General features: G+C 45.3%; 7 protein-coding genes across 13 annotated transcripts; 4 read left to right on the forward strand and 3 right to left on the reverse strand.

Moving 5' to 3' along the window:
• Positions 1 to 5,005: 5,005 nt before the first annotated feature.
• LOC119456931 (carboxylesterase 3) lies at positions 5,006 to 18,663 on the reverse strand. The gene is made up of 4 exons (XM_037718749.2): positions 18,524 to 18,663; positions 15,923 to 16,256; positions 10,205 to 11,265; positions 5,006 to 5,304 (listed from the first exon to the last, which is right to left on the reverse strand). Exons 1-4 carry the CDS (start codon positions 18,661 to 18,663, stop codon positions 5,172 to 5,174), a joined length of 1,668 nt encoding a protein of 555 aa, XP_037574677.2. The 3' UTR covers positions 5,006 to 5,171.
• Positions 18,664 to 24,701: 6,038 nt separating this feature from the next.
• LOC119456114 (uncharacterized) lies at positions 24,702 to 124,497 on the reverse strand. 3 transcript variants are annotated; one of them, XM_049669551.1, is made up of 5 exons: positions 123,644 to 124,497; positions 31,406 to 31,473; positions 28,507 to 28,611; positions 27,714 to 27,737; positions 24,702 to 24,852 (listed from the first exon to the last, which is right to left on the reverse strand). In XM_049669551.1, exons 2-5 carry the CDS (start codon positions 31,469 to 31,471, stop codon positions 24,778 to 24,780), a joined length of 270 nt encoding a protein of 89 aa, XP_049525508.1. In that variant the 5' UTR covers positions 31,472 to 31,473; positions 123,644 to 124,497; the 3' UTR covers positions 24,702 to 24,777. The 3 variants fall into 3 exon arrangements, with proteins under 3 accessions (XP_049525508.1, XP_037573646.1, XP_037573645.1); XM_037717718.1 differs by lacking the exon at positions 123,644 to 124,497 and adding an exon at positions 61,673 to 61,760; XM_037717717.2 differs by lacking the exon at positions 123,644 to 124,497 and adding an exon at positions 39,082 to 39,207.
• Positions 58,732 to 82,924, forward strand: LOC119456112 (ATP-binding cassette sub-family G member 1-like). Of its 3 annotated transcripts, XM_037717715.2 has the most exons (13): positions 58,732 to 59,079; positions 61,654 to 61,809; positions 62,558 to 62,675; positions 65,921 to 66,107; positions 66,999 to 67,144; positions 69,250 to 69,373; positions 69,909 to 70,023; positions 71,467 to 71,612; positions 73,201 to 73,302; positions 73,937 to 74,105; positions 74,224 to 74,324; positions 76,789 to 76,944; positions 82,545 to 82,924. In XM_037717715.2, the coding sequence occupies exons 2-13, from the start codon at positions 61,662 to 61,664 to the stop codon at positions 82,890 to 82,892; spliced, it is 1,860 nt and encodes a 619-aa protein (XP_037573643.1). In that variant the 5' UTR covers positions 58,732 to 59,079; positions 61,654 to 61,661; the 3' UTR covers positions 82,893 to 82,924. The 3 variants fall into 3 exon arrangements, with proteins under 3 accessions (XP_037573643.1, XP_049525507.1, XP_049525506.1); XM_049669550.1 differs by lacking the exons at positions 58,732 to 59,079; positions 62,558 to 62,675 and having other exon boundaries at positions 61,694 to 61,809; XM_049669549.1 differs by lacking the exons at positions 58,732 to 59,079; positions 61,654 to 61,809; positions 62,558 to 62,675 and adding an exon at positions 63,966 to 64,291.
• On the forward strand, positions 88,434 to 129,660 carry LOC119456111 (ATP-binding cassette sub-family G member 1). 2 transcript variants are annotated; one of them, XM_037717714.2, is made up of 14 exons: positions 88,434 to 88,528; positions 94,718 to 94,786; positions 100,448 to 100,672; positions 101,428 to 101,545; positions 103,911 to 104,097; positions 112,886 to 113,031; positions 115,004 to 115,127; positions 115,243 to 115,357; positions 116,345 to 116,496; positions 117,386 to 117,487; positions 118,812 to 118,980; positions 119,760 to 119,860; positions 126,317 to 126,472; positions 129,089 to 129,660. In XM_037717714.2, exons 2-14 carry the CDS (start codon positions 94,759 to 94,761, stop codon positions 129,434 to 129,436), a joined length of 1,971 nt encoding a protein of 656 aa, XP_037573642.1. In that variant the 5' UTR covers positions 88,434 to 88,528; positions 94,718 to 94,758; the 3' UTR covers positions 129,437 to 129,660. The 2 variants fall into 2 exon arrangements, with proteins under 2 accessions (XP_037573642.1, XP_037573641.1); XM_037717713.2 differs by lacking the exons at positions 88,434 to 88,528; positions 94,718 to 94,786 and adding an exon at positions 98,883 to 98,935.
• Positions 129,661 to 132,258: 2,598 nt separating this feature from the next.
• On the reverse strand, positions 132,259 to 159,131 carry LOC119456115 (ATP-binding cassette sub-family G member 4). Of its 2 annotated transcripts, XM_037717719.2 has the most exons (13): positions 159,009 to 159,131; positions 158,339 to 158,493; positions 155,516 to 155,633; positions 151,586 to 151,772; positions 149,288 to 149,433; positions 146,428 to 146,551; positions 145,075 to 145,189; positions 140,296 to 140,441; positions 139,751 to 139,852; positions 138,348 to 138,516; positions 136,880 to 136,980; positions 134,188 to 134,343; positions 132,260 to 133,429 (listed from the first exon to the last, which is right to left on the reverse strand). In XM_037717719.2, exons 1-13 carry the CDS (start codon positions 159,044 to 159,046, stop codon positions 133,073 to 133,075), a joined length of 1,914 nt encoding a protein of 637 aa, XP_037573647.1. In that variant the 5' UTR covers positions 159,047 to 159,131; the 3' UTR covers positions 132,260 to 133,072. The 2 variants fall into 2 exon arrangements, with proteins under 2 accessions (XP_049525509.1, XP_037573647.1); XM_049669552.1 differs by lacking the exon at positions 155,516 to 155,633 and having other exon boundaries at positions 132,259 to 133,429.
• Positions 159,132 to 179,830: 20,699 nt separating this feature from the next.
• Positions 179,831 to 257,422, forward strand: LOC119456117 (ATP-binding cassette sub-family G member 1-like). The gene is made up of 15 exons (XM_037717722.2): positions 179,831 to 179,940; positions 183,600 to 183,640; positions 193,260 to 193,460; positions 219,600 to 219,860; positions 221,242 to 221,359; positions 223,648 to 223,834; positions 227,484 to 227,629; positions 227,769 to 227,892; positions 229,820 to 229,934; positions 235,220 to 235,365; positions 236,940 to 237,041; positions 237,859 to 238,027; positions 240,350 to 240,450; positions 245,628 to 245,783; positions 246,171 to 257,422. The coding sequence occupies exons 1-15, from the start codon at positions 179,846 to 179,848 to the stop codon at positions 246,516 to 246,518; spliced, it is 2,310 nt and encodes a 769-aa protein (XP_037573650.2). The 5' UTR covers positions 179,831 to 179,845; the 3' UTR covers positions 246,519 to 257,422.
• Positions 257,423 to 269,003: 11,581 nt separating this feature from the next.
• LOC119456932 (endothelin-converting enzyme 1) lies at positions 269,004 to 276,340 on the forward strand. The gene is made up of 3 exons (XM_049669146.1): positions 269,004 to 269,201; positions 272,481 to 274,169; positions 275,882 to 276,340. Exons 1-3 carry the CDS (start codon positions 269,004 to 269,006, stop codon positions 276,338 to 276,340), a joined length of 2,346 nt encoding a protein of 781 aa, XP_049525103.1.
• Positions 276,341 to 288,358: the final 12,018 nt, after the last annotated feature.

A 288,358-nucleotide genomic window follows, 5' to 3' on the forward strand; every position in this document is an offset into this window, starting at 1 on the left:
ACAACTTTAAGACTGATGAGTTTGATGAGGCTGGACGGGAAAGACAAAGTGAAACAGAATCCGTGATAACAAAATCAGTCGAGAAAGTCCAAGAGAGCTTACGCACCGCGCGAGTGATTCCCAAACGCTCCGCTTCAGAAATGGAAATGAAATTGGGAAGCCTTTAAAAAAGAAAAAAAAAAGAGAGAGAATAAAAGCAAGGAAGAAAGAAAGAAAGAGAGAAGGAAGGAAGAAACGAAGGAAAGAAAGAAAGAAACAAAAAAGAAAAGAACAAGAAAGAGAGAGCGACAGGCAAAGTGAAATGGAGAAGATACCTACCCGGCCTTATACTTACAAGCAAACAGGGTTATAGGTCTTCGTGCTTTATCGCGTATGTAATACGTACTGAATGACTGAAGTGTAGATTTTCGGTAGGAAATGTCATCATGCTCACTTTTAAGACTTTTATCGAGTTATTTTGCCGGCATTACACATCGGACAAGCTCATTTAAACGTTCTAGTCGCTTCTGCAGAAAAAACACCGCATATCCACAAAGTGAATGATGATGAGTGGGATCGGGGAATCATTCGGTTAACCGTGAGTCCCCCGACGCTGGCAAGCGGACCCAGAGGCCGCGAGAGCGCGGGAAGCGGTGGCAAAACTCCGGAAGCGTTCTCTACCTGACATTGGTGGCGCCGATGACCAGTTCAAGCGCGACGCCGGCAAGCGGACCCAGAGTAAGGAGCCTACATGCGAGCGCTGTTTAAAACAGCGCTTGCATGTAGGCTCCCTAACCCAGAGGCGTCGAGAGCGCGGGAAGCGGCGGCAAAACGCCGGAAGCGTTCTCTACCTGAGGTTGGTGGCGCCGATGCTCGGTTCAAGCGCGAGCTTCGCGAGCCCTCAGGTCTAGGGAGACTACATGCAACGCCGTTAGCGGCGTTGCATGTAGGCACCCTACTCAGGTCCGGGTCCGCATGCCGGCGTTGCCGTGCTGCTGCAGCTTCGCGAGCCCTCAGCTCCGGGTCCGCTTGCCGGCGTTGCCGTTTTGCTGCATCTTCCCGCGCCCTAGACTCCGGGTCCACTTGTTGTCTGCGTCGCCGTGCTGCAGCAGCTTTGCGAGCCCTCGACTCCGCTTGCAGTTGAGCCGCCACTCTCGCCTTTTCATCCATAGCGGGCGCGCCGTTATCAGAAGCGATCGTTATCATCCATGGCTGAAGCAGGAAAGAGAGAGCGCGTCGGGAACGAACGCCCTTATGCGCCGACCGTTATCATCCATGGCTGAAGAGAGAAAGAGAGCGCGCGTCGGGAACGAACGCCCTTGTGCACCGCAGCGCCCATAGCGGACTCCATGCAAACCAGAGCTACGGACGACAGGCGACGAGGGAGGGACAAGGCTCGTCCCTAAGGTGCTTCGCTCCTAAAACAATCTGTGGGCGGCAGAGCCAGCTGCAGTTGCTGCTCTCCTGTAGAAGTCGCGCAAAGCTACTGCGGCCGTATGACATCATGATAATCTTCACCTATGCGAGCTACAGACTACAGTGGTAATACCAAATTCCTCGTCATACCGTCGTTGTCGTGCCAGCGTCGTGACACACTCGTCGTCTTCCCATTGGTCGTCATGGCGTCGTCCTCATACCACATTTGTCGTTACACCGACGTCATTCCATCGCTGTCACTGCATTGCGGTCTTACAGTCGTCGCCATGGCGCCACGCTCATGGGCGACTTTGGCGAGCGAGCGCCATAGCAAAGTGGGACAAAACGGGAGTATGTCACACATACCGAAGCAACGGAAGTCTTAGAATTACCGCTAAGAATGTTAAACGTGAGTTCGTAAATACGGTTTGTCCCTATATTGCTCGAATGCTAATCGCATTACTATCGATTGCCATCGCCAGATGAGTTCTATAGTTATTTTTTTAGTAATCAATAGAATGGTTACGGCAGTTAGTATGAAAAGTCCGGAGTCTATTCACTGGGCGGCTTTGCACAACAAAGCTACAAACGGCCATTACCAATGGCCATAAATATGGTTACTGTTTATTCACTTATATAATCTTGGCTGCTTTCCTGAGTATTAGTTTAGTGTCTGCTCATATGTAGAAACAATGTAGATTTATACAGGTGCGAAGTATCAGGGGCTGTATTACCAAAAGCTTCTCTTACGCAAGAGATGTTTTATGACAACGCGGTCATATGTCTATTGACCATGTAATGGCTACAGACGTCTAATTCTAATGCTGTGCGCTTTTTTTTCTGCCAGCAACTGACTTGTCCAACAGGGAAATAATTATCAGGTACCGCACTTTATACTGTGGCATATCCGGTTGCTACAAGACGTGAGAGACACTCTCCATATTTCTGATATATTTCTCGGGCAATCGTATATTTCCTTCTTTCTTAATCTCTCTAATTCACTCTTGCTCTCTACCTTTCCTCATGGCTTTATATTTCAGCATTCAAATGGTGTAACGTACAGCAAGCACCATTGCCGACAAGCACTCCAGTCAATGAGGGTCGTTTAAAAGGTAACGACGTTCCAGTGGCCGTTTGTTTAGCAGGACGTCAATTCGCCTAGGTGGATATAATGCAAACTCGTTTTCTATTTGTTTTTTCCAAACAATGGCTCTTACCGAAGGATGCATAATGGGACATTCCTTCCCCCTCAGGGTGCAGAGAGAGAGAGAAAGGGAGGAAATGCAGGGAGGTTGACTAAACTTAGCCCAGTTTGCTACCCTGCAAGTGGGTAGTGGGGCGGAGGAATGAAAGAAAAAGAAGGCAGCAGTTTAGACCAATCGCACGCACTATAGACAAGACACAGTCTATCAAGTCGGGCATCCAAGCCGGTCTCCTTCAGATATTGTAGTAGAGGTCGTGTGGCTTTCTGTGCTGATTCTCATTGAAGAAAATTTTACCAACTGCCAGACACTTCGCATGTTTTTTTGTTTTTTTTTCTCTGAAGAATTAATTTTTTTACAATGTTGAGGGCTTACCCACCTAGTTGTTTCGAAGGATTGCTTTGGTAAACAAGCACTTAGTTAAAAATTCAAACAATGCCAGTAGTCAGAAACGAAAAAGAGATTAGATAAGAGGGCGAAGAAAAGTTCGCGTGTCTTCACTTCACCACATGGAGCGTCACTTCTGCAAATGACTACTCGGAAGAGAGTCGATGGGTTAGTTAGCATACCTCTATGTGTGGCTCATACCCACTATGTGGGAATGACCAAGATTACTTTTTTTTTAATTCTGGTAATTTTCCATGAGCCATACGTCGCAATGTAAACATGAAATGCAAGCATACTTCCACGAGCTATGCACACTGCTGCAATGTGTTGAACCATCTGTTGTCTGTTATCGACCGTGTTATTTCTTGGAACAAGTTACATGTGTAAAGGACAAGGATACGGTAGAAGTAGATGGGTCGTCAATAAATAAACCTTTCTCCTTATCGAAAATAGCTTGTAGAGCACATCCGCGAACGTTTAATTACTTCAAGGGAATGTTTACTAAAAGCAAATGCTGCAAGAGCCACTGCGAATATTGCGCCACCTATCAGCTCAGTAGTACGGGTTATTAGCTTTCTTTGTGCATCGCACTACGACGGACGGCTTCAGCTCAGATGGCGCCCGTCAGTGTTTGCCAATAGAGTTGCCGCCCAGGCTGCTGCTAAAAGGGCATATACAGTAACTTTATTTGCCATATGTGCAGAAAGCTTTAAAGGGGAAAATTTTTGTAGTGCACCCCCTTCTATCCTCCCCCCCCCCCTCCCCTTCTTGAGTACAGTGGAGAGGGGAGTTAAAACGAGCACTTATAAAAATTCTCCGCGAAGTACTGTTTTCTCTCTACAAGACGTGCACAATCAAGCATATTTCGTTTTTCACGACTTCGAAAAACTACATAACCAGTGTTTGTGCATCTCAATGTCCAGCACGTTCTCTAGCGTCGTGATCCATAGTGTCGTCAGCATTCAAGGTTTCTGTTCGTAAGTACAATAATTCATCGCACACACCTGTTGCACGCATGGACGTTCAAAATGGCGGAACTTCGCCCTGCAGAAAGACATTCGTTCTGTGCGCATTCGTCATCCGCAGTTACGCGCAGCCAACATTAAAGCTACCAGTTAAAACTGTATAACAAATCTGTGGTATTGTAGTATATATTGTAGTATACCTCCACGTAATGCACACGCAATGATTTTAACATCCTCGATATAAAGTGAGCATGAAAATAGCAATAAGAACAGACGCCCACGGCGGCATCACGTTCGCATTGTTAACAAATGATATCATAGAATGATGATGTATGGTGTTTAATGGCGCAAGGGCCAGATATGGCCAAAGAGCGCCAGGCCAGTGTTCATGAGTTGACAATGGAGCAATGAATTGCGAAAGGTAGATGTGTCGTGGCTGTAAAAGGGCCTAAAATCAATCGCTGTAAAATGCGTAAAATGTATATGTAATAAAATTATGGCAATGGCTAATGAGGTGCACTATGATCACGAAAGAACAAATTGCAAGATAATGACGATACGCGAAAATATATCACAGACAAATCTTTTTAAAAGCACTACTGCCTTGACAGACCCTTTGAAAACGCAAGGGCCTGGAGACGCGTGCTATGCAAAACTACTGTCGCGGCGACATCTCTCTGAAGAGAGGACGCGCTACGAAACTATTGGACAAATAACATGCAGTACAACATCGCTCAGAAAACCCAGAACAGCTTTAGTGCTAAACAGAGGTTCATCGCCAAGGAACATAACAGGGTGGAGAGGGAGACGGTACTGGTACGCTAAAGGGAAGTGTCTTTTTCTCTCTCTTTCGGCTTCCCTGCACTCCACGAGCACGTGTAGCACGGTAAGCCTCTCTCCACATCTACCACAGGTTGGCGGGTCATTTCCAGTTAATAGAAAATTGTGGGTGCCATATGTATGTCCTATTCTCAAACGAGAGTATATAGAAGGTGCTGCAATAACTTCTCACCAAGCATGAATGTCCACAATTATTTCACAGAGGTGTGTTGTTGATCAGCATATATTATTCTAGCAAACGATAAATGCGTAGGATGCAAATTAAAACGAAAGTTGCGTTCGAGAAACATAAAAACACTGAGTAAGGACTGTTCTGCGTAGCTTTCTTCGAGCTGGAGTCACTGCGCAGCGTAGTTCACATTTGGCAACGCCCGCAACGTCATCAACTAAAAATCGTGCGCGAAAGGTTGTTTGCCAGCGCGCACATTTCTTCGCCCCATTCCATGACGATGTTTGACGAGCTCGTCACCACCAAAACCCTAGAGTGGTCGGAAAAAGGCTGCCAGCTGACATTCCTGCAAGAATGAGTTGGTTAAATTTAGATAAGATGTTTTGTGAACAAGCAATGAAGTAGTCTCCAGACCACGATGTTCAGAATAGAATATTATCCAGACAAGCATCAGCGCTTATTGAGCGAGTTTTTGAGAGCCCTCACCTACCGCAGCTTTACCAGTGTATGTTTAATATTGTCGTGTTGTCGTGATGGTGGTGAAAGCGTGGTTTAAACATTTTAACACACGCGCCGTTGTAGCTCAATGGCTATGGCGTTGCCCCGACAGCGACGCCCGCATTCTGAGGGGGCGGAATGTAAAGACGCTCCCGTACTGAGCACTGGGTTCTCGTTAAAGAACCCCAAGTAGTCAAAATATTCCGGAGTCGTCCACTAAAGCACACCTCATTATCATATCCTGGTTTTGGTGCGTAAAACACCAGAATTCTTTATTTGTCGAACTTGTGCCCTAATAAACAGGTAACACTCAGATCCCAACGACTGCTACGCGCACAGTCGTCGGTTTTAGAATTTGAATATTGTCGCAAAGAACTCTGCTCATGCAAGCTACGAACATTCTAGTGAGGTACCATTCCAAGCGCCTCATCGCATCGCCATTAGAAGAGCGCCAGCAACGCCTCGCGCGTGGTGAGACAGCATGTCTCTTGTGCAAGCGTACGTGACAGCACCTGATTCGCTGGTCCAATGAGAAGTCATGGTGTGGCTCCTGATCATATGGGCGCGAGATAAGTGTATTCGGTCAAGAGACATGGTTGTCTGTTGAAAAGGATCTAGTTAACTCTCTTTGCTAATTGTGTAAAAGTGTTTACGCGACAGCGTTAAGGGCCCCGTGTCGCAGAAAATCTGGTGTCGGCGTCATCGGCGGCGTCTCCGGCCAAGAAAATCATCTCGAACCACGCATCCCGATCCACGCAGGCCCTCCGCGTGGCGCAGAGGCGTTACTGAAATAATTGAATTTCTCAAAGTAAAATGCGTCAGAAAATTCGTAAAGTACGACTTACACACAACCTATAGACATGATAGCGTTGGATTGTACTTTGAATATACGAGAAAACATAATTCTGTTACGCAGAAACTCAAACACAAACCCCTTTTTAACGCGACAACGCTTTCCAGCTGCAGTTTGATATGTGTCTTAGTAGGAGCGTTGCGGCCCACTCGGTTCCTTGCAACACCATCAAAAAAAAAAAAGAACCAGGAAGCTCTTCTTCCTGCATAGCGTTCGCTTTCAGCGTTTGCAGGAAAACATTACGGTTAGATAAGCTGCAGTTGCCAGGAAGCGTGAGAAGTAGTCAGGGATCTTAAAATGCAATCGCGTTTTACTCTTAAAGCTGAAGCTTAAGCGTCCTCCAAATTTGTATCCTTCATTTTCCGGGCACAGGTTCGCCCACAATAAACCAGTTTGTTTGCTATGCTGCGTTGTAGAGTGCTACAATATCAAGCCAGCCCTCTATTTATGCATGTATCGCACTACAAGAGAGAGTAAGCAATGGCGGTTGCGCACACACGAGAAGTATTGACCCTTTTTGCGGAACAGTTTGTTCTAGAGAAAATTGGAGGACGCTTAAGCTTCGCCTTTAGGAGTGGAACGCGATAGCGTTATCGGGCCCCCTTGTAAGCTGGCTTTTCCACTGCAACTCAGCACGTGGGAAAGCCAGCTTACAAAGACCAAGCCATCTTACACCGATCCCTTTAAAGTCGGCTTCACTTTTAAACAGAAATGTATTGCTGGGAAGACGTTTTTCTAACGGCAATATAAGTCTTCATGTTATATTAAAATGTGAAGGCCCTAGCACCTTTTTTTTATTATTTTATTAATTGTCTGCTATTGCCCCGACGCTTGCGCGTGTCCAAATCACGTTAGGCAGGCGAAGTCCCAATTTGACCTGCGGAGGGTGCGAGCGCCATCTGGATATTATTTTCGCAAGTAAACTACCCGAGCGCGCAGCTGTAGGTCTGGTAGAAATGCTGGAAAAGGGGTTTGTGTTTCAGTTTCCTCGTAACAGAATTATGTTTTTTCGTACATGCAAATTACAATCCGCCACCACTATGTCTGTCGGTTCTAGCTAAGTCGTACTTTACTGTTTTAAATGCGAAGCATTTCTTGGCGAACATTTGCCACTTTGACAGTATCTATCCATCAATCTAGCGGCCTATCTCTTGGTGCTCTCATGGTGGTTTCGTTAACTTGGTATTTACCAAAATTGGCATAGTATGACGAGAGTGTATGACGAACATAAATGGTAGGTCATGACACCAATGTCATGACATGCGTGTTATGTTGGACATAACAGCCGCCTAAAATGACAATGACCTAGCGAAAAAAAAAGATTAACACTCAAGAACCCCTGAAATGGGTTTTGACGTGGGTACTAAGTGAATCAAACACTAAAGGATGGTGGTAGAAGTCATATTCATGAGCATGACTCAGGGAAAATGACAATGGCTCAGCGAAAAAAGATTAACACTGAAAAACCACTGGAATGGGTTCGGACGTGGGCACTAAGTGAAGGAAACACTAAAAGGTGATGGTATAAATCATTGTCATGAGCATGACCCAGCAAAAATGACAATGACTCAGCGAAAAATATTTAGACAAATACCAATAGGGTGGGTTCGGATGTGGTACTAAGTGAAGGAAAAGGCTAAAGATTGATGGTCGAAGTCAGTCATGAGCATGACTAAGGCTTTCGCCTTAAGGTCTCTTAGGCATAGCTAAAGGGACTCCTGAGGACTCGTGGCATGACATGCATGTCATCTAGGTCATGAAACAGCCGCCTGCGTCTTAGTGCTCTCATATGGTCGTTTCGTTAACTTGGTAAGCTCCCCGCACACGCTTCGCATAACATCGATTCCCAAAGGGCGTGGGATCTGCCGCTATTCGGTGCGAAGCACCTTATGCGCCCGTGCTGTCGGCGTCTCCTGTCGTAATCGCCGTCGTCGTAGTAACGGTAAGCAAGCGGTTCGTGCTCGCACTCGGCACGCACTCGTGCCACTGCTCCCCCGTTCTTCGTCATCATTGCACAGCTGGCTGAGTTGCCGCTCGTCATTCCAGCGTAGAATTTTTCTCTTCTGTCGTCGTAATGGGGAGGCCGCGTTGACGGGGTTATGAGCCATTGCTTAAGGTAGTACGAGCCCATTAGTGGTGCATCACTGCATGCTTCGCACCTGCCCAGGTTTCACGTCAGTGGAGCTGCATTTCGCTCAATGGGTCATTTGACACTTACGCATAAAATTTAATTCACCGCTCAAACCAAGCCTATGACTTAACTCGTGCTAAAGGTAATAACTAATAAATGCCCACACCGCTATGGGGCCGTACTCGTGCCAGCCAGCGGCGATGTTTTTTATACCAGGTGTTTCAGCGAACCCTTTCTAAAATGTTTAATATTGCCTGTGGCAGATAGTAAAATTCTAGTTCATGAGCTGGTCTATTCGAAGAGGCGGGCATTACTTGCAAAAAAAATTAATTCTTAATCTACTAATTAATACAAATGCACTAATTGAATTTCTAATTAATTACTTTATGACCCATATTGCAATTTGCAAATTCTAGTTGTGGAATTCGAAGGCAGATCCACTTCGAATGTAAAGAACTTTCAGGATGACACCAGTTTCGAGATATGAATTCCCGAACTTGGCGGAGACTTGCATTGGCATTCCAGTTACTTTTTTTCTAGTTGGTGCCATCGCAAGGGAAGCAGTAGGCTACGTGTAAGCACTGCTGATGCTGATTAAGCTGCATTCCGTAGGCGACGAGGCGTCACAGGTTAATCGGACGGGAAAGACAAACCGTGTGCGGAAACGGCTTCGCCACCTCAGCAGAACACCTACACCGCGTTGGATACCGATACGCCGAGACTACCGAAGCACTCACTGTCAGCGTTCGTTAGTGTCATGATGCAGTACTTCGCTTCACCGCTCCTTGACGGCTGCGCCATCCCTGTCAAGACTATGTCAAGACACAGCATATTTTACGAGTTCGCGCCGATCACATACGGGACAGGAAGTTGATGGTGGACCCCGGCATAAAACACGTTCGTGTTAAAAATACTTAAATTCTGAGGTTTTACGCGCCAAAACCAAGATATGATGACGAGATACGTAGCAGTGTGGGACTCCGGATTAATTTTGACCACCTTGGTTTCTTTAATGCACTGTACACAGGCGATCTTGCGTTTCGTGCCCATCAAAATACGGCCGCCGTGGCCGGTATTCGATTCCGCGCCCCCGTAAATAGCAGCGCAAAGCCAATGCCATGACTGGCTGCTGTTGTGCAAAAGTAAAAACGCCCTGGCCGCTTCTGGTGTCTCAACGCTGTTGTAGGGTGCCTAGATGCCCTCCTCACCCGGAGCGGCGGGCGAGGAGGTCTTCGAGGAATCCAAAGTTGGTGTCACGGCCGCGATGCTGTAAAGCTGGTGATGTAAGCAATGCCGCCAGCGGCGTTCCAAGCGTCACACGGTGGTGCATGAGTTCAGAGCCGTATGAAAGGATAAGATAGCTTTAGCCTGACGTTTACTGTATGCTCCGCTCAAAGGTGGTATGCACGTAGCTGCTCAGTAGGAACACTAATGTGTGCGCTCGCAATGCCCATGCCAGCAGCAGAGGCGGAACGCCACCTTGGCTTCCCAGCAGAATATATTGAAAGGAGCAAAACTGTGCGTCTATTTGGCTTCGTCGAGCCAGCTCAATCCAGCGTCGATACCATCACAACATGACGCCAGTGATGGTGCCGGTGGCACCCCGCCTCATGTAATGTTCATGTAATAGATACCCAACAAGAAAGCGTAAAATAAAAAGAAAATTAAGAAAGCCGAGTTGGCATAGGGTTTACGTTCTCCCTTAAGTTACGAAATACTGATACTTAGCACTTAGGCTTACATATTCAGCAATACGTATCTCACCCGGTTTTGGCAAAACTGATGATGTCCGACTTCGGGAGTGCTGGCTCGAAAACAATGTTTGGCCCTTCCGATGCGTACAGGTACACCAGAGAGCCTCTGAGTACTGCTGCACGGGCAAGTCCCAGAAGAGGGCATCGAAGAACCATATCGACCACCAGGTCCCTGAATCCCTGCAGGGCAGATTGGTTGAGTGCCTTCTGTGTATCGCGTGACAGGCTACCGAACGTGTGCCTCGGTTCCTGTCGGGTGAAAAATTTCTGCAGCAGGGCAAACACTGTCGAGGGGTCTTTCGAAGTGGGCATCTCTTGCAGCACAAAGTGGTCTAGGAGCTTGTGCCCTTGCTCCTGGTCATAACCGCAGAGAATTTCCTTGTGGAGAAAGACAGGCGGAAATTCCGAGAAGGCGTGCTGGCAGTCCCCAACAGGAGGCTTGCCGCAACTTGGCATGAACGTTAGGGGCGCCTCCTTGGCCGTCTCCGCGTACATCTTCGCCAGCGGAACACCCCTAAGGCACGTGACGCTCGCGTCGATATCCTTGTCCTTGAGGCATTGCAGCCCCTGCGCAAGCGGACCGAGTGAAGCAGGTCCACCTCGAGGCAGCAGGGACGCCGGTAAGAGGCCCAGAAGAATGAGGCGTTTAAAGAAGCGTCTCCTGCGCAATGTCGAGGCGTACAAGTCCAGAGACGCAATGTAAGAGCCGGAACCATGGCCGAGGCCAACGAGAGAGGAGGGGTCTCCGTTGAACGCGTCGATGTTCTCGCTGATCCAGTCAAGGGCTAGAAATGCATCCTCGATGCCTTGGTTTCCAGGGCTGTCCTTTGTTCCTGCGTCCAAGAACCCAAGCACTCCTAGTCGGTGATGGATGAAGACAACGATCAAGCGGCCGGAGACCGCCAGAGCCTCCCACGTTGTTTCGTACTCTCTGACGTGACCTGTCTGAAACCAATCAGAGGACAGCACCACCAGGACAACAAACCCAGAGCCAAACTTGTTGCACTCTATTGGGGCCCAGATTGAGAGGGTGAGGCAGTCCTCGCTAGAATTCTGCAATGAGGCCATGTCCTGCGAGTAAAAGATGCGTTTTCTTTTCTTGTTAGAGAAAGGAAGCGTAAACTCATCTTAGATTAGTGTTTGGTGCTGTTTTAGTCTATGAGCAGGGACAATAAGAAGCCACACCATTGTTCATCATGCAGGACTTGTGTTTCTTACATTCTCAAAACATGAAAAGGCTAATTGAAGTGCTGACAAGGTCATTCCTGACGGACAAATGTTTGGTCATAGGTAGTGTTTACAACATTCGTGTGCTGATTTAGGAGCACCACAAGAACATTCTAGTGGACAAAATATTGCGGAACCATAAGCTATGGCGTTTACTCTCAGACAGACACTAGTACCATTGGTTGTTTTCCAACGAACTGCCGTGCTCCTTAAGTACTTAGCAACATCAAAGTATTTCATGTTTTGAAATTTACCGCGTCCTTGCCTATTACATACGCGTAGTATACCTAGTATAGAGTGCAAAGTATGCTGTTTCTTGCCCTTCCAACGAGGACAGACTTGACCATGCTTTTTCTCCATCATCTAAATTGATGACTCACTATGAACACTATTGTTCGATTCCTATACCTAGTGTTCCTCTAGATTACTATGCGACAAGTAAAACTGTTCATTTAGCTTGATCGCAGCTAACAAAGTGCTTAGTACTTTAACTTGACTTAGCATTGGCATACAAAGTTATCGTATGCTTATTAAGCTTGCAAAGCGTATTACGGAGAGGACACATGCAAAGGCAAGTACAGCAAACGCTGCGCAACATCCATGTGGCATTTATTAAGATACTAGCAGAATACACACCGATAAAATCTATGGAAATAATCAGGCAACATATGATTTATTCGTGTGGTTAGTGCACCAGAGGAAGTAGTGCCATGTTTGTTGCACTTATTTGCTTGTGTGATGTGTGTAGCCCGCTCTTGCTAATTTGATATGAATTACCAACTTGTACAAGCTCGCACCTTGTTATGCGTTAGCTACAGAGCTTCATAAAAACAAGGCAGGCCAATTGTTCTTGCCAAGGAGGAACCATCAAATGACAAAACAAGTGCACAAAAACATTTAGTTGTGAGTGGCACCAGATATTTACATTTGAGTGCTCTGCAGCAGTAGATGTGACGATTAATATTTCAAATTCCTTATCACCAACGAAACCTTTTCTCCGGCCCTATCTCTCGCTGCCCTTTAAAGCTTTGTGTAGAATACTCAAGGAGTGCGGCATATGAGGGAGTAGTCTATGCAATTGTTTGGAGGTACCACCTCAAGTCATTATCATAGACGTGGGATAAACGTCTCACAGTTACAGATTTTTATTATAAGGCCGCTGCAGATCCCAGAGAAATCAAACCAAGGTGGTGAGATTATGCTTTGTGCATTTTATGTGGGTCGATCCTCATTTGCAGAGTAAAAAAATATTTATATATATATTACAGTGAGTGATGTAACATTTTTTGTTTCATTAAAACATTTGTAAGAGGTGCTTACAAAACAAACGCCCAAGCGCAGCTCTGAAGCATTTATGTAAAGAGCACAGGGGGCAGACTTTTTCATTTTTTAAAGTCACAATTAGCTTGCATGCGCGGCTCTAAGCATGACTGAAACCGAGAAATAAAAGTTCAGTTATTTTTACGTTTATCAAAATTTCTGAGGATCGGGTCATGTCGCGGAAACCAGAACAATACTCCACTCAAACCGAAATAAATCGGTGCCAGGAGAACTCTGAACCGGTAACCAGAACCATCATAACCCGATCTTCAATAAGGCGAATCAAGATAAATCAATTGTCTAGTGTTACGCACTAACCGTAAGTGAAAACAAGTCGTTCTGCCAGGTTGAGTCCCTGGTTAAAATTACTACCGCGTTTTGCAATGATAAATCTACGCGCAAAGCGAAACATTAAAAAGCAGTCTATACATCCTTGCATTTAGACGGCTTGTTCAGGTCTCTTGATGTGCGCACAGCATACCTCTCGTTGACGGCAGCCAAGGACCTCTCAAAAAGCTTAAGCTCATCGTCTGACTTCAGGTAGCCATGGGAGTAGCCGTATTCATGATGTAACCCTTGCAGGTACTTTTCGATCATCTTTTGTCGCTCAGAAGGCTCGCTCATCGTTGCATTCCGCGCCTTCACAAGCGAAACAAAACGCACGCCGCGAATATGATACGCGCGCCAACTTCTCGCTCACGTGGAATGAGCTGATCCGAACTGAGGCGGCGCACACCGACCGCGCCACGAAACAGAGAGGGAGAAAAAAGAAAATGGTGATACATCACAGAGGCGAGGCCCCGCCCCTAGGCGGATTTGTTGTGAAAACAGTCGCACCCGCCGATAGCAAGAGTACCAGGCACATTCCATTTGTCAATGCAGGGGTGGCCGGTAGAAACCGACCCATCTTAAATACCGCATTTCGAAGGCTATCATATGCCTAACTTTTCGGCCAAGCTGAGCGCCAACGAGGCAGCGCACGTAACCCTCCTATTTAGATGCGAAGCAGCTCATGGCGGGGGCTTTGTCCATCCCTTCTTCCGTCCCGCGGCGTCCCACACCCCCACAGCGCATGCGTGTCCCCTCCCCCTCTCTCTCCTCTCCTACGCTCCCCCCCCCCCATTTCTCTGCTTTAGGAATCCTCTACTCTACGGAGCGGCGCGCACGACAGGTGGTGCGACAGCTGTATACTCCGATGGGGGCGCCACGGTAGTTCCGCGGTATGAAAATGACGGAGCGCGCACGCATCATTCTCTCTCCTGTGCAGCGCCGCGATGAGCGCTTGGGCAGCTGCCGCGAAACGGGAGCGGCGACGAACGATTGGCTGGTTCAGCACACGCTAGACGTGTACTCGTTGCGATGCATTTCCTACGACCACGAACAACCGACCACCATTAGCGGAACGTGCTTAGACCTGATCTTCGCAAACTTCAGAATGAAAACTCTGGAACAGCAACCCTGGACGCTACACTTCACCGACCACAAGGCCGTCGTCTTCAAAGCGCCGCGTGCACCGACGCTAGGAATCGCATACGGTCTCTAAATAAATAAACAGGCACTGGTTGTAGAAAAAGGATAGCCGTTGTCGAATGTGAAATTCTATACACAAATAAAATTGCAAATAACAATCGCAGGCAACCACCACGTTCTGTCTCTTCTCTTGCACATTCTCATTCGTCCTCTCAATAAAATTACACCATCTCCCGCTCAAGCTAACCATCTCCCCGCTGCTTCGCGTACACACATGGTTCCCTTTAGCGGGAGATGAAGTAATTTTTTTGTATTGATAAACTATTGCTGCCCTCTGACGTAGGCACTGCCGCACATGGCCTTTGTCAGTGCATAGCCTAGCAAATTGTTGGTTTTAGAGAAAAAGTCTCAGTTTCGACCAAAAAGAGAAGCATCGATTGATAGCAAATTAATAGACGCCTCTACGAAGTACGGATATTATTTTTATCGGGCCGTGTAAGCTTGCAAACATTCGCTTACTAACTAAACTAACAAGCACGGTGTCACGGACGCACAGGTAAACATGGACACATCTCGCTCGATGACCGCGGAAACTCACTGTCAAAACGCTAGAGTTAGGAAGCGCCGCAGCAGCAGCGAGAGAATTGACCTTCGTGCTGTCACTCGCGTTAACGCGTACTAAACGTCACAAGCACAGTACATACGAAGCTACCAGCACTAAGCGTGGGGTCCTTTGTCCACATCGCAGATCGCTTTGACGATGAGGCTCACGCGGGCGCGCACTTTGTACACGTCGCAGAGCGCTTTCAAGATAAGGCGCCCGCGCGGCCGCGCCGTAAGCAGCAGCCGCTGGTATCGAACGCTCCCCCCCCCCTCCTCCCCCCCCCCCCCCCACCAAAGAAGACGGCGCGCTTCCGTCCTGCCTTCCTCCCTTCGCGCGCTCGAGATTGAGCCGTGATCGTCGGCTGACCCTCGCGCGCGGCGACGATGTTATCATGTTTGGACTTTATACTGAACATTACTCTGCGACGCCAGAAATGCACTTGGAGTGCCCATATAATTGCTATCGGACTAAAACCAAGGCTAAAACTGCGATAAAAAGCGCCGCTGGTCGCAACGAAAGCGCCAAAAGAAAACACAAAAAAAACAGGGTCATGTGGGCAGCCACGGTAGCGCATGATTCTGCCCTAAAGTAAAGCATAATATATCATTTAACTGGCGGGCATTGAAATGGGTCGCTTTCTGCCAACCACCTCTGCTTTGTCAAATGGAATCTGCCTGGCACTCTCGCTATCGGCCAACTCGGGAACAGCGCCGCGTGTCGCAATTCTGCCGCTCCGGCCACCAGTCACTTGTGCTAATCTTTTTCCGCTGTGACGGTACATCCTAAGCACGTGACCGAGATTTTTGAGCCCGCCGCGGGTAGCCGCGTGCGGCGCCCAATGTAGGAAGTCACGACGAGGAGTCGAGCGTCCTGGGACATGCGTCACATTCGGCGAGTCGTAATGACATCGCTTGTTGCTTTCTTTCCTTTACCTTCCCGTATCAAAAACATTTTCGAGCTATTCGAGGTATTGGTCCACGCGTATACCAATGCGCAAAATCTACGACGACTACTGTTCTACATCTTCGCTATCTGAAACTAGGCTTTCTAAGCGGTTGAAACATTATTTTGCAGTTGGACGTTTAATGAGCAAAACAAACTGCTTACTTGCGGGCACCGTGGTCCATGCTGGTAAGCGTGGAAGACCGTCTGGGAATCACCGATATTTGTCTTGTTATTGGGCAGCCGGAAGCGGTTGTCGCCGCTTGTGTCGCCGCCGTACGGGATGCCGAAGAACGTGTGGACCGCTCCCGTGTAAGTGGAACGCCCGCGCACCGCCCCGCCAAGCGACTTCAATTCGACGGTAAGGTATTCTTCGGCGCACGCGTATTGCGGGGTAAGCGTCGAGCCGGCCGCCGCCGCCGCAGCGTAGTATCTCATCAGGAGGAACAGCATCAGGGAAGCCACGGCCAGTATGAGGGCAGTCACAAACACAAGAAGGCTGGAGAACAACAATGCGATATTTTATCATTTACTTAGTTAAATCTGGCTCTGCTCTGGCAGCGGCAGATTTAACAAGTGTGGCCGCTGGATCTAGTCAGTGGTAGATTAACAAATCTGCCACTTACATATAGGCAGAGCATCCGATACGCACATCCTCGACATTTGTCCTGCGGTGTGCTACTAGTCACATACGCACTATTAAAACATCTCATACACTGTTTGTACTCGCGCGCCGCATATATTTCGACTCCTGCATAGCCAACCTCGCCCCCGCCCCCCCCCCCCCCCCCCCCCGTAATTTTAACCATTCGACCTGCCCTTACATCAATTCGCTCTGAAACCTTCGGACAAGAACATACAGGGTGTTTCGGCGAACACTTTCAAAAATTTTTCAAGGTTGCCTGTGACAGCACAATTCTAGTTCCTGAGCTTGTTTAGGCCCCATTCACACTTGCGACTAGGCGAGGTTGCGCGACCAAGTTAGTCGCAAAGCGCCCAGTCTCAAGTAGTCCCAAATGGTCGCTTTTCTCGAAATGCGACCATTTCGAGTCAGTCGCTCACTGCTCGATTTTTCAGTCGCGCGACCGTAGTTGCAGAACAGCTGAACCAATCAGATGCGAAGGAACGGGACGTCCGTATACGCTGACGCTTATTCTACGCGGCGATGACATTTCAAGCAGACGTGAACGGCATATCGTGAGACATTTCGGTTTAGCGACTCGTCGGTCGCATTTGTAAGCCTGAACATCATTCGTCTTGAGTAGTTTTTTGGTCGCCAGTCGCAATCGGTCGCGTGACCTCGCCTAGTCGCAAGCGTGAATGGGCCCTTACTCGAAGAGGCGGACATTACTTGCAAGAAAATTGAAATGCATCATCGACTAATTAACAAAATTTCGCAAATTAGGTTTTTAACTAATTGCCTTATGACTCATATCGCAATTTACAAATTCTAGCCGTGGAGTTCACAAGGCGCATCCACTTGGAACGAATTCTCAGAATGACACCAGTTTCGACATGTGCGAACTTTGCGGAGAAATGCACTGGCGTTGCAGTTACTTTCTTAACAAAACATTGTTTCGATGTAAAATATGTGAAGTAATATACACGATGCCTAAGAAAGACGAATGGTACACGTGGCCCCTTACGATTGAAGGGGACGCACATGACTTTGACAAGACGCGTGAATATACAGTGAGTAAAAAGACGAGAGAGGCAAGCGTGATTTTCTTACAAACTATGTGACGTTCTATAGCTACAGAGGAACGAAGGCGCATCCAAAAAAAATACAAATACAGATGCCCACATACAAACACGACAGTACCATTAAAGAAATTTGCAAAATATGATACATGCCTTCTCCAGACGTGTGCGTGTACTGATCAAATAAAGAAACCGCCAGAGCGCGAATTTATATATGTAGTTTATCTGTACAGACGTGCCCACATTGTGTATTCCATGACATGGCGTACCTTTCTACCACTAAATGAAGGCGACAATTTCACCGCGCTAATATTTGGTTGGTTTAGTAATGTACAATGTATACTGCTAAGTGCCATTCGGTTTGTATCGCTGGGTATGTGTCCGAATAGACAACTTGGGTCACTGGATATAATTACAACTGATGGGTACGTGCCACTGAGTTTGCGCCGATTCTTGGCCAATAACCCCGAATGGTTATGTGCCACTGTTGCACAAGGGATACGGAACCCTCAACTGCATTTACATGTATGTCGTACTTCTATGTGCATACAGCTGTCATCAATGCTCTTCCCTCAACAAGCATCGTATACACCGCATTTGTCCTCGTGGCACAGTGAACATGCAACAGGCGAAGAGAGAATGCACTGGTCTTGTGCTGCCATACCTCGCAGCTGTATACGTCCTTTAGAATCCAGCATTGCGTAGGATCTGCGGATGGCTTTATTTAATGGCGCAGCTATCAATAAAATTATTTTAGCAGGACATTTTCGGCAGCATCATGCTGTCTTCTTCCGTGCGTACAGGTTCATGGGCAGCATAAAGAGACCTTTGATTTATTCTAGAAAAAAATAAAACATAGTAACTGGTTAAGTGGCCAGACAGGCAACTCTTCGCAAGCGATCAGACAGCTACATCTAACGAACGCTCTGTCACGCACAGAACCAGCAGACCACTAGCCATCGTGTGACTCAGTACTATACGCAAAGCCTTGCTGCCGCACCACACAAAGAACGCTCCTACAGGGGGCGCCAGCTATTTGTTATCAATCATCATAGGAACACTCACGGGAGATGCCTCCGATACCACGGCTTCTCTCGTCCCCTGTAGAAGGAAGTGCTGGAGTAGAGACCGCGAACGTCACCCGTCTTCGGCAAACCGCCGAAGCCAGACACGTTCTGGAGGGACAGGGCGCTCGGGCTCAACATGGAGTCGGGGCTAATCACGCCGTCTACGTTGGCTGCTGCAGAGGGCTTGCGAACTGTCGAGGGGGCGGGCAGTGCTGTGGAAGACCTGTGGCGTATCGAATCGGAACGAGCAATCGAGGGCTTCCGATTTGCCGCTTGAGTGGCGGACAAGGACTTGCGATGCGTGGGATTGAATAGCTTCGCAGGCTTGTGTTGAATCTCGCCGGTATGATGAGAAGGCAGGTGGGGCAATGATCCCCTGGAACGCCTTGAGGCCTTGCTGGCGGGATGGTCGATCATGCTGTGGTGGAGACAAGCTTGCAGGTAGGTTGCGGAAGCAGTGAATGCGCGGTAGAAAGGACGCGACCTAGGCCTTCGGTGATTGCGTTCTACGCGTGACAGCTCGAGCCTCACGGGATGGCGGTGGGTGATGACGAGGCTGAGCTTTAAACATGCCACGTATCCACTACAGCTAGGGGATGGATCTTGAATCGGTTGTATATAGTATATGCAATTGATTGACTAGGTTCCTTTTAATACATGTAATTGTGGCAATGCGGCCACATTTTAACAAAGGGACGAAGGAAAATAAAATACACGCGCGCACACATGCATGCATGCACACATACATTCCGCATCCTGCGGTAAACTCCAACCGTACGTCAAAATCCCTCACAACGAGATAAGCGTCCTTCTTGCGTCCGTGGGTGTAGTCTTGTAAAGTCTTGTAAAGCACTTGATGCTTGGGTTCAAGTGCTGGACAGACGAGTTCAGTCTTGCAGGCCAAATGCAATATAACTAATAATAGTAAGAATAATATTAGTAGTATAGTTAATGAATAAACTAAATTAAGCTATAGAAACGAACAACCGATAAGAAAATAAGTTAATCATCTGACTTTGTGAATCATCTGATTTTATGATTTCGTTATTATATGTGTATGTTGTTCTTATTTTTACATGCCTCAAGGGATATTGATTGGGTTTTTTTTTCTGCTTTCTTTATTACAATGTATATGAGCTGCAATTTATTTTTTTTTTACGTTGTACTCAGATGTACTGTACGCCCTGCCTAAATCAGATGTGTTGACATTGCTTGTTTTATTTATGTTTTCTCCACTCCTGTAATGGCCCTAAAAAAAGGGCTGACAGTATCAATAAACAAACAAACAAACAAGTGTGATTAAGTAAAGAATCAGACCGAATTCATGGATAGTTCAGCTAGTAAAAAAAGCAGATTCATCAAACAATGCAGACACAAAACAAATTGTAAGAAACATGTTATTGCCTCCCCCCCCCCCCCCCCCAATAATAAACACTATAGAACTTCATGTGACCTTGCAGAATCACAATGCAGTATTTTTGAAAGCCGTTGCTTTAGAGCACACGTATGCAGACAGACAGATTAGCTAGGTAACTAGGCTTCCATTTGCACATTGTTGGCAATTTTTGAAATGTGCGAACAACGATTCATACTGAATAGTAAAAACCAGTCAAAAGACGAAGGACAGAGAAATAGACGTGGCACACGCGTGGCACACGTGTGTGCCACGTCTATTTCTCTGGGCATCTACTCAGAGGGCAGAGTGCTACTCTACTGCAACGATTCATAGCATGAAAATGCATTCGTTTTAAGTCGAAGACGGCACGTACCTTGCAATAGCAGGCCAATCCAGGTAGTAAAAAAAAGGGTTGAGGAAAGCGGAAGCAAAAGAAACATGGGTGTTGCCGCCCGCAGGCTTTTCCCCATCCGACTGCTCCTTTCGAGATATTTATTCCGAGCTATGGCTGCTCGCTTCTCGTCGCACTCCGCAAACAGTCTCCTTTATCGAATATCCTAACAATGCCACTCGCTGGGATCCCAACATGCCTCTAGTGGGCCTCCTTATCCCTGTCGTTCCTCCGCCGCTTGTTATTTCCCTGCCCTGCGGTGCAGGACGCCAATATGGGCTCTGACGACAACCGGAAGCACTCCAGATGCGCAGCCAATATAACGTAATTGGCACGGTGTATATCTCCTCGATTCACTTGGCGTGTGCGGAACTGCTGGGCACAAGCGCGGTGGGATCACGCGTCCCATGGATTTGGTAAGGCATCATACAAACTGTCCTCGTTCATCGACCTCGTAAACCTGCATACGGAAGCATTGAAATTTGGCCTGCCAACAGATAGATGCTAAAACTCCTCGGCATGCTGGTCAGAGGGCGTTGTTGCACCTTCTACCCAACGCGGTCGTTTAGCAGCCACGGCCTTCTATACGGTTAATTCAATTTTTAGTGAAGACGGCAACAAACCTATAGGGGCGGAGTTGACGAATTGCGTGTACTTAGATTTTAGCAGTCGATGAAAATCAACGTGTACTTCATTACAACGACCTCCACCACAGGCCAGGCACAGAAAGCTTTTGAACAGCCCCATCAGTTGTTACCTGAAATTAGTTCAAGACGTTTTCGTGTTTACAGTTTCATTGTCAGAATTCTGAAACTTGGCACCGGAACAGAGGCAAGTTAATTGAGTCTGCGAACAAGGTCGTGTAGCTAGCTCAACTATGGCAACAATACAGCCCTTGAGAGCACTCAATTTTACATCCATATGTACATCAGATATCAAACGTTTGAGAACTTAAACCTCAGGAAATCACTATTGCAGTCAGACAAACATTTCGTTTGCCCTCTATCAATGAATCGTAATTATTTCCGTCACTTGAGACTGCATGCGACGCAAGCTACATATTTTTGATTCGTAATTACGACGCAGTTTAGGGCGACTTACGAAGTTCTCTTTATCATAGTAGTGCTGCCGGCATTTCATACTGGCTGCTCTATTGAGTTACTCCTCGCATGCTTGGAAATGGCCCTCGATCTGCAAATCCTAGCTGTCCACATCAAATGCAGCGTAGCTTTTCTAGGCGCTTATCTGCAGCGCTTTTCCGCTCGTCAGTTGTAATTCCTGTAATCGAGACGCTCCCCCCAGCCCCCCCCCCCCCCCCCCCAAAAAAAAAAAAAAACACCGCATATCCACGGGGTGAATGATGATGAGTGGGCGAAGCTCCGGAGGGAATCATCGGTAAAACGTGAATCTTCCGTGTAATTCGCCCAGTCTCGCCACACTAAATCGAACGATTGACTTCCACCAATGACACGCGCCATATGTGACGTCATTCCTATTTTATAACAGCGCCCTTCATTATAATTGCACCATCTCCCGCTTAACGGGACGCTAACACAAACGCGTTAGAAACGTGCAGTACTCTCTAGTAAGGGGGAGAGGCCACAGCGTCTTACGCAGCCGTTTACACATGCCGGAACGTGCACCGCGTTTGCCGACGCCATCACATGACTGCTGAGAGAGTATAACCCCCGTATTCATAACGCTCCTCGACTTGAACTTGACTTGCCACCGCCTTCAACACGTTTCGAACGCGCTGCCCAAGGCGGTGGCAAGTCAAGTTCAAGTCGAGGAGCGTTTATGAATACGGGGGTAAGGCGGAGAGGCCACAGCGTCTTACACCAGCTTCTTACACGGGCCGTAACGCGCTAGCACAAACGCGTTAGAAACGCGCAGTCTTTCGTTAATGTTGGGTATTTATTGTCATCGTGGTGCGTGTGTCCATGTGCGCTTCGTGGCGTAGTGGTTAGCGCCGCGCGTTCGGAAGCGAGGGGTCCCTGGTTCGATTCCGCGCTACGCACACAACTTTTGTAATTTTTTTTCTCATAAAAGTAGACGTGGCTACCTACTACGACGACGACTACTACTACTACAGAGGAGGGACAGACCCACACCCTAAGGAGCTTCGCCCCTAAAAACATTTACCGACGATTACGATACTCCCTAATGCGAAATTTAAGCGTAGCTCTACACGTGTTTTCATTTCACGATATACTGGCTGGCGCAGAGAATCTGTCCGGTGCCGCACATTGCACACAAAGCGAAGTGTGGCGCGACTGCCTCGCTAATTGGGAGAGCGCGAGAGGCAGTGCGTGAACGACGAGTGGGCGCGATTCATAGCAGCCGCCGCAGACAGACCTCCACTCATATAGTGCTTTGTTTCCATATGTGATATCGCTGGCGTCATAGGTGAACAGACGACGCGCGCTGCTCTGGTGTCATTTCGTAGCCACCGTCGCCGCAGAGACCATCTTGCGTGGCACTACCCTTTTCTTCTCACACTTTCGCCATACCCTCCTCCGCTTTCCGCCTCACGGTTCCTCTGCACCCTCCTCCTCCTCTTTCCTGCTCGCGCTCTCTTCGCTATCGCCATCTTTGATCTACCGCTGCATTCCGCGTTCGCTATTTCATCCTTCGCTGTGCTCGTCCGCTCGGTTACGCCGAGGACGCCGACGCTCGCCGCTCGAACGGGCGCCTAAGAGCTGCGCTCTAAAAAAAAACGGAAAGGATGGAGCAAGGAAGGATAGGCCGAGAGGTGCTGCCGTATGTAGTACACACAATGATACAGAACCCTAAAAAAAGCCAGTAGTAACATGGTGTGCCTCTCCTGTTTTTCAACCCCTAACAAGCTGTCAAATCTGTGTCCTCACATACGCTGTAACAGAAGACGATGTTTGTGTTGAATGCACGAGAATCCCTTAAAATTAATTAAATTCTGGGGTTTCACGTGCCAAAACCACGATAAGATTATGAAGCACGTCGGGTTAATTTTGACCACCTGGGTTTCTTTAACGTGCAGCCAGTGCACGGTGCACGGGTGTTATTGCATTTCGCCCCCGTCGAAGTACAGCCGACGCGACCGGGGTTCGATCCAACTCCACTGCCCCAAAGCCACTACGCCGCCATGGCCGGCTGGTCACGAGAATCCCTTCAAATTATGTTTCGGGTAGTGTATACTATCATGAAAAAATTAATCTCGAAAAAGTTAAAGCTAACTGAAACTAGTTATTTCGCTATAGCTTTCAAAATTTCACATGATGTTGGCCCATTTTGGGCTTGTATGCATAGTTTGAGGCCTGTACCATCATTTGCGACAGGCTTTAGCAGCGGCACGAAATTCCACTCTTCTGTTGTTATTACTCGTGCAATTAAGATATCCTACATGATAATTACCTTATCGCGTTTCGTTTCTCCACGATAGTACATAGGTCAGTAGTACAAAAACAGAAATTCGTGCACCCGTATCGTGAGGCGTTCGTGAGGCGTATGTTCTTCCGCACGTGGTCAAATTCTTCAACCGAATTGATTTGAACTCTTAGTTTTTACGTACGTGCCAAAACAACCATTTCATTATGAGGCACGCCGTAATGGGGGACTCCGGATTTACTTTGACCACCAGAGGATTTTTAACGTGCCCCCATTATGCATGGGACACGGGTGTTCTTTTGCATTTCGCCCACATCGAAATGCGGCCGCCGCGGCCCGGATTTCATCCCGCGACCTTGTGCTTGACAAAACAGCACCATAGCCGCTAAGCCACCACTGTGGGAGCCGAATTCTTGAACACCGACATATATGAAGTGCACGCGTGAATTTAAGTTTTGTTTGTACATATTTTTGTGCTCATTATTTCCACTGACTATCGCTGCTAATAAACAGCTCAGAGCTAGTGTTCTGCTCTATGTGTCCGTCTTTCTTGCGTTCATTCGCATCAACATTTAATTAAATTTTGTTTTTAAATTACAATAGAAACTTCAATTAACACTATATACTCGCTCGCCAAATCCAGCCAAGCGTTTAACTTACTTATTCATTTCATATTTTCTGCCTTGGAGCAAAGAGGCGTTCATAAACCCATCACATTTTTACTACCGTAAATTGCGCACTATGCAAATAAAGAGATTCTAGCATGAGAACTTACGCTGTATGCGTAAATGCATGCGTGAACTATTTCGGTTTGTAGCACTATGCTGTGTTTGCTCTGATGAAGCAATGAAACAGGGAAGGAAGCACGGGAGAAAGGGAAGAAGGGATGGCTCAAGAACTAGACAAGCATAACTGAACGAACTTACACATTCTGACGCTCAGAAGCCTTTAAAAAAATGTCTTATGAATGTCGTACGCACTCGACATTCGTAGAGCTTAAGGAACGTAAGAAAATACATATATTCCATACCCCAATCTTTATTGGTGAAATTGTTCGTTTTGTTAATAGAACGAGAAAAACAGGGACTCGGCGCTGATGTGTTCAAGTAATCTTCTGTCCAGTGGCTTTCTCGTAACACTGCGCTACAATCACGTCTATAGTCTTTTTGTATTCCGGCTGAAACATAAAAGAAAGATTGGCGTCAGTGTCGCACACGTATCGTTCGTGCTTTGGGTCGTTGCATATCAGTCTGTAAATTTATAAGCAGCAATTTTTCTTCTTTTCTTTTTCATATCTGGCTTGAGAGCGAGCGCTATCTGCGATATGCAAGCAAAAGTTTTGAAGTGCGTTTTGTTTCGCCAGTGTCCTCTCGTGTGCCTTTGGAATCCTCTTTCATCCGTAGGGGCCAACACTCTATAATATATTACCGTATATTCTGGAAATTCATTCCACGTGAATACGCCTGACAAGCTCACGGGCTACAATTCGTAAATTGCAATATGTGTCGTAAAGTAATTAACTAAGAAATTAATTGGTGAATTTTTGTTAATTAGTTGAATATGTGTTTTGATTTCTCATGCTACAAATGCCCGCTTCACCGAATAACCAAGCTCAATGATAAGAATTGTGCTACCTGCCACAGGCGATTTCAAAAAATTCCGTAAAACTTAAAAATGAACACCTTGTATATCACTTTAGCTTGGGACCGAATCATACTGCGCTGCATCTTGTGGTATCTTTATCGTATTCCTGAAGACATTTGTCGACGGAGACTGTGCCGTTCTGCTGCTTAACTCTGGGTCTCTTCTTCTATAGTGGTGATGCGTGCGGCGTGCAGAAATGCTAACGACGTAAGATTTCGCTTACTGTTACACAACCATTAGACAGCAAAATTATTCTTCAACCATGCACGATTCCCTTTCTTCTTGCGAAAGTGCTTCTGTACAAAGAAAATCATCAAGCAAGAAGTAAAAATATGGGAAATCTCATATGTTACACAGAGTGAGGTGCATGCGAAACCATTGTAGCACTCGGCTACACGCCCGACGCACTCCCACGACATGAGAACCTTCCTGTGAGGAAAACTTGAAGTTATTAGGCCGTGTCGCTGCCAATACTTCTGCAGCGTCTGTCTCAGATGGAGCGGGAGGAGACATTGTATTTATATAAACCTTCTTGTCGAGCGACGCAGCACTAATGACGCTGATTGGAATCAGCGTCATTAGCGCCACTCCAATGCTCTGTCCACCGTCCCCATTCCTCCAACGATGCTCCAACCAACTGGAGTCGCAACAACACCCTCTTCACTCCAGGAGCGAAGATGATGAAAATGATTTCTACTGGTCGTCCTTTCGAGACGGGGCGGCAAGAAATAGTCAACTACCCAGCGTGAGCTAATCAGATTTTAGCTACATCCATTGCAATCTAACACTTTGCTTATCTGTACTTGAGGTTTGCTCTCTTCTTTAAAACCTGTACCTCTATATGTTACAGTCACTTATACCTGTAACGACCCCGGCCCTATCGATCACTTCCCATGATTTTAATGCGAAGCATTTTTTGGCGCATTCCAGGCACTTTGTGGTACGTAGGCTCTTGTTTCGCATGTTGCAAACCATTTCAATAATGAAAGCTATGTGTCCGGCGGTGGGATTCAACTACAATCTCCCAGAACATCATCTCGAAGGCATAACCATTAAGCAACGATCGGACTTTTTTTTTGTTTTTGTTGTTTGGGCAAAAATCGCAGGCCTACCTGCGTCACCTCAAAGAGCACGAGAGATCGCACGTGCGCGCATGCCAGTTCTGAATCAATCACAGACCTACAACTATTTTCCTATGCGTCACGATCGGGAGTGGGCCACTTTTTCTCTATCTTGCGTCGTGGCAGCCCGCGCTTTGACGATCTGTGTTAGACTGCAAAGCCTTCAGAATTAGTGCACATACACAAGTCCTTTCCTGGTGCATAACGCGACAAGTACACTGCGCGACATTATACCGCCTTTGGGATCAGTCCAGTCGTAATGGAACCGGTCATGATGTTTTCTCGCCGGAGTAAAAACAAAACCAAAAAAAAAGCTGTCGCAACGCCGTCGTCGTCGTCATACTACCGTCGCCATCGTCTTGTTGCTGTCTTTACACACACGCTCGCGTCACAAGCCGAATTTCTTGGTTTACACAAACACATTGGTTAATCTGGTAACATCTGATATCCAGCATGTATTAGTAATTCTGGATAGCAAGCTACCCGCAAAATTATTCGCATTGTATCGATTCCCACAGTGCGTGAGGTCTACATATTTTTTTCACCTTTGTTGCACAGCAGCGCCTGTAGGTTACTGTCAGCCATAGGTCCGGTGACCTGGACTACTTTCTCTACACTCTCCTCTCTTTATGTCTGCCTGCCCTTACCCAAGGCTCTAAGCTGTGCGCACTAAAGGCTGCAGAAAATAACGCATCTTCCTCTCCATAATCAGACATCTATTCTCTTTCTCTCTCTCTCTATCTCTCTCTCTCTCATTCTTTCTATCTGCCCTCAAAAAGCGCGCGCTCACCGTCCTCACCCTAGCGCCCGGGTAGGAGAGAGTTTCTTCCAACGTACCCAAATCGCGAAGCACCACTACTCCTTCTGCAGAATATTTCCGCATTAGCACGTAACGCTTGTTAACCCCACGACAGAATTTTACAATAGATTGCTTATTGCGTCCTTGTTGAATTGAATACTTCATTTAAGAGGTACGTAGCATCTTCACGAGCATCGTCACACTTATGAGGGACGACAAAAGGCAGCAACGCCTGACTGGGCCCTCCCAATATCTCGTAATAGTAACGTCCCTAAGCAAACTGTAGATAATGTTTGCAAATCGTCCGGCCCTGTACTTACCATATGAGGGCCTCACAGTTATTCTACGATCTTTCTGGTTTCTCGTTGTCAGCATCGCCCTACAATTGCACTGAATGTGCCCGTGGGCCCATCGTCCCTGCTAGAGCTTCTTTTTCTAACATTCAGAATAAGAGGAGAAAAGATGATGACTTACGTGAGTGTTACTAAATTCTTCGTACTGAAAGAAAGGCGACAACACAATGCTTTCGTCAGTCATCGTTTCCAGAATTTGTCGATATGATATTTGTGCAGAAATAATCACACTTATTAATCCTCAATACAGATGTCGCTGCTACGATATTAAGCCTGATGGTAGGCAGCAAACAATATAGTCGTCTGGTGGACATTGTCACCTTTCTTACATTTCTCCTTTTTGGTTTTTCTCTGTTTGAAAAAGCAGGAAGGGCAATTTGGACTTATATGTAAACACAACCAGTTCCATAACACGACAATAAGATTGATGGCCCTTTAGCTCAACTCGACTTTCTCGTCAATGTAGCGGGTGGAGCATCGTTGTTATAGCGGCTATATGCTCTCACCTCAATGAGGTGACCTCACTATTCCTGTGACCAGCACCTGCAAGCCTGCGCTGACAAAGCTGTATGTAGTATATTATTGAGAACCTTTTGTCTTCCCCATACCGAGTATTGTCGCTCTGCACATTGTTACATTAGTTATGTCATGCACCTGTTGACGTGTCGCTGACTCCTCCTCTGTGGGTACGAGGAGGACAAGGTCCATTTATATAAAATGTGATTATGAGGGCCACAACAACGCGCCTTGAGACCACCATGACAGCGGTGAGCTCATTTCTATACATTTATGCCGGCCACATGAGCGCGGATTAAAAGGAGTGATAAAGAACCTTCACAACGAGTGAATTATGGAAACAGGGAAATAGATCGTGCCCAGTGAGACTTCATGCTCAAAACATACTCAGTGCTCACCAGTGCCTCTCCTGCGTCGAGCGACGTCTTGCAGATAAGCAAAACCACTTCGGCATCGCTCATTCCCGTGAACATGGCTATCTGATCGTTCCAGTGATTTAGAACCTGCAACAGATGCGTGGCGGCTTAGAAGAGCGCACGCTACATGTACACTAGAAGCAAGCCACAAGACTATTACGTTTTCAGTTCTTGTGCTTGTCAGTGTTATAATTACAAATAAGTTTAGCGTTATGAGCAAACATTAAGCTTATCAGCAAACGCAACCAACGCCTACTGGATCGATGACTCGCGTTTCAATACATTTTCCATGCGGACTTTGCGGAGCGCGAAGTCACACCTCTCTCAAACACTCTCTTTGCACCAGAGGCCTGTTCCTCAATCTTTTCTGGATGCTTTATTTTGTAATATAGCAGATTCCCATACGCGGCTGCTATTGGCCAATAGCTGAGATCAGTCAAGAAGGGTGGTTGGATCAGTGGACTTCTGCCTACTGCTACTGTGTATATTTATTCACGCAGTTTAATAAACAGGCTGAAGTAAGCGAAAATCTGCTTAATTTCGATAATAACTATGTACTTCCGGAAGAAGCCAATGATGTTGATGATGATGATGATTATGTGGATGATGATGATGATGATTTATTGGCATTCCCTTTGAAACGGGGTGGTGACAAATAGTCACCTAGCCTGCTAGGGTTAATCAGGTATGCTATACATGCTAGTCATTCTAGCATTTCTGTATACATTGATCTTATTTCTCTTCCTCAAAACTTCTCTAACTTCCTCCTGGTCTTTTTCCGCAACACTTCTGTGCTCCCCTTTGCAAAATTATGTAAAACTAACTAGCCCAACAACTTACTATTCTCTATCTATCCTGTACCGCTAGCTATGCCTGTAACGGATCCACAGGTGTCAATCTCTTCCCTGCTTTTTTCCACCAATACTATAAACGTCTCTCGCTTATCTCGAGTGCTGATCGGTTAATGCTTCAGTCAACTTTAAATCCAAGGGCTTCTAGAGGGTGTAAGTGTAAATTTCCATGGTCTTTTTTGTTTCCATTCTTTGCATCCAATTCACTGTCTCTTTTTCTCTCGCTTTTACATCGAAGCTGTTATAGGCTAGGTTCCAGGAGATCGCGTCCGCCAACGGAAGTAGGTAGATAGACCGGAAATATGTCAATAATTTTCAGCTCCATGTGCGTGGCGGCTTGGCTCCATGTGCGTGGCTGTTTCCCGCCAGCTGTGCCTTAGTATAGGTGTCAAAACGGATGATAGATGGCCCATTGTTCTACCCCTCGCCACCGCCGATGCCTCTTTTACAAGTGTCGCGATACTCGGCGGTGGCATGTCCCACAAATCATTGTGCCCCTTTGTCTCGGGACGTAGAGATCGCGCTAGCGCTTTTATCAGCAGCTGCCCTTTGGACGCTCGTTTAACCACATCTTCCAGAATCCTGACGTCAGGATCTTGACGATTCCCTGCAGTGTGCCGCGGCTATATGAACGCTGTGACTCATACGCTAGTCTATGACAATGGGGCGGACTTGGCGCAGCAAATGCGCTACTTGGCCATCGCGCCGGGTAAAAACAAGACGCCGGTGTCCTTGCTCTTTGACGAACGTGCCGAAGACGGTCAATATAGTCAATAATGACAATATATAAATTCACTGTAGCAATATTAACTATACCAGACCCACAATATAGTCCCAGCTTCGCTGGCTTATTCCCTGTTCACAGAAGTGGAAGGGCTCTGAATTTCATTTTGATGACTCCTGGTTGTCTATTCACACTTTCAATTATCCTGTACTTGACTGCCAACTTCCTCGACTTCTTCCTCCATTCGGTTTACACGCGTTTCAGGTACAGATACTTGTGCACTTTAGGCACACAATTTTTTTTTTCATCCGTGTTCCTGAGTCTTTCTTCAAAACTAATTTTGCTCTGGGATTCTCTGAGTTCAAACAAGGACCAACATATGTCACCCTGCACTGTCTCGCTTGTGGATGTGCCATGGACTCACAAAGCCAACTGGCCTACCGATCATTGGTTAACTTCCAAACTCGGCAAGGTAACCGATTTTAAGCACAGGAGGGTAATTGCGAACGTTAGCGCTGGCACCATTACTGCCTTCCAGATTTCACGCACCCCATCATATTTATTGCGGCCCCGAAGTGCTCTATATGTGTAAGAATCCACCTAGTGGACTGTCCACTCCAGCTGCCGCCATTGGCTCCAGCTTCACGAGCGCGAAGGTGCCAGCCAGCCTCCTTCGCACTCGTGAAACTGGATCCATTGGAAACGGCCGGAGTGGACAGTCCACTAGGTTGATTCTTACAGAATACCCCCCCCCCCCCCCCCCCCGCCCCGGTAAACAATTAACAGTGCACAAAGCCACATGGACAAAAAACTAAAACGGCGGAACCAGTGTCGCCAGACAACAATGTTTGTTAGAAAGGCAAGACAATGCACTGAGAAGCTGAGCACACCTCTCCCCTCTCCCCCCAACCACAACCACCTCCCCATTTTTTTTTTTTTTTTTTGATCGGCATTACTGACAAAATACAATTCCTGCGGCATGCTTGAACCTGGTTCAAGGTGTCTAGGAGGCGGAGAAGGAGGAAAAGTAGGAAGGAAAGGTAGGGAGGCATGTCCGATTTGCTACCCTGCGTGGGGGAAAGTCTTTAAAGGCGCATGGTTCTTTTTCAACTCATGAACGTAGCTGAATTTCTTGAAAGACCGTCAAATCGCAGCTACCGGCATTCTCGCAGACATACTGCTTTAAGTATCCATCATATACCTATAGCTGCATTGAGCACGAATCAGTGGGTGAAAAACCGTACATCAGTCTTGCGGGCTCGATGGTTCAAACTCCTAGGTGGCCGCCTTATGAGACAGTGCTTACCTTTTCGGGCATGTCGGCGTCAGCCTTAGCGCATGTCACGAGTGCCTCGACCTCATGCGAGTGCATCACTGAAATAAACAAAGCCAACCTAAGTGCCCCTGATCTTTATGAAGGTTTCAATTTAATGTGCTTTTGTATTTAGCACTGAAACAAAAGGCAAACCGATATTCTAGAAAGGCGGCCAGTCAGCTGGTCGCTCGATTCACGCACCTGCCTGTTCATTTCACACACTGCCGCCTTTTAAATGGTGTTGCCGTTAGAAAGAAAAGATCATATTAAAATTCCTCGCAGCATTTAAGAGAGACAGAGAAAGGATGTGAATGTTACCAGAGGTAGTTCTGGTTGGCTACCCTGCATGCAGAGAAGTGTGAATGGGGATAGAAAGAGAGGCATGGTTACACTTCCGATGAGACATAATAACCGACACTACGCCTTCAGATAATCCACGTTAACATATTTGTTACCACGACTGCACTGTCCTGTGCCTTTGCCTACGAACTCATTCCTAGCATTTAAAAAGAGTGAAATAAAAAACTAAGTATTCAAATTAGATATAATGAAAATCGGTTCCCTTTCTTCTCGTTCAGATATAGATAGATAGATAGTAGATAGATAGATAGATAGATAGATAGATAGATAGATAGATAGATAGATAGATAGATAGATAGATAGATAGATAGATAGATAGATAGATAGATAGATAAGATAGATAGATAGATAGATAGATAGATAGATAGATAGATAGATAGATAGATAGATAGATAGATAGATAGATAGATAGATAGATAGATAGATAGATAGATAGATAGATAGATAGATAGATAGATAGATAGATAGATAGATAGATAGATAGATAGATAGATAGATAGATAGATAGATAGATAGATAGATAGATAGATAGATAGATAGATAGATAGATAGATAGATAGATAGATAGATAGATAGATAGATAGATAGATAGATAGATAGATAGATAGATAGATAGATAGATAGATAGATAGATAGATAGATAGATAGATAGATAGATAGATAGATAGATAGATAGATAGATAGATAGATAGATAGATAGATAGATAGATAGATAGATAGATAGATAGATAGATAGATAGATAGATAGATAGATAGATAGATAGATAGATAGATAGATAGATAGATAGATAGATAGATAGATAGATAGATAGATAGATAGATAGATAGATAGATAGATAGATAGATAGATAGATAGATAGATAGATAGATAGATAGATAGATAGATAGATAGATAGATAGATAGATAGATAGATAGATAGATAGATAGATAGATAGATAGATAGATAGATAGATAGATAGATAGATAGATAGATAGATAGATAGGATAGATAGATAGATAGATAGATAGATAGATAGATAGATAGATAGATAGATAGATAGATAGATAGATAGATAGATAGATAGATAGATAGATAGATAGATAGATAGATAGATAGATAGATAGATAGATAGATAGATAGATAGATAGATAGATAGATAGATAGATAGATAGATAGATAGATAGATAGATAGATAGATAGATAGATAGATAGATAGATAGATAGATAGATAGATAGATAGGTCTAGATAGATAGATCGATAGAAAAACTGCCACGTGGTGGCATTCGTATACGCAGTTTCCACAGCTTCTCCGAAGTATGAAAGTATGAAACAGATGGAGCAAGCGGAAATTACATAGGCACCCGTAAATTAAAGCGCTTATATTAGTATTACATTACAATTAGCGCTCCATATACGGAAATTACGCACAACCTATGTTCGTCACATTAAGGTCTAAAAACGCTAAACAAACCAAATCTTTACAAAATTTCCTCATCATACTTATTTCGCATGGCCAAAGCAAATACTTTTCACTTAAGTGTACACTGAAGAGAACATATTTCTGTGAATTAATAGACCAACCTCACGCTTCCTAAAGGACCCATATGTCCGCATGCTTCTTCATATCATAAAAGTTGCAGCGAAGATCAATGCCGTGCTGAATATTTATCGAGATGGATTTTGCCAAGGAGGGGGTTGGCGACACGCAGAAAAAGGTGGAGAAAGCAATTTTAATTAATCCGATAATGCGGTGCCACGTGGCATAACTAGGAAGCCTGCATACAAGCCCGACACTTGCACGAAGGCACGCTACCGATTTTCGCCACCTCGTCTATTTATTACACACGAGAAAAGGGCAAGTCTGGACATAGTGCGCCATCTGACAGCTACCGACGCAATCAACTTGCACGACAAAGCCTCCGAGACTATCGTCAATGGCTGGGCAAAACAGAGTTCGCCAAACGTCGCCACCCGGTCAGGTGTAGAGTTTTCTACGAAAATGACTGGAGAGAACTGTGGCGCTGCGATCGCTCAGATACTACGGAAATGATGGTTGTAATGACGAAGTTAGCACAAGCGTCACTGTGGTCGCATGGCTCTTGAAGTGAGGAAGAGAAAGACAAAAGGATCGGTGTCGCTGGTTTTGCCTCGCGCTGGCGTTAGGCTGGAACTGCTCGGGTGCTCTTTGCGCTGGACCTAACGAGATTAAACACCAATAAACCCCCATATCAAATTTATTTGTCTCATTTGTCTGCTTGCGGCTTCAGTCGTTCTTGTGGCTTTATGTACTGCGCTTTACCTGCCTTTATGAGCCTAAATTTCGAAGCAATCCTACCTTTTTTCTAAAAGCTGCAGACAATAAGACTACGCGCACATGCAAATTTATTGCGAACTGCTTCAAATATAGCGCAACAATTTGTCCAAAAAATGATCAACTTACAACAGCCGTTTGAAGCCAGAATAATAAAATCCTGGCGAATCCATTTTAACCAACACGCTTGCAACACCCATACACACTATATCGCCGGAGTTCCCTCCGGTAATCTTTGTACAAAACTTTATACGGTCGGCATAGGCAGTGTCGCAACACCAACCTCGTGTTTTGCTACGGCCGCCAAGTGGGACGATGCCTATACCGCAAGCATTTCTTATTGGTGTAGCGGCGTGGTACGGCGCTTTAAAACTTAAAATATTATGGGGTTTTACGTGCCAAAACCAGTTCTGATTATGTGGCACGCCGTAGTGGGGGACTCCGGAAATTTGGACCACCTGGGGTTCTTTAACGTGCACCTAAATCTAAGTACACGGGTGTTTTCGCATTTCGCCCCCATCGAAATGCGGCCGCCGTGGCCGGGATTCGATCCCGCGACCTCGTGCTCAGCAGCCCAACACCATAGCCACTGAGCAACCACGGCGGGTGATTTCAAACTTGTCTCACATTTCTCGACATTTCATATAGGCTCTCGCTAATTGCTACGACGCTCCTGGAAATTGTCTTCAGTTTTCGTCGCAATAGAAACAAGCCGTGTGTCCCCTAAACATCAATATTAACACAGCCTTAAATGCAAGTGCAACGAACTGCTTGTAACTGATGACTGTGCAGCTCGCTTTTGAGTAAATGTTTATTATAGATAACTTGCACTGTGCCATTATTAAATATGACCAGTCAAGATTCTTTTTTTATTATTATGGGTGTTAGAGCACAATGACTTTGACGCTGGAGTAGGCGAAAGACCCAAGATTTTCCTCGCTTGGAAACACGTGCAAAACGTGCGCAAGGCTTATTTGGCCAACTGCTTTATACCGGCACTATTGTAGTATACTATAACGGCACGCTCACAGTCTCGGGGGCCACGCTAATATCGATCCGCATTGTGTACAAGGCAGGGCCCTCTGGTGGCAATTACGACAACTTTGCAATGTCCTCGAAGATTACCAGCGTCGCAAGGTTTCAGAGGCCACATGTGTAGCTCAGAAAAAGCATTTTTAGAATGACCATAACAGCCGCTATCTTGCTACCTACAAAAAGAAACGATAACCAGGACGACCGCAGGTGTGGGCTATTAAGCGCCGTTTTAGACACTCTCACCGTGATTTCTGGCTTGTGATATGAAATTCAATACTGCGGCCCTATATGCTGCATAGAAATTCGTTTTGGAAAATAAGGCTGCGCACTTTGGTGAGCATCAGGTGGTCCACTCTGGTACCAAATTACCAAATTTTGGGAGTTATTTGCTAAGTGAAGGGTTTCGGTGAGCGCAGTTTTGTTCCCTGAAGAAAACTGCATGATCGTTCGTGTTTCCGAACAGGCAATCATCCAGGGCAATTCTTTTAAATATGGCGAAGTTATACGCTATCATAGCAAGTGGGCTATGAAGGAGCACGTGTTACTGCTTTTCAGCTCTTGGGCTTGGACGCGATTGCTAACGGAGCAATACGACAACTATGGGGTCTATGACCACTTTCACGTATACATATCGTTTATAAATTTAGGATGGGAAATTACATGCTCACGTACAGATATCAGTAATAATGTTAATAAGCCTTGATGATTCTGAGCAGCATACCAGATATACCAATTTGAACCTTTGGCTTAGTGTTACCTGTTTCGGATTATTGATTATCTAGATGGGCGTATAAGTGTTTTTGCAGTCCATAACCATCGAAATGTGAGACCACTGCCCTGTAGACTTGTGAAAATTTACGCATCTTTACTACGGCAGAGCATCATAAGACTAATTCTAATGACGCAAGAACCGTTTATATTTCAGCGAATAGTTCGATTTATATGCAATATATCGCCTACTTCATTATGTTCCCGGATGCGACAGTCTTCACCATAGCACTCGTCATGCCATTCCTTATTTGATATATTTCTCAGATCCGGAGACAGGGACGTAGTAGATTTTCAAGTCCGTTCTAATAGGTGGTGTCTAAAACATGGCAGCTATGACGTGTTTGTGGTTCTGCAATCACTTCCTGTGCATCCCACAAAAGCATAGGCTTGGAGATCTGTTTCTGTTACTTATAGCCACAGGTCACTGGGGTGTGGGTTCAGACACCACCTTATTACTGACTTGCTTGAAACAAACGTAAGAGCCTTTTCTTAAATCACTCGGTTAGTTGCTGAAAGGATCATCTGCGTATAGGGGAAGAAAGTAACCGTCTCATGAATTCTGTGATTGTAAAAACAACCTTATTTCTTTATGCGAAAACAAAGTGATAAAGTTTTAACATTGTTTAGATTTTTGTACGTTTGTTCTGCATCCTAAATTTGATGTCATACCGCGGTATTTGAAACGCACGTCAAGAGTGTTTTTCTTCATCTGCACCGACAGAATTATCTAGATCAAGTCAGTGTCAATTTTCTCTAAATCTGATGGCGAGAGCGAGAATAAATCGCTTCCGTACAGTTCTTCATATTCGCGATGAATATTTTGCGTAATCATTTCCGAGTTAATCTTTAAAATGATTAAAAGCATTGTGCGATACATTGTACAAGGGTTCTCAAGAGGATATCTTGTGAAGCGGAGATGATTTCTCTAACTGCAAACTCTTTTGCAAAGGTCGAGGTAGGAGGGGAAACAGTTTCCCCACCATATTAACTTCTTGTCAGCACCTCTTCCTTCGTTTGTGTGATCTTATGTAAGCGCTTGACAAAGATATTGTTAAGGCAGCGTTCTTCAGGAGACACATTCAACCAGTTTAATGCTATTAGCTGTCATTGACTCTCAAATAGGATATGAGAAAACCAAGCCACAAACATCTCCTCCGTGAAGCAGCACAGCGTGGAATGCGGCATTCATTGCATTACTTGCTTGGCGAATTCCAGAGGTACCTAACCTTACTTTCATTACTTCAATAAGTTCATAAAACGACCTGTAACCAGGCACTTACATTAAAATCATCCTGGGATGCATGCAACACGCTAAATCAAGATTCTAAAGCAATTTAAAAAAACGTCCTTGACATGTTTCTTTTTCTTTTTCCTTTTCTTTTATTGCGATAGCAATTATATGGACACTTCAAGCGGATTTCTGCCGTCGGCGTCGCCGTCGCCGTGAGGTTCCGTATAGATAAAATCTTCGCCGCGCGCCGTATGCCCGAGCGGAAGCGTGCGGGGACGAGCGCTATCACGGAGAGCAAACGCACTCAATCTCCCACGCGCAAGCAAGGAAGCGGGAAGCCAGCGCCGGAGGGAGCGGGGGGGGGGGGGGGGGGAGGGGGGGCACTTCTACTCTGCCAACAACCGCGCTCGTCGCTCGCCCGCACGGTCTCTTATCTCTCCCACGCGCAAGGAAGGAAGCGGGAAGCCATGCGCCGGAGGGAGCGGGGGGGGGGGGGGGCGCACTTCTACTCTGCCAACAACCGCGCTCGTCGCTCGCCCGCACCGTCTCTTATCTCCACACGGCTCTGACCTTTATGCACTGTGCATTCGCCGCTCAGTTTCTGTTGAAGCGATAGACCGCACGTTCCTTCGCCCGCTGCAGCGTATGGGCTTGCTGCCAGCGTTTTGACAGTCGTTGTCTGCAGTCATTCAGTGGGATCTATTCACGTTTGTTTGTGCGCGCTCACACCACGCTTGTTCATTCAGTTAGTAATAGTCGGGCCACATTTTCCAACGCACGCTACACATGTAATGCTGCCCGGATCGACAGTGCAGCGCTACAGGTGTGTCCCTTCGCACGCGCTGCCCACGGGAAGCGGTTCTCATCAACACCACCGTTTCACACGCGCCTTCTCGTGGTCATCGAGTCTCTCTTCATGTCGGTCTACTTACGCCGCAGCACACCTGCTTACTTAATCAGCTCATGTTTACTACAATTCATACTGCTACCAAAGCCGCTCACCTTACTTCGTATATGACATTGCTGTGTTGCTATCGCATTCATTGCTTCGCCCTTAGGGCGAAACTGTGACATTTTTTTAGAAGAACAGCTGTTAAGAATTCTATAATTTATGAGTGCCCATGAGTAATATATTTTATTGCTGTAACTTCTTGGTCTGGCGAAACAAACATATAGCTTCTGCCGTCGCGTTTCCGAAAGGCATTCCAAGAAAACTTGTTAAACCTTCACGTGAAACCAGAATGGCACCCTATGATTAGACAGCTTATTGTTTTGCGCACTGATAACCCTGTCTCGACAGTGTCATATCTTATAGGCTCTCACATACGCCTATTATCGCCAAACCAATATGAAATCCCCTCGCTACCAAGAAGAAGAAGAACAGTATATTCTGTATTGTTTTCATCAACCTAAGTAAAACAACTTAACGCCATGTGCATTTGACTATTTTTGCTTTATGACGTTTAGATAAAACACCACCACATCCGTGCATCCTATAATATTCTCGGCAAATGGGAAGCAAACAGAAACTTTAGATCAATCTTGACCTGAACGACGATGTGGGTTGCTTCATTATTCTCCTTGGAAGAGACCTGTTCCTAAAGAAAATTATATTCAACCCCCTGCTGCTCTTCTCGTTGAAGAGAACTCAATTTATTCAAACTTTCCCTACTCAATAACCTAGCCTATAACTTTTTTGTATGACAGCTATAACCATCGAGTTATAATTCCAACAATTGTACCACTTGGGTATAGCACAGCTCCGATATAATCTGCAGTGGTTAAGACAAATAAATCGATATTTTTACAGACAGATCATGTTATTAGCATTTATTCTTCGCCGAGCCGCTTGAAGTTCAGTCAGGGCAGCATTTTCAGCAGATTTTAGCCTCGCTAAATATGTGTTCAGAAATGCGCAGCCATCAGCGTTACAAAATTGTATCGTGTGATCCGTGTCATATTTACTCGTGTACTCACGACAAACATTGAACGGTGCTTCATCGCCGAAGACGAGCGATACGATGTGCATAATCGTGAGCAGGAGCCTTGTCTCTGTCATTGCCGCTATAACGTTCTTGAAGGAAGTGCTCCTAGGTCACCAGAAATGAGCGGACTCCACATGCAGTGGCCACTGCCAGGCTGCTACTAGCTGACTTCGAGATTGCCAGCGCCAAATTTCACTGCGGGGTCCCCTCGAGTGAGAATACTTGCTGCCGGAGCTAAATGTGCCTAATTAGGCAAATGAAATCAACATAATTAGGCCGGGAATAAAGACGTCGCAGTGCGGTGTTTTACTTGGTAATTATGCGACAACTGGAAACTCCACAAGCTCTCCTGAATAAATAATTGGTGCGGTAGCAGCTCTTCGGGTGGCATTTTAATATACAAATGAACCAGTTACTCGTTAGATTGGCGCACGAGGTTACTTTTTGGCAGAGAAGGAATGTCGCTCGATGTGCGTGCGTGCGTGCGTGCGTGCGTGCGTGCGATTTTGCTAGTGTGTGTGTGCTGAGGCCGATGTTGTAAGTTGTTGCCTAAACATACCTAAGAAAAGTGAATATCAAACTACCTTAACAAAACAGGTATTGTAAGGACTAGAAAGGTGCTTAGCAACCTTTTCAGTGGCTTTGTTTCCCGCTGAGATCATTCTGCACTGCAGGTGCTGTATTGCGGTCTTCATTGCGAAGTGGCTGGCCCCCGGCAGTGCTAAACATTTTAAGCATGTCTTCTCTCACAGCTCGTCCACCAGAGAAGGTTCACTTTTGCTTGGAGTTGTAGTGTGAACTCCCTTGTCAGGTACGATTCGTCATGAATGCGTTTCGCCAAGACACGTCTCTGCTGGCCGCAAATTAGAATTAATTATACTGCTGAAGAAATATCGACACGACAATATTTTTGCCCTGTTACGTAGCTTCCTTGCCTGATTACCTGCATGGGTTACAATAAGTGCATTGATGGGTTTGTCTGGATGGCTGAGATGGCTGGAATTTTTAAGCGTAGTTCCGATTGTTCGTGTATTTCGAAGGTCACCGCAGGCAATACTGCAGTGGCCGAAATGAACGCTGTTTGCAGCGCTAAAAAAAAGTTACCTTGAGAAGATGGCGGTATCTGGTGCGAGAGCCTGCCACGGTCGCAGTAAATTAGTTTTGAGCCAGACGAATTGCTTCTTTCAGTCTTATGGTTTTCTTTGAGTCTTTATTTATGCTGTCGCAGAATGGCACTTAGTGCGGACATATCAAGACAGAAATGCGATAATTTCTGACATTGATAACGGGATTACAAAAGAGCTGTGGCCGTACGCCAAATACATTTTCTGCTAAAAATATTTTTTTATCGGAGGCAGGGGCGATTTCGTAATACTAACACAACTGACGTATCGAACTTTGTGAGTTCTCCGGTAGCTACGAATAGCCATATCATAGCGCTACCTTCACTTGCTGCAATGGCCTGTAGTGTCCTTCCACGTGGGCACATTGGTACAAACGCGCACGACCTAACATCGTAATATAACTTACTAATGAATATCTGACTTCTGGGTGGCTGTAAAGCTAAGCACTAACCCATAAAGGTTCTTTATTTTTTAGAGCTCAGCTCTTTGGTGCGCGTTCCAGCAGCCAGCGTAACCGAGCGAACGAGCACAGCGAAGGATGAAAGACGGTGATAGCGAAGAGACTGCGAAGCGGAAAGCGGAGGACGAGGGTATGGCGAAAGCGTGAGAAGAAATGCGTAGTGCTGCGCAAGACGAGCTCTACAGCGACGACGGCTACAAGATGGCGCCAGAGAAGCGCGAGTCGTACGTTCACCGCTGACGCCACCGATACCATATATGGAAGCAAAGCGTTGCATGAACGGAGGTCTGTAAGTGACGGCTGCTACATGTGAATCGCGTCCACGCGTCATCCGCACGCTGCCTCTCGCGATCTCCCGATTAGCCAGGCAGTCGCCCCGCAATTCGCTCCGTTTGCGACGTGCCGCTCGAGACAGATTGTCCTCGCCAGCCAATATATCGCGAAAAGAAAACACGTATAGAGCTGCGCTCAAATTTCGCATTAGGGAATATGGCAATCGTCGGTGAATTTTTCGTGGACTGGAATAGTGTCTTTTTCTACGGCGCCTTAAACAGCAACCACAAGAGGCTCATCATAGAGCCCCGCTTTGTCTTCCGCGAAAATCATTTTGGGACCAACGATGATCATAACAAAAGCCCGGCGGTTCATTTAGTTAACTTCGGTTATCTCCTTTGTAACAATACGGGCACACACTCACGAAATATATATTGAAAATAACTTATTTTGTTCAGTGAGTGCCCGTTCTGATTGTTTAGCTGTATTTTGCGCTCGCTTATTCAGGTGCACAAGCCTTCTTGCGAGATGCCTCTTTTGCAAGTGTAATGCTACCTCAACGCGTGCGCCTGAAACTACTAGTCATTTGAATAAAAGACGATTGCCACGATATTAGGATGCATTTGCATGTGTCTCCATTTTGATGAGCTCTGTAACTCCCATTCAAGCCATCATCATCTCCCCCTTTCCATTTGAACCATGCTTCGCTCAGTTTTCGTATTTCTCTCTCTCTCTCTCTCTCTCTCTTTCTTTCTATCTATATTTTTCACCCGCTTTTGTTAAGGTTTTTTGTCGACTTACTGGCATATACGAGAAGTGTAAATGTAATTTTTTTCTATATTCGATTACCGATTGCATCTTACTTCGTTCTTATTTCTAACTCAAGTGCTCTCTTCCTGAAATGATGAAACGAACGCTGAGCAAATATTTCTTGCTTATCAGCGTCGTTAGCTTGTCTTCGTAAAACTTGTGAAACGCTATTCTATATGGAAATTATTCAGGCACAAAATGGGCGTAAGCTAAATTATGTTTTCTGCAGGGACAGGCACTCGAGTGTAACTGGGACTCGGTGGTGCACCTGTTGTTACCCTAACATCGACAACTTCCAATCAGAAAGAGGTTACGAGAAGCTAAAGCAAACAGCACACCTTGCGCCCAATATACGCGGCATTTGATGAACGAACGTCTCACATGCCACGTTTTTCACTGACCACTTATCGAAAGTAACTTAAGGGAACGACACAGCTCCCTCCGAAGACTTGAGCTGGACATGACAAAAATCTGGATTGCAACGTGGTTTCTCTTCTTTACGGGTTTCAGCAGAGCACAGGAAGATAGGTTTTTCAATATATGCCGTAAGTACAATTTCCACGTTGCAGATGTCTGGCAGCATCATAGGTCATAAAGATTAGTTTCACGGCAGTGTATCTGTGAAGCGAATGTAGAAATGACCAGCAAGGCCGGCTAATATTTAGCAGCCTACACGACTAAAGTCCTCTGTTGGATTTCTGCGCGTCCGTGTTGGCAAGTGAAAGGTTGCAAGCACGTGATCTGGCATTTCAAGCAAGCTTAGAAAGGCTTGAAATACGCTTGTGCGTTCTCTTCTCTTCTCCGTTTCTCTCCGTCTATCTGCACAATTCTTTCTACGTATCCAAATCATTTTAATCCCTTGCTAGGACTCTTAACAAAGTACAGCGCAAATTTGCCTACAAGATAGTTTGTAAAGAGGCAAACTCTAGGCGATGGTCAAAAATTCGCCGCGATACTTAACAAAATTAAAATGCCCCATTACCTTTATTGCGGTTTAATTTCATCACTTCTTGTTCCAGCAACGTTGAACACAAAATTTCTTTCTTTTCGCATTCATCCTCAACAGATACGTGGTATATTTTATTTAAATGGCACAGGTGACAGTTATCACGTGCAGTACTTGGCATCGAGCTCCTGCCAAAAGTACTGTATTAGGACTCATATTATACTTTTGGAGCAGCATATCCACTCTAACACTAGTTCCTTGTGGTGTCTACGGTGCGCTGCTACGTCCGCATGTCGGACATGCCTCATTGCACCACTGTCTTAAAGGACGTCCTGTCAATAATAATGCAGCGCTCAGAGGCTTTATCGATGAGACGACTTCGGCCATCCGAAGCTATTAGCCATGAATAAGGTGATCTAGTGTTCTTGAAACTCTAAGTTAAGTTACACACCTTCAGCGGCCAGCATGCTTGGGTCGCTGAAGATTTTTTGTTTATGTAGTCGCAAATCAACTTCGGTGCTGGCCTTCAGCCTCAGTCTGCTCAAGATTTCTATCTGCCTCAGCTGCTAGGCTAGATGCAATTTTGTTGAAGTTTGGCTGTTATCTTACTGAAAGCCTGTCGTGAAGATGCGCTCAATGTTGATGACAACTATAGAGAACCCTCGAACCCAACTTGCTGATGAATAAAAGAAATTAAGATCATTACTGACATGAAGCATGTCACGAATAATGACACCGACTCTAAGGGAGCATAAACCAATTTTCATCTACGGGGAAATTTATGTAGGTTGTTCATTAAACCATTAAACACTGAAAATCACATCATTCGCATAGCGGCCCAGTGACTCCCCAATGGGAGAAGCTCTAAAGCTGATGCGACTAAGACAACAGTGCAATTTATCTTCGACGTATTTCGGGCGCCAGTAAATGAACCGCATCTTTGGGAAATCGGTGTTTCATCCATTGCTGGAAAGTGATTAGACAAGTATTTCATCCATAAGATGCAAAAAGGAAATAGTTAACTCATAATTTATTGTGAAAAGTCCAGAGAAATTCGGAGTGCATTCTCGCAGTGTGAATTCTTAACACATATTTTCTATTAGCCTTTATGATTGGTGCGGAATCGCTGCACTTCAGATGTTGACAAGTATTTATACTCAACAGCTGAGCGTGAACCTCTCCGCTTACACAAAATGACCATGTCTTCTTCATTCAAATATAAAAACCACAGTATTACGTAACTGTTTCGGAAAGTACACGTTTTATGATGTTGCAACGACCGTAAATGTAGGCTGATTTCTTTTTTCAGTGTACACTGAGGAACAGCTCCAGTACTTCATGAACTGCATTCATGACCGCGCAACGGAAAAAGTGAGCCGCATTTTACCAATGTTTAAATTGTTTCTTTCTCTTTCTTTCTTTCTTTCCTTCCTTCCTTTTTTGTTACTATTTCCAACTTTTTTTTTTACAATCGTGTAGTTTAATACGCGTACGCTGCAATCACGATGACATCTTAAGCTGCACTGGAAGCACGCGATTATTTAGGAGATATCGTGTGTTGAATAGTGCAATAATTTAGAAGAGCAAACATATGCCGAGTAACGCTTAGTTGTGGTTGTTTATTGTTTTTAGTTCGTGCGGACTGTATTTGACGCGCAGAGCTCGTTTCTTACATACCTTCCGAAGTTAAAAGTTTGGTTAATTGGTAGCTGAGAAGGCAGTAATAAAGCCGTCCCTGGCCGTGCCCAGTATCTGTCTTTCGATGTCCCCCACTCTTTTCACCATCTTCTAGTGATTACCCGAATCCGTCCCTGCCACTAGGTTATCGAGGTGTGGGCCAGCCACAAAGCCAACTTTGGTGGACTGGAGGAGTGGGAGCTCATATCTATGCTCTGCAAGGCAGCAGTCGACGCAGGTGACGCCTTGGTAAGGAAATGCACGGGTTACGTAGTTCTCATCTGTCATATATTTTCCTGCGAATCCCATGCGATTAGATTTCATATTACTATTTTCTTCTACTACTCTGTTTTACACTTTAGAGAGAAAGAGAGACTTATTAAAAGAAAGGCACACTATGTAAATATTTAACTAATGCTAGATAGATAGAACGAGGTAAAATACAGGAGAAAGGCGGGGAGGTTAACTGGAACGAAAATCTGGTTTGCTACCCTACAATGAAGTACGAGAGGACGGAGGTAAAAACATGAGAAAGCATATACACATTGTCAGAACACTGGATCACTTGCGGAAAAATGAACACCAATTCAGGCTAAAGCCGTATGTGCACGTCTGTTGCCCTTTAGAACTGTAGCAGTGCCTTCGACACCGTCTGCTGCGATGGCTTGGGAGGTCGGCATTCCAAAATTATCTCATTTGATTGTTGTCTGTGATTAAAGTGAGCTAGCGCAGTGGCCAGTGATTGTTTGTGTTCGCGGTCTATGTAAAAAAATGACCCATGCTAGAATGAGGCACCGTTTTGCTATCGAAATAACTCTTCAATAATTTTGTAGCTTTTGTGAATTATCTGTAACGGCGTGCTTAAGCAACCGTCTGTGAATGTTCTGTAAATGTTGTTGTGTGTGCGTGCGTATCAACTCTTGTCGCTTCCCTTTTCTTTCTTTCTTTCGCGGTCTCCCCCCCCCCCCCCCCCAATGTTGGACAGCAAACCAGCTGCGACCTGGCTTTGGCTAACCGGCCCGCATTTCCTTCTGCTTCTCCTTTTCTGCAAATCAAACGAAGACAACTAACAGTTCTACTAAACCTTAAACACGGGTTTCACCCTTGCACCCTTTGCAGAGCTCTTAACCTGTAAAATTAGAGAGATAAGATAATTGTGCGAGCACATTGCACGCCCACGTAATGAAAACGTTATTAAAGGAATTGAATTGCAACAGGGCGCTTCCCAAGTTGCGCCAAGTTTTCCTAGTAATAAACTACAAGCTTTGGCTATACTTTTTACCCTTTGTAAAAAGTGTCGTTCTGTGGACTTCGTTTCAAATTTGAATAGCAGACTGCAATTTGAAAATATAACAGGTGTTCTATTTTTGTGGGGCACATTGATCTCTACGAATGTCGTCGTTAACGCGATTAGCATTAAAGCAATATAGCGACACAGCCTGTTGCCAGCGCCGAAACGCGTGATGTACGAGGCGTGTACGGTGTACTGCAGCCGGGTTCCTCTGACGCGCTTTTCGCTGGACACGCTGCGCCACCTAGCAGCGCTGCCTAGTCCGAACGTGGCCTCCGTGATGCGTGGCGCGCCGGTGAGTGCGAACGCAGAGAATGCTTTTCACTCACTGCCCGGAGTATTCCTGGCACTACGCTAAAGTGTCAAGCTGCTGTGCTTGAAGAACCCGCATGACGCGGCTTTGATTCCGCCCAGCACCGGGAAAATATTAAAGGACTTTTTTTTTATTGAAGAGCAGAGGGAAATGGGTTAAATTCATCCGTACCCCATACATGCATGCATACAAACAAACAAACAAACAAACATATACATACATGCCGCAATGTGGGTGAAGTTCTCCAAGAATGCTAATCGCATTATTATGCTAGAAGTCCTTACTCTTGCAACGGCGCTTTCCAGCGCACACTGTTCTTAAAGCCTAAACTGAACCACTGCTGTTTTTCTTTCTTGCAGTACGAAGAATTTGCCGAGTTCCTACCGGTAAGTGCGCGTGACCATCTTTTGTTTAAAAAGTTTCATTCCAACCAAAACTGCGACAGAAGCTGTTTTCATGAGTCGCATGTGTTCAGACTTGCAGAGTTGTGAGGCAGGAGTCACAAAATGCGAACTTTAGAGTTATGTAGCATTCATTTCCCCTTCTAAATCACTTAAGATCCAAACAATCATGTTTGCAGCTTGAGAAGTTCATGAATTCGGTGCCTCATAGGCCGCACCGCTGGGACCAGGGATATTGTTGCCGTTCATGTCGAGTGTAATCATCTCTGCTTTGGGAAAAGAGCGCTATGCTAGAAAACTAGCAGAACAAACTAGTCTTAGGATGCAAGTTGTATTGCTTTCGACTATCTTGACTCCAATAGAAATTAGGACAGAACTTTTATATGACTCACAGGTGAGAAACTGTCTTTTGTTAAAGAAGCTATAGTAATAGCATTTTTTGTACATTCGTATTTGGTTAAATATAAAATTTGTTTGCATCACGCCATCTTAGGATATTTAGCTGTGTCAGATCACACTCTCTTATGCAGTAGGTAACGTCGTCCAAATTGCATGCAGATGCAGTAATGCAAGTCAGCATCCGGATTTCTGCTGGCGATAGTATTACGCAGTTTCAAGCCTCAGTTTCGAAACACACAAAGACCGACAGTCTGTTTCTCTGCTTTCTCGGGATTAATATTGTTGACACCCCTTCGTAAAAGGCGCCATTGCCATATGATTTCCTGTAAATTTAGGATGACGAGAGGCCTGCCCTCGAGCAGACAAAGACCCAGTGCTCACTGGAAACAAGACGCAAGTATTATGGTGAGCACTGTCTTTAAAGTTCATAGCGCTGCCTGTAAGAGAGGTTGGCTTTGTCTCAGAACGTGTTTAAATGATAGGTACGAAAATCTTCGCAATATCTGGAGTCGCCGCCGTCCTAAACCACAGGAGAGTAATCCCAGTAAGGGATGTTCTGTGTGTTCATGATATTCAAACACCTCAAGGCACCACTTCACGAGCAGAGACAAAGGCGTGCTCGTGTTTTTAACTAAGATAACCCGAGCCGTTAGGCAAATAAAAATCTGAAGGAACGTGAAGAAGCTCACTAGTCTTTGTTGCATGTGATATACAAAACGTATGTAGGCAACTCAATGATCAGGGTTCCCGCCACCTATTCTGTTGCTTATGTGTCTATTCATTCGTCGAATGTAGCTTTGAGAATGACTTTACAGTTTCAAGTACTCAAAGCAACTATGCAAGTACTATGCAACTGCAGCCGGTAGCATGTTCATCTTTGAAAGAAAAGGAAGGTAGCATCTTTCAAGGAAAGGAAAGTTTAGGGCATTAAAAGACTCCACCGTGCACGACAGAATTTGGTATATTTTTATCACTGCACAAAAGATAATTTCCTTAGGCGCCGATATACGTTATCATTCAAAGTAATCTTCATTAGCTAGCTAGGATTTTTTTGTGTGTGTAGCAGTCAAATTGACTGTAGTGTGCCACGGCACAGAGTTATTTGTCTTCACTACATGTTGTTGCGCACAAGTTACATAAAAACATTTATTTCCCTCTCAGGATACTGACTTGACACCTGGCCGTATACGTTGTCAGTTCCAGTTGTTGAACAAACACCTGTAAGGGCCCCATGGGGTTTTAGTAAATTGTCAATAAATGTTTTGCGCTCAAGGGATGAGCAATGTGTCTGGCTTTCTTTTAATACTATTCAACACAAGTTAGAATTTTCACGACCATATTGTCAATAGCAGCACTTTTACCATATATAGTCCTTTGTTATCCTGAGCAACCTTAAGCATCTTATGTAAGCGCCTAATGAACGCACTTCCTATCGCACGTACTACAAAGCAAGTGCGCTTAATGTGGTCAAATTAAACTAAACTATATTCTGGGGTCTGACATGCCAGAAACACGACCTAATTATGAGCATGTCGTATCGGAGAGCTCGAGGATTAATTTTGACCACCTCGTGCTATCTTTAACATGCACCCAATTCACGGTACAAGGGCATTTTTTCATTTCGCCCTCATCGAAATACTGCCGCCTTGGCCGGGATCCGATTTCGCGACCTCGGGCTGAGCAGCGCCACGTCACAGCCGCTAACCCACCACGACAGGTCCCTCAACACAGAATCGACATGGAATGACTTCCGACGTGCACTCGACATCCAGATTTAATGCACCATAGGGTCATACGTATAAGCACTTTTATTTTGCTGTTTCTACAATGCATGAATTCATTTAAGAGCATTAATTAAGCTTCATGGCAATTCTATATGAACGATGCGTCACTCAAGTTTACTGTGGATGAAGGTTTCGTATATAAGTTTGTGGATTGAGTGAGGGGACAAAAACCAAAGTTATTCTAATGTAGCCGAGAGATTTTGAGACATCGGCGGAAAACTTCAGGATATGTTCAGCTTATGTTAATTGGCTAGGGATTAGTATTCAAAGGAGGTATATTCACCTGACAACATGTCTGATGAGTTTAGCGAGTACTGAAATGTGACGTGAGACCAGTTGCCCAATACAACCATTAATTTGCACTTCGAAGCATTCATTTTGTCAACTAACGTAAGAACCAGTTGTAGATATGTTTGTCGTAAGGTTGTAGCATTACTGATCTTTCCATTGGAACCTCGACATTATATACAGAATGCAATCAGCTGTAAACAGATGAATAGATGATGATATTCCTAATAGTAGGAGTTTTTGAAAACGTCTTTATCATGTATTTTAAGGAGCACCGCTGCTCTGGACAATTCGTCCTCCACCGGAAAACGATGATAGGTCATTTAAAGATAACAAAAGAAGTGGACCGAGAAACGCTGCCTTGAGGTACTCCGGACGTTGCTTTAGTAGTGACAGAAATTTGGCTGGCGACAATGGCGAATTAAGAGCGTTCTGTTTAAAAGCACTTAATCGTAAGACAGGAGGGTCACAGCAAAAGCATGCAAGTATTTCTTTATTCTTTATTCAAACAAAACTCGCAGCGCCATTGGCATTATTGCGAGGGGCATAATACAGAATAAAACAAATCAACAGAGTTTTGGCTCACAACCTCAGCCGGCTAACAAATTCCACTCCGATATGATCCTTGGAAAGAAAGAAAACTTAAAAAGGTTAGTCCTGGGGGCATAATCCCGAACTTTGAACACATGGTCTCTTCGGGTGGATAAGTAATATGGAGGACGCAGATATGACGAGGCCTTGTTTCCAGTTTGATTATTATATATAGTGTAAAAAAGCTTGAGACGAAGATTCTTGCGGCGTTCGCTTAGAGGAGCCCATCCTAGATTTCTTTTTAATTCCGTTGCACTATCAAACCGATTGTACCGCCCCAGGATATACCTTGCAGCAATAGACTGTATGCGTTCCAACGCTTTAATTCGTACTTTATTCGCTTTAATTCGTACATCTATGTTTTTGTTCAATAGTACTTATTATTACAAATTATACTCCCCTCTTGACTATTGTCACCAAGGGTTGACGAGGCTGGAGCAGTCGACCTTAGAGTTGGCCCGCGAGGCCTTCTCATCAAGGTAAATAAGGAGTGCATCTAGTGGCCACTTGCGCTGATTGTGGTCTCCAACGGGTCGTGTCGACTCGGAATGGGGACGGTATGGAGGCGGACGGCAGCTTTCGTGTCTGCACGGATCGCGCTGTTGCGCGAGCCGGACGGAGCCGCACTAGATGCTCAGTGTCGGCTGGCATAGGGCTTTGACATCTTGAACATCGCCCGGTAGGCTGCATTGAGCCATTCGACAGGTAAGTTGCGCTGTCGACGGGGTAGACGTTAATAGATGTGTCCGCACGCTGGCGTGCACAAGCGTGACAGCGGTGTCGGTGTGCACTCTCCTTAGGCATGAAGTGGCGAAACGCCCGTAACGGCGAAGGACCGGGTCTTTGTCCACCGGGTAGTGAGCGCGCGAAAGTGAATTGGAAAGCAAATATCTATGGTTGAAATGATTCTGGTAATGTCTAAATTTGTTTCTATATCAGGGCAGGCATTAGTGACGCAACGTCAGGGAGAAAATTTTGTTGCCAAATCTGTTAAAAGCTTGGGCCGAATTCATGAAGCTTTCTATCGGATTAATTCTTTGTCATTTGCCGGCTTCATCACTAATGAGATGAACACCATTGCAATTGGTCTCAGCCTCTCTTTATGAATGACTTGCGTTTGTCAGTTGTAGCCCTGACGATTTTGTAGCCCTGACGATTTTGTAGCCCTGACGATTTTGTAGCCCTGACGATTTTGTAGCCCTGACGATTTTGTAGCCCTGACGAGTTTGTAGCCCTGACGAGTTTGTAGCCCTGACGAGTTTGTAGCCCTGACGAGTTTGTAGCCCTGACGAGTTTGTAGCCCTGTAGTCCCGTTGTGGAAACAGCCACAGACTGAGCTCCCAGAATGTACGTATGGGGGGGGGCTAGTTGGTGATGTCTTCTGCAAACAGTGTTACAGACCATAGAATGTGTAGGAAAAACTAGAAGGGACAGGGCAAAGTGATGTCCTTTCAGAGCTAGTCGTTCTACGCTTTGTATCTGCTCCAACGCTGCTTGATAAAGCCTGAGAGACTTCTTGTTCTACCACTGTTTATCACTTTAATCCACCTTCGTCTGCCATTTTTTTCGATTTCAGCATGAAAGTGCTTCAAGATTACATTACGAAAACACTTTTGCAGAAGTCGCTTACAGGTAAATGCAACAGATACATTTCATAAAGCGTCGCATTCTTTGATTAATCCATAGAAACTTGTAGCAATTAAATATTTCGAGAAAGCAATTGCTACGTGCAAAACACACAAACAACCCTAATGGGTGGCTAAAGAGAAATAAGTTTCTGAATACAAGCTCTCAAATTAATATTCCCGGCCCCATCTCGCTGGATACCTAAAAAAAGCAAGAACTTCAGTGCCATTCTAGTCTGTAAAGGTGGATGTCCAGCGGAGCTGTATATATATGGTGATAAACTATATTGATTTAAATAAAGATACATACCGCATGAACTGTCATTTTCTACCGTGTTGATTACTTTGTCACTAAGGTGACTTTAGCTTTGTGGTCGCTATGGTAGACGGCCCTGGGTTCTGTAACGACGCCGGAAAGGTTCTTCGCGAACGTAAAGTCTACGCAGGACCGATGACGTGTGGTAGGCCCAGCGATGTTCGTATAGCACTGAATGCCTTCGCGCCCATTCCCGCTTCTGCTCACGCACTCGTTTTTCGTAGGCATGCTGTTCTTCCTCGGTCCGCACAAAACGCGACCTACCCATCTGCTGGAACGCAGCTGAGATAACGTGCCTATGCAGTGCGTGACTTCACCAGTCAAAGAGATACACCCATTGGCTATTTTCAGTTTTTTGCACAACGGAGACAACTGTGGAAGAAGACGACGAACGCGCGAGCAGTGGCACGAGAGCGTTAGCACTGTTGCGCCGAAGTACAGCGCCTAGAATATACTTTGTAAGTATATTCTAGGCACAGTAGCCGAGGGGCGCCAACCAGCCAGTAGTTAAAAAAGACGACGACGCTCGAGCCACTGATGATGATGATGATGATGATTGTTTTTGGTCTACGCGCTCTGTCTAAGCACGCAGCGATCCGCTGGAAACTATACTCGCGGACAACTTTCTGTGGCAATGAAGGGAAAGCTACGGAGGCAAAGCGCGCACAAGTGAGAGCACTTCTGAAAAAAGTCCCGCGTTTTAATCCACTTTGGTTTAGGCTGGGGAAGAGGAAGCATAAACCGCTTATTAGCAACAGGTAAATAAGAAAGAACACACCACTGAGTGTAAAAGTTTGCTTATTTTGCGGTTTTTCCCTTCCGCGTCTGGGCAAACGGGAAACAGTCGCTTGTGAAAGCTGCGTCCATTCAGCGTCTGTTCCGAGCAACCAAGAGCGCAGTCAAACACTGCCGGACTACTTGGCGCAGTAACACATGTGCAGCATCCACGCGCCCGTAGCTTTCCCTGCATCGCCACAGAAAGTTCTCCGCGAGTATAGCGTCTAACAGCTCCACTGTAAAAAGAAAGCTCAAGTACCCTTCTGTGTGGGCGCGGTAGAGCCACTAAAGTATAAAAGGCGAAGCATCACTTGCTATAGCAAATTAGTAGAGAGCTATACGGAGTAAGGATAGCAGTTTTATCAGCTGTATAAAGTTGGACATGCAGCAGCACCAGCAACGCGCAGAACTGTTGTCGACACCATCGGCGTTTCGTCCGCGTTCGCGCCGAACGCGCGCGACGTTGGTGACTGTTGCCGGTGCCGCTGGCGGCGGCTTAGAAGTTTTCGACGACGTCAAAACGGGACACTCGTCGAGCAGCATCGGAAGTCTTTACCACCTTCTCGCCTCGCAACGTGTTTATATTTATACACATTTGGTGCCGCAGTTAAACGTCGCCTCCGCTCCCTCCCTCCCTCCCTCCCTCCCTAGAACCCATGCCAATTTTCGTCATCAGTAGCGAAATTGAGTGGGCGAGGGTTGTCATGGCACATTATGGCACTCTGCACAGTGCCTGCCATGCTGGCTTCGAGACTGCGGAGCTTCAGGGTCTGTCTTCAGCGGCTGCGACCGCATTCCTATTAAATTGAGACGAACAGGCGCTCGTGAGCGCAGATTTTGCGGTCGCATCAGCAAACCAAAATCGAAAGGAAACTATGCAAGTTTCAACGGAGCTCTTACCCATATTCGTATATCATCTGATGCGCCGTCCTTCATTGCCCGATGCTGCTAAATGGCTTCTGGTGATTATTATTATTATTATTAAGTAGTAGTTGTAGTATGTTGCAGACTACTACTACTTCTACTACTAATACTACTATTCCCGCTATTGGAAAGGGCCGAACTTCAGGCATGCCTCGACTACATTCACTGGACCCTAATACCATCAGACTGCCCCGCAGAGATTTGACCCTTCTATGGAGGCTATTGTTGCGCGTAGCATTCACCAATGTCCACGCCTTCCTCATAGGAATGGCCGACACCACCTGCAGCCGTGATCATTGCGGTGAAGAGGAAACCATGAGCCATGCTCTGTGCCAGTGTCCGTAGTCTTACGCACAGAGATGCTCGCTTGCCGCTAGGCTCAACAAGTTAGACGACCAAACTCTGTCGAAAAATATTATACTCCAACAAAGACGTGACTGTATATCATATACAAAGACTGCATTGTTATGCTTATTGAGGATCACTGGACTCATTAAACACATATAGTACTTCCTGTCCTTTTTTTTCTCTTCTGTCTCCTTCCTTCCTTTTAGCCTCGTTTTCCAACCCATGGGCAGGGTAGCAAACGGATACTTGCTTCTGGTTAACCTCTCTGCTTTTCCTCTCTCTCTCTCTGTCTTTCTAATAACCACGCTTTTTACACATGCATCCGGCAGATGAACTGTATTAAAAGCACCCTGATATTCCACTAGAACTATCACAAACGATTCTTTCTGGTTGCGCATCTTCAAGGCCAGGCAAGAACCCCAATTTATATTTTCCCGAACGTAAAGGGGACTACCAAGACGCTCACAGTATTAGTCACGTGTTAGTACAGTGTATGTTATATTGATGCTTTTCGCTCGCCATATCTAGCACATTTTCCATTTCCCTTGGCCGTACACAATCTTGCGGTGGCAACAACGTTTACATTCCACCGCACTGGCGCGTAAGCAAAAACCACGTGGTGTAAACAAAGCCACGCTTCGTTTATACTACTTGTAAATGCGACGCATCACTGCCCACTATAGCGCTCACACGCTTCAGTACGTCGTTGCTGCTGCTAATGAAGAGCCAGGGCCTGCAGAAAAACCTGCTCATGCTTATCGACGACACCATACCTTCTGATGTCTGCAGATGGCTCTTTTTGTGGTAGATAGACTTTGCTTTAGTGTAAATTACTTGCCGAGCTTTCAAAGGCTTTATTCTTATTTTACTTAATTGTCACGATTAACTGTTCATCGCGCGTTTCAGCTTTGCGAATGGAGCATGATGCCAGGCGATCAGTAATGAACAGTACTTGTGCTTTCCTGGTAAATATAAGTAATACTGAGCATCTTAGTCTTTCCGAACGTGGCATATTCCGAGAAGCAGAGAGCAGCTCATCGGAGCTGTACACTAAGAGAGGTAAGGGAAAGTAAGGATAGAGCTTAGAAGAGAGCCAGCAGTAGGCCTAACCAGAGACAGTTCTGTTTGGATACCATTTAATTACTCGAAAGCGAAAGGGACAGAGACAGAAAGGGAAAGGGACAGATCTATCATCATCATCATCATCATCATCATCAGCCTATATTTAAGTCCACTGCAGGACGAAGGCCCGGTCCCCCGCTTATCTAATGGTCCACCGGTTACTCTAATGGTCCACCGGTTATCCATCCTACGCATTACATGGCTTGCCAGGCTTCATTTTTCCCTCTTGATGTCAACTAGAATATCGGCTATCCCCGTTTGCTCTCTGATCCACACCGCTCTCTTCCTGTCTCTTAACGTTAGGTCTTAACATGTTTCGTTCCATCGCTCTTTGTGCGGTCTTAACTTGTTCTAGAGCTTCTTAGTTAACCTCCAAGTTTTTGCCCCATATGTTAGCACCGGTAGAATGCAGTGATTGTACACTTTCCTTTTCAACGACAGTGGTAAGCTCCCAGTCAGGATTTGGTAATGCCTGCCGTATGCACTCCAACCCAATTTTATTCTTCTGTAAATTTCTTTCTCGTGATCAGGGTCCCCTGTGAGTAATTGACCTAGATAAACGTACTCCTTTACACACTCTAGAGGCTGACTGGCGATCCTGAATTCTTGTTCCCTTGCCAGGCTATTGAACATTATCTTTGTCTTCTGCATATTCATCTTCAAGCCAATTCTTACACTTTCTCGATTAAGGTCCTCAATCATTTGCTGTAATTCGTCTCCATTGTTACTGAATAGGACAATGTCATCTGCAAACCGAAGGTTGCTTAGGTATTCGCCGTTGATCCTCACTCCTAAGCCTTCCCAGTCTAAGAGCTTGAATACTTCTTCTAAGCATGCAGTGAATAGCATTAGAGAGATTGTGTCTCCTTGCCTGACCCCTTTCTTGATAGGTAACTTTCTACTTTTCTTGTGGAGAACCAAGGTAGCTGTGGAATCTGATCTGTGGGTATTTAAGCCGGTGGTTCTTCCATAATAAAAATCAGTTGTTAGAAAGCGTTCGTCCTTGTGTCTCCTTCTTCTTCGTCCCTGTTTGTTTGCGCACAAAAATTAAGAAAATGCTTTCAATGGTTTATTTTTTTTCTGTAAAAGAAAAGAGCAGCCACAAAAAGCTACTGCACCGAGTAGCTTGGCGATGGTGCAGTAGTACCAATTGACAGCGACGGACAGTTAGCAGAACAAAAGTAGAACGCGCAGTACGGATGCTACATGGATGATTTGAAACTTTGAGAACACAGAACTGGGAAGGAAACCTTTATGCCTAACAAGAAATTATAGCAAAATGAAACAGCTTATACACCAATGTATAAAGCGGCTATGTAATACGTTCACCAATCAAACAGAGGCGGGGCCCTCTAAGCGTGTGTGTGTTTTTGTTTTTTTTACATATGAGACAGAGATGGACACTCCCTAATCGCAAGCACGACCACTGAGTATCATCGCACGTTATGAGCCGTAGTTTACAAAGCAGCCGCCGACAAGAGCCTAAGAAGCTGACTTATTACTGGAGAGGTTAGGCTACATACTGCTGTAAGGGCTTGCCGCAAGACTTGGAATGTGTATGATAAGAAATAGAAGAAAAGTATCGGAAAAGTTCACGCGTACGCACACACACAAACCCGTGTACACATGAACTGCAGGAAACTTGCGCAGCTTTTTTAGTGGCCAATGCCGCAGTCACGATCGAATCGCCTGTGTGAGCTCGGTTTCTCTGAGGTTTCGAGCTCACACAGGCGTGGCTCAAGAACTTCTCCCTGTTGTAAACATGTCTTCTGACCTACGTTTATGGCGTATTTAGCACATTTAAGTTTCAGGTTGTTTGCAACGCAAATAACATGGTCCAAGTCCTCGTCAACAGACGAACGCGATGTATAAGCACGACGTGAGAAAGTGAAGAAGCTAATTAGTGGCTTTCACGGCATACCTACATTGTGACCAGTGAACTAGCACTTTTTTCCGGTGATGTTCAATGATCGCATATGTCAGCCACGGCGTGCAGCAGTTACATCTCTGGGCCACAGGTACAAATGAGCTGACTGAAAGTCACATCCCATCCACAGGTATCGCAGCCAGTGCCCTCAACATTGCTGTAGGAAATTGACACGAGTCGTAGAATGCAACGTAGAAACACAGTCGGCACTGTGGGATGTGTTCATGTGGTGGTGACCTTTAGATATAGTAGAAACAAAACTGCGAACAAGAGAACAGAGGTCATGAGAGAAAAATTGTCACATGTTGTTTCGTCTACCCGCAGGCCACAGTATAGTCACTTCGTGTATTTCCAGTTTTATGAGCAAAACAATATTGTACGGATGTATTAACTTTACTTATAAGCAAAAAAATCATGAGCCATTCCACTCTGTGAAGGTGGATGACAATCGACGCTGTTTAGCACACGACACAGAGGTGACAGAAAATTTTTAACAAAGGTGCGAACACATTTACTGCCTTGGTCGGTGGTCATCGTGACGATAGGTACGCACACACATTCTCGTATTACCTCTGTTATTATTACGTTATTTTCCATCATATTCGCGTACAGTCTGGCCACCCAAGGAGCAACGCGCCTACGAAGAGCGACGGCAGGAACCGAGACGTGAATGCAATCGTCGCCGGCGGGCGGCAAACACCACCGAGGAAGGTCGTGCACAATACGCCAATCGCATGCAGGACGTCACTCTTCGTAGGCGCACTGGTCCTCTGGAGTCCGGACTACATGCGGCATGCCCATTACAACGACAAAAGAGAAGTGAAATTCAAAATGGAGAACGGCAACTTGTCTTTGTGGTTTTTCATATACATTCGCGTAGACGACGGGACCGCCACCCCGAGGAGCCGGAGGAAACAAGACAAGCGTGACGTTTCGACAGCACCGCTACCGCGCGAGAGTGGAAGGTAAGTAACATTGATACGCAAGCGCTTGGAACACCGACAACGAGAGGCCGGTGCGAACGTAGACATGGCCGAAGCGGGTCGCACGCCAGGAAGTCTTTGAGAAACCTTTATTATCTACCTGGGAGTCTACTAATCTTTTGCTACTATATTAAAATAGAAGGGTTGGAAACGGGGACAGCTAATAATAACGTATAATTGAACCACCTTTGCTGCATACGCTTATTGACAAGGCTCAGTCCAGGCTCTGTACAAGGGGTAACAATTCCTTTCAGGCACAAATACTTCAAGGTAACAATTTTCGTGCCCTATTTGGGATAAGCCGGACTATTTAGGACCGCAGCCGCGGTCTAGCGGTTAGGGCGTCCACCTCGGTGGCATAAAGTGGTTCGTTCGAAACCCGCCTCCAGAGATTCAGCCGCTAAAAACGGATACAGGAGTGACGCTGGCCTGGTGCGCCCGGCTTTCCTTCTGGGATGTCCGTTTGGAAGATGCCTCGTAAACCCCGCTTTGGACTTGTTATATAGCAGTTTCGAACAGTTAAAGCCCGAGAACTGGCTACTCGAGACGTGATACTGCTGTCAAGTGGTTCATAGGTTCTCACAGGTACCTCCGCAGTCCATGGCTTTGGGTGGTCGTTCGTACCCTGGCTTCGTCTAGCGCCGCGCGCCAAAGGATTTCTTTAACCATGAAGTTATCAACGCTCTCACATCAGAATCCAATGCAGGAATATCTGCTGGTGTTGTCTGACAAGAAAAAAAGAAGAAAAGGAAGGATTCCTGCCGGTCCCATGCCGGCAATCTCCCATCAGGTGGGTGTCCTTCCTAAACGTTGAGTTCCTCCCGTATTGGCCGAACACCTGGTCGGTAGCACGCTAGTACCTATTTCACCAGCAGCTATTGTCGGCCTCCTACTACCGCGGTGGCTGCTTTACCAAAATTTTGCCTGTGATTGGACAAGGGGCGCCCAGAGACCTTTTAAATCTCCGTAGAGCCCCTTTCGAGATGACAACGTCCATTTATTATAATTGTCGCCCTCGTGATCTCCACAAATGACAAATGAAGCTCTTGAGCGGTAGCGCTGCCTGAAGTTCCACCGCTTTCGGACTTCCCGCGCTACACTGACGGCGCAGCTGCGAGCAGACGGGGCTCTAATTGTGTTGTTACAGCTGCCGACAAGGGACCCCGCCACCGACGTCGAGACCTCGGAGGCTCTCTGCGTCATCCGGGACGCCCGCACACCGCTAGTGTTTCTTTCGTTGTTCGCCTCCGGACCAGCAGCTGTGCGAAGTCGCTTCTATCATCTCTGTTGCTTCAGCGCCCCCTCCCTCTCCGGGTACGGTAACTCGCTCGCCTTCTTCCGTTGTGCTCCGGCCTTCGCAGTCAGTTGAGCCCGTCGGAAAGCAAACAATTGCTCTTGCGAAGAAACGAAATAAAGTGGAAGAGGGAGGCGATGACGCCGTCAGCGTGCCAGAGCTCCCCGCAGCTTTGTCGGTGATGCTGAGGAAAGCCTTGCGAACGCCCGTGCCCCCTTGAAAACTGGCAGTTCCCTTAAAGCGGCGGTCTAGTTCTGAAATTCCTAGTGATTTGAGTTGGTTTCCAGGGCTCCGGTTTGAACAACGGATATCCACGGGTAAGCTTAATCATCGCTGTTTCTTTCTTTTTTTTTTTTTTTTGCACCCAGTTTGAGCTCACGTGTGCGACTGACTATAGTCAACAAAATTACATTTTTCGCAGTTCCTCCAGAATTGAAGAAAGGTCGTCTTTATGAACAAAGCGTCCTTTCTTTTTCTACTTTAACAAAAAAGATATAAACCCGCTTTTCTTATCACGCAGAAAAATTTGAGGAAATTTACGTTCGCTGTAGCGAAGTAAATTTTTTTCTCCTATTTAGCAAATCTTGTTACTCTATTCCTTTGGATGGCAAAACATTTGGTAAATTTTGGTGTGATATTGCAAAATTTTTATATTTTGCTCAAAGAACGGGATTATACGAAAATACGTAATAGCGTACCCTTATTTGTCTGGAAGCACGTGTCCATGCGTTTATCCAGATGACATAATTAAAATAGCTCAAAGCTCATATGACGCTAGACCAGATATACAAAGGTTCACAACAGGCGCTTATGCAAGCTACGCGAGTGCTCGCGGAAATAAAAATTGGCGGGAGGTCACTCAGCTCACTATAGTTGCACCCCCCAACTCTCGGCCCTTAGTATCGGCAAAAAAAATGTCACTTCGTAAAGAGAACTTTCGAATGCGAGCCAGTCATCACAAATAATCATATTAAAAAGAAGTCTGAGCGCTCAACTACATTGTTTCTGCAATGTGATCAATGTATGCATTTTATAAAAAGCTTATGAAGTGCTGAATTACTATACCCTGTCGGTAAGTCAACACAATACATGCACAAATATCTCTATGCAATTATTAATGCCTCGAACTCCAAACTGGCCCGGAGCCTTCGGCTACAGTTGGTCATAAAAGGCGGGACATTAAGTCAAGACAACCACATCCCTTTGTACACACGTGCTGTTAATGCGAGTCGAATGGCACCCAGCCAACTCATATGAATTGCTAAATTTGCAGTGGTTAACATGGAACATATTCTGTGACTGTTACGTGGTAATAGTAAGAAAAAAAGAACATTGAGAGATTTTTAAAATAATATGATCGGTATAATTGCGCTATAGAAGATAAAAATAGAGAAAACATGTTCAAGCCTGAATCTACATTTTAATCACCGTTACATACTTGCACATTTTCACAAACAAATGTAACAGCTGACTTTTTATCTTGAGTAATAGTAGCCGTCGTTCTCGTTTTGATATTTTGGCCATCTTTCGCAAAATATAACGATAACAACGATCACTGCGAAATTTACAGGATGAATTATTCAGTAACTGTGGTGCCGGTGTCATGTTCCATAGGTCTCTGACAAAGTGCAATGAAAAGAAAGCAGCTTTCTGTCGACGTGAAGACGTGTTTTCAAGCAACCGTTATGTAAGGTGGAGACGCCGAATTTGACAATTCCAGTGAACAGAAGCGAATTCTAAGCATAGCTTCAACGTATACAATACAGTTAACTTCAAACAAGTGGCCCTCCATCGTTGCAGGATGGTGGAGGCCTGCTTTATCAGGTGGTGCAAAAGCGCCAGAAGTCAACAAAATAACAGACCCGGCCTTCTGATAGCTCAGAGCGTAATGTGACCACCGTGAGTAAGTTGCCTTGAACAGTACCTGTTACTGGTCGTTAGTGCATAAGTTGACAAACGCTGCCGTCAAGCGATGTAAAAAGCGCACAGGCTCATTAATCTCATAATTTACGCAGTAGTATTTCAAGCAAGATATATTTTATCGAAATATTTATGTTGCAAAATCCATGTTTTCGGAGTATTGTGTGCTGTTCGCGTTGCCGATCCAATGCACTATGATTTGTTCACCTACATGGAATTCTTACAAACGCTGTCAGAGTACAACGCTCTATTGACGCGGCGCCAGTGCTAGTAACCATCCAGTCACTCGACAGCATGAAGCGATGTTGGCGGGCCTGATTGTCAAAATATTTTCAAATCTGACGTCAACAGGATCAACGACCTAAACAATTATCAGTGGACATGCTTTCAGTGTGTGTTTGAGTGTGTGTGCGTGTGCGTGTGTCGCTCTAATACGTCCCATCCAAACAACCATTCGAAATGTCGACTACAGTCATTGACACCCTTATCCATGTTCGCGCAAACCAATTTGTACAGTGTTTTACGCATGTTAGGAGAAACATGTCAGAATTGAAACGTGTGAAACGGATTAGGACGGTTAATCGTCCTTTTGATCTCTTTAAAGTATTCAACAGTGCGTCTTTTTAATGCTACAAGACGCATCTAGATGAAACTTTACAGGAATAAATCTTCTTTTGTCAAGAATATTCTGCAGCAATTTCAGAGTTGTGGAGCCTGTGAAACTGAGTTTTGTTCTATTAACGCTGCTGCGCCTGTAACAAATGTAAGCCTGTATTTGACCTTATTACTGCTTACGCTGATAAAAACTACGAATCCCTCAAAACCTGCAATAATGTTTCTCAGTCAGACCCGACAACGTGATATACTCTTCAGTGAAGTATGTTTAATGATATCGCTAATAACTTGCTCATCAATTGTACAAAAATCAAATCGTCATTACGGCTGTACTTTGAACGTTGTTTTATGTGCAGATCCCAGAATGACAATCACCTTCGATCGAAGCAGCACCAATGGTTTTGTCAGCCTTGACTCTTACTGCGGAGACAGCGAAGCTCTGCGCCCACGAAGCTGCAATGCTGTGTCTCTAGAATGGAAGAACATCAAATATGAAGTGCCAGTCGAGAAACGTAAGCGCCAGAAAAGCAAACACATATGCATTCGTCCTTACTAGGTCTAAGGTCTTTCTTGGAGAGTGCAGTCTCAGATATAGCTGTAGTTTAATGTCCTGAAATATTGAAGAGTAGCAACAAATTTAATTCAAAGAAAATAATCTTTAATAATAAAATAAATACGAGAAAGATGACGTTCAGGGGCATACCGAGCAGTGATTTTGCAAAGGCCACGATTCATTAGATATAAGCAATTAAGTTACAAACTTCGTATGTATTTTCACCGAATAACTTATTGTTTTTACAAGAAAACTGCAACTTCTCAGCTCTGAGCACCTGATGTACTCATTCAACGAAAGCTGCTCTCCACCGTAGTTTTCGTAACGGTGATAACTTATAGCGTGCATTTTCGTTTCCTTGACCGGCGCAATAATGATTTTCACCGTACCAAAACTGACTTAATGACACTGTATAATTCGTATGGAGTCCAGTTTTAGCAGCACATTCTCTGATATCATTATAATCTACGCCAGACAAAAGCTTCCTAGTCCCTTTGATACATATCAGGTATATTTCTACGTGGATAAAACCATTTTCATGGCGTATTTACAAAGAGAAAGCGTGAACAAAGATGGAAGAGACGCCAGGCAACTTGTGTTCTTTTTTCACTGTCTTCCGAGCAGTCGATGTTTTCCTTTTCTTGACGAGTTCAATCTGTCATTGAGCCCCACCAACTTCACATGACTGTTTTTTTTTTCTGTTTTAGGCAAGAAAGTGCTTATCAATCACATGTATGGAAGGTGTGCTCCGGGTACGCTGACTGCGATTATGGGGCCCTCCGGTGCAGGGAAAACGACACTCATGAACATCCTGTCGGGACATTAGTGAGTTCTCGTTTTCACCAGTTAAGAACACGTGCACCCAGCAAATTACAAACGCATGGAAATACAAGTGAACTGACCCTGAGCGTAACAAATGCTCGGAATGTGCATTTCCTATTCATGATATACTGCTTAGGCTGCGACTCTTGTGGTATCGTCTGTGTTGGTGCTGTGAGCGGGAAAAGCTCACCGCATTAGGCTTAGAACACTGTCGAAGTGTAGTTATACATGCACTTCAAATTCCATTTCTCTGTAGCTAAAAGCTCTAGAGTAATATTTCTGTGACATTTTCTCTATTCTTAGTGATATATATTTGGCGTTGTCCAGTTTCGACAAGCAGCAGAGCAAACATAGAAGTATAGATGAAAATATAGTTTCATTAACAGGGGAGTTACAAATCGTGTTCGCTACAGGTACAAATGTCGATATATGCATGCTGGTTAGGATGTATTACGGTAGAGTATTGCTCAAGTTGGCATTCGTGCTTAATTAAAAATGGTAAATAAAAAACACGAGATAAGGAAAAAAAGAGACACAAAAATGCGCACTCCAAACTGCAACTTCAACTAAAGTAAACAACACCACTCTTATTCGAGCCATGGTCACATGATTTTCGCTGCGCGCAAACACTGCAGAAAAACATAAACAAAGAAGAACAAAAAATACATTAAATAACAAAGCAAGATAATCAGTAGAAAATTGAAGATCAAAACCACTCTTGCAGATTGATATGTAAGTAGCACTGACACATTTCTGACAAGTACGGTATGTGAAATGCCTCAGCAACGTTCCCTGTGAGCGCCTGTGTTTTATTAACACCTTCGTATATTTGAGCACAGGAAGGCGAGCGCAATAAATCACCAAGTTTGCAAGTTTGGCTCCTTTCAATGACAAAATAAAGTGTACTCTCAAGCGTACATTCGAACAGTGGGCGGTTTGGCCCACACACTTATTTCCGCGCGACAAATGAGTGCGGTAAACCTTAGGAACATTATCTGGCTCTAGCAAACGACTAATGACACCGTACAACCTCGCTAGGGGTACAGGAAGAGATGTTAGCGGCCAATAGCTCAGTCGGAGTAGAGAGGACTGCGCTGACGCGGTCACATGATACGGTTCCTCTGTGCGACGCGCACGAGTTGTTTCCTGGGCCTGCGCCAATGTTCGTCTCTGTCACTCACCGAACAAAAGCAGTGGTTCTTGTGACTCACCGTTTGATAAACAAGCAGGTATAAGTTTTGGAAGCGAAGGGCGTCTACGTCCCGCCCCGCGCTCGCGGTCGAGGCTCGCCTCGTCGCGCTAGGCGTAACTATGCTCAAGCTAAGAGCTGTCTGTGTGAGCGTGTGCGAACGTTTATACGGGCAAGGACGTGTTGACAGTCCATCGTGTAACACTTTCTGTTGGTGCGAGACACTCCGGCACCTGATATTGGAGTGTCCCGCTTTCAGTGCGCAGCGCATGTCGCTAGTGAGGGACTATCATCTCCTTGACCTGCGGTGTACGACACTCGACGAATGTTTGTGCCCCTGTGGTTGTGCGTCTCGACGCAATCAGGTTCATCGCGCTCTCCTTATTTTTTCTAGAATTAACTAATTTAGGTTTGGGTTTGTAACTCAGAGGTCATTTCTTCTTTGCAACATTCTTTAGTAGCGTGACCTGCAGTGACCGGCCCTACTGTGTGAAAACTGTACTCTGTGTTCCACTTTATCATTTGAGATTTGTCACCTTGCTCTTTCTTTCCTCTTTCCTTCTCTTCTTTTCCCATCTTCCTTTTCTATTTTTCTGTCTCCTCCACTTTTCTAAACAGTAGACAGGCATTCTGCCCCTTCCGGTGGCAGTTGCCAGCCTGCTACTCGTTTTCGCTTTCCTGTCAAATGTATACAAGTATTGAAGTCGAATAATAATAATAATAATAATAATAATAATAATAATAATAATAATAATAATAATAATAATAATAATAATAATAATAATAATAATTGTACGTAGGTTCACTCACACGGAAGTGCTTGCCAGTGGCAATGCAGTGGCCAATGCCGATCCCGACATTCGTGTCTTGATGTAACTTAGCAGAATGCATGAAAACATACCGTTCACCCAATCACAGCTGCTACGCAAAATTAGCACAAGTTTTCTGCACCTTTCCATAGAGATATTTAGACGAGTAGCCTCCCCACTGAGTAGCCCGGCGGAAGCGATGAGCGTCCGCATGTCGCTGTTTAAGCACTGCTTCTAAACCCAGCATACTCTTCGGCGTCATCTTCGGCAACATTTGGCCACAGATCTTAACTAATGACTGGACATTATTTTATTATTATTATTATCTGAGGTGTGACAGATCGATTTATCTTTGTCTAACTTTAACCTGCAGGTATAAACGAGAAGACAATATAGAGCTTGGCATGGCTCCAGACGAAAGAACAAATTTCACAGCAGTATTATTGTCGATGGCCGGCGAAAAGCATTAGCCTGGCAATCCCTTGTTACGATGAACTTCATTAACTCCGGTGCTATGTGCTATAATTGTATCAGTATTGTCGTCGGCACCAATGCTTTTTGATCCTTTTAATAATTTGTTAAAGATGATTGTGCTGACAGAGAGAAGTTATACGGAAAAGGCGTGGAGGTTAGCTGCAAAATCTAACCAACTGTGCTCAGCCTGCCTGACAGATTCGTAAATACAAGAAAACTGTTTTCCCGTTTACTCTGATGTCAGCTAATCAATCAAATTAAATGCCTTAAAGAAAGACGAAAAGGAGCCCGATTAAACTTTTTTTACACTCTTTAGTCAATTAGAAGTTGGGAACTTCGCCTTACCTTATGCAAACCCACTAGCCACACTTAAAACGCGTCATAATCGCAGTACATGTTGACAACTTATTCGCCGCAACTAATGCATTAGACTATTCTTACATAAGCTAGAATAACTTGAGACTAGAAGAAATTACCAGAAAATGGCATACTTGCCATAAATTTCCAATAGCATTACAGAACTTATGTTGCGATTAAATGTGATTGTATAAATTAGTGATATAAACTGTTTGTAAAGCTTTTTCCAGCTTTTATTTTTCTTTGTGCGAAATCATTCCATTTTAAGTTCCCTTTTCTTTTGCCTTTCGTGCTTGGACTTTTTAATGTCTGCATTATTTGTAAATAAATAATAAAAAATTATTACATTGCAGTGATTGAAGTGCGAGGATAGAAGTGAGAAGACAGTGAGTTTCCCGTCTTTTCTTTTTGAAATGCAGCGACACAGGTTATGAGGGCGAAGTGCAAGTCAACGGCTGCGTGAGGGACACAAAGCTCTTTAATATGCAGAGCTGCTACGTCATGCAAGATGATTGCATCCTGCCAGAGCTGACTGTACGCGAAGCCCTAAGCATGAGTGTCCAGCTACGAACTCCATCGATGAGCAGCTCGACTAGACGCGGAATAGTAAGTTATGATGTTTTCTGTAACATAGTTCGCCATTTTAGTGCCCTGGTGATCACTTGGTTGTCCCTGCCTATGCAAATGATAGTAATGGCGTATCGTAACAGCATATATCTTATATACTGGTGTAAGAGCCACTTTTTTTTCACAATCTTGACGAAGTGCTGCTCTTACACGGGAGTGGGTCATTACGGTGTAATTTTCTGCCCTGTTTATTACCCTTAATTTCTTTGTGCAAAAGTAGCGAACGCTATTGTTTTCATAACGCATATAGTTTTTCACGCAAGCACACAACGCAGCTGCTGCCAATCTATAGGCCTCCCTACTGTCGCTTTCACCACTGCTCAGATTCAGTTCGGTACCACACTCATGGATGCATTGTCCTCAGTGCCCTTCATGGCGTTAGATATAACTGTGGCGTCAAAGCCTGTGACGTCAAAGCATGTCTGAAGACCACGCACGCCACGCGCTCAGAAGCCGAGAGCATGCGCACAAGCCGCGACGTTTTCAGTCTTCGAATTCTTTATTTCAACGTTTTCCTTTCCTCAGATATTGGTCTGCTGAATGGGGAGTGCGGCGTTTACATGAGCGTGGCCCTTAGTCGAGTATATATGATATTACCATCTAGTTATTTAGGTTACGCTATTTGCATAAAATTTAGTTGTAAGCAAGCATTTGTAACACTTGCTTTCTAGGTACACTCCGAAGGCTTGAATTGTAAATGAAATACTTCTGACTTCAACGATCTAAAATACTGTTTTTAAAACAAAAATTCACAGTAACACTTTTGTAGGTTATATAAAAGAACACCACAACAATCTAGTCGGCGAGGTCAAGGTGATAGAGATTTGACATGCAACATATCGTGTTTATTGCTTTTCGCGCCAAGCGAAGGTTGATGACGCCGTCCACCGGTGGGGCCTGACAGAGTGCCAAAATACAAGGGCCGGCTATCTCTCTGGAGGCCAAAGAAAAAGACTCGCTATATCGCAAGAGCTTATTAGCAACCCTCCCGTCATCTTCCTGGACGAGCCCACCAGGTGAGTCTGCATCAAGCATGACAATAAGTCGAGCATCTCGACGACATACAACGCTAATTCGTATTTCTGTATCAACTGCGCGAGCAAAAACACAGGCTAAGACACTCGTAGTACGCAATAGCTTTCGCGTCTGCTATCTAAGACCTTGTTTTCTGTCGAATAAAAATATATGTCAAGCGCAGCCGTTTAATTGAACTAGTATACCTGTTCACTACCAGCACCATTGCGTATTTTCACCAAAAGCGTTCAATCAAGCTTAGTGAGCTTCAATAAATCATCGAAAACATGATTACAGTTGTCTTCACCTTCGGTTCAGCACCATGCAGTGACACAAAAGTATTGTTGTACGACACAAAATCTACCGTATTATACCCTAGAGGCTGGTAATACGCCTTTAAACATTTTGATTGTTGAGACAATGGAGGCTATAGGTCACATTTTATTCTGAAAACTCATTCGCTGAGAAGTCCGGGGTTCAATATGGTCACATTACCGCAAGCGTGTAAGAACCTTTGGAGAGCCGATGCGGATAAAATACAGAAATTTCGAGCAGCATGTGCTTTCATAATGCTGGTAGTTCTAGAGTTAGTGCTAAGGGTCTGTAACGACATGGAGCCTCGTTCACAGACGAAAGTGTAAATATTTATTAAACGGTTTCCTCGTTTTAATGAGAATATTCTTCACCTACTTCAGTCGTTTTGAATCTATCTGTATGTCTGTCTAGCCTCTTAAACCGACCCAGTAGTCCAAGTTGTCTAACTGCTTGGTCTGCTAGGTATGTGTTCGGGGTCATGATGGCTTCGTGGTCGTTGCATCGTTGTTATTCCAGCTTTGTCATCCGACTCTAAGTAATGCCGTCCTCATCGCGCCATTGGCGTCAGACAAACGTCTTCGTGCCTTTGTCGTCACAGCTGTCGCTTTATCATTATCATCACTTCAGTGACGTCACCGATTATCGTCATGCCGTCGTCATGCCGTTGTCGTTACACCACTTTTGTCGTTCCATCAATAGCCATTCCTTTTTCGTCATTCCATTTATTCCTTCTGGGTGCCCGTTATACAGTCGTCGTCATACCGACAAGCTCATGGGCGGCCTTGGCAAGCGAGTGCCATATCAAAAGTTGGACGATATCGGAGCATGTGGCATATAGCCGAAATGCAACTCCCAAGGGCGAACGAACTGACATGTTGATGATGTTGGATCTTTGGTTAACGGCACGACTACCGATGTAGGAAGTAGGGAAGGGACAGGAAAGAGAGAAATGGCGCTCTTTCCTGTCCCTTCTCCACTTCCTATACGTCGGCTGTCGCGCTGCTAACCAAACATAGCCGAAGCAACTAATGTCTCAGAATCACCACTACGAGTATTAAATATACGCGACTTCCGGAATGCGGTCTGTCGCTATATTGCTCGAATGCTATTCGCATTACCGTCTACAGTCGTAGCAAGATTAGTTCTGTTCTAGATCTTTTTTATTCCTTCTTTTCATATTGTGAGTAGAGATGCGGGTGTCAGGTACGTGATTGCAAAAACATTTGCAGCCATCTCCACGAAACATTTAGGATGTTAAAGCCATCTCCTGTTGGTTTCATACTAGCTAATTTCTCCAGCTGACTGGCTCAGTCTAAGTCAGCGATAACGTTTCGTTTATGTTTGATGACCGCATCGAACAAAAAATGCTGGAATATATTACGCGTGTTTTCTCCGTTAGAAAAGTAAGCGATACAGAGCAACATAGTTTTAGCACAGACGACAACGTCCGGCCTCTTGCCTATGTAGTCGTTTGTTTATCCCGTTTATATTTCTTGTCAATGTCTACAAATACTTAGCGCTGTATCACGCCACTGTTATTTTAATTGTCTCCAACGTAACTCTTATTCAAGACCCAGAGACGCATACTAATGTACTCGTCAAACTCTCTTTTGAAAAGCTTCTTAGTGATCCGTCCAGCTGTTCGGTCTATTACATCAACATTCATCTGGTATTGATACTGAATGCTTTTATTGTAGGTTGCAATTTTTGAAACCCTACATCATTACTTGTACAGAAAGTGCTGTAGCAAGATCAACCTGCAAAACAACCATTTTCCTATTCATATTTTCAGTGGCCTGGACAGCAGCTCGGCACTGAGGTGCATTCTGGTGCTGCGGTCATTAGCCGCATGCGGGCACACCGTGTTGTGTTCGATTCACAACCCCAGCGCAACACTGTTTTCTCATTTTGACAAGGCAAGTGGTTGCAATTAGGTTAACGGTAGAGAACAGGATTCACTCGCAAAACAAAAGTAATGAGGCAGGGACACTGTATGAGCTGCCATGATGTAAGATGACATTGATTACAGGTAGCTGAGAAGGGAAGAGGCAGTATATAGCTCTGACCTTAAAGAACAAACGTTCAGTTTCACTAGTTCTTGAGCTAAACAAAAAAGTGAATTATTGATTCAATTAGGGCTTGGTTGTTCTATCACCCTAGCCAGGTGAGGCAATAGATAGTCAAATGTTCGTTGCTAACGGTCCAACAATGTCGTCTAACATTACTGGAATCAGCCACTTGGTGTAACGAGCAAACGTAAGCATTTCAAGGCGAAGGACCCTGACCATAAAAAATTTGCCCGCGCTCTTGCGCTCTATACTGGCGTGTGTTTAATGCGGTTATTGCACATAACTTTTAAAATGTAATTACATCTGCGCATGCTCATAGGCGCCTCATGTCATATAGTCATGGAAAAGGCCGACTCAGTAACAACGCACGTTCACCTTTCAGCTGTACATGATCTCGGAAGGAATGTGCATTTACAATGGTCCCGTCGACAAATTACTTCCGTTTCTGGCCGCTCAGAATCTCCACTGTCCGATACATCATAATCCATCCGATTTCAGTGAGTCATACTTCTCACAGCACAAAAGTCTCTAACTGCTTTGTAGAGATTTGCTCGCACTTTATCGAACACTCTGTGTCAAGTGTGAAAAGGGCGCACATATATGCAGTGCTCAAGTCTATCCTCTTCGACGCAAGAAGTACGTCCGCAATGAAAAATAAAACCTCAGAAACAAACAAACACGACAGCAAACCTTCATTAGTTCATAATGCAGCCCATAGAAAAGGTTCGGAAGCATTATGATTGTGCCCTGTACTGCGACTGCTTCTTTCTCTAAGTAGCTTCCTGCACATTCCGCGGTGGTGTGTTGGCCAAGCTTTCTTTTCGCTTTTGATATGTGCAACTTTGTCAAAAATACTAGTTTTTCTGTTGACCGGCAGAATATAAACTGTGTACTTCCTTCTGTGCACTTCCTTCGTGATTTATTTCCATCCCACTTCTACATGTGCGTAAACATCAAAGATTTTTCCCCTTTATTTCTTAAGTTCTTTTCAAAATAAAAAAAATTAATATGAGATTTTACGTGCCAAAACCACGATCTGATTATGAGGCACGCCGTAGTGGGGGACACCAGAAATTTGGACCACCTGGGGCTTTAAGTTCTTTTGCTACGCAAAATTCAACAATGCAGTACAATGAAAGCACGACAATGTTTCGTAACATAAAAACATAACTTTTCGTGTTCTAATGATTTGTAATGACAAACATGACTCTCATACTCGGCTTATATTTGTTTGGAAGCATAGTTGTATTAGGCGTAGTTTGATTTGCTTGCTCGTATAACCAATAACAACAAAGTCTGGCACTGTCTGATTCACTTTTTTGTGCGCATGTAGTACATGGTGCACGGCACCATTGCAGAATTGTTTGCTAAAGAGAGACTAAAGAGAAAAAATATTAGGCTGTCTTAATAAATTACAAATCTGAAATACCAATACAGCCACTGTTACCGAGAGAAGAGGCTCGATAATCCAGAACAGATGCAAAAATAAATGACAAGGGGCGATGCCCGCCTTGCAATCCCCTCGTCAGTTCACCACGACGTCATGGATATTTTAGGCGTCCGCTCTGCCTTAATTATTTTTTATTTTTGAAGATTCACTACGTTGCATTGAAAAAGAGCCGAAGACTGAACTTGGCAAGTTTGAATAACTTTTACTGTACCCACGAAGGCCCGAATACAAAAAAAAGATATCTTGAAATCCATGACGTCATACTAACGTTCACTGGTGCGGTGGCAGTGGTGTAAAATTCAATTTATAGAAGTTTGATCTTTATTTCCTGTTCTAGTAATCAACCTCTAGCGCAAAATTAACGAACTTTCAGCTTTGAAAAATATACTTTATCAGTTCAAATTAATTTAGTGTTTCCTTTTAATGTCTCTTTAGGCTTATTCTTACAAATAAGTGAAACTCGTGAACAATGTTTCTTTTTTCTATTAAGTTACAGAGATAGCGTCCGGAGAGCACGGGGAGCTTAGCAAACAACTAGCAAGGTCCTTTAAACCTGGCATCCTTATTGACAACGGCAACAACGGCTTTGACCATCCGCAACTTACACAGTATGGCGGAAGAGTGATGACAGAAGCGGTAAGTCGGTTAAACTGCAGTTGATAGCTGCTGACAAGCTGGTAACTATTAATGGTACCGTAGTCCCGGTACAGCGTAGCCAACCGGAGATAATCTCTGGTTAACCTCCCTGTCTTTCCTTTACCTTTCCCTCTCTCTCTCTCTCTCTCTCTCTCACTCTCTCTAATAAGGTAACGTAATAATCCTTATTATAGCATGGCACCCAATCCATCGTAATGCGTTAAGTTTTTTTTCTAATACTGTACAAAGCTCAAGAAGTTCTGAAACACCTGCTCCGTCCTTGGGCTTGCCTGGTTCTGCTGCACGTTATTTGCTCCTGGGCTCGATGCTAGGTAAAATGATGGCTTCATAATTGGGTGCGCTCACTCAATCACTCTCATGTACTATCATTTCAGTGAGCTTTAAAGTATACGCGGGACGGTAAGAAGCGATACGTAACCTTCCTGCATTACGACCTTTTGGCACAAAATCTCAATTTCTGAAATGCCATGGCGTCGTTCGCTTAAAGTGTCGATGCACTTTTCCGCAATGTACGTGCTAATCTCATCACAAGAATTATTTCGTGGTTGGTTATGTCAAAACCTAAAGTATGTTGCGTCGCCGTTCTCATCAAAATATGGCTAGAATAATTATTGTCAACAACGTTGGGGTTCGAGCTCTATGTTGTTGTTTTTTGTTTTTTGTTTTTTTTTTTTTTTTGGGGGGGGGGGGGGGGGAGGACAAGAAAGTTGGAGGATATCACTTCCCGGCACATTCTGCTTTCCACATTAGCACGCACAGTACTTATCGTGTGGCACTTCTGTCCGAAAATTGGGCCCGATGATTTCAAATATATTGTAAACCGTGGAATGCCCTACCAAATATTAAGGAACTCGTAGACTCGGTATTCAGTTGCGAATCTGCGCGTTGTGCCAAATGGTCGCTCTGTGCAAATAAATATACATGAATCACAATTATTTTTTGATATTTGCAATAAACGAAGGAGACGGAAGATGGAGAAAGAAAGGACACACCACAGCGCGGAATCAAACGCAAAACCTTCCATGATGGGTGATGTGCTCTAGAAGTAAGCTTAGAAAGCAATAAATACCCAGGAGAGGTATATTTTCTCCAATTTTGGTTACTAAAGCTTAGGTTGTAAACCTAGTGACGTTTCTTAGTAACATTAAGAAAGAAATGGTACTACAGTTAAGGTATGGTCGCGTTCAATCTGAGCGGTAACATGGTGTCCGTGGTCAAAGGGGCTCTAAGACTGCATGACGGCACAAACATAAAATAAAGAAATTTGGTTTAATAAACACCAGTATTTCAATCTCTGTTTAGTTCTCCAATTTTGCATGTACCTGTGCTTCCGTGCATTTTTCGGGACCCATCGACCCCAGTCACCGTGTTGCAGCTCGAACTGAACGCAATTGTACATGTTGCGCCTGTGTCTTATAACAACCTATTCAAGTGCTATTGCCGTAGAAGACCACTTGGCTAATAATAGTAGAATTGGGTTTCTATGGAGGTGTTCTTAATACAATTATTGTTACAAGGCTGTTTAAAAAGCAAAATTGGTTCTCATTGAAAATCGTTATTGTTTCAGGAAAAGCAAAAAGAACGGGACATGTACAAAATAAATGCAAGCGCTTTTCTGCAGTTCGGCGTACTCTTGAAACGGTGCTTCTATTGCTTAATCAGAAATAAGGTAAGTTTAACAATTGACACAGTATGTATATTTTATAGTCATTAGAATTTGATGTATATAGTTATCGCAGTGAGCATTAACACTGTTGTTTTATTTATTAATTTCCACGATATGAGTAATTTGCGAGCCAAAAAACCTTGTATAGCAAGGACACAGACGACAAGGAAAACATTTTAACTGAAGAAAAAATATATAAAACAAATAAGTAAAAGCCCTTAGACTGGCTAGTAAAAATTATTTTAAGAGGTGTGAGAGCTATTCACGCCAGCTCTCTAAGCCCCCACTCGTACTAAGAAAGCTCGCATAGAAAAGCGTGAAATATTGTTAAGATATTTACGTGTAGAAATGTCGAAGCTACCATGGCACTGAAGGCCATAAAAATATGAGACCACACATTATGCACATTGCGCATTACACTTTAACATGGACTACACAGATGCGACCCACAAAATAGCGGCATTTTCTTTTTAATATCTTCAGAGCTGTGCCTTATATGTTCGGCAAATACAAAATACCATCCAGAAGACTAAAGTCTCGGGGTTTATATCCATGTACACTTGTAGGAAGCTTAGCGGACAACACTTTGACAGCCATGTAAATACTAACACCTGTTTTCTTTTTTTTTCTACACTAGGTTGCGTCACAGCTTCGCATCTTAGCGTACTTGTTCTTTTCTGCTCTCCTAACCATGATGTACTACGGCATCGGGAACAGAGCCACCCGCGTAATGAATAACGCCGCCATGTTTGTCGTAGCTCTGGCAATCATCCTTTTCCAATCCATCATGCCGACCGTATTGATATGTAAGTATACACGCCTCGTGGTCTGATCTTCGTGGCATAGTGTTTTGTCGTTAATGTTTTGAATATTCTAACACACTTTATTATAAAACATGTTCTTCGCGTATTTCATTCCATTTAGTCCCTACAGAGCTCAGTGTCTTGCTGAGGGAACATCGGAACTGTTGGTACAGTCCAAGCATGTACTACGTCGCTAGAATCATCACTGAGGTGCCTTTCACGGTAAGAACATGACCAAAATATGCTGAGTTTTATATTTTCACGTCTTCAAAGACACTCTATGACTATTCCTTACAATGTATAAATTCTAAGTTCAAAGCTTGCATTGAAACACTCAAGCTGACCAACTGACCGCTGAGGCCAGGAAAGCAGGGCAATGTGACAAAGTCGGAGAGGGAACACGTAATATTTTTTTATTCGCGGTTATTTCTCTACCCTAACATACATGGCCCGATTCGCAGAACTGAAACTTCTGTGGCAACTTCGACAGCGAACATTTGATAATGAGCACAACTTCTAATGGTTAAACTATACTTAAACTGCATCAACCAAAGAAGATGCGCACAGATTCAGCTATTGGTGTCCGACTTGGGTCATGGATGTTCTTGCTAAGGAGTGCTTTTTATTCGAGCGTGATGGCTCCTTATAGGCGATCCTCATAATTGTGAATCGCGTGGGCTTAGACTCATAGCGAATATATTTATGTAAAGCAACCTTGAGTGTCCGTTGCTATAGGCGCGTCTAGTGAGGCAGACTGTGTATATGGGTGTGAGTGATTTATTATGATGACATTGGAAAGAAGAAGTAGTTTAATGATTGGAAAATGTAGAGAGGTCGGCCGGAAAATGGAGCATCTGGCCAGCTACTCTACGTAAGGGAAGGTTAAGAAGGGAAGAAAGAGGGTCACAATGGGGGATGATGACATTGGAAATGTTGGCAACTGTTGTGAGGTCGGCTCCTCCAAAAACAATAGATGGTCTAATCAGGAAAGGATGATAACAGGAGCTGATATGAAAAACAAATGAACGGTCCGGCAATAACGCACATTTTGTAAGCATGCTTAAACAACAACAGTCAATATAGAGACGAAAAACAGAGCAGAAATTAATCTATAACCCACACAGAATACTGCGACATGATAACACACTAGGACATAAAAAGTTCTAATACATAGATACAATGCCACTTTCAGTAAAGAGATGGAGAAATGATGCATAGAAAGGCAGGGAGGTTAGGTAGTTACGGTTGGCTACCTTGCAGGAGGGGAAGGGGCGGGAGCATAAAAAAAGAAAGAGAGCAGAAGGAGCGAGATAGAGAGAAAGAGAGACGAGCACCAACAAGCCGCGTCCGCTATAGAGCGGTAGCGGACGGCGTTCTTAAACTCTATCATGAAGGCCCGTAAACCACGGGAACCTTGATAGCGCGAATAAAGCCTTCTGCTCGTAGTTTCTTTGGGAGTACTGGCCTAGAACATTTAGTTCTAGGCCAGTACCAGGATAGTGGACCATTGTCTAATTGGTCAATCACTATCACATCACTTGACTCTTGCCACTATAGCGCGGGAAGGCACAGATAAAGTGTGTGAGCGTCTCATCATAGTTGCATGCGTCGCACGTGGGACTGTTAGAGGGTATTAAAGCTTTCAGAGCGGATCGTTGTAACGATGCGCTATCTTTGTTCCAAGCAACATTTCTATGCTGAAAGGACGATGATCAAAGGTCAAACATTGCCTTCAAAGCTCATATTTGGTGTTCGAATTTAAGACAGACTAACAGAGCGTGTTCTACGTTCTCCCATGTATGGCCACACGTGCCACGTACATTGCTGCACTCAATTTTACAGCTTGAAAAAAAGGTTGTGATCAATATAAGTGCGGAATGATAGACACTGGCTGCCCGAATAGGTCACAGATACTCTTATTTACTATACACTTGGTTACCAGTATAGAAGTGTGTACGAGTCAAAGAGAGCGTTGTTTTGAAATTCAGTGGACAATAAATTTGCTTAGTGGCTCCAAATGAACATCCGTCATTTAGGGCAGCCGCGATGTCATAACGAAAGGGGGTCAGGTTTAACCCATAAGTTGCAATAACTAGGATAGAGAGGGCTTTGTTGAGAGGGGAAAAAAAAGATTGCACCAGGGAAGCTTCACTCGTACAAAAACACTCGTGCAGCGTGTTCTGAGTGCATATTAAGGAACCCCGAATTGCCCATATACAGGCAACGTTCGCGCTTGGTAATTTGTGCAAGCGGTGGGTACAATACAAACTCTGGTATAGGTTGCGTCTGCGCACATGTATTTCAGGGACCGCTACAGGTAGTATACTGCAGAAAAAATGGAGGATGTGTCCATGTCAAAAGTTTCCAAGAATGGTGCCCGCTGTGATGGCCTGCTGCTGTCGCGATAAATGTGTTGAAGACTAGAGAAATTGCTGAAGTGGTGTCTGCTCATTTTCTTGTTCATATCTTATCCGCCACGATGCAAACATTCTAGCTTAACATAAAATACGACGGTACTCTCTCTGACTACAGGCAAAATTTTGTTACGTTACGTTTTTCAATTTCCCGTTGGGATTGCACAATGACCTGCAGCATTGGCGCATACTTCACAACCTTTCAGGAAACGTTCACTATTTTAGGTCGGTGCATGACTTTTTTTTTCGCGCTTCTTTTCTTTTCTACACAGGTTGGCGGGCCCTTGATCATGATGTGCATCCTGCATTGGTCCACCGCCCAGCCGCCGGATTTCCATCGCATCGCCGCCGTCGTCCTGCTAGCCGTGCAGACATGCGCCACGAGCCAAGCCATCGCGCTTGTCGTCTCAGCCGCCAGCAGCATGCAGGTGATTAACAGATATACCCTCTCGAGCACGCAGCAGCACAGTGTAGACGCAGCTGTGCAGGCGCGCTGCGCACGCTTGCAGGCGAAAGGCAGTGGCTGCCTCGAATCCGGACTGTAACTTATCTCTCTCTCTCCGATCGTAAGCCTAAAACTCGAAACGTTTTCCGCGCTCGCTGCTTGCGTTCTTCCCTCAAGGACACGAACGTGTAAGCGGAGTGCGATGCGGGGATTGATGAAAATAAAGAACGACGAAATTGAACACCTTCCGGTCAGTGATTCATGACGGACGTAAGATGAGTACAAACGTCACACGCAGGAATGCACGGTTTTTTATGAAACTGTTCCGTTCGAGCCTCTTGGCATGAATTCGCCTTTTTTCGTTAAAAAAAAGGTGTAGCTGTCAAGTTTTGAGGGAAATACTTTCCTGTTCTCATACGCAGCTTCGCTTCAAAATGCCCTAGCCAAGCTCACATTGAGCCTTTAAATTTTCCTTACCCCATTGTTTGTCCTGTAATGCAGCCAATGAAATTAAAATATTATGCAATCGCACAGCTAGAAATCGAGGCTTCGTATGTCTGTCAACACGCACCTGGCGGGCTAAATTCACAGGCATGTGCCGTGAAGTGAGTGAAGAGTATTGTTCCGCTGGGCATGCTACAAATTCCTCGAGGGTTGCGAAAGAGGATTATTAGACTAAGATAATGTCCCTGGTTTCGGCAATTGGTAGCTAAGACGACCAGTAAATTTTGTTGTGCCGGCCTGCTGTCGTAGTCACTCGATAAAGTAATGGCGTAATCTAATCGTAAAGTGCTTAAATAAGACATACTGAGAGGTCCCCTGGAGGAGCTCAAGCTAAGGGGAGTGAGAAAAGGAGAGCAATGCAAGGGTGTTCTAGAAGACAATGACTGACCCCTTTCGTCAAGAGAGCAGAAAATCGGGTGAGTTTTCTAGAACGCTCCTCCACTGAACACTCCACCTCGACTCAAGAAAGTAGATAGCAGCGTCAACCCTAGACAGAAGTGGTCACTTGTGCTTTATGATTGTCCATGGTGATTCTTGAGACGTGTAGTGTCTTCATCGGTCAAGGGGCGGCGCTGTGCTCCACTTGGTGGTTACTCGGTGGAGTGGAGGAAAAGCTTCGAGTCGATGATTGATTGAGAATACGGGGGTGTTCCCCGTGTATTCTGGAACGTACACTAGGGCATATACGGGAGTATCTGTGTGTCTCACTCAGTCCATGTGTTCTAGCACATCGTTTGCACAGTATGAGTTACCAATTCTCCTACGCAGCAGCACTCGTGGCGAAGGAGAGGGAAAGAAAGGAAACGCGTGTACAGGTGTCGAAGGTAAAACACGTTCGAACTATGTGCAGGTGCAGTCTGCAAACATGTCCTGCGTACTATAGCACGTAACGTGCACCTGGCAACTGCTACTATAGAGCGCTGAGTTGAGTTCGCTTTCTTTTAAAAATGTCATGAAGCCGCTTTTAGCATGCGGTGCAGTTTAAACGTTAGTTGAAGTACTCCCTGGCGTTGAGGGTCCCTGACCACTGTGAATAAGTACGAACACGTGTTGCACGTTCCCCCAGCTGCCTGCACTCGTTCGCAGCTCCATAGTGCTAGCCTCATATCCAGCAGTAGAAAATTTGCGCAGATGACACTTCGTGGCTAAACAATACAATTTCCTTTCTTGGCCTTCTGAACGGCGAGTGCATATATCGAGCATAGTTCACGGGAATGTACAATTGACAACCGCTTTGAGACAACAAATAATTTGAGAATTACATGTTCGGATATTAATGAGTAGGACAATTGGTTAACTTAAGCATTTTGAAGTGCTGAAAGCTAAAACAAAAGAACAGGAAAAAGCATAACAGCGTTGCGCATGTAAATATAGACCCATTTCGCGGAGCAGTTAGCTTAGAGGAACGAGATGGCGCTTTCGGCGACACGCTGCAAGTAGCCTCTTACCACTTCTGCCCTGCTACTATGCTGGTCGACTGTCGGAAATACGACTGGGTGTTCGCTAACGCAGCTGTGCCTTATTCGTGCTGCAAAATCTGGAGCGGTAGAGTCAAAATGTGTGCAGTAGTTGACTGCATAAATAGTTACTGGCTTATTAAGGAACGGAATTAATCTGTGTGGCCAAGTTCACGGACCGGCCGCCCTTCGCGATGCAGTGCCTTTCTATGAGGATTAAAGAAGTTAACTCATCCGCCAACGTTGTATCACTAACCTCCAAAGAAAGGACTTCAACACCGGAACGTCGGCATGAGTGAGTACCAATCGTTACAAAGTGGCATAGTACGTTTCTCGCTCGTTATCTACACGCATCCAACCCAACTCACACTCACTCGCTTCCTGGCATAGTACGTTTCTCGCTCGTTATCTACGCGCATCCAACCCAACTCACACTCAAACTTACGCCCACTCTGTCGCGCACGTACCAAGTATGAGTGAATGGGCATACTCTTGAATCAATGCGCCGAAGGATAGGTGACGGCTACTTCACCGACAACACACGAACGCTCGGAGCTGAACATGACGTTCCACAGAGTAAGCGAGTGACTAGCGCTAATACGCCTTTGATATAAGTTATTACAAAGTACAGAACATCTACGTTCCAAGCCTTAGGTCACGGGAAGAACAAATCTATCGCAACTGAGCACACCCGCGAGCAGGGAAAAAAACAATCAGGTAGTGACTTCACCGAGGAAGGTTAGTGAGTCACAAACCTTACAAGCTGCTGCTTCAAAGTGATTAGCACATAAAAAACGAAGAGCAAAGGACACTGATCCTGATTTAATTCAGAATCGCAAAGTCTGGACAGCTTGTAATATAATTCTAGCCCCGCTTCTAGTACAAGCAGCGTGCTCGCACTGTTTGGTCAAGGTGTAATGAGCTCCGAAAGCGCTTACATGTCCTCTGAAGCTGTGGTCAAAGGTTCGTGTCGTCCACCCAGTCACCATCTACGATAGCAGCCGAAACAGCAGTCTGCTGAGCAGCAGTGGCGTCATACATTTATAGTAAACACGGAGACAACGGAGGCAGTTGAGGCAAGCAATGCACACGTCACCACGTGATCAAACATGGTGGAGTCTACGGTATCCACGTGAAAAGGGTCTATAAAGCCGACATGAGGCTACCTTCAAGAGTCGCATAACATTCTTAATATTTGCCACGAAAAACATTTATTCCTTCAGGCAAGTAAACGTAGGTAAGAAAATTCAAATGCACATCAGTATGTCCTATTGTGATACACAGGTTATTCGTTTAGCCAAGGCGCTGCTCAAATATAAATATACACATCAGCGCCAATTTTCTATGCAGCAAGTGTAAGTTGGGAAGTATGACACTCTAATATAAATGGGCGATGCTTTTAGAGGACAACAATATGCCCTTGTACGTTTTCAACTGTAAGAAAAGTAGGCGTAGCACCGCTCTTCACCAGGTTAATACATGTAAACGATTGTAAGCCTTCAATTGAACGCTATTCACATGGACTGAATAACCATTGTGACAGCTCTATAGCCTATCCTTGGCGAAAGTTTAATCGCAGAATACGCATTGTTACGCGGCTCTTATGATGATGACGATGATGCCTGAATCAATGGCGCAAACCCACTGTGGGGGATAGGCCACGAACCGGATGGTAATATGATTGAAAATAAAAAAATATTTAAGGAACAATTAAGTAATAAAAATAAAAAAAACATGAGTTTAAGATGAGAAATGAACCGATAGTAAAAGAAATAAAGTAGTCTATACTAAGTTAGTCCGCCTTGCGTAGCTAGGAATAGGGATATGAACGTAATAACAAAATAAATACAGTAAAGGATAGACGTAAATTTTGTATAATAATATTAATATTATAAGTGTGAATTTGTGTTATTTTTGAATTTTCTAAATTCATAACTTTTTGAAGGAGAAATACATCAATCATGGAAAATGGGGGAAATATTAATAAGGCAATCTTTCTGTGTCGCAGAAAAAATTATAAATGGCACGGCAAACGCTCCTGTGGCTATATCCCAATACCGCGGTTCCAAGTGAGGGTATAACAGAACTGCATAACGGCAGTCCTAGATTTCGAAGTGGAATTTCCAAACACCGTTTTCGATTATTAGAAAACCGCCGACATGATAATAAAATGATCGGTGGATTCCGGTTCATTGCAGAAGTAGCATAAAGGGGATACCGCCAGACCACATCTGTGCAAGTAATAATTAGGTTGTGGAATACGGCGACGCAGCCTTGCATATGGTACTTCGAATTGCCGGTTAGGGGACCACTGTCGGTTCCAAGAATAGTTTAGATTTGTAAAGTCTGTAGATTTTGCTAATGAGAGGCTTTTCTTGTCTTCGGTCAAAGAGAACTGCGTATATCGGGCTGCAGTAATATGCGCAGTTGCCGGCAGCACAGATATCAGGACCTTTAAAGAAGCTTGTGCTAAAGAATCGGCTATTGCATTAAGATGAATGTCTCGGTGGCCTGGTATCCATTACAAATGAACTAACCTTAAGTGTGGCGGAGCTAATGTATAAAACGTGTTCAAAGCTGTCGAATCTATAGACGCGTTAAGCACGCTGCATACAGAAAGGGCATCTTTGACGATAACATCATTTGTAACATGTAGTGGTAACTTTCGCAACGCAAGAACTGTTGCCAGAAGTGCGACCTGAAAAATTGTTGTGTAATCTGGCAGGCCAGGTGAAAAAGACCAATCGAGGGATGATGAGTATATTCCCACGTCTGCCTTCTCTTCACACGAGGAAGCATCAGTCGCTATTACATTTATTGGGGAAATGGGCCAAATAGACTTGCAAAAGGGCATTCAAATATGTTGGGAGCAGCAGTTTTGCGCTATTGGGAAAAATGTGTGCAAACTCAATTTTGAGTGACAAAGGGGACCTATCAAACGGAATGATTTTCTTAATGCGAACATTTAGAGGTGCTAATTGCGCCTGCACAAATACAACCTGTTAGATATGTAACCATGGCCACGTGTTCTCAGAAAATGAATTTGGTTCACTAATAAACACATATTGTGTACGTCGTAGTGGAAATTCATAAGTTCTTATTCTTCTTTATAGGCAAGAAATATGGGGAGTTAGGCTACGGAAGTGGACCGCTGTCCCACAATATTAGCTGAGCAAAAAAAAAAGTGAAGTAAAATTATGAAGCACTGTAAAAATAATCTATAATGAACTAACAAAGCACTATTAAAACAACACCATCGAGAAAGGCAAAAAAAAAACACCTGCTTTTAAAATAAAGCAAAGATATTTGCAATAGAGTAAAATTTGGCGACTTGGTTGATATTCATAGTAAAAGCAGCGCAAAAGCAACGACTACACAAGACAGCTGTCCTGTGTACTTATATGCCCTATGTTACCGTTATTTTGGGGCTGCTTTTATTAGAAAGAGATTCAGTCCCAGCATAAAGATGGCAGCTAATCGACCTCACCCCTCTATTTGTAATCGTGCAGCCGCAAGCTGTAAATCATTTAGCGCTTCTGCTCCTACACGCCTCGCTTAAAATTGCTGTGCACTACGATTCTACACGCCTGACCCCCCCCATGCTGGCACTGGTTTCCTGCAGACTGCTCTCTTCGTGGCCCTGCCGGCGGCGGCGCCATCGTTTCTCTTCTGCGGCTACTTCGTCCAGGTGCGCCACCTGCACCCGGCCTTCGCCTGGATCACGTACACGTCGCACGTTTACCACGCCCACCAAGGAATACTGCATGCCATATACGGGCACGGGCGCGAAGAGCTCGACTGCGACGAAGACAGTTTCTGCTTTTTGAGCGACCCGCGCGAAATCCTGGACAAATTGGACGCGCAGCACGCCTACCTCTCGATCAAGTTCGCTATACTGCTGGGCATGGACCTTTTGCTCAAGACCATCGCTTTCTTCGTGCTCAAGTGGCGCTTGCGACGGAAGCGATAATGCGGACGCTTGGACTTACCGCCTGTGTTTTTTTTTTTTTTTTTTTTTTTTTACAAGAAAAAAAGAGCACGATGACATAGAAGCGCAAAAAAAGACATAAAAGGGTTCTCGGTTGATACAAGGCTGTAAGGCTCACTGAAGGCGGAATCCGCCGGCCACATGACACCTCGTGATAAGAGGGCAACTTGTAAGCGATGATAACAGAACAGAAATAACACCTCTCATTGATAAGGCAACTTAGTAAACACTTAGGTGTAAGGCTGTGGAAACACACTTGTGACATGGTTTCTTATGCTATAAAGGAAGGAAGTTCATTCGTCGCAAACGAAAACATTTTCTCCCCAAATAAAGCCCATTTATTATGATTCGATTACCTGCATTGCAGATAAGACTACTATTGAAATTAGTTTGCAGAAGTTGTGTGATGAGAAAAAGAAAGCATGGACAAAATGAGCATGCCCACATTAAGTCTTCCATGGAAACGCTGCAACCTTTAGAAATTACTCTATTTTCGAAAAAAAAAAAAAAACAGCGATAGCCAACCTCCTGACGGTGCTGTACTTTACTTTTTCTGGAGAGCACTGAGCTTTGCGGTGCTTTTTCACAAGAACCAACAGTACAGGGGATAACTCTTAGAACTGAGTATACGCGCACATAGGAGACATAATGTACGAATAATGCGAACGCTACCATAATCGACGCGCCAGCAGGGCCAGCATGTCTTTTCCTATTCTTTTATTTTTTTTTTCATTTCCTGTTTCTTCAACGTTACGGCGAAAAGCGTTCACGAGCAAGGATATTGGCATTCGTGCTAGTTTCGTGGCATGCATGAAAAAAGGGCAGCCGTGCGAAACACGGACACAAGAAAAACGTGAAGGACAACACAAATGCGGGCTGTCCTCGTTATCCTTATGTTCGTGTTTTGCACGCCTCCGTTCCCGTGCCATGAATCCCCGCCAAATTGTTCAGTTTTCTGTCGTACACGGTTGTTCGTCGCGCTTTGGAGAAGCACGGCAACGTAGCGAAAAGGCAAGGTAAGTTAGCCGAACATGTGTGTCTGAGGGGCTTGAACCAATAATCTTGCAGTGTCAAGCTACAACATTAGAGCGACTGCTAGGCACCTTCTTTTTCCGGTATAATAACTTGTTAAACATAGCACAGACACTTGACAAGATGTGCATATATTAAAATCACTGATTGGTGTACATTTCATGTAAGGGAGCAAGTAATTGTTACACTGCTTGCTTTCGGACGCCTATATGGCTTTTCATCTGACCCATTTCATGCTCAAAACACAAATGCATATATCTTTCTTTATTTTCTATTACCATTTTTTTTCGCTCAAAACACGAATTGAGATGCAGTGCCTGCCACGTCGGCGCATCTGCATTCCGGCGCACTCCTCCTTCGCTCCATTGAGTTTCCTACAAAAATTACTAGAAGGAACTGTGGAGTTATCGTCGACGCGATCTAAAATGATGGTGGTTAAGCCAGTGTGGGATCGATTTGCTATAATTGTATTTCGTTCATCTGGCTTCTAAGGGCTTTTCGAGTTCCCAAATTGAATATCTTCAACGGAATAGGAATGCAGGCAGTTATGTGATTATAATTTTTGCGTGTACGCAGAGACCTTATTACCCTGCCGTGTTAAGAAAACTGATTGGTTGGACATTTGGACGGTAAAGCGTAAGAAGTGACGCCGAAAGAACGCCTGAAACCACAAGGATCAAGAATAAATAAGTGCTTGTACTACGCAACGATAACACGGCAGCACAGCAATCGCAGCTCCAGAATTCCCTCTAGAAATTTCTGTAGAAAGAATATATGCTTTACATGTACCGGTGTTCGCGTTTTCGCTGCACATGGTGTGAGCGATATTCGCGTGTCCGTTAAAAAAAATCCCCAATAAATGCGCTAGGGGTAAAGGCGAACTTATTAAAGGACATCTAGGGGAAGGTTGGCTAAACCTGGTGTGTGCTTTCAACAGCGTCAGTCTGCTGCCACATGCAAGCTGCTTCGGATTGCGGGCCGGTCTCTTACACTGTCAAGGGGTTTTAAGAGTTCGTTGAAGTTCTCTCAAACTTCTGCAGATGTACCAGGAAAATCTTCTCAGGGTCACGTGGAAGTTTACGCGTATCGAGAAGTCGGAGTGCATAGCTGCTGTTCGCCGTATTTAAGTCAGAAAGGTAAAAAAGTCACTTCAGTCTGGATATTTCTTACTTGCTTCTTTCCTATTTATTTCGAAATAGATAGTGTACCTTTCTCATACGTTCGTGTTACAACATCTGGGCTTTGTACAGTCATTGAAAATGCGAGCAACCAAGTCTTTATTAACCTTCTTCGTGAGGCCTACAACGTTCTTCTCCTCACTCAAAGAGAACGCCTGAAATATCCTGAAATATTTGGAGGCAATAGAGAAACCATCATCGTTCGGTGTCCCCAAATGGCGCTATGGGCAAAGACCGACCAAGGTGAGCACTACCTATTTTCCGTGGTCCGTTGATCGATGACGACGACCAGCGTGTTTTGCATGACAAAGCCATAACAAAGCTAATAGTCCAATTAGGGGCTGAATTGAGACAACCGGGCCAAAAAAAAATTTAATTGTTTCTGCTCGTATATGAAACGTCCTTGCAGCTGCTTTTTTTTTCCTTTATTAGAACTTACTTACTCTTCTGTTTGAGATTCCAAACAAGAAGAGTAAGGCGCGCCCTCAGTTGCTTGACGCGCCCATTTAACACATCATAATCAGTCGGTGCCGCGGGACGGCGCGCAATCACTGGTTTCACTCGATAACGTAGAAGCCTGTTGTGCGACGTCATTGATCTCCTGCTCTCGTGGAACGCTGCCAGGCGACAGTAGACAGCTCGCATGCACTTGCAATCGGAGAACGTGACCCCAAATTGGCTAGTTCAGTGACCGCCTTGACGCCTGGTGCTGCGCACTTTATTTACAAGGACACTCACACCACGTCCAGTTGACGGGCGACCGTCGCCGCAAGCAGAGAAACGCTCGACCCTGCTCTTGTCGCTCGTGCTTCTACTCGCGCTAAATTGCTAACTTTGACAGGATGCGTGTCCAGCTATGCGCGTAAAGTGTCGCGATGATATCAATGAAGCCCGAAGGCTCGTACGCACAAAGGAAAATGCTTACGACGCTTGAGACGCAGGTCATTTTCAGAAGTACGTAAATGTTGGCCTTCCTACAAGAGGCCATATTATATCTAGAGACTCGCAGGAATTTATTTCAATCCTTTCCAGGCTCTTACAGAGATGCAACAAAGCGTCAGTAAACTACGTCACGGGGCAACGCGATGGAAGGCACGATACCACGGCGTCTACACGCTACTCTCTCGAGGGTAGACGTCGAGCAGTCACACGTTGGTGGGTGACTACTTCAGCAAATCGCTCGACATATTTGGCAGTACCATCGGAGAGAAAGCGGAAGCCGCAACATCGACACACACACACACATATATCTGAGTGACCCTGGCTAACGCTCCCAGGGCTAGATCTATAGTAAAGATAAATACCCAAGTTAGTGGACGGATTGATAGTCGCCGTCGTAGCACAACTGGTAGTGCAACGCACGCGCAATGCGCAAGTTGTGGGCTCGGCTCCCCTCGGGCGCCAAGTTCTCTTTTCGTCTACTGTCCTATCCCTTTTCTTTATTATTTTAGACATTTCCCCTTCAACCACAGCAAATTTCTCCCAATGCTTTCCTTGGCTTCATTGTCTGCTAGCATTCACATGGTCATGATTAAAAAACATCGAACCCCTCAGTTGCCCTTCTCTTTGTTGCATATATATATATATATATATATATATATATATGCTATAAGGTATCGCGAGCCCTTCTCGGTTCTCGACCAAGTGCGAGCACCATCCTCCAAGCTGAAGTACACGTTTCTCAACTTCGCCGAGTCACTCCACCTGTTGATCTCTGCAACGCGCTCAAACTGAGCCAACCAGTGTTCTTATTCTTCTAAAATATTTCCATGGAACACTTGCGGCACTAGTATATTCTGAAGCAGGTACTCAGTTGCCGGTGTGGCCGTACCTTGCACAACAGTCGGTGGAGCCGTCGACATTCCTTCAGAAAGCAGTCCTTCCATACTGGTCCGTGGGGGCGCCGATGTTGTTTCGGAGACGTGATGACGCTCCGGAGGCAATCCTCGGATTCGCCTGCTGGCCCGATGGACAGGTGTGTTCACTAGTATAGCGCTGGTACTCCCGCTACCAGAAAGGGTTTGTGGCATCGCATGAACCGTACCCAGCAACTCCGCCAGTTTGGTCATGAACTGACACTTGAGGACGAGCACAGCGTTGGCAAGATAAACAGCTGGACAAGATGGCGTGGATATTCTAAAGCCTGCGTCCTCAGCCTCTACGTCCTCCTTTTCAATGCCCGCATCTAGCAGAGCGTGCGTCCCAGTCTAACTTCTTTCTTAGCGTGGGCGTATGACACCTTGTGGCATTATATATATATATATATATATATATATATATGACCATGTAAAAGCCAACTGACAATGAAGCCAAGGAAAGCATTGGGGGAATTAGGACTTGTAGGCAAGGTGCTCACAAACGAGGATGAAACCGCGCAATACATAGGGCAAAGAGCAAGACAAAACAGTACGAGCGCTCGTGTTTTGACCTGCTCTCTGCCCCGTCTATTGACAATGACACACGAACCGGCCTGCACTTCTAAACGTATGCGGAAACACTCCGGATACCGCTTACGTTCTGGCCTAATGCGGAGAGAAAAGGAAGGCCTCGCATTGCACCGTGTGCGACATTGAACATTCTTTGACCTTACCGCACCTAATTTCTGAGCTTCTGCAGCCTCAGTCACCTGTATAAAGAATTGAAACCAGCCGAATAATTTTCGCCGGAGAAATGGAACAGCCCACCACGTCAGAATTTGCACCCGCCGCGGTAGCTTAGTGGCTATGGCGTTGCGCTGCTGAGCTTAAGATTGTGGGTTCAATCCCAGCCGCGGCTACAGCATTGGAATTGGGGCGGAATGCAAAAACGCTCGTATAGTTAGATTTGGGACACGTTGCACAACCACAGGTGGTCAAAATCAATTCGGAGTGCCACACTACAGCCTGCCTCATAATCATATCGTGGTACTGGCACGTAACACCCCCCCCCCCCCCCCCCCCCCGCCGCAGTAGGACTTCATATATTAATCTTGTAATAACACTTAGTTTTTTTTTTTTTTTTTTTTTTTTTTTACAGATGCGCTTCACTATGAAATGCAATAGTGGTTGTCTAGCACATTATTATGCTCGGGAGCTTATTGCGATAGTGCAGCGATGCGATGCGCTTTTTCTGGTAATGCAAGCTTCGCAGTGAATATTGGCACATCCATATAAGTAGATAAGCGTCTCAGTAGCGAAGCAGTCTCCGCACACGTGTTTCGATAAGAAGTCGTGGCATTACAGGGAGCTACAAATGCCTGCAGCTGCTTTATCTCTTTAAGAAAGAGCTCTTATCGCTGCTAGCCAGATACGTACGAGGCTGACGTGCTAGGCTGAGGCGGGTATCGCTGCCTACATGGTGAGAGCAGCAAGACCGCACACACAACAGGGCCTTCGTCGCAATGTTTCTCTAAACGTGGTCAACGACCAAGTGAGTATTGTTTGTTGCTTTTCCGTGTAGCGCTTAAATACTCTCAAAGCCACGAACAGGTGGCAGTGCGCTAAAGCAGAGAACTACGTTCGCATTGGGTATATTGATTAGATTTAGCGTGCCAAATCAACACTACGTCTGCAACTTGCCTTCTTTGACAAAACAAATTTGTGATAAAAGAAATATATTAGTGCCGATTGAGCGGTAAATGCGAGAGAAATGTGTTAGCACTACGTCACACCTATTTGAGTTCCCGGATCTATGATTTAAACCACGTTCACCAGATTGCTAAGTGTTCATTCAGGAGCTAACTCGACACACGTCCTGCCTCTTCCAGGAGCGAAGTGATACTTACGGTGGTCCGAAGTAGACCACGGCCAGCTAAAACATATATATATATATATATATATATATATATATATATATATATGAAGGAGAAGAAAGGAAACCGAAGGGCCCGATTTTATGCTCATTTAAACTCTCCCTTCTCTTTTCTCTTTCTATCTCACCTTTCCCTTACCCCTAGTGCAGGGTAGCAAACCGGATGCTCTTCTGGTTGACCTTCCTGCCTTTCCTCTCCTTGCTCTCTCTCTAAACTCTCCCATCCCTTCTCTACCACGTGACCGCCGTCCCACACTTCGCATACATACACTTTTATCCTTTTTGATACTCCTAATGAAAAAAAAAAAACTGCGCTGATACATTTCAGCATAATCAGGGTCAGCATAGAGAAGAAAATTTGCCAAGTCAATGGCAGTAACTAATGTTGAATTCCAATGGCGGAGCCGGAGCAGCCAACGGACTCCGCGAGCGAGCACTCGACTCTGGCGCAGAGCAACGCCTCCAAATCCGCGAGTGGAACACAACCTGCGCCGCCGGAGCAAGGCGGAAGCGGAAGTTCTATCCTTCTGGCGCTGAGTTACCCAGGATACCTTGCGTGTTGTCATTCCCTTCCGCTGTTTGCTCACAGCACCACCGCACCGGTCACTTGTCTATTCCGCGCCGTTCACCTGCTGCTTAAAAGTGCGGAATGGATATCTCGCCAAGCGCGCAGCAGATTTTGTCTGCTATGGTGAGCACACAGTATGCGGACAAACATGGTAGGCGTCTAGCCGACTACTTTGGGCCTCATCGCGGGAATGCGGAACATCCTTCAAATTCCCGCTCGTAAGTGGCAGTTTCAGCGTCGCTGTTACTCTCCGAGAAATCGCTCGTGTCGGAACTTGAGCTTTCCGACTCGGAGCTGTCGCTGTAGAGTAGCAGAAGCAATGCCGCACGCTTTGCCGAACTATCCGAGTCGCGACAGGTGGCGCCCCCCAGCAGACAAACGTTGTAAAGGAAATGCGTCACGCAGAGTTCCGGTCCACTCCGCCTATTTTGGCGGAGCATCTTTTCCTGCTCCACGGAGTGACTCCCGCTCTGAATCCACTCCGACTCTCTCATTGGAACACTTTACTCCCGCCCTCACTCTGTCATTGGAACAAACTTGCTCCGAAACGAGCAGAAAAACTTGCTCTGACTCCGCCATTGGAATTCAACATAAGCCTGCTAAGGCACCAGTAGCAGCAGCACATAGCCATCAGGCCGCCAACCACTTATCGCCGGGAACGTGAGAAGCAAAACACTTTGCGAGCCATCGTCCATCCACTCTCTCCCTATCTCGCCCTATTTTCAGAAACGTCAAGTATGCAGCCAGTATGCAGTGATATTCCGAAGGCCTCTTACGGTGTGAGATTCCGAGCACGCGTGTTTGCCTCGGTATTGCGAAACATCCGCTGAGTTCTTTCAACCGTAAAAGGATCTAACACAGACCTAGGAAACAAGGGAGGAGCCTTTTTTTTTAGTCATGTTGGAGCTTGTGTTTATTTGCGTCGCCTTAGCGTAATTATTCACCCGTGGATGAGAAAGCACACAAGAGGGCAAACCAGCTCTACAGTGTCACCCCGTGTTTCAGAAAAGACCCATAGCTTGAAACAATGAACTGTGGATGACTGAGAGAATGCAGCCTCCATTCCTTCTCTCAGACAGGGCTACTGCCGGTAAACGTGGCTTTATTTTTTTTTTTCACTACCAATATGAAGAATATACGCTAAGCATAGAAATGATAAGCATATGGTACATAAATACGTTAGAATGCTCGGCCTATGGCTCCGAACTAGGCATAATAGAATATGATGGGCTCGTACGTGTTTTCACAGAGCATAGAGAAGACGCAGCCAGACGATTCTGTACCGTTGTGTTCTTCATCACAGCCAAAAAAAGGTTGTAACGAGTATACAGGCACTTTTTGCTTTTTACTTATATACCTACATCAGTGCCAGTTCCGCACCACTGATGTGTAAGAACCCTTTAGGTTTAATAGTAAATTGACGTACGTCGATCATAATATTTTTTTTTCTTTCTTTGTCACATTGTTTTCGAAACGCCACATTTACTTATCAGAGCGACGTTAAAAATATATTACACCATCTTCCCGTAGGGGAACCTTGAATAGTATGCGAAGCAGCCATGGGGCCCGACTCAAGTTACCATTAGTTTTCAGATCGGCCTGTCGAGGCTGCCGTTTCGTGACAGCGGCTAGAGCCCTCTACTCCGCGGCGCGGTCCACGGCGCTAACACTGGCGTTGACGTAGGCGCTGTCCGTGGCACTCATCGCGGCGTTGCGGGAGGAGAATGAGAGGACGATGTGAATGATGATGATTGGGCGAATCACCGGGGGATCATTCGGGCAAAACGTCGGAAGAGTTCTCCGGAACCGGAAGCGTAACCGGAAGTGGAAGCGGAGGGAGGGAGTAGTGGCATAGCCTCGAGCATAAGATGCTTCGCCCATCTAAAACTTTCCGCCGAACCGTTTTCAGCGTTCCGTCTTTCAATAAATAGAGTGGCTCTAGCTAATCAGACGTCCTCTTTTAACAGCTTCGCTGTTACAATTACGGCTGGCTTAACAGCTTCGCTGGAGAATTTATTTTCTATATTTAATTATTTTATTATAATTATAATTATTATTACTATATTATTATTATTTTATAATTGTAATTATTATTATAATTTATATTTATATTTTATTTTTAATATTTAACAGCTTCGCTGTTAAAGCCAGCCGTAATTTGTGGTGCGTAGCAAGAAACTACTCATAAAGTAAAAACTTTCTTGCCGAGGCTGGATTCGAACCCACATACCCCCAGTCCCAAAGCGAGCGTCGTAACCACTAGGCTATACAGCCACTTTTTTTTTTCTTTCCTGGTATTTATTGCGAATATAAAACGTACATGCGTAAGATATTTTCATAGCAGCCAAAACAGACTTAGAGCCGCGTCTACAAGCACAAAACAAACACTTCACAGTACAATTATTACGGTAAGAGTTCTCTAAAAGGGAGGCAAAAGGATACACTGCATCAACAATGGATACCATTCTGGTTGGGATTCACTCTGATCATAAAAGTCTTTCAGTTGTGAAATCATCCGAATGAAATGTGACTTCGAAGATACAATTGGTTCTGCATTCCGGTCTAGCAAGCTAGTTTTCCATAAACTGTGCAACGCCATAAGTAAGAGCATGTCAAAAGGCACATCTTCACATTTAGGTGGTATCAGATGTCGTATTGTATAAGCATTTATATCAAGATCATTTTTAAAGTCCTTTGGAGAACGTCCCAAAACAATATGACATCCTTGCAATCAATAAAGCAGTGTTCTATAGTTTCCAGTACATTACGGAGACGACAGTTAATCGAAGATACAAAGATACATTTCCTATTTAACCAGGTTTTAACAGGTAACGTTTCAGTGTGCACTTTGAAGAAGAATGTTTTGGTGTGTGGAGGAATAGGCATTTTACAGACCCGTGCAAGGACGTCATCTCCAGGTAAGCCGATGTACAGCGATCGGTATAACGGAGGTTTAAAAAGCATATCAATTAGATCTTTATACAAATTTTTCCTGGAGATAGAGAACAAATACTCATTTGAGAACCTCACTGCAAGAAAACGCACTGAGAGGCACACTTCACGCATGAATCCCTGCAAATATGAATGCAAAGCAAAATTTCCCGAAATTACTACATTTGGTGAAACGTTGACGAGATTAACTTGCAAAAACGCCTGAACTAATGGGTGAGAACAGTCTCGAAAAAAGATGAAACGAGACGCTAATAATCTAACATAAAGGTGAACCAGGCCAAGACCGCCTGCACTAACTGGTCTGAAAATATTCTCACGCCTCGTTGGCTCATAAGATGATGACCAAATCAAGGTTGCAAATATTCGGTGAAACTGCTGTGTGTAAACCCTGGAACAATTTATTATTTGCCGCACATAGAAGACTTTTGTTGCCAAAAATAAATTGCACGATTTAGCTCTGCCAAAGACGGAGAGATTAGGCGAGACAAATGTTTGGGCATAACGTCTTAAGGCTGGCACACGTTCTCTCCAGTAATGTGCACTTGACTTACATGCATCCAATGGAACGCCCAGGTATTTTGGTGGTTGACAAGTTCATTCAATACCAGCGAAATGTGTCAATTTAAAGATCCATGAGCCAAACCAAAGCCCCAAACTTTTAGCACACCTCATTCGTGCACCAAAAATTGCACCAAATTTCTCTATCTTAGACACCACAGTTGTGATACTGCGCGTTGTGATACGTGCAAAAGAAAGCGAGGTCGTCTGCATATGCCAGCACCTTTACCTCTGTTCCAAAAACACTGAAACCATGAATATTACTAGAGTGAACTACGTTGAAACACAGTGGTTCCAAGTAAAGGGTACAAAGTAATGGCGACTAAATTCATTCCTCTGTGAAGCTAGGCTATACAGCCACGCCAGCAGAGCATGCATTTATGCGAGCCTTATGATTGCGTTCGAGCGTCGTCGTCTTCGTCCACAGATGGCGCGTTCTTACGCTCTTGCTCTGCGAGGTGAAGAGGTTTTGCGCGCTATGAGAGCGAGAGATGCATTCACGGAGGGAGTCTCCTGGAACGCGGTGTCGGCATTGGAACGCGGTGGCGGTGTTGCAAACTGACCTATGCAACGCGCAGTGACGGCCGTAAGTCCGCGACGCGCGAAAAGAAATTATCATCATCATGAGTAATAAGGTGAAAAGTTCGCGCGCACTTCCGTAAAATGCTGGGCTACGATCGCCCAACTACGCTGTTTCAAGCGTTACGCGGCCGAGTACAAGGTTAAGCGTTTTTTTTTTCGTTTTTTTTTTAATCTAAGAGACCAACTTGGCACAAACTACAGATGCCTCAAGGAGAATCCTTCGCTCGATGGAAGAAGCTCGAAAAGGAGGAGGGGGTGGGACTGGTTTGGCACCGTTTCAGCATATTTTCCCACCACGATTATAATATCCGACGATCTTACATAAGCGCCAAGTCGGCGTCCCTGATGAAATTTTACTCACATATGAACGAAAAAAGTGGGCTTGTGAAACCACTAAGATGCTTCCGAGGGGCCCAATGCTCGATGCACAAGGGGCCGCATGAAAAAGGCAATATTACATGACGCAAGTGTACCTTTGCTCATTCCACCATCCGCTGAATAAATAAGAAAATGGTCGTAACGCACGTCAAACATCACGACTTACCACTGGCAACTTTTTTTTCTTCTTCTTCTCAACCACAAAGCAAAAAACAGTTGAAGAAAATTCACTAGTCACTGCGATTTTGTTACTAATGACAGCAACAAGTCAACTCCTACTTGAATATAGAAAATAACCTTGACAAGTAACTCTTTTCAATCAAGGCTACCAAAGATCTATGATTTGAGTTTACCTTAGAGAAGAAGGGGGAGAAGTATATTCGCATTAAAAACGTTTGATCCGTCTCAGTATAATGCCCGATAGCCGACCTTTTTTAATTCGTTTCTTGGTTTATTTTTTTAGCATTTCTGTTTTTCTTCTGCATAGCGCTACAGGAAATTTGCGCAGCGTCTACGAAACTAGCGAAGTCTCACTGAGCCTTATAGCGTTCCACGGTTGTAATGTGCAGCAGATAAGAGCTGAGCACAACTCCTCAAGTTTCTTTGCCGTTTTACGGCTTCGGTGTCATTCGACTAGCACTCGTCCGTGGCAACTAAAACGAAATAGAGTGCTCAAAGAGAACGTGACAGGAAAGTGAGACGGCGGAGTAATAACGTCGTATTACGCAACTCTTGCCTTCTCCTTCTTTGTGCCCGCTCTCCCCTTGCAGACCGGCAACTCTTGCCAGCCGAGATCGGTGCCAAAATAGCCATGGAACTGACTGTGCAAAGCCGGCAGAGTGAGTAGACCGTCGTTTTTCGGTGCTCCCGCAACGCTTCCGATGTCCAACTTCGCGTAGTCACATTTGTCGGAATCGGGGTCAAACCAGAAAAAGCGCAGAGTTTAAGGGTAAATGCATCGCATATTTGCACCTTGTCTAACTTGGCGGTGCTCCTTTCGACAATATAATCTTTAGCCAGTCTATATTAGTATGCTTTTGACTCCGTATTCTTAAACATTCTCTCATTTTAAGTGTCAAGTCGAATTCTGAAAGCTCAAGGTTGCACCGGAATTCCATTGAAGTGCAATTACTTTGCCTCATATACATTCGTCGGTAATCCTTACTTGAGTATCTGCTTGGGAACAATTTCTTTCCTCAACCGCTTTCGAGAAATGCAATAAAAGAAAGAAACAGTGTCTGTTTATACAAACACGTACATCAGGAATTAGCGAGTACCGTTATGAAATATTGCGACTAATAAATTGGGGGGGGGGGGGGGGGGGGGGGGGGGAGTGCAGTGCTGCTTTCAATGAAAGTCGGCACGCCGCGCGACTTTAAGTAACCTACATTATTGGGCGTATGGACGCCGGTACTGTGTTCGCAACGCTCTCTGCCGCTCTGACGTTCATTCCGCGCACGTACGCTGAAACATTGCAGACTGTCGGCTTTACTAGCGCTTTAATATATACACGCGCAACGGTTTAACACCTGTATGGGTGCTTGGGTGCTTGGTTGTCCCATGGCAAACATGCTCACATTTAAGGGGTAAGATCGAATTGTTGGTGGGAACCAAGAATTTTGTTTTGTTTGCCCACTTTTTGGGGCAAGTATAAATGATAGTAGCTGCGACATTGGACACGAAAAGTTCATTGCAATTTCGATGCGGTCGCTGTCAAGTTTTCGTGGCGGATATTTCTGTGCGCTCCAGGTGGTCAGATATATTACACAGTTTTCAACTTCGCGTTTTCTCGTCGCACGTCTGGTTAGAGATCGCTGCCGTGTGCAATAAAACTATTTAAAGCTACCCATGGGACAAACCAACACCCATAAGGGTGTAAAAAGCTTTAGTGTGTTGAATTGGCGGGACTGTTCTTCAGTTTGAAGAGATTGCTGCAAAGTCGTCATGCTCCATATGCCAGCGTTTATTATTATTTGTGTTTCCATCCGCTGTTATATTTAGAACAGGCTTTGACGAACAAACTTGCGTACGTTGTATTTGGGCGCGCGTTCCTATACCGCGGTTGCCTTCTATATTTACCTTAACATATCGCATGAAAGCACAAAGAAAACAGTTGCCGCGTCTTTTGTTGTTGTTTTTTCGTAGTAAACGAAGCTCTCTTATACTTAGCAACTTACCTCTGGCGCATGTTGTGGCGTTCAGCTGTAACTGCGGATAAAATAGATTCGAATGTCAGTCGAATACTTTACTTACAATTAACATGTCAGAATTATCCGCGAAATTGTTTCTCTAGTCGTTAGTTTTGCAAGAAGTTGTCAACACGAACGTGGTGTATGAATTTCAAAGTTGCTCTTCGCGTCATTCATACCGTCTCTCTCAACGTTTAGCCGCGTGACAACGTTTACACTAAACGCAATACGACGCGAGCACAAATGTCCTTATTCCGGGCTTTTAATGCATCCTCAACAAACAACCAAACTTTCGTAGTACATTCAGGGACATGCCTTGTGTTGTCCAAGAGCAGGTCAAGCTTTTGCTATAAATTTGCGTACTACTCGCTTCCAGGAACACTAATAACATTTATTTTTATCATTATCCAGTGTTTTTGTAAGCTATCATGAAGTTTTCATTCATTTATGTACTCCAATCTTGCAGTACATTTCCGTAAATGTTCGACTACAACTTTCTTTTTAGCAGAAAAGAATGTGTTACTGGCTCTCGTCGTTTCTTTTTTATTATTTAAGTTTCGAGCACTATCATTCCTACCTTTAAGCGGGGGCTTGAGATCGATATTCTTTTTTTCTATTCAACTTAAAGTATGTTAGCGCTAAAAAGCTTTACAGTGTCAGCTGATGGTGACAGCATGTTAGCGTGCAGCCATGGTCACTGTATGTCTCAGAGAGTGTAACTATTCACTCGTTCAATTTGAATACCTTAACATTGCAAACATAGCACTTGAGCAGATCGGGCGCACTCGCAACAGACACGCGCTGTTCATTCACTCGAAGGATACAATGAATGTGTGTTTCACTGAATCATATGTGATTTCGCGATGCATCAAATGTGCTCCGAAGTGCAGGGCCAACTAGCTGGCGCCGACCTAGAGGAGTACGCAACCGTGTTTTCCTCGGCAGAATGGCCGACATTTAAGTGCTCAGCTAGCAGCGTCACATCTCACTCGGGCCTTTACACATCAGAAACTTATGCCTTGCACCGCGCAGACTCACTTTTCCGGCCGTTATCAGAGTATGGAAACTCGCTCCCGGCTACGGTGGCGTAACCTTACGCAAGAATAAATGAGTACAAGAGAGAATGAGCCCTCGAGTTTCCGCGTTGGCCATTGTGCGCGACGGTGGCGTGACAAAAGGTTGTAACAAAGAACTTCTGAAGCCACGGCGTATTCATCGACTGGCCTATCAAGTATAGTCGCTTCCAAGCGGTCGTACATAAGGGAAAACATTAGGGGGAGAGGAGGAGCACAAAACACATTTAGAGAATATTTACATATACTTTTGCAGCTGACAAGATGGTGGTTAGTATTCGTAGGCGGATATAGCACCCCTGTTGGGAAGGCGGGCAAATGGGTGAACAATGAGGCGAAACTTGTATTCCTCAAACCGCCAGCATCCGGTAATGATGGCATTCACAGTGCTCTAATTTTCAAAAACAAGGAAGTGAAATACATCATCTTCTATACATGCTCTTAATGACATGCGCGACCTTATCAGCTTCGGGCATCATTGGGTGCACCTTGCAGCGCACAGCGCGCACGTCCTGGATGTACAGTCAGCCACAAAAGCTTACGGACCACGGAATCTAAAAAAAAAAACGGTCAATTCCCGAGCAGCCTGCAGCAATAGCCAGTAAACCTGTATACGACAATGTTGTTAGGATATTCTAGTCGAGGCCCGAAATGCAAGTACCAAACTATGTTGTGAGGCTGCAGAGATATTCCGCTTTTTCTCAGATTTCATGGTCCGTAATATTTTGTGGTTGACTGTGCGTAAGGTAGGATTCAGCGCACATCTGGAAACGCGAAGCGAGGTATTTTTGGCCTGCCAAATACCTTTTTTTGGCACGGCCTGCCAAATACCTCTCGAAACGTTTCCTTGCATATTGTTCAACTGGCCAGTTTTTCCTCATAGGTTTCAGACGCAAGCCTTCGCTGCACCTTTTAAGTAGAATATCAGATTTGCCAGCATGAGAGTTGGGTTTCATCGGTTATGCGAGCTCACGCGCTCTACGTCTGTCGCTGGTCCTCTATGTTAACGCAGTCGGTGCCGTAAAAGGAATCTGCATGGGTCAAGCCGGTTGCGCTAAGATAACGGTGGGCACTTTAGTTGATAAAGACTCGAGGTTATTCTCGCCTCGAATTGGCATTGCAGACCCAACCAGGGAGCGTCTGCAGCGGAGCGCCTCCTTGTGTGGAGTAAAAACATCCAACATTCACCAAAAATGTTACGGGAAGAAGAGAAGCACGAAATATACTATTTACAGAACATTTATAATGACTTCAGTGGCTGACAAGATGGTTGTTGTTTTGTCCTGTGTACGTCTTAGTCACACCCACTGTAGGGGATTCGCCAACACAAGTGGATAAGGCCTAATAAATGTAGAAATTAAACTTAACTTGCAAATTTCCTAAAACTAATAAATTCAATATTACAGGCGCAAGAAAAGAAAATGATTAACGTAGTCTGAATTGCATTCTACTAGAAAAGTTAAATGATAAATGAAGAATATTTAGATGGGCAATCGCTGAATGAATAATAAATTCCTGGACACCGGCGCAAACATCCCTCTGACTGTACCCAAGAGTCGGAGCTCCAAATGACAGGTTGACGTAAATTGTCACGTTCAGGCCAATCTTGCGGAAGGGTATTTCAAGGGCAGTATAACAAAGTGGCGGCACGACAGAAAGACGTGCATTATTGTTTCCTTCTCCTTGCAGAAAATGCCAAGAGGGAAACACCTCAAATCAGACCTGGGTAGGTAAACATTTCGAGAGGGAATCCGACAATGCAATTTGGTGAGAGATACTTCAAGCCTGCGTATATTAAATGATTGACTACACCAGGAATATATCAGGGCTGTCGATACTCAGGAGAATCAGTGGGCATGGGGTTAGACAAAGCTTGCTTAAGGGGGCCTAGAACACTGTTTTGTTCGAATACTAGAAATGCATTTGAAGTTAAAATACAACATTTTAGAAATACTTCGCAGCAAAAAGGACTTCAGTAGGCCCACCAGAAGCGCGGAGTTATTGAAAATCAAAGATCACCGTTGGTCCTCTTCGCGGTGTTCCCTCTCCTTCTCTAATGTCTTGCACTGTGACGGCTACAATGGAGCGGGGCGTGCAGAACGCTCCGCCTTCTGTAAAAGTCACCGTGGCGCGCAGATCAAATTCGATTTTGGATGTTCACGTAGACACCGATATTTTCGATTTTGGCGGCTACGACGCGTGAAACGCCAAACGCGGTTGTCCTCAGCGAACAGCAGTGAGCTCAGCGAGCGGATTCGTCACGGCACCCCGCGGCGGCCGCGACATCTATGCTACGTAGTAGACGCAGCTACATACAAGTGTAGTGCGCATGCGCAGCGTTTGCAATGCGCACGACGGGGCTTGAGTGCGCGCTCATACGCTCCAGTCTGACAGTCCTACTTGGTGCGGACCGACTTTTTCCTGCTCCAGCTTACCTGTTGCATAGTAGCCACATCCAACTTGCGCATTTTTAACTGCTGTCGATAGCTGAAAACGAAGCATTGCCTGCCAAGGCGTCTAGCAAAGGAGTGGCCTGTAGTGAGCTTGCGCTGACAAGCGTACGTGTGGTGTGACCTTACGGTTCGCGTAGTTAGAGGCTAGTTTAGTGTTCAAAGCTAATCGAGAAATTATATAGCGATACCCAATCGATACGACAGCAATAAGCAGCGTGGTCAAAGTTTAATTCCTACGCGGGAGGCAGTGGCTGAGCGTGAGCAGACGATTGCCGGCTTCTTTCGTTAGTTCGTAATTCTTACCGAAATTCGAAACGCAGATTTTCGCTTACTTCAGCTTGTTCAATAAACTGCGTCAATAAATATACACATGAACGGTATAAAGAAGCGCACTGATCCAAACACCCTCCTTGATTGATGTCAGCTATCAGCCGATAGCAGCCATCTATGGGAATCTTGCATATGATGACATATGCAAGCCGCCGGCAGCTTCGAAACAGGTAAGGAGAAAGCCTCGTTTGAAAACAAAGTATTTGAGAAAAAGGTTACTTCGCGCCCTGCTTGTCAGCTCCGCGTATGCTGAAGCTATTCTGCACTGCCGGTGAATTCGTTTAGGGACGTTTCATTTTTCAATAATTAGACAACTTGCAGCTCTGCAGACGCCTGCGACTTTAGTGCCCAACATTCGCAATTGTGTTCAAGCAAATTCGGTAATTGATTTAATGTAACGAGACCTGGTGCCCACGCCCGCACAAACGTTCGCATATGTCCTCTTCTGTTTCTAGCCTCCAAACAAAACTCCCGGACCCACATAAATGGTGCCAACACTTTCAAAGGCGATGTGCCACAGCCGAACTTCAATGGAAACGAGAAGTATAGCACCACCCGCTTGTATGCCGATATCATCGGAGTGGAAAACAGCTACAGTGTTCCTCTCAAGCCTGAAGGCCCTCGTAGCAGCGTCACACTGGAGTGGAAGAACGTTTCATACGCCGTTAAACAACGAAAAGGTATGTTTTTTTTTTTACCAAGGAAAGTTTAGGTTCGCTCAATGGCTGATTTTAGAGTTGTTGAAACCTTTTAAATGGTGCTACAAGGATTCGTGCTATGGTGCCAACATTTGAAGTACATTGAAACACCATGTTCACAATACTGCGCCTCAGCACGTACAGTTACCACGCCCCTGTTAAGTCCGTGAGGTACCCCGCGTACTAAAGATGGTTTCACACAGCGCGTGGACAAAAGGGACGCAACTTATGAGAAATTTCATGGCCAATACTACTGCCCTATTAAGGTCTGAGCTGTTTTACGCAAAGAGCTGTTTTGATCTGCTTTTCACCAAGAGGGTTGTCCTCGTGCCTTGTCAGTCATTGAGCCTGTTGCCGCCCTCCTGAAGTGGCGATGTAAATTGGACGTTAAGATTAAACTCAATAAACTCAAACTCCAACACAAGTTGTTGTTTTTTTTTTTTTTGAATTTGAGCTGGAGTCGTCTCCAGCTACGCGCGCACACTTCAACTGTATGTATTTATACACCGACCCTGACACACTATTAGAAGAAGAAATTTTTTTTTTCGTTGTAGCGTATCTCATTTCACGCTTGGAATACGCGTAGTTGCGGCATAAGTGCAAGCGTTGCTGTATACATGCATGCGTCTTGAAGCGAGGCTCTGACATGGCTCGTATTTTTTTAGGCACACGTTTTTTTTTTTTTGCCTACCTCTACACGTCTACACCCTCGCGGTTTTGATTTCTACTCCAAACAGAAAAGAAGACGCTTGTCAAAAGCATGTACGGAAAAGCACTCCCCGGCACGATGACTGCCATAATGGGGCCTTCCGGAGCTGGAAAAACAACGCTCATGAACGTGCTTTCCGGTCATTAGTAAGTGATGACCTTTCTCTTGATAAGCATTTCTGGGAAAATTTGGTTGATTTCTCGCAGAAAATAATTCAACTGTAACACCAACAGAGCCGGTAAATTCCGAATATCATCTAGGAAAATCTCAGCCGTCACATCGAGTCTGCGCATTTTTTCGATGCCAGAAAATGTTACCTTTAGTTTTCTTGATTTAGTTTCTTACTCTTCCCTAGACAGGCTCGTCGCTGCAATGTCCTGGACAAAAAAAAAGAGCTATAACTTACTTGCAATTAAACTCCGGTTATGTTATCCGTATTCGACCTTTAACTGGTTGTTCAACGTTTATCACCCTTTATTCAAGTAAACACCTGCTATTCTGCAGCTTCTCTTAACTGGTGCACTCAATGTTCATCGGAGTCCTGAAGCAACTGTGTCATAAGCGTACGCAAGTGTAAAGTGTTCACAGTTCATCTGATAGATAATCGAGCTGTACCTGCCACTTTTCATCCTATGTGGCTGCAGCTTTAATAGAACCGGTAGAATACACCGACAAGCATACTTTCTCGATAGATTGAAGTTCTTGTTTGTAACGTAAACGTTCATTCATAGCTCAGCTTTTTTTAATAGTAGCTTTTCTTTAATTAAAGGAATTGATTTTTATTGTTTTTTTCTTGTGTTCTTTTGCGATTGTGCCATACTTTTCAAAGACAACCCTATCTATAGGACGAAAATGAACCGAAGAGCTTGCAAAAAAAGTTAGTCCGTCTCCCGCTAAGGGGAACCATGTGTGGATGCCAAGCAGCGGGGAGATGGTTAGCTTGAGCGGGAGATGGTTTCGCGGCAGCGGCCCGAACGCTCATCGCGGCGCTGCACAAGAGAGAGAATGAGGCGCGCGCACTCCGTCATGTTCATACCGCGGAACTACCGTGGCGCCCCCAGCGAAGTATGCAGCTGTCGCACCACCTGTCGTGCGCGCCGCTCCGGATTCCTAGAGGAGGGAAAGGGGAGCGTAGGAGAGGAGAGAGAGGGGGAGGGGACGCGCATGCGCTGTGGGGGTGTGGGCCGCGGGCGCCGCTCCGTACAGTAGAGGATTCCTAGAGGAGAGAAAGGGAGGTAGCGTAGGAGAGGAGAGAGAGGGGGAGGGGACGCGCATGCGCTGTGGGGTTGTGGGACGCCGCGGGAGGGACGGACAAAGCCCCCGCCATAAGCTTCTTCGCATCTAAAAAAAATGTGGTTGATCCCTCTTATATAGGAATCGGTATAGAACACGAAAGTGAAACGTGTCTTCACAGAAGTAGTGTAATGTTTATTGCACATTGATATATAATGTCTATTGGTGTTTTGTGGCTAAAGCGCCCTTAGGCGTTGATGCACCCACGCTGACGCCTGGTGGCACGTCTCCTCCATCACGACTACCAACGTCGATGACCATGAGCAACCGTCGTGCATATGGAAGCTGCACTACGCTGCACACGCTAGCACAACGCGAAAGACGAAGCACGTAACTGACACACTAATACAACGCGCAAGACAAAGCACGTAACTGAATCGTCACCGAGTCAAATCAGCGCGTACAGCGCGTCGTAATTGCAGCCTCCGCGATCAACTTCAGAAACATTTTCAGAGCTAATTGCGGAGGCCACGCTCCGCTGTGCTGAGTACGGTGAACGCCACCTAGGTGGCGTTGGTAGTGCTTCTTGATGCCAGCGTCCCTTCGAATGCTGGCATCGAGGCGTCGTAGTGCTGAGACCACCGAAGCGTTCACTGTCGGTGCGCGTTAGTGTCATAATGCAGTACTTCTCTTTTCTGCTCGTAGGTGGCGGCACCGCCCCGAGCAAGAGCGCGGGTACACGGAGGAGTGTTAGATATATAAGGCGCGTCTGTGTAGCTCTCTGCAAATGCGTTTGTGGCGCAATGGGTTAAACGCTCGGCGATCTATCGTCGCGGACCGACAGGTCGTGGGTTCGATTTCCAAATTTTGCATGTTTGTGGAACTTTTTCTTCTGGTTTCTTTCTTTGTATTATGTTCTATGACGTATTTCCGTGACGGAAATACGTCAGTGAAGTCTTGGTGGACCCCGGCATAAAACACTTTCGTGTTAAAAACCTTTCTCAGTGTTATGTTGTTAGACTTCGAGAGTTAAACCACAAGGTGTACTGCACCCCAAGCTTTACAAATATAGACATGCATAGATAACCTCATTTTACTTTAAAAAGAAACTAATCTGCAGAACGGTATAAATGCAAGGTATGCAGGAAAACTTCTTCGATCTTGAGTAATGTCAGTTCCTTTCAACTGCAGTTAGTCGATTAGATGTGCTCATGGGTTACCAGTACAGATCAAAGGTCCTTTTGATGACACCGATATGCTCCCTGACTACGAATGCAGTGAAAAAGGCTACGAAGGGGAAGTCCAGGTGAACGGCTGGATTCGCGACACGGAGCTGTTCAACCGGCAGAGCTGCTACGTGATGCAGGATGATTGCCTTTTACCGGAACTGACCGTGCGGGAGTCGCTGGACATGAGCATCCGTCTCCGCATGCCTTCTCTGCAGCCCGCCAAGCGAGCACACTTTGTACGTAGAACTTACGATATACGAACATTTGCATGTCGTTTCAGCTATACCCGACATCAGGCATAACTTTAATATTCCAACACCTTCTTTGGTCACATGTTACGGCTAACCTTACATGCCACTTCCGTGAATTAGAAAAAAAAAACAGCGGTTCTCATACCGTGATAACTTGTGCTGGTTGGTATATGTGAATAAAACGATTAACAGCGCTGAACAACGGAACGTGACTAAAAGCGCTTCGTCTTTCTCAGTGAAGTCCTGTTGTTCAGCGCTGTTACTCGTTTTCTTAAGACGCGGTTACCTTTGCTCTGGCACTGATAAGTGTTAACTGTTATCTTGTGCTGTGAGCAGGAGTCATCGTGAGCATGTGCTCGGTTTCTCTCTCTCTCTCTCTCTCTCTCTCTCTATTTCGTCCTTTTCTTTCTAAGTCCCCCTCTCCAGTCCCTTAGTGTAGGAGGAAAGGCGGATGTTTCTTCTGTTTAACCGTCCCTGCGTTTCCTTTTTTTTTTCACTTCTCTCTCTCCCTCTCTCTTGCACTGCACGTTTCTACAGTTGTTGACCGTGCATGTCAGGCTTAAGGGCTTGTGCGATTGAGAGGAGCACTGTTGGCCTGCATCACGTACGAACTACTTAGCTATTGGCAATATGCCGGGCGGTTGATTAATTTTAGTCCAACAGCTATCGCGCAAACGTCGCATTCGTCAGTTTCTGTGGGCTCTGTAGCCTTCGCGATGCAGACTTCAGGAAGTGGAGCAATCGTCGAATAGATTTCGAAAGATGCAAGCACGGGCAATGAATACATGGACGCAAAATAGCATGTGCGCGAAGCAGCACTCGCATCGCGATTTTAATCGCAGCAGACAGCTTTTGGCTTGTATGTCAGTAAACCAAATGTGATCATCGTGCCCTCATCATTATGCCATCGTTAACATTGTGTCGTCTTCACCATGCCGACGTCGTTGTCATTGTTGCGTACAATTTGGGGAGCTTTCACGCAATTTCCAGAGATTATCACATGGCTGAGTGCATTAGGGGGAACCCGGGAGCGTTTTTCCAATTGCTAGTAGATACAGCGCTCGACCGCTGGCGCCACGCTGCGCCGCTCGCGCGTACCATGTTTCTAGCCGCCGCCGTTCGAACGGAGGAGGCGTTGACGGAGAAAACGCTGGGCTGGTGGTGACTAGCCTGCTGTTGGGATCGGTGGTATTATAAACGCATCACTGTTTTGATGATCCAAATATAATCTCACTATCAGGGAGGGAGCAGTCTACCTGACTGGAGCAGTATTTTTTTATTTAGGATGTTGCTACGCTGCGCTCCGCAACACCCCAACGACCGCCACTTCGCGTCGGCGCCCGGCACCACGGCTGCCGCCGTGGCACCGGGGGTCGAACAACCGCGCTGGCAAACAGAGAGGGAAAAAAGTAGAATAAAAGCGTGATTGATATTAAGAAAAAAAATTCTACCCAGGGCGGGATTCGAACCCGCGTACGCATGATCCCGAAGCGAGGGCCGTAACCACTCAGCCATACAGCCACTTTTTTTTCTTTATTGCATGGGAGCAGTATCTTCAGCAACACAAGAAACATGGCGCTACAGGTACATATTCAAAAGTCAGGCAAGCATGTGCACGCGTCCAATAAAGGCATCCAGTCCGGCGCTGTTTCTTGAGCAGCGTACACACTACGAACGTAGGCAGCCGATTCCCAAAAAAACGACCGAGTGCTTCGCGGTGGTTCAGCGTCCCTGTCACACATTCTACTGCGCTAGAGACTATGTAGACCAAGTACTATGAACATGTCATATGGTGGGTCACGGGGATCTTTAAAAGGTAAGAAACGAATTCTGTATGGTGTGATGTCTAAATCTTTTTTAAGTGTTCTTTGGAGAATGTCCCAGAATGTTCTTCTGCGCTGACAAGAAAAGTGTGGAGACTGCCCTTGCCATAACGCAGCAGTTTTGCTCAGCTTCTGGTGCAGCAGTGAACTTTGATAAGAGTTCAGGATTTTGGTTCGGTCTATGGTGTACAATGCCAACTCACTTCGCAGGTATTCAGTGGAGGCAAGACTTTAAGTACTTAGGTGTACCCCTCTCTCAATATCGCAACAGTAATCCACACTGGTTAGCGGAAGTTGCAGAAATACAACGTAAGGTTAACAACTGGCAGGGGCGGCAGTTGTCCATATTTAGCCGAGCTGAAGCTTGCAATCTGTTTCTAGCAGCTCGACTTATGTATGTCCTGCAGGTATTACACTGCTCGCGACTTAGGTTGCAAGCTTTCCATCGTGTGTTTGCGACCTATATATGGAGCTCACGTGTTGAGGCCATGCGGCGTGATAACCTTTTTCTTCCTCTTGAGAGTGGCGGTCTTGGCCTAGTTCACCTTTTTGAAAGACAACTTGTCTCCCGTTTATTCTTCTTTCGTGATGTAAACAGTCCTTTTCTAAAAGAGATGTTACAACTTCGATTAATGAATTACCTCCCAGAAATAGTTGTGTCGTCATCTGTCAGAGATGCACCACCTGCTCCTTGGGGCTTCTTGAAAGAGGTTGTTGAAGGCTTTCGCTTTCTTAAGGCTCGCTTTAGCTTGGATTATATTTTCACTGCATCCCGTAAAGAAATTTCTGCTGCACTGATAGACACATTGTTTCCTGTTCCCCATTACCGTGCGCCTTATTTGGAATGTTGCTACTTAGACGTACTCAAGCGTGTCCGTCGAATGATCATTCCTCAAGGGATCAAAACTTTTTTTCTTTAACTTACATTGGGCAACCCTTCCTGTCAAAACCTGGTTAGAAAAAAGGGGCTGTTTCGTGCCGTGGTCTACAAACTGCCGTTTGTGTCCACATGCTGAAACGATTGATCACTGTTTTGTCGATTGTAGCGATGTCGTGTTCTTCTGGGACATTCTCAGCCATACAGCCACGCTTCGAAGCGCTGCATTCATACGAACCATATGATTGCGTTCGAGCGCCCTCGGCGAAAGAAACCACCTAGAAACGCGGTACGCGCGAGCGGCGCAGCGTGGCGCCAGCGGTCTAACGCTGTATCTACTAGCAATTGGAGTGTTGCAACCCGGGAAGCAAATGCTGCCGCAGTACATAAGTTTAGTACAAACAAATTGCTCAAATATGCTTATTTTTTTATATTCTAGCATTTGATGAACATGCGACATTACAATGAAATATCTAAACGAAAGTCGCGTTTGCTTTCCGCCGTGCGTTCGCTCTCCGTGATAGCGCGCGTCCCCCGCGCGCTTTCACTCGCGCATACGGCACGCGGCGACGATTTTATCGCCCTTGGATTTCATACGGAACCTCACGGAGACGGCGACGCCGACGGCAGAAATCCGCTTGAAGTGTCCATGTAATTGCTATCGCAATAAAAATGTGTGTTCACGGCTCCTAAGCGCGCATCACGCACGTGCATTGAGAATCGCGTGAAATAAAAATAAAATCAGGTGTTTTACGTGCCAAAACCACGATCTGATGCCACGATCATGCCGTATAGGAGGACACGGGATTAACTGTGACAACCTGGGGTTCAACGTGTATCTAAATCTGAGTACACAAGCGTGTTTTGCATTCTGCCCTCTTCAGAATATGGCCACCGCGGCCGGGAAAGAACCCTCGACCTCGAGCTCAGCAGCGCAACGTCACAGCCACGGCGGCCGCATCAAATAGTCGCGATTTCAGTTTTAGTTGTTTATTATTATTATTATTATTATTATTATTATTATTATTATTATTATTATTATTATTATTATTATTATTATTATTATCATTATTATCATCATCATTATCATTATCATTAATCATTATTATTATTATTATTATTATTATTATTGCATCCCACAGAACTTGACGTAAAGCTAACGCTTTCGCTCAGTTATAACATTTCCTAATAGTGATGTATAACGCTTCGTGCTATTCACTTCATGCTTATCAGAAGTATTCAAGCTACTATAATGGGAAGGATAAGGAGTGAGGATAGAGGCAAATATTTCAGCAACCTACGGTTTGCTGATGACGTTGTCTTGTTCAGCAACGATGTGAATGAATTGCAACAAATGGTTGAGGACCTTAGCTGAGAAAGTTAAAGAGTAGGGTAAAAGATTAAAGAGGGCACTGAAACACTTCTTGAACATAGTAAGAAAACATTGCCGATTGGACACGCGCGCACCGTCGGGGCAATAGCTAACATTTAATAAAATAATGAAAAAGGTCCTAGGGCCTTCACATTTTGATGTAAGACGACTTATATTGCCCGTGGAAAAACGTCTTTCCAGCAATGCATTTCTGTTTAAAAGTGAAGCCGACTTTAAGGAGATCGGTGTAAGCTTGGTCTTTGTAAGCTGGCTTTCCCACGTTCTGTATTGCAGTGAATGAAGCCTACTTGCCCGAGGTGAACGATGCGGTGCGAACGGGTCCCGATAACGCTATCGCGTTCTACACTTCAAGTCGAAGCTTAAGCGTCCTCCAATTTTTGCTGCTTAAGATTCGATAGACGAGGCCCTTTAATAGGGATGCCATTTTGTTATTAATTAGAAAAGTGTTTCAAGGCCTCTTTAATATCCAAAACACAAAGGCAATCTTCAACACAATGGCAAATAAACAATTAGCAATCATGAGCGCGAGTCAGCTTCTAGAACCTGTGCAAGAATTCGTTTATCTAGGTAAATTACTCACATGGGACCCTGATTATGAGAATGAAACCAACAGAAGAATAAAAAAAATGTCACAGTTTCGCCCTAAGGGCGAAGCAATGAATGCGATAGCAACACAGCAATGTCATACCAGAGTCCTTCCATGCTTTTCTGGTCACGAAACTGCCGCCTCAGTTTCATATAGAGCCAGCGCCCGCCGCTAGAGGCGCAACCGTGCATGGGAGGGCATGCGAACGCCGCTACCGCTGTGGTTGTGTGTGGGGCAGCCTCGGTATTCTAGCTTTCTCAACTTCCACAACCGTCGGTTTACTTTCACGTAACTATTTTTAACATTACACATGCTTAAATAACTGCCTGATTGCGTCTTCTGCCATCTTATGAGCGCCCGGAACGAAAAAAAAGCCGCTCATAACATGGAGCTTGCGGCGGTCTCGGACCAAAAAAAAAAAAAAAGACATTCTGGGATTTTGAGTCAGAACCGCGATACGATTATGAGGCACGCCGTAGTGGGGGACTCAGGATTAATTTGCCCACCTGGGATCCTTTAAAATGCACCTAAATTTAAATAAACGGGTGTTTTGCATTTCGCCCCCGTCGAAATGCGTCCGCTGTGCACGGCCGGGCGGTCTCGGTCCATATTTCTTCGTCATCGCCGTTCGCCTCAACACTTCGGTAGGCTCCGCTGTTTAATATTTGCCTGAAATTAGACACCGCGCATTCGCACAAAGCGCCAGTGGTCCCACTTATCACCAGATGGAAACATATGGGCTGTTGCACCCCCGCTCACCCGTAAGTAAGCGCCAACTCTCGGTTGCGCATAGCACCAGATTGTTCACCGAGCACAGCTGTTCACTTTCTGTTAAACTGTGGACAGTATCTTATCCGGAGATCAAAAGTATGAAATTGTTATTGCAAAAGGCTGCTTCTGTAGAATACTTAATGACAATGAAAAGGAAATTGAGCTGCTCCGTGCGCCTCAGATTTCTCTGCAAAACGATGCCATTTCTGAATGAGATTTAGGTAGGATAAATGCAAGACAAAATTCACTACTAAATGTCTTCGGTGCGGCTTTTAGCAACGGATTAAGGCGAACGTGAAGTGTTAGGACCTGCACAGTTGAAACTAGCTGTATTGTAATTAGGCAATTGCCTTAGCAAGCAGTCTTTTAGAAGCGTCAGTAAGCCCAGCACTTATTCAAGCTGCTCGTGGTTTCGACGCAGAAACGATGAGACTAGGTATTTTGGTTCTTAATGCGCAACTATTTACAGGATGTTAAAATGTTGTAATCATCGGTCCTGATATTCTTATCATCGTCGAAAAATAAAAAAACTGCTTTATAATTCGATTAAGAAAAGAAATAAAACGTGTTGGTGCAAAAACATACAAGTATGATCATTCATTTATCATGTAAAATAAGTGGAGCGAAATACAAACAGCACAAAGAGGTGTCCGGTCATGAATGTTCCACCATTCACAATGCAAGAAGTTGTTAAAAGCACTGATATAATAAGCATAAAGAAAAAAAACATCAAACGTGAGAGATATGTATTAAGGGGCAGGAAAAAAACACCAGCAAACGAATGGCAATAAATGCACAATGCATAAGGTTGTTTCTATAAACAAGAAAGTGTAAAGCATAGGCATTTCATAACACATGGCAAAACAACTCTCAAACGAACACAAGTAGCCACATCACAAATACAGCAATTTAAAAAAAATGGCTGGTTAGAGATACCACCATTCCACTTCTTCAGTTGTTACTTAAACATGCACACACAACTTGCTCAACAAATCAAATTGCAAATATAGGTTTGGGCTTCGTGAGGTACGCTGGAAGGCCTTCAAAATTCCTTGGAACGGCGTTAGTCTTCAGCGTCGGCTGCTCACGCTCCAGGGACACGGCGTCGCCGTGGATGTTGAAATTGTACGCAGTGACGATGTCGGAGGCGTCGAAATGTTTCGCGCACACACGCGTATACTTCGATTCGAAGTTAAAACCGCCACCTTCTTGCCGCTGTATGGCCCGCTTCCATTTCTCGCGTTGCTCCTTGTCAATAGGTAAACGGAACGACGACACCTTTTCGGTCGTGCCCTTGTAGCCGGAACGGCCACCCGGCACGCAACACGTGTTCGGCATCGTTGTCCCACCCCGCCACTTCAACTAAACAGTCCAGCACTCGAAAAATAGCGCAGCACATGCACAGAACGCACCCGATCACTCAGCTCGCCTCGCACTGCGCAAGCGTTTCGGTACGCGAACGATGCCCTCCGATGCGCAGTGGCGCCGCGTCGCGGCAGCTTTGGGCAGCGTATGAACCTCTCCCATAGCGTGACGGCGGAGTTTCGTGACCAGAAAAACATGGAAGGACTCTGGTCATACGAAGTAAGGTGAGCGGCTTTGGTAGCAATATGAATTGTAGTAAACATGAGCTGATTAAGTAACCAGGTGTGCTGCGGCGTAAGTAGACCGACATGAAGAGAGACTCGATGACCACGAGAAGGCGCGTGTGAAACGGTGGTGTTGATGAGAAGCGCTTCCCGTGGGCAGCGCGTGCGAAGGGACACACCTGTAGCGCTGCACTGCCGATCCGGGCAGCATTGCGTGTGTAGCGTGCGTTGGAAAATGTGTCCCGACTATTACGAACTGAATGAACAAGCGTGGTGTGAGCGCGCACAAACACGAAGAGATCACACTGAATGACAGCAGACAACGACTGTCAAAACGCTGGCAGCAAGCATACGCCGCAGCGGGCGAAGGTACGTGCGGTCTATCGCTTCAACGGAAACTGAGCGGCGAATGCACGCGGCGCATAAAGGTCAGAGCCGTGTGGAGATAAGAGACGGTGCGAGCGAGCGACGAGCGCGGTTGTTGGCAGAGAAGTGCGCCCCCCCCCCCCCCCCCCTTGCTCCCTCCGGCGCTGGCTTCCTGCTTTCTTGCTTGCGCGTGGGAGATTGAGTGCGTTCGCTCTCCGCGATAGCGCGCGTCCCCGCACGCTTCCTCTCGGGCATACGGCGCGCGGCGAAGATTTTATCTATAGGGAACCTCACGGCGACGGCGACGACGACGGCGACGACGACGCCGACGGCAGAAATCCGGTTCAAGTGTCCATATAATTGCTATCGCAATAAAATTCAGAACCCTTCCCCTATCGAGAAAATTGCGGTAAGCGAAGCTTGTGACAAGACGACACTGTCGTAGGCGTTCCGCTTCGTTTGCCCTAAACTCAGGGTCGGCGGCTCTTCGTTGACGTTTGGCCTCAACATCGCGCTCCCGCAACTCGGGGTCCGCGGCTCTTCGCTGACATCTCGCCTGGGCTTCGGAAGCCCTCATGCTGGAATCGGACGACAAGCTTAGCTTACCCCCGTTCTTTCGACAGGAGAAGGGCTGGTGATTTTGTCTCATTGGGTCCCACGTGTGACAAGGGTAGTTCAAGGGCGCATTACAGGTCCCCGAGCCAACAGGGCTATGTGCCATTGAACTTGGGCCCTTTCTACACTATCACCAGGACCGCCCCACTTTTCAGCGTGACACCACCACCACCACCGCCGCCGCCGAAATTTGTGAGCCTCTAAATCTTCGCTTAAAATGGGTTAGAGAGTATACGGCAGGCATTGCCAGATCATGCCCAAGTATCAATCATTGCCTTATACTGTTGCTGACAGATGAGGCACAAACTTGGGGGTTAACAAAGCAGCTTGAGACGAACGTAAGGACTGCGCAACGAACGACGTAACGAAAAATAATCGACGTGCCGTTAAGAGGCAGGAAGACAGCAGTGTGCTTTGAGAGCAATTTAAACATGGGTAGCCGATATTCCAGTTGACAATAAGATGGAAAAATGAAGCTGGGCAGGACATGTAATGTGCAGGACAAATAACCGGTGGTATATTAGAATTACAGAATGGATGCCAAGAGAAGGGAAGAGCAGTGGATGACGGAAGAGAATAAGTGGTCTGATGAAGTTAGGAAATTAGCAGGCACAACTTGGAATCAGCTAGCGCAAGAGAGGGGTAATTGGAGATCGCTGGGACAGGCGTTAGTCCTGCAGTGGACATATAAATAGCCTGATGATCATTATCCCGCTTCGTATACAATTTCCCTGTGCTAATCGATTAGTGCAGGTGAACAATGCTCTGTCTCGGTGGGGGCTGGAAGACTGCCACAACACGAGAGCCGGTCAGCTGTCCGGCGGGCAGCGCAAGCGCCTCTCGATTGCGCAAGAAGTCGTCAGCAATCCTCCTGTCATCTTCCTCGATGAACCGACCAGGTTGGCGCCGTGCTATGTCTGCCGCTTTATGTGCATTGTGGCTGCTTGGCAAGGCTTTTTTATTTCTGAGGCGCGCCATGTATTCAAACTGAATTAACACAGCGAGCTGGGCGAGTTGGTAACTGAACATGTTTCTCTGTCCTTCGTCCGGGTAGCGTAGCCCACCCCTGAGAAACACGTATTCAAAACCAAACCAGAATAATAGATGTCCTACAATTCGCATGAAAATGTTAGTGTTTGAAAGCATGAATGGAAATAAAGCACTGTTTTCTCTTTTTTTTTTTCGACGCGGTAAAGCTTGCTGCACTCGGTGACATGGGACGATTTCCTCGTAAGAATGGAAATACGCAGCTGTTCCTATGTTGCAACAATTAACCAAGTTAGTAGCGCCACCCTTCGTGTATTATCTCTGCCTGACACCGAACTTAATTCATTTAAAGACGAGTATATTAAGGGCAAACAGCATTCAAGGATCAATTCTTCGCTTCACAAATATGTTTCCTGAGTGTCCTAGTAAATAAAAAACTACAATTGTACGGATAAACTTCGGAAAGCGTCACCTACGGCAACTTCAGCAATTGCAGGCCGGAATTCTAGCATGCTTCGTTAATTTTCCCGCGATTTATTGCTGTACAAGCGTCTGCCGTTAGCCTCTACGCGAGCTCATGCCATGGTACCAGGACGGAGTCTCCCCATTCCACATGCCGATGAAACACGACAACTTAATAAAGGGAAAATGAGACATCCACTCAGTCGTAGCCAACTGCTATGATTGGGTGGATGTCTCATTTTCCTTTAATTGATTAGTTCTTTCCACCTTGCGGGTTTCCGCTGAACTACTGCTTTACCGCTTTGCTGCCTAAGCGCAACATTTATTTTATTCGCTTTGAACAGTGTGTTGTTGTTTTAACGCGAGAGCGTTAAGGGTTCCGTGTCGCAGTAACTCCGATGTCGGCGTCGGCGCCGGTGTCCAGTGAGTGACAATTTTCGCGTATACTTAGGTATATATATATATATATATATATATATATATATATATATATATATATATATATATATATATATGCATTGCTATATGACATGCGGTATATTATAGGGTTATATTGCCACACCATTTTTACTAAAGTTGCTCATACCTATCTTCCATTCTTCACATAGTTATTCCTCAGAATTTTGAGAATGACAGCCCCACACAAACAAATATCATAAAATAAAACACCGACAGCGCATGCATTTTATGTTAAAGTGTCTCAGACTGAGATATTAAAAGTGCGAAACAATAACAGAAACCTGAAAATGTCATCTGTTCTGGCGGGCTATGCACTACCTCCGTGATCGGCCCACGCAAGAGGCCACGTTTCTACCAAAAAGCTCGCCTTCGAGCATAGCGTTCGCCGCCAGCGTTTCCCGATAAACATTACAGCTACATAAGCTGCAGTTGTCGTGAAGCGTGAGAAGCAGTCAGGGATCTTTGAATGCTATCACATCCATTCTTAAAGTTAAGCATCCTCCAATGTTTCGTCAACTTGTACATGTAGCTTTCATACAACGTCAGGACCAATACAAGTAAATGTCCCTTCAGTTGCGAAAATAAGATGGTGGCGGACGAAGAGAAGGGCTGCTGTGCCTGTTTCTCAGTAACTTCTAGTTCCCAAAACGGATTAGTAACAAAATTTCAGGGATCTTCGTAACATCATAAGGCCTCCTTCTCAGCGCCACTGTTTTGATCCCAACGTAGCCAACCTAGGCGGATAAAAGGACACCAGTCAATGTACAATTATCAGAGGGTAGCTTGGCCACTAGCAGAGATAGCCTTTGTGTGGTCAGTAGAAGAGTTTCCACACGAACGCGTCCAGCTATGCAAGAAAGGAGCACTTTTACGTTTGCTAAACAAAGTTTTATGTCATTACAGAAAAAAAATATCTACATAATTTTCCTTAATTAGCTTTTTCCACTTTCCGCTTGTTAACAGTGGCCTGGATTCAAGCTCAGCTCTTCGCTGCGTTTCCGTGATGAAAAGCCTCGCTTCAGCTGGACACACGATTATATGCTCTATTCACAATCCGAGTGCAAAGCTGTTCTACTACTTCGACATGGTGAGAACGAGCGTCAAACTTATAAGCGTTAAAAAAACACTTATGAGTGAACTTGAAAATTAACGCAACGACTCTATATATCTCGCTGTAATGCAGAATGGTTCTTACCTTCCAGTTGTATATGATATCAAATGGAAGCTGCATATATAACGGTTCAGTGCAGGAACTTCTGCCTTTTCTGCAAACTCAAGGTTTGAACTGTCCAACGCACCATAACCCAGCCGATTACAGTAAGTATAGAGGCTGTTACCACTCAATATCTACAACACCGACCCCCTCATTCCTCCCCTTACCCTAGAAATAAAGTATGTCAAACTTATGAGCAACAAGTGAGTTTATTTGACCGTTGTGTTTTAGAGCAATAATGATTGGACTGGCCCTACAATATGTCAATTACATTACTGGACCAATATGTCAATTTCATTACGTTAATGTCCAATCCAGTAATTACGTTACTGGATTGGACATTACTGGCCCTATGAAAAATGGAAAGAATACGTAAATGCACACAAAAGCACAATAAACTTCAATTTGTTTGGCTAAGTTTTCCCCGCACGTTGTCAAGCTTACAACCAGCTCCCTAAATGTTATGAGAATAAAGAATGACAATAGTTTGGTAGTGTTTCGCGTCAGTGCGTTTCTTAATCAGCGTTGCCATATCAAACACCAGCTGACTGTTTTGCATTCGCGCCTGCAGACAGAACTACCAGGAGTGAGTGAGTGAGTGAGTGTGTGATATTGTAAGCTTAAATAAGATAAGGCAATAATTCCCCTTTTCATTATTGTGAATGCTATAGAATAGCTTGACGCGTGCACTTTAATAATGATCCCTGAGAGCCACGAAACCCAATCATTTTTTCATGTTAGATTTGATAAAATAGCGATGGTACTGCAGCGCGGCTAATCACGTGGTGCTGCTTCAAGTTATTCGATTAGAACTTCAAGCATAAGAAGGTAACTTCACAGACCAACATTACAAAGACCCCCCCATGTGGAAATAAAAGCAATCTCTTTTAGGCAAAAAGCTCTTCTAAATTTTGGTCATACAGTATATTTCAATGAAGCGCCACCATTATTTTGCAATATGGTGTGTTAGTGTCGCGATTCCCCCCATTGCACCACTCACTTACCTTCAACATTTGCGCACTGTTTTCCCTCATTTTTTAATAGTTGGTTTCTACGTAACCACTGTTCTTAAAGGTTGTTATCATCCTCAGTAACAGAGATCGCTTCTGGAGAACATGGCGACGTGCAGACACAACTATCTGTACACTTCATGCCACAGGGTGTTGACGCCGGCTCTGGCAACGTGATACTCTCTTCTGAACGTTCAATTACACGTTACGGAGGTCGTATTATGACAAGGCAGGTGAGTTAACCTGGCTTTTTTTTTTACATTTAATTATGGGTCACCCCCAAGGGGTCAAAGAATCACGTTAGCTGTAGCATTAAGAATTCTGGATATATTGGCTACGTTATCAACAACTGGGTTAAGAAAGAGCACATGCATTTGGCTACTTTTAGGTTCTTGCCTCACTTGAAGTTCTCACTGAAGGTTGCAGTTACAGCAGATAGGCCCAGTACTCTTTCATCACATAATAGGTATCTGCAATTCGCTCACGCTGTCTCAAGGCTGTTATAGGTCTATATTGCGATATTTAGCATATAAGATCCTGCACAATTGTGAAATTTGACTCAATGTATCAGAATGCCTAAGATCCACGAAAGATTACGGGTACTTATATCGATGCATGAAGAGGAGTAAACTCGGCCACACTTGCAGCAAATGAATGCAACTATTTGCATGTATTTTTTCATATAGGCAGCATAGCGGTGAAGTGCACATAGGGCGCATGCTTGGCGAGATGCCCGAAGACCCCAATAACGCATACATACGGCTAAACCCCCCCCATGTTTCGTTCAAAACTAAAATTTCATCCCACTGTCACGTGATTTACATGCTCTCATGTCCGTGCGCTCGCAGTGTCTCATTTAGGTTACAGCAGGCTGTACATTACAGCAACCACACTTTTTAACAAAAGATACTGAGATGTACGTCTTGCATTACGTCGCGCCCACGCAGCGACGATCGCTCGTTACGTTATCTGACTAAATCATGCACTGCTCTAATAGAGCCTGTGGGTATAGTGAAAATGTTATTTATCTTATCTCCTTCGCAAAGCTGAGTGGATGATTTAGATATTTTCGGTAGTGAGAGCTTAGTCGAAAAGAAAGTAAATGTTAATTCAATATTTCAGGAACTTGAAGACGCACGGGCACAACACAGGGAAAACGTGAGCTACATTGTTCAATTTACGGTGCTCCTGCGAAGATGTTTTCTGTGTATCGTCAGAAACCAGGTCAGTGGTAAGCATTCTTACCACTAAGATATAAAAGTCTAGCCCTTCTATATGCAACTTCAGTGTAATTTAGATATTTGATAGACTTCCTCGCTGGAATTGAAAAAAAAAATTCGTTTTACTAGATGCAATTACCTAAAGGCATGCACAGCGCTATTTGTGCAGATCATATGCACCTAGCAACTTGCACTGCCCGTTTGGCTTTCTTGGCTGAATCGCGATTGGCATTGTTCACTTCGGTAACGAGGAAACACTTGGCCAGCCAGTACGTGTAAACACCGTAAGATCTCGTGTTTTCCCTTGCATAGATAAGCAGAACACCACTGTATAACAATAATTTGCTGGCTCAGGATAATGTTATAGTAAGCGCATAATAGCACTTCAACCTTTTCTGGGACAACTATTGCTTCGGGCGTCAGAAATGCCAGCGTGGCCGAACGAGAATACGAATGCAAAAGGCGATAATGACGATGTACATTTGGCAACAATGATGTTCCCACTTGGCGCTCAAAAAATATATATATATATATATATATATATATATATATATATATATATATATAATGCATCTGAACGAAACAGGAAAAAAGAGAAAGAAGAATTTTCAGTCATTTTTCATAACAGACTAGTTCATGCTTTGGCGAATTCCATATTTTAGGCAGCTTGTGACATATGAAATTTCCAAATTCACAGGCCGATTCCCGTACTTCCAAAGTCATGCAGTTGGCATTATGTGGTGCAGGCTCTGGCACACAGGTTTAATCTGAGCATGCGGTAACCTGTGAAATGTTTCTAAATTTCAAAGCGAGCCACTGATCTGCAGCACTATGTCTGCATAAGTTATGTAACGAGGTTGCGTGCGCCCTTATTTCCCAGGTCTCTTCTGGCTTTTGTTCGTTTCGTCTCAAATAACTTTTTTAAAGCATTACGATTCCTACAAAAACAATTGGACCAGAAAGTGCTAAAACAAGTATACCTTAAAAAGGACTAATATGGAATGGCAGTAGCGACACAGCTTTCTTGCTTATTTAAAGGCAGTTTTACGTTGTTTAATTTCTCTTTAAAATCTAGAGGCTGTGTCAGATAGAAAAGATGAACGAAGTAAAACGTCGTGACTGTGTCACTCCGTGCGCAAGGCACATATAGCAATCACGTTTCACAGTCTCAGAAAACTTAACGAAGCAGCGTGAACAAATTTTGCTTTGACGGTTAATGAAGTTTGATATGCCTAGTTCTCGGTCCGTTCATATAGTTGAGGCAATCAGTGCAAGTGTTCACCACAGCATAAAGCTTAAAACAAACTTTTTTTATCATCTTACGACAGGTGGCGACACATCTGCGCTACGCTGCCTACCTTGCATTTGCGGTAATGCTAATAGCGCTCTTCTACGGCATCGGTGACGAAGCCGCTCGAGCGATAAACAATTTATCTTTAGTTATACTTATGCTGTCCATACTGCTCTTCCAGTCAACAATGCCGACTGCCATGATCTGTAAGTACAAATTTCTTTAAATATGTTTGCGCTTCTGTTCGTCAGTTACTGTGCACACCCATTAATGGGGGTATACTAGACCGAGAATCTTGCGGTCGGTGAAAATAGTAGCAAAGAAAAAGGAAGACATGTGCTAACAACAAACATGTCAAACAAGCGTGCTTCGAAATCGCTAATACAAAAGGGCGAGGAATTTCTGAAATAAATTATTGGTTATAATATGGGTTCCTATAGATTTAGGGGCACGTCAAAGAACCCCAGAAGGTCAGAATTATTCCTGAGTACTCCAGCTACAGCGTGCCACATAATCAGATCGTGGTTTTTGCGCATAAAATTCCGCAATTAAATTTCAACAGTTAAATTTGTAATTGAATGTACCACTCCTCCGGGGCGTACGTCGCCAGCCCTGTGGCCAATACTATATGTCACATGGGATATGTTTGTTGTCTTGTAAAAAGATGACAACGATAAGATTCATGGCGGGAGGAAGTCAGTGGTGACTTAATATTCCAGCTTGAAGAAAATGTGGCAGTTACAACTTATTGCATAAAGAAGGTTATTCTAACAAGTGATGCATTCTATACGAAAAAATATCCAATGTCATTAAATAGCGAATCGGAAAATAAGATCATGCGAACTGCTTTGTACAACGCCACAAATTATTTTCGATTTCTCTGTCATGTTTTGTTTTTCTTTCGAAATCCACTTTTGAAATTATTGCGACGCCCTTCACGTATTTGAGGTTCTCTGACGCTTTTTTTTTTATTTCTTCATCACAGTTCCAACTGAACTGAGTGTATTGCTGCGCGAGAACCGAAATTGTTGGTACAAGCCTGGGATGTATTACATCGCCAGAGTGTTGACTGAGGTCCCCTTCATGGTAAGTGCATTTTGCGCTATTGTTAACCAGTTTCCCAGTTTATCGTCTCCGTTTATGACAACGTTCTTTCCACACGCGTTCAAGTATATGGAGCCAGAACACGAGTTGTTGTTGTTGCTGTGGTAGTTGTCATTGTCGTAGTTGTCGTTGTTGTGCCACAAGAATATTACAACGGCCGAGACGACAACAAGCCGTTGTTGTTGCTGTTGTCGTCGTCGTCACATTTAGGAAATTGCATTTATCCCCTTGTATTTTCCTATTTGATTCCTTTTTGGTTAGTAGAGCTAGCATATTTTCATTGCTTCCATGTCAAAAACCAAATTCAAATTATTCTCATCGTTACTAAAATTATGCGCAATAGATAGAGACACTTGATACAACAGTGGTGGACTATAGCAATACTGACAAATAAAGATGGAATTCACATTTTATTCATGTGCGAATTCAATGTCGGTGACCCCACGCCCAGTAACGCTTCTGCTGCTGCCAAGGACCTAACTGCGCCCTGTTTGTGATATTAAATTATCGGGTGACCCTGCAATCACTAAAGTAGTCGCGTACATCTAGTAGCTCGCCAGTGGCATCTGATCCCCGTGTACTAGAGCCTAAACCCCGTATTCAGAAATTCGTCCTAACTTCAATACGTGATCCTGGCGCGAACGTCCCCAAGACGCTCGCTGCGTTTTCTTCAGCGCGTTCGAGTCGGGAATTATTTTGACTAAGCCAAGCATGGTCTTCAAGTTGAGGAGCATTTCTGAATACGTGGGTGAGACTTTCACTGCTGAACTGTGCCAGAATTCAGGTGCCGGTCCATTGTGGCATTAAAGCTAACGCTATAAATCCAGTGCTGTAATAGCTCCACTTATCGTACTTGCTGCGAAAAAAGAAAACGACATGGACATGGCTCAAAATACGAAGCTTCAGAAAATTCATATTTTAGTTAAACGCATGAATGTAAGCTATTCCACACATACAAACTCTAAACCTGTTAGTCGAGCAGAGTATGTTGCGGGGCGGGTTAGCTGAAGTCTAGAGGGTACATACTAGCACGATGTGGAAACAAAGACTTTAGTAGGAGGTAGTAGGAAGGAACAAAGCTGGCGCTGAACTAACTGTTTATTTGAAGAGCAAAGTCACAAGAACAGGATATATGCGTAGGCGCGCAGTAGTCTCGTCAAAAGAGTCACAGCGTTGTGTCAAACAGTTGTAACTCGTTTCCGAAGAGATAAAAGGCGTATCGCGAACGCAGTGCGTGCCTGTTTTCTTAATATGGAAAGTCTCCAACAATTATCGTGCCAAAGTGTCACTACTTCTCATGAAGCAGTGGCTCACACTTACAGGCAATGCAATGCGCAGGTAAGTGCGCATTGTCTTTAAAAAAAATTAGCGTAGCTTTCACTAGTGGCGCAAGGCTAAAGAAACAGCAGAGCTGATCGACACCTAGCACTACCAAATCTATCGCTCTTTATACGCGGCCTCTTCTTGCGGAGTTCGTTTAGGTCTACCCACGGCGAAGAAAAGGCACAGCACACGCTCCGGACATGACAAGTATTGACAACTGCCGGCATAGCGCGATGACACCGAGCTTTATACTATCACTGACGTCACGACCAAGCTCCACCTCCACATCTGTTACCGCATGGCTTTCCGGAAGACGTTGCAAAGCGCACGCAAGTCGCGTACTTTGGTTGTTACCAGGCTCGGCTCCCGCCAAACGGGGCTCCGGTTAGGCGAGTGCAGTGTCTAGACAAGTGGGCGGATCTTAGCGGAGTGGAGAGCAGGTGGTGCGTAGTGACGTCGTTGCCAACGTCACAAACCCGCCGCGGGCACAGTTGCGCGCAGTGTCTAGGCAGGTGGGCGGAGCTTGGCGGAGTAGGAGCAGGCGACGCTTTTTCGATCGACGAGCACGGTTTTACAGATAGCTTAAACAGCTTCGCTGTTAAAAATCTAGGGTTTTACGGGCCAAAACTACGATCTGATTATGAGGCATGTTGTAGTTGCTGACTCCGAATTAATTTTGACCACCTGGGTTTTTTTTTTTTTTTTTAACGTGCACCCAATGCACGGTACACGGGCGCATTTGCATTTCGCCCCCACCGAAATGCGGCTGGGATCCGATCCCGCGCCCTTACACTATACGCTACCAAGTGCTTTTGTCCTTCGATGATAATTCACGCTCTCGTGATCGGCCATTTGCACAGATTTCAGATTGGCCTACACAGGTCTTCGCCACACGATAACGCTATTTCATATACAATGTCGGTCACACATTTTGCGTAACGTCTAGTGTGCCTATTCTGGCATCCGCGCTTGTTGTCAACGCGGCTCACGCGCGGCCACATCCCATCTAACTTGCATGGCACCGAGAAAACAACTGGTACATGGTACTTATTTGCGACTATTTTAAGGTTGTCGAATAACTTGTGGACGTACGGCACCAAAGCAGGCTTGCGTCCTTGGACGAAGCTGATCACTTATTACTTGGTGCCCTTTCTATTCTGAACAACGAAGCCGCACGAGCCTTATCTTGAAAGCGGTCTGCGATGGTACAGAGTCTAGGTGCGCTGAGGGCTCATAGCTTCGTGTGCGCTGTGTTCTCGCTGCTTAGAATTACTATTAATGCTACTGTTAATGCTAAAGCAAGAGGCAGCCCGAATGTGAATTCGCTCGCTGTTGCTGCCGCTCTTTCTCACGCCAGCGTTTTGACAGTGAGTGTCCGCGCTCATGAAGTGACATGTGTTTGTTTGCCTGTGCGCGCGTGACACCGCTCTTGGTAATTTAGTTAGTAAGCGAATGTTTACGAGTTTGTACGGCCAATAAGACTAGCATTCTTACTTCGTATAGTTGTCTGCTAATTTACTATCGCAATCGATGCTTCGCCTTTTTGGGCAAAACTGCAACTTTATTTGTTTTAACGTTTTGAACACTGACGAACCATCTAACACACGCCACGCCCTAGAGCCGGACCTGGCTTCCCAAGAGCTTGGGCATCTCTGGTTTCACGAATCGCTACAACGCTTGCAGGCCAGCATTCTTGGTCATTTTCAGGCGGATTTTCTTAGCGTATATAGCCCACCGCCAGTGAAGTCGGCGATGAGAAGTTTGAAGTCGCGAAGAAAGTGAGCGCTGAAACGTTCTACTCCGGCGGCTGCTGTGTAAGGCGCGGCCGCGCGAGGCCTATCTTGAAAGCGATCTGTGATGCGGACCGTCTGAGCTCCCCGAGGGCAGATAGCTTCATGTGCTCTATAGCACCCATACGCTTGCGCGTCATCCGCGTTCACGAAGTAAAACGTCACTGTACTTTTTTTTTCTATCTGTGAATAACCACATCTTAGAAAACAAAAAGCGCTAACGCAATGCTGGTAGCGTGTGCTTTAATTCCTGACGATAGAGAATCGTTGCAAGCTCACTGCTTTCCTTGAGACACAGTAATGAATTAACGCGAGCATCGCATTGTCTGTTAACCAACCTGCTATTTTCGGTCACGCACGTCAGCGTAGGTTCGCAAAATTATTTAAACGCCAAGCAAAAATAAAGTTAACGCAAAGAACCTTCAGTTGTCAGTCACCGGGCCTGGAGCGAAGTTATTGCTTCTGTGTGTCGTCCGTTTTTTGTGCTGTTTTTACCCTTTTTCGATAATGCAGACTCATAGAACGTACTGTACGTTAAACTAAGCTTTCACCAAGCCGAGGCTCAAAGCTAGTCCAGTTCGTTCATGGTTTCTGTACCAAGCAATGCTTGGATACCAAACGTCAAACGCTTGCAGAACAAAATATCGCTTACCTGCGATCTTTGGGGGATCTAAAGAATCTGCGTACACCACAGAGCCGCACAAGCGTTGCGATTCCCAGACACAGCCATCTCGTCATTTGATCCTAGTTTGTCTGTCTCAGTCGCTTCGTCACACCCCGCTAACGAGCATGGTTCCGAAGTTTCACATGGACGGCCTTCCAGTACAAGCAAAAATCATCACCAAGGTCAAGGAATATGCGCACAACACTCAACAACACTCACACCAAGCATGAGCTGGGCTTAGCAGCCGTCAGTCGTCACCGTCACAGACCAGTCAAATATACCTGGTAGCGAAGCTTCCATAGAAGCTACGCCCATACGTTCAAAACATGGCGGTCGGTTTATGGGGCTTAGCGCCATCTGTGTGACAAGGAAACACTTCCAGCGGGAAAAAAAATTAATAAAATGACGTCATACACGTTAAAAAAAAAGAAGTGACGTCATTTCAGTTTCAAAGGCGCGAATTTATTTTGGTGGCCTGTCATTAGGGCAGTATTTTGACCTGTCTCGGAATTCGACGCGATGGTCGTTGCGAGCTTCTAGCGCGCAAGGCGACGCAGGGAAAGGCCAGCCGTACGGGTGTCACAATCGCACCCATGGCGCACTGGTTCTTTGCGGCACGAGGAAGGCTTTCGGTGTTGAATGCTTCTCGCATCAGCGAATGCCGAGCCCGTCGGCCAGAGCAGCCACACGATGGCAGTTAAGTGAAAAATAATCTTGCGGTCGTAACTCACTACTTTTGACTAGAACTCAGACAAACGTTGACGAGCAAAACAACACAACATATGAAGGGGGCGTATAGTAAAAGGTGAACTTTACGAGCGCATCTTTCTGGATTCTGCAAGAGCTGCATTTCATTGCAACTGATAGCGGCGTGAACACACTTTTTTTAGCGGGCGCTAAACAATAGATAATAATGTCTAATTATAGAGTGAAAGAATGATTTTCTTCATTGGCCAGATGTCATCATTATCATCATCAGCCTATATTTATGTCCACTGCAGGACGAAGGCCTCTCCCTGCGATTTCCAATTACCTCTGTTTTGCGCTAGCTGATTCCAACTTGCGCCTGCAAATTGCCTAACTTCATCACCCCACCTAGTTTTCTGCCGTCCTCGACTGCGCTTCCCTTCTCTTGGTATGCATTCTGTAACTCTAATGGTCCACCGGGTTATCCATCCTACGCATTACATGGCCTGCCCAGCTCCATTTCTTCCTCTTAATGTCAACTATAATATCGGCTATCCCCGTTTGCTCTCTGATCCACACCGCTCTCTTCCTGTCTCTTAACGTTAGGCCTACCATTTTTCGTTCCATCGCTCTTGTGCGTTCCTTAACTTGTTCTCGAGCTTCTTTGTTAACCTCCAAGTTTCTGCCCATATGTTAGTACCGGTAGAATGAAATGATTATACACTTTTCTTTTCCAGATGTATATAAAATTAATTCGAGATTTCATTTTCTTCAACATATTTAAGTAGAGTCTTGTCCTTAATTAAAAAAAACGATTTTTATTTAGCAATATTTCTTCCCTCCTCACCTAGTCACGCTTCAATCGCTGCTCCCATATCCGCCCTTGCTGGTGTTGGTGACCGGACCGCTTTTCGCCCGAAGCTTCGCGACTCGTTTGATTCGGCCTTGGTAGTCATGTCAGAAGAAACAGACGAAATCATGTGAGAGGAAGAGAAAGCGCTTTCGTTTTCTTCACGCAATAAATTTTTTTATTTTATTATTGTATTCGTTATTAAAGCGCTGCAACAGCTAGCACAATTGAAGCATTTTAGTTTATGCAATTTTATCATTTATATCTTGTTTAACAGCCGGCCGCGGCGAGGGTGGCGCCACATTCGAAAACAATACTAGTGGTTGCTTTCCGCCGGTTGTGAAATACCACTATCGTGTGCGAAGAGCTATGCAGGTCAAACTGGACGTTATGTCAACGACCGAGCATTGGAGCATGAACTGTTATTAAAGAACAAATACAATGCGCACTTACCTGCACATCGCATTGCCTACGCTTTTGAGCGACTGCTTAGTGAGATAAAGATACTGGGCAGAAGCACTGACAAGTTAACACGAGAATTCTTGGAGGCTTTTTATGTGTTAGAACAGGCACGAATTGCATTGGCGATATGTCTGTATATGTCTTCGGAAACAAGTTTCAACTGCTTGACTCAATGTGGTGAGGTTTATAACGTGAATGCTGCCGGCCTGCGCATATGTTGTATCTTTGTGACTTCGCTCTACGAATGAACAGTTCAGGGCCCGTTCTGTTCCCTCCTATGCTCCCTCCTACTAAAGTGTTTGTTTCCACGTCGCACATACCTCCTAGCCTGTTAGTCCGTTCAACAAAATATATAAAATTTATTTGTATTGGCACTCTCACTAGTACAACGCAGGTGACAATCAGAGAGATTGCTTGTAGTCGTATATCTGCGGAGTTTTCTTAGTGCGCAACCTGGTCAAAGAAGCAAAACGTACAGAAACAATCTTGGTGAATCGCTTCTTTGCTTATTTATTGAAAATCAGCAATAAAGCATGCGCATAACAACTATAGAGGACATTTCCTTTCGAAAGGTAGAGTTTGTACATGTCATCCGCCGTATCAGCACCTATTGTTCTAGTATGAATGTCAGTACATGTAACAGTATGTATACTTTCTTGCAGCTACTCGGGCCAACTGCGATGGTTGTTGCCGTCTACTGGGCCACATCGCAACCGGCTGAATTGTGGCGACTCGCCTCCGTGGTGCTTTTGTGTCTTCAAACGTGCTCAACGACTCAGGGATTAGCTCTCGTCGTGTCAGCCTCGACCAGCGCTCAGGTGAGCAGAAGGGTCAGCTTCTGTCTAGCGCACGCATTTTCTTATCTCTAAAGATCGTCATTAATCAAGCACAGCCGATTCAGCATAGATACCAACAGTCATGGACACAGTGCGTAATCAAGGCGTATACAAAGCATTCGTGAACACATTGGCAAACATCTATAAGACTGCACGGCAATCTCAATTCTCCACAAGAAAAGTGGGAAAATACATATCAAGAAAGCCTTCAGCCAAGGAGACACAATCTCTCCAATGCTATTCACTGCATGGTTAGAAGAAGTGTTCAACCTCTTAGACTGGGAAGGCTTCGGAGTGAGGATCAGCGGCGAATATCTCAGCAACCTTCGCTTTGCAGATGACATTGTCCTATTCAGCAACAATGGAGACGAATTACAACAAACGATTGAGGTCCTTAACCGAGAAAGTGTAAAAGTGGGGTTGAAGATGAATATGCAGAAGATAAGATAATGTTCAATAGCCTGGCAAGGGAACAAGGATTCAGGATCGCCAGTCAGCCTCTAGAGTCCGTAAAGGAGTACGTCTATCTAGGTCAATTACCTACTCACGGGGGATCCTGATCTCGAGAGAGAAATTTACAGAAGAATAAAATTGGGATGGAGTGCATACGGCAGGCATTACCAAATCCTGACTGGGAGCTTACCACTGTCGTTGAAAGGAAAGTGTACAATCACTGCATTCTACCGGTGCTAACGAATGGGGCAAAAACTTGGAGGTTAACTAAGAAGCTCCAGAACAAGTTAAGAACCGCACAAAGAGCGATGCAACGAAACATGTTAGACCTAACGTTAAGAGACAGGAAGAGAGCGGTGTATATCAAAGGATAAACGGGGATAGCCGATATTCTAGCAGACATTAAGAGGGAAAAATGGAGCTGGGCAGGCCATGTAATGCGTAGGATGGATAACCGGTGGACCATTAGAGTTACAGAATGCATACCAAGAGAAGGGACGCGCAGTCGAGGACGGAAGAAAACTAGGTGGGCTGATGAAGTTAGCCAATTTACAGGTGCAAGTTGGAATCAGCTAGAGCAAGACAGAGATAATTGGAGATCGCAGGGAGAGGCCTTCGTCCTGCAATGGACATATATATATAAGCTCATTATGATGTCCAACCTAGTGTCATTCTGGAAATTCGTTACAAGTGGATACGCCTTGCAAGCTCACCGGGTACAATTCTTAAATTGCTATATGTGCCGCAAGGTAATTAATTAAGAGTTTATTTGTGATTTTTTGTTGATTAGTTGAAAATGTGTTTCGATTTTTTGTGCAAGTAATGTCCTGCTCTGAATAATCAAGTCCAAGGACTAGAAATGTGTTATCTGCAAAAGGTGATTTTTTAAAAATTCAGAATAAAAAATTTTAAAAATTATCACCCCCTATACTGTTGACACAAGTACTTCACGGTACTATCTACGCACACTAATTGTCCACAACTATTTGTGGAAATATCTAGGACACGAACGTGTGTGGCCTACGTTCAGCCATACAGTCCTAATCTCGTTCCACATAAAGTTTCACTAAGTGAGTGGGACATTTTTGCAAAAAATGTACCGCTTGTTCGGTGGAATTTATGTGGACGAGATTAAAATGTTCCACTTACTTAGCGAAACATATGTGGGACGAGGATAAGAATGACATGCAGTAACAGCGGCGAGAAGTTCAGCGACCGAAGGAAGAGCCGACGCTCAAGGCTATCTGTTTGATGTTCCACTTCCTTAGCGGAACTTTTGTTGAACAAGACCAAGAGTGCAGCCGTATAATTGTTGTTGACGTAAAACATATGATAAAATATTCCTTTTGCGAAAATTTGCAGTACGCCCATTATGAATAGGTGCACAGGTGGGGGAATGTACAACGAAGCATATAATAATTATTATAGGAGCTCTTATATCGATACATCAAACTCCGGGTAATTTTACTACTCAAAACAACGCTGAATGTATCTCTACATGTTTTCGACTTGTTTAAAAGTCATGCTTGATCTAGGAAAGCGTTAGCGCCAACATTTGCGACTTTCCGCAGATTGAGCCCATCTTTAGGACCTTAAATTGAATGTCGACACACTCAAAACATTTTAACGTTCAGATCATAAGTTTAAACAGTACCTACCACTCTGTTTATTTAATAAATGAAGTCTGTAAGAATGGCAGGCTCATTGTGCGAGAAAAGCCTCGTTTCTTTCTTGATTTATATAATTTTTTTTTAGAATTAGCTCGGTCAAGTGCTCCTCAGAGCAAGCACACATTGTATCTCTTGTATTTCTAAATGGTAAGCTTAGCACATGCCACTGGCAGATCCATAGGGGAGTTGGGTCTCAAGGCCCATTATGAGCCCCCCTTCTGAGACATGCCGGCGCTTCGGCATTGACAAAATTGAGCGAACCATGAGCCCCCCCCTTCTTCCCATTTCTGGATCCCTCCCTGGCACATGCAGTGTGCCTGTCGGATTGCGCTGTTTGAACACTGTCACAGTCTTTGAATGGCGGTCTCCTGAGTTAACACTTCTGCGTAAAACAAACGGAAGAATGTTGCAACGCGCACCTTCCAATTCCTTGATAATGTACTCATGCAGGCCAAATTTCCGACTGCACTTTCAGACGGCTCTCTTTGTGGCGCTCCCAGCTGCGTCACCATCGTTCCTGTTCAGCGGTTACTTTATGCCTCCAAAGCTGCTCCACCCAGCGGTGGCCTGGGTAACCCAGTTGTCCCACCTCCACCATGCGCTTCAAGGCATACTGTACGCATTGTACGGCAGCGGACGGGCCGAATTGCACTGCGACGAAGACACGTTCTGCTTCTTCGCCGACCCCGAGCAAGTCCTCGCGGAGACGGGCGCTGAGGACGCCTGGCTACCATTGAAGTTTTGTATCTTGCTCGCCATGGACGCCATGTACAAGACCATCGCTTACGTCATTCTCCGGTGGCGTCTCCGACTGAAGAAGTAGTTCTCTCCTCGCAAGATGTTCGCGCGGCGAGCAGATACGTAGATGCCCACACTCATCCATTCAGAATTCTGACGACCCAAGCGAGACGACCGCAGAAACGGCTCACTATTGTGTATTACTGTGATAACTCTTACATGAGACACACTACTCACTGTTTTCTTAATTCCTGACGGAAGTCGGAGCACCGAGCGGAAAGCAGTTGTGCATTAAAGGCTACACTTTTACTCATTTTTACTGAGCCTCATTTTTACTTCATCTCTCCTTACATATAGTGCGCGAGGCATTTGAGTATTGAGGACGCAGCTTCGAGTCGCCTCATACAATTAGCAACCTCATTCTATTTTTCTAGGCGCTTAGCGTCATCCTCACCAAACTCTCTGTCACCTATCTAGCACATTTATTCCAGGGTATCAACTGCCAGTCTGGCGCAGTAGATAAAGTCGTAAGCAATGGTAGTAACCTATTACTCGCCAACCAGATCGCCCAGAGCAGATTACTCGCCCACCAGACCCGTAGATTGCCACCTTCAAAAATGCCACCAAATCATTTCCTTTTGAGAGGAGACAAATGTTTATGGCCAAGTATCATCTCAGACAAAGCGAAATAAGCGCTGCCAGCGTTCAAAGTCAATTTAGGCGGTTGAGTTTTTCCAGCAGGCGTAGGCCATGATGACTGGATGAGTGAGAACCCTGAGAAGCCATTTATGGCCTTGATGAGCGCTTTCGAGTGGCACATTCAACAACCAAGCTGTCTGGGCAATATTTTATTACGAAACACTACAGAGTAATCGATTTTCTTGGTGCCACAAGGCCTGCGCTACCCAACAGCTACTGGCTGTGAGCTTCTGCGACCCTTTTCACCTTCAAGATGGCGTCAGGGGCGTAACTGAGAGGAACGCTAACAGCCAAACAATGCTAAAGACTCGGTCAAGGCTGCTAGCACCGAATCAACACACCATCAACACAAATTTTCTAATCTGATCATGCGACCTTCTGAAGTCATCCGAAACTAGAATTAAATCTCGCAGCCGGTAATACAGCGCGCACGCTGTATTACCGGCTGTGCGTGCGTGCGTACACGCGCGGTTGGGCGGTAGACATTTCACATAAAGGCATTCTGAGAAAAGCAGTGAAATAAGTACTTAACAGCTACACAGCACAGTCTGCGCAAGAGGTATAGGCTTTCTTCGGTTCACGCGTACACTAACAAAAAAAAAGTTAACACGCTGCGTCTCTGAAACTACCGACCAGAAATTATTTGTCTCCTCCCCCCCCCCCCCCCCCCTCATAGTTGGAATTTCAATAATACTTCATGTTTCAGGTCAAAGAAAATAATTGCTATGGAGTAGCAGAATGATCTGTCAAGCTTTAAAGTCACTCTTGGCACTGTTGGTGCTAACCTGGTCTAATTTGATGCATAATACAGCTACTTTAACATATACAAGCAGGATATGTCACCGCGTTGCTTCAGAGCAAAGGCTCGAAGCAGTGTGCGAGTTTTTACAGCAAGCGCTGGAAGTGCAAATTCGGGAAACGTGAGTCCACCGAATCGGATGCTGTAGAAGACAGCACGGCATGAATCAAATACATTTTCTTCTTCTTGCTTTTTTTTTTCATTTTCACTTTCTACGTGCGCTTTTTGTTCTAGGCCCGTGCGTTACCTACCTGCATTCAATGAATTCCATGCTTTCTAATAAAAAAGTTGGCTAAGCACTCGACCTGTACCGGCTTTCGATTGTCTTGCTGTTATGTGTGCTCCTTAATGTATAGTGTATAATATTAGCATGTATAGCCGGAGCTTCCAAAATGGCTGTGCATCCAAAGTCCTCACCGCGGCTGAGCTATTTACGTTCAAGACGTCTCTCAAGTAATGTTTCCGGCCCTCTACGCTTAATATTATTGTTAGCCCATTCGTAAGACAAGCCTACAAAAATAATAATAATTAAGCAAAGTCCTGAAAGAACCGCCAGCTTTCAGTTTTTTTTTTTTTTTCGACGTGGCATTTTTTGCTGTCCTAGCGCTTTCAAGTTAGCATACTGGCCGTAAAGCGTCCCCTGTATATCCACTCATCTCATTACGCTGATCACCCATACAAATAAATGCATAAAATTCCCTCAATTAACCATTTCAATTTTTGTGCACTTTTCCAGAATCCAGTTGTGGTTGGTTTTCGTGGCACTTTAACTACGGTCCCTCACTAATTTGCATTCCAGTAAGGACTCCGTACGAGAGGCAGCCTTGTAGTTTCCGCCAGCCTCCACCTGACCAGAGCGAAAGTGATGAAGTTGAGGGAGGCGTGTATCGCTAGTGTCCTTCCGAAGTGCGAGAGCGAATTCACGTCGCTTGCGTAAATCATGGTGAGCACGTAATCATCGTCGATCGGCACGCAGATGACGTCATCGCGCTCGTCGCACACGAGATCTCGCCGCATCCGCCACCGTACAAAGCAAACATAACAGTTTGGCGTTCGTAGTACACGTGTGACAGGTTCGTACACGTGTGACAAAAATCGCTTTACTTAGCCCGGCCCGGCTTGGGCCTGGCCCGGCTTGGGCCCGGCCCGGCTTGGGCCCGGCCCGGCCCGGCTTGGGCCCGGCCCGTGCAGTGCTCTAATGTGTTCCCAAGACTACTCACCATAACCTTATTTCTGGGGTTTTACGTGCCAAAGCCAGTTCTGATTGTGAGGCACGCCGTAGTGGAGGGCTCAGGGTTAATTTTGACCCCGTGAGGTTCTTTAACGTGCTTAACCACTATGCACCCAAGCCTACTCACTGGTGCCCATCATTCCATTAGGTGTCAATGAGCTAGAGAAAGAGATATCAACTTTATTTTACACATGGCTCATTGTCCGAGCTGTAGTTGCTGGTAACACGTCACGGGGTCCTTAGGGGATGGGAAATTCCCAAGATGCGTGAACGTGCTGCACGGAAAGTCGCCTGAGCATGGCATGGAGGAGTTTGAGTGAAGTGTTCGCTAGAGTCCTTTCGCCTTGCCGCCTTCCCTTCCCCACATGTGGGCAAGGAAAATCGGTAGGACGTAGGGTCAGTAGAATCACGCTGAGGATTTAAGCCGAGTATATGTCCGGTATGGATGAAGTACGCAGCCCAAATCATACTAAAACGTCGATTGCGTCTTAAGATTATACCTGTTTGTTCGAGTGTTTTATCTGATGACAAAGACTGAGTGGCAGCAGATCCTTCCTGCTCTGATGAGAGTCAGCAAGAATCGGCTCCCACTGCGCACTCTTGGCGATCAATACAAACCCTTGAAGCGTTTGGAAGAACACTTTCCTTTCCTTATTCCAGAAAAATCCGGCATGGAAGTATAAAAAAATTAAAGTGTTTGAGGAAGTCAGCCAGTTTTTACCTAAAGAAACAACTCATCGTCCACCTAGGGAAGCCGTATCCAGGAGGATCACGTCAGTTTCTTGCTCGCAATTTTGATACCATTGTACCCTTCGATACTTGCAATGCATCACCACGCAGGAAATATTATTCGTAACACGGCACCGCAGTATGTAAACGAGAATACCACTCTTCTCAGGTCATCCGTAGAACCGAATATTTTTTTTCTTTGGCGCATTTTTATTTGTTGAAGGCCAAGTAACACTCAAGTTTTTACTGCAGCTAAGCAGGGCTCACTTGTTGCAACGTAATCGCCACTTAAGAAGACTGAAAGCGATAAATTTCAATAATATGTCTATAGCAAACACCGTCAACGAGTAAGCAAGCAGGTCCACGTCCCTCGCCTCCATCATGTCTAGCACCGCCTCACCCTCGACGGGCACACAAAGCACGTCGCCGTCCCGTTCGTCACACTTCAGCTCGCCCCTTCCACCACCGTACAAAGCGAACATGATGGCACGGTGAACGTAGAACATATGCGAGGTGTAGGTGAGCCACCTGATGGCCGGGAACAGATATCGGGGACGCACAAAGTAGCCGCAGAACAATATTGACGGAGTCGCAGCAGGCAGTCCAACCAGCGTGGCAACCTGTAAAAAGCCAAGCCACCAGATTACACTGTACAAAACACTGAACAAGAAGGAATATCTTAAGAATCCATACCACATTTGTTATTGCAATAATTGCACGAAACGAGACAAGACGAAGCGTCTCTTTCGTAAGGTTTTCAGTTCCGGTTTGTAAGTAGACTCATGTCTCTCGAACAAAAGGCTCTGTGCTCTACAGGAAAACACGACGGGCTGAGAACCATGCTTCGCTGAATATACCTTTCAGTTTAGAAAGACAGCGTTTGAACTTTCGAAACTCACTCTTAATCCCATAACCTTAAGCAAGCGTGATTTGGGCACACTTCTTTCTCGCTTGCGATATGCGTCAAAATTTGTACCGCATAGTAAGCACGCTTCACAAGCGTGAATTCTGCACCATAAAACGCCTCGAAAACGTCATTTGAAGTCACTTTTCGCACGCTTAGTTTTGGTGTGCACATAGGCTGTCACGCCTATGTGCACACCATGTGCACACCAGGTTTGCACACCATGTGTGTCACGCATATGTGCACCGTGTTTCACGCCTGCCAAATGTGAGCACAGTTTTGATGTCAAGCTTGGAAGGAATACTTGCTTTGTATGCAACGAAAACCCATCATTTACAACGTCCTCAAGTTCAAAATAGAAAGTTGCACAAGTTTGTGCACTATATTGCTTGTGAAGCAACTTCTTAAAGCTAACGGGATGTTAACGTGCAAATACCACCACAATACCTTGTGCTTCTGTTTCAAAACAGTTACCTCAAGACTGAACGGAGTAGACGAGACGAAACCAATGCTTTCACTCGTGGAAGCAAACTGGATGGAGAAAAGTAGGACGAAGGCAAGGCGCCGGAACTCCATAGGCTGAGACGTCGTCCAGTGTACAATAGTCATCATGATCACCGGACCAACAATCTGTCAAAAGATGCTTAGAGTTTACAAGCACGCTTTACAAGTACCTCCCCCCCCCCAAAAAAAAAAAACTACAAAAACTACAAAACCTTTCATTGCTTTAGACACGCTAGAAAGTGGTAAAAGGCAGGAATGTAATCTATGTGTAAGGAAATGAATAGATCTCGTAAGAAAGTTCACAATCGCCCATGCAGGAGGCACATAAAACGATCCAGAAGTTTCCTTACATACGCTATTTATTTTTTGTTGGACGGCAAATAGTTACAAACTAAGTAGCTGTGCACTTGCCGACAGGGTCTATTTATGGTAGCGCTTTATTATAGCTTGCCGAATTATCCACAGTTTGAACTACTTAATATTTTGATTTTTAACAATACTATCAAGTTTTATTGTCAACACAAGCAACACTCTGCTTAAAATCTTGGCCCGTTTGTCTTCATTCAAGCACACCTTCAGGAATAATTTCTCAATCATCGCTTCTGAAGCAGCGAAACCCACTGCGGCCGCATTTCGATGGGTGCAGGAGGAGGAGGAGGAGAGAAAGAGAAGGCAGGGATGTTAACCAGAAATGCAAAATGCGAAAACACCTATGAGCTTAGGTTTAGGTGCACGCTAAAGAACCCCAGGTGCTCCAAATTTTCCGGAGTCCCCCACTGCGGCGTGCGTCATAATCAGATCGTGGTTTTGGCACGTAAAACCGCATAATTAAAAAAATAAGCAATGAAAGAGCTAAAGCATCTAGAGAAATGCAAAAGTTTCTTTCCTGTAGCCTCTCCTTTAGACATTTATTGGTTTGCTCGGCAGCGCCCATACTGATATCTAACGCCCTTCACAGAGCCTACCTAATGATTCAATATACAAGAAATGCGCCTCCATTCCACCCTATGAAAGTGAATGTACAGCGAAGCTGTTGGCGACGTTAGACAAGCGCCACCACCCCATGCGACGTACGTCATGTGCGCACCGCGCGTGTGCGGCAATACAGCAGACATCCTCATTCTCCTAGGCCCTCCGCCAAGCGCAAGCGCGTTATTGAACGAATGGAATTGCTCAAAGTATATTGCGTCAGAAAATTCGTAAAGTACGACTACACACAAGCTGCAGGCATGATAGCTTCGGATTGTAATTCGAGTATACGAAAATAACGGCATCGTCACGTGACCATTTCGCCTCTCTGATGACGTCCTCACGTCAAACGTGACGTCACGCGATGTCGTCACCTGATGTCATGTGATACCTCTCGGAGAAGCAGCACACAGTGCTGCTTCTCGCGTCTTTGCACATTCTCCGGGATCGGCCCACATTTTTGTGAGCGAGTGCCGCGCGCGCGGACACAAAAAAATCCCGACCTGCCAGAGGCTATACAGCTTCGCTATAAAAAAGGAAGTTCAGGGTTTTGAGCTGTATCGATGGGCAAGGCCAAGCTCCCAGCACCCGCGTCAAAGTTAAGGGGCCTTGGTCGAGCTTTTCGATCTTTATCCGATACCGTTGTTACTCGTCTCTGTAATCGGGTACTCAATCAAGATGTGCTCTAAAAATTCCATGGCGCCGCAGTTGTCTCAACAACATGGACTTGTAGTCTGGGTATTGCTAAAAAGAAGACTGTTCGTGTACGCAAGGTTTAGTCGAAGCCGGTCTTAGAGGGTCTCCAGATGCGGTGGTAAACAATGTGGTAGCCTTGATGCGAGTTCTGGGTCGACGTTAGACGAACAATAGCAGTTGCCTGAAGGCTAAGAACAACTTCTATTCCATTCCGAGAGCACATAGCGCTTCTCCCAAGCTGAATCCTCCACCTTTCATTACAAACACTTTAATACATTTTATCTGATCAAAGCCCTCGTGTGCGTGTGTGCGTGCGTGCGTGCGTGCGTGCGTTCGTGATTGTATGTGTATGTGTGTGTGTGCGCGCGCTTGCGCGCGTGTCTGCGTGTCTGCATGTCCGCTTGCTTGCGTGCGTGCGTTTGATAGATAAAACATATTAAACGGTGTTATGCCGTTACTTGCGCAGGCACACATCACTGTTATCTAAAACAAAGCTGTCAAAGCCTTCATGGGTCTTACTGCCCGCGGTCCACATTTCTTCAATTAAGTTGAAATGCTGTTACCTGGTTACCTACACAATATAGCTGTGTATACGGCTGACGGTTTATATTCTATAACCTTTGAAAATAACGGCTGCAGCATTTATTAAGATATAATTACTGCCTGTGCTAGAATCGTGCTCAGTTAATCATCGTCTCCAGTGGGACGATAACACACTTTGTTTCTGACCGTCTCTCTGAAGTGCGAAACTCAATGGTGTATCCAGAGGGGGGCCTTGGGACAGTCCCGAGACATGCCGTCCCTTCAGCGCTGACATAACTGAGCGCGCAGTGCTGGGAAACTGCACGCTCTTACCCTACTCCCGGTTCACATGTATGTTCTGATAAGCCCTTCCTTCTCCCTCATTTTTGGGCCTGTCCTTAATCCGCCCCTGTCACATGTGAAGAATGTACGAGTTCCGTGGTAACGGAATCCTTATAGTCACAGCAGCACGTACCGTTAGCGGCACTTGCGAAAGCATTCGCGCCACGAAATACAAACTTGGGCGGTACCAGCAGTTTCTCTGCTCCCTTAGCAGAACATCGATCTCCAGAGGAACTGAAAGAAAAGAAGGTGTTAAACATTTTCCTTGCACCGAATAGAATACCGTGCACCTCTTGCAAACTATCTACGTGGTTTGTATGCTGATGTGCTAAAACAGCATTCAACTCTCCTCGACAATTGGAAATGAAAGATTAAAGATCGAATTGTGTCAAAAAGATTAAACTCACAATGCTGAAAATTTTCTAGATTCTCTTATACTGGCTGGTATCTGTGATTGCACCACTACACTGAGCAATTAGAATAAAGACTGAACAAACAGCCTAAAGATTAATTAAGCCAACAAATCCAATCAGCTTAAGCTACTGAAAAACAAGATGATTAAACATCATAACAGTGTTCAATGAAGTATTTAAACAAAGTACCCTTAATTCAACAGAAAAGTCAGCAACCAAACTAGTACCAAACAACTAGCAATATAAAACCAATAAGAAATATTAACAATAAATGCCAAGGAAACGATTTGAACGTACAAAACTATGATAATATTTCTACGTATCTAGTAAAAATATTCTACAATTTATTGGTCTAAAACGTCACAGTCATTTTCTTATATATAGCTTGCACAACAGAGAGTAAAAGTTAAATTGGCAGTAAATTTTGTGAGGTTATTATGAATCAGTTTATTATTATAATAGATAGACGCAAAATTTGATTAATAATTCTTATAGAAGATAACTGTTTAATTGTAATAAAAAGGATATGAACAAACACCTCGCACTCGCGTAGTACGAAATTAAAATAAGAAACATACAACGAAAGCAAGCCGTCGAAATCGCACTATATATAAAAATTGCGACGCGTGGAAGTTACAACGTGGTTACAAAAGCACAAGCATCGAGAGGTTGGGCGAGTTGGTACGTTTTGTAAGACTAGAAACAGCGCACAAAGACGAAGGGCACTGAAAGACACAACTTGGACACTGCCTCGCAACTGAAATATTATTGGGAAAGAGCATCATGCATGTTATAAACGTGATGCCTTTTTCCAATAAAATTTCAGTTGTGAGTCAGCGCCCGTGTTGTGCCTCTCACCGTCAACCCTTCGTCCTTTGTACGCTGTTTCGAGTCTTACAAAAAAATTATTACAAATGTTGCGAGGAAAATGTATTTACTATAAGCTACAAACAACTCCCTCTAATAAATCTCAAATTTCACATAAGACTCCAGGTTGCTTCTGTGCGTAGTTGTCTCGCAAGCAATGAGTTATAAATAATTTGAGCGGCATCTTACAATTTGTCACCTGGAGGCTCAAGCCGAGTGCTCCTGGTTAAATTCTACCAATTCTGGTTCTTATACAAAGGTGATTTGCGTAGCGCACAGGGGTTCTTACAGCTCGCCGCTGTGTGCGTCAGGGAGGCTTACATGTTATGAAAGTCGTGGCGGCGTATTCGACGAGCAGCATCAGCAACGCCACGAGGTACATTGTCATCGTGTCACGCACTCGCGCTGCCCGGTTGCCCGAGTCGTAGAACATAACTGAGAGAAGAAAGGCGAAGAACAGGCTAACCAGCAGGCGTGCGCCGCAAGTGGCCTGCGCTGGGAAGAACGCAGTGACAATTGCACATGTGAAAACGACACTCCCGTCGACAAACGCAACGGAAAGATGGCACTTCAAGTGAGCAACATACCACATGGACATATATACTAAGAAAATACTAAATTTTAATTTAGGAGTTTTATATAAATGCACACTTCGCTTCCTTCTGAAACGTGTGATGAGTCATGCTTAATTATCTCCAAATTCTCTATATTCACCAAATTTCTTGCTTTCGTTTCGAATATCTGTATCCTGATGGGAAATGTAACCACGCAGCAAGTGAATTTATCGATAGCCACCTCATTCTAAAGGTAAAGCAATTATTATTATTATTATTATTATTATTATTATTATTATTATTATTATTATTATTATTATTATTATTATTATTATTATTATTATTATTATTATTATTATTATTATTATTATTTGGGTTGAAAACATATATACATTTGAGGGGTAAGGGAAAGCGAGCAGCAGGCTGGCAAATGCCCCCGGAATGGGCACAACACCTGCCGACTCTTCAAAAAGAATGAGAATACGGAAACATAGACATGGTAAATAGAAGGAAAGGTAAGAAGGAACAAGATGACAGATGTCACAAAATAATGCAGAACAATGGCCAAAAAAATGCGGTCGCTGCTTGTCACGTTACTGAAAGAATGCTAAAAATAGAAGAAATATTTTCCAAGGCTTTTTCATTCAATAAACATCGTGTTCAAGAAAGAAAATTATTTGTCTTCTAGCAGCGCAACGACGTCTGCGTTACAGGTACGCCTAAGGTTGACTCTGATTTCTCTAAACAGCAATAAGTTTGAAATTGAGCTCTCGTACTTCGAACGTGCTTACTGCCCATTCGCTTCGGTGTTTAGGGTGCACTGTTCATCCGTTTGTCAATGAGAAAACGTCCACCAGCGATTTATTCACTGCAGTCGGAATAGGTATTCATAAGAAACGTAAATGGTCTACTACTGGATTGCACAAATTCGACCAGTGAATTACAGTATTGCGTCACACAGCCAGCGTGCAATCAACAGTATTGGAAAGTGCGCCACTTACTTCCAAACCCGAATTTTCATTAAGTATAACTAATGCTAGAGTTACAACCGTACGGATGAATGAATGGATGGAAAAAACTTTAATTCAGGTCCTGTACAGGGCGTTGCCACATGCCTGGCTAGTCCCATGTTGGGACCGGGAGGTCAAGCCTCCTAGCCTTATCACGTACCTTGTTTCTCACTACGCAGAGGAAGCTCCTTTTTAGGAGAGTCTTGAACTGCTTGTAGTACATTGTTCGTGCTTCATACTGTCGTTTCCCTTCCTCCTTCTCCTATTAACAAGAGAACATTGTATTGTAACATGGTTAAAATACGCGTAAACTTTGGAGTCCTGATAAGTGCAGCGCTTGCAGCAGTTACTCTTTTTTCATACCGATACTTTTACTACTGGATTGGATACGTGCGAAAACCTAACGAAAAGAGATTATCTATGTGATGACATTAATTTGAGCATTCTCTTGAGACTATAGGAGCATTTTCCTATTACTTTACTTGTTAAAGCGCCTGTGTAAATCTGTGACTTCTTTTTTTTTTTTCATTTCTTGAAGAACATTTGTGCATCCCAAAATGCGCAGTGAGCGCCGGTTAATGTGATCTTGCTTCCAGGCTGTTGTGAAGTGGCAGTTGTAGTCAAGATTTCCACAAAACAGCAAGCTTGCCTGTAAACAGCTAGGCACACGCGTGAGACGAGTAGTAGAACCTGGTGGATGCTTACCTTAGCACTCATTATTCGTCCACCGTAGCTGGTGAGAGTCAACGAATCACGCCGGTTTTCATGAATTATGGAAGAATCATCAGGAATGAAGAAACCGGATAACTTGGTTGTCAACTCTCCGTGTTCTTCAGAAGCTATCTCTGTAACTGAATTATATAATGCGCAAGAAATTAAACTTCATGACAAGGTTGCAACCAAGAGTCAACCTCGTTGTCAGTCACTTTTGCCTTTTATGTTATGCAGCGTTCAGCAGCTAATTACGTCTTCATTCTGCAGTTACCAGCCTGACAGCTGCACGTTTCCAGCATAGAGGCTGGCGCACTCTATAGCACGCGTATAAAGGCCGACCCACATGGAGCGATGTTCCGGCGAAAAAAAATCACAGCATATCCATGGGGTGAATGATGATGAGTGGGCGAAGCTCCGGAGGGAATCATCGGTAAACCGTGAATCTTCCGTGTAATTCGCCCAGTCGATCATCATGTAAAGACGTGAGAAACACTGTGTGTATATATACAAAATCAACTTTAATTTGAACTTGAACTACTTGACTTGCCACCGCCTTCAACGCGTTTCGAACGCGCTGCCCAAGGCGGTGTTGCAAGTCAAGTTCAAGTCGAGGAGCGTTTATGAATACGGGGGTAAGGCGGAGAGGCCACAGCGTCTTACACCAGCTTCTTACACGGGCCGTAACGCGCTAGCACAAACGCATTAGAAACGCTCAGTCTTTCGTTAATGTTGGGTATTTATTGTCATCGTGGTGCGTGTGTCCATGTGCGCTCCGTGGCGTAGTGGCTAGCGCGGCGCGTTCGGAAGCGAGGGGTCCCTGGTTCGATTCCGCGCTACGGACACAACTTTCGGAATTTCTTTTTTTTCATAAAACTAGACGTGGCTACCTACTACGACGACGACTACTACTACTACTACTACATACTACAGAGGAGGGACAGACCCACACCCTAAAGAGCTTCGCCCCTAAAAGCGGCTACTACTACTACTATATACTACAGAGGAGGGACAGACCCACACCCTAAGGAGCTTCGCCCCTAAAAGCGGCAGCCGGCGGCCAAAACGTAGCTGTTCGTCGCCGATCAAGCCGCGCTTCTAGCAACACTGAAATCACGGCGGCGGTGGCCTGGCGGCGGCCGCCTGTTTTAGAGCGATAGCTCTACTACTCCAGGTACCAACCCATAAAACGCCTGGTTCCGTAAATATGACCCTCAAGCTCAGCCAAAGTCAAATTGGGATTTACCCTGCCACTACCCGCGGCTGCTGTGTACGCCGCGTGGGCGCCCACATCTTGAACGCGATCTGCGATGTGGACAAAGTGCGCCGAGTGCTAATAGCTTCGTATGCACTGTGCTTTCGACGCTTAGTTCGCGTTGAAGCGAGACGCAGCATGAAGGTCAACTCGCTCACTGCTGCTACCGCACCGAGCCGCGTCTGTGTGTTGTCTTAATTGTGGTGCACTTGCAGATGCGGTGGTTGCTGACGGCGCCGAGCAGCCGTCAGCAACCACCGAGCAAAGCAAGCAAAACAATGCTAGCGATCGACAAACTTGGTTCAACCGCGTTCATCCACGGCAAAAAAAAAAAAAAAAAATCGTTACATGTGTGTGCAGCACGACGAAGGCACGCCGCCGTGTCGCAAACGCCGGCGCTCGCCACCAGAATAAGTTGCAAGAACAGGCATAGTCATCGGCAGGTGTACGTTGGAAACCTAATACCATTCCTTTTACGTGGCGGAACCATAGAAATCATAAGACTGTTTTGGCATTGCATGATACGCGATGCGCTATTGTGATACGCGATACGTTAGGTTATACTGGGCATGCGCCTCTTATACCGATGACTACTACGGCATCTACTGCAGGTTACCGCGATTGCTTTACGACAGATTAAATCTTAATTTGTCCTATATCTACTTTCTCTCCATCGCGACCGCAACATATCAATGGTAAAATCAGGCATCGCTTAGTGCCCTCTTACGCTGTCGACAAAACATGTTTTGTCTTTAGTGTTGAGATGGATGGATGGATGCATGTAAAACTTTAATGAACGTCCTGAGGTACGCGACTCAGCGCGCAGCGGGCCGCTCCCACGTTGGGACAGTCAGGCCATTCCCGACCGCCGCATCGTGGGCCCTTTGGACAGCCCATAGTTGCGCCCCGGCATCGGGGCTCTTGATAGCGCAGAGCCACTTGTCCTCATTTATTTGTTCTGTGCCTCGTAACGAGGGGCAACGCCAGAGCATATGGTCTAAGCTAGCGAAGTCATTGCAGTGCCTGCAAGAACTACTGGCATAAGTGTCGGGATAAAGCTTGTGTAATAAAGCCGGGCTGGGATACGAGCCTAGCGTTGAGATCAATAGTTTGTTTTGACTTTTGACGCTGCTACACTGCAAATTAATTTGCACCCTCAAAAATAAAAAGAGTGTAAAGGGGTCGACAACTCAAGCCCTTACACCCAAAATGAGTGTAAAGGTGCGAGTTATAGGCAGATTTACACCCTTATTCACTTTTAAGGCTGCAAATTATTTTACAGTGTATAGGCCTAGAGATAGGGCACTGAGTCGATAAAGTGCTTTGATTTCTACCTAGCAGATGGCGCCACATCATTAGCATCGGCGATGCGTTGACAATGTGGAACGCTCGAAGAGCCGATTCTTCAGTGCACCATTAATTCTACGCTCGAGCATAGTACGCGATGACGGAATGCTAAAACGTTGATATCGAGGCTTTTACACTACGGTACCATGGAGAGGTGCCACATGCGCCAGTGGGCATAACATATCACATATCACGCAAAGTTCGAAGCTTGAGACCTCATGGCGTGATTAACCCTTAAGCTTACTTTATATTCTGAATACTATAGGAGCGCAAACTTCACGAACTCTGAATAGACACAAGTCGTCTACAAACTACTGTAGTAAATTCCTCAACCCACCTCGGTGGCTCAGTACCTATGGCGTTCTGCTGCTTAGCACGAGGTCATAGGCTTGATTGCCGGCCACGGCGACCGCATTTAAATGGGGGCGGAACGCGAAACATCAAGTGTGCCGAGCTTTGAGTTTACTTAAAGGAATACGGACACAAAATCTGAAAATTTTACAAAAATGCTGAAAATGAATCCTCAGTGTGTGATTACACCGAAAAGAAATAGTCACTTAGCTCATTCTTGAGCCAATGGCTTTATTTTGGGAGTGTTTGTGAGCGCGCGCCTCCCCGCCCGACCCGCGGGAGTTGGAAGGCGTGCCGTCACGACACCCTCGTCGGATAGCCAGCCGGCCGGCCGCGGTCATTCTAAGCGCGCCGACGCCGCCATCGCGAGCATGGATCCGAGTTCTGGTGCCTCTACCAGCAATGAGTACACGTCCGAAGACGAGGACCATTCCAACTTGGCAAGAAATATTATCGCTTACGGTTACGAGCCTTCCGCGTCAAGCGACGAAGAGAGCAGGCGGCCGTGGAAGTGCCGGTCAGGTTTTCGCGAACCGTAGCGCGAAGATTTCGCTCTGCACCAGACACTTGTGCAAGAATTATTTGTCATTTCCTCTGTAAACTTGCTTTTTCAAGAGCGCACGCAGGCGAGGCAGCTGCGGGGTAGTTCAGCACTGCGTTGATGACAATAGTAGTTTATGCCGTCGGCGTGTGAGGTATCAGTACCTCCGAGACTCTCACGTCCACTTCGCCAACCGCCCGACAGATGGCAGCACCTGTCTGGTGTTCTGTCCAGTTTTTTTATGCTTTTAGCCTGTGGTGAAGCAGAGCTGTGTGTGTGTCTGATCTCGTGAGTCGCGCTCGCTAGCCTTGTATTGTTTTACTATGCTTTGCCAACATTTTTAAAGACATCACTGCCTTCGTGCCCAGCCTCGGGCCTCTCGCCTCAGCCTCGCCCTCACACTGCTCAAGAAGGCTGCAAGTGAACGAAAACAGTACCGACATCATTTCGCCTCCTCTTTTCAAACGCGCCGCTAATCATTTCTGCCTTGCGTTTTCGTGAGAAGACCGATGGCACAGAGTCAGGCTTTAGGCGTTGCCTTTTGAGCAGCATGTCGAGGCTTTTCAGCACAGCCGGGCTGGTGACAATCATCGTCGACGAAGTGGTCCGCGCAAATGAAGTCATTTTTTAGAGGTCTCCAGGCTAGGCGTGATGGCTGACAGACACGTATCCAAATTTTACGCACCTTCTCGTCTCTGGGAAACATATGCGACGGCGTGTCACGACCGACGATACTGTTATAACAGCAATGTCTGGGCATTTCCTTCCGCCGCGACGAACGCGTCAATACCAAGCGACGACCGCGGGAAGGCGCATGTAAGACGCACCACCTGTGTGGAGCGCCGACGGGGTGAATGCTTCGGACGAACCACGTGCGAAGATCGCCGAAAGGGGTTAAACAAACGCTGCAAGGGACCGACACCCCCGATAACACTGCGACGGCTGTGGCCAAGTATGGCCGCGCGCGCGGGTGTTATGACGTCCAATTTCAGCTTCTGCCGGCGGCCGCTTGGAGGCAAGGTGCAACAGAAAATCGCAAAAAAAAAAAAGGTGTTTGTGGTTCTTTTTTTCAACGCAGCTTGTTGTATTCGTTGTTTTCAACAGTTCAACTTTTGTTCCGACGCAAAAACACACCTGCCAACTTTTGTGTCCGTATCCCTTTAACCAACTCCAGTTGGACACAATTATTCTGGAGACGTCCACTATACAGCATCAGTTGTATAGCCCCTGTGTAGCTTCGGGGCGCATAACATCATGAATCAATCAAAAAGTCACTCACTGAAATCAGATGGGCTGTTGAACGCCGGGCAGTGAATGCCTTGAGACTCCAAGAATGGCAGTAGCTGCTCTACTAAGCCACTGTATATGCACCTCCCTCTCGAAAGCGTGTAAAGCTGAACGGGTCAAACGGTCACAGAAAGTTAGCGTTTGGCAATGGAAACGCGGGGCCTATTTTTTCAATAAAATTCGAAATATTTTTAAAACTAAGCATGCTAAAGATTGTCCTCAACGGCTCTCCTGTTCTTGTTTTGTTTGTTTTCTTCTCTTTGTGGTCTTTTTGTTTATTCCTCAAAGTGTAACAAACCGAGCGCTTGCATCCAGAAGCGTCCTCTGAATTATTGATTAGGTATTCGCTATAAGCTTCTCAACACTTCTTTGTTCAAAGGTGAAGCTGCGTATAAAGCTTGTACTTGCCTAAATAACTGTAAATTCAAGGTATCAGAGGCAACTTTACACAAAGACGTAAGAAAACAAAAGCTTCTCTAGCAGGATTCCTGCAGATGTGCTTGGTCTTGCAGTCTAAAATACTGAGCATTCTCATTATCCAGGCAGCAGCAAACGGTGCGCACTTAACTGTTGGATTATTCTTCTTTACGTTTTGTAACTCAAATGCTACACATCATATAGTAGGCGTAAAACACAATTGAACACCGTCGCAGCCAAACATCAACTAGAAGTTCAGAAGGCCAGCCACAACTTTGGTGCGCCACTAAACAGTACGCCGAATAGTTTCGTTTGCTAGCATATACCATGCAATTACACTGAGTGCTTACTTTCCTCCGCTGCACTTCCAGCCCACTTCTTCCCCTCTAATAAATTATTCGGCCCACTGCATCTCGCAAAGAGAGTGGAGGGTATAACTGTGTGCTGCACATTTCTATCTAGCATTGCATCTTGTAACGCGCTAGCACACATTATACTCATGCATATGCCGTTCACTTGAAGTGTTTTCTCAATTTATGACTCACTGCTGACAATTTAATTTTCAACCAGACTCCTTGGTCCTCTACTTACCTGAGCATGGCAGTAATATGTATATGGTTTGCGCTTCACATCGATATAGCTTGCTGAAAACACAACTTTGCGAAACCCCACCATTGTAACTGCTGTTAATGCACCATCCCTGCCACTGTATTACTCTCCGAGAGAAATTGCAAGTTATGTTTTAAGTTGTGGCCCGTAGAGACGCCTAACGGAATGTATCACGTACACAAGGTCACCTACACTGTAGTCCCAATACTTTGGTAATATTTTCACAGGGATTGGGTCGTATTATAGGATCACTCCAGGTGTGAATGTGAGCAGTCAAAACAAGCAAAGAACTACAAATCGTATTGCCTTTTATACTCACGTTGTCAAAATGTGAGAACAGTCGAGCACTAGGGTTGTGAATCGAGCATACCACTGTGCGCCCTGATGCAGCGAGCGATTTGAGGACCCGGACACAGCGCAGAGCTGAGCTGCTGTCCAAGCCACTGCGGATATCAAGGAAAAGTATTTTAATAAAATTCGGAAATTTTGGTTGGTTCATTCATACATTCATTCATTCATTCATTCATTCATTCATTCATTCATTCATTCATTCATAATTGAATTGTAGGTATGCCAATGATAACGTTCAGGAAATTATACAGTTCAAACAAAAATTTATTTGTCGATATAGACTCAATGTTGAAGAAATGGGACTTTTCTGTACCAAAACTCCAACGCCATATAAATTTTAATGCGACTGTCGATACATATCGACTGTTTCGGTAGGTTCTGTACCTAAGTGTCTCAAGCATCATGCGCCCACAGAAACCATTCGGCAAATAACGAAGTGGAAGTACCCCTATGGTTTTCTTTTTTTTACCGCAACCATTGCTATTGGAGCAAGATGAACCTGTCGAGCCCTCCTTTGCTCCCTGTAAGTGCTCTTATCGCTGACCCTTGATGAGGCTCTCGAGAGTGGTCGGGTCGCATTATCGGGTATTTTGCACTCCACGCGTGCATGTGAGCAGTCAACACAATCAAAACAAACGGCAAGCTACTAATAATCTTCCCCTCAACTTACAAATAAAGCCTGCATATATGACCTCGATGCTATATGACCTGGGGGTCATATAGCATCTCTTACCTATCAATGCATAAACGCCAATTGCTGTCATTAAATGAGGCATCACATCTCGACTCCAAAAACCCTTACAAGTTCATGGCGTTGGTCGCCAGCCGCCACCGGCAACCTTTCGCCGGTGTCACAGTGCATTTTAAGCACTTGGTCATGGGATCAAATCCCGACCATGACGGCCGCATTTCGATGGGGGCGAAATGCAAAAATGTCTGTCTCTCGTGCATTGGGGGCACGTTAAAGATCCCCTGGGCACACACCGCGGTAGCGTATAGTGGCTTTGGTAAGCACTGCTGAGCCCGAGGTTGCGGGATCAAATCCCGGACGTGGCGTCCGCATTTCGATGCGGGCGAAATGCAAAAACACCCATGTACCATGCATTGGGTGCACGTTAAAGAACCCAAGGTGGTCAACATTAGTCCAGGGTCCTCCACTACGGCGTGAATCATAATCATATCGTGGTTTTGGCGCGCAAATCCCCAGAATTTAATGTTAAAGGCCGCGTGGTGGTCACAATTAATCCGGAGTCTCCCATTACGGCGTGCCTCATAATTAAATGGTGGTTTTCTCATGTAAAACGCCAGAATTCACACTGTATTTAATTGTGTTCTAGCTCAGCGATAGTGCCTATTACAATACTGACGTGACGATTTTCTTGTTCACCTTCTACGAAGCGTCGAGCCTGGGCATGTATGCACACGACGTTGAAAAGCTTTCAGTTAATACCGAGTGGAGGCGAGAAGCGATACGTGGGAAACCCAAAATACGACGTCACAGCAGTGATGACGACGACGTGGCAGACGCATCATTGGTCACAAAGAAGTCGTGACGCATAGATGCCACTGCATCCATGTCGCAATCGGTAGGCAAAATCCTATGACAAACACCGGCGCGTAGAAATAGTGCGGGGTCAAAGGAACCACCAAACATTTCAGGAGAAAGTGACGGTGGTGTCGACGGCACAGGTTGGGCACGCCTGCAGGTATATGACTAAGCCGAGAGGCGCGAAGAAAAAATTAATATTGCCTGATTAATTTGCCGATGTAGTGTTTTTTTTTTTTTTTTTTTTTTTTTTTTTTTACTAAAGGAAAGCAATGACTGCCATGGAAGACTCGTGAACTAAGAAAAAAATGCTGGCTCTCCCATAATCGAGAGTAGATGTAAGCATGAAATGACTACCATATGGCGTCTTTTGCAGGGAGCCTAAATGCAAGCGCTGTTTTAAAACAGCGCTTGCATGTAGGCTCCTTACTCTTTTGCTGCCTGAGGTGCCACCGCCTTCAACCGCTTTTCTTCTTCCAATAGGGAGCCTACATGCAACGCATACATGTAGGCTCCCTATCTTCCAACAGTGCAGCGCGCTCAGCGTCTGTCGCTACTTTTTCTTCTTGTCGCGCACCGCTCACGACTCACGGACCACTGGCGTTCAAAAGAGAACAGGCAACATGCCTTTTGAACATCGCTATTGCAAATTACAATAAAACTTTAGCGTTTCCTTAACTTATGGCTGGTTGCCCGGATGATGTCGTTTTGTTCTAGCAACAATGCGCGGATGTTCTCGTTTCAGTGCCCGGATAACGGCTCTGGCTTTTGGCTCAAGGTCACTTGAAGGTCACCGACAACCGGAGCTAAAAGCATTTCATGCCTAAAAAAAAAGAAGCGCTCCTAACAGTATTGCTCACTGTTGGCAGCAACCCGTTTGGACTATTTACCGATGGAATGCTTAGAGTTGCATGCTAGAGCTGCCTCTTTGTCCTCCTGATAGCTCAAGAGCCATTTCCGTTGCTGTCTACCTGAGGAGAAGATGATACAATTCGTATTGTCAACTGAAGTGTTTTCAAGTTTACGACTGACACGTAAATATAGCACACAAAAGAGAAAAAAAAGAATGAGACAAGAAGACCAACTCTTTTTATCGGCCATCGTATTGCTCCAGCAGTAAACATGAGTGCGTTCCAGCTCTCCCAGCTTATCAGTGCGCTACAGTTCTTTTTTTTTTTTTTTTTTTTGCTCGGTAACATAACGAATACAGCTCCCGTTATACAATGCGACCATCACGCATTCGGCTGTCAGTAGCGTGAGCCGCAAGAACCGTACAACTAACCTGGTAGGTTCGTCGAGAAATATCACCGATGGATTACTGATGAGCTCTTGTGAAATGGCGAGGCGCTTTTTCTCCCCACCCGAAAGATTTCTAGTCAACGTATCTGCGCACTCTTCGAGCCCCCAACGCTCGATCAATTCCATTACCTGCATCACAAAACAAACAAAAAATTTGGCATTTTGCAAATAACTATTTTAACGCATCAATGTTTACTGAAGAATGCTTACGCAATGTCCTCTTTTCCTTGACGCCATGTGCTTCTCAAGCGCATTGTTGGCACAAGTAATGAACTTTCCTAATGGTCTAAGTAATAAGACCTGTTTTGCTACCGTTGACAACAAGTTGACGCTGTGAACAAAACCCGCTTAGTGACTTAGTGATTAGCATGCCATCATGAGTGGTGTTTTTGTCACGTGAAATCCAGCGCAGGCAATGATAGCCAAACGTGGAGATAGCAGAAGAAATGGCAGACTCGCTGCTCCTGATATAAACTATGCTCTTCAAGCAGCTTCGTGGTAAAAACAACTGTGTTTATCAAAGTGTGTCATTTACAGAACTGTCAGTTCGATAAGCTTTTAGATAGTATAGTCACCTTGTAAATTCGGCGAAAACATTTAGTGTAGCCTCGCCCTCATGGGAGCGCGAAAAATAAGTTGGATAAGAGCTGTTTGGTGTAGGAACTTCCCCACCTCTCCACAATTATAGCATAATTCGCACGAAAAGTCTCTCCTATGACGCAGAAGCTTGTTAGGAGCAGCCTGTACGTGGCAACTCGATATAATGTCCACTCTAAGCTATATACTCTCATGCCAAACATTGACATATTACAATAGCCTACCAATTTGTTGTCTAATTTTGTCCAGAACATTGGCGACGCTTTACGATTGGCAAACTGGTGAAGCTTCATGACACATTCGTAGGAGAATCATTGGTACACCTACGAAGCAGCTGTAGGAAACGCAAGCATAATTCTAGTAGATTCATCTTATGGCAGCGAGAAAAATTGCAACGAAAAGACTAGCTAATTAGCGTATACCAGCCGGCACGTTCGCGTCGCAAGTTCATAAACGCAATTTAGTTTATTGGGCAATGTTCTAGGCACGGCATTTTGTTTCACAATTGATTTTATGTTGTCACTTTTAAAGCTATAGTATCGCATACTGGCAAAAGTTAATAAATTGGATGAGGTGTAACTCTTGTAAACCTAGTCATCACGAGCGAAAGGTCTGTTTGGCTTGATTGTGCAAATATTAGTCGCGTGCAATCAAGCGCAGGCGATGATAGGCAAACGTGGAGATAACAGAATAAATGTAGACCTGCTGCTTCTGATATAAACTATGATTATGCCCACAGTGTTTCATTATAATGCACACTTCCGCGATTGGTAAGCTTCTCTATAACGTGCTAATGTGGCCTCCCTTTGCTCCGGTGTTTCAGCAGCCAACTTTGACTTTTCTTGAGATTTCGCAGCCTGCCGTCTAGCTATATCTACTGGATGAGTGGATTCAGCCTGTCGCTTGCGCTGAAGCGCACGCACAGACGGCCCAGCCGGCGCGCCATTCATGGCGAGACTGAGCGACCAAGCGCCGGCCTAGCCACGTGGTACCGCTACGGCGAGGCTCCGAGTGAGATCGTAGAAGGCTACAGCGCGGAAGGCTGGAGACAGGAGAGGCACAGGAATGTCTGTGTTTTTTGTGTGCCTCTCCTGTCTTCGTCTTCGTCGGTTCCGCGCTGTAGCCTTCTACGATGTTAAACCAACAAGCCCAACTGGTTACTCTGCTCCGAGTGAGCGCAACTGCGACGCCTCTCCGAAGCGGATCACGTGGCATGACGCCACAGCTGCCACACTTGCGCTCCGGCGGCTCAAGGTCATTGCGACGCGATGAATGAGCTTGCGATACATGGTGTAGTAGAGCTTTCGCTCTAAAAGGCATGCCTCCTTAAAATTTTACTGTGACCCAACATTGGATAGCGAGTGCCACATGGCGATGTACTGACGCCTCTGTGGCTGGAGGGAAATGGGTATTTCAGCCGCGGAGCCCCACTTCTCTTCTGTATGCTCCTTCATTGGTTTGTGTTCGCAGACGGCGATCTCTCACTGTGCTGGTCACTGCTGAATGCATCGGAGAGGGTTCACATCAAGTTTTTTTTTTTCTTACTTACGATCGGCTTTGCTAAGCCCCAAAGTTAAGTACTGAAGTAGCAAAACGCCGTCTTTATACCTCGTGCGATGTTCGAGCAAAAAAAAAAGAAAAACCCGGCTTGATAGGCGAACTAATATATGCTGAAAGAACTCACGAGATGCGACGTGTTTTGGTCTCCATTCGACGAGGTTCTCAGCTCTATACTCATGGTGAGGGCTTCGCGTACTGTCAGATCTTGTAGTAAGCAGTCGTCCTGCATGACGTAGCAGCTCTGCATGTTGAACAGCTTCACATCTCGAAGATAGCCGTTGACGTGAACTTCACCTTCGTAACCTTCGTGGCTGTAGTAAACAATAATTGCCAGTATATCAAGGCACTGTGCTATGCTTTCGTAGTTACGGCTAGCAATCGTAAAAGCCGTCCGCTCATGCGGTGTTCACTACGAGAGCTAATTGTTCGCAGTAACAAAGCTACGCCGCTGGTCAAGATTCAAGTGTGACTGAAAGCTTGCAGTTGGTGGTACCCTGAGGACCTTTGTTGGTGATACGGTACTAATCGTTTACACACTTACTGAAGTATTCACAAAGCGAAGCGCCCGAGGCAAGGCGATTCACGCTCTTTAACTACCGGTTACATATGTTCTATGGATCAATAACCATTTTTGTTCAATGTAATGTGTTCATTTTGCTCAAGGTAGCTTACCAAAGCACTAACAGACATTCATAATAATTGCTCAAGACGCATTCTGTACATCATCAAGTCAAAATGAACTACGTATAGGTAATCAAGCTGCATTTCGTGCAGAAGACAAGAACGCTAAAGCCAAAATGCTAAAAAAAAGTAATTTTAAACGCACAGTGATCTATCAAAGAGCGCTGTTTACGAAAATGACTGCCGGTAATAATACTACTTCTTCGTCATCAGATCTTTTTTTTTTTCTTCCTCGTTATGCGAGAAAGTTTTGATGATTTTTGCCCTGTTAACGTTCAGCGAAACAAGCATGGGCTCACCGTACATTTTTACAATTTTCCATGCTGGCAACTGAATATATAGCCTTCCTGCACCTATTTATTTTTTTTCGTTAATCAGCAGCGTGAAAAAGTGTTGAGTGTAAAACAACGCAAGTGTTAAAAAGCTGGGACCGAGATAGTCCACGACAGTGTACTTACAGGTGGCAAGTTTAGAAGTGACCAACGCGGAAGACTATGTACGATGATTCATGGACTATACATATTATGAGTCGCTTTTGCAATAACTGCATGAAATGGGCCCTCGATGCTTATATTTAATTTCATTCCGACTTTATACCACGTGGCAACCAAGGCGAATAAAAAACTAGTGTTTAGAAGGCTAAGTTTTTATTCACTCGAGTAGCTCTTTCTACCAATGCATTGATTTAACGAGCAAAATGGTAAAAAAAAGGGGCAGAAATGTGCGCATGCATACCTTTCTAAACTGTGTGCGCGTTACGACATTTATGGTATCTACTTGCAAAGCTTATTGCAATAGCTTAGCTTTAAGCAGTCATGCGATGTGTGCGCACAAGACCTCCTAACTATACTGGTAAATAAATAAACACAATGGCACGTCGCACCTGGGCCTTCAGTCGCAGTTTCGAGAGTGACGTTCAATAGATCAAGGACATTGGTCCTGAAAGTCACACTTAACACCTCGCTGAGCATAGTTTGATGCGTTCCTTACTTGTTAAGAGTTGGTTAAGACTGCTGCGCCCCATAGCGAAGCCAGTCTAGATTCTTCGGGGATCGTTAACAGTGGGAGCAGTGTGCAACTGATGCAGGGTGCAGCTGACACTGAAAGCTTTGTGCCAACTTGGACAATCTACCAACGCCTATTGCGGCAATTGCTGTGCTGTAGGAACGGTATAGCACATCCTGTTAGAATTCCCAGTCTATAGAAATGAAACAACTTTTTAATGCGTTATCATTCGTAAGGTACTTCGGGCACTTTCCGGTGGCCAACTATCCCTCTTTGTATCTATGTAGCTATGTTTGCGTCCATTTATGTATGTTTGTATCTGTTTTACCGCCTACCTGGGTCTCTGGGTCGAAACATGGTCAAATGGGTAGTGCTTCAGGCTGGTGTACTAAGGTAACAGGGTTCGAAATAAACCATCAGACCAACTTAGGTCACTCAGTATGTGGCAATTTGTACATGCGTACCACTCTCAACGAACCCCTTTCACGCCTAGATGGGTCACTGTATATGTGGGATGAGGTAGGTGCCACTGCTCGAGCAAACACTTTCACACCAACTTGGAGCACTACGTATGTGCCATTCAGACTGTGCTGGCCTTCAACGAACTTCTTTGAAGTCAACTTAGGTCATTGGGTACGCGCCTTTAGGTGTGTGCCGGTCTGCGAGGAGCGTATTTGACGCCAACTCGAGAAACTAGGCATTTGCCGCTCGACATCGGCGAAAAAGATCCCTTAAATTTCTGGTATGTTGAGCGGAATCGAGCCCCGGGCCCGTCGCAAGGGTTCCTCAGCAAGAGCAACCCGACGCATCAGCAGGCTGCGCAATGTTCCGCTCTTTAATAATCGCCTCTCACACCAACGCCGCGAATGCAGTGGGCATGTGCCGCTCTTTTAATGATCCTCTGGTGAACTTGGATCATTGAGTACTGAGTGCGCTGCGAGCGAAGGACCCAAACTCAGCGTTCGCACGCGCCAGCGCGCCGTGGATTTCGGAGCCCACGCGCAGGCTTCGCGGCGTCGCCGCTAGATGACGCGGAGTGTTCTTAGAGACGCGCGTAAGAGGAATCCCGCGGCAGCACACGCCTCATAGATTACTCTTTTTGACGGTGGCAATACGTTATGTCACTATATTGATTCAATGCTAGCGTATTACCGTCGACAGACGTCGTGAGATGGGTTCTGCTGACTCTTTACGAAAACTTAACGGGCAAAATTAGGGAGAGGCCAGTGACACTGAGAAACGCTTTAGGTTTTATGCTTTGTCCTTCTGGGCAGTGGCAGGCTTTAAGCTTGTATTTTGATTATATTCGGGATATTGGTTTGCTAGACAAGCTTTAGTAAATGCAATAAGTACACATTAGAATGACCAGACTTCATTTTTACATAACCTTCATTTTGAATATAACACACTGAACATATCATTTTACAAATATAAAGTCCATCTTTTGCACACCTTTTCTTTGTCTCGCCATCTCACTCTTAGGGTCTTATAATCCCTCACAGCCTCCCCCATGCATAGTAGCATGTTGGTGACTTTGCACATGCGTACAGGATCATGTGCTTTCATTAAAGCTCTCGCTATCACTGAAAGCCGGTGCCCACCACAAGTCACGCTGAGTGGACTGTCGGTTAGCATTCCTTGAAATCGACCTCACAGCGGTGCTACTGCTCCGCCTATTGCTACGAGAATAAAACAGTATTTACATTTTACGCGAGACAGAGCGTTGATTTGTTTGTTTTGTTTCCAAACACTGGCTCTTGCACATTACGGGAGATTGACCAAGAAGCAGGCGGTTTCACAAGTTTCGACCAAGGTAGAAGATGACTGAAGCCAGTCTGCGTTAATGATTGTGACGACGATGAAGACCTCGAAGCTATTGAAACCTGCTCGCGATGTTGTTTTTCGTAGTCTTTGAAGTGGTGGTTGTTCTCGTTCTCCTTCTCCTTCGCCGCCACAATGTATCAATTATCATTTATCTCTTACTCCTTTTTTTTTGCGTGTTTGTTTCAGATAGCGCACTTAAGGATTTAGCAACCGAGGTACACGAGACATCGGCTTTCCCTAAAAGGTGAAATTTTAGAAAGACTATTAGTTATACTTGAATACGCACAAATCTGCAATTGAGAACGACGTATACACAATCAGGCTTTTCAAAAGCATGAGGAAACGCCGATCCCCAAAAGTATAACTGAAATGTGTTGCATTTTTATACCAAAGGCTTTAATTGTTAGCGCGTAACTGCAATCAGATCCTTCTAATTACACGCTGGGTTGCCGGGCCACGTTGAATTTATGTTTATTCAGGGCTTCCGCACTGCATAAGCGCTACTTGTTTACTGTCGCGTACAAGGAGGTATGATAGCTCTTACTAGTGACCGGAAAGGACATTGAGAAGCGTGGTCTTGCCAGCTCCTGATGGACCCATGATGGCGGTGAGCGTTCCGGGTAATGCCCTCCCGTACATGCGAGCCAGCAGCGCTCGCTTTCCTGCAAGTTTCATTAAAACGTGACAGAAGTGCAGGATGACAGAACTGCAAGTTAGGATAGTTTATGGAAGCTCCTGTTCAAAGCATGCACAGTGCAACATGTACGTCCTGTTGTGGTTGTTGTTTATTAAATGATTAGAACCTGAAAAAATGGGCCACTGAAGGGCTGGCTTATCATCAAAAATAGCCGGGAGTAAAACGAGTTAATAAAAAGTAAAAAAAGGAGAAAATTCAGAAAGGAACACTAGCGATGAAATAATATATCACATAACTCAGGCATAGCCTGCTGTACTATATGGATAGTCATAGCCCGACGTATCGTCAACACAGGAAACAACTGTTAATAGGGACGAGCAAGCACTCCGGGTATCCAAGTCCAAGTATCCTTAATTGAACACATTCGAAGTTTTATTTATGTCATCACAAGAACTGGAACTTTTAATACATGAGCGTCGGTTTCAACACTGGCAAGAAAATTAAGGTAAATTTAAATTTAAAGGGTAAATAACCGTATTCATTATCCTATACACACACTTTGTACGCTTTCTTAAGTGCAATAACGTATTTACTTCAGTTCAAAATAGATTTCGTAAGACTTCTTTTCATATGACACTAAACGTTTTTTTCTTCCACTAATGACTTGCGTGACTATGTTGATTGTGGTCTTCTTACTGACCGCATATCTCGCGATATTGATAAGACTTTTGAAAAAGAGAAAGACCCTTTCCTCTTAGATAAATTAGGAAATAAATGTTGCAGGTGTCCCTATACAGCACAGAGTTTTGGGACCTCCTCCTGTACATTTAGTTGTCATGTATGATCTCGTGAGGGAATGAGTAAACGTTCTTTCTTCAAAAAAAGAAGGAACACGCTGAACATCGTTGCTGTCATAAATAAATGGATTGAAGCTTTCCTTACTCACCATGTTTAATTTGTCGTCGTATATGAGACAAAGTCACCTAAGACGCATGTCCCGCCTGGCGCGCCACATGCGTCCTCGCACAATTGCTATCTTTATTACACATAAATGAGTTGCTACTAACATTTTCTCTCAAATCTGTTTATTTGTGGACGATTTCACGATATACCGCCAAATAACTAAATGATCTCACTTTACACTTGTTCAAACAAACCTGAACTCTCTGCATGGGTGCTGCCGCAATTGGCACATGGAAATAAATATAAGCGAGTGCAAGGACCATGCAAATTGCACATGCTAACGTAGTGCACCCTACGTACCGCATAAATAATTATCCGCTGGAATCACTAACGTGCTACAAATACCTTGGTGCCTACGGAACCCCCCCCCCCCTATCCAGCACATTAAATTCAAAGGCAACTGCACTCTAGGTTACACGTTCAGAAGCATTTTCACAGTCCATGCATCCTCCGCGAAACTGCTGCTTTACGCTCCGTACATTCGCCCGCAGCTAGCATATTGTGACGTTGTAGTGACGGCTAAGAACACCGTAGCAAAACTTTGAATAACAAAACAAACTACCTCTTTATTGGGCCAACCTGTGCCCACAAAAGCAAGCGGCACTCGCAGCACAACGATAGCGCCGAACACTGTCGGCGATTATCTAGACGTTGCTGAGGTGCTTGTACGTACTCCTGGCTGAAGTTTGTCACCATTACTTTCGCTTTTCCTCCCTGCCGCTGAACGATTCCTCTTGCGATGCTAATTTCACGGCCGAGCAGTAGTTGTTGGCCAAAATTGAACGAATGTTTCGGATGGTTCTATCCGTTGTCTGCTGTCACTGAACCTTGCGCAATCTGATTGTATGCGCGAAGTGAATTGTGTAGCACTTTGTGGAAAACACGCAGGCACCAGCGATTATGCTGGAACCTCCAACGAGTCATGTATAACGGCCGACGTGCTTAATCCGCTGATCAGATTTTCCACGATCGCTGACTGTGCTCGCCACTATCGTTGTGTTTGAGTGTTACTTTCTGGGCACAGGTTCGCCCAATAAAAAATTAGCGTCGCTTGCACTGGAGGCGCAATGCTAAAGAGACAGCGGAGCTGATGGGCACCTAGCTAGTCCTGTCTTTTGGGCTAGGCTAAGCCCTACCCAGTGAGCCCTAGCATTTTCCGGAATTCATTGATTATTAATCGATTATTGATTAGACATTGATTAGCTATCGAATGGCTATCGCAAGGTGTTGGCCACGTACTTGAGCTAGGCTAAGCACTACCAAGTCATCCCTAGCATTTCCGGGAATTTATTATTTGTCGATTACCGATTAGTTATTGATTGGCTATCATTTGGCTATCGCAAAGTATTGGCCACGTATTTGGGCCAGCTAGGCTCAATAACTCTGATTTTTACCGATGACTGCAAAAAAATTGTAACCAGCTTCCAGGGTCTGTAGCAAGCATCAGGCATTCCCTACACTTCGAAAAATTCACTGATAACTCTTTTTTGATTAGTTGGTCTGTAAATTTTGTGTAACGCTTTTTGTTTTTTATGTATACGCGTATTCATCAGCAGCTTATGTATGCTTCTGTATCACTGGTTGTGTATACCGATTGTTTAATCTCATGTTATTACATTAATTTAGAATTATACTTTTTCCTGTTATATATGCATCACTTATCGTCCCTCCCCTCTGTAATATACATATTTGCGTTGAGGGTAAACATCAATAAATAAGTAGATAAATTAATAAATGCACTTCAAAACTTCGCAAATGTAGTTTTACCTGTCTTTGTTTCGACAGAGAAAGTAATGTCTTTCCATTCCAGAGTGATTGGAGGACAATTTAAGTCTTGAATAAATTTGTCAGTGTTGGCGGCCACTTTCGTATTTCCAAACTGGCTTCTCCCTTGCCTGCAAAATGTATCGCTTTCTTGCCGACTGCAGAAAGAAAGAAGAAACTGCACTTGTTACGGAAACATATTGGTTACGGAAAATAAAAATCCCATCACTGATCAGCACGCATTGTTCAGAAAAACAGCAGTGATAGACCTTTGGAATAACCCAATAGAGGAATACAACGGCATTAAGATCCAGATACCAAGTGCGGACAACGGCATACGGAAGCGCGCACAATACGTTTACCGCTGCACGCTATTTAGTACGTTCCAGAAATCATGGAGATTTGGAGCCGTTCATGACGCTCAGATTACTATAATTCACCTTGCACGTCGCCCAAACGTGCTGCGTCGCCCAGAAGGAAAGTTGAGCCCACCATCCAGTTCCACAAATCTATAGTTGAATGGTACACAGAAAGAGGGTTTTCTAGTACCTAGATCTATCGTACGAGATAACATAATACAGCTACAGTGTCGAGCATTTACGCCTGGTGCTGGTGCAAACATGTGACGTTCAGTTGAGATGTAAAAAGAAAGAAATTGATGCGAAGTACTTACGGCCGAGGCATAGCTGCCATATTTTCAGTTCTGATCATTTTTCTGCGTTGGCAATCGCGTTGTTATTCCAGAATTGCTTTGTAAGTTGGTGAAGAGGGCACGGCAAACTCCCCTACCGCCACACTTCAGGCAACCCGTGCGGAGGACTGCTTCAATGATGTTCCTTTTCCGGCCTATTTACGCTTTCTATCTTTGCGGAAGCCACTTGAAACGGTCCTCGTTTTACGTTGCAGGCTGGTCTGACCCCTGTACCCGGGCTGCTGATGATAAAACTGTCTTCTGCTCAAGTTGCTCCATGAAACATTCGAGTGTGATAACTTCGAAACCCTTTACAAAAAAGAAAGGAACTTAAAATTGGACACGTGAAGTTGCAGCTTTGTGAGCGCTTTCTTGTCATTTTTTTTTTATCATGAGCACGTGTTTTAGAGGATTCGTCCATCTTTAAAAGGGTGGGATGTAAACGATCGGAGGGTTTAACAAAACATTTAAGTGCTCCGCTTTTATTGCCCCGACATTGGAGGTTGTTCACTCTAAGTGTGCGTTTACCGTGTAGTTAAGAAAGTGGACATGATACTTAGTAGCGCAAAACTCGAAATAAAAGACAACAGTGATAGACGAGAGGAAAGGAAAGACGAGCGCTTTCCTTTCCTCTCGTCTATCACTGTTGTCTTTTATTTCGAGTTTTGCGCTACTAAGTATCAAGTTCAGTAAACACGAACTCGCCCAAGAAGAAGTTATTTTTAAGAAAGTGGGAAGGGGCAAAATAAATTATATACTGATGAAAGATTATTATGAACGAGGGCCCGTATTTACAAAAAGATTTTACGTTAGTTAAGCTTGTAACAAATAAACGCTTAACCTTGCACTCGGCCGCGCAACGCTTGAAACAGCGAAGCTGAGTGATCGTAGCCCAGCATTTTCTGGAAATGCGCTCGAACTATTCATCTTATTACTCGTGGTGATGATAATTTCTTTTCGCGCGTCTCGGACTTACGGCCGTCACTGCGCGTTGCATAGCGCAGCTTGCAACACCGACGCCGCGTTCCAATGCCGACACCACGTTCCAGGAGACCCCCTTCGTGAATTCGTCTCTCTCTCGCTCTCATAGCGCGCAACACCTCTTCACCTCGCAGAGTACGACCGTACGAACCTGCCAGCTGTGGACAAAGACTACGACGCTCTAACGCAATCATATGGTTCGCGCAGTGCATGCTCTGCAGGCGTGTCTGTATAGCCTAGTGGTTACGACGCTCGATTTAGGACCGGGGCTACGCGGGTTCGAATGTTAAATTAAAGTATGGGGTTTTACGTGCCAAAACCAGTTCTGATTATGAGGCACGCCGGTGGGGGACTCCGAAAATTTGTACCACCTGGTGTTCTTTAACGTGCACGTAAATCTAAGTACACGGGTGTTTTCGCATTTCGCCCCCATCGAAATGCGGCCGCCGTGGCCCGGATTCGATCCCGCGACCTCGTGCTCAGCAGCCCAACACCATAGCCACTGAGCAACCACGGCGGGTGGTCCGAATGTCGCCTCGGCAAGAAAGTTTAGTTAATTTTCTTTCTTGGTAGTTTCTTGCGACGCACCACAAATTACGGCTGGATTAAACAGCTTCGCTGTTGAAAAACACAGCCTATAGCGACAGCGAACGTATTATTGCCAATGGCGGCTCACCAATCACAAAAAGTTCTTACGAACAAAAAGCTTCCTGAATTCGACCGAAGCTGCTCAAGAAAGTATAAGAAATACCCTAGAATTCAAATGAACAATATAATAATATTCCTTATAAACTTGCGAAATTATAATGAATTGTTCTAACAGCGAAGCTGCTTAGGCCAGCCGTAATTTGTGGTGGGTTATCTGAATATTTCCTTTTTTTTAACTGTTGCTTGAGGTACTTCCTTTAGACAGCCGATCGCGATTTCAAGCTCTCAAAATTATGGGGTCGCTTAGCTACTCTTCATAAGTAACCCACATGACTTCGTTTTCTACCACCATAGTCGAGACGCCACCAACAGAGCAACCTATCCGTTCTAAAATTGTTAGGGTCATAAGCTGCGCACTACAGGTGCCGCGGAACTGGTGTGGGAGTAACTTTGCTCAGTATGTAGGAGTAGCCACTCAGAGAGAAGCGCCAAAGATGGTACCATGGAAGACCCCGCAAGCAAACATCAACTACGACATGATGGTTAGATGAGAGGGATGACAGTCACCATGCGAGAAAGGTCGATAAGTGAAAGGTTAAAATTTCTGTAAAGCTAACCACCACACCTTGTATGCACCAAGGGAATCGTGCGCGGAGTTGACTCTCAATTAACCCCGTCCGAAATCCTGGAGGAGCTCGCCATAGCCGGAGTTGTAGCAGTTAACCGCTGTAAGCGCATCGTGGAAAACATTAGGGTCTCCACTGAGTCCGTTATTGCTACTTTCGCTGGTACATCGTGCCCATCAGAAATCAAAGCATGCCTTCTTGTCTTCAGGGTTGAACCTCTTGTTTCACGCCTCCTACAATGCCGCAATTGCTGGAGATTCGGTCATAGTGCAGGTGGGTGCAAATCTGCATTGCCCTGTTGCACATGTGGAGAGGGCCACTCTAATACCGACTGCATTGCACAAGATGAGAAATGTTGCCTCTGTGAATGATAACACACAGCGGACTATGCAAATTGTCCCGTTCCTGCGCAAGAAATCCAAGTGCTCGAAGTTATAGATAAGAGGAGCTGCTCTAGGAGAGACGCTATGACGATTGTAAAGGAGAGGGCCCACGGATATGCTGGAGCTACCGCACGTCAGCCTTCTTTCACGGATGCGATCTTTGCGCAGACAGTTGAAGCCGCAGTTGAAAAGGCAATGACAGAAGCGATGGATCAATTAGCCGCCAGCCTCTCAGAATGCTTATGCCAGCTATTAAGTGCTCAGATGGCTAACCTCGTAACTATAACCCCATCTCCTCCTATTGTAACTTCTAAGCTAACACCACCAGAAGTAAGCAATATCAACAAAGACAGTTCACTTCCCTGGATGACAGCCGTGAGATATTTAAAACCTCGGCAAGTTCTGATTAAAATCACACGTTGGACTTGCACGTCTCTACTGACACTGAACTCGATGCTCGAGCTCAAAAACGTAGCCGATCATCATTAAACTGTGCATCTTCATTGTCGCCCCAAAATAAGAACAAGAAGTCTCCGCCTAATCAGGTCCCCAAGGAGAGTATTTTGCAGAAGGGTTGTTGCTAGTGGAATACTATCTCCACCATAGGATCTTTAAAAGTATTGCAGTGGAACGGTCGTTCAATTTTTGCAGCTTCCACAGATTTATCGTGTCTCACTGGTCAAATAAATCCGGATATTATCATTTTACAAGAAACTTGGTTAGCCTCTGAAAAAAAGTTTTCATCTCAGAAATTATCGCTCTTTTCGTTTAGATCACTCTACAAGAGGTGGTTGATTACTTACATTAGTATCAACCAGAATTTTCCAGAAAGCTAAGATGGCATTGAAACTTATGTCCCCTGAATTCTAAATTCTAGTAAGTCTACATTGCTGTCGTTCATTTTTCATCGCGAATGTATACTATCCTTCAGGGGTTCATGACAAACGGCCTCTGGATAGTGTAATCTCTACTAGCGGAAATTACGTCATGCTGGCGGGTGACTACAACTCTCATTATCTGGCATGAAGTTTAAAAGCATATCCGTGCGATACTCGACTATGCCATTGAACACAGGACAATAATCTCTTATGTCAAAATTCAGGACATCCTACCTTTGTTAAAGGTTTAGCCACTTCTACTCTAGATTTGACATTCAAAGGGTCAGGTCTTTGCGTATCCTCTTGGTCGACTGTTGACTATGCTACAAATAGTCACCCCATTCCGGTGATTTTTGAAATTATGTGCCCAGTGACATACTTAATATCTCAGGTGCAAACATATATAAATTGCAGTAAATTTCAAAGTAATTTGCAGTCATCATCGGCTACCCTATCTGAAGCGAATTCTAAGAAAAAAGCATAAAGCATTTGCTCAGTCTTAAAGGGTTCCCGTTGGAAAGTTGCATTTGAGGTTCACACAGTTAAAGATAAATTATCTTCGCGCTGGTCGAATGATGATTGCTCGCGAGATAATAGAAGAAGAAAGGCCGCCTGGAAGAAATTATTACATAACCAATGCCCCAAAATTGGTTAGACTATAAATTCGATGCAGGTTCATTTAAACGTACTGAGTCGAGAGCAAAAGATGGATATGACATAAAGCATTTTGATTTTTTTTTGCCAAACCCAATAACAGACGCGTTATATTTGGCTTTTTTAGATACAAGAAAATGATTCCTTTGGTCGTAAACGTACAATCTACAATTATCATCACAAGACATGATCGAGTCATTGGAGATTATTGCTAAAGGGCTAGAGCATCGCGTTTCCTCTAATGTTCCTCCCCTAAGTTGATTTCCGATATAGATGAAGATTTTAAGGAGAAATCTGCAGATGAATTGTCAAATGCATTACGGAAAATTCCAAATGCCGCTCCAGGCCCTGATGAAGTCACGTCGGCCATGTTAAAAATCCTATGCAAACAGTCGCAAGAAGACCTACTAACCATCATCAATTACTCTGTCAGAGAAGTTTGGGTTCCACCAGAATAGAAAATTGCAAAGATTATACCATTACCTAAAAAACGGAGAAAGGGTTATATCTTAGACAAAATCAGGCCAATTGCTCTAACATCAAATTTTGTAAATTTGATAGAAAGAGCCTTACATGTTCGCGCTATGAATATTATAAATAAGAGAATGATTCTAGGCCCATGTCAAATTGGGTTCAGGCCTGGGTGCTCAATATGGCAGGCGCATATTGACCCGGAAAGTCGTATACAACTTGCACGACGCCAAGGCCAGTATGCAGCATTGGTTACACTTGATACCACCAAGGCATACGATAGCGTTGAACACGGGATATTGGTAAGCCGGCTGCGAGAACTTAAACTCTCCAAGTATTTACAAGCATGGATTACGCAATTTTTACGGGGCAGAGAATTTTATTGCTTGAGAACGGCTTTTCTTAGAGAACATACAATCAGGCAAGAGGAGTTCCACAGGGGGCAGTGCTATCTCCAGTATTATTTAATATATTGCTGAGCTCCACCCCATCTCAAGAGGACGTGCATACGTACGTGTATGCGGACGACATAGCATTCTTGTCATCGGCAGAAGACATTCACACACTTTACAAAAACATGCAAAAGTATTTATCTGTTCTAGAACATTGACTAAATTCAATTCGTCTGGCCTTAAACGTGAACAAATGCTCATTGCTTGTATTTCCTCTGAAGGACCCAGTACATATATCTCTGTCGTACCAGCTAGCTATCATTCCACAAGTAGATGCTATCAAGTAGATGCTATCAATTATCAAGTATCAAGTATCTATGATATCTCTCTTTCATGGCGTACGCACATATATTATATTGCAGCAAAGGGCGTTCGAGCGGTGGGGTTATTACGTAGGCTGAGCAACAGTCGATCAAGTATGCGCAGGGCTACCTTGTTGTCAACCTACAGTATGTACGAGCACCCTGTCTTGGTATACGGTTTTGTGTTATACTCTCGGGGGCCTGCCTATAAGCTTCGCCCTCTTGTTCTTTTAGAAAAGCAGGCATTACGACTTTGTTTAGGGCTACCTAAATTTGTAGCAAATTATATTTTATATCTAGAAGCAAGAATTCCTTCTCTTATAACTCGGTTTCGGGTAGTTGCTTTACAAACATTTTTAAGGGCGTACGAATCACCAATAAGACGTTGCCAAACCGTGTTCATTTCTGAGCCTAGTATGCTGTTCGATGTACATTGGCCTCGATTTCATACACCTCAAGTTAGTTTTGTTCAAAGCCTTCTTGATCCGTCAAAGGTTAGAATCAGATAGGTAAAGCCCATTTTCGAAGGGGGAAATTGTCTTCACATACAATTTGACGATATTGTACACTTGGGCACAGCGACGGGAAGGTTGGGTCCCCAAGACTTTCTTTTAGGTTCCATGAGATTTAAACTCTGAATACTAAATTTTCAAGCCTCCTTTTCTTTGTCCCAAATATAACTTGAATTGATTTATTCTTATGGGTATGGTAAAATTTACAAAATTACAAAATCACGCCGGCTTTAATTTCTATCTTCCGATTCTAACTTAGCCCGTATAAAATTTTGCACCCTATTGGACATTTTATTTCGACCTACCCGGTCAATCCCCTGGAGTGGGTACGTGCCAGTATGTCCCAAGGATCTACATCTACATTTACAAATTAAAGCTAATGAAAAGCCAAGTTAAAGCCAGGGAAGGGCTGCCAGCTTCGCTGTTTGCTCAGACTTCGCACCACTAGTGTGAAGCTGCCCCCATTTTTTGTACCGACAAATATACAAGGCGAGCGTTTCTTCACTGCGATTGGATGCAGTTTGTGCGTGAAAAGTAACACATGTACTACGCTGCCACATGAATGCGTCAATGCCTCGTCGTTACTACGTCAGGGTGGATTTCTAGCAAACAGCTCGAAAACCACTGCTGTTTTGAATTATTGGCTTTCAACCGGATCGAAGATCTATTTGGAGGATATTCGCTTCGTTATATGAAACCTCGGAAAATTCTCATACTTGTGCTTAGGCAGTAATGCTCAAGCTGTGAATACTAATGTAGCCTATTACGTGATCAGTGAACAAAAAAAAGCAGGAAGCCGGAGAAACCGAGGAGATATGTTCTACTGTTCCAACATGCATAAGCAGTAGTGTGCGTATTTGTTCAGCAATGGGTGTCTATCTGCGGGCCAGACATGCACCGAGGGTAATCGACCGATAGAAAAGGTTACAAGATATCTCACTCGCTCACTGTGAGGGGTCGAGAGCTCCTCTATAATCTTCCTGACCGGACATCATCGTGGGACGTTTTCGCAGCAGGTGCTTCCATACAGGCACGAACAGTATTCGAACGTTTTGTTTGCAAGAGGAGGTGTAAACGTAAGTCTCCACTTTAAGTTTTCTTTGCCGTCTTTATTGTTTCTCTCTGAAGTATGGCAATACAAACTGATTTTTTGTGTTGATTCGAAGCGCTGCCGCCGTAACTTTGTCAGCGTAAATCACCATCTCATAATAGTGGTTTGGATACCAGAGCGCATATTCTCCTATGAGGCCGCAAGTCAGCGATAGCTCGGCATAGTTCGGCTAGGTTAAGTAGTCAGAACGGCTTTGTCGGCAATTCTGAACGGAATAAGGGGCTAGCTAAATGCAAGCAATGCGAGTCGTTCGAGAAGCGAGCGTATCCTGTACTATAGCATGTGCCTTCAATAAGTTAAGGGCTAAGAGGCAGCGTCAGCTGAGGCGTGAAAAAAAATGTTCCCTCGATCATTTTTCTTGCGGACGAAGATACGATTGAACACAATCTCCACGTCCGAAACATGGAACACCTTCTCGTTGAACACCTTCTCGTTGAACAGGAAATGTAAGGAGAGTATTTTTCTCCTTAACGTGTACAGCCATCCCTCTGCCAAAGTTCGAAGCCGCTTTCTCACCCACTTCAGTAAGGCCCTTAACTTATCCGGCACCAACCCCCTCGTTATCGGTGGAGACTTCAACCTCCCCCACACGGTATGGGGATGTGGCTACTCTACGACGGCGGCTCAAAACCTATGGCGAGACTCCCAGGACCTCGGCCTGACTTTCATTACAGACCCCACGCTCCCCACACGCCTCGGTAACTCCACTTCCCGCGACATGACCCCCGACCTGACACTTACCAAGAACGTCCTCAACGCTTAATGGAGCAACACACAACATGATCTCGGTGGTGACCACTTCATCATTGCCATACTTATCCCGCTGATAGCTGCAGTCACTTCTAAACCCCGTGAGTTCACCTGGGTTGACTGGGATGCATTTCGCAAACATCAATCCGCTGACCGGCACGCGGAACGCATTAGCGGGCATTGATGCATGGACGCGAAATCTCCAATCCGATACCGAGGCATCCACGTACACCGTTACCACCAATGCCCCCGTCGAGTGCATCGACAGCAGACTGGCCCATCTCCTCGCGGCTAAAACATCCATCCTATCCGACTGGAAAGGCCAACGTCTGAACAGGCGCCTCCGCGCTAAAATCACCCTCCTCAAAAAGGAAATCGAAGCCCATTGCCTCACCCTCAGCCGTCAACAGTAGACTGAACTGTTCAATACTGCTGATGGACAGATACATTGTCCCTCTTATTTGAAGCTTCTCAAACACATCCTCGATAGTCAAGCCACCCGCTCTTCCCAACAAGATCGCCACACTAAACTTATCTATACAGAAACGAAGAAACAAGGCCGCGCCCAAGTCTTAGACCATCTTACTAACAAGTATCTCACCATGGGCCCAGTGCAAACTCACGGCTCCTACACCGAGGCCCCCAACATCCCACTGGACGAAGACTTTAGTGTTACTGAGATCCAAGCCGCCCTGCACAACAGCTACTCTGCCCCTGGCCCAGACGGGGTCACTAACAAAGCCATCCGTAACCTGGATGACGCCTCCGTCACCCACCTCACAGATTATATCAATGGCTGCAGGCGTAATGGTGCCATTCCCCCGGCTTGGAAAACAGAAAAGTTCATCCTTATTCCCAAACCTGGCAAACCCTCTAGCCTCCAGAACAATGCATCCAACACCATGAGACTTTTGAAGCCGGTCTCAAACCGCCGTGGTGGTATGAAAGAGGAGAATCTCCTCAGATTAATCCAGTCATCCGTATGTATTCGGATGCAGTCCAAGATTTAAAAAATGTAGTATCGTCGCGAAACACAGAGACCGTGTTACTCGGGAGATAATCGAAGCGGGAGAAATTCTACGTTTGAGGGATGGTTGCGTAAGTACTCCCTCTGTCGCTCTCACTGATAAGGAGATCAGATACCTCGGGCTATCATGCACCACGTTAAATTTTGTGTGGTTTTATCTTGGCGTTATGCGCATGGTTGGTGTGCTATTGTATGACTGTATAAATAGCGATGCTTTCTGGAAAGAAAAAGTGTTGGAAGTTGAGTGCTCTGTTCTCTCTTCTGTCCCCGCTGGTGGCTTTGCGCTGTTAACGTACCTTGAAGCCATTCGTAATTTGCCACACCACCTACGTTGCTGCGTATCTAAGCTGGTACAAGGCTGAACAAACCAACCTCAACATCCTTATACGCGGTGTCTATAAACAAGCCCTCGGCCTCCCCGGTTAGCAGCACTGACCTCCTCCTTCAACTAGGCGTCCATAACACACTGGACGAGCTCATCGAGGCCGAACGCCGCTCTCAGCTGGAGAGACTCACTCTCACAGCAATGGGGCGCCACATCCTCACCTAGCTCGGTATCACCTACCACCATCAACACGGCCATAAACACCAGATCCCCTCCACCATACGATCCTGGATTCACGCCGACCCTATCCCCAGAAATATGCACCTCGATTACAACCATGCACGCTGCACAGCACGTGCCACGGCTCATCACCAAAGCCCTTGCTCGCCACGACGGTGCGAGTTTCGTCGACGCCGCCGAATATCCCCACGGTACCCGCTTTGCAGCCGTCACCACGCGTGAAGGCTCTCTCCACCATGCTATCAGCCTAGTAACCCCACACGCTGAGGAAGCTGAAGAAGCGGCCATCGCGCTAGCCACACTAGACCCGACATGCCAGACCATGGCCTCTGACTCCCGCTCAGCCGTTATCAACTACATCGACGGCCGTATCTCACATCAAGCCTTCCGTATCTTGCAACAAGCACCCCGTTCAACCGACCATCAGGTTACACTCGGTTGGTTCCCAGCTCCTGTAGGCGCCGTCCACCCGCACCTCCCCAACCTAGAGCACTGCATGGGCTCGGGCTTACCCGAAAGCCCGGCCCGGGCCCGGCGCCCGGGCCGGGCCGGGTTGGGTAGGGCAGTTTTTTAACGGGCTCGGGCCGTGCTCAGGCATGGCATGTGCTTTTTGACCCGGGCCCGCGCCGGGCTCGGGTATTTTGACGCTGGCCCGGGCCAGGCTCGGACTTTCTGGTGGTGTGCATGTAACGTGCAGCGAGTTATCCTCGCGCGTCTCGACTCTGATAAACCTGTTGCCCCGGCGCAGCTGGAATCTAGCAGTTCTATTCCTGTGTACTTCCGTTTTCTTCTTCCGTCCTATTTTGCGCTGTTTGAACAGAATTTAAAAGTCCAGAAAGACCGTAGTCGCCTCAAATCAAAGGATGTCAGTGTATTCCTCACCTAAATCAATGTAATTAATGTTTTCAGCGCAGTGTAAACGCGTTCGCGACTTGCTGATTCTTTAAAGGCGAATTGATAAATAGATTACTGGTAAGATAAGATAATTCGTCACGCGGCTGAAATATGGCACTGCGTCCATCCATGATTGCACGCATGTTCTCAACCGGCTGCCTAGCAGCAGCGCATTACGCTGCACCATGGAGGAAGGAGAAGCTTTCTTTCTCTTTACTCCATCCATGCGCTGCGCTCACGACTGGTCGTGGCTGGCTTCAGCTAGAGTGTACTAGAATGCAGTTAAGTGGGACGAGTGGTTGGGGCGGCACATGCTTTGCAGTGAGGCGCCCGACGTGGAAAAATACTGTGGCGGCGCTGCGATAGAAGTTGTTTAGGCCGCATCAAGGTCGCGCCGTTGAAAACTGCTGGCGCTACTGCTCGGCAGGGTGATTCGTACTACTTGGCGCGCTGATATTTGCGTTCATACCGCTCAAATGGCGCTCATAATTGTATATGACACGTATTTATGCCTCAAGAATAAATTCCTTTCATTTTCTTCTTTATATTATTTTTTTAATGCCACTCGGTGATCTTTTTTGGTCTCGGGCCGGGTTCGGGCCGGTTTTGAGCCGGGCTCGGGCCGGGCTCGGGTCTAAGGTAAAGGGGTGGCGGGCCGGGCAGGGCGGGTAACGTAGATTATATCCGCTCCCGGGCCGGGCCCGGGTCTTGCCATAAATCTTTTGGTCGGGCTCGGGCGGCAGCCCAACATAAAAACAGGCCCGGGCCAGGCCCGGGCTGAAAAAATCGGCCCGTGCAGTGCTCTACCCCAACCTCAACGAGGGAGGTTACCCACTCCATAGAGCGAGGGCTCGTTAACCGCGCGGGAGACGGGCAGGCTGCCCCCACCGATAGGGATCGCCTTACACCCTACAATTATGTTGTGAAATCCTTCTACTTAGAGCGTAGAACTTTCCCCGGCCCACACAACAAGCTATCCCGAGCGCAGGCTACAACTTTCCGCCTGCTACAAACCAACACCTGCCCCTCATTACACCGTTACAACAAGATCTACCCAGACATTTACCCCAATCCCACGCGCCATATCTGCAAGACACAGCCAGCCACACTTCCACACATGCTTTGGGACTCTACACAACAATACCCCGACACTAATCCCACGACCCTCTCGTCGAGATGGCACGCTGCCCTGCGTAGCTCCAAACTCAACGACCAACTCTGGGCGACCCAGCTAGCCTGCGAGGCGGCGAAGAGGCAACACCTCGACGTCCCCACGTGGGAGGCCTAGGCCCAGCCACCACGTCTTGCTGGTTTCAATGAAGTTTATTCAGTCAGTCAGTCAATTATTTTTAGATATAGCTTAAACCTTTAATTTCATCATTATTTTGTTTGATTCTACCCAAACTTCTGCGTCAATTCCTTAAGATTTACATATTCTCTAATATCTAATATTTGGGCTAGGCCCAACCCGGGCAAGGAACAGCCGGCTCAAATTATTAATGCGAAAGTATTAAATGGCTCATAAGGCGGAAAATAGGGCGTTGGCGTGACCACAATGGTCCAAAAAGTCAAGGGAGCCCAAGTGAGCCGCGACCTATCATTGGTGGGAGTCGAACCCACGACCTTCCGAAATGCGCACCTTATGACGAAGACCGTTGTTTGACGCAATTACACAATGGATCAAATCGTTTCGGTCATGTAGTAACTCAACGAATGAAAGAGCATAGGCATCGCGTGGTGGTCGCAATGATTTCACATTCATCCACGTAGGGATAACTATGTGCCCCTCGAATTTTGAATAAAGTTTATTCTTTTTTTTTCTCTCTCTCTCTCACCCGATTCTTGGCCAATCGCCCAGCGTGGGATTGTGCCACTGATACGAGGAACCACTTCTAATATACTTGCGCGTTCCATCGGCCACTGACTTTCTCGATCTTGTTACCTTCCGTTTGGAGTGCCGGCATTGTTGCTTCAGATATAGTATATATTTGTTTTATGTGAAAAAGGAGTAGCCGGCGCCGCCTAAAGGCTCCAACATCTAAATATCTTCTGGTGTCTCGACAGTCGGCAACCTTCCCCCCGGAGGTCGCGGCCGTTAGTTTTCCCGGTGAGGACTGGTGTAACGGCCCCTGACGACGTCAGCGAAACTTTGGCGGCTGGGGAAGAGTAACGTAGAGGTGGCGGGAACTGCCAGCAACGCCGTGGCGAAGCGGCTTGGTTGGTCGACAAATGATCCTCGTCCTGGGCACGACGGTAAGCAAAGCGCGGAGAGGCTGGACGTGGAAAGCCTCCAACTGCCACTTCTCGATGAGGGCAGCAACGGGCAATGTGGCCCAGTTGCCCGCAGTATTCAGAAGCACAGTAGTCGACGGTCGGCAGTGCGCCACAAGTCAGTTCGGTGAGCTGGTGGTAGTCTCCCAAGCTCGCGCTGCCACAAGGGGGTGGTAACAGGTCGCGGATGGAATGGCGTTGTCGGCGGTGGAGGTGTATGACGACGAACTACACATCGGCATAGCTCAACGGGCATGTTTCGGGGCATGGCGCGAGCGATGCAAAGGCTTACCGCGGCTCCTCGCGCACGACATCGGCAACAGAAGCGACTGCTGGCTCGGTAGAAGGAGCAACCAGGTTTTATAACTCCTCACGCAGTATTCTGCGAATCAGCTCTCGCAGAGAGCTTTCGCTTGTGGTGGCATTCTGAGCGGCGGCGCTCATCGGTGTGTTATTGGGCGGGCGGTCAAAGTGCCGGCATCGTTGCTGAAGTGCTGACTCGATTAGAGTGGCCTCCTTGATGAATCCGTCGACCGTGGTTGGTGGGTTTCCTACCAGGCCTGCAAAACAATTGTTCTTTAATTCCTCGCATAAGTTGGCGCTCTTTCGTATCTCCGGCATATCGGGGTCAACTCGGCGAAATAAACGGGTAATATCATCCGCATACACGGCAACGCTTTCGTTAGGTTCCTCCTGAAAGCGCACTTCGATAAGATACTGTGCATAATCCCACTGGTATGAACTGGAAAATGTATCCAGGAGCTGGTGTCGAAAGTCGTTCCACGTTTGAAAGGACGCTTCCCTGTTCTGTGACCACGTACCAGCGCTGTCTTCTATTGCGAAATAAGTGTGCACAAGTTTTTGTTCTGCGCTCCAGTCGTTAACAGCTTAGAAACCATTTCATGCTGATCAAGCCAGTCCTCAACGTCTTCAAATGCATCGCCACGAATATGTCCGGAACGCGAGGATGTTGAAAAGGCACCTGGCAAAGGCTTGTCGCCATCTGTGAAGGAGGGAGATTCGCCGATGTAGGAATTTTCATGCTGGTTGGAGCTGGAACGGTAGTGAATTCAGGCGGCGGCTGAATCGGTGTACTGGAGTAATGACAATTGATTCTCTGGACTGCGTGTACGGGTCCTAGTAGAAGTCCCGAGCATCAGGTCGCAATACCCAGCACTTCCGCCAATCACGGTGTCGGAAACTCGAGGGACAAACGCACTCATAGAGTTTCTCACTATAAAACCTAGAGGGCAATGTGGCGCCACCGTCTATGCGAGTTTCTTAAAGGGCTGCCGTGCCCTCATGGGAATGACGGGATATGTGTCTGCGAGGCTTGTGTTGGCTGGTGTTGTACGAGGCTTCGTCTAAAACGTGGATATGGCTACACAAATAACGCGTTCTTAAAATAAAATCTACATAAAATGCTTTCATTCACCCATATTACATCTTTCAATAATGTTTACTCACTTACAATGCAGCATCAAGCGAAGAAAAGCAAGAACAGACGACAAGTTGTTCCAAAGCGAGCGAGAATCTTGTCGTCTGCCCTCCAACTTTAGAGGCCAGCTGATACTTTTTACGTTTCATAGAATTGTGCATCCAATAGTATGTCCTCGAAATTAAACAAAACATGTTTTTGTGTAATAATAAAGCTAAAGCAGTTTTTTACGTGCTGTTTTAGCAGGAAATGAATCATTGTGACAGACAGAACGGTGCTAGCCAGGCGCGTCTTCAAGGCGTTCTGGCTCTCCAAGAACGATGCCAATCCGAATCCACAATATACCGGCATTCCCTTGCATACCACGGCGCAGCAGCGCCACATTTCCCTCTAGGTTTTATAGTGTGAAACTCTATGAACGCACTAGTCAGCAGGAACAGCAACAAGAATGGACGGTTTGATGATGATTATGATTATGATGATGATGATGATGATGATGCCTTATTGAATGGCACAAACCCACCGTGGGTGATGAGCCGCGAACCGGGTGGTAATATGATAAAAAGGGTAAAATAAATGAATAATCAAAGATGAGAAAGAAACCGATAACAAATGAAATAAAATAGTGTATAGTCAGCCTTGCATAGACAGGAATAGTAACATGAACTGAATATTAAAAATGCCTAAAGTAAAGGGTAGACGTAAGGAATGAGTACTACCGCACGCTAGTCACTTTTTCTTCTTCTTGTTCGCTATGGTAGTCTCGTGGTAGTCCAGGACAAGTGTGTAGAGCATGTCCTTACAAACCTTCGAGAGTGCGAATATTCCTTGTGCATGTATTTGCCAAAACCGACAAGCTGTACTGCCAAAAGCCCAGAAAAAGTGCTCTGTACAGCTGCAGCCTGGACCATGCTACAGCTGTACAGAGCACTTTTTCTGGGCTTTTGGTAGTACCATGCTGACGTGTCCCAGGTCTTTCTGAACAGGTACTTCATTACGGTATATGAATAATTCAAATTATTTTCCGCTTCAAGCAGATGCAGTGGGGGCTAGAGAAAAAGTCGGTGTCAATAATAACACCTAAGAGGCGATGAGACTTCTGGTATGTAATAGCATTGCCGTTGATAGAAACAGGGTACGGTGACGTGGGTTTGGGCGTAAAGACAATTAACACGCATTTTTCGGTGGAGACACTAAGATCTTGTTCACGGAGATACGAACAAGTTAAGGTAGCTGCACGCTGGATCCTTGCGCGCACTTGAAGACGGGTCCCCGCAGAAGGTAATATAGAAACGTTGACAGCGTATAGTGATAGGTGAACTGTCTTGGGTAGAAGTTCAGAAAAGCTGACTATAGTTAGGTTAAACAGAGTAGGGCTCAATTCCCCGTCCTATGGGACAGCACCGTATGCATAATAGTTGGCAGTGTGCCCATCTTCGGTCAGCACAAAGAAGGACCTTCTCGCAATATAATCGTGGATTTATTGAAACATTCGATCACCGATTCCGACAGCCTACAACGACTCGAGGATCGATTCGTGTGGGACATTAATGTACGCCCCTTTCACATCAAGAAATAGCACCACTGATATGCACTTCAGGCATTTTTGTTGCTGGATAAACGTGGAGAGGTCAATAACATTGCCTGTTGATGACCTGCCTCGCCAAAAGCCCGCCATGATGTCAGGGTACACATTCAAGATGCCATTCCAAGCGTGTAACGATTATTCTTTCAATTACCTTCTCTGTGCAACTTGCCAGGGCAATAGGGCAAAGTGATGCCCAGTGAAAGAGCGAGTTTCCTGGTTTAAGTATAGCAGTACAGCCGACTTATCTTCCATAGCTGGGAAACAATGTCGTCATGCCATAAGCGGTCGTAGTAATTGAACAGCACCTTCCTGGCCTCATGTGCAAGATGGGCCAGGGTAGAATAGGTGATGCCGTCGGGTCATGTTGAAGATGGATGTTAAGAAGTAGCTAAAGAGGTGTCCAGTTCTTCCACAGTAAAGTGAATTTCTATTTTGGGAAGCGAGACAGGGAAGACACTCAAATCTTCGTCGTTGGGGGTGACTCACACGCCAGTAATTCGCGCACAAAAATCATTCGCCACCTCAAGTTGAGCCCGGCAGCGATGTAGGGCTAACGCCATAAAAATGCATTGACGATTCACAGTGGTTATACCGCAATACCTCTAAGTATTTGGTAAATTATTTTAGGTTTCGCGCAATACACTCTCGAATAGTCATTGTAATTTAGAGCACATTATTGCATTAAGGCCGCAGTAGCAACATCACGAAGCACAACAAATCTATTTTAGCAGTGCAAGTTGTCGCCCTGACGGTTCATCCTGTTAAAATACGGAATACCAATCATAACTGCTCATTGTTTCTAAGATGTCACGCATGAAAATGGCTAAGATGTCACGCATGTCACGCATGAAACGGTGACGTTTTCACTGACAGGGTCAAGTTTTGGCGTCGTTTTAATGTGAGTCAAGTGGAGTAAACGCAAACAGCAGTTCAGCAGTGATGAACCGGCTTGAACACTTTAACGTCGCCATCGCCTGCGCAGTAAAATTTTAACCCAAAGGAAATAAATTGCGGCGTATAGTTGGCAAATAAATATCTGGTAACGTACGGAGAAAATAAACCATCAGCGAGTATTGCCTGCCTTAATGCCACGCAATATACTGTCTGCACCGCATATATAGCCCACCACGGCTGCAAATTTCTACGACATCTGATACTCGAACATGGCTATTTAAGCTGAGCAGTATGTTCCTTTAGCTTTTCTTGTACCTCTTGTGCAAGCTAGCGTATTTACCAAAGCAGCACCGTGCGAAAGTACCCTAAGACGGCTTTTACTGAAAAATAGCTTAGATATAAGGCTCGCAACAGTGTGGGTATTCCTGGCATACTATCATCATAGGCCGGTGGAAGGTTCTCCCTGGACGGAATGTGCAGATATGTACGTGCTCCAGTTATCAGCTTTCATTCGTTATCATTACTGCGCTTGTCCTTGTAACTCTAATACCTATATCAGCGAAATATTTCTTTTATTCTCTGAATACGTTCAGAAACTGCCGTTCGCAGAAATTTGCATAAATGGAGGGGTTTGTAGGGAGCCGGGGCCTTTATACAGAGATACAGATATCACTATTGCGCTGACAATGGGGGCGTTATATATATATATAATTTCAAATAACGCTATCTGGCAGTTTGACTAAGTTGTATAGGCCGAAATGCATAGCACGCCGACGTTATCACGTCTAGTATCTCTTCATAATGGAAGTCTGGCTATACGTGTAGGCATCGTCCACTTGTAACAACACGCGGAGCCTGTTGCTAAGCCTCCAGGACAATCGTTCGTGGAGCGAGGAACAAGCGATTTTATGCTTGGAAGGTAAAACATGGCAGGTACTCGGTACATATTGTAGAGAGACTGCGACAAGGCGTTCCGTTATTGGTCTAAAAAAAAGACGCCTACTGCCTCCTCTTTGGCAATATATATAAACCGGCCCAACAAGCAGCCCACTTGTAATGTGTTATTGGAGTGTCCACTTCCATATGCACGCTGGCCACGCTGCATGTCATTACGACCAAAAATATCCTATACGTTATTACTGGACTTATCTCGAGAGGTGAAGTCAACCCAGCTACGCCGGCCGACACCAGGGCGATATATTATGCGTCGGAAACGTGTGCCATGTGATTGCCGCGCAAGAGAGAACAAACGTCGAGAAAAATATTGCAGGAAAACACGTTGTTGGGCTAGTTGATGCTTGCTTAGTGGCATAATGTAGCGCTGAGGCACAAGCACAAAGAAAGACCCATAAACACACGTCACAAGCATTATACCTCACAGGCGTTATACATGTCATATGTGCTGCACGTCACAGGTGCTATACATATCACTTTCGCCAGTTACGTGTGTCTATGTGCCTTTCTCTGTGGTTGTGCCCCAGCGCTAAGTTATGTCACTAAGTCGAGAAATCCGAGTCTTGTACGCATGGGCACAGACACGCCAGCGGTGTATATTTACACAGACACATATTTATCATAAATACGAACACTATGCGCCACCAGTTGTCAACCCGCAAGGATATACAAGCCGTTTTTGTGGTTCCCAAGAATTACCGACTTGCTCGAACGTCCTTGACTTCGTCACGCTGTTCTTGTGCGTTCACACGTTACGAAGCATTATCTTTCTCTTATCCCTGCATTCTCATTCCTCTTCCCTGAACACTCTTCTGACTACTATTCCTACCTTCTCATTTTTATCTAAACATCTGAGCAACGCAAGTGAGTCTCAAAGAACGATGTAAGTGGTTGCACTATGCTTCCTCGGAATAACCCACGCCATTCGTAGTAAACATTTTAGCACGGCCCATTGCTCTCTGCGGATGAACGATTAAAGCTTCGCACTGCCATCTAATAATATTTGTCTTAATCGCGGTACGTCGGCCAAAATCGTCGACTACTACTCCTTGACGTGACGTCAGCCTTTGTTGTCACGCAACTGAAACCGAGACCAGCCTCTGCAAGTAACCTCAAAACGAAATTCTCGCGACGTTTCTGCGCTGTGAAGTTCAGCGTCTTAGATACTCAGATACTTCGCAACGGTCAAAGCAAAAGCAAGGAAACCCATAAATTTCTATGTTAGGACCACTTTCAGAGAAAGCATCTTCGGACCTTTCGTTTGGCTTCGCGCGGATTTCGCTCGCCGGTTGCAAGCTGTACGCCGTGATTTTATCCTTGGTAAAGAATTATGGGATGTGTCTAGCGTGCACGCCTACAAATCGAGAGACATGGTCACATATCTGTTGTATTTTCCTCGCTAGACGGCTCGAACAGACCATACCAGTGTACCAGTGCTGCGTGGAGGACTGCGTGAATGTCAGAAAACGCGTTACTCCCTGGCAAGAAGAAGGAAAAGATGCTAATGCGCTGGAGACAAGCTGCTGGCTGTGCTCCTTTTAGTGAACGGACGAGCCTTGAGTCAATTGTTTCCTGGTGTTTCAAAACAGCCCACCCAGGCGTGAACGAAGCTGCAACCGACTTCTCCTTGTCAGGGCTAAAGGCCATGCGCTTAACACCCGGGTGTCCTTTAGTTGCACCAAACAGACGAGAACGGCCTTCATGTGTTGCAGTTCGCGGTTGCATAACTGCTCTGGCGGGCGTCAGCCGAACGTGGGCGAGAGGAAAGGTAGTTACTGCACTAAATATAGCCGCTAAACTTCTCGTACTTTAACAGTTTACACCAGCCTGATATCAGCGTACAGCCTCCCGCATTTATAGCTATATGGCGCGAGAACACTATAATATGGTCGTACGTCGTCCCGAAGGAAACACCGCGTTAGACGACTTTTGCACAGGAAAGTACTTAGTGCACTTGAGAGCACTTCTGCCGGTCTCGCTGATTATGGCCGCTAAAATGGCGCGTGATGGACGCTCGCGCGATATAGCTAAAAATGCGGGAGGCTGTACATTGGCTAAAGCATGTTGGCGGGCTAGTTGATTGGGATTCATGATAACACAGTGCAACGCTACAAGACGAGACCGAGAAGAATTTTGACATACACACATAGCGCTGTGTGTGTCGAAATTATTCCCTGTCCTCGTCCTGTCGCGCTGCACTGTGTTATCATGAATGAATATATCAAACGAATGAATATGAATGAATGAATGTGAATATGGAATATGAATGAACTTGAATGAATGAAACGAATGAATATGAATCAATATATAACGAATCAAAAATGAATTCCGCGCATCAGCAAAGTTCACGATATGCATTTCGGATGGTACTTTCTTTATTCGTCTTGTATTTTTAACTCTTTTTACTTGTTTGCTTGCTTGATTCTTCCTCAAATAACGGTACTTAACAACTACGAGAGAGTGGCTAGAAATAAAAGCTAAAAAGAAAACTTAAAATAAGGGGAAATAGTACAAATGATATCTAACTATACAAATTGTAAAGTTATCGATATTAGGGAAGAAATGCTATGGTTTACCTAATAGCAACAAAAATTGAAGTCCCAAAATGATGTCGAATACAAGCTAGAGTTTTGTGAAAGGTCCAATCGCAATTGGACCACCATCTTCTAGATGCCGTTGTCTTTTCCCCTCTTTATCGCTTTCTTTTGCAGAATGGTACACGTAGATATATTATGCCTGACCACTGCTCACTAAATGAGCAAAGAGGGGGGAGGGGGGGGGGGGGAACCAAGGGGCCCAATTTTCGTTAGTCACAGCCGCATGAAGCCAGCAGATAATGAAGGCAAAGAAAATATAGGGGAAATTATTTGTGGTTTTCATTTAACTGTATAACTGACAAAGTAAGGGGGAATGAAAGCAGACGAAAGAACAACTTGTCGGCTGTTGGAGCCGAACTAATGCGGAGGATACGGGTTCGGTTCCCACCGGCGCCACCTTGCCTTCATTTCCCTTTAACATGTCATTTATACGTTCATTTGAAACAACAAATAATTTTCCCTATATGTGCTTTCCTTGGCTTCATATATATATATGGTTGTGACTTTTCAGTTAAGGCCATTAGCTTTCTCTGCCCCGTTATCTATCTCTCTCTTTATTTTTTTTTGTCAAAAAATTTTACGTCCTTTGTGGAGCGACACAAACACGGCTGATGCCTGGCGCTGCCGACGCAACACCCTGACCGCGTCAGACCGTATCCGGTGGCCACCCGCTTGTCCCGCACAAACCCGTACATGATGCACCCGGCCGCGTGCGCGCCTTGTCAACCTTGGACCTCACTTGAGAATGCGCCGCGTTGCTCCTGTTGCAATGTGCCGTTCGTGAGGCGCATGAAAGTCGCGTGCCGCCTCCTGCCGCATCACGATGGCCCGCGAGTGGGGACCGCGTCAGCCGAGAACGCGACTGTCGGAAGTAAGCGTCCACTCATCCAGAATGTGCGCACTGCGCGAAGCCACATGGTAAGGTACAATCTCTATTGTGTTAAGTTTATAAGCCAGTCCACCGGTGACGAGATCCATTGTCGGTTCCTGTGACAGGGCTCATGTATAGCATGCGTGGCACTGCGAAGCTCAAAGCAAGGAGCTCTTTCCTTCAATGTATTGTTCCTCTGAGCAGCGAAATTTCTACGGGAGGCTTAGGTTGCGGGCTGATATGACAGGTTCGGTCACGAACACGGTGGTTTCGAAACTTTTTTTCAAAAACTGCAACGTGTTGAAACAATGCGCGCTGATTGCAAGAAAATTGACTACTGCACCTTTCGGTTATAATGGGCCATACTTTTTGCTTTGTGCTGTTATTCCTCGAGTATTCACCGACGCGGCCGTAATTGTGAGCGAGAACGCGTCCGGTACTTTCGGGGCACCTCGAGACGAAAAAAGTCGACATAAATATAGGATGATGATGATGATTATGATGATGTTCAAGAGATGCTGAAAGAACGTGCGCGCTCAGAAACAAGTCTGTCGTAGCGGACGGCAGAACCCATCCCCAGAAGCAGGGCATAGTTCTTGAAACAAAGCATGCTAGCAATTTTAAACACTCATGTATGCACATCTATATTTCGGAACACAATTGCATTGCGAACTTTAACCTATTCATAATTCAGATATTTTTATTGCACTAAGCGTAGGATTCAGACGTTTTGTTATTGAATTTATTCGTATTGCAGAGCATGTTTATTATTTTACTAGTCAATGACACCGTGTGAAACTTGGTTAAGCTTCTATTTGTTTGTTTTACTCATTTACATTCCTGTAGCTGATTTGTAGTCTACATAGTATTGGACCTCAGGCTAGCTACTTGGACTGCCTTCTAAGAATTCCTTGCACCATGTACCCCAACTAACGTTAGCCAAGCTGTTGAACGAAATAAAAATACATAAAGAAGAGATGGTGGAAAATACAACTATAAAACCTACTGTGTTCGGTCGTCGGAGGTGTGACGATCGAACACCGTAGGTCTTAAGATCGTATCTTGCACCGCGTTTTTTACACCTTTTCCTTCATTGAAAAGTTTTTCCAACGTTAGCTGCGACGCCCTATATATATTTCCACTACATTTATATGATTCTGAGTCTTCAGAGCCTTCTCATGGTAATTACGTTTTCTCTTAAAAAAAGCTACGCCCCTTTCAACGTGACGACATATTACATCACTGCAGTAGTGTTTAGATGTTGAGGGCAGAGATAATATCCATCTTAATATTTCATCTGCAGCTCTAATTCTGGCTTTGAATCATTCTTTGAATCATTCCAGGCACTTTGTGGTACGTAGGTTCCTGTGTCGCCTAGTTTTATCAAAAGAAAACTCGTGTCTGATGGTGGGATTGAACCTGTGACGCCGAGGACGTAGCCCGATGCTCTAAACATTACGCCACCATCATTATTTTCTAAGACAGGGACTTTCTTAGTGAGTTACCACCACTTCCTAGTATCGGTCGGGTATGTTTCTAGCCTCTTTCATGGGCTGATCCCGGAGATAGTGCATCGTAAAAATTCGGGCTGGCATGTAGTACCGGGTATGTGCCATTGGGCCCACTGGTCGCCGTGATCTCCCGGATATATATATATATATATATATATATATATATATATATAGATAGATAGATAGATAGATAGATAGATAGATAGATAGATAGATAGATAGATAGATAGATAGATAGATAGATAGATAGATAGATAGATAGATAGATAGATAGATAGATAGATTAGAGATAACTGGATTTTTCAATGGGCCAAGCGTATTTAGAAAAATGAGAACCACAACTTCACGGTTATCTTAGGCTTATTTACCCAACAGTTCCGGTCGGTGAACCGACCTCGAAATTATTATCATATATTATGCACCGACCGGTCCACTGACCGAAACTGTTGGGTAAATAAACCTCAGATTACCACCGCGAAGTTGTGCTTCTCATTTCTCTCTCTCTCTCTCTCTATATATATATATATATATATATATATATATATATATATATGTGTGTGTGTGTGTGTGTGTGTGTGTGTGGTGTGTGTGTGCGTGTGTGTGTGTGTGTGTGTGTGTGTGTGTGTGTGTGTGTGTGTGTGTGTGTGTGTGTGTGTGTGTTGTGTGTGTGTGTGTGTGTGTGTGTGTGTGTGTGTGTGTGTGTGTGTGTGTGTGTGTGTGTGTGTGTGTTTGTTGTTTTAAGCTGACGTTGCTTAAATAACAGTGGCACAAGAAAGACTTCAAGGCCAACAACCTGTTTTATGCCGTCCTAGCGGTGAAGCGTACTTGCTGTTACGTAAGCTTTCATAGACCTTCTTTCGCTCTCGTCTCGCGTAAGCAGCAAAGATAACCGTGCAAAGGCGCATAAAAACAGCGCTTGTGCCCTATCTAAAGATATTTTCGGTCTGAATGCTTGATCGAGTTACCCGATCCGTGTGTCACGCAAGCGAGAACAAGATGTGAATGAGACAGAGGGAGGGCGGGGAAAGGAGGAGAAGGAACCTGTTCGGCATTTTTCTTTTTTTGGTGCGGAATACTCATCCTTGGTTTCTGCACCAGAGAATTGCACAAATCGTCGCCCAAGTAGGCGCTATTCGACTGTCTCACCTGATCGAGTAAAGCAATTTTCCGGAAGTGGAGTTTAGGTCCTTACATTCGAAGCGTAAGTTGTTTTTGCTCAGTACATCTGTACTTCCCGATCCCCCCTTCTGATGATGATAAGGCAATTTTTGTACCTATAGAAGAGGCGGTACATACCGCGAATCACTGGCACAATGCGGTTCGTGGTAGTTAGTGGCGATATGTGCTGCAACTCTGCCCACCACTCTATCACTCCCCATATACAATCTTTAACCAGTACATATAGCACGGCGAAGAACTGTTATTAGTACCACAGACCATGTTCTGTCCGTAAAAACGCTTTTTCTCGCATTGCGAGACCTTTACGAAACCATTTTCTAAAATGCGATTAAGATTATTTGGGAAGTCACCCAGTTTGCCGCATGTATGTCTGTCCGCGGCTAACCGTCTTTCTGCCAACTTGTGTCATTAATGGGTAGAGCAACGGACTATTCGGCTCAACAAACCATTCGAAACCAAGCGTCAGAATTGTTTTAACGCGATTATCATTCTTTGAGAACAGTTCACTATGTTTGTCTGAATCTAATCTTTTTTACGCCAACATGGGACACTGGGTGTGTGCCACTGGTATAAGTGTCGCTCTTCAATGAACATCTTTGACGACAATATGGGTCACATTTGGTGTGTGTCACTAGGCAGGTGCCGCCTGCTCAATGACAAAAACATTCTTCAAGATTTACCCGTGGCTGAAAGGTATCAAACCGGCATCATATATATTCGCATGTATATTACGCCACCGCGCTGCTAGATACGCAGCGTGTAAAAAAAAAGGAAGCGCGAAAGACATGCCCGGCGGGTGTACACGCCTCATACATGACGTGTTTCAGCGGTGGAAATGAAGGTGTCTCACTACACTGCTTGAATGCTAAACGCGTCAACGTCGACAGTCATGCTGAAATGGTTTCTGCCGAATTCTTTTTTTTTATTTTTATTTTTTAAGTGAGTTGTGAGCATTCGCAATTTGTTTCATTGAACGAACATACAGAATAGAGATTAAATTACTGTGATTTCTGCAGGTGCCACCGTTCGACCGGGGTGCCGGCCTTGCAGCTAACAGGTCCGTACACAATGTATCATTCCTCCACCTCCCTTTTCCCCATTCTCGAGAAGAGGGGAAGGAAAGCAAATAGCGCAGTCTGTGTACCGCAAGAGGTGCAGTAAATGCATATGGAGCTAAGTAACGCTATATAGACACTTTGCGTGCGATCACCCTTCAACACATGTTCATTTGTTCGTTCTTTTTGATTGATTCTTTGGTTGGTTCATTCATTCATTCATTCATTCATTCATTCATTCATTTGCATTGTGACCGACGAAACAGGGTGACTAAACTTGGCGCTCTAGTCGAATCGTTCATGCTTTTGTACCTCGATATGGCCTTTATATTGCTACTCTAAATACATCCACGTTTTCTAGCTGCATAAAAAAATGTATCCCGTCCCAATTTCTCGAGAACTCCACTGTAACGTGTCTGCTTCAAGTTTTGGTTTTGGTGGGCTGTTTATTGATTTCGTTTTCATTGGTTCGGAAACGTGTATGGGTATATGAAAGATGTAATGTGGGTTTCAGAAACAAATTGTTGACGCCCCGCGTTGCCTCAGTGGTTGGGAGGTTCTGTTGTTGAGCACGAAGACGTGAGTTCGATTCCCGGACGCGGTAACTGCATTCCGGTAGGGTCTTAATGCAAAAAAAAAAAAAAAAAAACATTCGTGGGTCGAGCTTTTCAATTCGCGTCAATTAACTTGATGCGGAGCCCCCCATTACGGTGCTCCTCAGAGCCCCTGTTTTGTTTGGGACCTCGAACACAGTAATCACCCAAACACCTAATCAATTTGGGAGCGATGCTAATTATCTCCGTGCCCTCTGTACCATGTATTACTTTATCAGATAGAATACATCTTAATGCTTCCTTCCAATGCACACAGTGCGTTTCTTGCGTTTCTTTGTTTTATGTATGTATGTATGTATGTATGTATGTATATATATATATATATATATATATATATATATATATATATATATATATATATAGGATAGCCGTGGATATGACACTCCTCAGCAAGTGTCTCGCCGTGCCCGGCGTCTATTCGGTCTTCTCCATTCATGTTCAGCACTGGTTTTATAGACGCAATGCTGAACATGAATGGAAAATACCCCTCCCTCTGTGGTCATTTCCACACACTACAACATGGCTGGTGTGACAGCCACGCTGGCAAGGTGAACGGTCGATTGTTTATTCAGTTTAATGTCAGTGAGCGAAGAAAAGAGTCTGTGGCACTTTCATTAGTTATGCTACCACACGTCAAGGGCACGCGACCTGTGACAGCATATTTCTAATTGACATCATATTTCTAAATTTATTTCTAATGACCAGGCCTAAGCTTGTAGCTGGGAATGCGACCGCGCCAGCATTCTTAATTATAGAGGAGGGTTGCTGGGATATCATCATCACCAGTTCGAGTCATAGCATCTTCAGTATAGGTGCACAGTATACACTTCGCAGAACATTACAGGTAACTCTCAGAACATTACAATACATAAAATAATATTTCAATTTATAGTGTTGCCTCAATTTATGTCCGAACAGAAGAACAAAATAAACAGCAGTCTTGTGTGACCATGTAGAATCACAGCCAAATTTCTAGCGACGCTATTTCTTTCGAGTAGTTGCATTAAGAGTTTCAGTTTCCTGTAATTAAGCCTCACGCTTTAAAACGCGCTACCTGCATATAACGCTTTTGAGCACTTTCTATTTTTTTAGAAAAAGCCGTACTTCACCCACACATTTCAATTCGCACGCATATCAGCCATAATGTTCCTCCTAGTTTCAGCAAATTTTATATCAAGAGATCTTATAGTCTTTTCTTTTTTCAGCACAATTAGCCAAATTCTACGCTATTTCTTACAACACACAGCGATCCGGAGTGTTTGCATGCGTAATTTACCACAGAAGCCGTAACTGATCGACACAGTTGGAACTTGGCCGACGCATAACGCATAACCTGCCCCTTATTATCGTGAAATATAAACCAGGTGTTTAGTTCAACTCACCGAGGCACCTGCTTGTTTCCAGATATAGAATTGCTGTAGCCTTTGGTTCACCCAAGGCCGCGAGAAAACTTTGTAAGCGTCTCATAAACGCCTATAAACAGGCAGAAAAATTGTGTTTAGCAATAGTCATGTCGCTCCTAATCAACCCACACACTTAAAAATTTACCTGCACATCACCCCTAGCATGTCTCTCACTTTCTTTAAATATAAGATCCGTGAACGATGTAGTTTTTTTTTTCATTGCACCGGGAAAACAGGCATATAACGTTTGTGAACGCTTCTAGTCGCACTAACAGTTTCACTGAAAAGCAATTTCATTGCGATAGCAATTTTATGGACACTCCAGGCGCATTTCTGCCGTCGGCGTCGCCGTGAGGTTCCGTGTAAAGTCCAAAGGCGATAAAATCCTCGCCGCGCGCCGCATGCTGTACGTGCGAGTGAAAGTGTGCGAGGGTGAGCCCGCGATCACGGCTCAATCTCGCGCACGCAAGGGAGGGAAGCGGGAAGGAAGCGCTCCGTCCTCCGTCAGGCGCAACGCTCCGAGGCGAGGGTAGGAAGGTGGGCTTGTGGGCTCAATTCACAGCTTAGTTCGCGTTGATGCGAGACGCAGCACGAAGGTCATTTCGCTCGCGGGCGCGCTTCCTCACTCCAGCGTCTCGACAGCGCGTTTCCGCGGTCATCGAGTGAGATGCGTACATGTTTGCTTGTGCGCGCGTGACACGTACCATGCTTGTTCATTGAGTTAGTATGCCTATGTTTACAAGTTTATACGGCCGATAAATTTACTGTCCTTACTTCGTATAGCTGTACACTAATTCGCTGTCGCAGTCGATGCTTTGCCTGTCGGGCGAAACTGCGATTTGTTTTGCGCTAGAGCGTATACGCGTAAGCGAATTGCATCAATTTTAATATGGTCGAAGTTACGGTTGATAAAGCGTGATGCGATTGGTTTTAGGTGGTCTTATGCGTAATTAAATTTGCGCTCCGAGACTCCTATTCGCAACGCTGCTTCTGTTCTGTTATTCTCGGCTCAATATAGAAGACTTCTCCAGACAATAAATGGAAATTGAGCAGATCTTTATTCTCTATCCCGTTCTTCCCTCAAAAGCTGGATCCTCTCTTTAAATATCATTTCACACTACAGTGCACAGTAATGTCCAATCAACGGTCAGTTCTCCTTTCCCAGAAATTGTCTATTGGTCCTGAATTCAGCAGCAGTCTTTCCCGGAGTTGTTCATTGGCCTAAGTCTCAGGAACAATCTCTCCCGCATCACGACCGCAACAGTCATTGGTTCTTGCAGGTCACCGGTTGCTGCCGCCTTCTTTCGCCCCCGCAGACTTTCTGGATCAGCGTGAGAACAGCAACCGCCTGCTCGGTACTGTTGTTCGTTCTCATAAGAAGTGGCCGTACACAGGGTCTTCGGTTTCGCACTTGGGACCCCTTGTTGGTATAAACAGTCGAACACCACCATTTCTAGGAATCCGCTTCTTCTGCATCGTGTTAACGGAAACGCCGTCGTTTGGAGATGATGACCAGGGGCGTAGCCAGGGGGAGGGGGGGTCTAATGGGGCTTCAGCCCCCCCCCCCCCCTCCGAAATTTTTTCGTGCTGGCATGCACCACCGACCAAAACAACCACCGCGGCGCCGGGAATCATTCTGGATTTTGTCTCCAATGTCGTTTTCACGCTCAAACAGACATTTCGGCACGAACATTGTGAACTCTGGCTGGATTTCGAGGCAACACCCTTGCACCTGGAGTCACATAACCCAAGGAGCCCCATCCGAGCACAAACTTTAAGGGCTTTTCGATGGCGAGCGGGCACGTTGCGGCATTTCGCAGCGGCCGTGGAATCTACGGAGCGCATGGATTTCAATTCTGAAACTTTATGGGTATAAAGTTCTCATAAACCTTTGACGAGAAAGGCACGTGCACTGACATTTCCAATGGCGTGCTTTATATATTTAATTCTGGAACTTTATGGGTTTAATGTTCTTGTAAAATTTGGCCAACCTGCGCGCACTGGAACCCTCGTGTCCAAGCCGTTCCAGAAATGGAAGCACGCGCTCGCAATCTTCCACACACATGACAATACTAAATATCACCGTGACTGTCAGCTGGTAGCTGATAATTTTCTCCAAACATTTTCAGGAAGCGCGCCCAATGTAATCGATCAGCTGGACCAGGGCAGTCAAAGTAAGATAAGAGAAAACAGTAGAAAGTTAACGGCAGTTCTTTTCTGCAGGCGACAAGGTCTGGCTCTCCGTGGCCATAGGAACAGTGGTCCTATGGATTTAAGCAAAGCCCCCGCTGAAACTACGGGTATTTTCAGAGCGCTCTCACGCATGTGAACTGATTGTGAAGATACATATCTGAAGAACTATTTGGAAAGTTGACCCAGTAATTCCTCGTATTTAAGCCCAGATGTACAAAATCAAATTATAGAAATTTGTGGTGAAATTATCAAGGAAAGCCTAAATGCAAAAGTAAACGCTGCAGGCTGCTTCTCCATACTTGCTGACGAAACGAGGGATATTAATTGCAGGAATCGAACAGCTTACTGTTTGTGCAAGGTACCTAAACAAGGATGCCAACGACATCGAAGGAGTGGTTTTATGTTTTAGCACCGGAATAAAAGCCCTCCCTCATTGCGGCTGCAGGTTCTATGGAAATGTGTACAAACTACTGCAGATTCTAATCCCCCTTCCAGTGACCACTGTCAGCGCAGAGAGAATAATGTTTAACATGAGATTACTAAAAAACTTCTTGCACTCTACAGAGTCTGAGGAACGCATGGCTACGCTGGCGCTTCTATACGCCCACAGAGACGTCGGCATCAACGTGTCAGAAGTTATTGAGCGCTTCGCTAAACTTCCCCGCCGAGTGAAGTTGTCCTTTACATAGCGAAGGAGCAAAAATCAATGCAAGCAATGAGTTCTGTTCCTTCAGGTCCATAAACTCGTAATTATGAGAACGTATGACTGTTCATTAGCTTTTAAAACCGCAGAAATTTTCACCGTTTATTCGAACAGTTAGCATCGTGATCAAAATTATCATGCGAATACGAAAATTACGAGGGCATCAATAACCAATTTTGACCAACCTTGCTCATTGAAAGCCAGACCCACGCGGCGTTTCCCAACAAACTCGGATATTGGGTAGTTCTACTTGCCGCATCATCTGTGGCTTTCGTTTGGCCTTCCTTTTTAGCTACCTGCTTTTACTTCTTTTTTGAACCGAAGCAATACCCTTCTTTCATTTTGGGTGCAGAATATTTGTTGCCGCTATGCAGGCAGTTATATTACACATTTTCATACTGATTTCTGCGTTATTCCTCTATTATTCTACCCGTATGGTGCTGTCACCACCGCCGCATGGCCTAAGTACCTATCACGATTTCTGCGATCATAGTTTTGTTCTTGCCTGGATCGTCTGTCTTTCTATGCTAAAGTTTATTATCTCTGACTGCGCAACATATTTATTTGTCTTGTTTGACGCATTATATACAGTGACGTCTGCTTAAATACGTAGATTTATTGGAGACTTATACGTATATTTAAATATCTTGTTGCGAGGTTTTGTGTATACAAGCAGTGAACTTTGTTTCCAGCGACACATCTTTGCCCTTTATCAAGTTGCGTCTTCGCATGTGTATATTCCTATCTTCGCATTTCTAATGTATATTTTGCAGAACTCCTGCTTTTTATATGTACTCACTGTTGCGACTATAATCTCGGTGTAATTACAATACACGACCTGTAACAGCTGCTCCTGCGCAATCTATTGCAACAAAGGACAGCGTCATTGAGGTTTTTCCCTGGCCGTTGCATATGTACAAAAATGTAAACAAGGTTCTCGAATGACAAACAGTCATCAAAATATTTGTCCTCAACTTGTTCTTTTCATGGCCTTTACGTTTTTTCATATCAGCTGCACGCACTGATTTGCTGGTTTCGAACTGATATAGTTCTAAAGTTCGTGTGATATTTCCTTTACTTAATAAATAGACAAAAAAAAAAACACGGAAGCATTGATATCAGTTATTTCTGCCACAATGTTTGGGACATACGAATAAATGCTTTTGTGAAAAAAGACATAATTTACTGGACAGTGTGTAGCGTTAAATAATTCGTTGGCAGCATCATTAGTAATAGACATTGGCATTGGCAATGGCAATGCAGGTACTATTAATGTAGTTGATCCCTCGACAAATTCTGTAAGGAGGAGGCCGCGATGCAACGTGAGCCCCCCCCCCCAACAAGATTTCTGGCTACGCCACTGGTGATGACCCGCGCAGAAATATGCCTTGCAAACGGTCGGATGGCGAACGCCTTTTCCATGTCCAGGCACGCTCTGGCCATTGGACGATTCTACATCAAGCGGAAGGAATGTACGAGTACGGTGCGTGGCAAGTGGTCTGGCTGTTCCGTCAGCTCAGCCGTCAACTCTCGTTGCAGCCCCGCCGTCGGCGCCCACTGTCGCCAAGCCATTCGCTCTCCAGTCCACAGAGCACTGTTTATGTCGGCCGCGATGTTTATGTCTGTTCGTTTGGCGCCAACTCGCTCGACGTGGTGCGTTGGGCCTGACAGCCTACCTCACTCTACAACAGAAATGTTTATGGGACACTAAAGAGAAACAGCCGAATCAGTTTAGACTGATAAATCTTTCCTTCGGAACTTCATTTTCGTTAATTTCGCGAGAATACGTTGATTATTCGAAGAGAAAGTAGAGGTCAAAGTCCAATTTATTGAATTTCGTGCCATAACCCCAGCGCCGTAGTCAGCGCGACGTCACGGATTCCTTTTAGTATTCGGTTTAGGGCGCAGCGAGCTCAGTAAAAGTAAGGCTCCGCTATTTTTCAAAGGTAGCGACAGATTCTGGAGCTGTCTTTTGTTGCTCAGGTGCATCATTGGTATGTTAAAATGAATCGCTTAATCAAGTGGTTGTCCACGAGCCATACATTCCCCTAACCATTGAGCTATCTCACGCCCACTCATGAGGTAAGCATACAAGCGGTGAATCCATACGGCAAGGCTCGTAACCTTTATACGTGATGGTGACAACTTCGCAACAGTGTTACAGAATACTCTCACGCCCTGCACAAGCGGATTAGCCGAAACTAAATAGGTTTTTCTCAGATCTATGCGGCAACCATTATCTGGACGACTTCAGATCAAAGCTCATTGGACGTTTTATTGCTATGTTTGCAATTTAATAAGAGAATGAAAAATTATACGTTGATGACGACGGATCATCCTTATTTGCGAGTACAGTGATATGGCCTCCTCTTTAATTAAAATTAAACTATGGGTTCTTACGTGTAAAAGCCACGATATAATTGTGAGGCACGCCGTAGTGGAGGACTCCGGATTTTATTTTCGACCACCTGGGGTTCTTTATCGTGCACCCGATGAACGGTACATGGTCTTTTATTTATTTATTTATTCGATCGAAAAGAAGCTGCGGCGGCCAGGCTTTCATTTGGTTTGGTTTGTGGCCTATATTTAAGGCACAACCCACTACGAGGGATCAGCCATGAATCGGGCGGCTGTCGGTATAAAAGGGAATACTTAAATAGGATTTCCTAACTTAAGAATGAGATATTAAATGACCACTAATTGTTAATATGAATTTTCATGCTATATTATTTTAAAACTTGAAGTTAATATTTTGGTTTCTTGTTGAGGAATAAAAAACAATAAAATTAACATGGCAGTCTCCTTGTCTCCCTTACAAAATTAAATATGGCATCACATACGTTAATATTGCAGTGTCCTAGAGCCGACGCCCCCAGAGACAGTATGACAGGAAGCGTAATGACTAATCCAAGTTGGCGGAGGGGACCTTCTAGACGTCATTTTCTGTGCACGTTGAACTTACGACACTGACAATGACCGATAGTTTCAGGTTCAATGCAATAAAAACAATGAAGGGAATGTGCCAAACCAGATCTATGGAAATAAAAGATTGAGAATTGGTATTCGGCAACGCATTCGCGTAAATGAAACTTCAAATTTTCTCGTTGAACCCCACCTGCTGCGCCAAGGAAATCTAAGGTTCTGAAATACCGTACCATCGAGCTTTATGCGTCTTGTATTGCATGCTGTTCTCACTCAAAATGAATCATTACTAACTAGCCGTAATGTCGACCTTAGACGATGCCGCACTGCAACGAGTGGTCGACTCCGTAGCTTACGGACCGACCGTAAAGTCTATAGAGCACTGTATGTCACGTGGGAAACCACGTTCGGCAATGAACCGAGGACTTTACGGATCATACAGAGTCGACTGGCGTTTGCCCGCAGCTGCCCACCGGGGACTTTCCTTGTTCCTGTTCGTAATGGTCAGCCAGACACAGCGAACAAAGAAGTACGAGCGGCGGCGGGAGGACCAGTTCCTCGCTGCCTCATATTTACATCTCCCTTGCCCATTCCTTTCCCCCCCTCTCTCTCTCTCTCCATTTTTTTTAATTGTTTTGGTTTCGCTTATGTGCCGTCACCAAGGGCAGCGCATTGGCAGTTTTTGCAGTCTGGAACGTAGAGGCCAAAAGGAGGGCCAAGGCGGCGAGACGCAACGATGGCGAGAGGGAGAATCGCCTGTTGCGCGCTCGCGTGCGTTGACGCCTCGCCTCCGCTTGTCGGCGAGAGCGTAGCTCATTGCCATCCGCACGCACTGCTCGCTGACTCGTGAACTGCGGAAATAAAAAAAAAAAAAAAAAGACAGAAAGAAAGAGTGAAGCGAACGGCCGCGGCTTTTCGCAGTGGCGGCGCGGGTACGCTTGCACCTACGGAACAACGGCGCAGCGCGGTGCCCCGTCTGAGTGCACGTGTACCCGGACGGCCCTGCGAACGGAGAGGAGGTAAGGAGAAGGGAGAACGAGATGGAGAAGGGCGGGTTTACAGTTCGGAGTCTGGAACGTGCGTTTGACTCAGCCGACTGCTGCTGCCTGCGACGCTGTGTGCGACGCGTCAGCGCCCGCGCTTCCGCTGCCCTGTACTAGTAACACAACAGCCGGTGTGGCGGCAGCAACGCATTGCGTCAGACTTGGCCGAGCGCTAAGAAGTTCTCCGGAGTTTCGCAAGGCAGGGGGGAGTGAGGCGCTATCCAAACATTTGCGACAGAAAGGCTCAGCTGACAGCACGCGCTCGCTGATTGACGTGCCCGGCGACGCGCGTCTCCCCGCGCTACGCGACAGTACACCTGCTCCTACGCTTCGCGGCGTGAAGTTCGTCCCCAAGGCTGCTGCTACTGTTGCATCTAGACGAAAGACGCAGTTTGCTGCAATACATCGGACCAGCTGGGCGCGACGTTCAAAGCGTCAGTGACCAGACAATAGACTCTGCAAGCCGCCCTTAACCTTTGTTTCTTTGTGCCCCCATCTTTGTTTTTCTTTTCTTACGCTTTGGCTTCCGGTATTTAACACGGCCTTCGTCCGTAAGAAATCTACATAAGGTGGAAAGCCTTGCAGCCGTTGTCGTTTGCGAAGAACGCGTGTCGAACTCTGCAACCGGTGAGGGGCGCAGCGTGCTGTTTTCGCTACCTGCCAAGACCGGTGATTATGACGGTGGCGTGCGCGCGCGCGTTCCGGAAGTGATTCTAGCGACGTCCGACATTGCCTCCCCGCAGGGAAGACCTACCTCCACGCCGTGTACAGCCGTTCGCGACCAGCGATGCCGGGATCGCGGGAAGAAAACGGCATCCCTCTCCTTCGCTCGGATAGTGGCCTCAACGGACACGCGACGCGGAACGACATCGGGTCACCGCCGTCAGCAACAGCCCTACGCGGACACAGGCCCAGGTCGAGTGACGCCGGCAACCCCTATGTCGGTGAGTGCCCTTTAACTGCGTGCCTAGATCTTAAGCCCGAGCTGTACTCGTTGTGCCAACTTATACCAACATCGCCAAGGTCGAGTTCTAAGTACCTAGAAAGCAGCAGTTCTGTTGGTTTTGTCGCTGCCGAGTCGGCGACAATTAAAGGAATCAATACGAGCTCCACCTACAAAACTACTGCACCTGCCCTTTGTTTACGCTTTTTTTTTTTCAGCCTAAAAAGCGACGAAAATATTTGAAAAAAAAAATTGAAAGGACAGGAAGTAGCGCCACTCGTTACTATAGTTTACGCAAGTGTCAGCGTGCGCAAACACATTGCGCATTGAAATCAGACGCGATAAAAGAGGACGGCAAGATGAGTTTGTTGTTGGCTCATGACTCTAGGTACAGCACATTGAACACGATATGTGGACAGAAGTAAACACGCTGAGCCCCGTGCTGTCTAGTTTTGTCGTTTCCTACAATTACTAGAGGGAACTCAGGCGCTGTAATCGTTCAGCCACCATGGGAATTATGGGTTGTACATGGAGTTGTCTGATCTCCGTGCTTGGGGCTTCAGACGTTCTTGTGGCTTCGTTTATTATACGCTTTATCTGGGTTAGCCTAAATTGGCCTAAATTTCGAAGTACTCTATCCCCCCCCCCCTTTTTTTTTTTAATGCAGAGGGTAATAAGACTGCAAGTACGCATAAAAGCTGCTTATTGCATGCCCTTGCATCCGTGGTGAATGGTTTCAATGTCGAAATTCTGCGCTAGAGGTCCTGCGCTCGAATCCTGCCGTCGGACAATTTGAATAATCTTTACTTTAATTATTTATAACGCAGTACTTTTTTTATATGTGATCACTTTGCGAAGTCACGAAGCCATTTAAAGCCAGAAGGAAGAAGTTTAGGCAAATCCATTTCTACTACCCATCATGCTGGCTGAACTGCCCTGATTCCAGCTCCCTCCCGTAAACACTGGCGCCACAGTTCTCTCTAGTAATTGTATGAAACTCTATGACTTTTGTCTGTTTCGTGTTCATTGCGTTGTACCATTTTTATAACAGCAGAAATGAAATTGCAAAAAAGAAAGATGTATGCGTGTCCCTCGTGGATTCAGACGCGTGCTATAGTGGTGATGCATATTTAATTATTGCACATAGTTCAGTTTAAAAACAAATAGAAAACTGACGTGTGAGCCTCAAAACGCGTGTTCCCAACCGGTGCACTCGTGGCTCAATGTGTTAGTGGCCTGCTCTGAGTATAGAGGTCACGTCGGCGCGAAGTTGTTTCACATTTACGGCACAGGGCTATTCGCGCTTTGGTTAGGCGTTTTCATTGCCAAGTTGTAAAAAATGAAAGAGCACACGTGGTTGATAAGGTCATTGTTTCAACGAAAATGTCCGCATCGTGGCCGGCGCCAGCAAATAAGTGTAGCAAGGAGGCAGAAACATATACACACGTGTATTTCCGCCGCCGAGACGGATGTGCCCTCTCGTCGGGGCGCCGAACTCACGACAACCAATAGCATGTGCCGGAAAAATAGTGTCAAGGGAAGTAGCAAACTGTGGCCGCTGTGGAGCTCAGAATAAACCGGGGCTGTTTGTATGTTTTAACGTTTTTTTATAGTACTCGATGGCAGACTGTAGAAACCTCGTTTGCGGGATACTCAATCTACGCGATTTAAAGATTGCGCGAACAAATCACTAGAATACAAACATTTCCGAGCAAGTAGTATGGGCATGGCACGTCATACAAACCGAGAAATTCAGTACCCGTAACTGTTCACCATTTGCGTCTTTCTCGAGACATTTGGGCCGCAAAATTATACAGCTTTTCATAACTATTTACTATTTCACTTTATTCAAATTCAGGAACCAAACATTTCTTGCAATGTCCAACATGAACATATTGTGTAGATCTGGAAGCCTCCCGTTATCTGTCTGCGGTATAATGCAAATGACTTAAAAAAAGAATAATATAGCACGTACGTAGTTGAAAAAAAAAAAAAGATAACGTGTCATTCTGATGTTAGCAGCATATTCCGAAGTGATACGTGAGGATAACAGTATGCTAGTTAACGAGCACTTTCTTCCTGGCAAGTAAGTCGACAGAATGCGCATCACTACGTCTGTAATGCATAGGGATCTCCAGTTTGCAAACAATGCACTGTCGATTTACTGCCGCGCTACACGAAATAAAACTTCTCACAATATAAATTACCGGATATAAATTTCCTATCTTCCCCATTCTTGCGCATCCTTATTAGTGGACAGAATATAGACAAGACGGTAGGTAGGTAGATCTGCTAAGCGCTTGCGTCGTGAATTCGTTCTCGCATTTGCCACTGGTCCTTTCCCGCGGCCTCCGACATATGGTAATGCCGATCCTCGGGCCGATGACTTTGTATTTGCCGTAAGTTCCCGGCGCGCCCGCTGCGCTTATACTGTGCAATGTTGTGGAAACAGTGCGTACGAGTAAAGTACATACATCCTGTAAAACGTTTACAGTGTCCCGCGTATCAAGGCCCTAACTGCGAGGCCACTAAGCGTTCTGCGTTAGATATCATCTGCGTTAGATATCTGCGTTAGATATCAACGCAGACACTGTAATTGCTCGGGGAGAAAAAGGTGCCCTTGCTTCCTCTTTACAAAAGCGTAAAAGATTCATTGACGTCCTGTAGATAGTTTTTACTTCGCTGTCTAATTATTTATATGCGTATACATACACAGTGGACTCCGGATAAACGAAACTTGCTTAAACAGAAATGCCGTTGGTTGGCTGTCCCTTGGTTAGCTTTCCATAGGCGCAATGTTAACAAACCTCGGTTAAAAGGAACCTATGTTTTTGTGAACTCCAGTTAAACGAAACGTTGATCGAAACTACGGGTATACATCCTTCCGAGCTATCTTATTGTGGCGGCGATAGTCAACACAGAATCTGATAGGTCCATCCTTTTTGCGCACAAGTACAACAGGAGAAGACCAGGGGCTCTGGGACGGCTGAATGATACCACGCTTAAGCATATCATCGACTTTTTCGTTGATAATACGCCATTCTGCCGCTGAAACTCGGTATGGTCGTTGGCGTAAGGGCGCATGACAACCGGTGTAAATGTGGTGCGTGACGCTCGTTGTACGACCCAAAGATGGTTGAGCGCAATCGAATGAAGAGCGGAAGTCTCGAAGAAGGGCCAGGAGTTCGCTGCGATGAGTTGACGATAGATCGGCGGCAATAGAAGGGTGGAAACTGTCTGGAGCTGAAGGTTTCGCAACAGGTGATGTCATGGCATTCAGTTGAAGATGGGGTTGGTCCTCTGCAAACTCGAGTGAGCGCAGGAGGTGAACACCTTGTATGTGACCCCAAAGATTCTCCACGAAGTAAAGTAACGGAGGGTGGGAGCTAGTTGGAAACTAACATGGTTGTAGCACCCGATTCAACGGTAAGTACGGCAAACGGCAGTCGTAGGCCGCGACGGCGGAGAAGTACTTCTGATGGGGCAAACAGAACAGTTCCGTCTGGGGCGGCTGTACAGGACAGGGGTACAAGGGTCGACGTTTGCGGGGCAATATCTGTGTCTGCAGCAACGACAAGCATGTGAGCGTCGGGAAGATGATCCACAGAAAGAGAGGTTTGCAGTGACGTAAAGTTATTGGATAGAGAAAGTTTTTTGTTTTTTTTTTCACGTGCACGGAGACGCAACTTTTGGCATCTAACCGTGGTATTGAGACTTAAAAATTTTTTTTCAATTTCATAACATACCACTAGGCAATAAAAACCATCTTGAAGAGCGATTATATCCCGTAGTTGTGTTCAGGTCTCAGGAGGCTATATAACCTCGTGCAAAAGAAGCTACAATATAAGAATCAGAGCCTTTGTTTTCATTACACGAATAATTACACTTGGACATTTTGCGAATAAAATATATCGCAATGAGTCATTTTAAGCAGCCCGGTTTCTCGCAAAGTACACCTAAGTCTACGCACACGAACGTTATTACATTCCGACCCACATGAAACGCAGCCGCCGTGACCAGGAATTGAACCCGTGACCTCGTGTTCTACAGCAGAACATGCAGCCGTGCAAGAAACAAAATTCCCAGGCGTCTTTCGTTGAAACAACAGCGCACCGGTAATTGTTGATGCCCAGCGTCAATTCATGATGGTTGTGCTCTCCTAAGTAGTTTGGAGGCTTGAAGAGTGGCTGCCAATGTAACTAATTCACGGACGCCTCAGAAAAAAAAAATTTAATGGAGTTCATTCGTTGACAGTTCTTAAAAGGCATGGTTTGTCAGATTTAGCTAATGTTTGATTAGACAAAAGATAATTCTGTGTTGTACAAAGTCACTGAGAACGTGGCATCAGCTCCATGTAGTTCGTAAGATCACGGTTAACGTTTCCAGCAACAATGCCGAAAACTGTATACATGAACGTTTTTCTTGTTTTCTGTTGCTATACTGTTTTAATACTCAATGAACAGATAACAGGTACTCAGCTTTGCATGTTCAATATGTAGACAAATGCGCCCGTCTTCTGCGATCTAGTGGGCGCCACTTGACGACCTACAGCAATTGCAACTGGGACGTAATCTATACAGGGAAAGGGGGGGAATTTGCACGCGCTAAGAAGTGCATTATACCAGACGAATAACTGACGTCGTGGTTAAAATGTAATGCTGTTGCTTGTCTCTACAGAGCCGCCAATGCTTGGCTTGCTTTACGGCTCCCCAAAAGCAGCTTACGTGCAGACGCACGCCCTTTAGACTAATTCAGGAGCTGCGCGTTGCGTGCTTCACGATGCGCGTTGCCGATCGAGAAAAATAAAAGAACATCAGCGCCGCGCCTCATCAAGGAACAAGGAAAAAGTTTTTCGCATGACATCTCGGCAAGCGAACACGAAAGTCGCATTCTGGGAATGCATAACTTTCCGTCATAGTTGAAACTGCTTCCGCGGTGTGATCGACGCTAGCGCGCATCATTAACTCGGTGTGGTGGGTCGGGGAGGACAACTCAGGACTGTGTTGAAAAAGATAGAGAAAGAGAGAGAAGTATCATCTACTTGATGAACAAGATGAAAGAGGCATTTCAGCACGTCAGCATATACGCAATGTCATCGAATAAGTTTTGCCTTGTATCTGGCTGCAAACACCCGGCAAGCTTTCATGCGGCCGTTTGCAGCATATAGAGTCACTCTGGCGAGCACGATCGCGAAATACCGCGCAACCTTAACACTGATCTCATCTGCCTCACGCCTGAACGACAGTAAGACCTTTCAGACCCAATACGTGGCGAAGGGAGAGTCTCGCGCACTGCCGTTTACGCAAGCGTTAATTCCTGCCCTTGAGTAGGCGCACAGACAGGGCTGAAGAGATCTGCATGGATATCTACGAATGTAGCTGAATTTTTGTTTGCAAGGCCACGCGCATCGATCGGCGTTCATTTCAATTCACAGTTTTTACTGCGAGATTATCGCCACCCGAGAGAAAAAAAAAAAAAGAACGTAAATGTTGCGCCACAATTTGCCACATCTTTTCGCTGTTTTTGTGGCTAAGCCACGACCGTGTGTGCTCTAATATTGTAAAGAGAGAGACTGTGTATTCCCGTGCCCTTAAGTACCTATATTTCTTTAATATATCTCATTACATCATCACTGTGCGAATTAATGATGCACATCCCTGTATTAACGAGCGTGACGGCATACTTATAGCCACCATATTTTTTTTCGTTTTTTTTTTTTTTTCATTCATGTCTTTCTCTTCTGTCATAATCATCGCCCTCTTTCTAGACATTTGTGACTGAGCGACAGCAAGTGTAGTGATCTCATAATCTAAAACCTGATCGTATATAAAACGAAATCCTTGTCCCTTATATTCACATTTCATTCGTAATGGGGCATGGGGTTCTTATAGTAGGGATCGAGGGTGATGACCAAACACAACGCTATATTTGCGATTTCCCGGGTTTCGCACACCGAATCCATCCCAATGTGGCAAAACGTTTGAGTTTATGAAACATGTGGATTATTATTTCTTTTTAGTTATTTAGGCGGTGCCTGTTGTTCAGACACACGCTGAAAATTTCGTTAACCCACTAGACCCACCCACACAGTATAGGTAAATAGGACTCGTACGTACATGACAGTGCTATACCAACCGTAGTGGGTAAACCGTATGGGTTTGATTACCTGGCTTTAATGGAGCTAGTAACCGATAACAGAGACCGATCGACTGGGACTACTCGTCTGGTGACGAAAAAGTGGCATGACAAATGAAGAACAAAAGGCTAAAACGAACTTACTTTAAGTAGAACATAAAGGAATTTAGCGCCAAAAAGCACGACTTACAGAGAGCGAAGGACATAAAGGCAGCACGGGCGCTTACATTCAACTGCTTATGTTTAGCAGACAGTGAGCATATAAAAGGTATATCCCTTTTCGTACCGCAAGCGCATTGTGCGTGTGCTCGCACCTTGCTTCACAGTATCAAAACTAACGAACACTTTCCAGATAAAGCCTTGCTGAACCAAACAAACTCACTGATGTGTCACTTACACGCTTTTTACTCTTCGTTTTGGTAAAAGAAGAGTCCAAGATTTCGCGAGATACTTTGTTTTTGCTCCTTCCTAGGATCCGTGAATTGACATGAATTCACGTGCATGCTTGAATGCGCGCTGTCCGTATTCTTGACATTAGATGCACGTTCTCTCGCTTTAAGTGTTTAGCGTGTTATACATGTATCCAGCATACAGAGACAGAACCGCTGATTAGGCACTGGTGAGCTGCATTGACCAAAATTAGAAGGCACACCTGATTACTCCGGTGACACCTCGTCCATTCCTTCAAGGAAACTCGCAATATTGTACATTATACGTATATACCGGGTGTTCCTACGAATACTTCAAGTATTTATTTTAAAACAGTCGTCTTGGAGTAATAGGACGGTTCGTTCGGAGGCATGCTGACCACCATGGGTTGACTCTTGATACGGGGTAATTAGTCGCTGATTAACCAAAATTATTAACATGTACACCATTATACGTTCAGCGGGCTCATTATGAATGGAAAATTCAAGTGAGCTTTGCGTACAAGCCATATCAGCTTTTGGGTCCTGAAAAATGCGATTACCCGTGGAACTGTGGCACGACGAATTTCGGCTATCAGAGTGCGCGAAACCGAAACTGGGAGGCTGCAGCGAGCGCCCCTCGAGATGACGTTCTGCTTACGTCACCCAGCAGCGGGCAGCCAGAGGGCTGCGGCTCCGCGCTCATCGCTGTCGCAGCGGTCATACATAACTACTTTATATAGCAAGGCTCAATTACTCAGTCATTGGTACTTTGCCTCCTAATTTCTTGGCGAGGTTACCCTTCGCTTCTCTAGTCCGGAATTCCTTTGCTTGAATGTCATCGCCACGCTCAATATTCGTGCCGCTGCGATTTCCCTGCTCGATCTCGATGCATCATTTCCTTTTATTTTTCTTGTCAATCCATTTGATATTGTTTGATGCTGTTTACGTATTTTGTTCGCATTCTTTTTACTTTACTTGCTTCGCTTACTGCATCGATTTGCTAATTCGTGCGGTTAGCAACAAGGACTTAGCTCGATATACGTGAACAAATGCAGATTAGTCGTTCCCTATAGCGGCCTGGGAAAGATATGTGGACCCAATTCGAGCCACGTAGGCAACGTGGGTAATGCTGTTTTACTTGTGTCAGTCAGGATTTATAGACATTATTTGATTTTTTGATGTCGGGACTTGATTTCTTTTTTTTTTCCTTTGTTCTCGCTTGTCTTTTAATTACGTTTGAATAATTTTCTTTGTCTTCGTGTTATTCAGTCACCCCAGCTAGTTCATTATAGCAGGGCTGACATTTGCAGCGTTCATTAAATTTTCTCTCTCTATCTCTCTCTCTATCTACTATAGCTCTTGTTAAACTGTTTGCAGCGCCTATACTTCTCAGTGCCCCCCCCCCCCCCCCCCCGCCTTGTCCCCCTTCCGTCGCCTACGTAATGTGTAAACCCTGTTGGTACAATGAATGAATCAAGCAAAATGGGAGTTATAGTCTCTCTGCGTTCCGCAGCGGCCGCGATACCGACAGCTGCACGTTGGCTCAGAGTATGTTCGCTCGCAGAACCTGGCCGCATTCATCTTCCGCGACAAGCCTGGGAGGCATCCGCTGCAGAGGTTGCCCAGAACTCATTGCCTAGATATCAAACAGCGTGCGTTTGAGCTATTTCGGAGGCATACATGTACTCTATAGTGGATGCCACGGGGATACCGTCGAATTTGGATATTCGACGCGGTAACGCTTTGGTGTGCCGCCCTAGATGACCAACACAGAACAAGTACAACGTATGGTATATTTGGAGTGCACACGCACATATGCGGTGTACACACAAGTGGCGAGCTTCCGGCACATTTCGTGAAAAAAACATCTACATTTAACTGTACCGATGAACTGCAGCCTATGTGACAGCTGCAGGATCTCTTGTGTTAGCGCTAGTTTTAATGGGAGGAAGACAGGCCAGGGAACTGACGCAAACATCTCGGACATATATATCTTCATTTGGCGACTTCACGTATATTTATGGGCCTATTTACGCTTACGTTGACGCAGGGTGGCTCTGAAACTGGGGAGGTTATGAGTTCGATATTCTGCTGTTATACGTTTTTGCAGCTTCTAGCATGTATGAGCTGCCGGACAAGCCCGCTTGCTTGAAAATGAGAACACATGTACGTGAGTAAAGATTCGGCAGCTGATGCGGCTTGTTTCAGACATTTCTCTTGCGTATTGATTCAAATAAACCATCATCTCGTTTGCGCATCTCGTTGTCTTGAGGGCGCAATGCAAGATACTTGGTGCTCTTTGGCCATCCCGGGCTTTGCGCCAGTAAACACCATAGATCATCATCACCAATCCGCAAGATAAGCCCATAATGTTTGTCTAATTTCTAAGCAGATTGTCGAACCGAAACTTTATTCGTTCCGGTTTTCTTTGAGGTTCAGCAGAAAAGGTTCACTTCCGGTTCCACTTTGGAGCATAAAACAGCGGTTCAAACCGGTTCATCTCCGTTTGCGTAACCGGGGAATAATTACCAAAAATTTATACGATAAGGGTGTCTCTGGGGTCTAAAGAAAGATTTCAAAAAAAAGTAAGCATGCTGTTCTTCGATCAAGCCACAAGTACTAGTTACAAAAGTAGGGTAGACTTGTGCAACCTTGCAGAGTCACAGTCCGATTTCTAGCATATCTGTTTCTTTGGAACAATTGCATTAAAAATTATGCTGCTTGCATTTAAACCACACACGTCAAAACGTTTCCCGGATATACGTTTAACTTCGTATGTACCATCGACCAAAAAAGTTTACGGACCACGGGATCTCAGAAAACGCCAAATATCCGAGCAGCCTTTAAAAGTATCCAGTAATACCGTACATCACAATGTTGTTCTCATATACCAGTAGAAACTGGAAATGGGAATACCAGGCTGCGTTTTGAGGCTGCGGAGATATTCAGCTTTTTGTCAGATCCCTTGGTCCGTAAACTTTTTTGGTCGATAGTACATGCATATTTGTCACCCTCATTTTCATTAAGTTTGATTTCGATGCCTGTTCTTCCTGCAGACTGTGGGCTAAATTTTGCATCCGGTTCGTAAAGCACACGTGTAATGCTCCAGAGCACTAATTTACTGCAAATTAAGTACTTAATTAACCCGCACGCTCTGAACTTCCTGTGTACATTGCCAACAACTTGCCCCCTTATTTTCACAAAATATAAACACTGTGTGTCGTTTAATTCCCTGAGGGAGCCGAGGAAACTTACTGCCAGCCTCAGAAGGAATACGCTATTTCCACCGCACCTATTTCAGTCTACCGCCCAGCAAGAAGCACTACTTCAATTCAGCGATCTCTATAGGCCACCCACTGCCCTAGGACTATTGATTTAATGGTCACCATTGTCAATTGCTCACGGATGTGTTACTAACATGCCTGCCTCCCGGCGCAACGCGTCAAAAACCGCAATAACGTTGCTGCCACTTCTAAAATGATAGCAAACCCGCGTGCACTTAGAAATTGGGCAGCGTGGTTTAGCCACAAGTGCAAGCAATGTGTGGATGAAACTCTTCAAAGATGGTGGCTGGCATTCGCCTAAAACTCATATTTTTTTCTTTTCGCTTTTGTTCCGTATTACAAAAAAAAAAAAGTTAGACCGTTTCAATTCAGTTTTGGTTCGCAAAAAAAAAAAGCTCTTTTTTTTTCGATTTTCGATACCCTGGTTAGCTCTTCCTCTACAAAAAAAAGCGAAAAAATAAATAGAAAGTGAACTAGTAGAATGAAAAGATAACGTCTGCCATATCTGATAGCAATAGGTCTGCTGCAAAAAGAGAGAGAGAGAAAAAAAAGAAACTGCATCGGGATTCACTAAGCTGCGCCCTTCGTACGCAATTTCGTAGCCAAAGAGTTACTGCGCTAAGATATGAGTCCAACAAGGCTGAGGCTATATGCTCTAACCGCCAAGCACTTCTCCGCTGGCGAGTTCTGTTTGCTACGGCGCCGACATGCGCGACAGCGTTCGCACGCTCGCTGCATCTTCAGAGGAATGGCAGGGCGGACGATAGTGAAAATTGACCTCGTTCGCCAGAAACATAACCAGAAGGCCCACAACAGGCAAACGTTTGTATAGCGACCCCAAGAAATGCGTGTATACAGTGAAAAAGTGTCATGCTGTAAAGATATGCCAGAAAAGAAGGCTCAATATGAGGGCATCCATCCCTCGTACGGTGTACAATCAACCTAGAGGCTGAGTCAGCACATTTTGTAGATTTCAACCTAGGTGGCGTTCACCGTACTCAGCACAGCGGAGCGTGGCCTCCGAAATTAGCTCTGAAAATGTTTCTGAAGTTGATCGCGGAGGCTGCAATTACGACGCGCTGTACGCGCTGATTTGACTCGGTGACGATTCAGTTACGTGCTTTGTCTTGCGCGTTGTATTAGTGTGTCAGTTACGTGATTCGTCTTTCGCGTTGTGCTAGCGTGTGCAGCGTAGTGCAGCTTCCATATGCACGACGGTTGCTCATGGTCATCGACGTTGGTAGTCGTGATGGAGGAGACGTGCCACCAGGCGTCAGCGTGGGTGCATCAACGCCTAAGGGCGCTTTAGCCACAAAACACCAATAGACATTATATATCAATGTGCAATAAACATTACACTACTTCTGTGAAGATACGTTTCACTTTCGTGTTCTATACCGATTCCTATATAAGAGGGATCAACCACATTTTTTTGTAGATTCTCACCCCCGAGTTTCGTGCGCTATGTTAAATATGCTCTCTCTATCTCTCTCTCTCTCTTTCTCTATTTAGAGTTTTTTTTTTTTTTTTTTTTTTTTTTTTCTCCCGTCTCCTTTTAGCTGCCGACCGGCTCTTGAAGGCGAGCTAGCAGAACTCACTTTGATACATATGCAAGCAGAAACGATGCGCGATTTGCTAATGTCGCGTCCGCCCGCAAAGCATGCTTTAAAATAAAGAAGTCGGGCCGGACTATTCCCAAAGAACTGTAAGAATGAATCCGGCGACTCGTCTTGCGGCTGTGCATAAACATAGCAGTTCAAGAATACGAAATAAGCATTTTTTTTTTTGTTCTTTAGTTTTTCTCTGAACGTTGACAGCGCCACGGCCGCTGTGTAAAGTTTGTTCCGTACAAGCCGTAAAACCTGTTCTTGCTCCTCTATAAATACGTTTAACAGTCGCACCTTTGTCCAAACGCACTCAACGAAGTTATGTAACTCTGCGCTGTCAGAAGAGTGAATTTTGAGCAACCAAAATGCTCCCATCTTGCTGACAGGACACACATTAGTAAGCGCAGAATCTTACATGCTTCACAATGTGAGAAAAGACTTCAAAAGTTGTTATCCTCCGCGATTACAGGCCTCAAAGCGCGGATGACTAACGCCGTCATATTCACTTGTTTACTACGCAGCATCCACGGAGCATCGTACGATTTTGCGCAGCCTAACAAAATTCTTGCGCCGTACTCATAAATGCCTACAAATAGCTTTCTTAAGTGAGAGGGGGGAAATATGAAATAATTATCAGATAGACAGACTGAAAGACGTGAGTTACGCCATTGCGCTTACGCCTCATGTCAGCCTGGGTTGAGAACAATCGCATTTAGCCAATCAAAAAACGGCATTGGCTGTCTACTGTTCTTTCTACTTGTTTTGTCTGCTTAGGCTCTGGGCTGTGTATCGGTGCACTCGCATTGCACGTCAAATCAACGGCGAGTGTCACACCGAAAAATATGCTGGTCATCGAAAAGTACGTGTCAGTACCGAGCATTGAGGTCATACCCCATTGGTTAGCTTTGTTTTTCCGCTGGACGATCTATCCGGTCGATAAAATATTGTTTGCACCGATGAACTTTCGGTGTCAGGCCATGCTCTCTGCATTGGAGCCTTATAGGCCCCAATGCTTTATAATGTTACTCAGCTTGCCATTAAAGCATTCATCACGTCAGCTTCAACGTTTGTGCTCTGGTAGAGCCAAGTGGCATAAATTAACTTGGCAGGTGTTGTCTACTCAGTGTTATTCACCCAGACGGATACACGCTTAGCTTCTCTATCCAAACGAGTGGCTATGTGATGATTTATGCAGTGATGTATTCTATCACACCGTTCAGTGCTTTCGAACAATCCGTGCCCTAACCTCCTCAATCATATGATTTTATCCGAGTTTTCCCTTTTCATGTGTCACCACAGTGATGTCCCGCTTGGTATCTTGGACAGAATTGCCACCCGTCCGTACGCATGTAGGTTCCCACTCCGAAAACAATTTGACAAAGCGGGGGCTTGGAGGGGCTTTGCAGATTCAGTAATATACTAGCGCACTGGAGCTGGCAGCACACAACACGACAGGAAATCGTCTAACAGCAACATGTCTTGATAATTTGAGATGTTTAGGTGTGTTGTAGTTCTTTCATTTCGCAAGAAAAAGCATCGCAAGCGTTTAAAAAAAGAGAGAGAAAAAACAGTGTAAAACTCACCAGCATATGCAGGCTTACTGCGTTCGAAGATACAACACAGCTAGGGTTGCAGAAAATATTTCAAATCACAGACCTGCTTTGGTGATCGCCATGAAAAAAAAACGCTTTTCTAGCAACTATGACGCCACGCAGTGTCGTCGCAAACATTAAAAGCGCACTAGTACATCGAAGGCTTGGACAACCACAACTTGCCGCCTATTGAACACCAGCTGAAACTGCCCGAATGTTCCCAGCACCCAGAGAGCATTAAAGTTGTATTCTGCAGCAATGCCTGTCTAACCTCCCATGACCCCTTGTAAAATATATTGCACGCTTTTCTTCTCATAAGATTTTCTTACGCCGAAATTTGTTCGTACGTTGGATTTGTGAATTCCGTCCTGCTCTGTTTGCCGACGCAAAAGCAGAGCTTCCACGTACCTACTTCATGGACCGCACCACTCATTGTAAATCGTAGACGTTAGCGTATATATTTGCTCATGTCCCCAATTAAGGACACCAGAACTATCACGCATTGGAACTTTTAGGTTGAATACCCAGGAGCTGTTAGAAGCTAGGTGACAGCAGGCCGACGTCGCGAAGGCCCTTCAGGATATTTAATTAAGCTAAGTGCTCTCATAAAGTAGAAATTATTGGCGGCGCGTGGAGGAGGCACGGGATGAAGAATGATAAATAGCCTCTTCGTCGTTATCCATGTCCTGGTTTTTCTACCTACCATCGCTGTATTTAGCCAATTACTTCACCTTCCACCTTCCTCAGCTTCTACGTGTTAAAATTTTCCTGAGCGCGCCACGCGCGTGTAACAACGCACTTTTCAAATCAAATAAACTATTTGCACCGTGGTATTTGCACGGTGACCTGTGAAATACACAACTCTGCACAACTCTGCAAGAATGAATGCATTGTATTTGAGAGTATGTAGAGATTCAACCTTGAAAACTTTGCATTTTTACTGCACACAAATTACCCACGCACGAGGAACTAACACAAAACTCTTGACGTGACACTGACGTCATGGACACCATAGTTCGAGAGGGGGGAGGGGTGGGGGAAATTTGATATTGAAAGTTTTGCCTTCATTTTCTTCGCTAACAATTCGTTTTTTTTTTTCGGAATAGAAATGCAGACATCGTTTGTAAGCAAACTTTACTAATCTCAATTAATTTAGCGTTTCTTTACAGTGTCCTTTTAACCTCTTATATAAGACCTTAGGACAGCTCAAGGACATAATCGTTTTTCAAGTCAGTTATTATGACTGACTCACATGTTACAAACGCCACTGTTGGATACCAGAAGCCTGGACCTCTATATGTACGTGGACAAAGTATAACCATCTCCTAATATCTTCGATATGGTAGCATTTGTTTTTTCTTTGCATGAACACAAAGATGACGATGCAATCTCATGTCCCGTTGATGGTCAGGTTGCCAAGTTGATGGTGCATCCCGTATTTTCATGTGATTTCGCGAATTCTAAACTCATTTCATGGTTTCTTTTCGTCGTCCGTGGGTGCAATTCTAGACATTGTTAAATTCCGTCATATTGTAAAATTTTGTAATGGCGGCATTGTGAGCCAATCAGAGAGGCGGTAGCAATCCCATGGGCCAATCAGAGCAGACAAGATAGCGAATTCGACGATATGGCGCAATCTGACAATGTTCAGAATAGTACCCGTGACGACACAACTTATGTCATATTAGTGTCAATTTTCTTGACAACTGTTGGCAAGAAAATGATTAAACCCATTTCATACAGCTCCGCGTGCTCTAACATCCGCGGTCAATATGTTACGCAGTCGCCCCCTAGTTAACTTTGAGACGGATTGAAAGGAATGTGCATTAATATACAAGGAAGGGGTCTCAGGAGGTTGAACCATTCAAACTTGTGATGCGTTGTTCACGAAGGAGTAAATGCGACGTCTGTTTGCTCAGCCTTGAACTGGCGTAATCGGTCTTCTTTGCAACGTGAGTAGGTGTGTTGGTATGTAAACAAAAAGAAAGAGCAAACTAACGGAGTATATCTCGAATGAGGTCATCGTAACGCCTCTATCGCGTCACCCCGCGTAGCCGTCCTTGGAACTTCGCCAGAGGTTAAGCGACAACCGCTACGGCAAACCTAGACGCGAACACGTATAGCACCGTACAGTGTAAACATATTACGCGACACATATAATACAGTTGCGCTACAGCGTTTGCTACGCAGACACAGCGAGCGACATTGTAAATATTTCTCTCTTAACGGGATAACCGTTTCTGCAAAATTAACGAGAAATATCAAACTTAAGGAGAAATAATGAACTCGCCACATTTTAGCGTCTATAAATTGAAACTATTCCAGGGCTCCTTAAATTATTCATGTACGTGAAAGTGGGAAAATACTGGCGATGAAGGATGTCGGGCAAGGAGACTCGATATCTCTATATTGTTGTTCATTGCACCCTTGCAAGAAGTGTACAAGACGCTAGATTGTGCATGATTATGTGCAAGTGTCAATGGGGATATCTCAGCAACATATGGTTTACAGATGACATTGTCCTCCTCGGCAGCAGCGGAGATGACTTGCAACAAACAATTACGAACTTGAACGACAAAGCCTGTTTTGGAATTAATATGCAAAATAAAAAAACTAAGCAAATGTATCACTAGTTAATTGGCCAGACAGTAAAATTTCGTGATTAGCAAGTTAAATGTATGCAGGAATACGCTTATAATAGCGTATTCTTACGCCTATAATAGCGCCTATAAGGAATACGCCTATAATAGCGCTTATAATAGGGTATTCGCTTATAATAGCGTAGCTACCGCCTCTCTGATTGGCTCACAATGCCGCCATTACAAAATTTTACAATATGACGGAATTTAACAATGTCTAGAAAGGCACCCACTGGACGACGAAAAGAAACCATGAAATGAGTTTAGAATTCGCGAAATCACATGAAAATATGGGATGCACCATCAACTTGGCAACCTGACCATCAACGGGACATGAGATTGCATCGTCATCTCTGTGTTCATGCAAAGAAAAAACAAATGCTACCATATCGAAGATATCGAAGAAGACACGGATAGTGAGAAGGAAACCTCTAGTTGAGTTATGGTGGATATTAAAGGTTGGCTCGAAGGACATAATATAGGTGGATAAAAAAAAAGGTGTGAGCGCGTGCGATAAGCATTCTCAGGTCATAAAAAACAGCAATTGAGGTTACTTTGGAATTTTAAAAATGTGCATTCTACCAATCAGTGCATTCTACCAATGCTAATTTTTCGGGCTGATCATTTGGAGGACAACATTGAAACTTGTGTAAAAAATTCCGATAGCAAATTAGCAGAGAGCTATACGGAGTAAGGATAGTAGTTTTATCAGCTGTATAAACTTGGACATGCAGCAGCACCAGCAACGCGCAGAACTGTTGTCGACGCCGTCAGCGTTTTGCCCGTGTTCGCACCGAACGCGCGCGGCGATGGTAATTGTTGCCGGTGCCTCTGGGGGTGGCTCGGAGGTTTTCGACGAGATTAGAACGGGACACTCGTAGAGCAGCGTCGGAAGTCTTTAGCACATTCTCGCCTCACAACATTTTTACATATATACGCATTTGGTGCCGCAGCTAAACGTCGCCAACCCTCCCTCCCTCCCGTCCCCCCACGGCCTTTCGCGCGACGGAAGAAATCGCGTTTGCTCTATATATATGGTGATTGCAAAGGAGGAAAGAGACGCTTAATTCTGCAGCCCTTCAGGGAGCACGGCGCAGAACGCGCGTTTGCTCTCCGCCGTGCGTTCGCTCCCCGTGAAAGCGCGCGTCCCTCGCGTCCTTTCACTCGCACATACAGCGTCCGGCGCGCGGCGACTATTTCGTCGCCGTTGACGTCATACGGAACCTCACGGCGACGGCGACGCCGACGGCAGAAATCCGCTTTGGAGTGTCTATATAATTGCTATCGCAATAAAACTAAGGACAACGCGCAGAAAGTGCTGGAACGGAAAATGTTAGGTGTAGCGTTAAAGACAGCAAAAGGAAAGTATGGGTTAGAAATAAAATGGCGGGTGTTGCTGATTTCCTAATTGAGGTAAACGAAAATAAGTGGAGTTTGGCAAGTCATGTAAAGGGTAGAGCAGGTAGTCGTTAATCTCTTTGATTGACCGATTGACTGATTGATTTGCATAGTTAGAGCAATGAACTGGTGCGTAGGGAAGCGAAATTCAGCATATTACGGCAGATAATTAGGTGCTGTGACGAAATTATATAAAATATGCAGTCACAGGATAGTTTCAGCTGCAGCGATCTTAATTCCATGCAGCGATCTTAATTCCATGCAGCGATCTTAATTCCACGCAGCGATCTTAATGATCCATTTCTTGCTGACGCAAGAAATGGATCATTAAGATCGCTGCATGGGTTTGAAGAGGCCTTCGCCCTGTAGTGGTTATAAAATAGGCTGATGGAAAAAAATGTCGCAGTTTCGCCCGAAAGGCGAAGCATCAATTGCGATGGCAAATTAGTAGAGAGCTATTCGGAGTAGGGATAGTAGATTTATCGGCTGCGTAAACTTGGATACATTCGCTTTTTAACTGAATTGACAAGCGTGGTGTCATCGCGCGCAAGCAAACATGAATAGATCACACTGAATGACCGCAGACAACGACTGTCAAAACGCTGGCAGCAAGCACAGCCGCCGCAGGGGGCGAAGGTTCGTGCGGTCTATCGCTTCAACGGAAACTGAGCGGCGAATGCACAGCGCATACAAAGGTCAGAGCCGTGTGGAGATAACAGACGGTGCGCGCGACCGCCACAGTCGCGGGCAAAGTACGAGCGCATGTTGTTGGCAGAGTAGAAGCTGCGCCCCTCCCCCCTTCCTCCCGCGCTGCCTTCCCGCTTTCTTGCTTTCGCGTGGGAGATTGAGTGGCAAGTTCCCCTCACTCCCGGTTGCAAGATACACCTTTGGTGCCGGAGCACAGCGTCGTCCCGCTTCCCTCCCTCCCATACCCCCACGGCCTTTCGCGCGACGGTCGCGTTTGCTTTCCGCCGTGCGTTCGCTCTCCGTGATAGCGCGCGCTACCCCCGCGCGCTTTCGCTCGCGCATACGGCGCGCGGCGACGGTTTTATCGCCCTTGGACTTTATACGGAACCTCACGGCGACGGCGACGCCGACGGCAGAAATCCGGTTGAAGTGTCCATATAATTGCTATCGCAATAAAAAGAAAGAAGCACCATGTAGCAGCGCATGTCTCCAGTACTGCGCCTGTACTTGCACTATACGTTTATTTATTTCATTTTATTTTACTCAAACAGAATTATTACAAGTCGTGTATTGCCAGAGAGCTTAATTCCATCTCATCAGCCTGGTTATATAAAGAGGCATAGTCTACTTGCTTGACTAATCATAATATGCAATTATCTCATTACATTCTGTTAGTTTGATTTCTAATAAATTGGTTTATGGTACACATTGTAATTTCGCAATAGAAGCCGCCCAGTGATCAAGGTACGTCCATTTACTACAAGAACCTTGAAACTAAACCAGCTACAAGATACCAGTCTCTAAATTCTGTGTAGCAATACAAAGGGTATTCCGCTTATTGTTTCCTAGAAAAGCCTATTGTTGCCCTCTGGCGACAAATCTACTTGGCACGTCGTCGCATTTTGTGACACTATTTTTGGACAGAAGTTTCAAATTAGTGCCAGTTTCATTACTTCTATTTTATAGACGTGCCTCGAAAACTGATTGGCTTGATTTGCGCAATTGCAATATGATATGTACTCCCGATTAAGTAATATTTAATTTAATTACTGTAGCATTTGTAATTAGCTAATATAACGTTACTTATATGTCATGCCAGGAAAGCCCAACTCTTCAAGCTACCAAGCCGAAGTAGAATAGCGCTATCTGCCACATCACGTTACCCGGCGTTTTTTTTAAAAAACGCTTTAATGTTAAGAATAGCACAACGATAATCCAGTGGTATATCATAGCCGGTTTTCTTCAGACACGAAAAATATTTTTCCAACGAATCTGTTCCCATAATGGTTGCGCTCTGCCCTCCCTGCACCGTCATGACAAGAAAAATGTGAATCAAGTGATAAATGTACACTGATTTCCACTATCATTGAGTGATTATGGATAGGTGTTTTTTTATGCGAAAGCATCGAATGGCCTATTGAGCGAAAAATCCGGCGTCTGTAGCCGCGAAGCGGCACCTAAATTCCCAATGGCTGCGACGCCACGTCACAAGCGCGCCTCGACGGAGCGGATACGGCGACGCGACGCCGCGGGGCGAGACGGGTTGTCGTCGGCGAGGCAGTCACGTGACGCGCGCGTGCGGGTGCCGCCGTCGCGCTCTCGGAAGCTGTGCGCGCGGTCCGTATCTTTCTCACTCACCGCCACTGGGCTTTCGGCTGCTGCGCGCGCCTGCCGGCCTTGGTGGCCGCTGCTGCTTGCTGCTTCCTGGGTCTCTCGTCGCGCAGGACGTCGGTGGAATGCGGCGTGCTTGATTTCGCAGCAATATCGTCCAAATGGTTCCGGTCTACAGCCAACATGCCAACGTAGAAACTGTACAAAGGAAAATAATAACCCGCATCAATTTGATCGCAAAACTCGATGACATACCCCGCAGCAAAACTGAAAAAGTTGTCGCAGTTTCACCTGAAAGGTGAAGCATCAATTGCGATAGCAAATTTGTAGAGAGCTATACGGAGTAATGATATTAGCTTTATCAGCTGTATAAACTTGGACATGCAGCAGCACCGGCAACGCGCAGAACTGTTGTCGACGCCGTCGGCGTTTTGCCCGCGTTCGCTCAAAATGCGTGCGGCGTTGGTGACTGTTGCCGGAGCCTCTGATATAAATAGGCACTTGGTGCCGCAGCTAAACGTCGCCTCCCTTCCCTCCCCCTTCCCCCTCCCCCACGGCCTCTCGCGCATCGGAAGAAGGCGCGTTTGCTCTACATATATGGTGATTGTAAAGGAGGAAAGAGACGCCTACTTCTGCAGCCCTTAAGGAAGCACGGCGCAGAACGCGCGTTTGTTCTCCGCCGTGCGTTCACTCCCCGTGAAAGAGCGCGTCCCTCGCGCCCTTTCACTCGCACATACAGCGTTCGGCGGCGCACGGCCACGATTTCATCCCCATTGACGTCATACGGAACCTCACGGCGACGGCGACGCCGACGGCAGAAATCTGCTTTTGAGCGTCAATATAATTGCTATCGCAATAAAACATTACTCGCAGCGCAAAACTCGAAGGACCGCTCGGCGGCGTTCAATTGGACATTAATGCTTTCGCATTCACTAATCATAAGAAATGCTTAGGTGTCCTCGGATTTTATGTTTCGGTTCCGCGTAGGTCTTGTTTATTTATTTATTCGACACAAAAATGCACGATAACACCCACTGTCGTAGCGTTTTCTTTGTTCTTCTTTCTTCTTAAATTAAAACAAAATTAAATACTACTTCCGCACGTATTCTATTCTTCTTAATCTAGAACGTCAGATCAAGGTACTCGACGCTCTTACCACCACCCCTCACCAGCCGACATAGCAAATTTCGGTTATACGCTGAAAGTTGTTCGTGCCCTCTAAGGAGTGTTCTATCGCAAGAATTTTTCAAAATAGGTCAATAATAGGAAATATAGAAACATTTAAAGTCCCGTGAACACATTATTTCAAGAGGAGAGCGTCACCGCCAACATAGACACTCGCTCCACTGGTCCCGTCTAGCTACCGCAGGCGAAATTCCTTCCCTGCGTTCTCTCATACCGGAGCCGGAGGACCACGTGACGAGACGTCACGGGATCCGCCTTCTTTCTATCTCTCTCTCTGTTCTTCTTCTTCTTTTTTTTTTTTTTTTTTTTTGTTTCTCGCGCTGGAACACAGTAGAAAATTGCATAGTTTTGTTCTCTGCGCGCGCGACTGCACGACGTGGGAACAAGCAGATGAAACGGAAGCAGTCAACCACAAAATATTACGTACCATGAAATCTGTGAAAAAGCTGAATATATCCGCAGCCTCACAGCGCAGCCTGGTATTTGCATTTCGGGCCTCGACTAGAATATGCTAACAACATTGTAATATACAGTTTTACTCGCTATTGCTACAGGCTGCTCGGGAATGGAACGTTTTCTGAGATCTCGTGGTACGTGAACTTTTGTGGTTGACTGTACATTTTTCTTGCTAGGGTTCGAAGTAAAACAAAAGCACACAGACATTCGGATCTGCATGTATTATTATTATAGACAAAAGTGTTTGTCTAAACTGGTGTTGCCTTGAATAATTCTCGAAGTCACGTGCCGCTTAGAGTGACGTCACACCACAGCCATGTACGTAGGCGCACTTGCGCGATAGACGTCGACTCCTTCGCTGATAGCGCGGCGCCCGCGAAACGGGCAAACGGCATTTGGTTTGAAATGTGAGCTCCTTCCGCGGCGTGTAGGGACGTAATACATAGCAGACACGATGGTTAGCGCGCATATACGCATTGCGCCTGTCAGCTCAATATGGCCAGATCTGGTGAGGGGGCCCTTTAAGAGAATTTATACCGAACTCTGATATCGCTATCATCAAACACGTGTGAAACGCAGAAATGCTCCCACTATATCGGCAACCGCTGAACCAATTTTAATTGGCGAGCAATATCTTTACTTAAAGCTTCAACGTTTTACGGCAATTGTCGAATATCGGTGCGCTTCAAAAATAAAATAAAAAGTAAGAAGCACAAACTTTTACACAACAGTAACTCTGCACCCGAAACAGATCTGGAAGTTCTGTAAATTGCTACCGTTGGAGCATCTTAAGCGGACAATTTTGATGAGCGATTTAACAGCTTACGTGAAACCGTTACAATGTTTACGATGGTTTTGCAAAAGCCCTACTCACAAATTAGCGGTATACTTCAGAGCACTAAGTGATACGTCAATTTTATCCGCCTTAGATGTCTCACTATATGTGCAGTTGGCAGAATTGCAGTATCCTTGGTGTCGTTTTTAAGCAAGTTAGATTTGTAAACTTGATGCTTCCGTTTCATTAAAGTTTGCAATTTTCGACAACATTAATTTTATGAAACCATTGACGGAAAAGATGAAAAATCTGCTTCCTTCCTCAAACCTCACCAGATTCGCTATATCTCCGTTTTTACATTTATAGGCGCTCCGAGATAAAGCTTCCTTTTAAGTTATAGCCAATCTTCCTTCCTTTCTTTTTTCTTTCTTTAATTACCTCCCTATTTCTTTATTGACCGCTATAGTGGAGGTGTGACGCACAGAATTCAAGGAAACGTAGTCGCTCATTGTTCTATCTTCAGTGGGCGGCTGCAGTGTTTAAAAATATTGACACGTGTAAGAGGTAATTTCGTTATTCACAGTTTTACTACTGTGTTTTTGATCGTCACTACCACGTGACAATATATATATGAACTGTTTTGGAACCGAGAAAACGTAACATAAAACTATATCCACCCCACATGCATCCTTTTAGAATCATCTACAAGGCATCGTGATACCGAGTACGAGATAGCGATTTGGCCAAACTCCCTTCACCGGGTTTCGCTGCATGACATTATGAGCCCTGCAGCAATAAACGTCTCAGTTGAATGCTTCTCGGGCGCAGACTTATCATCCCCTCTCTGTCGAGAAGAGACTGGCCGGTGAAATTCGAAACTCCCGCTCCCAATGCTCACGTCTACGTTCGCTCTCTACTGGCACCTGGAACAAATGCGACACTCGCATCCGCCTTGGAAGCCCGGGTTTCGACGCGGGCTTTTGAGATGGCGCTACCGGTCCAAAGGAAACGCTCGCGTCCAAAGCGCGGGCGCGTCGCGCACCGCTGGTCACCACCGCTGGGCTGGCTGGGCATCGGAGCCGCAGGGCGCATGCGCCTCTCTAATGCTGTTTCTTGCCTCTCCCAGCTCCCAGTCCGTTTTCCTTCGTCATTCTCTCCACGTTCTCAACACACCTCTCCTTTCCTCCTCGCCGGCATCTGTCTTTTACTCGTTCTTTCTTGACGTGCGTGAATTTGCTCGGCGGCTGCTGCGACTTCACATGTCTGTCGCCAGCGCCTCGACAGGATACAGCAGCCATCTCTACCTGTGGACTTCGCACACTGCCCCCTCGTTTATTTGCCTCGCGGTGAGCCCCTTCCGTAAGGTATGTTGTGCTTCTGCGCTCGTTTCTCGCGAAAACTGCTCGCATCCGCGCAACCCCTTTCCGCTAGCACCCGTACACACGCACCGAGCACTGTCGTGTACTCCGCGCTCCCTGGCTCTAGCTCATCACGGTAATGGAACTTTGCGTGCGGTTAGTTTTGCTTAGGACCGCGCTTGTCTGCTGTTGCGATCGCCCCGGGCGTTCGTCTCTTGGTCTGCGCTCCGCATTCCTTCAAAAGCTGCAGTGTCGGAGAGTTGTGGCGTGGCGCGCGCGCCGCCCGACCTTTCGACGGAGCTTTGAGGTGAAGCGTCTGCGCTGCGGTTTTCATTCATTGTTGTCTGGCTCGTGCCACGACTGCTGCGGCTGCCTAAGCTCGAATCCCGTGCGTGGTCGGTGAGTCACGTTCTTTCCCTAAATAAAACGGTCAAGAGCTTGCGGTGTCGCATGCCTAAATTGTTTGTTTTCTACTGCGGGATGGGCGCATCCTCTTTTTTTGTCGCTGGTACGCCAGAGACTGTTGTGATCAAAACATTATATTGCGCGCAGGGCTTGCGCGTGTCATGTGCACTGCCTGCATTGGTCTTTAGCTGCTTTGAAGCAGTAAGGATATTTTATCGTAATGATGTCGTCCGTGCACATTAAACGGTACTGCTGCCTTACTGCGGCGGAATGTTCGCTGTTGCTATGTGTGGCACAGTACGGGGACGCCGACTTGCTCTTATTTTTCTTGGCCCACCGGCGCTGCGCACGCGTCATATTAACGTGCGTGCCCGCTTTGTACTGGACAAAAGCGTCGTACTGTACCGCAATGCTTTTCCCAACAAGCGCGCGTTATCGGGTGGTTATCTTTCGTCATCTGCGGACGGCGCGGTTCAAGTTCAAAGAGCTCGCCGTTTCGCTTGGCTCCCATCGGCGGTAATTAAAACGCTTCTGCGCGCGCTCCAGTCAGGACTTGTTTATGTGCTGTTGTGTACGTGGAGCTGTGACAGTGCCTCTCCAGTCGCTGTCAAGCTTCTTTCCCTGATATATCTGTTTATTTGTGGGTGGGTGTGTGGGAGAGAACGAGAGAAGGGAAATATAGGGGCTAGATTTTGTTAATCATGGCCATATAAAGCCAACAGACAATGAAGCCAAGGAAAGCGTCGGGGAAATTAACTATATGGTTGAAATTCGCATGTACCAAAAATAAGGGTGTTTCAGCGAACACTTTCAAAATTTATTTAAGGTTGCCTGTGGCAGATAGCCCAATTCTAGTTAATGAGATGGTCTACTCGAAGAGGCGGACATTATTTCCACGAAAAATTGAAATGAATAATTGACTAATTAACAAAAATTCACTAATTAATTTTAACTAAATACCTGATGGCCCATATTGCAATTTACAAATTGTAGCCGTGGAGTTCGCAAGGCGGATCCACTTGAAATCAATTTTCAGGATGACACCAGTTTCGAGATATTATTTCCCGAACTTTGCGGAGAAATGCATTGGTGTTCCAGTTAATTTTGTGCTTCACTGCACAAAGCGACGTTTTGTTGAGAAACAAACAAACAAACCTAATTAGTGGTTTTTGTTAATTAGTCAATTATCCATTTCAATTTTTCGTGCAAGTAATGTTCGCCTCTTCGAGTAGACCAGCTCATTAAATAGAATTGGGCTATCTGCCACAGGCAACCTTTAAGAATTTTTGAAAGTGTTCGCTGAAACACCCTGTATATATTCTTCATTACCGGGTGACAGCCGATTATCCGGATTTTCGCACTCCAAACAAGTTGGCCCTTTTGATAGGATAATAATAAATACAGGTGTTACAGCACTTATATGAACGCTGCCAACCTTGTGTGAGCAAATGGTCAAAATATATCATATTGTTAATATTCTGCATATATAAACTTGGTATATGCATGCCTCCGTTTCATTCAACACTCATGGAAAAACCTGCAGGCCTTGAGTCAACAAAAGCTTCTTGCTTTTTCAGTAGCCGCCTTTACATGAATACAACAATGGCGCATTGCATCGCATTTCCCACGCGTCGAACACATGTAAAGAATGTTAATGCACTACGAAGAGAATGCAACTTTGATGTTGACCTGAATTTAGAATGGTAGCTGTGACTTTGAGAGGACATTTACCCAATTATGTAACGTTCAAAGAAGGGTGACTGATGCGGCTAGTTGATATTCCATTAATTTTGTTGAAAGAACGTATGGAGGTAACCAGTAAGGCAAGGCCATAACAGACGAGGACAAAAGACCCAACAGGTCTAGGATACACACAGGAATGCTCAAATGCATAATATAATGTACACCAGCAAGGGCTTTAAGATAAGATCACACCTCTTGTGAAGCATGCCCATGTGCACTTCTTTTTGTACTTTTCTTTTTTTGTTAAAAAAGTTCAAAGAACAAAGTAAAGAAGGGAACGCTCAACACATCTCTATTCATTGTTTTTCTTCATGTGTGTACTCTGAATTGCACAGCATATGGATATGTGGCAGGCCATTGTTGTATTCATGTAAAGGCGGCTACTAAAAAAAGCAAGAAGCTTTTGTTCACTCAAGGCCTGCAGGTTTTTCCATGAGTGCTTTCCATGAGTGTTTTCCATGGGTGCAATGTAATGACAGTTGGTGTGAACATAATGAAAGTAATGCTGTAACGTAACTTCACATATGGATTAGTGTACTTCTAAAGATCAGTTGATTAAAAGGTGTGAAGATAAGCCCTACTAAATATCACTGTGAGCCAAAGGAAACACATTTTAAAATTTCCCACCCTTTACTACCTGATGTTCATTCTTTTACGTCTGGAAGCAGAAAAATATTTGGTAGTAAATTTGATAACTAAACTTCCTATTTCTATGCAGTTCAAATTTTTATGTACTCACACTGTCCTTGAAAGCTTATTGTTTTGGCTAACTCGAAATCAAATGATCTAATTCTCTGCAGCTTCATTTATTGGGAGCTGATGTTATCTTAATGCACCAATATGCCTTTCATGCAGGCTCCAAGCTGGCTCTCTCAAACGAGTCTGAAGAAGAGAAGCTACGGCGCACAGCAGTGGCATTATCAGATAAGGAGTCACTCGACGAGTCACAGCTGCTGCCGCAGGAGTTTGTGGTGTCCTTCCAGAATGGGGGTAGCCCAGTGGTTGACATTGAGAATGGTGCAGCACGATCCAGTGATGTATTCCGGCAGTCCCGGTGTAATGCTGTCTACCTTGACTGGAGGAACATCACATACACGGTGCCTGTCAAGAAGAAAGGTATGCAGGTTCAGTGCAAACAGCGAGCAACTTGGGAATTATTTTTACCTGTCCTGTTATGCTGTGAAAAAAAATTCCTTCTTTTGGATTATTGTATAACATGGTACTTAAAGTAGGTGGGCGAAATGGGAGGAACTCGTGGAAAACAGCTACTGAATAGTGTAATACTAGAACAGAACTGATGACGGAAGACTTTGTGTGGCAAGATATTATAGGTGCTAGTTCTAGAATAATCAACATTTTGATGTGAAGGGTCACATAAAATGTGTCTGCTATTTGTTCATTAGCCATAGCTATGCATTATTATGACATTGCTGACTTTAGCAATGACACATACATGTTCACATTTACTAATTCTACCCAAATAGCATAAATGACGACGAACATAGCACCGAAAAATATTGGTCGGCACACTTTGACCTGAAACTCTGAAATGATTTCCCCTGTTTTATGAGAACTTGAGAGCACCTATGCCTCATGTGCAGGTTGCTATCTGCAGACCTTTTTATAATAACAAGCTTTGGCATCAACGCTATCATGGCTTTGCTGGTGAAAATGGAAAACACTGGCCATCTATGAACCCAACCTTCAAAGCAATGCATTCAATCAAATGAACCTGAGGTGGCATCTGTCTGGAACATTGAAAAAAAAAATTATCCCATTAGAAAGCAGCAGCAGGGTAGCTTTGTGGGTAAATAGCAACACTGATTCAATCAAGCCACTAAGCTTCATTTATGAGGGTCCTAGCTCACGAATTATGGCCGCTTTATCTTTCTACTGGAGCAACCAAGTAACAAATGCATTAGTATGCATGATAGAGTACGAGATGTGACATCCACACTAAAGTCAAACTCAATTGAGTCTATCTGAAAACTCAATTGAGTCTATTTATGCTTTCCAACAGTCTCAAGCAACCTATACGCTATATTCCAAGATATGCAGTAAGGTTGTTGTGGCATACTGTCATTGCACACGGTACCGAAAACCAGTGCTTGATTAGTGACTGAATTATGGATGCCAGGGAGATGGAAGCAGTCTATGGTGGCAGAGAACTAGATCCATTGATCAGAGTAAACTTACACTGTGTACAAGGACTGCATAAAGGTAGTAGACAAGGACATCTGTCTTTGTGTGCCATATATTTACCATGTGTAACCAACTAGCCCAGACATATGCTTTGACCGGTGATTAGACTAGGAAGTTGGCAAGCATGGGGTGTGTTTGTTAAAAAAGCAAAGGTAAATAAGACCTCAAAGAGAGGCTTTTGTCCTGTCTGGGACCTGCCAAATATAGTGATGATGATGGTTATGGCACAGCAGAAAGTCGTAAAAATATCCTAACTATATCACCTGGGCCCATGCACTGTTCTTCTGTTTTGCAGAAAAAAAGGCCCTCATCAGCCGCATGTATGGCAGGGCAGAACCAGGCACATTGACGGCTATCATGGGCCCCTCGGGTGCTGGCAAGACTACGCTGATGAATGTCCTCTCTGGCCACTAGTAAGTGCTTAGTTTTCTTGACAGTTCACTACATTTCAGGCTTAGCACAACACGTGCTAGAGCACACATTAACAAATTGAGGATGACAAAAATGTTATACATTTTTGTTTGCCAGAAAAAGAAAAGCAAGACTGATTTGGATTGATTACAAAGTATCTTGACAGAAATGTTGAAAAGACTACTATGAAATGTTGTGCTGTATGTGCAGCAGGCTTTTGTTTTAGACTGAAAGATTGTTTGTGCAAAATCAAGCGAAGTGCCTGCTTAAAGATATGTTTAGAAAAGATGTGGCTTCATTTTTAGTTTTCTCCACAACACGTATAGTTGAGTGCATTGCGATGGTGTCACTCTGCAGCCTAGGTTTCTGCCATCAGTAGCCAAGCATATACATGCAACGGCCCCTTTTAATGATGATCGCCATTCTACAAATCATTCACAATTGCTTGTAAAAGTAGATGTATCGTCAAAAATTGCCCTAGGTAACTCGTGTTGTGGCTGCCACTGTCAGAGGTCTAAAACAAGATGCCGTCATGGCAAGTGATCTTGATACAAGTGGAAGTGTTGCACGTTACTTCAGGAAATGTTTAAAAAATTGCAGATCCCACACGCTGTGGGAATTGCTTTAAGTGGAGCTTCCACTCATGTTTCCGTAGAATGCTGCTCTTGTGTTACAACCCCATTAGCCAATATAAATCACACAACCAAGTTAGTCACATCATCAGTGAGAAACATCTAGCTCAAGATAAAGTTGTTGTGCTTGTACATGTGGATCTCACACATGACAACTGAGGAAGGATGGCGATGGTGTGACGACGATAAAACAATAACGATGGCATGACAAAGATTGTGTGAAGACATGGCCATGATTCAACAACCATGGTGGTATGATGACAATGCAATGATAACGATTGAATGACAAGAAAGCAATGACAACGACGGTGTGATGACAATGGGATGACGATTCTGAAATAATGACGATGGTACATCAACATATGCACGGCAACGATGAAATAATGGCAATTGGATGATGAAGCTGAAATGATGATGATGGAACAAAAACAACAGTATCACAATGACAGTATATCCACAAATACAAAACAACTGTATGATGATGCAATAACAGCCACGACAATGGCGGCATGACAATGGCAGGACGACATTGCAGGGGATACGACATAATCATGTGTATTGAACGAACATGACTACAATGAACGACAAAGGGGGTTTGATGACGATGACATGATGACAAGGAGATGACAATTCTGAAGTGATGGTGATAGTATGAAGACGACCAAGGCATGACTGTTAACAATCAGGTGACAACGCTGGAATGATGATGAGATAACGACTACAACAGGATCACAATGACAGTAAGACCACAAATGCATGATGACGACTGCACGAGAACACAATGGCAATGATGGCACGACAACGGTGGCATTATTAGAAGGGAATGACAACACCATGATTACGCCGGTGTGATGACGATGGAATCATATGATGAAATGACAACACAGGGCGACAAGAGAATGAAGACAGCAGAACAATGACGGCATGACAACGAAGGAACGATCATTACGGAACGAAGGTGATGAAATGACGAGAATGAAAAGGCAATAATGCCATGATAACAATGGCATGGTTGTGTTGGAGCTCATGTCCACGCTTACGTGTGTCACCTGCCACTCCAGGCTGTCTTGGTTCACACTAGTTCTGGTGCCAGTTTGCACTATACCCAGTACCAGACAATCGTGCAATAAAACACCTTCGTGTATATATATATATTTGCGGAGATACTAACCGACCCGGCAGCCACGCCAAACCTGGGAGGGCAAGCAAAGGAAGTTTTGCTATAAAAAGAAATTATGAGGAGCCAACCCCGGTTGCTATCCAAGAATGTGTTGAGCATGCTTTGGGAGGTGGTTATTTGTGGCACTATGATGCACTACGTGTTATGGGTGGTGCTGCAAAACAGCTAATCTGACTACATTCATAAAGTTTGTTCTCTCACATTCATAAGACTAATTGGCAAAACATTCGAATGTTTATGGGATGTTAACAAAGAACCCGAACCCCATCACCTCATATGCACCTAATTGTATTTTTGTTCTCGCCATATATCTGCTCGAAGATGGTCAGGTATGTGCATGGTATTTTTCGTGCAATAAGCAGTCGTTCTGTTCTAGGTGACACCTTATTCAAATTGCAATAACTCGCACCACAATCTGTGATCCCAGTCGTTTATGTTAATGTACGGTGACTGCAACTGTGCCTTGTTTGTTATGCAGTGACAAGGGCTACCAGGGGGAAGTGCAAGTCAATGGCTGGGTGCGGGACACAGAGCTCTTCAACCAGCAAAGCTGCTACGTCATGCAGGACGACTGCCTGCTCCCCGAACTTACAGTGCGCGAGGCACTCACCGTGGGTGTCCAGCTGCGTATGCCGTCCCTCAACCGCTCCAAGCGTGAGCAGCTGGTGGGTGCAAATACAATCTACAACTCATCAATTGCACGTATTTTATTGTATCAGCTGTGCTTCATGCTTGTGCAAGGTCAGTGTTTCTGATAGGTTCTTTTCAATTTGCCTTATCCCTGTCTCTGATCCTTCCTTTTACTGTGATAGCAGTTGCAGACGCATAAATGCATGGGTTTGCAAATTGTAATGCACTTTTAGGGGAAACACCCCATTAATGTTTAAGCCAGTATAAGTTTAGCATTTTTTTTTATTGCAATAGCAATTATATGGACACTTCAACCGGATTTCTGCCGTCGGCGTCGCCGTCGCTGTGAGGTTTCGTATAAAGTGCAGGGGCGATAAAATCGCCGCCGCGCGCCGTATGCATGAGCGAAAGCGCGCGGGGGACGCGCGCTATTACGGAGAGCGAATGCACAGCGGAAAGCAAACGTGAACGTCTCGCAAAAGGCCGGGGGGGTATGGGAGGGAGGGAGGCGGGGCGACGCTGTGCGGCAGCACCAAAGGCGTATCTTGCAACCGGCGCAAGGGGAACTGGCCACTCAATCTCCCACGTGAAAGCAAGAAAGCGGGAAGGCAGCGCGGGGAGGGAGGGGAGGGGCGCAGCTTCGACTCTGCCAACAACTGCGCTCGTACTTTGCCCTGCTGTGGCGGTCGCCAGCACCATCTCTTATCTCCACACGGCTCAGACCTTTGTATGTGCTGTGCATTCGCCGCTCAGTTTCCGTTGATGCGATATACCGCACGAACCTTTGCCTGCTTGCTGCCAGCGTTTTGACAGTCGTCTGCGTTCATTCAGTGTGATCTATTCATGTTTGCTTGTGCGCGCTGATACCACGCTTGTCAATTCAGTTAGTAAGCGAATGTAAGTTTATGCACCCGATAAAACTACTATCCCTACTCCGAATAGCTCTCTACTAATTTGCTATCGCAATTGATGCTTTGCCTTTCGGGCAAAACTGCGACATTCTTTACTTCATGCGGTAAATATGCCTTATACAGTACCTGATGCAGACATCTATTAATCAAAAATTAGTATACTGAATTTCATGCCAAGTTTAGGCTACTCTGAGCATTTGAATATGTACCAGTGAGGTTTAATCTTTTTACAGCGAAGCTGTTAAGGGCTCAGTCTCGGATGGTCATGTCCGCGTGTAGAAAAAAACTCGCATTGGCCCTATGCTGTATGTGTGAGTGAAAGTGCGCGAGGGACGCATGCTTTCACAGGGAGTGAACGCACGGCGAAGAGCAAACGCGACTTCTTCTGTCACGCCAAAGGGCGTGGGGGGACGAGAGGGAGGGGAGGTGACGTTTAGCTGCGGCACCAAATGCATATCTTGTGACCAGGCGTTTTGTTTCGCACTTTTAATTTTTCAGTCTGAGAAGATTTAACATAAAAGGCATGCGCTGCCGGTGTTTTGTTTCATGACATTTGTTTATGGGCTGTCATTCTCAAAATTCTGAGGAGCTGTATAAAGTTGGACATGCAGCAGCACCAGCAACACGCAGAACTGTTGTCGACGGTGGCGGCATTTTGCCTGCGTTCGCACCGAATGCGCGCGGCATTGGTGACGTGTTTATGAAAAACGTGCCAACCTTTGCTGTACACCCTATGGCGGTGTACCATAGCGACCATAAGGCCATGGTCCCTATGGTCACTAAATAAATGAAAAACACCGGATCATGTATATTTATCATTCTTAAATAGTTGAAATAACCAATTACACCATCACATCTTAATAGTCATAATTGGAAAAACATAATTCACACCATAGTACAGCTTTGCTGGTCTTCCATCTCCGCCCCAGTGGAAGGGCTGACAGTTTTTTTGATGTGCATCTATGCTTCATTATGAGTCTTTCATTGAAAAAAAACAACATCAAAACTGATCTTTCATTGACCACCACATTTGTACTCGGTGAAAACCAGTGCTTTACTAGCCAACAGCAAGTTTAAATTCTCAGCGTAATGTGTAATGTATCTTAACATAGAAAAAGTAGTTGCAGCATATTTGTAGGTTGCATATTACGAAGCTTTTAGTCCGCTTATACGCTTGTTTGAAATTATCTTTACTGAAGTAATACTTTCGCCTAGTTCAAACTTCATTGCTTTTTTGCCAAATGTATCATTCAAAAACCTTTTTTTTTTTTTCATTTAAGTACCAAAAACAACATGAAATGCACAGCTTAAAGGGGCTGAACATGACAGTGCTGGTTCACTAAAACACTCTTGAGCATTGGAAGCTGTTTGAAGTGCAGCAAAACAGAGTGAAGCCCTGCACTATACAGTACTGTCAAGCTTTGATATGACGAATAATTTAGTAAAATCTGCGATATAACAAGTTTCTTTAATTATCTAATCTAAGTTTAGTTGAGCATCACATGCTTTTTCCCGTAATTTAGCAAAGTAATTGCTTTAATGGTTCTATTCATTGAAGTCCACACGCATTCTGTGCATGTAAATGGAGCCTTTGTGACAAGCAAATGAGAAGAAAAACATCACCCTACAGGAAATCATCATTTGCATGTGGCCTTTCATATGCAAATGTTGCCAGACAGCAGTGAAAGCACTCTAGCCATTGAGTAAAGCACAGAACCCACCACTTCACTGTCCGTCATTGTGGACAAGCACCAGCTCAAGATAGTGACGTCCTTCGAGGAATGAGTTCGACCACATGTTGACATAAAAAAGACATTTGTGAAGCTTTTACATGTGAAGCTTTCGTAGCGAGCCGTACTTAGCCGAACCTTCCTTCCTATTACCCGCGTGCCCAAACAGGCTTTGAGCTGTAATTTTAGTAGTATATTATTCTTTCTGCTGTGCTGGCACAAAAACTTCGCTGAGCACATCCCATTTGTGTTCAGCATCATGCAGATATGCTCCCAAATGCTCCAGGAGCCAGTCATAAAAGGAAAAATGCCGATTAGAAGTGAGCTCAGCCATGGCAAATAGGATGCCAGCAGTCTCAGTGCCATTATGCCATATCATTATCTCAGACAAATATCACAACAGCATTGCAATAATCTTGGCCTCACGACTCGCTACACCATTATAAACTGGCAACGGCAGTCTAGTGTTGGTGTGCCATGATGATGATCATACACAATTATGCATGGTTCCTTGTTGAAAGCCGTTTTTTTTTTTTCATTATTATTGTAAGTACAATGCCCCCTAGCACCCTTTCTAATATAAGTGCAGTAGTAGACTCCCACATACTTCCAATTCCTACCCATTTGTGGCAATATGCATGGGAACCAATACTCTGCTCCAGTAGTGCCACCTTCCTGGACATTTTAGAACTCTCGCTGCTGGCGCACCAGACAAGTTTTTCCACATTCCGATTCCATTCCTCAGCTTCCACATGCAACTCTACAAGAAACTGTGACAAGTGTTGAAAGAAAACTGTCCACCCTAATGGCACCCAAATAACTGTAAATAATGGCATTTGAGGAAGTAGTGCCCTCTGCGTGACCCTCCACTTTCAATGCAGATGGGCAGACACTGTAAATACTAGTATACAGGAGGCAATGGTGCCATGAACCAAAATAAGCTTTACTCTGTATTCCATCTGCCTAGTAAGCATCACTGAAAAAAAAGTTCTTGGTCAGCAGTGAAATGGATGGACACGATTGCATTCAACCTCTCAATGCAGGTGGACGAAGCAGTGACGCGATGGGGTCTGGACGTATGTCAGAACACGCGTACCAGCTGCCTCTCAGGTGGTCAGCGCAAGCGGCTAGCAATCTCCCAGGAGCTGATCAGCAACCCTCCAGTCATCTTCCTCGACGAGCCTACCAGGTTGAGTTTCTTCGCAGCGACTCAATTATGGCATATACTGCATGCTTGCTGGACACACGTGACATGTCAAATTGCAGCATTTCTTGATGCAAAGGCCACTTACCTACATGTATGTGTACATGGTCTGGGTTAATTGCAGTGGCCTGGACAGTACTTCTGCACTCCGCTGCGTGAAGGTGATGAAGACATTGGCGGCAGCAGGCCACACGGTGCTCTGCTCCATACACAATCCGAGTGCCAAGCTATTCTCACACTTTGATAGGGTGAGTAAGCAACTCATTCAGGGTATTTACAGGTTTCGTGTGCACTAAAATGATTTTATAGGACAGGTGGAAATGTCTGTTTTGTTCAAATATATACAGTTGACTTCTGGTAATTCGACTCTGACAGAACCACTGAAACAGGTCAAATTGTCTGGCTGGTTCAATTAAACAATAGGCTGTAAAAATGCCAAGACCCACAGCTGATTCTTTTGGTAGTATTTGCCCGATTCTAAGTGAAAAAAAAATTAAATTATGGGGTTTTACGTGCCAAAACCACGATCTGATTATGAGGAACGCCCGATTCTAAGTGTCTACGAATCACATGCGAACCCACTTTTTATGAGTTAAAAGTAGAAAACTAACATAGAAATCGCATTAGAGCTCCTAAATCCTAAACAAAATAGAAGTTGAACGTGCACTCGATTTTTAGCAAAAAAAAAATTCAGACATGCCTCCTATTCTGGCAATAATAAAAATACTAAACCAGCGAACTTTACATTCACAGAATGTAAATTTATTTACCCAATGTCTATCGTGATCACTCTCAGACAAGGCTTTATTGCTGTCTATGAAGAACCACAACATCTCATCCTCTGTTCAGTCTACAGTGTGTTTTATATTGAAGCGAAAGCTTCATTACGCTACCTCGGGCACCCGTCGGCGACTCAACAGTTTTCACCTTGAGAGATAGAGGTCAAACCACAAGAGAGCATTAAGGCGCATTTATAGTCCATCAGCATGCGGGCGAGCGTCATCAGACGCCGGGCGTGTCAGAGCGCATTGGCTGCGCGTCTGGTTACGTTGGCGGCGCCAGTACGTCGAACCATCGGTCGAACTATAGCCGCTGTTGTTCTCGCCAACGTGACATAACGTGTGCGCACGTTCACTCTACGTCAGACTATATTTAGGCCTTTACGGAGCCCTGAAAGGAGACATTGCCGCTGTTGCCCGAGTAGAGTTGGACCCCGCTGCGAGTTGCAACCAAGTCTCACTACTTTACTGATCACCGCAGTGTCTTCATAGGCATAAAAAATGATGAATAAACACTGTATTCATTGCAAACATGTCTGTATATCATTGCGAAACCACACCTTGGCCACAGCTCGACAATGGGCCTAGCCAGGGCAGTGAAGCTTTCGCTATCAACCCGGGTTAACCAAAGCTAAACCACAGCAATTTTTCTGCATTTGTCAAATGGCTCCGCAACAATCACAAACAGGATGGTGGTCCATGCCTAGACTTACCTCTTCACTAGTTCATCCTGCGATGCATGCAATTCTCTGGAACACCAAGAACTCATCGCACAACTTCTTGGCGCTAGCTTACTATGTAAAAAAACTTATTGTTTGAATGTGCTTTCATAATCAAACTGAAAGCGGCACATTGTCGTCGTGAAAGCGGCACACTGTACCCTAAGCACTGCCAAGACAGACGCTGCTGCTATTGGAGTCACCACTGTGGTCACCATTGTCATCAGGCACATTCGTGCGAACCAGCCAAGTTTGAATTATTCAACGATGGCAAATTTCAGGATCAAAATAATGAAAAATTTGGCCCATAGAATGGCATGCGCGCCGACTGAAACCTTCAGCCAGAATCAAATTAACCAAGGAATTTAATTAACTGGAGTCAAATTAACAAAAGTCTACTGTATTGAATTTAATTATTAAGTGTACCCGGACAGCAAGTGCTTGTTGCACCATCATTCAGTTGTGTAGTGAACAAATCTGTCCCCCTTGTTTGTATCCTATCTGTAAGCTCGAACTCCAAGGCTGGAGGCGAGCACCTGTGTATATAGTACAAGAAATCTGCACATATAAACTGTAACTTTAACACCTAGTTTTGTAGATGTGTTACTGTAGCATGGTGCCTCCTTCATTGCTCTGAATTTACATGTGTGCTTCTTCTCTCTCATCGCACTGCACAGCTCTACATGATTTCAGAAGGGATGTGCATCTACAATGGACCAGTGGACAAGCTGCTTAACTTTCTGTCCACGCAGAACCTGCACTGCCCCATTTACCACAACCCAGCAGACTTTAGTGAGTATAGGGACTTTTTTATAGCCTTCTTTTACACTAAACAGTCGCCTTTGCCACAGTTGAAATTGATCACTGAGGTTCACTGAAGAGCGGCACATACCCAGTGACACATACCGTATTTTCCAGGTATAGCCCGCCACTGCGTATAACGTGCACCCCCAATTAAACAACCTGGGAAAAGAAAAGTCAGTATGTATAAACCGCGGAAATAACTGCATGCAACAACACTCGCATCTTTGCAAAAGCAGTCTTCATTTGCGGATGCGCGACTTGTCTACGTCGGATCTTCAGCTAGCGGCTCTGTTCCGGCCCCTCTTCAGCGATGCTGATAAAGCTGGATTTACACGATGAACGTGATCAGTCACGTGACATATGACACGAATGGATCACTTCGCACCTAGCATTCACGTGACAGAGGATGACAGTGCGGAAAGAGCAGCACTCACATGGGCAATGGCGATGGAGCAAACTCAACCGAGCTGAAAATTGCTACATTGATTTGGCTCTCCACTGCATAGAGTTATAATGTAAGTAACTCTAGAGGCGAAGCGCACCATGGCGCCCATGCACTGAAATCGGTAACCACAGGGAAGCCACCATGTTGCTACACTGGGCAGGCACACAGGCACCGACTGACGAGATGCAATTAGGACGAGGCACACCATCAACGCTATATGCTGAGCCTCCCTCATTTATGGTGTTGCCATCTAGTTCAGGATCCTTCAAATGCACCCATTCATGCACCGTAAGTTTTACATAGAAGGTTTATGATTAGCCATTGGATCTTTCTAAAAAATATACAGAATAAATTTTGTACATTGTTCATATGTAGGTGTAAATGCGTGTTTTTGCATCATATTTTGATTATTTTTAGCGTTACGAAAATGAGAGGTAGCAACATGGCAGTGGCATTGCAGTTGCCGCTTTTCGCGCCCAGCTTTTCCTCTAAAGTCAGTATACTAACTCTATGCTCCGCTGTATCGCGAAGCTTTGACACGGACTGAGGAGGCGCCACGGGAACAGGTGACGTATGATCACATGATACGCAATTCCCAAGCTAAAATCACAATTTGCTCTGGCGCCACGTGTACCATTTGCTAGCTACTGAACACAAAATCGCTGATCCGTAAAGAGGAGGACAACAATAGGTGACCACAAAGGAGTGGTGAAGAGATCAACACGCAAGAGTGGGGATAGGGTGAGGTTTCCTAAGAGACAATAAAATTGAGTGGTGGAGAACCTTGCCTTGAAGCCACAGCTCAAGGCGAAATTCACATTTTACTGTTAAATTTGTTGAATTTTTGCTGCGGGTTATACGCACAAAAATACAGTACCTAGTGTCTCAAGTTGATGTGATACAGGTTTATTAAAGGGCTGGACATAACTTGTGGCACATACCCAGTAGAACATACCCAATGACTCAAGTTTGTGGTGAAGTGGTTCATTAAAGAGCGATACATGCCCATTGACCCAAATTGACATCAAGGAAGTTCATTGAAGTGTGGCACATACCTAGTTTCATATACCCAGTAATTTAAGTTGCGGTGAATGAGTTTCATTGAAGAGTTCTTCTTCTTTCTGGGGATTTACGTGCCAAAACCAGTTCTGATTATGAGGCACGCCGTAGTGGTGAGCTTCGGATTAATTTTGACCACCTAGAGTTCTTTAACGTGCACTACAACGCAAGCACACAAGTTTTTTTGCCCGTTTTTGCCCGCCGTGGCCGGGATTCGATCCCGCGATGGCACATACGTAGTGCATGCACATACCCAGTAACACAGGTTGGCGTGATTAACTGAGGGACGGCACATATACAATGTCACATACCCGGAACCCACGTTGGCCCACCGATTTCCTTTGAACCCGTTTCCCTCAACACAGCAGCTTGATGTTCTAACCACTAGACCATAAAGTACCCAGTGCTCCAAGTTGGCGAGAAAACAGTTAGAGAGATCGGCAGACAGACAGGCCGACAGACAGACCGCCTCCAAAAAATGTGTGAAGTACTGTAATAATGCTAATTGCATTAAAAATGTCTGATTAACAGTTGCACAGATTGTAGCATGTCAGCAAGCAAAAATCATCGCATTTTGTGATGACTATAGCAGTGACACGAAGGCACAAAGAAACTGTGCACAACTAAGTTCGTGGACAGGCCCTCATTTGTCATGATATTCAACTGGAAATAAGATCACAGATAACAGCTACTGCAACTGAAAAAATTGCATACGAATGAACTGTGCAACCTGATCATGAGAAGGAAATTGACAGAATAAAAATGGGCTAGAGTGCATACCAGCCAAATATCTTTATTACCAAAATCCTGAATGGGAGCTTGCCACTGTCATTGAAAAGGAAAGTGTACAATCATTGCCGGTACTAACATATGGAGCAGAAACTTGGAGGTCAACAAAGAAATTTGAGAACATGTTAAGGACCAAACAAAGCGCGATGGAAAGAAAATGTTAAGCGTAGCATTAAGAGACAGGAAGAGAGAGGTGTGGATCAGAAAGCAAATGGAAGTAGCCAATATTTTAGTTGACATTAAGAGAAAAAACGTGGAGTTGGGCAGGCCATGTAATGCATAAGGCAGATATCCGGTCGACTATTAGAGTTATAGAATGCGTGCCAAGGGAAGGGAAGTGCAGTTGAGAAAGGCAGAAAATTAGGTGGGGTGATGAAATTGAGAAATCTGCTGGCACAAGTTGGAATCAGCTAGGGCAAGACAGGGGTAACTAGAGATCGCTGGGAAAAGCCTTCGTCCTGCAGCAGACATAAAAATAGGTTGATGATAATGATGATGAACTGTACAACACTGTACATCACATCAGTGGTGCAAACAACGTGTGTGACCAAGAGAACCAATTTTCACATTAAAATGACAAGTCTAGACGCAACCCAGGCACACAGGGGGTGTGCTTAGGCTGGTTATTGTAGTGTATCATCCTAAAGTTTAAACATTCCACTTGCTTAACTGGTCTCACCCAGGAATGATGCCTACAACACACATGCATGACTCACTATAATATTGCATTTGCCTTTTTTTCACCAATAAAGATCTAAACGTGAAAAGTACGCGGCATCAATCAAGGGCATCATCTATCTGCGGTCCGACATCAGTGGGCCCGTGTAGTTTGGTAGCTTGTACAGAAAGTTCAAAAACTGAAGTTTCACCTTCGTTGTCAGTGCTAGAATCATTTCTGCACTATAAATATTAGCAAATACAGCTTTTACAGGGCAGTCAACCAGTCTAAACTGTTTTAGTGTTTTTCTTTAGTATCCGTTTCACCCAGCAACTACTGGGCACATTATGCTTCTTTCATTGCGATACAATAATAAAATTAGTAAATCATTAAAGTTTTCCATCATGTCACCGATGTTACATTAGTAGTACCATATTTTTCTGCGTATAACCCGCGCCCCCTATTACAACAGCCGGGAAAGAAGAAACAAAGAAAAATCTGCGCGTATAATCCTTGGAAATATCTGCATACAACAACGCTCAGATCTTTGCCAAAACTGTCCATTCACAGATGCACGACTCGTCCACGTCGTATCTTTGGCCAGCGGCGCTGTTCCCCCCCCTCTTCGGAGATGCTAATAAAGCTGGATTCACATGGCAGACATGATCGCAGACGAATCAGTCACATGACTTCTGACGTGAATCGGATCACTTCGCAGCTAGCATTCACGCGACAGAGGATGACAGTGCAACCGGAGCAGTCCTCGCATGGGCAACAGCGATTTCGCTCTCCGCCGTATCGCGAAGCTCTTCATGTGGACTGAGGGAGCGCCGCGGGAACGGGTGACGTACGCGTTCGATGGCATCGCCTGTGTTATTAGCTACACGCAAAGTGCCGACCCGTAAAGAGAAGGAGAATGGCCGACCATGAAGGAGGGGATAAGGGAGCTTCAACACATAGTGGTGGGGAGAGGGTGGAATTCCCTAGGAGATAATGAAACTAAATGACTGAGAACTTTGCCTGAACTGCATGGCGCTGCCATGAAGCCACACTTCGAAGTAAAATTCACGTTTAACCTGCACCCCGACTTTTCTGGTACAGTCGAACGCGGGTATATCGAACTCGCCAAATAACGTTTATTAGTTCGATATATGGCATAATTCGATGTAGGCCCGCTATAGGATTTGATGACGCAAAGGCACATACCAATAAGAAAAGTTCTTTATTAATATGGTGGCTTACTTGCGTGCCCTACTTTGGAAAAAATAGTCCTGGATTTTCTTCTGTTTCAACGACTTCACTGCCTGCGACAGCACGCACGCCTCCACGTTGTCCAACGAGTCGGAGCAGCTGAGGCCGCAACCTTCTATATTCACGCAATGTCTGCCTTGATGTCTGCCTTGTTCTTCAGGATAGTACTCAAGGTGCTTCTTGGAAACTTGTACGCGGCGGCAATGTTGGACTTCTTCTCACCGCGCTCGACTTGATTTATGATTTCGAGTTTCGTGGCGAACAGCAAATTCTGCCTCTTTGCACAAGCCATGACGACAGCGCGCCAAGAAAGTTCACAGAGCGCCAACAGGCAACACCACCAGCACAGACCACGCTGAATGAGGACTCGAGGAAAAGAGGCAGCAGCAGGCACACAAGCATAAAGAAAGAAAAAATGGCGCTCACTTGTACCGCCTCCGCGCCTCGGAGAAAGCACGACGGCCTCTGATTGGCTGTAAGCGCTGCGAGCAGGCCAGGATCATTTTTTGCAGGGGGGTGTTTGCCCGTGCACAGCCGGGTCTAAACCACTTTTTCTAGGGTGGCGCCGGCAGTTTTCCCCGCCACCGCGAGGGAAAGCCAACTTGCTGGGGCACTTTTGAGGCACATGGAGTTTGATATATCGGTTGTCGTTGCTATTTTCATTCAATGTAACAGTAACTTTTGCTATATATTCTCAATGTAAGTTTACCGTGTTTAGAAATTGTTCAATATACGGGATAATTTGATATAAACGGGTTCGATATAGTCGGGCTCGACTGTAACTTTTTGAATTTTTGGTGCAGCTTATACGCGCAAAAATACCGTATTTGAAATCATGTGCATTATTCAAGAACACAAATGACGATCCGACAAGCAAAAGGATTTACCTTGTACACGCATTGACCACAGATTCATGACAAAGAGCTACCACATAATAGTATAAGCCTTTCTTCAACAGCACTGGCATACTGTTCCTGGTTTTACCAAAACACAGACCTTCTGTTTCATTCCTTTAAACAATCTGCATCACTGGCGGTACTTATTGGTGCGACTTCCTGTTCTGTATTGCAGTCACTGAAATTGCATCTGGAGAGTATGGCAACCTGAACAAGCAGTTGGCAAAATCATTCACACCAGACTCTTCAGAGGAAGTCAATGAAAAGAAGCTGGACCATCCTGTACTCACAGAGTATGGAGGCAAGATCATGAACAAGAAGGTGGGTGTTTGTCCATTTGCGAAGAATATTGCTTCTGCAAGCAGGCAGTCTGCAACAAAAGTTTAACAATGTCCAAGTAATTCAGTCATCTCAACTGCTTTGAAAATGTTTATAAATAATTACTCACATTCATAGAAACAGTCGCATTCCTAAGCCATAGTTGTTATGTTGCTGCGTGGGTCATATCACGAGGCACCATCGCTAGAAGGCGGCATCGGCAATAACCTTTTATTGTCGTCACGAAACAAACACAGAACGAGGGAACTTGATAACAACTGGAATATATACACTCTTGGGGCCAGAAGAGGGCGTTCTTCAACACCAGGGTTGACTGACGAAGATATGTCATCCGCTGAACTCAGTGGCTAGAACCGGTACACAACAATAGTATTTGGAGTGTAGCTTGTAAAATCACTGTGTCACGACGATGGAGTGGTTCCGTGTACAGCATTCTACATGGGTTGTACACACACCTCCTTTATAAAACGGAATGCACAAGTGTGCGGCCTGCACTTTGTGGCGACTGTTTATGGCGCCACTAGCAGGCGACTAGGAAAGGCTCGACAGCTACTAGAGCCAGCAGTTGGCGATCGAAAGAACTACGAACGCCAAGCAACGGATACAGTCAAGTAACGAAAGTTCATAGTTGGCACCTGTAGTTGCTGCTAGCATCTGTAAATCTTCTCGCAGGCTCTTCGTGGCGGCTCGATAAGCAACCGCTGCAAATGTGCATTCCCTTTCATAAAGGTGCTGTGTGTATTGCTTAACTGAAGAACATTGATGACAGCTGCCTAATGGTTTCCCAAACATTTTGACTGTAAAGAACTCCACTGGCTTTGTACTCGGGAGCTTCTAGATGTGTCCTTGCTCTCCAAATACACTGGAACTTGTTGTAAAATGAAGATTGGCTTTTGCATGTACCAGGGGGGTCTATAAGTAACAGATATCACAATAAAATTTTGTATTCATATACAGTGGAACCATGTTGATACGATCGTCACGAGAACCGGAAAATAAAGCGTATCATCCGAAAATCGTATCATCCAACGAAATCTTATAACTATTGGGAAAAAAAAGAAATGTAGTATCCCCCCAAAAATATGCAGAATCGTATCAACAAGGTTCCACTGTACTGTGTTCCCACATTTATTCATTCAGACTTGCAATACTTATTGCATATACTATTGAAAAACAAAAACAAATCTAGATATCATGTAGGGGGAATCTGAAAAGGAAACATCAAATAGCATTGTCAACTTATTTGCTAGGAAAGCAATATATAAACCAATGAAAAATCTTTAGCTATAAGCAAACAAATCTTTCACTGGCGTGAGTTTTCTAATGCTATATATATCATTGATAAGTAGTGTTTCGGCGGTGTGCCTCTCCTTAACTGTGAGCTATTAGTGCTCATGTATTTGTTGCACTGCTAACGTAGCTAACCTGCCAATGCTTTCATAGATTTGTCGGCACTTGCCACATTGCGCAATACCGAAGTCTCATACTTTATCATTTATTCTTGAAGCATCTGATGTGTCCCATGGCAATGCATTTGCTTTCTGTTCTCTTTGCAGGAAAAAGCCGAAGAGATGGAGTTGCACCGAATGCACGTCAACTACTTCCACCAGTTCATCGTGCTTGTCAAGCGGTGCTTCTTGTGTGTCATCAGAAACAAGGTATGATTAATAACCTTTTTAAGCCCTAGTGATTCATTGTTTTGGAACCACTGCTATTTTTGTCACCTTTCAAGTATCTATTTAATAGATGGAGTACATTATCTTGCACAGTAGTAGATATCTTCATTGTACATACCAAAATATATTGCAGGTAAACTGCAGAGGCCTTTCTGCATTTCTGTAGTTATGATATAGATCCCTCTAAATGCTGCATTGCTAATAGAGCCTCATATAAACAACTCTCCGAGCTAAATTTCTTGCTTGTTAGCTCTCAAATTTTGCAAAGAAGTAGCTATTCATGGCATGGTTTGTCGAATATCATGCATAGAAGCAGTACCAACTTTTTGATTCAGAGTAAATCGGAACAACATGTTGTACAAAAGTGGGAATTTTTTCAATGGAAGAAACAGTGATGCTCTCTGTTGCCCGGAGGGTGAAACCATTCTGCATTCTTTAGTTCCTGCACTGACTATTTCACTCTCCCAGAACAGATAATACCACTATTCTTTTCATTGAAAAGAAAAGGAGCTATACAGCAGGTCCCACAAAAAGAGTCTATACTATAGCGGCAAGAAAACTTTATCTTTCGCAGAACTTACTGTACCTCTAGTACTGCTTCAAAAAAAAAAAAAAACACATTGTGAGAACACTTTGTGGATGCAAGGCACTTGAACACCTTTGGAACAATCAGAAGAGGCAGACGATTGACTTTTCACTGGCACAAGCCTCAACAGCGAATCACTCGATGATTACAAAATGTAGTGCACATTGGTGTCTTTATATCCAAGTCACCATGTGTTGTTTGATGTTCTGGCAGGTTGCCACGCTGCTACGCCTGGTGGCATACATTTTCATAGCGGGCATGCTGACAGTGCTATTCTATGACGTGGGCAACAGCGCCACCCGCGTAATGAGCAACTCTGCCCTTTTCCTGCTCTGTCTCACCATGGCCCTGTTCCAGTCGGCCATGCCAACCGTCCTCATCTGTGAGTTTTTGACTGCTACTGTTACTGAATGCTTTGGATACAGAACTTTTCCCCAGTCTCCACATAGCATTCACATTTTTGTCCACATTACTCTAAGTTCACGGTAGAAAAAAGGCTTCTCCAAGATATCTGCATTACTAGAACCATCTAATTTTCTAGTCTTGATCATCACCCAATCTAAATTTCTGCTGCCATCTGTTGTATGTATTCAATGGCCTGCCTAGCTCTACTTGTTGCTGTTGACTGAAACGCACTACCAGAGTTACAGTAACAAGAAAAACAGAGGACACCCTGGTTGTGCATTTCAGTCAGCAGTTACAACCAACTATAGTTTCATCCACGGTGTAAGAAGATAGGTGTTCCGACGGCGCGCCCGCGCTGGGGCAAGAGAGCGGCCACTTCGTGTGACCGGAAGTGAGCGCCGCCGCTAGGGGCAGCACGTGTTCAGGAGGCCTTGGAGAAGCGGCACAACAGTGGGTAATTTACGACCTCCGTCAGCATTTAAACACCCATACCCAAAGATATGCAATTTTTCGTTATTTAGACGCCAAATCCTGACCAAGTAGAAGGTTTCATGCCACTTACAGTCAAAATACCGTCATTTCAAATGCGAGAGAGACGCTGTCGTCTGCTCGAGCAGACGGCGCGCTGCGCTTACCACTGCTCGCCGCGTCGGAGTCAATCGGAATGTCGGCAGAAATATAAAGGGACGTTCCTCCAACCACGTAGAGTCGTTTTAAGCAGGCGAACGACATATATTCATTGAAATAAAGCACTTCTGCCGCGTGTGCCCATAAAAGCGCCAGCAAAGCGTGCCGAAGAGTGGCCCCCAGAACAGGTGCTGCCCCTTGCGGCAGCGGCGTGCGTAGAGTCACACTAAGTGGCCGCGCCTCGCGCCGCCGTCGGATCACCTTCCTTTTTACACCGTGGTTTCATCTCTGATTCATACTGCTGTCTTTCTATCTCTTAATGCTATGCCTGTCATCTTCCTTTCCTTCACTCTTTGTGTGATCCTTATGTTCATTTTATGCTTCTTTGTTAGCCTTTATGTTCTGATCCCAGAGCTTAGTACTGAGCAGGTGAGTGCGCGTCTCCTCTTCTAGCTGGGCCGCATGGCTGTCAGTAAGGCTGAACACATATGTGGCCTGTGTACTATATCTAGGAAGTAATCTGCAGTGGGTGCAAAGGCAGGCGAGCCAAGATGATCATGGCATCACGTGCTCTGTCTGCCCTCGCGTTTAGTGCTGGAGGTCGCGTAATCTCGAGCTTCGGAGATGCATTGAAGTTGGAAGCAGACGAAGCATTCGCTCCTCTCTGCCTGCGCTCTTCACAATAGCGTCGTCCCACTGTGGGTGACACTATCAGTCGCGGAAATGGAGTGAACGCAAAACGTTTGCAGGCTTAGCCTTGTACTGCTAATGTCAAAATATTGTCGTCCTGACATGTAACCATACCTTTGGTTGCAAGGCTCAAATTCAATGAAATTAAATTTCTTTTTAATTGAAATTTGTATTTTACAATTGCCTGATATTTTGGAAAATTTTACGGCCTCTTCTGTGTAAGAAAAATTCGTTCGTGACTGTTCTTATTTGCATAAAAGGTGGAATTTCAATGTAGTAAATATTCGATATGACGAAGCAAAGTGCCAATTTTACCGACTTCATTATTGTACAAAGATATGGGCTCAAGGCACAAGAAAAATTAGGCTACTATTGGGTTCCACACTCAGAAGGCACGTAATAACTGAGGTGTTGAAACACCGCTGGAGAAAACAAGATAAATGGGGAACTGGAAGCAGTTTAATGCATTTCATAGGCATTGAGTAATGCCTCGAAAACCTCCCGTTTGGTCTGGATGAAAAAATGACGGAGAATGCATGCCTTAGAATTCTGGAGTGTACCTGCATCTCCTGAAGTGATTATAATGATGGTGATGATGATGATGCCCTTAAAAGCAGTGACACCTACCCACTCAAATGCAGTGGCCAAGAGTTATTAGCCAAGTGTCCCTCCTTCTTTGTGACTTCTTTTTTACCTTGAATAAACAAGACAAGGGCACCACACAAGGTACAGGACCTTTACAAGTCATGAAGGGGTGAGGAGTTTTAAGTTTAGGCACAGACAGAAATTGCACTGAATTGGACTGAGTGCAATAGAGGCAGATTTTTGCACTAAAGATGCTCACATCCCATTTGCAGCGCTGTTTCAGTGATAACATTCTATTTGAAGCCTGTTTCTTCTTGCTTACTTCTGGCTTTGAGTGGTAGCACCTTTCTTGTAACCATTCTTGCCATTTGCGCTTTTTTCTTTCTCTCTTCTACAGTTCCAACTGAGTTAAGTGTGCTGCTCAGAGAGCACAGAAACTGTTGGTACAGCCCATTCATGTACTACATTGCCCGGATAATTACGGAGCTTCCTTTTACGGTAAGTCCAAAGAAATTACTGTCATATTCTCTCATTTTTAGGCAGGCAGTTTTAACTAAAGCACATATCTGCTTTTGAGCAATACCAGCAAGCAAATAGTATTCAAGGATGAGAAGTAAAAAAGAAACTTGATCAAATTATGGGGTTTATTGTATCTATGCTAGGCCTGGGCTATGAGAGATGACATAGTCAGGGACTTTGGAATAATCTAGCTGCCTGGGGTTTATCGTGCACATAAATTTAAGTATGTACATGGGTGTTTTGCATTCCGTCACTATTTGAATGTGGCCGCCACAACTGGGAATTTAAACCCGCAACCTCACGCTCAACAGCAGAACACCATAGCTATTGAATAATTGTGGCAGGCAAGGATGAGACAGACAGGATCCTGATATTGTCACCGGATCATGTGAAAACATGCCCAGTTTAACTGTATTGCAAATCTGAATTGTTAGTTAGGACTGTCAATTGATTGGTATAGGGCTTTGGATATTTTTGTGGTGCTGCATAGAGTATATAATACAACCAATAGTGGCATGACAAAGGTGTATCATTTTCTTTTTACAACTTTTCTTCTGTAGTAGGCCTCCTCAAACAGCTGAAAGCTTAATTAAAAACGTTGTGTATGAAGAGTACATGTACCAATGTAGAATAAATTTGGTCCGATAGTTGTCGATAGTTTGTTGACTCAGCTACCACTGGGACCATGCAACACAACGCAGACAGCTTCAATGACCTTTAAGTGAATAGTCCAGAGGACACTGAGGAGCTGCAAACTTTATTCAAATGTCTAGGGCATTAAGCTGTGGAAGCATGTGCTCTTGACCTGCAGCATGTTTACGGTAAAGTAATCTAACCCCAACCTTTCTCAGACAAACAGGAGAATGTGTCCTTTGTAATCATCGAAGCCAGCAGCTACTATGCTGCCAAAGCGCTTCCTAGTCGAGGGGATTTCCAATTGGACCACCAAGAACGCTCACTTGGTGCTCACCCACTTGCGAGGCAGAATCGATCACATCACACACGTGCTCTTCAGCTTTTCAGTTTCACATTTCTGTGTGAAATTGGCTGGAATTAGTTACACTGTAAAAATTGGCAGCTTTAACCTTTTTCAGTTCTGGAAACGATTCTGAGCTCCCCAGGTGGTGTATTTCAAGTCTTCCATTAAGATAAATCACGTTCACATGGCTCTTTTGCTTTAAAATTCAATTACCGTAATATCCCGAAAGATGCCCCACCCTTCAAAGAAAGCCCACCCCCGTTCTTGGCATGATTTGCCCCCCCCCCTTTTTTTTTCGAGAACACCCAAAGATAGCCCACTTCTCGCAATCCCAATGGCCTGAAGGGGTGGCGCTGCTGCTGCCACCTTCAATGGCGACTATGGCAAAAATGGGGTGAGTTAGCTACTACCAGAGATAAGGAACAATGCTCACTGGTAAGGTCAGTCATCTATCTTTATTTCATCCCCGTTTGCTGCAATGGTAACCTTGGCAGAAGCTAGGTACCACAGGAGATAAGCGAACAACGTTGAACAATCCCCGAACTTGCAAAACTTGGCCACTTTGTCGGGGAGCAGTAAGGCCGTCAGGATGTGACAGAGCTTCATGATTGAAAAGAAAGTGGAGGTGGTCCAATAGCACCGGAACATTGGCAGCAATGTGAGCAAGACCACTCGTCAATTTGGGGTGGACCACAAGCGAGGCAATGGAACTCAAGTGTGACAATAGAACAATGATAGTGACTGATCTTTTTAAGGTTTATAGGAAGACTGAACAAGGGCGTATAAATAAACCTTCAAAACTTTTGGCTACAATGTTTTTTTTTTTTTTTAACTTTTCTTGATTGTACACTGAAAGTTAGCCTACTCCCTCTTTTCACTCAATTTGCTCTAGATTTTAGGTAGGCTATCTCTTGGGATATTTAGCAGTCTTAAGTGTTTAAATACTTTATCAAGTCATTTTCAAATGTATGAGTGTGGTAAAAGCAATCAAGAGGAAATTATTTAATTATTTCACCTTTCCTATTTTTAAGTGGTTTCGGACTCTTTTTGTGATACACCCGGTATACATATCATAAGAAGCCAACAAACAGACATCAAAAACAGCATATTGGAAATTACTTGTACTTATTAACTGAATTAAAGGAATGATAAATTAATGGAAATGAAACTGGATGAAAACACAACTGGCCGCACGTGAGATACGAACCCACGTCTTGGCATTATGTGTGCAATGCTCTTACCAATTGAGCTACCACAGCGTCGTTTTCCCATCCACTTTCTGGTGTATTTGCCTATGTTTGTCTACTAGAACTAACGCTGGGAGTGTTTAGCCAGCGCCACCACTCACAAGCCTTGACGGCGGATGTGGAACATTCTTTCTGCCACAGGCGTCACGTGTACATGAACCTTATGGGTGAAGGCAACTGGTCAATAAACACACACATGCTACCTGAAGGCATCAATGCTGCCGAATTTGAGACCCTCGCTATGTAATCAACGAGAAGAAAAGCTGTGTAATGAACGAGAAGAAAAGAAACCGAGGGGCCCGATTTTTCTTAGTCATATCTTAAGAAGCCAACAAGGACAGCATAGGGAAAATTACTTGTATTAAAGAAATGATAAATTAATGGAAATGAAAGTGGATGAAAACAACTATCAATTCAATTAATAAGTATAAGTAATTTCCCGTATGCTGTCCTTGGTGTCTTTGTTTGTTGGCTTCTTATGATATGACTAACAAAAATCAGGCCCCTTGGTTTCCTTTCTACCCGGTATACATGCAACTTGTATTAGTGCGAGTAAGAACATTTGGGCTGTTAAACCGAAAAATTAATTTAAATTGCTCATCCATCTGATTTCCAAAGGAGATGCATTGGCGTGTACAGCCCGATTAAATATCAACTGGCATTTAAGGTTTTATTAAGGCCATTTAGCGTCTCTGGAAACACCTGAACATTGATCAAGTGAACCTATGGCTCCAAGTATTGTCAAGAGCTCAGAAGTCTCACGTCACCACCTTCTAATATATGAGAAATGTGCGCCCAGTTTGTGCATTCCATGCCAAGACAGGTCAGGGTTCACTGTGACAAAGGTGGATTTACATGATATTGAGCAGACAGTCATATTGCTTCGGCTGATCACTGAACAATAGAGTAACAGTTCATGCCAAAGCAGCCTTGAAGGAGCATGACCCTCATCTCAATATCCTCTCTGGCTTTCACAATGAAGCTTTAAGGGAAGTTACACAACGGTCTTGTGCAACGGTGAAGGCTAGTGCGTGATGGTGTAGACCACCGGTTCTCAAATGGGTGCTCGCGAAGCCATTTTTGGGTGCCCGCAAAACCCGCGCCCGCAATATAGAGGTAAGCGAATGTTCGGAAAGTCCTAATATTATCGAATATATTTTTAATATTCGAATTAGATCCGAAAAATAGATATTCCAAGATTTCGACTATTTGGTTGGATATGAATATTCGAATCAAACCGAATATATCGCTGGATGTGCGGGAGAAAACACGGTTCTTAGCATTTGTTTCTATACAATCCACAAATATTGGGGCGATATTGTGCCAAATCTTTTGAAAATTTCGTGCTGCTAGCGAAATTTTGCCTGTAAGGCACACTAAGCCACTAAACGTTTAACCTGTGCGGGAAAGCCAGCCTCTCAGTAGCAAGGGGCACGAGTGCGTGGACAGCGAAAGTGCACTTTTTAATTTTTTTTTTTTTTTTGCAGCGCCGCCCTCAATTTTGAGCTTATTGCTTGACAGCAAGTGCGATGAGTGACGTCTGGCACAGGGTCAAATGCCTCCGAGTTTACGGGCATTTGTCGCGGTATAATAAGGCACAGGTTGGCAAGGAGAGCATCTAGTGGGAATTACTCAATTTTCCAAGTTAACATGAGCCAAATGCACAATGTTTTAGTATAATGGCTTACTAGTCTAGTTTTGTAACCTTGACAATGTAATTGCAATGTTCCAACATATCAAATTAACCCATCTTGCGAATGTGCATATCATTATTTAATATTCGAAGCTTAAGTATTTGTATTCTAAATTCTTGATATTTGCACACCCCCTACACAAAACATTTAAAAAATTGTGCATTTTTTGGTGGCCGGTTTAGCCTTGACTCATTCCCATTTTCTGAACCTGCTCCAGGAACTGCGGCAGCAAGCCGCACAAGATAATAAAAAATTAAAGATGTCATAGTGTTCGTTGGGCGGTCGGGCATGGCCTGACTGTCCCAACGTGGGAGCGGCCCGCTGCGCGCTGAGTCGCGTACCTCAGGACGTTCATTAAAGTTTTACATCCATCCATCCATAGTGTTCGTTTCTAATTTTGTTCGTCGAAAATAAAATAAACCTATGACACTCCCCTCCCCCCCCCCCCCTTCACTGCAAGGGGTCCCCGACACATCCATGGCTGAGAACCACTGGCGTAGTTGATGTTAAATGTAAATGCAACAGAATGTCTGTCAGAACACTGAATTTGGTTTGAAATGTAATGATCAATGATTATAAAATAAAAGTTACCTTACATATACCTCATTCGAAGAGACAACTATTTATATGTGCATTGTTTTTATCAGTAATTCACAAATTCTTTTTATCACGTCGCCTTATACCGGCTCCACATTGGAGTTCAGCTAAGAGTTTGTATGGCTGCAGTGATGAAAGCTGATGCTGCTGTGCTGCAACTCCATCTTGCCTAGGAGCCGTCACTAACGATTTGCAAAGAATGCGATAAATATCTAAATTGTATATGAATGCTATGTAGTTATGTGATTGTATAATGCTAGATGTGATTGTGTTATGTATAACATTGATGAAACGTTGGAAAGAATTAATAGTGTGTAGGTTGTAAACATGATACAAGATCCAATAAACTTCCCATTTGAAACAGCCGGCCACAGCATTGCTGGAACACAGCAGCAAGTGCTGCTGCATTCGAGCATGGCAGAGAGCCAGCAGACAGACCCCAAGTACTTTCGAAGGGTCTGAGAACTCACTTATACAAATTTGCTGTCTTTGATGTATCAGTTGTCAGATTGGCATACAACTATGAGGGATATTTCATGTGACTCTAACAGCTGCAAGTTGTGAATAAAGCTTACCTTGGTCATGACCATAAGAAGTGCTTTGTGGGTCGAGTGCAACATTTATTTTTTATTTTTGTAGATCTTTGGCCCGCTTGCCATGATGTCCTTGCTCTACTGGACGACAGGACAGCCACAAGAGATGTGGCGTGCTGCAACTGTGGTCATGTTTGTCATCCAAGTGGGCTCTGTGTCCCAGGGGCTGGCTCTTGTGGTCTCGGCACTGAGCAGCATACAGGTACTGGACAGCATCAATGATACCAGGTTGTAATGCTAGCCAAGCTCTTATGACAGTGGACAAGCATTGTTCAGTCTGTCCCATGATCAGCACATAATGGCACCTTTGACAGCATTGCTCCTAATGGCATTCAAATATGACAGCAGCAGCAACCAACGGGAGCACATAGCTGTAACAGGTGTGGCAAAGCCCGCCTGTTTAGAACCTTCTGTATGTTATGCCTGGTCACATAATGCTTATTTATGACCCAGCACAGAATTATGAGTTATGCGAATGAATATGCAGTAAACACCTGTTAAATTGACTCCAGTTAATTTGATTCCTCATCTAATTCTATTATCTGCAGTTAATTCAATCCCGCTCTTTCACTCTCTATCCTGCTTGCAGACAGCTGTGTTCCTGGTGCTGCCTGTGGCGTCACCATCGTTCCTTTTCTCTGGCTTCTTCGTGCAAGCGCAGCATATTCATGTGGCCTTCCGCTGGATTATGGAGACTTCACACTTATACCATGGCATGCAGGGGCTTCTGGAGGCCCTGTATGGCCGTGGGCGTCCCGAGCTCGACTGTGAGGAGCATGAGCTCTGCTTCCTCAGTGACCCCGAGGAGGTCCTCAGGCATCTGGACGTCAAGAATGTTGACATCTCCCACAAGTTCCTCATTCTCATCGCCATGGACCTCTTCTATCGGCTTGCCGCATTCATCATTCTCAAGTGGCGCCTGCGAAGGAAGCGCTAGTAGTCGGACTAAGGTGACTCATCATATACTCATTGTCCATCAGCTTCTCTGTTAAGCACAATCTGTAAATCTGTTTAAAAGTGCTGAGCGCCGGGAGACTAGGCTGTTTTATTGTCAGCTCGTTATGTCTCATGCTTCGCAGTGGCTACCTCTGTCTGCCTCTACAGTTTAACAGAAGCTTACTGAATCTAGCACATGGCTGAAATTTGGCCGCACCTCTGAGCCACTTACTATGGGGGGCTGCATTCAGGAATGATCACTTTTGGTGGTACATTCTCTGCACTTCTTTCATGGCAATACTTTGCCGTGATACGCTCATAAGGTTTTTACCAGAGTTCTAATAGTGCAAGCTTAACAAACTTTCTGTTAAGCCAAGCTGCCATTAACATATGAGCAAAATTTATGCTTCTACACACATCAGCCGATGTACAGTATCGCTCAAAAGGTGGCATGTCCTATTCTGCAGCTATTTCACATAATGCCCATCATTCTTCATTGACAGTGTTGCATTATTGTGACAAGCTTTTCCCCAAGTGTTTGTACGACGACATATCGGTGGGCAGAACATTGCTCCCACTTATGGTGGGTTGCATCTTCCATTATACAAAAGGCAGTGAAAGTAACATGAAAGCCTAAATTTTCCGCTGATTGGGAGCAACTTTTAGCTCTTCATAACACCGGAGAGGCACAAAACACACACACGCATGCACACACAAACACACGCACGCACACACACACACACACACACACACACACACACACACACTCCTCACCGCACCTAAGACATTTTGCAACTTTATTAAAATTATGAGAACTGAGCTTTCTTAACTGCATTTTCTTTTCTCTTTTACTTCCCTTCCAGCAATACTTTCACTTTTGCATGACATGCTAACATTTGTCAGGTCTCCTCAGTCTCCTTAATGTGATATTTCCATTAAGGCATTTCCTTAATGTGATATTTCTATTGCCAGCCCTGTTGTTTCAGTGTAGTTTCCGATGATGCAAGAGGAGACTAACTCTAGCACGAAGTGTGCCTCGGTGTGCACAAATTTGCAATTCCTAGAACCTCTGACTTAGCCTCTCGGCATACTCTGCAAAAGTTGCATCCCCAAAAGTGATCATTCCAGTATGACGTGAGTCCTTACCTCTCACGCGTTTTTGCATCTAAGGCAGTGTATCTCTCGAAGCGCAAAACTTGCTCTTGTTGTGCCAGGTTTCACTATGATTCTTCAGCGCTACGATCAGATTCACCTTTCGCCTGATGGCACTTTTTTTATTCGTGAGACGAGAGATGCAGTGCTTTGAATGTGAAGTGCCTTGGTGTGTGGTTCTTGTGTCATTGGTTGTGTTGAATGGACTCCACTCTTCCATTTGCTGCAGTTTGATTGTCCTATGAGGCACCTGCGCAGAAAGCACTGGGACACTGTGAGCTGTGTCCTGAACTGTACCTGCTACGTACCTGCGTTTCTCTGCCACAGTTCTGGCTATCTATTTCCCCAGTTCCAACGTGTGCTTGTTAATATAAAACACACAAACTCAGCTACTTCTTGGTCTTCAGTTCCAGTGCAATATCTTATTGTTGCGCACTTCTGGCAAAAGTTGGGCTTGATCCTCTTATCCTTCTTGAAGCATTCTGTACGTGTTCCAATCATTTGAGGCTTTGTTCTTTTAGAAATGTTAGTGCGTCAATTTCGGAATCCAGATGACTTCTTTGTGAATGATAAAGAAAACTTAAAGGGACTGTCTACATGTTTTTCAAGGACATTCTCTTTTGCAGCGCAATAGAAGGCCTACCATTCAAAGTGTCTAGATGTGCTGTGATTTCTATAGAAGAAGAAATGAGTAGAAAATTTTTAAAAAATGTTTCAATGTGCATAGTCTCTTCTTGAAACTGTGTACAGATGTCGACAACACGGATTACTGGACGCGATGGCAATCTCGGGGGGGGGGGGGGGGGGGGTCATGCATCAATGCACTACTCCGTTCACCAGGACTCTGTTCGTTTGCCATAAGGCAGTGCGCCACTCTTCGACATGCACTAGCTGGAACCAAAATGAATCATTCTCTCTCTCAAACTAAAGTTAGCATAAAATACAATTTCAGGCAATGCAATATTGTTTACAGGCAATATAACTCTCCCTTTACGGCTTTTTGCTACATGACAGTACGCAGATTGGTTGCACTGTTTTACCATCAAGCGACGTCACGTCATTTTTACACCACTTTCAGAGCCAAATTAAAAATGTAATTTCTTGTTTATGGGATACAAGCATGCTCGTTTCCATCAATATGACACACAATCTTCTCATTCCCACCACAATCCAAAGACATGTTCCGAGCGGTAGACAGTTCCTTTAAGGAATTAAAGGAATGCATGTAGAAGTTTTTCAATAGGGCGCCAGGAAAAAAGGCTGTTCTTTAGTTATTTTCGTCTGTCTATACAACTGTTTCCAATTAAGCAGGATAGTATCATGATAGATAAACATTGCACCCCTCTGGTAATCGTTTCATGTTTTGACTGCTCAAGGGCAAGGTAAAATAGTACTGTAATTGCTTTGTACTTAAAGCTCTGATTAAGCCACCTTTTTTGGTTGTCAGGCCATTCTGACTGCTCAGCAAGATGCAGTATTTCATGCTACAGTTAGGTAACCATGACATCTCTTATACTGTCCTTTCAGATGCTCCAAGGGTGTGATGAGGGCAAATTGGGATGAAAAGTGTGTACATTTCAGCTTTGCTGGTTGAAGATACTGACGATACCTTAAGCGGCATGCAGTTCTTTCTCTCTTTAACTCGAGAACCATACGTCATTAGTATATGAGCACTTAAGAGTTGCTCAGTTATTCTGATATATTGGCCCCTTCATGTGGGCATCTCATGGCCACTTTGAAGCAGAGGAGAAATAAGCTTTTAAGGGAGCTTTAAGTCAAAAGTTTTTCAGTGTTGTAGTCTTGACTTGAGGATCTTTTAACAGATCTGCTGGAATCCTTTTATCAGCTTCAAACTGCTTGAAAAATAATTTAAAGGAACCTTGACTTGTCGGTCCTTACATTTTGAATTTTCTACCATATTTAACATTTTGGTTCAGTTCATGAACACAAACTTATAAAGCTGATGCAAGAGATCTAGAGAGCTCAATGAACACTCATTACTGTGAGCAGGTGTCCATCACTCCATTTAATGCACTGTTTTGGTGGTCTTGGCAGCATTTTGCTTGAGGAAAGAATTAGAAGGGCCGTTGTGGGGTTAGTGAGCATCTTGCATTATTTGTGTTACCACATAAGTGCCACACACAATTAACAAAACAATGTCGCTCCAAATTCAATAAGTTTAGCACTCAAATTATAGTGTTTCATTCATTGAAGACCGTTCATGGCAAGAAAGAGGCGAAGTTGTTCATGTGATGTATTCTTTGTGGACTAGACACATACAACTCACAAACTTCATAAAAATGAGATCCTTGAAACTAGGCCACTTAAGAGTTGCAGAAACTGGCTGTACAGCAAAGCAATAAGTACAGTAGTACTTGTGATGAAAATGCGCACAGCTGCATGGACTATGTCTAACTGTTTAAAACATGTTAGATATGACTTTGAAATCATCCTGATAATTGTTTCATTCACATATTTTAACAGGTGAAGGCTGAGGTCTCTAATTGTGGGAAAGGGTTTGTGACTTCAGTTTTTTAGGACCAGATATCTCTTTTGAAATTCCAAAAACCAGCATGACTTCCCTTGGCTAAAATTGCCTAGCTAGCTTTTAACAAGGCATCATTTGACCAGTACATACAATAGCACACATTCTAATTTGAGGTAAGGGAGCATGAGGTTTGGAGGACTCTGAAATTCTCCTTGTGACAGAAGTATACAAGCCTACAAGAAATGTATGGTGTGGAGATTGTTTTTCTGTGGCCATTCTTGAAAGCATGAAGTGTGAGGTGCTGTTGTCATTCGGCTTTCGAAGTGACCCATTTGGGGCACTCGTTCTGACAGCACTCAACCATTTGAAGACAGATGTGGCATCGCACAAAATAAAAGGAACAGCATAAAGACATGACTTGGGAAGAATGACACTGTGCAGTGCTGGGTAACAGCCATTTGCTTTACATTGTAACTCTCTTCTAGATGAACATCAGAGGCCTTAAAAATCTTACAAGCTTAACAGAAGCACATTTAATGTACGGGAGATGAAATAGATAAACCCAGAATCATTCAGCCAATCAGGAATTTCAACTAATGGAGAGTTTGTCTTAAATTATTATATCAATGTTTCCTGAATGTGCACACTGGCACAGTTTCTGTATTCACCTACTTGGTTCTGAGTAAGTGAATGCAGAAGTATGTGAATCAGCACAGGCAAGCCTCAACACAATGAACATTGATACAAATATTTATCGAACACACTGAAATATAACTATAAAATCTTGTTGGCCGCATTCCACTCCAGCAAGTGTTCTATCATTGCAACTTAATTGAAAACACAGTGCTCAACACAGTACCGGTTACAACAAAACACATTATGCTTCTACTTAACAAAGCCTGTGTAAGCTGGCAGCAAAAAGGTTAAATATATTTGCAAAAGTGACTCACAAGTGTAGGATTTCACACATCTGATGCAACTAAGTGCAAGTCTTTGGGTGCTTATGCCTCGCACCAACAGCAAACAGAGGTCATCTCAAGAAAAAGAGCAATCCTTTATTGTACAATTTCGGCTACCTGCAGTACTGTAGGCGGAAGCAGCTCTTGAGCCGAATTTCGCATCTGCTTTTATAATTAATATTGGGCATAACGAACAAAACTTTCCCCCAATTCAGACCTAAAGGGAAACACAACCTCAAACCCCGGATATCAAGATTAGACCAGTTCACCTGCGAATAAATTAAAACCTGGATAAATCAAAACCTCAATTTTCTTTATACAAAAAAATGACCGCAGTCAAACCCTGATAGAACAAATTAGTATTCTCTAATCGTACGCATGATGCTCACTGACCAATACTCACGTAAATTAACTGCCTCATAACAAAGTGAACATTAGATATATCGAACTAGTGGCATCGGCTACCAGGTGAAGAGCCACCTCGCCCGACACTTCAGGATGTCTTTTGCGTTGGATGCACTGCCCTGGTACTGTGCAGACATTGAGAGAAGTGGACTAGAGTGGGTCTTCATAATCTCGTGCATTGAGAATGCCATTTTTAATGTTGCTGAGGATCACTTTAAGGCAGAGTGAATGAGTGAATGAACTTTATTTTAGAGATCAAGCTCTTGGTTCCCAGAGGTGGGCGGCCACCCTATTCCAAGTAGCCGTGACCCTGTGCTGACAGGCTAGCCCTGTTCATCAGTCGTAGCTGGTCCTTAGGACTTGGGCTTGTCAGCTGGAAGGCCCACTGGTCTTCTGCTGATGCTTGGATGGGCATTGTCTGTGGGTTCTTGTTGCATTCCCAGATTATGTGGTAGAGGGTGTTTGGCATATTGCAGAATTTGCAGTCTCTTGTATACTTTGAGGGATACATTGCGTGCAGTAGAACGCCATGAAGGTAATTCGCAGAAAAAAAATTACAGCATGCTGCGCGTTGTTTTGTTTTCAGTAAATTTATTCCTTCCTGGCTTATTTTTTCCACTGGAGCTAACTATTCCACATAATCAATGCACCACAAAAGTTGGTTTAAGGTTTTATAGGCAAGTTTGGGTATATTGAATCTCCTGATATATCGAACTATTTTTTTGCACACACGCACGTTCAATATAACTAGGTTCGACTGCATTTACAACCTGTGTCTATGTGCCCCTTCTGGAAACCAAGTATCCGACTCTTAGTTGACACAGGCTATCTACCATGTTCACTCTATTGCTTTGTTACCCTTCATTTCTCAGCAAGACACGATACCAACCAGCTTAGCTTGGCACCTTGCAGAAGCAGCACAGCTTTGTTGGTTGCTTCTCTTCAGTACAACTATTGTCTTGTCACTGTTATTTCATTGAATCGCTAAAGAAAAAAAGCCCAGAAATTATAATTTGTACATTCGGTTTCCGTTTACATTTATTCCTCATAAGCACAAACATTTGCAAGTATGGTTTCGTAGTATTAAATCAGTGGGTATAAAAAATTTGCAGCAATAGTTTCATTTATAATTCATGATTTTTTTTATGGCTAGTAGAGCCATTAAAATAAGAGAAATTCGGTTTTTCCAGGTTTCGTTTTATTAGGAGGTCCTCCTCAGTAGTTTTACTGTTCATGTTATTTACGTTTTACTGCGGTATTGCCGGAAAAATTGGTAAAAGAATGTTCCTGATCTTGCACACTAATTTTCTTTTAACTCTAAATGCAAACCTTAGGAGTCGCCAAGTACTTAGCACAAGCATAAATTGTTATGTCATGGCTGATAAATTTAGAACAGATAAGCTACGGCTGCAGCTGCTGCAATGATTCTACACAAGTCAAATGAGTCTGCTGCAATCACGTTAACTTCCAAGGCTGTCTTTTCACCAAGTTTCTGGAGGCATGTTTGCTTTCTTGGTACATCACTCAAGCTCTACTTGCTCCCACGACTACAGGTTGTTCTTTTATTACACTGACCAACTTGGCAGCGTGTTAGGCCTCATTATTGAAGCACAGTTAGTGATCGCTCTGTTAGATTCAGAGTTTTGTATAGAGTACTTCAACCTATTCATCCTGACAACTACAAATACTAACCTTCTCAGCTACATATTTAACGCTGTCACCAGTGAGGGCATCTGTAAGAAATTAAGATTGTTTTCTTCTGTTGGCAATGATAAATGTTATGGATTAAGAATAGTGGGTCATGTTTGAGACAACTACTGTACGTACTCACCAGTTTATTTTTCATGTGATTGCAGATAGGTAACAAGTTGATAAGTTACATAGTTAATAAGTTAGCTTTTTTATACTCTCCTCTTTTTGTTGCACTGCATGTACAGTGCACTCCACTGATGAAGGGAGTGCAGAAATGCAAGGCTAACACTATGTGGCTGTTTGAGCTGCATATGCACGTGGAAGCAGTGTTGATGCACTTTGCAGAGTAATGAGTGCCACCTACTGCAAGTCTTCTGCTGTGAGGCTAAGCACTTGCAGACTTTTCTGAGAGAAAAACTTGCCCATGCATCGCTCCTACCTGTTTCATATTACACTGGACCACACCGTACATAATGTTCGTGCATCTCACTGACCATTACACTGCAAGTGTCTTTGGTAGTTTCCGTTTGCTTTCTTGCACAAAATTGATATGGAAGTGTGGCTGTGTTTCTGCCTTTCATGGACAGTCTTGGTGAAACTACGAAATCTTTGTTTTTTCATATGATGTTGCCCAATAGCTTGAGCTATAGGGCTCTTATCTGCTGTCTGTTATTATGAGCATGTCAGCTGTATATCAGTTACTGTGTAATCACACGAGGTGTTGACTTGAGTGTCAGTAGTTTTGCAATTGTTATTGGCTTCACAACATGCAAGGTCTTTCAATTATCGAAGCTGGTGTCCCATCTCATCACAGCAGGAGTTCACAGCTGTGCAATCTAGGCCTTTGCAAGTGTTGAGCACTTCTGATTTGGTGTTGGTCCCTTAAATGCCTCTGTGAGCACGTTTGCCTAATGTAGTCTGCTAGGCTTGGTTTATCGCATGGTTTTTTGTGCAATTGTCTTCATGTTGTGTTGCGCTCTCTTTTCCATTTTTTACATTAGTTAGCCCCTATATGTTCCTAATTTACTATCAGCACAAAATTCAAATGTGAACAAGTCAGAAACAACTCCAATGCTTTGTCTGTTTCCGAGTTTACCTGCATTTGTAACAATGGCTTACTTTGGACTCCAAAATGTACACTTGGGACTACTACATGCTTAGAAACCAGCTACAGAGTGATCACACATCACACTTCCATGTAATTAAGCATAACATGCATTCTGATAAGTTATTTCCTGTTAGTGTTTCAATTTATATGGAAGGTACATATTGGCAGATCAACCCATGCACTTCCCCCATGCAGCAATTTTCTGTTTTCAACCAGTGCTGTTCTTTCCAGCCCTTACCCTACCACACACATGCACAAAAAAAATATCTATATCGCTGGCCATTTCTTGCACGCTGCTGGCATTGCAGCTAATGCCCCACCATAATGAGTAGGACTCGTTCACTGTACAATAACAGCTGAGATAAATTTTGTTGTCCTCTTGCACATAGAAAAACATTGCATTACTTGTAACTATACTCCCATGGCATGTTACATGGCAGTTCTTATGCTCAGAGCAACGAAGACTATTTTTACACGAGGAGTGCTAATGCAGCAGTAAATTTAGCGCCACAATTTTATACCCCAGGAGCTAGTGTCACAGAGATAGCACTGCTACGCGGCTTCCATTTTTGGTCGGCTTAGCCTGCCGTTTTACTGCCGCCAAGCCAGTGCACATGCATCCCTTAATAATTAGGTCTTGCTTGCAGTGTAGATTCTGGAATGTGTGTGCCTGTTTTCGCAGTGTCAAGTGGTTGTGAGCACAAGCAGCTGCTATTGCTACTGGTATGCAAGTTGCGCCAAGTTGCTGTCTTGAAAGATGTTAAGTGTTACCTTACTTTCCATACAGACCACAGAGTGAGACCATTGCTGAAGCCACTAATCATAGGCAATTAACATAAATGTTCAGGTACAGATTCTTAAATTTCATTGCTTGGTCAAGAGAAATAGTTGCACCTAATGCAAATGTTGCCTTCGTTTTTTTTTTAATGTGATAGTCTGCATGAGCTATAATTCTCTAGTGGTCAGTTGTGGCTAGTAGGTCCTGCCTGTATGTTGCCATGGCAACCAACATGCTGTTGAAACTTGTCACCATGCTCTTTAGGCAGAGAGAAGACTGTTTTTGGAATGTTTCATGTAGTTGGTTAACCATATAGAGTGTTAATCTACAGCTTCCAGTGTACAGCAGGGACATGATCCAAATGTGCATCTTGTGCTTGGGTAAGAGCCACATACTATTGTCAACAAAATCAATGCAAGCACCGACTTTGTCAGTAAGCTTAGAGTCCCATTAAAACTTTTGTTAAAGAAATGGTAAAGACATATGTGGGCTATTATAACCTGTTCACATTACTTGTGGGGTATGGCGATACATCTGCAATTAAGTCTTCATTCTTTTTTATATAGAACCCAAGAAATGGCTGCAGCAGATGATAGTGCAAGGATTTTAAAATGATTGGTGGCTCATATTTTCTATGATTGGCAACTGAGGTAACATTAGGCTTTCCCCTTACTGTTTAGCCATGATAAAGGCAATCATTATGGACTCATGTACATACTTGTAAAACCTGCAGGTGAGAAGCAATAATGTGTTGCAGTGGGTATTGTGGTGCTGTGTTTATATGTTCCCATTTCATGGCCATAGCTGTGTGAAACTGTGCTATCTCCACAATGACAGTAATTTGAGGCGCCTTGTTTTCACTGTTTGGTGTAGTGACAGCTGATGTTTGAGTGACCACATTTGAGGCCAATCGCTATACTGTAGTGCTTGGCTAGCTCTGTAATTTTGTGTTACCGCGTAATGTTTTTCATATAGTTCCGACTTGTTGGGTCATATTTGCACTTGCCAGTGCTCTTTCATGTGATACAGACTGCTCTTGCGTTGAAACAAGTGTTTTGCTAAAGACTGTTATAGTGTGAAGCATTGTTTTCCTAGAGCCCTATGATGTGTATATTCTTGCTTAGTCATCACACCATCTGCCCTATAACAAAGGTGGTTGCCAAATACTGTGCATGTGCGGTAATGCCTTCAATTTGATTACAAACGTCTGTGATTGTTGCCATTGCTTTTTTCATATCTTTTTTTTTTAACATTGTGTGGCTTCTATTCCTTCTTTTTTGAATGCATTGTAACCTCATGACATTCATGTGTTGCTTTCCCCTGTCAGTAACAAACTAGATGTCTTTCCTCCAGTGGTTTAACCTCAATGCCTCTATCCACGTGTTTATGTTATGTTCTTATAGCTATCAAAGTGAGAATTTGCAAGATATGGGAGTTATCTGGACCCAGTGCCTATGTGTGTGCACAAACACCATTGAAGAATTGAAAGGTTTAAAGTGTGAGGTGAATATATGTGAAATGGTTAATGACCAGCTTAAGTCTGGAATGATTACATATGTGCATCAAATGACTTATTGGTTCTCAGATGTTTAAACTCAACCACTCTTCAGAGAAGGCACGATAGGGTGTGTAGGTTTATTGAGTTGTGTTTTGTTTTCTGCTTAGGCTTAGGATACAGAGGCATCACAGCAGCCCACACTTGTTGAAACTGACAGTCTGCTTGTCTCTGCCTTCATTTTCGAAACGCTGTCCCTACAATGGGCAGTTGCTTTGCAGATGCATTTCCAAAAATGAACTATACTGAATACACAGGCGGAGTTTCGCTCGTTAAAGTCATGATCCAAAACTGCTGAAATGTTCCTTGTGCAAATGATTTCATAAATTTTTCATTAGAAAATTATGTTGAATGTACGCAAAATTAGGTTCATAATAAATGTGTGGAATGGATGAAATTGTTATCGGACTGAATAACGAAATGTTTCAGTAGGAAAGCCATGGCAGAGGGCGCTATTTATGCTCTCCTTCCCGGTGCATAGCATTACAAACTGATTATATTTGCCAGTTGTATAGCCAAAGTTGCACCTTTCTTAGTCTTTTGTTCCTGCTTGATTACATTTGTCTACTATATGGATGTAGGCATTCTTGTAGCTGTGATCATGGAAGTTGCTGTGCTGGACCATGGTGACAATGAATGCGTTGCGAAGTGTGTGATGAAACCAGCTTATCCGAGAATAGGTCTGGTATTTTCTGTTGTATTTGTACGTATAGCACTTCTACATCAGTCTTTGGTGAAGTGTTGCATTAAACATTCGTTGAATCGCATTGTCCTGTCTAAATAGAATTTCTTATAGTAGCTTGGCGCAGCAGTTCATACAAAATAAGTGCCAAGAGTCTTGGTGCAAATTAAGCACATGGCTCAATAATGTGAAATAAGACGTGTGACACTGCACAGCAGGTTGCATGTGTAATTAATTTGAATGGGCACACATTGCTGCACATCTTAAGTCATTTCTCTGACAGTAACTGCATGCTCAATACTTCTGCACACAAGTGTATCTGGCACTACCATGCAATCTCGTGTAATACCTGCACCATTCAACTTTGTTTAAAAACTTCTTCGAAGCTATCGGTTGGGCTTTGCGCATGCTTCAGCTGCACCCTAAACTATTGGAGGTGAAAGTGGGCATCTTCCATTAAGGAAGCAACAGTCGCAGCTTACATGTTCTACCCACCGTGGTTGCTTAGTGGCGATGGAGTTGGGCTGCTAAGCATGAGGTCACGGGATGAAATCCTGGCGAAGGCGGCCGCAACTCGATGGGGGCAAAATGCGAGAACTCCAGTGTACTTGGATTTAGGTGCACTTTAAAGAACCCCAGGTGGTCCAAATTGTTCCAGAGTCTTCCTACTACGGCACGCCTCATAATCAGATCGTGGTTTTGGCACATGGTACCCCATAATTAGCTTACACATTCTAAGTCATAGCTGTAGTTTTATGCTAGCATATTTAGTACTTGCCAGTGTTACCAATCATGGCCCATGGATGTAGATACAGTATTATTTAGAACAGGAAATACATATGAACTTTCTCGAAAACCATTTTTGTTTATCTGTATAATAGCTGCACATGTAGCACAAAATATTAGAAAACAAAGGTGCTTATCGCACTGCATCAACACAGCATTTGCGCATAATACTGAAGTGCCATGATCTTGTGCAGTACATTCTGGAATATGTTTACAAGCATTCTGAAGACATCACAAGCATTTACATTGAAAAATACTTGTAACTAAGGGGTGCACAATGTTCACTCTAATAATGTGATAAAGTTGAATTTGCTTTCGGTACTGCATTTGTGTGCAGTGAACAAACATAAGAACTAAATCACCAGAGCATTTATTGCAGATTTTGAGTGCCTAATTCTTGAAACTCTTGCAGGGGATAGAGTTTCTGCCAAAGGTTAGGCTTCGAGCTATACCAGCTGACTGGTATAGCTCGAAGTTCGGTAAAATTGTTGATATTTGGCAATTTGATGGAAATTTTGATGTCTAGTGTTTTGAAGCTTGGACATTAAAGATTTTGTCTCAAATCCCATGTATTAATAAAGTGAGCCAGTTTTCCCAAGATCATATGCAGTATAGATACTGCAAAGGACATACCACATTTTCATCCCCAGCATTCCCCTGAGCAAGTCACAAAATTTACGCCAGTTCCCTCACGATCGAGTCTGTTATGTCCTGCTGCTCGCAGTATTTTGTCCAGTCTGTCAACCTAGCTTCGGTCACCCTCTGTCTTATGCTCGCAGAGTTTACAGATATGCTTAGTATGTTATCATCGCTTCCCAGGTTATCCCCCAGATTTGCCCATACCACTTCCTCCTCCCTATTTGTAAAGGCTAGGTCAGGAAATCTGTCTCTGGATTCACTGTTTCCCATTCTAATGGACTGGGCATGTCGACCTGATTTAACCAGGGTTAGATCGTATTTTTCCACGAGATCTAGCAGTGTGTGCCCCTTTACAGAATTAACCCTACAACCCCATTCTACGTCTTGCGCATTAGAGTTCCCTAAAATAGTAATGTTATCCTTTCCCATTTTCGTGGTTTCCGCGACTATCCTCTCGAAATCCACGTGTCCTTTCCTGGGGGGGGGGGGGGGGGGCTGTAAGTACTTAATAGTATCATCTTTGGCTTACCCCGTTTGTGTGGCCAGAATCTAATCCTCTGATGCTGTACGGGTTCCCCCTGACTGTGCTCTACACTCAGCGTCACATCTTCTTTAGTGTACGTGGCTATCTGAGGCTAGTCTGGGTGCTCGTATAAAACACAGGTAGTCTGGGTGCTTCGTCTAAATTTTCCTATCTCCTGTGGGCATATAATCTCCAGAGGGACTGGTGCCGACTCAATATATCGTGTGAATTTGGCATGCTTTCTGCCTAATGTGCAGCAGTTTCACTGCCGTATCTTAATGTGTTCTTCGGATCTGGCCCTCAGGTCCCTAGCCATGGCTGGTATACAATCGCTCTCCGTAACCTCTAAGTTATTTGGTCCTCTCGTGGGGGCCCCCGGACTGTGGCTAGTTCTCTAACGAGTTCCTCCTCCCACTCCCATCGCGAGGCGCTCGTGTCATTTGAATTTGTAAAACTCCACGAACAGTAATTGCGTATTCTTTGCCAGTTGCTCTGTTGTTACCAGTTGCACATTGTTTTGTCTGTCGCTAGGTTGTATCTGTGTTATCTGTGTGTTCTTTGTCACCGTCCTCTTTAGAACTTCAAGCTCAGCCCTGAACTTGGATAAACTGCTCTTTAAAAAGCGAGTCTCTTCTACTATCTTACAGTATTCAGGGTGCTGCACAATACGTGTACTTGGTGTTTTGGGTATGGCAGTGGGAGACAAGACTTGTACCCAGCTTACCTGATTTTGTTGCGGTTGGCTCTTTGCCAGCAGAGCCCCAGGGGATGTGGCCCGATTCCACTCCTTCTGTTCACGACCTTGTTGCTTCTCCTGCAGACACGGTATTTTGAGGTCTGGACAGTGATCTCTGTCAATCCCTCTGCCCCGGCCAGGCTCGCTCCCTCAACTGCGACCGGGTTCGAGAAAGGCTGTGATGCCCTCCTTCCGGGAGATCTGGAAAACTCTAGAGTTCAGAGTCCTTGTCCTCCGTGGCGAAACAACGCGGTTACCTCCTCTGTGTGCGCGAGCTTGCACTCCTATTGCTTGTTTCCGCTGTTCGCGTAAAGACAGGATCTTTTCCTATCCTGCTTCTATCGCGGCGTCATCTGTAGGAACGGCCTCTCGCGCATTATCGCTATATCTGTCCATGTGCTATCCTTGTGATGGGGTAACGTGCGGGATGTTCGAAAGTCATTAACGTCCATACCGTCGTCGTTGCTAGATAGTCTCCGAATGTGTTGAGCCGACGTAGAAGGCTCCTCGGTGCTATCGACTGCCATCAGGCCCGTCGTCGGTGCCTAGATCGCCGCCGCCAGGCCCAAACCCGACGGCATCACCGCCGGTGCCCTAGTTGTCGTTCGGGTTAGCGGGGCCGGCACGTGATGGAAGTGGAAAAATGGCCATAATATGCCGGAAAATGGTCCGGTCGGCCCGAAATTGGTGTCGCCGGATTCCGGAGCACTTCCCGGATAAGATGGTAACCTTCCTCGGTTGGTACCTGGAATCTGTCAGTTCGAAAAACACCGAGAAAGCGGAGCCCAGTGTGAGCCTGTGCTTTGAGTTACTGTACAAGCATCCGGCTAGAGTTGTGCCAATTTTAGGCGGCATTGGCTGTGCAAATGTTTTCCGCGAGCCGCTCACGACCGCGGCCGCCTCCAGCGATTTTAGCGCCGCTGTTCGCCGAGTGCCATCTGGTGCCATTGTGAGGCTTGGGCTGGACACAGGAAGACTCACATAGTAGGAAACGGTTTAATGCTGGCTTATTGTTACACACGCATCACGCCGACTGAACACTACAGTGGCAATGGCTTCACTGACTCGTCCATGGCGGCCAAATGAACAAAAGGTGAGGCTGCCGGAAACGGAAGCAGGCAGGGTAGGCGACGATGTCAGCGCGGCTACTTGCTGCGCAGCACACGTGGCGCCATCTGTAGCCGCCCAGACCAACTAGGCTAAGCACACATCGCTCACACCATCACATGGTCAAAACGGACTTCACCTACATGGCACCCGCCGTGGTTGCTCACTGGCTATGGTGTTGGGCTGCTGAGCACGAGGTCGCGGGATCGACTCCCGGCCACGGCGGCCGCATTTCGATGGGGGCGAAATACGAAAACACCCGTGTACTTAGATTTAGGTGCACGTTAAAGAACCCCAGGTGGTCCAAATTTCTGGGGTCCCCCATTACGGCGTGCCTCATAATCAGAAGTGGTTTTGGCACGTAAAACCCCATTAATTTTTTTTCACCTGCATGTCAATGACAGGTCATGACATATTATTTATGTTCGGCCTATTGACCCTTTTCGTGGTGATCCCGTGGGCGCTGCCATGTTTGATCACGTGGTGACGCGTCCATATTGCTTTCCTCAACTGCCTCCGTTGCCTCCGTGTTTACAATGGATGTGTGTGACGCCGGTGCGGCTTAGCAAACCTCTGTTTCGGGAGATATCGTAGACGGTGAGTGGGTGGACGACACGAAGCTTTGGCGGCAGTTTCAGAGAACATGCAAAAGCGCTTTCAGAGCTGATTACGCTACGTATGTCCAAACGGTGCGAGCAGCGGTGCTTACTCTAAAAGCAGGATTAAGTGTGTATTCGAAGCTATCCAAACTTTCCGCTCATGAACTGAATCAAGATTAGCGTGTTTTGCTCTTCGTTCTCTATTTGGCAAATATTTTGAAGCAGCGGCTGTCATGTTTCTGACCCAGTAAAGTTCCTCGGTGCGGTCACTATCTGATTATTATTGCGAAAGCAATTATAAGGACACTTTAACCGGATTTCTGCCGTCGGCGTCGCCGTCACCGTGAGGTTCCGTATAGATTCCAAGGGCGATAAAATCGTCGCCGCGCGCCGTATGCGCGAGCGAAAGCGCGTGGGGGACGCACGCTATCACTGAGGGCGAACTCCCCCGCGCTCTATCACGGAGAGCGAACGCACGGTGGAAAGCAAACGCGACCGTCGCGCGAAAAGCCGAGGGGGTATGGCAGGGAGGGAGGCGGGGCGGCGCTGTGCTCCGGCACCAAAGGCGTATCTTGCCACTCAATCTCCCACGCGAAAGCAAGAAACGGGAAGAGGGGGGGGGGAAGGGGGGGCAGCTTTCTTCCTGCCAACAACTTCTCCTCTGCCCTTTGCCCGGCGGTGCCGGTCGCCCGCACCGTCTCTTATCTCCAAACGGTTCTGACCTTTGTATGCGCTGTGCATTCGCCGCTCAGTTTCCGTTTAAGCGATAGACCGCGCGAACCTTGCGCTTGCTGCCAGCGTTTTAACAGTCGTTGGCTGCGGTCATTCAGTGTGATCTATTAATGTTTGCTTGTGCGCGCTCACACCACGACTGTTATTTCAGTTAGTGAACCAATGTGTCCAAGTTTGTGCAGCCGATAAAACTACTATCCCTACTCCGAATAGCTAATTTGCTAATTTGCTATCGCAATCGATGCTTCGCCTTTCGGGCGAAACTGCGACATTTTTTTCTGTCTATTCACTCGTGGGTGTGCTCAGTTCCGTTATATTTGATCTTGCTGCACACAAGGCCTGAAACGTAGCTGTTCTGTACGTACATTGCAATACCTTGCAGCAAAGACGTATTATCGTTAGTAACTCGCTTACTCTTGTGTGCCGTCACGAAACATTCAGCTTCGCGCGCTGTCGGTGTAGTACCGTCATTTATTGTGTGTGTGCCCATTCACTTATTCTTGAACCCGCCGTGGTTGCTCAGTGGCTATGGTGTTGCGCTGCTGAGCACAAGGTCGCGGGATCGAATCCCGGCCACGGCGGCTGCATTTCGATGGGGGCGAAATGCGAAAACACCCGTGTACTTAGATTTAAGTGCACGTTAAAGAACCCCAGGTGGGCCAAATTTCCGGAGTCCCCCACTACGGCGTGCCTCATAATCAGATCGTGGTTTTGGCACTGTAAAACCCCATAATTTAATTCACTGATTATTGACACGTTGGCGATAGAGTGGGTGTAAGTTTCCGTGCTGGTTGGGGTAGATGTGTGTAGATAGTGTGCGCGAAACCTACTATGACGGGAAGCGGCGCTACTCCCGTTATCATTGTTTAACGAGCGGTACTCACTCTTGCCGACGCACCGGGGCTAAAGCTCTTTCTTTGAAATACAACGCTGGCGGATGAGCGAATTTATGTATCCTCGAGGAAAGCCGTACATCTCAAAGTACCGGAACCATGTACGGATAGTTGCAGCAGCGGTCCGCGAACTTGGCCCCACTTATTCATTACATTCCTTAATATGCCAGTCACTATTTTTGCAGCCAACTACTGCACACGTCTTCAATCCACATGATTCAAACCAGCATGAATGGAGCACAGTGCGTTAGCGAAAACTCAGTTGCATTTCCGACAGCTGATCGCACAGAAGCAAGGTAGAAGCGGTAATGGTTTTGTATTCGTGCGCGGTCGCTGAGGAGACGTATGGCGCGCCGCCGTAAACGCCATCTCGTTTCTCTAGAAGAAACTGCTCCGCAAAAAGGGTCAATAAACTCAGGGTCGACGGTCGTTTCGCTGACGTTTCGCCTGAGCTTCGGAAGCCCGCACGCTAGAATCGGCACGTCGATGACTAGCCCTCTCCCGGGCGAGTTTGCGGCGCCGTTGTTCAAACGCAGCCTGCTCCTGGGCGGAACGCATCCGGACGTCGAAACCAATCTGAGGCGAGGGAAGCCCGGTGAAGCGCGCCAACCCCCTTGCCTTGCCTTTTCCTCCCCGCAACACACCAAATGACCCTGATCGGTCGCGCGCGTCACGTGATCCGGCGCAGCTTTCCCCGCACCTGCTCTACTCTGGATCAGCCGGGTTTTAGCGTGACACCACCACCACCGCCGGCACTTGCGAGGCAATGCAAGCTTCGCTTGAAAATTTCACCGCCCATGCACCCCGTACCGATGGTAAACTAGCGGAGCTGAAATGTGCGGCACCGATCTGAGCCACACGTGATTTCTTTCTTTCTTTCTTTCTTTCTTTCTTTCTTTCTTTCTTTCTTCTTTCTTTCTTTCTTGTCCCTGGATACCCGCATATCCCTGGCTCATACCCTTATATCCAATGCGGGTATGCGCCACACGTGTTTATTGTTAATCGTGACGTAGCTGAAGAGGATGCGATGTTATTCCGATAGCAATTATATTGACACTCCAAGCGGATTTCTGCCGTCGGAGTCGCCGTCACCGTGAGGTTCCGTATGACGTCAAACGGCGATGAAATCGTCGTTGCGCGCCGTATGCTGTATGTGCGCGTGAAAGCGCGCGTGAGAGAACTCACGGCGGAGAGCAAACGCGACTTCCGTCGCGCGAAAGACCGTGGGGGGACGGGAGGGAGGGAGGGAGGGGAGGCGACGTTTAGCTGCGGCACCAAATGCGTATTTGTATAAACGCGTTGCGAGGCGAGAAGGCTGTAAAGACTTCCGACGCTGCTCGACGAGTGTCTCGTTCTGATCTCGTCGAAAACCTCTGAGCCGCCGCCAGAGAACGAGACGGGAGTTTTCGACAGGTTTTCGATGGGTTTTTAGAGTGACACCACCGCCGCCGTCGACACTTGTGCGGCAATACAAGCTCACAAGCGTAAGGCCACCCTCTGGCAACACTTCCAGAGGGTGGCCTTACGCGCAACGTTGCTTCGACTGCGCAGGGGCTGTGTCTGGACGGCGGCGCGGCTGCACGCCAAGGGACGCTCCCCTCATCGGCCTGCGAACGTTGCGGCGACCCCGATGCCCTCGAGCACCTTCTCTGTGTTGCCCAGCGCTGGCACAGGACCGCTGAAGGGTCATCACTGCCTACAGACAACAGGGTCTACCTGCTGCGACAACCAGCGACCCCCTGTTCCCGTCGCCTCCCCACCTCCGAGCTCTCCATAGCCTGTTGGAGTTTGTGGAATTGAACGGGATCATCGCTAAGCGCTCGCCCCGAGCGGGCCACCGCCTCGATCACCAGCCTCCTCCATGATCGGATGAGACTCTTGCTGCTTCTCCTTCTCTTCCCTTCCTTTCAACATCTTTATCTCCTTGTTCCCCTGACGCTGCGCCGTGCTCCCTATTGGACAGCAGAAATAAGCGTCATTTTCCTTCAATAAAATCAATACTACTTGATGACCGTCGAAGGGAAACCAGCTGCCAAAGGTCTTACAGCGTAAGCTGTTATGGGCTCATTCCAATAGCCGTTTCGGTTCGCGATGGTGTCTGCCGCCGCCGCCGCGTAACCGCTATCGCCGGAAATGCGAAAAAAGTACCCGATTCGCGCCGGGATCGAGCCCGCGCCCGCTACGTGGGAGCCAGATACTCTACCACTGAGCCACGCAAGCGCTTGCTATCGGGCAGCGGAAAAACGCCCTATAAAGGCTCCCTAGGCAGCGGCGCAGGCGCAGACGACCCGAGCCTCCGCCAGTATGGTGGCGACATTTAGGTAAGGCGCCTGCAAACGCAGCGTGCGCAGGCACAGACAACGAGATGCGATTCAGACGAGGCGCGCAATCAACCCGATCCCGAGCTGCCCGAGCCTCCGCCAGTATGGTGGCGCCATCTAGTTAAGGTGCTTGCAAACGCAGTCATGTAAGTTGCAGTTGTAAGGCTTGATCGGGCTCAGCAGACTGCTGTGCAGAGAGCATTACAAGCCGCAGCTCGCCGTCGACGCCTGGCGGACAGTTCAGAACGTTCTCTTCAAAACGAGGTGAAGAGACTTTGCCGCGAAGACCCTGTTGTGCGTGGCGCCGAAATTGGAGCTACTCTTGAGCCGCTCCACCAGCTTACGCTGTGACTGTGCTGCGTGTGCCGCGCAGGCCTGTGACTTTTTTTTTCTAAGCGCGGCGCTGCAGAAGTTGCGCAAGTCCGTGACGTGTAAGACGCGTCAAAGATGCACTGGAATAGTTAGAATCAACATAGTTGTGCAGGGGGAGGGGCGGCGGTACAAACAATATATAAGTGCATGCCATTCCTCGTGTCACTCACCTGGATCGCATTGTCACGTTGAAGTGACGATGAAGAATGACGTAGTGTCAAAACTGTGAGTTATCAATTTAAATCTTTATTGGGAACTTGTGCCCAGCAAAAGAAGTAACACAACAATAGCACTTAAGCTAACTTAAGCAACTTAAGCACAACAATAGCGGTGAGCAAATCGGCGATCGTCGAGAATATGATCTCCAGGTCAAGCGCGTCGCTGGTGTCCGCGTAGATTAAACAAGGTCCGGTGACAAGTCAACGGATAGAACCAGCGATAATAATCGAGAAACCTCAGCTACAGAAAGGCGCGTCTTGCGCTGAGCGATAACCTTGAACATTTGTTAGCTCGTGAAAGATAGGGCACCGGGAAAGATAAGAACCCGTGGCAGTATTTAGCTTGCCTACATTACACACAAGGAGTATTGGATGTGGCAGCGCTGTTTCTTGAATACGCGCATTCACGTCATTGCGCTGTCGCGAGCAGTGATCACATGCATGCCTTATAAGAATTATAGGCAATCTATGAAAGCTTAGCATTTTATTTGACGCTTTGCATATAATTTGGAAAGGCTCACAGATGTCTCCATGTGTTTGTCGTACGTGTTCGTCACACGCTGCATTTTCAGTAATCATTTTGGTAAAAAGGCACGCAAGCTTAAAATCCAGGCCCGTAATCATGAGGTGAGCGACCGACTGGCATCCGCAAAATGATAAAGAATAAAAAAGCAGAAAAAAAGGGGGGGGGGGGGGGGGGGAGAAGCGCTGCTGACATTGACATGCGAGCGCGGCTCCTATGGGTACGTCGAGTGGCTTTCCGCATAAATTTGGCGCCCAAGATGGCTATCTCGGCGCAACTCCGGCTCACTAAAGGGAGCCTATACAGTTACTATACAGTAACTCTACCCGACGATGATGATGATTTATTCGCATCCCCTTTGAAACGAGGCGGTGACATATAGTCACGTAGCCTGCTTGATTTAATCAGGTATACTTTACAAGTATTACGCGCAAACGTACATGCGCTGTCTGCGAAATCAGCGACATTACGTATGTAATGTCGCCACTCGCGCCCCTATTCGACAAGTCTGGTCACATGCGCAAAAAGCATCCTTTTGAGGGAACGCCAACTTCACGGCTGCGCCTGCACTATAGAGTTCCTATGGCCTGCACTACCGCCCGCCGCGCCACCTGGCCTTCGCGTAATGGAGGAGCAGGCACACTCGGCAGCTGCGCCGCATCGTATCCAGCATTCAAGAGGCGTGGCTTTGCCGCTTAGCAATGATGCGTCGGCGGGCAAGATCGCGGGCCTATGCGGAACTCTACTCCCATAGGGAGCATATACAGTAACTCTACGGGGAAGGACAAAAGAGGCGAAGCGTCGCGGAGGAGGAGGGTAGGCGGAGGCGCACTGGGTTGACCTCTGGCAATTGCTACGGGTTCTGGGTGCGCTATGGACGTACCGAGTTCGTCTCGTGATCGAGAGGCAGAGCGCCGAGTGAGAAGGACGGAGCAGCGACGCAAGCGGCGTCAGGCCGAGCGCGAGTCGACCGACCCCGGAATCGTCGCCAAGCGCCGGGCATGAGCTGAACAAGTCCAGCAAAAGACGTGGGCTTGGCGTGCCCAGGAGACTCCAGAAGAGAAAAATGATAGTGGGGTTGTGTATTACCAAATTGCTTGAAATAATACGGAATGTGCATTTCCTTGCAGTGCCTTACCATCTTTTCTAATGGCACTTTATTCTTTATAAAAATTGAAAAACGGACATAAAACATACAAAATAAAAATTAGCCTTGAAATAACCGCCACACTTACACACAATCACAACAGTTTTAAAACATTCTACGCGCAATGCCCCAAAAAATTAAAACAATGCCTACGCCTCAGTAGACAGTTCTCAGAATTTCTGTAGCTTTCTAACAGCGTAGCTGTTTAAGCTCGACGTTCGGCTACAAATCGTTCGCAGAAACTCCGCCGTTGCCTAGCAACCACTTGGCACAGCTCCGCATGGCTCGCGCTGCGCCTAGCTTTGACGTCACTATGCGTCGCCTAGCAACCACCTGGCATGTCTGCGGAGAATGTCTGCGCGCTCGGCCGCGCCACGCTGCACCGCCGCTTCCCGTACATCGCTAAGCTGCGGCAGCCGTGTAGGCGGTGAATAAAGAAAGCCATCACGTCACTGCGCGCCTCTTCATTTGCGGCCTTCGTATAAAGCTCCGTGACGCCGCGACGGCGGCACATTGCTTAAGTGTCTCTGCGCCGAGCACATCGTTTGCGCCGCCTGAAAATATGGCTCGGCCGAAGAAGTACGCAACCCCCGAGGAAGATGCTCGACGGGAAGCCCGTCGCACCGCTGCTCGTGAACGAATGCAGCGGCTGCGATCAAACCCGGAATACCGTGCTGGTGAATCTTCTTTTTTTTTTTTTACGTGCCAAAACCACTTCTGATTATGAGGCACGCCGTAGTGGAGGGCTCCGGATTAATTTTGACCACCTGGGGTTCTTTAACGTGCACTACAACGCAAGCACACGGGCGTTTTTGCATTTCGCCTCCATCGAAATGCGGCCGCCGCGGCCGGGATTCGATCCCGCGACCTCGTGCTCAGCAGCGCAACGCCTTAGCTGACTGAGCCACCCCGGCGGGTGCTGGTGAATCTTCGTCAAAGCGACAGCGAAGAGCGGAAGATCCCGAGTATTTCGCCATTTGCAGGGAACGCTCTTGTCTGAGTGATCGCAAGCGCCGAGAATGTGATTCTGGCTACCGTGTCATGACTCATGCGTGTCAAACCTACAAGTCCATGGGTGGGGCCAACAGCCGACTTCAGCGAGAATTCTTGAACGTCGAGTTTGGTCACGGCTGCCCCGTATGCGATCGGCTGTGGTTTGACGTCAACCTGTCTACTCTGAACTCGGTTCGCGACCTTGAGAAGCGCAATGTCGCCGTGCAATTGTTGCGCGAAGCCTTTCCCGCCGAAAACGAACCCGGAGAGATGAAGGTTTGCGAAAAACTTGGCATAACATAGCAGTACATAGGAAAAACTCGGTAAAATCTTGGCACAACATAGTAATACATAGCAAGAACTTAGAAAAACTTCGTAAACCTTAGTCGATCCCACGCTACGCTGTTTCTTCAGCCTTGCACCACTATAGTGCAAGCTGCCCTGATTTTTTTTTTATGTTGCAGCGAAGCTTTCTTTATCTAAGGCTTTCTATTAGAAAGAGAATTTAGAAGTAATAAGCGATTTTCACTATCACGTAGGTACCTGAACGATCACGAAATTATGAAAACACCAACCTTTGATCCTTTTGCTGGCCAAGTTTTTGCTTTTCAATGGCTACCGAGTGAGGGGTGTATCGCAGGAATTGGGATGCCCGACAGATCACCTACCGAAGCTCACGAATTCAGTACCCTCACTCCGGTTACGCTTTCCTTATCCGACACCAAGAATGTCCGTTGCACCACAAGGCACAAACTTTGCAAGGTTATATGTTTTGATGAAAATGGTCAGTCTTCACTAGGCAAATCCTAAGGTCAACTCCAACGGTTCTCACGGAACCAAATAATTTATCGCACTTACGACGCACTCCTTCGTCGTCTTCGTTTAACGTAGCCTATATACGCGCCTCATTTCTTGTGCCGCATCAAAAGAACGCTTCCGGACTGCAGTTTCTGTGGTAATCCCGACGCTTCAATAAAGCATATTATTAATGCGATTAGAATTATTTGGGAACTTCACCCAGTTTTCGGTACGTCTGTCGGTACGTTCCGTATGTAACCTCTTTTGGGCCAACTTGGGTCACTGGGTAGTCCATGGTCTAATGTGTAGAGCATCGGGCTGATGTGCTGACGGAACCCGGTTCAAAGCCAACCCGTCGGATCTAGTCGGATCAACTTAGTAGGTCACTATAGGTATGCGCCACTGCTTATACATGCCACTCTTCAATGAACCTCTTTCATGCCAACTCGAGTTATGGCATATGTACCACTGAGTATGTGCCGCTCTGAGTTGTGGGGGTACGCTCTGCGTGAGGCTAGGGCTGGAGGCAAGCTCCGGATCTAGCCACACACAGTCGTTCCGTCGCACTCCCCAACCCGTAGCGCGTGCAATCGCAGCTACGTAGGGTTCGGGCGAATAATGCAACGAGCGGGTCAACTTAACACCGTTTATTGCTGCGAGCAATAAGGCACACTTGCAGAGGGAAATCCACTCGGTATAATAAGTAATAAAACGGCTTGTCTCATTGTTTGTGATAGTCACGCAAGCGAGGTCATTCACGGGTTGCAGCGGGTAAAATCTGTTCCGGCAGGTTCGAGGTAGGGACGCTAAAAAGAGACGGTATACCCCGGTGGCGCTCTTTTATGCGTTTTTAGCTTTCGCGAGGAGAATCGCCTCCTCGCCCGTCGGATACCTTCCCCCGCTTCTTGACCAATCCTCTGTTGTAGTTATGTCCCATTTACTGGTGTTATCGTCATCATTATCATTATCATTCTTAGGTACTCATTTCTTCCTCTTGCTACTAGAGAGTGAAACAGCTTGGACCCTTCTGTCACTAAACTTACAACTTTAAGATTTATTTTTGAAAGGGCATAGACAATGAATTTTGTATCTGTTAAATTTTGTTTAACTTGCTTTGAAATCTTATCATTCGTTTCATTCATTTGACATGTTTCGTTTTTCTTGTGCTGTTACTATTATATACCTATTCTTGTATACTGTTCTTGTAAATGCCCGTCCAGCGATGATCCTGTATAGGATTGGCAGTATGTGAAATAAATAAATAAATAAACAAATAAATAAATAACTAAACAACTAAATAAATAAATCATCACCTTCGTGGAAGGCGACGAAAATGGAAAATCGCGCGAGTAAGAAGAAAGAAGAAGACGACGAAGAAGAACAAGATTAAGCCCGCTGTTCGTGCCCGCGACCACTTCTGCTAGGATTTCAATGGAGTCCCGACATAGTTCGCCTGAATCTAGTTCGCCTACACCTCCGCCTACACCTCACCTACACCTCCATAGTTCGCCTACACCTCCGCGAAGCAGATCTACAATGCTCCCGCTTCCAATGGTAAGTACATTTTTTCTTGCCTCGTAATTGGAGTGCCGATAACTGGTCTTCATCCTACGCTCCAACCTAACTCGTGATGACTGTAAGAGAAACAGCAAGAGTTTGTCAGCCGGCGGCCTTATTGCATTGTTTATGGTCATCTGAGTGCAGTAGACTAGGAGACTAAACATATTGCCATTGTGGTCTTCTTACGTTCAGCGACGTTCTGAGAAAGGTTACGAGGTCGCTAGACCAAGCCGAGCCGCAGCAGTCACCATTCTGGTGTGTGAGAAACATATAATCAATTAGTCGTGCACTCAGATTTGACTCCGTGTTGATAAATCCCATGTGGTCAAAATTAATCGAAAGTGCTCTCGTACTTAGGCGCTTTTCTCAGCCAGCTGGTCAGCTTCATGAGTAAACGCAATCATATATTACATTTTACTTGAGGCCCTAGAGTTAACTATCTTCTTTGTTCTTTGCGAAACTAACTTGCAGCATCATGCCGCAATAATTCCAATGCGCTGTTTTTGTTGAAAGCGTGCTCAAGGGACCTACCTTGCAGTGGCTGGCGTAGACTTCGCGATCAGATACTATCATTTATCTACTAGTCGAAAGTACATAGACGTTACGACGCTATAGTGCAGGCAGAAACTCTTGTCATTACTCTATCTGTAGCGTATATACCATGACGTCTCTGACGTACACATTTTACTGCTTGTAACAAGCAAGTTACTGAGCTTCCATAATTTGTGCTTTCTTTTCATCTTTCCTACCGAGTCACATGAAGAGCATTGCGCATTATATTATCAGGCATTTCCATACACGGTTCTACAAAAAAAAAGCGTTTTGTTAAATATATCTTGCATCGTCTATATCCATAGGCGTATTATGCCATTTGACTCGACATATAGAGAGAGATGAAGTGAGATAGGTCAGAAGCTTGCAGCTCATCTCTGCCCCCACTCCTCGAGAAGTAGTTGGTACGCCACTATTTCGAGGTTAGTTTTGTGTCATTAGCGAAAAAGGAACGTAAACGAATTGGAGTAAACGAATTCATGTTCACTGATAACCTATAGCGAAGTGTTTGCACTTGAGCTTCGTGATTGTGAGTGCATAGCCCACGTCGTGTCTTCTTTTTCTGCCTGTCCGTTTTAAGCTAAATTCTTTGTGGATCTCAGCGTTAGAAAAGTAACTTGGCAATAATATTTCTATGACCCGCAGAAGATCGGTACGCTGTACCAGTCTCAGCGGCATATCATCGCGAGTCCGCCCCCGCCTCCTGAGCGTCCCAAACTGGGAACGAAAGCGACCGTGGTGGCCGCGCTGCTGGTAGTCGCAGTCGCAGTCTGCGTCGTGTCCGCCATCGCTGTCCCAATCACACGGCGCATACGGCGCGCTGCCCAGCTCGCCGGCCTGTGCGAGACCACGGCGTGCACCTCGTACGCTCGCATGGTGGCGCAAAGCACGTCGGGATCGGTCAACCCGTGCCACAACTTCTACCACTTCGTCTGCGAAGGCTACGCCAACTCGTCGCGCTCAGTGTTCCGGGACCACATGGACACCTTCACCAGCCTCGTGACACGCTCGCTGCGCACAGCCGTGGCGCCGGAGTCGGCGCAGAGTGCATTCGAAAAGGCCGCCGTCTTCTACCAGTCGTGCGTTGCTGTGGTCGCCGAAGGGACAAACCAGTTCGACCAGTTCAGAGATATCATGGAAGACGCCGGTATCCTGTGGCCCCGAGTCGCACAGACACCCGAGCTTATGGCCTCCATGCTCAAGATGGCCATCACCTTGAACCTTTTCACCATCGTGTTCTTCGCTGCCGATAGCGACGTCGGAAAGTGCCGCATCGAGATCTGGAAGGGAGACATCCTGGAATACATGAAGCGACGTCGCCACGAGCTCGAGGCCGTCGGAAAGTACGAGATGTATTACGAATCTTTCTCCCGTATCTTCGGTGTCGACGATGAGAACGCAATATCTACGAAGAGCAAAGGTGGCGACGCCCCTGTTTCTTCCAGAAACGCATCGCTGAACTTCCAGCAATTCCTTCAGACCGAGAACATCGTCTTCCACTATCTGACTGGTCGCAAGCGGTCTGCGAAGGCAGTCTTCGACAACATCGCGAGGCTGCATCGCGTATCGCCGTCGATTACGGCGTGGCGCTGGGCAGACGTGTTTAGACAAATGATGGGGATGCCCTCGGCACGGGCGGACAATGCTTCATCGCTAACCCTACCATGCTCGCAAGAGATCACAGTTTGGGACTTGCAGTATCTTCGCTCTCTAGACGATGCGCTGCTTGCGGTGGGCTGGCACCAGCTTCATTTCTACTACGGATGGACCATCGTTCAAGTTTTGGCGCGCTTCATGTCCTACGGCCTCTCTGTCATGAGCCACGGAAGCGTCAAAGCAGCGCGCGATGAGTCACCGCTCCATTGCCTGCGGCTCACCGAGAGCAGCGTGGGACTGGTGGTGTACCAGCGCTACGCGGCCACCGATTTCAACAAAGACACGCGACTGGAGCTGCACGAGATGGTGAACGTAGTGTACGCTGCGCTTCTGCGCATGCTGCAGGCGAACCCGGATCTGGACGTGCGCGAGACGTCGATAGACCTGCGACTGCTCGAGAGCACGCTTCTTCCCAAGTTCGAGTTAATCGAGGACACAACGAGGCTGGATAGACTGTTCGCCGACGTCCCAAACATGGCGAAAGACTCGTTCGCACAGAACTGGCTGCAGCTCCAGCAGGCGCTGCGGCGCATGAGACCCGCGGTGCGACATGCCATCCGACCGTTCTATCTGTCAACCACTGCTACTGCCAGCGGGTACTCGATTCGCCGAGCAAGTGACAGAAGGGAGCTGGGCCTAGCACCATATGTGTCACTTTTGCCATTGTACGACCATCAGGTAAGTCGATACGAAGTAATCAGCTGTAGTTGTCGAATGTGAAAGCAAGGGTGTATTGTATTACGGAGAAAACTAAAGGAAACTTAGAACATGCATGCTGGATGCTATAGGAGTATGTTTCGGTCATCTTGACTAGAACCTGTGACTCTTACTAGACCTGTGAATACCACAGGTGAAGGTTGAATTAAAGGTGAACATTGTGCTTATGTCTGCCCAGTTGAGAATGATAGAAGGAAAAAGACTGCGACAAAATTCAGGTCAGAACCTTGATAAACAATGGTCTTTTTGGTACTTAGTCTGTTCGGTTCGAGGGCGCGGTCAGTTATGATATAGCTTCAGCGGCATTAGGGAGATCCTAAATATGAACATTCTGCAGTATTACCCAAGCGGTTACGTTTTCCCGTGTCGTCTTCTATGCGTTTACTTTCGGAATCATGCGCATAGGAGGCTGAAATAAGTTTTGCGTTCGTAACAGCTGTTTGCCTTTGCTTGGCTGCTGCCTTCGCTAATATTTGCAGCATGACGTGATTGGCTGGAACTTTCTCTTTCTAAAAGCTCTAGCAGTAACAACTCTTTTTTGCAAATACCTGAGCAGGACACCAAAAACGTGAGTTGCCATCCTAGGTGTGCACTCGGAACGGATACTGTTGGTTCTGTTACACTCGATTTTTTTTTATTGACAAGCAAATAATGCGATACTTGCACCAACAGATGGTGCCAGCTAGTCATTTCACATGAGTACCATGGCAATGTATCAAGTTGTTTGGCATCACAAAAGTAAAACAAGTTACAGTGACGGTTAACTTCGTGGGCGCGGGCTACGCGCAAGCGTATGGGTGCTATACAGCACACGAAGCTAGCGGACCTCGGTGCGCCTTGAAGTCTAGACTGTCCGCATCGCAAACCGCTTTGGAAATGGGGCTCGCGCGGTCGCGCCATGCGCAAGAGCCGCCTGAGTAAAATTCCCCAACCCTTCAAGGTAGATCTTGTGGAGGCGCGCCATACGAAGCAGCCGCCGGAGTAAAACCCCCTCCGACGAGGGAAGACGCGCGCTTCCTCCCCGCTGTCCTCCCTCTCGCGCGAGATTGAGCCACCATCGCCGGCTCACCATCGCACGCTTTCAATCGCACACACTGCACACGGTCCGCGAGGACGATGTTATCACGATACAAACCCCGGTGCGTCCATTCCACACACAGCGCCCATAGGAACTGCTAGAGGAGGTAAACCCAGCACGCCTCCGCCTACCCCCCTCCTCCGCGACGCTTCGCTTCTTATCTCCTTCCCCGCTTCGTTTAACGCCACCTTCGTACTTTTGTGCGAAGGTGGCACTCCTTCCAGTGCGCTCCTTCGTACTTTTGCCGGTGCGCGATTCTGTTCTCCACCTTCAGGTGCCTTCCTGCTCCGGCGTCCGCTTCCTTCGCGGCTTCAAACATCCCATCGCCGATTTCACTAGCGGGCCACTTACGCTTTCGCGTAAAAGAAACTCTATAAAACGACACTACGACAAGTCCTGAAGGCACGAAATGTCACCACAGAGGAATGCGGCTTAAAATGTGGCAAACGCTATACGTACAGCACAGATACACAAAACGTCACAAGAGACGTGTGCATACAATACCACACGTTTTTTTTTTTTTTTTTTTATTGTAAATTTCAAACTGCAACTGAACAACTTTTGCTTCGCCTAATTTCTCGGAGCGTTTTCGCAGCTGGTGGACAGCATCAAGTACGGTGGCCTGGGCTCCATGATCGCGGAGGCCACTTTCCAATTCTTCCAGGAACACCTGCCCAAGCAGAGCCGCTTCCGCTCTCTCCTCGAGCAGCGCACCCGCTGCTACGAGAACGGTGCGCTGCACGGACTTAAAGCAGACCCCACCAAGGTGGCCGCCTTCGAGCGCGCCGTCGCCCTGTCTTTCCTGTGGCAGGCGTTCCGGTCTCCCCTACGGCGCCGTGACCCGCGCTGGCGCCTGCACGGCCTCGACTCCTTCTCCGAGGAGCAGCTCTTCTTCGTGGCCTCCTGCTTCCCGCTCTGCACGGGATACCAGAGCGAAGCGGCCGAGATGCAGTGCAATGAGCCGCTCAGGCACAGCCGATACTTCCCGGGTGCCTTCCATTGCCCCGGCGGAGCGCCCATGAACCCGCGACTCAAGTGCACTGTTTTCTACTGACACCACTCGCGTCACGTCTGCGGACTTTTTCTTACTTTTTCTTTCTGTATATTCCGGGACAATGTCTGTCAGCCATGAACTTGAGCACCACATTATGGGGTTCTTTTTTCATTTTGTTTAGTGTTTTGAACGCTATCTCTATGTGAGTTACCTGTAGTGCAGATCGTTCTTGAGACTTTGTTTTCTCTTGACGCTTCATTGTTGATTTGATGTTAGGCCGTGCTTTCGATAGCACCATTCATCAGAGCATTGTGTCCATCGCCGACGGCATGCGGTTAGAAAACACATTTAGGTTACTGGTTCCTGGACAATCGCAGGAAATGAAAATACGCGTACTCATTCGTGCATGTTTATTTGCACTTCTTTATTTGTACTGATTGTTCTGGAGCCACGTACTGCGTTGTCTTCGAAACATGAGCGGGAGCTTTCTTATAACAGCTCTGTGTAAACTTGAGAAAAAAGAAAGCTAAATTCGAAAGTTATCGACAATACATGTATTTACCTTGGATGTTAACTTTGCCTATAGTACGTTCATTTGTTAGCCCAATATTCACTCTCAGAATTATCAACAACAGACCATTGCCGAGGATAGTCGAACAATATTGCAGATGCACAAGCAGAATATAAAGCCGGCAGATCCCACGGCCCTGTGGGAATCGATGTTATGCGAAGCAGTGTGCGGGGAGCCTACCAAGTTAATGAAACGACCATGGGAGCACCGAGGCGTAAGCGGCTGTTTCATGACCTACATGACGCGCATGTCATGACCTGTCATCATCATCAGCCTATATTTATGTCCACTGCAGGACGCTCTCCCTGCGATCTCCAATTACCCTTGTCTTGCGCTAGCTGATGCCAGCTTGCGCCTGCGATTTTCCCAAGTTCATCACTCCACCTAGTTTTCTGCCGTCCTCGACTGACCTATCATTTATGTCCAAACCCATTTCGGTGGTTTTTTGAGTATTGATCTTTTTCGCTGAGTCATGGTCATTTTTGCTGAGTCATGCTTATGACACTGACTTCTACCATCATAGGTTACTGTTTCCTTCAATAAGGGCCCACGTCTGAACCCATTTCAGGGGTTTTTGAGTGTTAATAATTTTTTCGCTGAGTCATTTTCATTTTTTTCTGAGTCATGCTGATGACTATGACATTACCCATCATCCTTTAGTGTTTCCTTCACTTAGTACCCACGTCCGAATCTATTTCAGTGGTTTTTCAGTGGTAATCATATTTGCTGAGTCATGCTCATTACTATGACTTCTCCATCATCCTGTAGAGTTTTGTTTCCTTCACTTAGTGCCCACGTCCGAACCCATTCCAGTGGTTTCTTAGTGTTAATCTTTTTTCGTTGAGTCATCATTTTTGCTGAGTCATGCTTATGACTATGACTTCTAGCATCATCCTTTACTACTTCCTTTACTTAGTGTCCACGTCTGAAACTATTCCAGGGATTTTTGAGTATTAATGCGACAGCATTAAGGGCCCCGTGTCGCAGAAAATTTGGCGTCGGCGACCGGCGTCGGCGTGCGATGTCAGCGTCGGTGGCAGAGAAAATCATACCCAGCCACCCCGACCGCGCAGGCCTTCCACGTGGTGCAAGGTTTTGGTGAACAAAAATTGAATTTTTACAGTGAAATCCGTCAGAAAAATGGTAAAGTACGATTTCACCATTCGGCGTCGGATTCGCCGTCGGATTGTTCACCATTCGGTGTCGGATTGTAATTTGAACGTATGATAAAACATAATTCTGCTACGAGGAAACTCAAACACAAACCCCTTTTCCAGCATTTCTACCAGACCTACAGCCGCACTCTCGGGTACTTGCGAAAATGATATCCAGATGGCACTCGCATCCTCGGCAGGTCAAATTGGGACTTTGCCTGCTGATGCGCTTTGGACACGGGCGCGCATCGGGGCAATAGCAAACAATTAATAAAATAATAAAAAAGGTGTTGGAGCATTCACATTTAATATAAGACCACTTATATTGCCCCTGGAAAAAACTTCTTCCCAGCAATGAATTTCTTTTTAAAAGTAAAGCCGGCTTCAAGGGGATCGGTGTAAGCTTGGTCTTTGTAAGCTGGCTTTCCCGCGTTCAGTGTTGCAGTGAATGAAGCCTACTTGCCGGATGCGAACGATGCGATGCGAACGGATCCCGATAACGCTATCGCGTTCTACTCTTAAAGGCGAAGCTTAAGCGTCCTCCAATCTTTAATCATTTTTCGCTGAGTCATTGTTATTTTTGCTGAGTCATACTCATGACTACGACTTCTACCGTCATCCTTTAGTGTTTCATTCACTTAGTGCCCACGTTCGAATCCACTTCAGTGGTTTTTTACTGTTAATCATTTTTGCTGAGTCATTGTCATTTTTGCTGAGTCATGCTCATGACTATGAATTCTCCATCATCCTGTAGTGTTTCCTTCACTTAGTGCCCACGTCCGAACCCATTCCAGAGGTTTTTGAATGTTAATCTTTTTTCGCTGAGTCATTGTCATTCTTGCTGAGTCATGCTTATGACTATGACTTCTCCCATCATCCTGTAGTGTTTCCTTCACTTAGTACACACGTCCGAACCCATTTCAGTGGTTTTTTGAGTGTTAATCTTCTTGCGCTGAGGTCTTGCCATTTTAACGCGAGAGCGTTAAGGGCCCCGTGTCGCAGAGAATCCGGCATCGGCGTTAAGCATCGGCTTCTGGCGGAAATAATCATGCCGAACCACATCATCCCGAATCACCCCGACCACACCGGCCTCCACGTGCGCAAGGCATTAAGCGAACAAAAATTGAATTTCTCAAAGTAAAATCCATCCGAAAAATCGTCAAGTACGACTTAACCACAAGCTACAGAGGTGACAGCGTCGCATTGTAATGTGAATATAGGAGAAAAAGCCTGATAAGCAGCCAGGGATCTTTGAATGCTATCGCGTTCCACTCTTAAATGCGAAGCTTAAGCGTCCTCTAATTCTGATGGTGTTTTGCTGTACTTTGGTTCTAGGCAGTGGCGTAGCCAGAAATTTTGTTCGGGGGGGGGGGGGGGGGGGGAGGGGACTCGCATTGCTGCGCGGCCTTCTCCTTAGAGAATTCGTCGATGGATCAAATACATGAATAATAACTGCATTGCCACTGCCAATGCCATTGTATATTATATGCTGCAAACGAATTATTGCGTGCTACGCACTGTCAAGTAAAATATGTATTTTTTCATAAAATAATGTATTCGTATCTCCCAAAAATTGTGGCAGAAATAACTGATATCAATGCTTCCGCGTTTTTTTTTTGCCTATTTAATAAGTAAAGAAAATATCACACGAACTTTACAACTATATCAGTTCGAAACCACCAAAGCAGCGCATGCAGCTGATATGAACGTAAAAGCCATGAAATGAACAAGTTGAGGACAAATATTTTGATTAATATTTGTCATTCAAGAACCTTGTTTACATTTGTGTACATATGCAACGGTCAGAAAAAAAAAACCTCAATGACGCTGTCCTTTGTTGCAATAGATTGCGCAGGAGCAGCTGTTACTGGTCGTGTATTGAAATTACACTGAGATTATAGTCGCAACAGTGAATACATATAAAAAGCAGGAGTTCTGCAATATATACATTAGAAATGCGGAGATATAACGGAATATACAAATGCGAAGATACAGCTTGATAAAGGGCAAAAAAGTGTCGCTGGAAACAAAGTTCACTGCTTGCATACACAAAACATCGCAACAAGACATTTGAATATACGTATAAGTCTGCAATAAATCTACGTATTTAAGCAAACGTCACTGTATATCATGCGTCAAACAAGACAAATAAACATGTTACGCAGTCACAGAAAGTACACTTTACGCAGAGAAAGACAATCCAGGAAAGAACAAAACTATGATCGCAGAAATCGTGATATGTGCTTGGGCCATGTGGCTGTCGCGACAGCACCATATATGGGTAGAATAATAGAGGAATAACGCAGAAATCAGTACAAAAATGTGTAATTTAAGTGCCTGCACAGCGGCAACAAATATTCTGCATCCAAAATTAAGGACGGGTATTGCTTAGGTTCAAAATAGAAGTAAAAGCAGGTAGCTAAAAATTAGAGAAAAGGCCAAACGAAAGCCACAGATGATGCGGCAAGTTGAACTACCCAATATCCGATTGCGTTTATTGGGAAACGCCGCGTGGGCCGGGCTTTCAATGAGCAAGGTCGGTCAAAATTGGTTATTGATGTCCTCGTAGTTTTCGTATTCGCATGATAATTTTCATCATGATGCTAACTGTTAGAATGAACAGCGAAAATTTCTGCGGTTCTAAAAGCTAATGAACAGTCATATGTTTTCAAAATTAAGAGATTATGGACCTCAAGGAACAGAGTTTTTACTTGCATTGATTTTTGCTGCTTCGCTATCTAAAGGACAAACTTCACTCGGCGGGGAAGTTGAGCGAAGCGGTCAATGACTTCGGACAGGTTGATGCCGACGTCTCTGTGGGCGTAAAGCAGCGCCAGCCTTACCATGCGTCCCTCAGACATTGCAGAGCGCAAGTACTTTTTTAGTAAACTCTTGTCAAAAATATTCTCTCTGCGCTGGCAGTGGTCACTGGAAGGGTGACTAGAAGCTGCAGCAGTTTGTACACATTTACATAGAACCTGCAGTCGCAATGAGAGAGGGCATCTATTCCGGTGCTAAAACCTAAAAACACTCCTTTGATGTCGTTGGCATCCTTGTTTAGGTACCTTGCACAAACAGTAGGCTGTTTAATATCCGTCGTTTTGTCAGCAAGTATGGAGAAGCAGCCTGCTTTTGCATCTAGGCTTTCTTTGATAATTTCACCACAAATTTGTATAATTTGGTTTTGTACATCTGGGCTTAAATACGAGGCATTACTGGGGCAACTTTCCAAATGGTTTTTCAGATATGTCTCCACAATCAGCTCGCATGCGAAGAAGCGCTTTGAAAATACCAGTATTTTCAGCGGGGGCTATGCTTAAATCCATAGGACCACTGTCCTGGCCCTGGAGAGCCAGGACTTGTCGCCCGCAATAATGAACTGCCTCAATAATAGGCCGTTAACTTTCTTTTATTTTCTCTTATTTTAGTTTGCCTGCCCTGTTGCAGCTGATCGATCACATTGGGTGCGCTTCCTGAAAATGTTCGGAGAAAATTATCATCTGCCAGCTGACAGTCACGGTGATATTTAGTATTTTCGTGTGTGTGGAAGATTGCGAGCGCGTGCTTCCATTTCTGGAACGGCTTGGATACGAGCGCCCCAATGCACGCATGTCGGCCCAAGTTTTATAAGAACATTAAACCCACAAAGTTCCAGAATTGAAAATCTAAAGCACGCCTTTGGAAATGTTAGTGCACCTTTTCGCGTCAGAAGTTTAAGATAAATTTATACCCATAAAGTTTCGGAATTGAAATCCATGCGCTCCGTAGATTCCGCGGCCGCTGCGAGTTGCCGCAACGCGCCCGCTCGCTATCGAAAAGCCCTTGGAAGTTTGTGCTCGGATGGGGCTTCTCGCTTTATGTGACTCCAGGTGCAAGGGCGTTGCCACGAAATCCTACCCGAGTTCGCAATGTTCGTGCTGAAATGTCTTTTCGAGCGTGAAAAAGACATTGTAGGGAAAATCCAGAATGATCCCGGCGCCGGTCGTTGTTTCGGTCGGCGGTGCACGCCAGCACGAAAAAATTTCGTTGGGGGGGCTGAAGCCCCATCAGCCCCCCCCCCCCCCCCCCCTGGCTACGGCCCTGGTTCTAGGCAACATTGAGGGGAATGTTGAAAACCGTACCTTTCCTAATTTTGATCGGGCCCCATGTCGCAGAAAATACGATGTCGGCGTCAACGGCGTCCAATAACGCTACCGCGTTCCACCCTTAAAGGCGAAGCTTAAGCGCACTCCAAGTTTTTTTGCTGAGTCATGCTCATGACTATGAATTTTACCACTATCGTTTCACTATTATCCTTCACTTTGTACCCATGTACCCATGCCCGAACCCATTCTAGTTATATACCAAGTTAACGAAACGACCATGAGAGCACCAACACGTAGGGGGCTGTTTCATGACCTACATGACACACATGTCATGACATTTATGCCATGGCCTATCATTTATGTTCGCCATACCCTCTTGTCATACTATGCCAATTTTGGTAGATACCAAGTTAATGAAACAACCAGGAGAGCACCAAGACGTAGGCGGCTAGATAGATAGATAGATAGATAGATAGATAGATAGATAGATAGATAGATAGATAGATAGATAGATAGATAGATAGATAGATAGATAGATAGATAGATAGATAGATAGATAGATAGATAGATAGATAGATAGATAGATAGATAGATAGATAGATAGATGCTGTCGAAGTGGCAAATGTTCGCCAAGAAATGCTTCGAATATAAAAAAAAAGCATATGACGTTCTGGATGTCCTAAAATGCGGTCGTGAATTCGGATATGCGAAAATTGGCTTACTCTCGTTCACAGAAAAAGAAAAGTAAATGTTTGGTCCCTAGGATGTCGATACAAACTGGACCGGTTGAGGTAGGTTTCACTGCAGGACTCGGGAGACTACGACGAAGGCGGGCATCGTGATTATAAAACGAGCATTTCACCACATCTTCCTTAAAAAATTGATAATGACTAGTCGTTTCACCACCCGATTCATGGCCGATCCCCCAGAGTGGGTTGCACTATTTCACTAAGGACCAAGAACAAGATAAGAAAATGTGTGTACATCATTTCGTGGTACATGGTGACTCGATCAGAGTCCCGAGCGGTGCTGCCTGACACGGGGGCCAGGACGGCGTTAAGTAACCTCCCGCGTCTGTCCGATGCAATCGGCATACAGGTTCATTGTCCAAGGAAGGGGGGGGGGGGGGGGGGGGGAGAGCTCCACAGGACAGGTCGTCTAACCCTCGTGGTTTATTATATGGTTGTCGTGATCGGCGTTTGTCCTCGTGTCAAGTTGTGACGTGCACAGCTCAGGACGTGGCAGGCGCCATAGGGGTGACATTTTCTCGTACATGAGGGCAATTATCTCTCGTAGATGAGGGCAGTCTTGAAAGCGATCTCCACACGGCTCTGACCTTTGTATGCGCTGTGCTTTCGCCGCTCAGTTTACGTTGAAGCGATAGGCCACACGAACCTTCGGTCACTGCTCCCGCCACTCTTGCCCACGCCAGCGTTTTGACAGTGGTTGTCTGCGGTCATCGAGTGTGATCTATTCATGTTTGCTTGAGCACGCTGAGACCGTGCTTGTTAATTCAGTTAGTAAGCGAATGTGTCCAAGTATATGCAGCCCATAAAACTACTATCCTTACTCCGCATACCTACTAGTAAATTTACTATCGCAATTCATGCTTCGCCTTTCGGGTGAAACTGCGACTTTTTTTTTTCTTTATCTCCTCGACCTTCTCTTTATCTTTTTCTCTCCCTCTTCTTTAAACGCGTGGGCGTGGTGTCTCATTTAGGAGGCAGTTGCTAGCCCGCTTCTTTTTCTTGTGAGGTGTTTATATATGTTTACATGATTAATAATAATTATCAAGAAAATTTTGGTTCGAAAGAAATGCTGACAGAAGAAAGACAGGTATTGAAGCATCACCAAAGAACGCAACTTACGCAAGTATGTGGGCACAAATGGAGGAACGTGCGTATTTCATACTTACAAGCTCTCCCGTTTTATCCGGGAGACTCCCGAACTCCCGACCAATCTAACCCATTGTACGAACACAGCCATAAATCTCCCGAAACATTGCTCCAACCCAACCGAAAAAAAAAGAGAAGCATCATCGTTATTACCACTGTGTAAATACCTGAACCAGGTTAGCTCGCAAATACCTGAACACTCTTGCACCCCAACTACTTCCTTCCATTTTCCTCAGTCATTCTTCAAAATAAATTTTACTCTGAGCCTCCCTTGCTTCAAAATTTGTCCAGCCCATATCACCCTGCACAGCTTCATTATTAGTCTTCCCGTGGGCGCCCAACGCGAGGCGTCCCACTGACCTTTGGTTGCCATCGAGTCCTGATTGTACCCCCGACTTCAAGCAAACAAGCGCATTTCCAAATGTAAGCCCTGGAATCATTACACCTTTCCACATACCCCGGAGCACCTCGTACCTATTGTATCCCCATAGCGCTATGTGTTTCATTATGGCTTCATTTCTCTTCCATTTTGCTGTTATTATGTTCTCCTGTGTCTCCAGATATATATCGCCTTCGTTTATCTATATACCAAGGTATTTGTATTCTTTTACCCGAGGTATTTCCTGGCCCTGAATCAACACTGTCTGTTCACAGTTTCCATTGACTACCATAACATCTGATTTATTAACGCTAAATTTTAATCCTAACTTCTCACATTCTTCCCCACAGATATCAGCCAGACGTTGCATATCACTTTGCTTGTTAGCAAGCAACACAATGTCGTCCGCATAAAATAAACCTGGCAGGTGCTGCTCAACTATTGTGCCGGCTTGTTTGTATGAGAGGTTAAACCCGATATTGATTCCTTCTAGCGCTCTTTCCATCCCTACCACCTACATCATAAACAGCAGCGTGGATAAAGGGCAACCCTGTCTCAATCCCTTCTTGATATCAACTTTATCCTCGCTCGTCATCCCTTCCCATTCAACGCTAACAGTATTTTCTAGGTAAATCTCTCTCAACAGCTGTATACAGCGTTGCCTATACTTTCCCCTTCTAGAATATTCCACAAAATGCTGCGATCTACGTTGTCATACGCTCCGGTAATGTCTAGAAAAGTCACATATAGCAGTCTCCTTTCTTTTCTGGATATTTCAATACACTGAATAAGGACAAATAAGTTATCATCCAGCCGCCTACCGATTCTGAAACCATTCTAAGTTCTCCTAATATGCCATTATTCTCTTCCCATGCTTGCAGCTTCAATTTAATCGCCTACATTGCTAACCTGTATATTACCGATGTAATAGTCAGCGGATCGATAAGAGTGAATTTTATATTCCCCCCCCCCCCTCCTTACCTTTATAAATTATTTCGTCCTACTTTGTCTCCAACTGTCTGGTATTCGCCTATGTTGTAAGCTTTTTGCTACTGCTTTCAACAGAGCTTCCTTACTTTTTGGTCCTAGCTCATTAATCAGTCTAACGGGAACCTCGTCTAAACATGTGGCTGTGCGTTTAGGAATTTCCTCTTCAGCTTTTTTCCAGTTGAAATTACTCAGCACCAACTCCTTTTCCGTCTGGTTTTCGTTCATTCTCTTTGTTTCCTCAGAAACCACCTCGCCATTGCCCTGAAATGATTCGGCTGTTATTTTTCGAACATACTTTAATGCCGCGTCCCCTTCCAGTTTATTTCCATCTTCGTCAAGGATATGTTGCTGTACTGTTCCCAATTTCCTGCCTAATACGTTAATGTGATTCCAAAATAGTCTAGGTGCGGCCTTCTTTTTTTCACGTATTTCTGACAACCAACGTTACTTTCACCTTTAATCTTTGCTTGAACTAATATTTGAACCATGGGTTTTTTTTCCCGCGGTATATTTCCCATTTTCTGTCTATTTCATCCTGCGGCAACTGTGAACTTTTTGCCTGTCTGTGTTCTCGTGATGCTGGGACCGCTGACCGCGGCGCCATCTATCGGCTCGCAGCAGAGCTACTCGGTGCGCCCGCGCGCAGCCGAACATAATCTGGACGCTCGCGCGTGCGCAGTGTCAACACCTAAATGTTCTTACAGCATGCCCCAAAGTAGCGCGCGTCGTCTGTTCGCCAATGACGCCATCGATAAGGCGTGAGGCGAGCTCTTCCACCGATACCATATGTGGAAACAAACCGCTGCATGAGGGGAGATCTTTCTGCGGCGGCTGCTGTGACGCGCGCCCATGCGTCACCCACGCGCTCCCTCTCGCGATCTCCCGATTAGCGAGGCAGTCGCGCCACACTTCGTTCCGTTTGCTACGTGCCGCACGAGACAGATTGTCCGCGCCAGCCAATATATCACTGAAATGACATCACGCATAGAGCTGCGCTCAAATTTCTCATTAGGGAGTACCGTAATCGTCGGTGAATTTTTTCACGCTACATACGTAGCCTGCATACTTTCGTATACTTGATAGCTCACCAAGCAACACATGGTGAGCAAGCGAAACGTATATTTATATTAACAATCACCGCACTACTGCGAGAAAAAGCAAACGACGATCAGCTCCCGTTTGGCACCTTAATTACAATCGCTTAAGTACTCTAACGAAAGTCGACTGCCTCTTCTGCAATAGCGATTAAGCTACGCAACAAGGTCTTGCAGTGCGGGCACGGTTCACTAGTGAACACAGTCCCTCGTATATATCAGCAGTCGGCATCCTTCTCGGGCCACGTGCACTGGAAGGTACGGGCGAACTGGCTCGATCGTAGCATGCCATAGAGGCACACTTTGGCAGCTTCCTTGTCCCCGCAAGTAGTCTGGCAGAAGCGCCGGAAGAAAAGTTGCACCCTGAGCCTCTCGGTGGCGGAGTCCTCGACGAAAGGCACGTCCTTGGCTCGGGCTCTTCTGCTGGCGATACGCCACTGAGAAGTGGCAGCGGCCAGAGCCATGTCCAGAGCCCAGGGAAGGAACACCATAGTGCGAAGGCTTGCGTCGCTCACATTGTCCGCCTGCGCCCGGTGCACGCAGGAAACATTACAGTACGTGTTATGAACTTATGACCAACCTTGCAATGTTAGAGGGTAGGGCGCTGGCGGATCCAGAGGACAGGATGGGGACTAGGGTGTCTCGGGCTGTGCTGGAGAAGAGACGCACGCTCTCCTCGTCAACACGTCCGTGGGGCAGCGCGGGCTTGATCACGTGACCTCCAACATATTGGACACCCGGGAAGCACGTACCAAGCCCCCAGCCTTCTCGGCTCTCCCTGGCACCCGTTGCAGATCACGTGACCACTAACACGCGATGCGCGGGCCGCTCATTCTCACCGCACATGGGCGCACGTGGGCACGTCAGAAACGCACCAAGAGTGTCCGTATAATCGCTATCTCAATAAAACGTCTTTGGGACCCCCTTAACTTAGGTGCATTTCGCATATATCGTTACGCACATATATTGCGCGTAGCTATATTCATAACACATATGCTACAAACTTACTTCAGTTAACTGTGGATGGAGGGCATACTTTCCTATATTGTGCGATTTCAGTGCGTTTTACTCTGTTTATGGCAGTATCCCCGTTTACATTTTTTTCTTTCATTATATGTATACCGACATTTACGATAATTAAAAATAAAAATTATATGCTGTTCACCAGCACGGATAAGTGTGAACAGAGTACATTTGGAAAGCGAGAGTTTAGCGATGAGTTTAACAAAGTGCACGGGCCCTAACTAATAATTGTGTTGTTCCCATCCGCACATCAAGGTACGTATGTGTTGAAAACTGTAGTTCCTAATATATTTGTTTAGTTTTGTTAACAGTTTGAGAGAAGTTTAAGTTACTGCTTTGTAAATGAAATTAAGTTTTTAAGAGCACATTTCGTTCCCACAAAAAGGTGCGGCTGTGCAAACAGCACTTTCGTGAGTCTGATGCTGATAAGGCTATAAAGTTGCGCATTACTGTTGCATCTCAAAACGGCAAGGAAATTCTTGGTGTGTTTCCTATAGAAGAGACCCCTTCAGCAACGCGCGCCTAGACGACGACGGGGCCGGCGCTGACTATTGACGGCTCAACGAAGAAGCTCCATTCGAGGTGACAGCAACCGCCGCATTCTGTGCAAGCGGTAACGACCTGACCGTCACGGACAGCAAGATGCAAGGGGACCAACGTCAACGACTTCCGTTGGAACAGCGTCGACTCCAGCTTCCCAATTGCCTCGTGGTTGCGTCGTATGCGGGAGCCAAAGTGCAACACCAGAGACGCAGGAGTCCAGCAAGGTGGTGCGATCATGGGCGGAGTGCTGCGAATAGTTCCACCATCCCGACTGGCTGGATTAAGGCATTAGATGTTTGATTACCTAGGGAAAACGAGGGGTTAAGAAGCTGATCTTCGGCGCT

Source organism: Dermacentor silvarum, chromosome 6 (genome assembly GCF_013339745.2).
Source record: "Dermacentor silvarum isolate Dsil-2018 chromosome 6, BIME_Dsil_1.4, whole genome shotgun sequence".
NCBI lineage: Eukaryota > Metazoa > Arthropoda > Arachnida > Ixodida > Ixodidae > Dermacentor > Dermacentor silvarum.

Coding starts and splice junctions, on each gene's coding strand:
- LOC119456931 (XM_037718749.2), bottom strand. CDS start 18,663: ATGTTGAGCCCGAGCGCCCTGTCCCTCCAGAACGTGTCTGGCTTCGGC. Junction 16,257..18,523: donor TGGTATCGGAGGCATCTCCC/GTGAGTGTTCCT, acceptor GTTGTTCTCCAG/CCTTCTTGTGTTTGTGACTG. Junction 11,266..15,922: donor ATGGACCACGGTGCCCGCAA/GTAAGCAGTTTG, acceptor TTTTACTCGCAG/GACATGGCCTCATTGCAGAA.
- LOC119456114 (XM_037717717.2), bottom strand. CDS start 39,163: ATGACAGAGACAAGGCTCCTGCTCACGATTATGCACATCGTATCGCTC. Junction 27,738..28,506: donor TCGACGCAGGAGAGGCACTG/GTGAGCACTGAG, acceptor CCTTTCTTTCAG/TACGAAGAATTTAGTAACAC. Junction 24,853..27,713: donor AAGAATTTAGTAACACTCAC/GTAAGTCATCAT, acceptor TTTATGTTTCAG/CCGGAATACAAAAAGACTAT.
- LOC119456112 (XM_037717715.2), top strand. CDS start 61,662: ATGACAATCACCTTCGATCGAAGCAGCACCAATGGTTTTGTCAGCCTT. Junction 69,374..69,908: donor TGTTTTCTCATTTTGACAAG/GCAAGTGGTTGC, acceptor TTCACCTTTCAG/CTGTACATGATCTCGGAAGG. Junction 74,106..74,223: donor CATGCCGACCGTATTGATAT/GTAAGTATACAC, acceptor CATTCCATTTAG/TCCCTACAGAGCTCAGTGTC.
- LOC119456111 (XM_037717713.2), top strand. CDS start 98,902: ATGCCAAGAGGGAAACACCTCAAATCAGACCTGG. Junction 117,488..118,811: donor TGTGTATCGTCAGAAACCAG/GTCAGTGGTAAG, acceptor ATCTTACGACAG/GTGGCGACACATCTGCGCTA. Junction 118,981..119,759: donor AATGCCGACTGCCATGATCT/GTAAGTACAAAT, acceptor TCTTCATCACAG/TTCCAACTGAACTGAGTGTA.
- LOC119456115 (XM_037717719.2), bottom strand. CDS start 159,046: ATGATCAGAACTGAAAATATGGCAGCTATGCCTCGGCC. Junction 149,434..151,585: donor ACCAAAACACGTCGCATCTC/GTGAGTTCTTTC, acceptor TTTGTGATGCAG/GTAATGGAATTGATCGAGCG. Junction 139,853..140,295: donor GACGAATAATGAGTGCTAAG/GTAAGCATCCAC, acceptor TCTTGTTAATAG/GAGAAGGAGGAAGGGAAACG.
- LOC119456117 (XM_037717722.2), top strand. CDS start 179,846: ATGGCCCGCGAGTGGGGACCGCGTCAGCCGAGAACGCGACTGTCGGAA. Junction 193,461..219,599: donor CGCCGGCAACCCCTATGTCG/GTGAGTGCCCTT, acceptor CCTTTCATGCAG/GCTCCAAGCTGGCTCTCTCA. Junction 229,935..235,219: donor CCACAACCCAGCAGACTTTA/GTGAGTATAGGG, acceptor TCTGTATTGCAG/TCACTGAAATTGCATCTGGA.
- LOC119456932 (XM_049669146.1), top strand. CDS start 269,004: ATGGGTGGGGCCAACAGCCGACTTCAGCGAGAATTCTTGAACGTCGAG. Junction 269,202..272,480: donor ACGAACCCGGAGAGATGAAG/GTTTGCGAAAAA, acceptor TATGACCCGCAG/AAGATCGGTACGCTGTACCA. Junction 274,170..275,881: donor TGCCATTGTACGACCATCAG/GTAAGTCGATAC, acceptor GCGTTTTCGCAG/CTGGTGGACAGCATCAAGTA.